The sequence below is a fragment of the Scyliorhinus torazame genome, chromosome 14 (genome assembly GCF_047496885.1).
Source record: "Scyliorhinus torazame isolate Kashiwa2021f chromosome 14, sScyTor2.1, whole genome shotgun sequence".
In the NCBI taxonomy this organism is placed as follows: domain Eukaryota; kingdom Metazoa; phylum Chordata; class Chondrichthyes; order Carcharhiniformes; family Scyliorhinidae; genus Scyliorhinus; species Scyliorhinus torazame.
In genome coordinates this window covers 188,178,516-188,417,697 of record NC_092720.1, presented here as the reverse complement: position 1 = coordinate 188,417,697, position 239,182 = coordinate 188,178,516, and the positions used below count along the sequence as shown (strand labels likewise).

Here is a 239,182-nt window from a genome sequence, read left to right as displayed (position 1 = left end):
GTGGGGCCGGGCAGTGTGTGTGTGTGGAGAGCGGGGCCGGGCAGTGTGTGTGTGTGGAGAGCGGGGCTGGGCAGTGTGTGTGTGTGGAGAGCGGGGCCGGGCAGTGTGTGTGGAGAGCGGGGCCGGGCAGTGATTGCGTGTGTGGAGAGCGGGGCTGGGCTGTGTGTGTGTGTGTGTGTGGAGAGCGGGGCCGGACAGTGATTGCGTGTGTGGAGAGCGGGGCCGGGCAGTGTGTGTGTGTGGAGAGCGGGGCTGGGCAGTGTGTGTGTGTGGAGAGCGGGGCCGGGCAGTGTGTGTGTGTGGAGAGCGGGGCCGGGCAGTTTGTGTGTGTGTGGAGAGCGGGGCTGGGCTGTGTGTGTGTGTGTGTGTGGAGAGCGGGGCCGGGCAGTGATTGCGTGTGTGGAGAGCGGGGCCGGGCAGTGTGTGTGTGTGGAGAGCGGGGCTGGGCAGTGTGTGTGTGTGGAGAGCGGGGCCGGGCAGTGTGTGTGTGTGGAGAGCGGGGCCGGGCAGTTTGTGTGTGTGTGGAGAGCGGGGCTGGGCAGTGAGTGTGTGTGGAGAGCGGGGCCGGGCAGTGTGTGTGTGTGGAGAGCGGGGCCGGGCAGTGTGTGTGTGTGGAGAGCGGGGCCGGGCAGTGTGTGTGTGTGGAGAGCGGGGCCGGGCAGTGTGTGTGGAGAGCGGGGCCGGGCAGTGTGTGTGTGGAGAGCGGGGCTGGGCTGTGTGTGTGTGTGTGTGTGGAGAGCGGGGCCGGACAGTGATTGCGTGTGTGTGGAGAGCGGGGCCGGGCAGTGTGTGTGGAGAGCGGGGCCGGGCAGTGATTGCGTGTGTGGAGAGCGGGGCTGGGCTGTGTGTGTGTGTGTGTGTGTGGAGAGCGGGGCCGGACAGTGATTGCGTGTGTGTGGAGAGCGGGGCCGGGCAGTGATTGCGTGTGTGGAGAGCGGGGCCGGGCAGTGTGTGTGTGTGTGTGTGTGTGTGTGTGTGTGTGTGTGGAGAGCGGGGCCAGGCAGTGTGCGCGTGCGTGGAGAGCGGGGCCGGGCAGTGTGTGTGTGTGTGGGTGGGGGGCCGGGCAGTGTGTGTGTGCGTGCGTGGAGAGCGGGGCCGGGCAGTGTGTGTGGGCGTGCGTGGAAAGTGGGGCCGGGCAGTGTGTGTGTGTGGGGGGGGGGGGGAGGGAGAGCGGGGCCGGGCAGTGTGTGTGTGTGGAGAGCTGGGTGTGTGCGTGCGTGCGTGTCTTTCAGAGGGAAAGGTAGCACCTGGTCTTTGTGGGAATGTCCATTCCCGCACTGAGAGTTGGGGGGTGACTCGGTTTTGGGGAAGTAGGGTTGGATGGAACAAGAATGAGCTTCTATTGCCCCCTTCTTTGTTTGGACGTGATGTACTTGTTGCGATTCTGTACCTGTGGTCGTGTGTGATACTAAGGAGAAAGACGATGCAGAATTTATCTGTGTCCTGTCCAAATATGTACTTGGTTGTCAAGTGCAATCAACTTATCTAAATGAATATTATCTGAATTGGAATTCTAAAGCCATGGAGCATTTCTGTTTGCACCTGTTATCTTGCTGCTGTTGGCTGAATATTTTCATTGTAAATTCCTGTGATTTCTGTCTACTCTCAATGCCTGGCTCTCGACCAAAGGTTGCAACCAGACTTGGTCGACCTAAACTATAATCCTTCACCAAGGTTAGAGGGAACTGAACATTCAAAGCTGCTTCGCACTGATAATTTCATCTGGACACAAATAAAGGCATTAATGCAGCAGGCAGTGTCACTAATCCTTTTTTGCTGAATGTGTACTGGTTGTGTCCATGAGCTGGGGGGAGGGTCAGTACAATGTAAATGTGATCTGAGGAGGAAAAAAGACATTTCCAACACAGCGAGTGATTCGGGTCTGGAATGCCCTGCCTGGAAGAGGGCATTGGATTGTTTCCATAGAGGTCGTTTGGGGGGGATTGACAGGGGAATGGCACAAAGTCATAATGCTCATCTGGAGAGCCGGTACAGCAACGATGGGCCGAATGGCCTCCACCGCAGTAGGAATTCAGTGATTAATTGGTTTTTTTTATGGGCCAATTACAGTTTTCAGAGTGTTTTTCAGTGTGCGCATTCCTCAGAGATCCACATTCCCCGTGTGTTCCATAGGATCGCTGTGGAAGTCTTGATTTTCCCCCCCCCCCCCTTACCATCTCCTTGACCTCCAAGACTTAAAACAGGGTGTCTATACTGATCAGACCTGAGCAATTCACTGGAGCAATTTGGACCATTTTCGCTTGTGCAGTGGTAAGGCTGATGGCAGAGGAATCCCACATGCATTGAGTGAATCGCCCAGATTTTGTATCAGTAATTATGGCGCAACTGTCGACCGTTATCATCATTACTCCTGTGAAACGAACAGTAATTTCTAGAGTAGTGCACAGAAATCCAGAAATTGCTGTTGATGATTCAGGCCCCCCCCCCCCAAACACACACACACACACCATAGGGTGTGTTAATGTTCGACTCCGACTAGAATCAAGACTCTACGCTCCGAAAGCTAGTGATTCCAAAAAAAAACCTGTTGGAATTTAACCTGGTGTTGTAAGACTTCTTACTGTGCCCACCCCAATCCAAAACGGGCATCTCCACATCAAGGAGAAATATGTTATACTTGCTATCAAAATTAAATGAGATGTAACCGTGTCTAGCAAGTTCGCAATTGCTACTAAACAGCTTCACTACCCTGAAAAACCAATTTTATATTTGTTGGATGTCAATTTCTCAATATGATGACAATTCAGTTGATTTCATTTCAAAAGATAATATTTTAGCCTCTACCTTAATCCCACATTCTGCCTCTTTATGCAAAACAAAACGTTTCATTTGAAGTCGGAAAATTTGGTGCATTTCACTTGCTCGTTTGCTGTCTGTGAGAGTAATTCAATTTAGTTGGCTGGTGACCTGGGCTTGGTTCCAGATTCAGACTGACAAAGGGGGGGGGTGCGGGGAAGAGTGCGTGGGGGAATGCAAGCTACAGTGTTCACATGGACATTGTGGACAGCTGGCTCTGAGGTCAGCAGCAAATGCAATCAGTGAAACTCCAGCGGAAGGCTTGTGCGTTTGTAGCAAGGTGTTTGATAAAACAACTAACTAATTTAGTTGACCAAATTTGATCCGATGTGTCAGGGAATGAGTTGTGTTTTGAATTTTGCCGACGCCATTGATCAAATTCTCTTCCAAGAGTTAAGATTTTTCAGTTGCCTGTATTGGTTGGGTTTTTTTTTTATTTGGAGTGGGGGTGGGGGGATGTGCCCTGTTTCAAAACTTGGCATTTCCTCGTGTGCATTATCAGCCTCTTCATCTCTTCTACGGTTTTTATCAGCTTTCACTTTCACATGGGGTTCCCCCAACAAGCAGGATGTTGCTGTGTCGACAGATGCAATAACTGGTATCTCCCCTTTCCACTCTGAGCCAAGGACTTTTCCATGCCAAAAGGCTTTTTCATCGGGTGCCCACAGCTTTAAGCTAGTGAAGTAGTTCTCCAAAATCTTGAATGGCCCAAAGCATGGAGTGGGAGATACTCCATTGTCTACTTGGCTCATTGCTCGGTTTGGAGTAGAGATAGGATGGGATGTGGGTGATGTTTCTAAAAGGCTCGAGTTTATTGCCTGCTACTCTGAACCGAGTAATGGGCTTTATTTTGCAGTTGCTGCAATCCTGGTAGGTGCCCGTGCTTCCACAAGGATGGTCGGTAGGGTTCTCCAGTGTTTTTAAATTAATTTATGGGATGTGGGTGTCACTGGCTAGGCCAGCATTTATTGCTCATCGCCAGTTGCCCTTGAGAAGTTGGTGGTGATTTCCCTTGAACCGATGCAGTCCATCAGACCATAAGATATATAGCAGCAGAGTTAGGCCATTTGGCCCGTTAAGTCTGCTCCACCATTTAATCCCTATTCTCCTGCCTTCTCCCCGTAACCCCTGAAGAACCTATCTATCTCTCTTCAAGAGACTCGGTGACTTGGCCTCCACTGCCTTCTGCGGCAATGAATTCCACACATTCACCACTCTGGCTGACGAAATTCCTCCTCATCTAAGTCCGAGGTTGTGCCCTCAGGTTCTAGTTTCTCCTACTGTAACGATATGTATATTGTAAGGAATACAAAGGGTTAACAAGTTGATGTTAACCACCAGATGGATTTAAGGAGCAGTATATCAACTTCATGTGACTTCTGGGAGAAGGTGTTTCGGCGTGAGCAAGATTAGTTGCATAATGTAGAGTTCTGTAGTTAGAGATATTGTATAGTTTAATTTAATAATTTATCCCTTGTGACGTGTTCGAATCTTATTTAAGTAGTGTAAATAAATCTGATTTGTTCATTTACTTAGTATGATATTCTTTGTTCAACAATACGTTCTCAATACATCCTGATAGACACAACCGAGAACATCACACCTACGAGTGAAAATATCTTCTCCATGCCCACTCTATCTCTGAGTATTCTGTAAGTTTCAGACTGCATTTTGCAGCCCAAGAAGTTTGTGGCTTGACTGGGGAGCTTCTTCAAGCTTCACATCTCCCATTCATTGTTCTCAGCATGTCTTGAACTCTGCTTTTTAAAATCTTTCATGTCTTTAGTATTGACCAACTTTTGGGATTAAATACAATTTAATAACTTTCCCTTGTTTACTTGTGAAACGTTTGCAAGCTGTAAAAGCCTTTCCTCCCCATTGAAATGTAAGAACTGAGGGAAAAAAACAAGTCCCTATATATCTCCTTTACTTATAAAACCACACAGTAGTCTCATTATAAATGGATACATTTGGCACTTCTACTCCTTTCCCCTCAACTCTTCCAGACAAATGGCTTCCATTAACAGTTCCTTGGCTGAATTGCATCATTTACACACAGACACAAAGCCTTTTTCACAGAATAGTACAATATTTCTTCTCCGTCTCACCCAAAATTAATAATTCTCTCTCAAAATTATACTCATTTGGTCTAGCAGAAAAAATGTTGGAGCTTTTTGTCTTGCACTCATCAGGCCAATTTGGCAGAATTAAAATTATAATGGAAACAACATTTAAACCACATGCAAAGAGAATGCTGACTGGTTGAAAAATGGACACTGATGGAGGTGTTGGTAAAGAAAAGGTACCAGTTAACTGATAACTGAGTTAATTGCTAAGTTTTATTAGTTTCAAACTAAACGTGATGACTCTGGTTAAGGCAATGTGAGTATATATAGAGCGGCACAGTGGTTAGCACTGCTGCTTCACAGTGCCAGGGACCCAGGTCTTGGGTGACTGGTGTTTGCATGTTCTCTCCATGTCTGTGAGTTTCCTCCCATAGTCCAAAGATGTGCAGTTAGGTGAATTGGCCATGGTCAATTGCCTCTTAGTGTCATGGGATGTGCAGATTAGACTACGGGGATAGGGTGGGGGAGTGGAACCTGCGTAGAGTGCTCTTTCAGTGGGTTGGTGCAGACTCATGGGCCGAATGGACTCCTATATTTTTTCTGTCAGTACAAGACAAGGCCCTGTGTAGCTTTTAGCACACTGAGCCCGACTGATGATTTAAATTATTTGTCAGGGTAACATATCGTGCCTTTTCAACTAAAGAAAATAAGCAGCAGCCTATTTCCTGGCTTATTCTCCAAGTCCAATGCCTTGACCAGAGCCAACCTGCCTGGTTTGAATTTGAACAAAAGCTTGGCAGTTAACCAGTTCTCCATGAGAATGACTCAGCACTGAGGGTCTGTGGGCTGATGCCCTGAGTAGGGTTAATTCTTCCTCTTGCGCCAGGCTCAGCCTGACACAGTTTAAAGTTGTTCACAGAGCGCATATGACAGGGGCGAGGTTGAGTAGGTTCTTTGGGGTGGAGGACCGATGTGTGAGGTGCTTGGGGAGCCCAGCAAATCATGCCCATATGTTCTGGACGTGCCCGGCACTGGATGGGTTTTGGAGGAGCTTTGCGAGGACTGCGTCCAAGGTGGTGAACGCTCGGGTCGAGCCGAGCTGGGGGGGGGGGGGGGGTAAGCATTATTTGGGGTATCGGACGAGCCGGGAGTGCAGGGGGTGAAAGAGGCCGGTATTCTGGCCTTTGCATCCTTGGTAGCCCGGCGGAGGATTTTGTTACTGTGGAAGAATGCGAAGCCCCCTAGCGTGGAAGCCTGGATTAATGACATGGCAGGGTTCATCAAGCTGCAGAGGATAAAGTTTGCCTTGCGAGGGTCTGTGCAAGGGTTCTTCAGGCGGTGGTAACCGTTCCTAGACTTTCTCGCGGAGTGTTAGGAGGAGGTCAGCAACAGCAACCCGGGGGGGGAGGGGGGTTCTTTTGGGGTGGCGTTAGGGTGGGGTGTTTCCCTATTTGTGTTTTTATTATATGGGGGGTTATTGTCGTTTGGGGAAATTCTATGTATAATTCTTGCGGGTTGTGTTATGTGCTTTTTTTCTGTAGGGGGAGGGGGTTTGTTGAAAATCTGCTGAAAATTTGAATAAAGATATTTCTAAAAAAAGAGAATGACTCAGCACTCTCAATTTCATGCAGTACAAACTTTGTTTCCTTCACAGTTTGATATTCTTGCGAATTGCCCTGATAAGTGCAAGATGAAAAACTTCGACAGCACATGTCATTGTTCTAAACTTGTTCATCTTGAAATGTCTTTCTCCCCTCCACCCCCCCCCCCCTCCTCCGCAAGTTGAAAATTTCCTGATAGAAGTAGCATTTCAGATGTGATATACTATAAAGATATTGACCAATTCAATTCATTGCCTATATCAGATTATGAACTCTTGGAAAATATTTACCTTTGTGGGCAGCAGAAACTCAATTTAGAGTGTGATCTGAGGACAGTACGGTGGCGCAGTGGAAAGCACTGCTGCCTCACGGCGCCGAGGTCCCAGTTTTGATCCCGGCTCTGGGTCACTGTCCGTGTGGAGTTTGCACATTCTCCCTGTATTTCGCTCCCACAACCCAAAGATCTGCAGGCTAGGTGGATTGGCCACGCTAAATTGCCACTTAATTGAAAAAAATATGAAATGGGTACACTAAATTTATAAACCGTATGTAATCTGGATCTTGAGTTTATTGGGTTGGACTTTGCTCGTTGTCTGCCTTAGTTCTCCCGTGGTTGGTGGCTCCCATATTGAAATAGAAATAGAATTTACAGTGCAGAAGGAGACCATTCGGCCCATCGAGTCTACACCGGCTCTTGGAAAGAGCACCCTACCCAAGGTCAACCCCTCCACCCCATCCCCATAACCCAGCAACCCCACCCAACACTAAGGGCAATTTTGGACACTAAGGGCAATTTATCATGGCCAATCCAGCTAACCTGCACATCTTTGGACTGTGGGAGCACCCGGAGGAAACCCACGCACACACGAGGAGGATGTGCAGACTCCGCACAGTGACCCAAGCCGGAATCGAACCTGGGACCCTGGAGCTGTGAAGCAATTGTGCTATCCACAATGCTACCGTGCTGCCCCTCTTCTTTTTCCTCTTCTTCCTTTTTCCTCTTTTTAAAAAATTCTCAGCGGAACTCAGAATCTCCGCCTTGAATCAAAGAAGCGTTCGTCCAATGTGTGATAGGATTTTCTGTTTGCAAGCTTGACCAGGAGAGCCCATTTACTTTTTTTTCCCCAGTTAAGGAGCAAATTAGCTCTGCCAAACCACCACTGTGCACATCTTTAGGTTGTGGGGGTGAGATCCATGCAGAGACGGGGAGAATGTGCAAACTCTCCACGGATAGTGACCCGAGGCTGGGATAGAACCTCGGTCCTCGGCACTGTAAGGCAACAGTGCTAACCAGTGCACCGCCGTGTCATCCCTTGGGACTGGCCATTTGCTGCCCAACGTTTTTCTTCCTAAAGTCAATCACCTTGGGGAATTTCTCCCAATGTCTGATCGGCAAAAGCAGCCATTGCCAATATATTACATTACATGAGCTGCATTTGCGATTTATGCCCTGTCTGGCCAGGAAGATGAAAAGCAAGTGTAATTGAATGGCAGAATGGGCCAGATGTGCTGAATCGTCTACTCCTGTTGTTTCTCCCCCCCCCGTTTTATTAACAGGTGGATCAGTAGCACTCGCCGAAATACTCGGATTAGTGTTATTATTCTTCTTAACTTTTGACCGTGAGCCTGTGTTTTGCTTGCATATTGTGTAGACACCAAAAATACGCAGGGTGTCGATTGACAGTTCCAAAGATATAAAAGGGGTTATAATTTTAACTCTGGCTGACACTGAATTAACCAGACACCAAGGCCTGATTTTCCTTTTGGTGAAGCCAATAGTGCCCATTTTTCATTATCCTCGTTGCCGCCTCCCCAGATTTAGAATACCTACAGTGCAGAAGGATCCCATTCAGCCCATTGAGTTTTCACCGACCCTCTGAAAGAACACCCCCACCCTACCACCATAGCCCTGCAACCCCAATTAACCTTTGGACACTAAGGGGCAATTCAGCAGAGCCAATCCACCGAACCTGTCGGGAAACCCACGGGCGTGGGTGCGCTGCCGGTGAAGTGGAGGATCCCGCTGACAGAATTCCCCCAGAAGGTGACACCCTGGAGAATTGAGTACAAAATGCAGGCTGAAGCACTCGTGCATCATACCGAGAGACTGATGTATTGTTGGAGGTGCCATGGTTTGGAAGACCCATCCCACCAAGGTCCTCTTTCCCCCTCCCCACCATCTGCTCTCTGTCTCTTACGGTGGGAGCAAAAGGGTCCTAGGAACAAGGGAAGCTCTCCCTGGTGTCCTGACCAATATTTATCCTTCGGCCTCGACATGGAAAACAGATTCTCATCGTTATCACTCTGCTGTTTGTGGGATCTTGCTGTGTGCAAATTGATTGCAGCGCTTCCCCCATTACAACAGTGACTACACTGCTAAAGTACTTCATTTGCCGTAAACTATTCTGGGGTTCAATGAGGTCATAAAAGACGCTATATAAAATGCAAGACAGAAACGAAACACGTAAGTTTTTGATAATTTATTGTGACATTAAAAGTTGCCAAAATTGTTTCGCTGTAGCTTTTCTCTCTACATTAAAAACGTATAAGTTGCTTATTGGAAGTCACTGCTTTGATACTTGTGCAAACTTTGAAAACAGTTGTAGCTTCCTGCTTTATGCTAAAATAACAAGGTCCTTAGTATGAGTTGAAATGTCACCTGGGCTGTTGGCTTAGTGGTTATCATCCTGGCCACGGAATTAGCAGGAGTAGGGTACGAGCCACTCGCTCTGCTCGCTGCATTACCAACCCTGGAGATTTGATTGTCAGTCAACAGGAAAAGACCCCCGGTGGGGGATGGGTGGCTGTCACAACTCCTCAACCTTCCGTTAGCAGGGGGAACCGATTTTTTAAAAAGCCCTTGCAACTTAAAGCACCAACTGACTGTGATGGTTACACCCATAGAAGGAATGTAAATCAAGGATGCAAATACTTTCTGTAACTTCCCGTCCTTCTCCAAGGAAATGAGGATACCGAAGAAAATAGCAACCAACGACGACATAAGCAATACGCAGTGGTTAGTATTGCTGCCTCACGGCACCAGGGACCCAGGTTCAACTCTGACCTTTGTGTGACTGTGTGGAGTTTGCACTTTCTCCTCGTGTCTGCGTGGGTTTCCTCCGGGTGCTCCCGTTCCCTCCCACAGTCAAAAGATGCGCAGGTTAGGTTGATTGGCCATGATCAATGCGCGGGGTTACGGGGATGGGGTGGAGGTAGGTAGGGTGTTCTTTGGGAGGGCCTGTGCTGACTCGATGGGACGAATGGCATCCTTCTGCGCAGTGGGGATTCTATGATATGTCAGCTGCAGATATCTGACTGAGTGGCACCCACGACAATACAGCAATATTTCTCTTGGGTTGTCATTACTCATCAATGATTATTGCAAGATAAGAGAATAAAGTAATAAATGAATAGCTGCATGAGTTCTTATTAAAGAGAGCCTCGAGGGAGGAAGGTCTCATGAGCTATGATGAGGAGCAGAAAATGAAGACATGCTGAAGATCTACCTGTATAATAGCTGCCCTGAATCGGGCGAACCAGATGTTCAATTCCTTTCTTACTGCACTGTCCAAGACCTTGGTGAGACTACACCTGGAGTGCTGTGTACAGTTTTGGTGGTCTCATCTGAGAACGGATATGCTTGCCATAGAGAGACTGCAGTGAAGGTTCATCAGACTGATTCCGGTGAAGGCAGGATTGCCCTATGAGGAGAGATTGTGTCGTTGTGCCCTGAATTCCTTGGAGTTGAGAAGAATGAGAGGGGATCTGATTGGGATGTGTAAAATTCTGACAGGGCTGGAAAGACTGGATGCAGGGGTGTTCTTTCCTTTGGCTGTGGGGGGTGGGTTTCTAAAACAGGGTCACAGTCTCCACATACAGAGTAGGCCATTTAGGACTGAGCTGAAGAAAAACCTCTTCATTCAGGGTGGTGAACCTGTGGAATTCGTGACCACAGGAGGCTGTGGAGACCAAGTCACTAAATATAGTTAAGGAGGAAATAGATTTCCAGACACTAAAGGTGTAAAGCAGAAAGGGGAGAGCACAGGAGTGTGGTGTTGAAATAGAGGACCAGCCATGATCATGTTGAATGGTGGAGCAGGCTCGGAGGGCCCAATGGTCTACTCATGTTCCTATTTTCCTATGTTTTTGTTTCCATGTAACTTAAATGTGGACTGTTTTACCATTTTTCACTCTCTGATGCAAGTTGACTTGAATTGGATGAGGAAAAATATTTGATTACCTGAACATAAGGGAAACTTTGGGGGTGTGGTGAGTGGGTCACTGTAACTCTTGATAATAGTGTCTAACAGGTGATATCCAATGTTACCGACAAAACCTGTCTCCCATTTCCAGCGACTTTAATGGAAAGGAAAATCTGGAGGGCACACTTGTGTCACTGGCAAAGTCCACATCTTCGTACCCATCCCTCATCGTCTTTGAGGAGCTAATGGTGAGCTCTGCCTCCATGTAAAAGATTGTGTGACTTTCTAGGTTATTTCACAGGGCAGGTAGGAGGCAACCATGTTGCTGTGGGTCAGGAGTCACATATAGTCATGATGGGCAGCTGATTTGACCGTACCAGTGTTACGCCATTGTCCATTTGCATCATTGGGGCAACTCTGGACAAAGCAAAAAAAATTAAATATGGTATAAAGCTGGAATAGAGTTCAGCATTGCCTTTTCTCGCACAGTGTCTAAATTTTTTTTTTTTTTAATTCAGAGCACCAATTCTTTTTCCAATTAAGGGCAATCTAGCGGGGCCAATTCACCTACTATGCGCATCTTTGGGTTGTGGGGGTGAGACCCAGGCAAACGCAGAGAGAATGTGCAAACTCCACATGGACAGTGACTCAGAGCTGGGATCGAACCTGGGACCTCAGTGCTGTGAAGCAGCAGTGCTAACCACTGTGCCTCCGTGCCACCCCACCGCACAGTGTTAAAAGGTACCATTGTGAGTCATGCTGCACTGGCTTGCTCCACTAAGATCATGGGCAGTAAACGTCAACCATTCCAACTCCAGAGGGGCTCCATAGGCACATCAGCAATTCAGCAGGATCCACTGGGGCCAAAGAGTGGGATGCTGTCGGAAAACTGGGATGGGGAGGGGCGAGAATTATGTGCCTTGAGTCCTCTCGATGGCAGGCCCTGGGATTTCCCCATAGAAGTCTACACAACGACTGGATTAGACCACAGCTGAAGTGGATCTGAGCACCGCACCTTAGGAGGGGCATATTGACAGTGTCAATCTACCAGAATGTTACTTAGACTCCAGGGTTAAACTATGAGGAGCTATTACACAAAGCGCCAGGGACCCGGGTTCGATTCCAACCTCGGGTGACTGTGTGGAGTTTGTACATACTCTCTGTGTCTGCATGAGTTCCCTCTCACAGTCCAAAGATGTGCAGGTTCGGGGATTGGCCATGCTAAATTGTCTCTTAGTGTCTAAAAGGTTAGGGATTCTATGAACAATGTCCTCTATGAACTTGGGTTGCATTCTGTGGAACGACGAAAGCAAATGAGTGATTAAAGTTCTCAAAATGTTATGTGGAACTGATAGGTCAAGACCTGCTGGCTGGGATGTCTAGAACTGGGTGATACAGCTGAAAAAATAGAGCTGTACTTTAAGTAAACAATTCTGCATGCATAGAGTAGTCATAGAAGTTTACAGCACAGTGGGAGGCCATTTAGCCCATGGTATCCACGCCAGTCAACAAAGATCTGGCTACACTTATCTCATTTTCTAGCACTTGGCCCATAGCCCAGGAGGCTATGGCAGTGGAAGTAAATATCAAAATACTTCTCAAATGTTACAAGAGTTTGTGACTCCACCATCCTTTCAGGCAGTGAGTTCCAGACTCCCACCACCGTCTGGGTGAAAAGGATTTTCCTCAATTCCCTTCTTAGCCTTCTACCTCTTACTTTGAATCTATGCTCGATGGTTATTGACCCCTCTACGAATGGAAAGAGTGCCTTCCTTTCCAACCCATCTATAACACTCATAATCTTATACACCTTTGTCAGGCTCCTTCTCAACCTTCACTGAGCCCTGTGAATCCCCTCTGCATCCTCTCCAGTGTAATCACATCCTTCCTATGATGTGATGACCAGAACTGCACAAGTACTCTAGCTGTGGCCTAATACAGCCCCATCATAACCTCCCTGCTCTTATATACTATGCCTTGTCTAATACAGGCAAATATCTCATATGCCTTCTTAACCACCTTATCTACCTGACCTGCTGCCTTCAGGGATCTGTGGATATGTACTCCAAGGCTCCTTTGACCTTCAGTACTTTCCAGGGTCCGACTAATCAATTGAGATTGCTAGACGTTTTTAAACCAAGGGTCTTTTGTTATTCTCTCATGGGATGTGGGTATCACTGGCAAGGCCAACATTTGTTTCCCATCTCTGATTGCTCTTGAGAAAGTGGTGGTGAGCAGCCTTTTTGAACTGCTGAAGTCTACCCACCGTGCTGTTTGGGTAGGAGTGCCAGGAATTTGATCCAACGACAGTGAACAAGCAGCCGATATATTTCCAAGTCAGGATGGTGAGTGGCCTGGAGGGGAACGTGCAGGGGATGGTGTTCCCAGGCACCTGCGGCCCTTGTCCTCCAGATGGTAGCGGTCATGATACCTTAGGTGCTGCCTAAGGAGCCTTGGTGAGTTGCTGCAGTGCATCTTGTAGATGGTACACACGGCTGCCACTGTTCGTCGGTGGTGGAGGGAAGTGAATGAATATTGTAGAATTTCTGTGAATGAACATCAGATCTGGTCAGGGCTTTCTTTCTGCTTGGGGATCAAGCTGAAAATCTGCCCTGTGTAGAATTCATTTCCCATATCACCTACCTGGAAACTTTAAACTAGTGCAGCAGATTGTTCATTCTTTGTATGAGATGTAAATTGGTCAGAGTCAATAATGGGTAGGTGATCAGTACTGTCTGTTTTTTGCCCAAGCATGCAAGTTGGAATAATCACATGGCTGTCTTTAGTTTATCATTTCATTACCAGTGGAGGAAAGTATTGCTCCCTGCCCCATTGTGGGTGCCTGATCCACACTTGTATTTCCACAGACAAATGAAATGGAATGAAAGACTATTTTTTTTCTTTTTTTTTAAGCATCTAAAATCCCAAGAAGTGTCGTTTGTTAAGACATTCCCAGTTCTCTTATTCCATTCTCCCGATTTCAGTATCTGAAAAACAACAGGATATATCGATTGAACATACATTTAACAAGTTCAACTTTTCTTGTCACTTTTTTTTACTCATTCACGGGATGTGGGCATTGCTGGTTAGGCCCAGCATTCATCACCTTTGAGCAGGTGGTGGTGAGCTGGCTCCTTGAACCGCAGCAGACCATGTGGTGTACTTACACATTACAATCTCCTCAGCTATCTCTTTTAGAACCCTAGGGTATAGTCATTTGGGCAGCACGGTAGCATTGTGGATAGCACAATTGCTTCACAGCTCCAGGGTCCCAGGTTCGATTCCCCGCTGGGTCGCTGTCTGTGTGGAGTCTGCACATCCTCCCCGTGTGTGCGTGGGTTTCCTCCGGGTGCTCCGGGTTTCCTCCCACAGTCCAAAGATGTGCAGGTTAGGTGGATTGGCCATGATAAATTGCCCTTAGTGTCCAAAATAGCCCTTAATGTTGGGTGGGGTTACTGGGTTAGGCTGCTCTTTCCAAGAGCCGGTGCAGACTCAACGGGCCGAATGGCCTCCTTCTGCACTGTAAATTCTATGATCTATGATCTAGTCCATCCGCTCCAGGTGATTTATCCACCTTCAGACCTTTCAGTTTCCCCAGAACTTTCTCCTTAGTAATGGTCACTGCACTCACCTCTGCCCCCTGGTTCTCCTGAAGCTCTGGCATCCAACTGGCGTCTTCCACTGTGAAGACTGATGCAAATTAACTATTTATGTTCGTCTGCCATTTCTTTGTTTCCTATTCAGATAGTCAGAGGCTTTTCCCCAGGGTAGAGGGGTCAATTACTAGGGGGCATAGGTTTAAGGTGAGAGGGGCAAAGTTTAGAGTAGATGTACGAGGCAAGTTTTTTACGCAGAGGGTAGTGGGTGCCTGGAACTCACTACCGGAGGAGGTAGTGGAGGCAGGGACGATAGGGACATTTAAGGGGCATCTTGACAAATATATGAATAGGATGGGAATAGAAGGATACGGACCCAGGAAGTGTAGAAGATTGTAGTTTAGTCGGGCAGTATGGTCGGCACGGGCTTGGAGGGCCGAAGGGCCTGTTCCTGTGCTGTACATTTCTTTGTTCTTTGTTCTTTGTTATTATTACTTCTCCAGCCACATTTTCCAGTGGTCCAATATCTATTTTTGCCTCTCTTACCTTTTATATATTGAAAAAAACTCTTCCTATCTTCCTTTATGTGGAGATGCCGACTTTTTTCCTTTATCTTCCTTTATATCTTCCTTTATATTACTAGCTAGCTTGCACTCATACTTCATCTTCTCCCCCATTATTGCTTTTTTAGTTGTCCTCTGCCAGCTTTTAAAGGCTTCAAAATCCTCTGGCTTCCCACTAACGCTTGCCACTTTGTATGATTTTTCTTTAGCTTTTATGCTGTCCTTGACATCCCTTGTCAGCCATGGATGCCTTGTCCTCCCCTCAGCATGTTTCCTCCTCCTTGGGATGAATTTCTGTTGTGCCTCCTGAATAACCCCGAAAAACTCCTGCCATTGCTGTTCCACTGTCTTCCCTACTAGGCTCCTTCTCCAATCAACTCTGGCCAGCTCCTCCCTCATGTCTTTGTAGTTACCCTTATTTAATTGTAACACCATTACATCTGATTGCAGCTTCTTCCTCTCAATCTGCAGGATAAATTCTATCATATTGTGGTCACTTCTCCCTAAGGGTTCCTTCACCTTAAGTTTCCCTAATCAAGTCTGCCTCATTACACAACACCAAATCCAGAATTGCCTGTTCCCTAGTAGGCTCTGTCACAAGCTGCTCCAAAAAAAAACATCTCTCAGACATTCCAAAATTCCTTTTCTTGGGATCCATTACCTGATTTTCCTGCATTTTATATTTTTTGTCAGCCTCCAGAAGCTAGTGAGTGTTAAAGAATTAATTAGGTGACCATTTAGATGATTGGTGAGCTTCCAAGATTTTATCCCTCCAATCACTGCAGTACTTTAACCAAATACCGGGGAGATGTAAGTATTTCATTAAATGTACAGCTTCAACATTTGATATACTGACAGAAACAGTTGGGTAAAAGTTCTAAATCCGAAAACTACTTTGTAGTTTTAAAAGATTTATATTTGTATATTTTTTAATTTAAAAAATAAATTTAGAGTGCCCAATTCTTTTTTTTCTAATTAAGGGGCAATTTAGTGTGGCTAATTCACCTACCCGGCACATCTTTTTGGAGTGAGACCCACGCAGACACGGGAAGAATGTGCAGACTCCACATGGAGAGTGACCCAGAGATTTATATTTGTATAGATGAACATTAGAAATAAGTCATAGTTTTAGGTGGGTTTAATTTAATGTTTCTGTACATGGAAGGGTAAAACCTATAGTTCGGTTCATGCTGGACAAAGATGTTTGCATGTGTGGGGTTGGTTTCAATTCCAACTATTGTGCTCAGAGAGGGTTACGGTGTGAAGAATAAATAGTAGTAGCAGTCATTGCTTAGCAACTGGAGGCCTTGTAAGGTAGAAAAGCTTTTAATTCTTAATTTTAGCTGGTTACATTGTAGTTGGAGACAGGACACTGGGAGGGAACATCTCTCAACTCTGCCAGGAAAAGCTGGACAGGACAAGGGTGTTGCAAAGAAGCAGACTCCCTAAGGAACACGTTACTATCCAGATAACCTTGAATTGGCACATAAAGATGACTAGAGTTAAGATAACATAAACCAATGTATTGTTCAGAACAATTCAAGGAAAAGTAAACAAAGTTAAAAGCAAATTATTGATGCTGGCATCTGAAACAAACAGAAAATACTGGACAATCTCAGCAGATCTGACAGCATCTGTGGAGAGAAAAAGGGAGCTAACGCTTTGAGTCTGGATGACTCTTTGTCAAAGCAGAAAGTAAACAAAGTGATCTGAGTTAAAGAGACATTTGGAGTAACCAGATCTAAAGTGGGACAGCAGACTTCAGGGGTAAATTAAATGTTTGATAGCATTTTACTAGTGTTTGGGAATCGAGAGTTAAGTCAATTGTGAACAGTTTATACAGCAGTCAAGCCCAAGCAAATCCAGAAGGGGCGGTGTAAATGTGAACTGAATTCTCTATTAAAAGTGGAGCGGAAGCTTTGTTTAAAAGTGTCATTTGGGAAAGCTGGACTGGATTTCGTGAGAGAAGGGGCGGGATTCTCCCCTACCCGGCGGGGCGGAGGGTCCCGGCGGGACGGAGTGGCATGAACCACTCCGGAGTCGGGCCGCCCCAAAGGTGCGGAATCCTCCGCACCTTTAGAGGCTAGGCCCGCACCTTTAGGGGCTAGGCCCGCCCTGGAGTGGTTGGCACCCTGCCGGCTGGCGTGGAAGGCCTTTGGCACCACACCAGGCGGGGCTGAAGGGACTCCGCCGGCCGGCATGAGTCCACGCATGCGTGGGAGTGTCAGCGGCTGCTGACGTCATCCCCACGCATGCGCAGGGGGGGGGGGTTCACCTGTATTAAACCCAGACACTGGAGAAAGTGCAAACTCCACACAGACAGTTCACCCAAGGCCAGAATTGAACCTGAGTCCCTGGCGCTGTGAGACAACAGTGCTAACCACTGTGTCACCATGCTGATTGCAGGGCAGGTGATTCATTACAGCTGCAGCATGCAGTAATTAGTGGAAACCAATGCAGCCCTCAGCAACCACATCTGCAGGAAGTATCTGCAGTTCAAGGAACTTTGGTCCTAAGTTGTTGAGCTGGAGTCTGATTTCGGACACTGATGCCTCAAGGCAGGGTGGGGTGTTACCTGAACACTTAGTCCAAGAAGGTAGTCACATCCCCTGGGCTAGTGTATTGTGATTTGGTCCATGGAAAGGCTCAGGAGGGCGTGATTGTGAGTGAGGCAGGCATGGGAATCCAGAAGATAGTGACAGAGCAGCTTCAGCCATATCAATTGTCCAGCGAGGTTGAGGTTCCTGCAGCTTGTACGGATGAGATCAGGGACTGCGGGGAAGGATTAGTAAACTGACAATAATAATCTTTATTGTCACAAGTGGGCTTACATTAACACTGCAATGAAGTTATTGTGAAAAGCCTCTAGTTGCCACATTCCGGCACCTGTTCGGGTACACAGAGGGAGAATTCAGAATATCCAATTCACCTAACAGCACGTCTTTTGGTACTTGTGGGAGGAAATCGGAGCACCAGGAGGAAATCCACGCAGACATGGGGAGAACATGCAGACTCCGCACAGACAGTGACCCAAGCTGGGAATCGAACCTGGGACCCTGGCGCTCTGAAGCCATAGTGCTAACCACTGTGCTACCGTATTGCAGGGGATCATTCAAGTGGGGGAGGGGGGGATTCGGGGGATAGATACTGTTCTCTGCATCCGAGAGCAGGAGTCCCAAAGGATGTTCACCTTCCTGATGACAGAGCAAAGGACATCTCCTCAGGGATGGAGGGGGAGTTGGCCTGGTCCACGTAGGTACAAAAGACATCAGCAGGGCTCTGCTAAGGGAGTATAAGCATCTAGTGACCACATTTTAAAACAGAAACACAAGGATAATGTTCTCTAAATCGCTACCTGAGCCAATGAGAAAATTGGCGCAGAGTAACTAATATTAGAGAATTGAATGTGTGGCTCAAAGATTGGCATGGGAGAAATGGGTATTCAGTCATGGGGCACTGGCACCAGTACTGGGAAATGACCATGCTGTACTGTGTGAAAGGCCTTCACATGAACCCTACTGGGGCCAGTGTACTATTGAATATTTATCTAAATCTGTACCAATAGTGGGGTGGATGAGTTCATGTGAACAGGGATCTTGTAAATTAGAGGGAAAGGACCAGGCAATAATACAGGGTACTGATATGAGTAATAATAGCCAAAGTATGACAGGAAGGCTCGGAACTTGTAAACATAAAGTGCACCAGCAGGTAAGACCAGAGTAGTGAAAATTACCAAAAAGACAAAGGGCTTCATTTGAATGTGCAGCATTCATATATTGATTCAATATATAAAGTCTTTGGAGGAATGGTAGCTTCACAGTGCCAGGGTCCCAGGTTCAATTCCCAGCTTGGGTCACTGTCTGTGCAAAGCCTGCACGTTCTCCCTGCGTGGGTTTCCTCCGGTTTCCTCCCACAAGTCCCGAAAAACGTGCTGTTAGATAATTTGGACATTCTGAATTCTCCCTCTGTGTACCCGAACCGGCGCCGGAATGTGGCGACTTAGGGGCTTTTCACAGTAACTTCATTGCAGTGTTAATGTAAGCCTACTTGTGACAATAAAGATTATTATTATTACAAAGTGACTTAGGCTCAGAACTGAATATTAAAGTGATATTTTGGAAGGACTGGAATAAAGGAAGAGGAGGTGGGGTAGCTCTGCTAATAAAACACGAGGTCTGTCTTCTTTGGCAATCACTTGCTAACGAGTATGATTGTCCATCTAAGAAAATCTGTTACTGGTCATGGCTTCTGTGGGTACTTACATGGCTGATGAGCCTGATCCTAGAGCCATATCTTTGACTGCACACTTGCCAGGTGTTTCGGGGAAGTGGGATTGGTCCTTGGACTCTGGGTCGCTGGTATTCTTTTCTCAGGCTCCTTTTTTGGATCCCCTCTTGCCGTCAGGTGTCCTCAAAGAATGGTGTCCCTTCAATCAGGTTCCACCAAGTAGGTCTCTCTGAGCAAGAGCATTCCAGGCCTTGACGTCTATGTTGCCTTTCTCGAGATAAGCCTTCAGGGTGTCTTTGAAGTGCGTCAAGTAGCAAGAAATGATCTTGGTTTGGAGAATCAAAATGTAGAATTAATTTGGATGGTGATAAGAAATAGTGGCCGGAATTCTCCAGCCGTTGGGATTCACTTTTCCTGCTGTCAGCACACCTCTGCCCTTCTCCGGTGGGTGGGGTGGTATAAATGGAAAATTCCCAATGACAAGCGACGGGTGTAGAGAATCCCACCACCAGCGAACTGCACTCCACCGAGAAACACACAGTTCGGGGACTAGAGAATCCAGCCCAGTGAAGGAAATGAATCACTAGTGGAATGATTTATTGTTATACTGCAGGACAGAGCATAAATCAAGAAATAATGGGGGTTTGTAATAAAGCTACTACAATAATCATGGCAGTTTTTAATCTTCACATAGATTGGATGAATCGCACTGGCAAAATTAGCCGAGAGGGTGAATTCATAGAGTATATTCAGAATAGTTTTTTTAGAACAGTACATTCTGGAATCAATTAAGAAACAGGCTATTTTAGATCTGTCAATGTTTAATGATACAGAATTAATTCATTACCTCATAGTAAAGTATGCTCCAGGTAAAAGTGGTAACAACATTATTGAATGTCACATTAAGTTTGAGGGTGAGAAATATGGGTCTGAAACTTGTGTCTGAAATTTAAATAAAAGCATGCACGGGTATGAAGAAAGAGCTGTCCAATGGAGAAAAGGTTAAAAGAGAGCCACTGGCAGAAATTTGTGGAGATGTTTCATATTCCATTGAGAAAGAAAGATGCTACAAGAATGATGTAGCATCCATGGCTAACTTACAGAAGTTAAGGATGGTATCAAATTGAAAGAAAATATTTACAATACTACAAAGATTAGCAGTCGCCCAGAAGATTGGAGAAATAGCAAAGAATGAGCAAAAATAATAAAAAGGAAGAAATTGGAGTATGAAATAAAATTAGCAAGAAATAGGAAATAAAGCACTCGGTAAAGGCTTCCACAAATTTATAAAAAGGAAAAGAATAGCTAAAATAAGTGTTGGTTCCTTACAGGGTGAAGCTGGGGAATCGATAATGGGAATAAAGAACATTCCAGAGTCTGAAAAGTATTTTTTTTATTTGTCCTCCTATTGGAAGACACAGAAAGCACCTCAAGAATAGTAGAAAATGGAGAAGCAAAAGAAAAGAAGGAACTCAAAAAAATCACATTCACTAGAGAAAATTAATGGGACTAAAGGCTGAGAAATCCCCTTGACTTGGTAGCCGGCATTCTAGTTCCTTAAAGGGAATGTGGTGACCTAGCAAGTCCTAGTTTTACGCCCGGTTAAAATTGGGTATTTTGGTAGCACAGTGGCACAGTGGTTAGCACTCCAGCCTCATGATGCCGAGGTCCCAGGTTCAATCCTAGCTCTGGGTCACTATCCGTGTGGAGTTTGCACATTCTCCCCTTGTTGGTGTGGGTTTCACCCCATGCCCCAAAAATGTGCAGGGTAGGTGAATTGGCCCCGCTAAATTGCCCCATATTTGGAAAAAATGAATTGGGTATTCTAAATTTACTTTTTCAAAAATTGGGTATTTTAAATTAAAGAATTGGGCACTTTAAATCAAGCCACAGCCACTCCAGCACACAGCACCATGGGAATTCGAACTGCCCAAGTTCAAATACACTAACACGAGACAGGCTGCAAAGTTTAGCACACTGGGCTAAATCGCTGGCTTTGAAAACAGACGAAGGCAGGCCAGCAGCACGGTTCAATTCCCGTACCAGCCTCCCTGAACAGGCGCCGGAATGTGGTGACTAGGGGGTTTTCACAGTAACTTCATTTGAAGCCTACTTGTGACAATAAGCGATTTTCATTTCTTTTTTCATTTCATGTCCAGAACTGTCCTGTCAATCGGCCATCGAGATAATCGATCCAATTGATATGCACCAATCTATTGTTAAAAACCCAGCGCAAGAAAGACGGTACGTGCAAACAATGCCACCAGGAATGGACACCTGGGGTGGGCACAGAGTCCCTGTCAATTGGGCATCAAGTGAATCGTTGGACACTGAAACCCCCTCCCGATACCCCATTGGCAGAGAGCCAAGGGAAGAAGCAAAAGGGCACGAAGCCCGGGGGATACAAATGTGCACTCCGGACACCTCAGGAGCGAAGACTCGACATGGGAGGTGACCTTGAGAAAGGGAAGGACAGACCGGAAGGAAGAAAGGTCGGGAAGGAAAGGAAGGGCAGGGAAGGGAAGGATGGGATGGGAAGGGAAGGGATGGGAAGGGAAGGGAAGGGAGGACGGGAATGGAAGGGAAGGGAATGGAAGGAAGGGAAGGAAGAGAAGGGAAGGAAGAGAAGGGAAGGAAGAGAAGGGAAGGAAGGAAGGGAGGGACGGGAAGGAAAGTACTGACGGGATGGACGGGTGGGAAGGGAGGGAGGGGAAGGAAGGACCAACGAGAACCACCTTTGTGACGATGAACCAGAATGGCTCACGGATCAGATAGATAGGGGTTGTATAAACCAATTTTGGATACCTCTAGATTATATTTATGGGTAGTATATGGGTATATTGTGTGTAATAAATATCGTTCATCTTGAATTTGTGTTTGTGGATTATTCTCTTTGTCACTAATGACACCTAGGTAAACCTTTGAGTAAGTGAACTGGTCGAAAGTACCTGAGACTTTACAGATACAACAGAAGAATCTGCAAGAAAATCTTCTGCAAAAATCCCAGTAAATTGAAAAACAGCAAATGTAGCACCGCTATTTAAGACAGGAAGAAGATAGAAAGTTGGAAACTATAGACCAGTTAGCTTAACATCTGCCATTAGGAAAATGCTAGGATCCATTATTAACGAGATAGCCACAGGACATTGACAACAGCAAGCAGAGTAAACATGGCTTTGTAAAAAGGAAACCCTGTTTGGCAAATTTATTAAGAGTTCTTTGAGAAGCAAGCTAGATAAAGGGGAATATTTGAATTTCCAAAAGGAATTCGATAAGTTACCACAAAACAAGGTTACTGCACAAGATACAAGCTCATGGTGTTGGGGTCAAGTATTAGCATGGATAGAAGACAAGCTAACCAACAGGAAACAGAGTTGGGATAAATGGGTAATTTTCAGGTTGACAAACTATAACTAATCAGTGCCACAGGGACGGAAGCTGGGGCATCAATTATTTACAATCTATACTGTGCGGCACAGTGGTTAGCACTGCAGCCTCACGGCGCCAGGGGCCCGGGTTCAAATCTGGCCTTGGGTGACTGACTAAGTGAAGTTCGCACTTTCTCCTGTGATTGTGTGGGTTTCCTCCGGTTGCTCCGGTTTCCCTCTGCAGTCGAAAGATGTGCAGGTTAGGTGGATTAGCCATGCTAAAAAACTACCCTCGTGTCCAAAGATGTGCAGGCTAGGTTACTGGGTTATGGTGCTAGGGTGGGGGTGTGGGCCTAGGTAGAGTGCTCATTCAGAGGGTTTGTGCAGACTCGATGGGCTGAATGGCCTCCTTCTTCTCTCTAGGTATTTTATTTTGTAGATTTTTTTCAATTAAGAGGCAATTTAGCATGGCCAATGTGGGGGTGAAACCCATGCAGACACGGGGAGAATGTGCAACTTCCACACGGAGAGTAACATGGGGCCGGGATCAAACCCGGGTCCTCGGTGCCACAGGCAGCAGTGCTAACTACTGCGCCACCCTGCCGCTCTACTCTAGGTATTCTATGGTATATAAATGACTTGGATGAAGGGACAGACCGTTTTGCAGTGAAATCAGAAAATCATTAGCATGCCAGTACAGCAAATAACTGGCCTTTATTGCAAAGGAGATGGAGTATAAAAGCAAGGAAGTCTTGCTACAGTTGTATGTTGCAATGGTATGAGCGCATCTGGAGAACTATGTACAGATCTCCTTATTTAATGAGGGTTCTCCTTGCATTGGAAGGATTTCAGAGAAGGCACACTAGTCTGATTCCTGGAACAAAATAGCTATCTTATGAGGGAAGATTGTTGAGTTTGGGCCTATACCCATTAGGAGAATGAAAGGTAGTCTTATTGAAACATATAAGATTCTGAATGGGCTTGAGGGTAGATTCCAGGAGGATATTTCCTCTTTTGGGAAACTAGAACTAGAGGGCACAGATTAAAAATGAAGGATCCCCCATTAAGATGGAGATGAGGAGGCATATCTTGTTCAAAGGAGCATTAGTCCTTGGGATTTTCTTCCAGAGGGTTGGAGGCTGAATTTGACAGATTTTTGATCAACAAGGGAGTTGAGAGTTGTAAGGAACAGACAGGAAAGTAAAATTAAGGCTACCGTCAGATCAGCCATGATCTAATCAAATGGTGGAACACGCTCGATGGGCTGATCTACAAAGAACAAAGAACAAAGAAAAGTACACCACAGGAACAGGCCCTTCGGCCCTCCAAGCCTGTGCCAACCATGCTGCCCGTCTAAAATCTTCTACACTTCCTGGGTCCGTATCCCTCTATTCCCATCCTATTCATGTATTTGTCAAGATGCCCCTTAAATGTCACTATCGTCCCTACTTCCACCACCCACTCCGGCAGCGAGTTCCAGGCACCCACTACCCTCTGTGTAAAAAACTTAACTCGTACATCTCCTCTAAACCTTGCCCCTCGCACCTTAAACCTATGCCCCCTAGTAATTGACCCCTCTACCCTGGGGAAAAGCCTGTACTATCCACTCTGTCTATGCCCCTCATAATTTTGTAGACCTCTATCAGGTCTCCCCTCAACCTCCTTCGTTCCAGTGAGAACAAACCGAGTTTATTCAACCGCTCCTCATAGCTAATGCCCTCCATACCAGGCAACATCCTGGTAAATCTCTTCTGCACCCTTTCTAAAGCCTCCACATCCTTCTGGTAGTGTGGTCTAACTAAGGTTCTATACAGCTGCAACATGCCTTGCCAATTCTTATACTCAATGCCCTGGCCAATGAAGGCAAGCATGCCGTATTCCTTCTTGACTACCTTCTCCACTTGTGTTGCCCCTTCCAGTGACCTGTGGACCTGTACACCTAGATCTCTCTGACTGTCAATACTCCTGAGGGTTCTACCATTCACTGTATATTCCCTACCTGCATTAGACCTTCCAAAATGCATTACCTCACATTTGTCCGGATTAAACGCCATCTACCATCTCTCCGCCCAAGTCTCCAAGCGATCTAAATCCTGCTGTATCCTCTGACAGTCCTCATCGCTATCTGCAATTCCACCAACCTTTGTGTTGTCTGCAAACTTACTAATCAGACCAGTTACATTTTCCTCCAAATCATTTATATATACTACGAACAGCAAAGGTCCCAGCACTGATCCCTGTGGAACACCACTAGTCACAGCCCTCCAATCAGAAAAGCACCCTTCCATTGCTACTCTCTGCCTTCTATGACCTAGCTTGTTCTGTATCCATCTTGCCAGCTCACCCCTGATCCCGTGTGACTTCACCTTTTGTATCAGTCTGCCATGAGGGACCTTGTCAAAGGCCTTACTGAAGTCCAAATAGACAACATCCACTGCCCTACTTGCATCAATCATCTCTGTGAAAAACTCTATCAAGTTAGTGAGACACGACCCCCTCTTCACAAAACCGTGCTGCCTCTCGCTAATACGTCCATTTGTTTCCAAATGGGAGTAGATCCTGTCTCGAAGAATTCTCTCCAGTAATTTCCCTACCACTGACGTAAGGCTCACCTGCCTGTAGTTCCCTAGATTATCCTTGCTACCCTTCTGAAACAAAGGAACAACATTGGCTATTCTCCAGTCCTCCGGGACATCACCTGAAGACAGTGAGGATCCAAAGATTTCTGTCAAGGCCTCAGCAATTTCCTCTCTCGCCTCCTTCAGTATTCTGGGGTAGATCCCATCAGGCCCTGGGGACTTATCTACCTTAATATTTTTCAAGACGCCCAACACCTCGTCTTTTTGGATCACAATGTGAACCAGGCTATCTATACACCCTTCTCCAGCCTCAACATCCACCAACGCCTTCTCTTTGGTGAATACTGATGCAAAGTATTCATTTAGTACCTCGGCCATTTCCTCTGGCTCCACACATAGATTCCCTTGCCTATCCTTCAGTGGGCCAACCCTTTCCCTGGCTACCCTCTTGCTTTTTATGTATGTGTAAATAGCCTTGGGATTTTCCTTAACCCTATTTGCCAATGACTTTTCGTGACCCCTTTTTTGCCCTCCTGACTCCTTGCTTAAGTTCCTTCCTACTTTCCTTATATTCCACACAGGCTTCGTCTGTTCCCAACTTTCTAGCCCTGACAAATGCCTCCTTTTTCTTTTTGACAAGGCCTACAATATCTCTCATTATCCAAGGTTCCCGAAAGTTGCCGTAGTTATCCTTCTTCCGCACAGGTACATGCCGGTCCTGAATTCCTTTCAACTGACATTTGAAAGCCTCCCACATGTCAGATGTTGATTTACCCTCAAACATCCGCCCCCAATCTAGGTTCTTCAGTTCCCGCCTAATATTGTTATAATTAACCTTCCCCCAATTTAGCACATTCACCCTAGGACCACTCTTATCCTTGTCCACCAGCACTTTAAAACTTACTGAATTGTGGTCACTGTTCCCGAAATGCTCCCCTACTGAAACTTCTACCACCTGGCCGGGCTCATTCCCCAATACTAGGTCCAGTACAGCCCCTTCCCTAGTTGGACTATCTACATATTGTTTTAAGAAGCCCTCCTTGATGCTCCTTACAAACTCTGCCCCGTCCAAGCCCCCAGCACTAAGTGAGTCCCAGTCAATATTGGGGAAGTTGAAGTCTCCCTCACAACAACCCTGTTGCTTTTACTCCTTTCCAAAATCTGTCTACCTGCCTGCTCCTCTATCTCCCTCTGGCTGTTGGGAGGCCTGTAGTAAATCCCCAACATTGTGACTGCACCCTTCTTATTCCTGATCTCTACCCATATAGCCTTGCTGCCCTCTGAGGTGTCCTCCTGTAGTACAGCTGTGATATGGGTGGGGAATTCTCCGACCCCATACTGGGTTGGAGAATCGCCGGGGGCTGGCGTGAATCCTACCCCGCCATGTCCCGAAGTCTCTGCCACCAGAGATTCGGCGGGGGCGGGAATCGCATTGCGCCGGTCGGCAGGGGCGGGAATCGCACCGCACTGGTCGGCGGGCCCACCCCCGCCGATTTTCCGGCCCGCGATGGGCCGAAGTTCCGCTGCTGGAATGCCTATACCGCCAGCGTGGATTAAACCACCTTTTGAACGGCGGGACAAGGCGGCGCGGGCAGGCTCCGGGGTCCTGGGGGGGCACGGGCCGATCTGGCCCTGGGGGGTGCCCCCACGGTGGCCTGGCCAGCGATCGGGGCCCACCAATCTGTGGGCGGGCCTGTGCCATGGGGGCACTCTTTTTCTTCTGCCTTCGCCATGGTCTTCACTATGGCAGAGGCGGAAGAGACCCCCTCCCCCACATGGGTGGGGATGACGTCAGCAGGCACTGACGCTCCCGCGCATGCGCCGACCCGCGTCGCCCAGCGAAGACCTTTCGGCACCGGCTGGCGAGGCGCCAAAGGCCTTTCCCGCCAGCCGGTGGAGCGCAAACCACTCCGGCGCGGGCCTAGCCCCTCAAGGTGAGGGCTTGGCCCAGTCTCCGCACCTTCGGGGCGGCCCGACGCCGGAGTGGTTCACGCCACTCCATTACGCCGGAGCCCCCCGCCCCGCCGGGTAGGGGAGAATCCCGCCCATGCTCCCTAACCAGTAGTGCAACTCCGCCACCCCTTTTACATCCCCCTCTATCCCGCCTGAAACATGTAAATCCTGGAACGTTTAGCTGTCAATCCTGTCCTTCCCTCAACCAGGTCTCTGTAATGGCAACAACATCATAGTTCCAAGTACTAATCCAAGCTCTAAGTTCATCTGCCTTACCTGTTATACTTCTTGCATTAAAATATATGTACTTCAGGCCACCAGATCCGCTGTTTTCAGCAACATCTCCTTGTGTGCTCTTCCTCAGAGCCATACTGGCCCTATTCCCTAGTTCTCCCTCAATGTTTTCACCTTCTGACCTATTGCTCCGGTATCCACCCCCCTGCCATACTAGTTTAAACCCTCCCATGTGACACTAGCAAACCTCGCGGCCAGGACATTTATGCCTCTCCAGTTTAGATGCAACCCGTCCTTCTTATACAGGTCACACCTGCCCCGGAAGAGCTCCCAGTGGTCCAGATAACGGAAACCCTCCCTCCTACACCAGCTGTTTAGCCACGTGGTTAGCTGATCTATCTTCCTATTTCTAGCCTCACTGGCACGTGGCACAGGGAGTAATCCTGAGATTACAACCCTAGAGATCCCGTCTTTTAACTTTCTGCCTAGCTCCCTGAACTCCTGCTGCAGGACCTCATGCCCCTTCCTGCCTATGTTGTTAGTACCAATGTGTATCAACGACCTCTGCCTGTTTGCCCTCCCCCTTCAGGATGCCCGCTACCCGTTCTGAGACATCCTGGACCCTGGCACCAGGAAGGCAATATACCATCCTGAAGTCTCTTTCACATCTTTTCAGGAGGTTGATGGCAAAGGAATTCAGTAATGACAATGCCATTGAGTCGTAAGGAGGTGAGAAGGGTAGATTCTCCCTTGTTTGGATGGTCATTGCCTTCTGTGGCATGAATGCCACTTGTCACCGATCATTCCAAGCCTTGGTGTTGGTCAGGTCTTCCTTCATGTGGTCACGTAACTGCTTCAGTACATGAGGAGCAATGGGTTGGACTGAACACAATGCAATCAGACAGCATTTCCCGTTCTGACCGGGTTGGCACTTTGTGGGGGCGTGGGGGTGGTGGGGGGTGGTTGGGAGGGGGGGGGGGGGGGGGTTGGGAAGGATCCAGAGTTTGGGTTTTTCCACAAAGACAGGGTGAACATAAATAAGACAAAGACCCAACCTACCTTAAGATTTATCTGTTCAACCTTTTTGCTGCATAAAATGACAAAATGGGTAAATATTCATCATTCAGAATGTCTTGACCGAAATTGTCCGGCAGCGCACTCCCACCCATGGGTTTCCCAGCGACGTGGGGTGGCCTCAATGGGAAATCCCTTTGACATGCGGCAGGAGGAGAGAATCCCGCTGCCAGTGAACGGCGCGCTGCCGAGAAACACGCGGCTGGGGGACCGGAGAATCCAGCCCCTTATCTGTGCTGAACATTGATCAGTTGAGGAGCCTCCTTGCTGCACTGTTTGTGGACAATGGGGACGTTTTTTGGGGAGAGTGAAGCACATCGAAGGAAAGAGTCATGCGCCAGGCTGAACCCCGATGAATAATTGACAATCGAACAGTTTGTAAAACACAGCCCGCAAATCTGTTCTTGGGAAATACTTCATGGCATCGACTCATGCCTACCCAGCTCAATGACACTCTGTCATTTTCAACCACGTCCCATTTATATCTGATCTACAGTCACTGCTTCAGGAGCAGGAGGTGCTGAGGTGGTCTGCAACTCAAAACCGCTGGGGTCATAGTTGAGTTACAATTTGTCATTGCGAAAGTGTTTCCCCAGGGCAGATTTAGCCTATCCTGGGAAAGCAATAGGATGGGGAAGGGGGTGACATTGTATTTTAGCAAACCCCTCCCACCCCCACCCTTTTACTCTCCAGCAGGGTGGGTGTAATATAGGGGTCCCACCTGATCCTGTGGGATTCCCGTAGGGAAATATCCATCTAACTCTGCTGTGCTTTCCACCCAATTCTAAAACGTTTCTACTTGAATTGGTGATGGTATATCAGCGATCACAGAGGTAATCCGGGTTGCTGTGACAATATGCATTTTTACTGTTGTCGTCTAGAGCTATGAATATTGATGGTGAAAGCTCCAATTTCCTTTCTAACACATGGCTGACCCAGAATCACCACGCCCCACCCCCACCCACTCCCACCCACAACTGCTCTTAATGCCTGTTACTGGCATCTAGTGGAAGGATTTGCAGGTTCATACTCATCTACCCACCGCCCTTTGCCATTCATGGTTTGAACCCAGGGCTTCTGACCCAGGTGGCAGGGAAGTTACCCACTGCACCACAAGAACGCAACTGTAGAATCGGCGGATGCCGAAAGGGATCTCGCCAGGCACAGGAAGGGTGGTTGGAGTATGTGCCGTCCAGGTCTGTATCTTGCTCAATATTTTCCATTGGAAGGAAATCTCAATTCACTGGGGCGACGTCTGGCCCGATTTCACTGGAGAGTCACCAAAACAACCTATGATGGCGTAAGGTGAAATTGCACCCTAAGGTCAAGGCACCAGTTAAGGGATGGTAGATAGGCTGCCCCTACCCTGACCCGCCCATCCCACTTTCTCGCCAATGCAGTTAAACATATAGGGCAGCAGATCCCTTACTCTCTGGTTTTGCACCTTCCCACACCCCATGACACTTGCTTTTGAGAGATTTGTATAATAAATTCAATCCTACCAAAGGAGCTAAAACCGGCCTGGAGAGCTGTAAAGAACACAATGAGGAAGCACATTGGTTTACATGCATGCAAGATGGCACAGTTTATCAGGTCTCTATGCCCATCATGTCCGACGCTTCAATACTTTGACATGGGGCAATCTTTTTTTTATGTTGTCACTGGATGTGGGCGTCACTGGCTAGCTCCAGCATTTATTGTCATCCCCTAATTGCCCCTTGAGCTGCCGTCTTGAACCACTGCAATACCTGTGGTGTAGCTACACCCATAATTGGGGCTGTTTAGCGCAGGGCTAAATCGCTGGCTTTGAAAGCAGACCAAGGCAGGCCAGCAGCACGGTTCAATTCCCGTAACAGCCTCCCCAAACAGGCGCCGGAATGTGGCGACTAGGGGCTTTTCACAGTAACTTCATTTGAAGCCTACTTGTGACAATAAGCGATTTTCATTTCATTTCATTTTTCACAGTGTTCTTTGATGGGGTGTGGGGGCTTTGGGGGGGGGGGGGGGGGGCATAAGGGGTGAGTTCCAGGATTTTGACCCAGCGACAAAAAAGGAACGGCAATTAGCGATTATAATGGCTCGGAGGGGATATCCCGCACGTCTGCTGTCCTTGGATGGTAGAGGTCACAGATTTAGAAAGTGCCCTTGAAGGATGTTTGGTGAGTTTTGTGGAATAGAGCCTCAGAGACAGCCACCAATGACCAGTCAGATGACCTGTCAGATCAATCTTAACTGAACCTGCCTGTTGGCAAAAGTGACAAGATTACGCATATTGCTGAGTGAAATATACAGAGTATAATTTGGTCAAAGCAGCAATCCACCCCCTCTTCCCCCACAACATCCCCCCCACCCATCATGTGGGGTTCCTGCCCAGAGAGACAGGTTAAAATGACTCTCTTTTCCACCACCACCCCAGGGCCCTTGTTATCCTTGTGCAGTGTTTTGCTTTGTGCCTCTGCATAGCCGCTGCGTTGTCTTCTGATGGGGGCTGGACAGAGTAGAGAGGGAGAAACCGTTCAGGCTTGTCAAACGATCAAGAACGAGAGGGCACAGATTCAAAGTGATTCGCGAAAGAAGTAATTGTGTTTTTTTAAATTAAGGGGCAATTCAGCATGGCCAACGCACCTACCCTGCACAGGTTTTGGGTTTGGGGGGGTGAGACCCGCACAGACACGGGGAGGGGGGTGGGGGGGGGAGAAGCAAATGTAACGAGAGAAAAAAATGTCTCCACACTCCGGGTGGTTGGGGTCTGGAATGCACTGCCTGGAAGTGTGATGGAGGCAGGTTCAATCGAGGTATTCGCGAGGGTGTTAGATGTTTACGGAATAGAAAAAAAGTGCACGGGTTACATGGAAAAAGTGGGGGAAAGGCACTAAGTCATGATGCTCATTGGGAGAGCTGGTGCACACACAATGGGCCGAACAATCTCCTTTGCACCGTAACATTTGGAATATTGCGTGCAGTTCTGGTCGCCGCATTATAGGAAGGATGTGGAAGCATTGGAAAGGGTGCAGAGGAGATTTACCAGAATGTTGCCTGGTATGGAGGGAAGATCTTATGAGAAAAGGCTGAGGGACTTGAGACTGTTTTCGTTAGAGAGAAGAAGGTTAAGAGGTGACTTAATTGAGGCATACAAGATGATCAGAGGATTGGATAGGGTGGACAGTGAGAGCCTTTTTCCTCGGATGGTGATGTCTAGCATGAGGGGACATAGCTTTAAATTGAGGGGAGATAGATATAAGACAGATGTCAGAGGTAGGTTCTTTACTCAGAGAGTAGTAAGGGCGTGGAATGCCCTGCCTGCAACAGTAGTGGACTCGCCAACACTAAGGGCATTCAAATGGTCATTGGATAGACATATGGATGATGAATAGTGTAGATGGGCTTTGGAGTGGTTTCACAGGTCGGCGCAACATCGAGGGCCGAAGGGCCTGTACTGCACTGTTCTATGTTCTAATTCTGTGGAGTCAGAACTTTGTAAAACAGACCATATTGCCATGTAGCTCGGCCAGTAGTGAGAAAGTCTGTCCCTGTCAGATATTACTTGCACATCAGAGGCCTCACCCTCTTCATACGCTGGCCTGGAGGTGGTTCTGCTGAGCAAGACACTGGATTTTTTTTTCACGAGCCCCCCTTCCTCCTCCTCACACTCCCCCCCCCCCGCTCTGCTCACACCCCCTCCCCTCCACTCCCTCCCCATGTGCCCCCTCCCCTCCTCCTCACGCACTCCCTCGACCCCTCCTCATGACTGCCTCTCCTCCTCACTCCCCCTCCCCCTCCCCTTCCCTCCCCTCCTCACCCCCCCATCCCCCTCCTCCTCGCTCCCCCCTCCCCTCCTCCTCACGCCCCCCACCCTCTTCCTCACACCCCCTTCCTCCTCCTCACGCCCCATCCCCTCCTCCTCACACCCCTTCCCCTCCTCCTCCTCACACCCCCTCCTCTCCTCCTCACGCCCCCCTCCTCTCCTCCTCACGCCCCCCTCCTCTCCTCCTCACGCCCCCCTCCTCTCCTCCTCACGTCCCCCTCCTCTTCTCCTCACGCCCCCTCCCCTCCTCACGCCCCTCCCCTCCTCACTCCCCCCCCTCCTCCTCCTCACGCCCCCTCCCCTCCTCCTCCTCACACCCCCCTCCCCTCCTCCTCCTCACACCCCCCCTCTCCTGCTCTCACACTCCCTCCCCTGCTCCCCTCACACCCCCTCCCCTCCTCCTCCTCACACCCCCCTCCCCTCCTCCTCCTCACACCCACCCCTCCTGCTCTCACACTCCCTCCCCTGCTCCCCTCACACCCCCTCCCCTCCTCCTCCTCACGCCCCCACTCCCCTCTTCCTCCTCACACCCACCTCTCCTGCTCTCACACTCCCTCCCCTGCTCCCCTCACACCCCCTCCCCTCCTCCTCCTCACGCCCCCCTCCCCTCCTCCTCCTCACACCCCCCTCTCCTGCTCTCACACTCCCTCCCCTGCTCCCCTCACACCCCCTCCCCTCCCCTCCACATGCACCCCCATCCACTCCTCCCCATGCAGCCCCTCCCTTCCTCCTCACGCACTCCCTCAACGCCTCCTCACGACCCTCTCTCCTCCTCCTCACTCCCCTCTCTCCCTCCCAATCCTTCTTCCTCCCCTCCTCACCCCCAACCCCCCTCCTCCTCACTCCCCCTTCTCACTCCCACCTGTCCTATGCTCCAATTCACACCCCCTCCTCATGTCCCCAACGCCCACGCCCTCCATTTCCCTCCTCCTCACGCCCCCCTCCCTCCCTCCTCCTCCAGCCCCCCTCCATCCTCCTTACACCCCTCCCCTCCTTCTCATACCCCCTCCCTCCTCCTCACGCCCCCACTCCCTCCTCCTCACGCCCCCACTCCCTCCTCCTCACCGCCCCTCCTCCTCACACCCCCTCCCTCCTCCTCATGCCCCCACTCCCTCCTCCTCACACTCCCACTCTCTCCTCCTCATGCCCCCACTCCCTCCTCCTCACGCCCCCACTCCCTCCTCCTCACACTCCCACTCTCTCCTCCTCATGCCCCCTCCCACCTCCTCGCCGCAGTGCTAACCCACTGCTCCACCGTGCTGCCCAGCAACTATTTAATCTTAACATCAAATGCAGCTGGGGGACCATCAATTCAATAAAACACGTGCAGCACGGTGGCGCAGTGGTTAGCACTGCTGCCTCTAGGCTCTGAGGTCCCAGGTTCTATCCCAGCTCTGGGTCACTGTCCGTGTGGAGTTTGCACATTCTCCCCGTGTTTCCGTGGGTTTCACCCCGACAACCCAAAGATTTGCAGGGTGGGTGGATTGGCCACGCTAAATTGCCCCTTAATTAGAAAAAATGATTGAGTACTCTAAATTTATGAAAAGAAAATTCAATGAAACATTCACTTTGGTCTGTCCGAAACCTGCTGGTCTCCCATCGCAAAGAGCTGCTTATGACCGAGTAACACAGCCTGGCACATTCTAAGATCTGGGATTATGTGCTGAGGGATGCAGTAACCTTGGGGCGGCCGTTGCAAAAGGCTCAATGTGAAAAGGCTACAATTGAGGTCCTCCCACCACCGTACATTGAGGAATGAAACCTGTGTAGCTCCTTCCGGCTGCATGCACCAGAAAATGTTTGACAGATTATATAAATGTACATTGTAAATATAAACTAACTACACATCTGGTGCAGTATTGAAAGAAACGATGCTGTTTCTAGTTCTGTATTGCACCTTACGTTGGCTGGCATTTCCTGGCCTTTCCCACCAGTGGGATTTTCCGGTCCTATCAACGGCAACCCCCTGCTGCAGGTTCCCCGGCAGCAGAGGGTGTGAACCAGGGGAAACCCCACAGTGCGGGCGTAGGGTGGAGACGGAAAATACGCCCGTCATATTAAATTTGAACTTTTATGAAATGTGCTTTTCCAGATGTAATGAGCAAGGTATATTATTGGCCAAATAAAGAATCCCTCCCTACACTCAGCCATTATATGACTGGCCCGTTATTCATTCTAATGGCTTCAACTAAACTCACTATCAGGTCAGGAGGGATGTGATAGGTGGTAATTCTACCTTTCTTATGCCAGCCATTGCCCGCGTCCAACATCCCCCTCCAACTCCCAGCAACGATTTAATCTTTTTTGTATAAATTTAGAGTACCCAATTCATTTTTTCCAATTAAGGGGCAATTCAGCATGGCCAATCCACCTACCCTGCACATCTTTGGGTTGTGGGGGCGAAACCCGCGCAAACACGGGGAGAATGTGCAAATTCCACACGGACAGTGACCCAGAGCTGGGGTCGAACCTGAGATCTCGCCGCAGTGCTAACCCACTGCTCCACCGTGCTGCCCAGCAACTATTTAATCTTAAACAAGCTTTTGACCCAAGTTATCATAGGGAAGAATTCAGCCCCCCCCCCCCCTTTCAATTCTTCAGTGACGTTGGTGCACAGGAATCGCAAGTGAAAACATCTTGGAGGCCTCTCCCTGTGCTGTAAATGGCTCTCTGGGCAGAATTTGTAGGTGGTCGGTGGGTTGGGGGAGGGGAGGTGCGGGGGAGTGTGCAGAGGTGAGCATATAATTCCTTGGATGGGCTTCCTGCTGTGTTCTGGGACCCAACTGAGGCCTTTAAGTCGCCAATTACTGACCCCTTTAATAAAATAAATTTAGTGTACCCAATTCTTTTTTTCCAATTAAGGGGCAATTTAGCGCGGCCAATTCACCTACTCTGCACATCTTTGGGTTTTGGGGGGGGAGACCCACGCAGACACGAGGAGAATGTGCAAACTCCACACGGACAGTGACCCGGGGCCAGAATCGAACCCGGGTCCTCAGTGCCGTGAGGCAGCAGTGCTAACCAAAGTGCCACTGTGCCGCCCACAGTTACTGACCACTTCCCCCCCCCCCCCCCCCCCCCATCTCAATTTTCAGGCAAGGTGGCAGCCCAATAGTTAACCCTGTTCAGATGTGTTCCAGTGGCCAGAAGGGGAAACTTGCCATCTGACAAATACATCCTCGTCTTGTGTGACTATCTTTGACTTGATTAACTGTGGGGGTGGTCACATTGATGCTGAGGTAGTGCGAGGTAACGTGCCGGGAGCATGGGAATTCTCCTCTGGACTGGGAGTAAGGGGGTGAGGGATAGATACAGCATATGTAAGCATTATCGATAAACCTCTATTACTGTTTGTCCCTGTTCACCAGTTATTGCAACCCAAGTATTTCTCCAGTAACTTTCTGGCTTGGTGGCTCTCCTACCTTGCAACTGTTGGCATGTGGTAACTGTTGAAGTAAGAAAGAAAGAAACCATTCACAAAACGGGACCTTTTCACTGACGGGCAGAAACGGATTGCGTTTTAACTCCAGCGCGCGGTGCCACTTTTACTACCGAAACAAGCGAATTTCAGGCTAAGTCCTTTACCAAAATCTTGGCGAAGATCTTCGAGTTCTGAAAAGGAGAGGAAGCGAGGCCCGGTTGTTAATGTCGTCTTATTTTGCATTAATTACCACAAGTTACATGCCATTCATTACACGGGTGGTTGTGTTTTGCTCCAGGATGGGTTGGGCTGTGTTGCGTTCCCCTTGAAATCGTTTACTTGTTTGGCTTTTACATTTGGAGAGTTGCAGCGAAGGGAGATGGAAAGAAATGCCCCCGCCTTTACCTTTCTTCAGCTGAGCCTCTGGTTTTTCAGGAGAGAACGAAGAGCCTTGGATTATTGAGTGGACTGTTCCATGCAACAAAATCAAACAACAAGTATATAAAAGGAAAGGAGTGTGTTCATAATGTTGCACTTTTCTAGACCTGAGGATGTCACTGTTTAACGTAGGCGACAGGGCGGCAAATTTGTACACAGCAAGCTCACACAAACAGCAGTGCGATAATGACCAGGATTTGGGTATTGTTTGAGATATAAACACGAGCAAGGACACTGGGGAGGGCTCCCCTGCTCTTCTTCAAAGTAGTGCCATGGGATTGGTCATGTATATGAATGAGGGATTAACCGGGGCCCTGGTTTAACTGGGCCTCGGTTTAACATCTCTTTCCAAGATTGGCACCCGCAAAAGTGCAGCGTTCCCCCAGTACTTCAATGGCATTATCAACCTACTTGGTGCACATGGTGGATAGGACGCAAGGGCAATGAAGGTCATAAGAATACTTCACCCACACTTTTATCTGTTTTTTAAAAAATTTAGTGTACCCAATTATTTTTTTCCAATTAAGGGCCAATTTAGCGTGGCCAATCCACCTAACCTGCACATCTTTGGGTTGTGGAGTGAAACTCACGCAAACACGGGGAGAATGTGCAAACCCCACACGGACAGTGACCCAGGGCCGGGATTCGAACCTGGGTCCTCAGCGCCGTGAGGCAGCAATGCTAACCATTGTGCCACGTGCACCCCCCCCCCTCCTTTTATCTGGTTTACATTCAATGGATGGGATAGACGTTGATACTGGCAGGTATCATAAGCACTTCCTAATATTCAAATACATTGACGTCAATATAACTGAATATTATATACAATATGCATTGTATACGCAGCACAAAAACAGACCATTAGAACATAGAACATTACAGCGCAGTACAGGCCCTTCGGCCCTCGATGTTGCGCCGACCTGTGAAACCACCCTAAAGCCCATCTACACTATTCCCTTATCGTCCAATTGTCTATCCAACGACCATTTGAATGCCCTTAGTGTTGGCGAGTCCACTACTGTTGCAGGCAGGGCATTCCACGCCCTTGCTACTCTCTGAGTAAAGAACCTACCTCTGACATCTGCCCTATATCTATCGCCCCTCAATTTAAAGCTATGTCCCCTCGTGCTAGACATCACCATCCGAGGAAAAAGGCTCTCACTGTCCACCCTATCCAATCCTCTGATCATCTTGTATGCCTTAATTAAGTCACCTCCTAACCTTCTTCTCTCTAACAAAAACAGCCTCAAGTCCCTCAGCCTTCCCTCATAAGATCTTCCCTCCATTCCAGGCAATTTTCTTGTAAATCTCCTCTGCACCCTTTCCAATGCTTCCACATCCTTCCTATAATGCGGCGACCAGAATTGTACGCAATAATCCAAATGCGGCCGCACCAGAGTTTTGTATAGATGCAACATGACCTCATGACTCAGAAACTCAATCCCTCTACCAATAAAAGCTAACACACCGTTCGCCTTCTTAACAACCCTCTCAACCTAGGTGGCAACCTTCAGGGATCTATGTACATGGACACCGAGATCTCTCTGCTCATCCACACTACCAAGAATCTTACCATTAGCCCAGTACTCTGTTTTCGTGTTATTCCTTCCAAATTGAATCACCTCACACTTTTCTGCATTAAACTCCATTTGCCACCTCTCAGCCCAGCGCTGCAGCTTATCTATGTCCCTCTGTAACTTGTAACATCCTTTCGCACTCCACAACTCCACCGACTTTAGTGTCATCTGCGAATTTACTCACCCATCCTTCTACGCCCTCCTCCAGGTCATTTATAAAAATGACAAACAGCAGTGGCCCCAAAACAGATCCTTGTGGTACACCACTAGTAACTGGACTCCAGTCTGAACACTTCCCATCAACCACCACCCTTTGTCTTCTTCCAGCTAGCCAATTTCTGATCCAAACTGCTAAATCTCCCTGAATCCCATGCTTCTGTATTTTCTGCAGTAGCCTACCGTGGGGAACCTTATCAAACGCTTTGCTGAAATCCATATACACCACATCAACTGCTTTACCCTCATTCACCTGTTTGGTCACCTTCTCAAAGAACTCAATAAGGTTTGTGAGGCACGACCTACCCTTCACAAAACCATGTTGACTATCCCTAATCAAATTATCCCTTTCCAGATGATTATACATCCTATCTCTTATAAACTTTTCCAAGACTTTGCCCACAACAGAAGTAAGGCTCACTGGTCTATAGTTACCGGGGTTGTCTCTACTCCCCTTCTTGAACAAGGGGACAACATTTGCTATCCTCCAGTGTTCTGGCACTATTCCTGTAGACAAAGATGACTTAAAGGTGAAAGCCAAAGGCTCAGCAATCTCCATTCTACCGATCAAGACGGTACTGATGTTCAAACACCTCAAGAGCTTCCTCCTATTCAATCTACCTCACTGCTATGGCAATGCAAGTAAACATCTAAATACTTCTCAAATGTTACAAGAGTTTGTGACTCCACCATCCTTTCAGGCAGTGAGTTCGAGACTCCCACCACAACCTGGGTGAAAAGGATTTTCCTCAATTCCCTTCTTAGCCTTCTACCTCTTACTTTGAATCTATGCCCCCTGGTTATTGGCCCCGCTACGAATGGAAAGAATGCCCTTCCTTTTCACCCTATCTACACCCCTCATAAACTTTTACACTTCTGCCAGGTCCCTTCTCAACATTCACTGCTCGAAGGCAATCAGCCCCAGCACATCCACCCTCTCCAAGCTCAGATCCAGCAACCCCCCCCAGCACATGCAGATTCCTGCATATCCCCTCTGCATCCTCTCTGGTGTAGTTACATTCTTCCTATGATGTGGTGACCAGAACGGCACACAGTACTCTAGCGGTGGCCTAACAAGTGTTTTATACAGCTCCATGATAACCTCCCTGCTCTTGACTTTGGTGGCGGAATGTAGGAGGATGGGTGGCTCCTGATCGAGGCTTGATTTTTTGGGGGGAACTTTATGCCCGGTCCCAGGGGCAATTCTTCAACAAATAAGTGCAGGGAGACATAAGGAAGGAGGGGAATGTCCAAAAACCAAAAGAAACTCACCGTGAAGAAGGGGGTGAGTGAATGTTCACCACTGAGCGGAGGGGTCAACTGGAAAGATGGCGGAGGCTGGATTGGTTGGTGGGCCGCATTGTTCACGGCAGAAAAGATGACCGAGGTGATGGTCGTGGAGTTTGAAAAGCAGTTTGCAAAGCACATGGAGGTGATGAGGGAGATGATGGTAGCATTGAAGGTGCTGGTGGAGAGGGCGATTGCCCCGGTTGAAGGCGGCTGTGTCGAGGACTTTGGCCGAGGTGCGGGAGCAGGGTGAGATAATGAAGGGAGTGGAGGAGGCCTTGTTGCAACACAGTGATCAGCTCACCTCGATGGGTGAGGAGCTGCAGAGGGTGGAGGCCAACAAGGTTCTGCGAGCAAAGGTGGAGGTCCTGGAAAACAGATCTAGGCGGCAAAATCTGAGAATTGTAGGCCTGCCCAAGGCCGCCTGAGTATTTGGCCAAGATATTGGTGGAGCCGTTGGGGGAGGGGGAGGATGCCTCCCGGTATGAACTGGATCGGGCTCATCGGTCACTGAGGGCTAATCCAAAGGTGAATGAGCCGCCAGAGTGGTGTTTATTTGTTTCCTTAGGTACCATGTGAAGGAGAAGGTTCTGAGTTGGGCGAAGCAGAAGTGGGAGGTGCAGTGGGCTGGAGCTGGTATACGCTTATACCAAGACTTATCATAGAATCATAGAATTTACAGTGCAGAAGTAGGCCATTTGGCCCATCGAGTCTGCACTGGCACTGGAAAGAACTCCCTACTTAAGCCCACACCTCTGCCCTCTCCCCGAACCCAGTAACCCCACCTAACCTTTTTGGACACTAAGGGCAATTTAGCACAGCAAATCCATCTAACCTGCACATCTTTGGACTGTGGGAGGAAACCCACGCAGAGATGGGGAGAACATGCTGACTCCGCACAGACAGTGACCCAAGCCGGGAATCGAACCTGGGACCCTGGAGCTGTGAAGCAACAGTGCTAACCACTGTGCTACCATGCCGCCCAATAGGGGGCATGCGAATGTTGCAATTTCCCATTGTGCTTGAAGAGGGCTTCGTTACTTTCTAAAAAAAACTTAAGAGTACCCAATTATTTTTTCCCCAATTAAGTGGCAATTTAGCATGGCCGATCCACCTAACCTGCACATTTTTGGGTTGTAGGGGTGAAACCCACGCAGACATGGGGAGAATGTGCAAACTCCACACGGACAGTGTCCCAGAGGGCTCGATTACTTAACTGTGGAGTTGGCAAGGAGGCAGGCAGCCTTCAGGCCGAGTGAAGACGGCACTGTATAACAGCGGTGTACATTTCGGCATAGTGTACCCAGCTAGGTTGAGGGTGACCTAACAACTCCAAGGACTTTTACTTTGAAACAGTGCAAGCGGCAAAAACGTTTGTGAAGGCAGGAGGACTGGGGCAGAAGTGAGAAATGGGACTGAGGATTGGTCTTGGACTGAGGGTATGGGGAGATAGAAGATTATATATAGTTCTGTTTTTTATTTCATGTTGTTACATATGTTAAATTGGGTGAAGCTACCAATTTGGATACAATAGGAGTTGGGATTTTCTGGGGTTTGTGTGTTTACACTGGATTTGTTTGTTTGTTTGAAGGGAATTCCTTTGTTTTCTCGGGAATGGGCAGGGAGGAGGGGATTAGAGGGGAATGGGGCCTGGGCAGGGGCGTCCACGCGAGCAAGCTCAAGCTGGCTAGTGAATGGGAGTGTGATGGGGGGAGGGGCTGCGGTCATTGGAGCCTGGTTGAACAGGTTTCGATGGACCTAGGAGGTGTGAAAAGTGTGGGGAGGGGACCGATACTGGGTGAGGTGTTTTCGAGAGGAAGTAGATGGGGGGATTCTGGAGGAGAGGGGTCGATGGCAACAAATGGACAGGGCAGGCCTAGTGGGCAGGGCCTTGAGTTATGATGATGGCGGATAGGAGGGGCGACAGGGCGGGAAGCGGTGAGGGAGGGGGTGAGAGACCCCCGGTCAGGATAGTTACGTGGAGCGCAAGGGGTTTGGGGGAGCCAGTGAAGAGGTTGAGGGTGTTAGAGCACCTAAAAAGCTTAAAGGCTGAGGTTGTCATGCTACAGGAGACTCATCTGAAGGCGAAAGACCAGGTGAGGCTCAGGAAGGGCTAGGTAAGCCAAGCATTTCATTCGGGGTTCGACAGCAGGGCGTGTGGGGTAGCAGTTCTGGTCGGTAAGAGATTGAGGTTCCAAATAGAGGTGGTGGTGGACCGGAGTGGGGGGGCAGACACATGATAATAACAGGGGCGTTGGAGGAGAGGTTGGTGGCGTTGGCAAGTGTGTATGGCCCTAACTGGGATGATGCAGAATTTGTGAGGAAGGTACTTGGTGGCACTCCGGACTTAGATTCGCACAAGCTAATAGTGGGAGGGGATTGGAATCTGGTACAGGAGCCAAGGATGAATAGGTAGCAGCCACACTCGCTTGCCCAGTCAGGGGGGGAGGGGGGCGGGGGGGAGTTAATGGGTTACTTGGATAGGGTGGAAGTATGAGCTTAGGTAGGGTGCTCTTTCCAAGGGCCGGTGCTGACTCAATGGGCCAAAGGGGCTCCTTCTGCACTGTAAATTCTATGATCTATGATGAGGGAAATGGGAGGGGTGGACCGTGGAGGTTCTCACACCCGAGGGAGTGGGAATATTCGTTTTTCTCCTCGGTCCATAAGGTTTATTCAAGGACAGACTTTTTTGTAGTAGGGAAACCATTGCTGGCGGGGTTAGTGGATCAGAGTATTCGGCGATAGCGATCTCGGACCACGCACCACATTGGATGGACATCGTCCTGGAGAAGGGGGTAGGGCAGAGACTGGGGTGGAGAATGGATGTGGGGTTGCTGGGGGACTGAAGTTTCTATGAGAAGATCGGGAAGATTGAGGAGTACGTGGGCTTTAACAGTACAGGGAAAGTATCACAGACAGTGGTATGGGAGGCGCTGAAGGCGGTAGTGAGGGGGGAGGTGATATCATTTAAGGTCAAGGTAGATGAAGAGGAGAGGGAAGAGTGTCAAAGGCTGATAGAGGAGATGTTGGAGGCAGACAGCAGGTACGTGGGGGATGCAGATCCGGCCCTGTTGGACAGAAGGAGGGAGCTTCAGGCTAGCTTTGATCGGTTGTCCATGGGGAAGGCGGTGCGCCAACTGAGGCGGGCGAGGAGAGCGATCTATGAATATGAGGAGAAGGCGGGGTGCATGCTGGCAGGCCAACTTCGGAGGGAGGTGGCAGCGAGGGAAATAATTCAGGTGCGGGATAGGACGGAAAATTAGTGGTGGGCCCGGGCCAGATTAATAAGGTGTTTGAGGAGCTCTATGAAAATTTGTATAGGTCGGAGCCACTGGGGGAGGATCAGGGGATGCGGGAGTTCCTGGATGGTTTGGAGTACCCGAGGTTGGGGGAGGAAGATAGGGCTAGATTGGATAAGTTGCTGGAGGAACAGAAGATAAAGGAGGCAATTGGGAGGATGCAATCAGGGAAGGTGGCAGGGCCAGATGGGTTTCCAGTGGAGTATTACATGAAATTTAAAGACAAATTGGCACCACTGATGGTGGGGATGCTCGAGGGGGTGATAGGGAAGGGAGTTGTACTACAAACATTGGGGCTGGCCTCAATCTTCCTGCTGTTAAAGAAAGATAAGGATCCGACAAGAGTGTGGGTTGTTCAGGCCTATATCGCTACTGAATGTTGATGCCAAGCCACTGGCGAAGTTACTGGCAGCTAGGTTGGAGGTGTGCCTCCCGAAGGCGATAGGCGAGGACCGGACAGGATTCGTAAAAGGAAGGCAGCTATTTTCAAATATTAGGAGGTTGAGAGAAAGGAGCCAGAAGTAGTGGTTGCATTTGATGCGGATAAGGCGTTTGATCGAATAGAATGGAGGTACTTGATGGCGGTTATTGTGAGGTTCAAGATTGGACTGAGATTTAACGAGTGGGTACGGCTATTATATAAGGAACCGCTGGCAAGTGTCCGCACAAACAGCATGAGTTTGTGGAACTTTGCTCTGCACCGGGGGACCAGGCGGAGATGTCCTACGCCCCCTTTGCTTTTGCACGAACGATGGAGCCTTTGGCCATTGCTTTAAGGTGTTCGGGACTGTGGAAGTGATAGTACGGGGGGGGGGGGGGGGATGGAACATAGGGGGCTGGATTCTCCGATTCTGGGACTCTGTTCCCACGCCGGTGTGAGAACGGTGACATTTTAGGCCAGAAAAACTGGCACAAAACGGCCAGCGATTCCCCGTTTTGGTGAGGGATGGCAGCGTAGAGCACCCGGCACTAGCTGCCAAAAAGCCCCGGAGAATTGCCGGGTCTGTGGCCGCGCAAGCGCACGACAGCGGCATGCAGCGACCGTGCCGTGCTACATGGTGGCGGCTGCTCGCGGACCCGGCCCGCGAAATAGTCCCCCCCCTTCGGCCAGTTCGTGCGCCCCGGAACACCCCCACACAGCGCCCCCAGCCCCGAATAATGTCCCCCCCCCCCCTGCCTGCGGATGGGCCCTCCCCCAACTGAGGCGGCGCTGAATTTGGTCCGCAGCCGCCACGCCGACTTCCCGATGGGTGAGACCATGGGAGGCCCACGCCATCGGGAACTCGGCCGGTCAGGGGTGGAGCACCGGGGGGCGGGCCTCAGACAATGTCCTGAGACTGTCGATACGGTGCACAGCATACCCCTAGAGTATGCCCCTTTGGAGGGGGCGGCGCATCGTGAAAGCGGCGCCGCCCCCGATCCTGTCGTAATCTTTGATTCTCCGGCCGATCGCGGAATGCAAATTCGGTGTCTGCGACCGGAGAATCCAGCCCAGGGTATCTCTGCCCGCAGACAATTTATTGTTTTATATATATCAGAGCCGAGTACGTCGCTGGGGAACATAATGGAGCTTCTCCAAAGATTTGGGTGTTTTTCAGGATATAAATTGAAGCTAGAAAAGAGTGAATATTTTGTGGTGTCCTAGCTGGGCGTAGGGGCAGGAGTGGGAGGGCTGCCATTTTGCAGGGCGGCAACCCACTTCAGGTACTTGGGGGTGCAGGTGGCTTGGGACTGGGCAAGGGCTCTGTAAGTACAATTTTACTAGCTTGGTGGGGAAGGTGAAAGCGGACTTGGCGAGGTGGGACAACCTCCCTCTGTCTCTGGCAGGTTGGGTGCAGGCAATTAAAATGAATGTGTTGCTGCGATTTCTGTTTTTATTTCAGTGCCTGCAGGTCTATTTGCCGAAGGCATTCTTTAACGAAGTGGACAAGTCAGTCACTTCATTCATTTGGGGGCGGAAGGTAGCCAGGGTCAGGAAGGTGGTCCTGCAGGCGGGGGGGGGGGGGGGGGGGGGCAATTTATTATATTACTATTGGGCGGGGGATGCGGAAAAGGTGAGGAGTTGGGTTGGAGAGGGGGAATCCTGGTGGGTTAGGATGGAGGAGGGTCTGTGTAGGGGGTCGGGCAACAGTGCCACTCCCCATGGCCCCAGCCAAGAACTCTGGGAGTCCGGTGGTGGTGGCGGCACTAAAGACTTGGAGGCAGTTGAGGCAGCACTTTAAGCTGGGAGTTGGGTCAGGGGAAACGCCGACCAGGGAGGATCACAGGTTTGAGCCGGAGGCTGAATGGAAGGTTTCGGAGATAGGAAGAGAGGGGGATCAGGGAATTAATAGTCCTGTTTCTGGGGGGACGTTTTGCGAGGTTGGAAGAGTTGAGGGAGAAATATGGACTGGTGCAAGGGGAAGGGTTTAGATACCTGAAGCTCAGAGACTTTGCGAGGAAATCATGTAGATATGTTTCGGTCCTGTCCAAAGCTGGAGAGGTATTGGAGGGAGGTTTTCAGTAACTCCTCAGGGATGGTGCACGGGAACTTGGAACCAGGGCCCATAGAAGCCATTTTTGGGGCGTCGGACAGGCCCGAGCTGCAGGCGGGTGCGGGGGCAGATGCTTTAGCCTTCGCATTGCTGATTACCCGGAGGTGGGTCCCGTTGGCGTTAGGTCAGCTTCTCCACTCTGCGCCTCGGCTTGGCGGCCCTACCTGAATCTCTGACTCTCGAGAAGGTGACGTTTGAGCCGAGGGGGATGAAGGAGGGGTCTACAATTCGGTGGGACTGTTTATTATGCACCTTCGAGAATTGATTGCCATCCAACATTAGGGGGGGGGGGTTCTTGTTGGTTTTCATTACACTGTTTACTAATTGACTGTTAATTTTTTACCTGGAATGCATGGGCGGATGTTTTGGGCTGTATATTGAGAGGGGTGCTGGTTTTGTTTGGGGGATTGTTATTGTATTTGTTTTTTGTTTGTTTTTTTCTTTTGTTGTTTCTTTGCTGAAAATGAGGAGAATAAAAACATTTTTAAAAAAACCTCCCTGCTCTTATATTCTATGCCTTGTCGAATAAAGGTAAGTACCCCATATGCCCTCTTGACCACCTTATCTACCTGTCCTGCTGCCTTCAGGGATCTCTGGATATGCACTCCAAGACCCCTTTGACCTTCAGTACTTTCCAGAGTCTGCCTAATCTATTGAGATCGCTTTTTTAAACCTAGGGGGTGGGATTCGCTGAGCCTCCGCGCCGCAATCGGCATCGGCACGGGGAGGAGAATGGGCGTTGACGCTGAAATTCGGCGCGATGCAGCTCCCAGTGATTCTCCAGTCTACGCGGCGTGGGTAGGGGGCCATTGACAGAGGCCCCCGTGCCGATTCTCCAACGTCAACTGGCCGAGTTCCCGACGGCGTGGTTCTAACAATGTTTTGCCTGTCGGGAACGGCCAGTGGCGGCTGCGGATCAGTCCGTGGCAGCCCTGGTGGGGTCGGGGGGATCCATCACCGGGGGGGGGGGGGGGGGCCTCATGGACGGCCAGGCTAGTGATCGGGGGCCACCGAGGGCGCGCGCGATCTTGGGAGGGGGGAGCCTATATATTTGGTGCCACCCCGCAGTCTGAGGCCGTCATGTGCGTGGGGCGCCCGCCAAAGGCTTCCGCCGTGCTTATGCGCGGACACCCGACCGGAAGTGCAGGGCCCCCTTTCAGCAGCCGCAGCTGTGAGGACTACTCTGGGACCCTGCTAGCCCCCTTCAGGTAGGAGAATCATTCTGGACTTTGACGCTGGAGTGGGGACATAGCCACATTATTGGAGAACCCCGCCCAGGGTCTTTTGTTATTCTCTCATGGGATGTGGGCATCACTGGCAAGGCCAACGTTTGTTTTCCATCTCTTTTTAAAAATAAATTTAGAGTACCCATTTTTTTTTCCAAAAAAAATTTCTAAAGCATCATAGATGTTGACATCATACAAGGAAGTCATTTGGCCCATCATAGCCAAGCTGGTCAACAAAGATCTGACTGCACTAATCCCATTTTCCAGCACTTGGCCCATTGCCCTGGAGGTTACAGCAGCACAAGTGAATATCTAAATACTTCTCAAATGTTACAACAATTTCTGACTCAACCACCCTTTCAGACAGTGAGGTCCAGATTCCCGCTGGTGAAAAAGTTTCTCAACTCCCCTCTGGGCCTTCTACCTCTTACCTTGAATCTATGCCCCCTGGTTATTTATCCCCTCCACTAGTGGAAAATAGGCGTTCCTAGCCATGCTATCTACCCCCCTCATAATCTTATATACCTCTATCAGGTCCCCTCTCAACCTTCGCTCTTACAAGAAAAGCAGCGCCAGCCTATTTAATTTTTTCTCACAGCTCAGACCCTCCAGCCAGCCAACATCCTGGTAAATTTCCACTGTACCATCTCCAGTGCTGTCACATCCTTCCTATAATGTGGTGACCAGAACTGCACGCAGTATTCCAATTGTGGCCTAACCATCAGGGGCTGTTTAGCACAGGGCTAAATCGCCGGCTTTGAAAGCAGACCAAGGCAGGCCAGCAGCACGGTTCGATTCCCGTAACAGCCTCCCCGAACGGGCGCCGGAATGTGGCGACTAGGGGCTTTTCACAGTAACTTCATTTGAAGCCTACTCGTGACAATAAGCGATTTTTCATTTTCATTTCATTCCATGGCTGGAGTTGGCCGTCGGTAGTTCAGCCAGCAGTGACCTCGAACTCCAGGAGGACCACCTGTCGCACCCACCAGCTGTCTTCACTGACAAAGCTACAGGGCAGAAATTCAACTTGGGTGACAGCAACCAGCAAGGTCTTGAAACACCGGGTGAAAAAGGATGCTAAAGTTAATGGCAGCCATTTCTAAGTATAATTGGAGCTCCACGCAAACAGAATTTAGAATGGAAAAGGGACACAGTTTTTTATCTTTCCATTTTGCCTTACTTAAATCCGCAATGTCTTGCAGTGAATCGTGACATTCTGAAATTAAGGAAATAAGAAATGTATACAGTCATAGATCTGGAAGATTGTCTTGAATAATGGTTAACTATCAACCTTTGGTGGCAATTTTCATCTAATTGTGTGCGATTCTGGCTTTACCCCCCCATCCTCCCCAAGAACCTCACTCCATCTACTCTACATTGAAGTCAATGGAGAGTAACACCAGGCAGTAGTGTAAAGCTACCCTTGTACCCCATCCAATGGGATTCCTACCCACTGAGTTAGGTTAAAATTACCCCGAACCAGACTTTTTTTTTGGCACATTTTAACTTTATTATTCTTTCATGGGGTGTGGGTGTCACTGACAAGGCAAACATTGGTTGCCCATCCCTAATTGCCCTTGAATTGAGTGGTTTGCTCAGGCCACTTCAGAGGAGCAGTCAAAAGTCAACCTCATGGCTCTGGGGGCTGAAGCCACGTGTAGGCCAGACCAGGTATGGATGGCAGATTTTCTCGAAAAGGGCGTTCGTGAACCAGATGGGATTTTACACCAATCGAAAATCATCGTCATGGTCACCATTGCTGAGACTAACTTTCCATTTCCGATTTTATAAATTCCACCCCACCAGCTTGACGAAGAAGACAAAAAGAATTGGGCACCCTAAATCTAAAAATGAAAATGGTATCCCCAATAAAGGGCGTGAGCAGACTTTCAAAGCAGCCAATGTGCCTCGAGCCGAAGATGATAAGAAATACAAACAGGAGAGGCCATGTCATTCGTCAAGCCTGCCTCACCACCGCCACCCCCCCCCCCCCACCCGCCAACCCCCCGCCCCCCCCCCCGCCCCTCCCACCTCAACTAAATGGAGCAGTGCAGAGACCCATGAGTTGCTCACCCACGAGATGCCGTAAACAATGCTCATTGGTAGTTTTGCCTTTTTCGATTCCAGTCTTAAAGAGAGACGTGCTCAGTTAGTGAAGGTGGAGCAGCATACTAAAACCACACGACAGAATACTGGGACACACTGTGAGAGCAGGAAGCCATACCACCCTTCGAGTCTGCCCCAACATCATATCACATCGCAGCAGGGTGGCGGTGGCATGGCGGCATCGTCGCTGGACCAGTAATCAAGAGACTCGAGGGCAATGCTCAGGAGACCCTGGTTCGATTCCCACCACGGCAGATGGTGACATTTGAATTCAATAGAATAATAATTTGGAATTAAAAGCCTATCTACCACAGTAGAAATGACCTTTAGGGAAGGAAATCGGCAAGCGTTATCTGGTTTACGCATGCCTCCAGCAACATGGCTGACTCTGAAGTCACTCAGTTGAAGGGCAATTAGGGAAGAGCAACAAATGTTGGCCCAGCCAGTGAAACCCATGAAATATATATTTTTTAAAGTTGATCTGTGTCTTTACCCACTCTGGCTCCATAACCCGTATTCCCTGGGCAAAAAAAATCAATCCATTAATTTTATCTTTTGAATTTTCAATTTGCTTGTATTTCAAGCAAGATTTGAAAGACAGATTATGACAAACATGGGTGGGATCCTTCGGTTCCACAGCCACAAGTGTGGCGGCGGCACCCTGTTCTCTGGCAGCGGGATCCTCTCTTCCTGCCGTTTGCCAATGAGATTTCCCATTGGAACCACCCCACGCTGTCGAGAAACCCACGATGGGGGTGCGCTGCCAGCGGGGAAACAGAATCCCAACGATCGGAATACTCCTGCCATTATCTTGCACAAATGAATTATAGTCATTTGATATACGCTTGAATTTTTAGACTTCAGTGAAACAACACTGAAGGGGAGGAATTTTATCCTATTCCCAACCATCAGGAAATTGATGGAATTGAATGAAATGTTCACCCTGCTCGATTTTAATTCCCATTGAAGTCAATGGAGAGCGATTTTGGGCTGAGTGTAATTGCATTCGATCCCGGGAGATTTCCACCTGGGTGCGCTGGGTTAAAAGGCTCACTGCAGGTCCTGCTCTATCCATGAGAAATGCCACCAGTGGTCTGTCATTGGCAGAAAGCTAGGATTTGACAGAATAATAAATTTCACCTTGTTCTTTTGCTTTCAATTTCGCTTCTGTGAAAGAAGGAACAGGGTAACCTGAGAGAGCTAGCAGGCAACAGGCAGCAGGATAAATCGACTCCACAGGGATCGAGAACACTTTTCGATTGACATTGCAAAATATCTTTATTCACATTGACACGGACTTGGTTCTAGTTAGAAACTAAAACAATGGTACATGTTTAAAAAAAATTCAACCATCTTTTACAATTTCCCTTTGCCTTTGATGGGGTGGGGCGGATGGGAGATGGTAAGAATGTTCAGAAACAGGCATCTTTTTGTTTAACCCCTACAGTGCAGATTGAGGCCAATCGGCCCATTGAATCTACAATGACCGTTGGAAAGAGCCATCCTACTTAGGCCCATGACCCCACCCTATCCCCATAACCCTGGGACCCCACATAGCTTTTTGGACTAAGGGATAATTTAACATGGCCACCTAACCTGCACATCTTTGGACCATGCGAAGAAGCCGGAGCACCCGAAGGAAACTCACGCAGACAGGGGGAGAAAGTGCAAACCCCACACAGACAGTGACCCAAGGCCAGGATTGAACGCGCATCCCTGGTACTGTGAGGCAGCAGTGCCAACCACTGTGCCACCGTGCCGCCCCATCTGATTTGCAATCGCGCTAGGTCCTGCTTTACAAAAATTCCCTGAAATTCTCAGAGGAGACGAGCTGGTACATTTTCAAAGGCTAGCATTAGCAGAGGAGGCTTATTGAATCTTAACATACTACAGTACTGAAGGAAGCCATTCAGCCCAGCAAGTCTGGACTGGCTTTTCAAAATTTGCGTTTCATCCGAAGCTTTAACCTCATGCCACCTCTGGTTCTTTGATGAGTCACGTTTAATCAATGGCCCCTGGTTATTGACCCTTCAGCCAATGGGAACAATTTTCCTTCATTCCCTCTATCGTGATTTTAAAGTCTCCTCTGCACCATCTCTAAAGCCTTCATATCCTCGCGAAAGAGCAGTGCCCAGAATCGGACATGACGCTTCAACTGGAGCCGAACTCATGTTTTATAAAAGTAACTTCATAACATTCTGAACATTTCTATTTCTAAAAATCTTGCTTGATATCCCAAGTGGAATACCTATCAGGCTTTGACAGATAAGTGAAATATGAGTGTCATACAGCACCACCCAATGACAATCTCCATCAGGAGAGAATCTAACCATCTCTTCTTGACATTCAACGGCTTAATTCCCCCACTATCAACATCCTGGGGGTTGCCATTGATCAGAAACTGAATTGGGCCGGTCATATAAATTCTGTGTCTGCAGGCGCAGGTCAGAGGCTGGGGTTTCTGTGGGGAATAACTCACCTCCTGACTCCCCAAAGCCTGTCTACTATCTACAAGGACATCAGGTGTGTGATAAAATACTCCCTACTTGCCTGGATGAGTGCAGTTCCAGTAGCACTGAGGTACCCTCAATAATGATGCTTAGAGATTAAACTGTAAAGAAGGCTTTATTAGGCCAATAACTATGCTACAGATTTGGACGAGAGCTGACTGCTATACAGACCATGAGGCAGGCCTTTATGTATGGCTCCCAGATGGGCGGAGCCAGAGGCGGAGTCCCCAGGGTTCCAAGCCTGGTCTTAAAGGGGACATCACCTTACATGATGATAAGGCAGTAACCGTTCATCACATTCACCCCCTGTTTAAAAAGGAGTCCGGCGGGGGTGAAGTGCCATCATAGGTCCATCCGTCTCGGCGGCCGGATCGTCCTCCTCGATCTCCTCAGTTCGGGCGGTGGTGCGGCGGGCACGGACATCCCGGTTGAGGGCACATCCGGGAGCACAGCGGTCGGAGCTTCGGTCCGGGTCGGGGCAGAGGAACTAGACAGGGCCGGGGGTAGTGGAGCCGGGGCAGAGGAACTAGGCATGGCCGGGGGTAGCAGAGCCGGTGCCGGTGGGGTGTGTAAAGGGGGGGCGCAAGGGGGGGCGCACGGTAGGAGTTCACCAACGGGTGGTAGGGCCGGAAGGGGGTGTGTTGTAGGGGGCGACGGGTCCTGCAGGGGAGCGGCGCGGGAAGGGGCGTCTGTGGTGGAGGATCCAGCGGGCGCCAGATCCCGGAGGGAAACCGTATCTTGCCTGCCGTCGGAGTACTCCACGTTGGCGTAACTGGGGTTGGCGTGGAGCAGTCGGACCTTTTCAACTAGGGGGTCCGTTTTATGGCTCCTCACATGCCTCCGGAGAAAAACAGGTCCCGGAGCCGTCAGCCAAGGTGGAAGCGAGACCCCGGAGGTAGACTTCCTGGGGAAGCGAAACAATCGCTCATGAGGGGTCTCATTTGTGGCCGTGCAGAGGAGTGACCTAATGGAGTGTAGGGCATCGGGTAGGACCTCCTGCCAGCGGGTGGTTGGGAGATTTCTCGACCGCAGGGCCAGAAGGACAGCCTTCCACACGGTTGCGTTCTCCCTCTCCACCTGCCCGTTTCCCCGTGGGTTATAGCTGGTCGTTCTGCTCGAGGCGATGCCTTTGCTGAGCAGATACTGATGCAGTTCATCGCTCATGAACGATGTACCCCGGTCGCTGTGGATATAAGCAGGGAAACCGAACAGGGTGAAGATGCTGTGCAGTGCCTTAATCACCGTGGCTGAGGTCATGTCGGTGCAGGGAATGGCGAATGGGAAACGGGAGAACTCATCGATCACGGTGAGGAAATAGGCATAACGGTTGGTGGACAGGAGGGGCCCCTTGAAGTCCACGTCCGTCGCTCAAAGGGGCCCGAGGCCTTCACGAGCCGAACCTTGTCTGGCCGATAGAAGTGCGGTTTGCACTCCGCACAGACCTGGCAGGCCCTGACCATGGCCTTGACCTCCTTGGTTGAGTAAGGTAGGTTGCGGGACTTGATGAAATGGACGAGCCGGGTAACCCCCGGGTGGCAGAGGTCATTGTGGATGGCTTGCAGGCGGTCCTCCTGCGCGTTGGCGCATGTGCCGCGGGACAGGGCATCTGGGGGCTCGTTGAGCTCCCCTGGACGATACTTGATATCGTACGAGTAGGTGGAGAGTTCGATCCTCCACCTCAAAATTTTATCGTTTTTTTATTTTGCCCCGTTGCGTGTTGTCGAACATATAGGCGACCGACCGTTGGTCGGTGACGAGGGTAAACCTCCTACCGGCGAGGTAGTGTCTCCAGCACCGCACAGCCTCCACAATGGCTTGTGCCTCCTTTTCGACTGCAGAGTTTCGAATCTCGGAGGTGGTGAGGGTTCGGGAGAAGAACGCTACTGGTCTGCCTCCTTGATTGAGGGTAGCAGCCAGGGCGATGTCTGATGCATCGCTCTCTACCTGGAAAGGGATGGTTTCGTCCACCGCGTGCATGGCGGCCTTGGTGATGTCGGCCTTGATGCGGTTGAAGGCCAATTGGGCCTCAGCCGAGAGGGGAAAAGTGGTGGTCTTTAGGAGTGGGCGGGCTTTGTCCGCATACTTGGGGACCCACTGGGCGTAATAGGAGAAAAGCCCCAAGCACCGTTTGAGGGCCTTGAGGCTGCGGGGGAGAGGGAGTTCCTTAAGGGGGCGCATGCGGTCGGGGTCGGGACCTAGGACCCCGTCTTCCACGACATAGCCGAGGATGGCCAGCCGGGTGGTGTGGAAAACGCATTTGCCCTCGTTATAAGTCAGGTTAAGGGCTCGGGCGGTCTGGAGGAACTTTTTGAGGTTAGCGTCATGGTCCTGCTGATCATGGCCGCAGATGGTGACATTGTCCAAGTACGGGTATGTAGCCCGCAAACCGTACTGGTCCACCATTTGGTCCATCGCCCTTTGAAAGACGGAGACCCCATTTGTGACACCAAAGGGGACCCTGAGGAAGTGGAAGAGCCGGCCGGCTGCTTCGAAGGCAGTATAGGGGCGGTCTTTTGGTCGGATGGGGAGCTGGTGGTAGGCAGATTTGAGGTCGACCGTGGAAAAGACTCGGTATTGGGCGATCCGATTTACCATTTCCGCGATGCGAGGAAGGGGGTACGCATCAAGCTGCGTGAATCGGTTTATGGTCTGGCTATAATCCACGACCATCCGTTTCTTCTCCCCGGACCGGACTACCACCACTTGCGCTCTCCAAGGGCTGTTGCTAGCCTCGATGACCCCCTCTCCCAGTAAACGCTGGACCTCTGACTTGATAAAAGCCATATCTTGGGCACTGTAGCGCCGGCTCCTGGTGGCGACGGGCTTACAGTCAGGAGTGAGGTTAGCGAATAGCGAGGGGGGTGCGACTTTCAGTGTCGCAAGGCAGCACACCGTGAGGGGGGGGCAAGGGTCCGCCGAACTTCAGTGTCAGGCTTCGGTGGCTGCACTGGAAATCCAGTCCGAGCAGCAGGGGGGCACAGAGGTGAGGGAGGATATAAAATTTGAAACGGGTGTATTTGGCACCCTGGATCGAGAGATCCGCAATACAGTACCCCGTGATTTGTACCGAGTGGGACCCAGATGCGAGGGCTATGGTTTGGGATGTGGGATGGGTGCGTAGGGAGCAGCGCCTTACCGTTTCAGGGTGGATAAAGCTCTCCGTGCTCCCGGAGTCGAAGAGGCATGCAGTGTCGTGCCCGTTGACCTGGACCTGCATCATGGAGTCCTGCAGGTGTTTTGGCCGAGTTTGATCGAGGGTGATCGCACCCAGTCGCGGGTAGTCGGAGTCGTAAAATGGCCGCTGCCGTTGGTCACACGTGTCGGGTCGAGAAGATGGCCGCTCCCATGATTCGCACGAGGCTGATGACGCGTCAGAAGAGGACGCGTCGGGTCGGTGCGCAGCAGCATTGCGAGGCCTGCGGGCCTGGGAGCCCGATTTTCGGGCCGGCTGTTCTTTGTTTTTCTGGCCCCTGGGTCTGGCCAGGCAGACCCTCGCAAAGTGCCCTTTCTTCCCGCAGTCGCTGCAGGTCGCGGAGTGAGCTGGGCAGCGTGGGCGTGGGTGCTGGCCCTGCCCGCAGAAGTAGCAAGGTGTGCCCCCATGGTGAGCGGGTCGCCGCGTGGCGCAGGCCTGTAATACGAGCGAGTCTGAGGAAGTCCGGGGGGGGCTGGCAGAGTCCGCGGGGTACGTACCCAAGTTGTGTCGGGCCACCTCCAGCGAGGAGGCGAGCGTTAGCGTCTCCTGGAGGTCTTTTGCCCCGTTTTCGAGCAGTCGCTGCCAGATGTAGGTCGAGCGGATGCCGGACACGAAATAATCTCTGATGTGCAGGTTCATATGGACTTCCCCTGTCACATCCTGATGGTCACAGTCCCTGGCCAGCGCGGTGAGTTTCTCAACAAACTCGTCGAGCGATTCCCCCGAGCGCTGCCGGCAGGTAGAGAGCAGATGCCGGGCGTGCACCTCATTGACGGGTTTGACAAACCGCTTGCGGAGCAACTCAATCGCTTCCTCATAACTCGTCGCCTTTTCGAGCGTGGCGGAGATTCTGTGACTCACCCGGGCGTGGAGTAGACGCAGCTTGCGTGACCCCGGGATGGGAGTCTCTGCAGAGTCCAGGTAGGCCTCGAAGCACCGCAGCCAGTATTTAAAAATTTCCTTTGCCTCCGGCGTTCATGCTTCCAGGTTGAGCTTCTCTGGTTTTAGGCCTGCATCCATCCTGAATCTAGTTTAGCCTAATAAATTGAGGTACCCTCAATAATGATACTTAGAGATTAAACTGTAAAGAAGGCTTTATTAGGCTAATAACTATGCTACAGATTTGGACGAGAGCTGACTGCTATACAGACCATGAGGCAGGCCTTTATGTATGGCTCCCAGATGGGCGGAGTCAGAGGCGGAGTCCCCAGGGTTCCAAGCCTGGTCTTAAAGGGGACATCACCTTACATGATGATAAGGCAGTAACCGTTCATCACAAGCACTCAAAAACTCAACAGCATCAAGGCCAAAATAGCTGACTTGATTGGCACTCCATCCACCATCTTCAATATTCACTCCCTCCACCACTGACACACAGTAGCAGCCGTGCGTACCATCCAAAGGATACACTGCAGCAAATCAACAGCTCCTTCAACACCCTGGATCTCTACCATCTATAAGGACAAGGGCAGCAGATGCATGGCAACACCAGCCCTGCAAGTTCACCTCCAAGCTCACCAACATCCAGGCTTGGACCTATATCGCCTTTCCTTCACTGTCGCCGGGTCAAATTCCTGGAAGTCGCTTCCTAAAACCACATGGGACTGCAGACATTCAAGAAGGTGGTTTGCCACCACCTTCTCAAGGGCAATAAAGATTGACCCAGCCAGCGAAGTCCAGATCCTGTGAAAGAATATTTAAAAATCTGAAAGGGTTTATTTGAACAAAAGGACAAATTGATTTCACCCTCCAGGGTCTCAGTGTTCACCACATCAGCTATGGGATCCCAATAACCTCTTTAGCCACCTGGACCAGGCTTTTCCAGCCCCCGCCCCTCCCCAACTCCCCATGGGTGGGATGGTGGCAGTGAGGGCCTGTAAAATTGGGTGATATGGTAGTGGCACGCTGCCCTCCACCTACCCGCCATCACTGAGATTTCACCAGTGGTTGGTGAGGCGTTGGGCAGTCCAATTACATACAGGTCAATCGAGGTCCGTCAGTATCCAATTAATGGTTGGTTCAAGGCTGCCTCCTACTGTCTGCTGGGACTTTACCTGTGGGTGGGGTGGGGCGGAGAGGGGGTTGCTAGTGTCACGTGTCCAGCCCACTGGGGCATAATTCGGTGGACTGGTGATCAGGTAAGTGGAATGCACGGCTTCTTTTTTGGGGCACCCTGTGTCCAACAGAGGCCGCCTTCAGGTGAGTCTCCCCCCGACCCACCATACCTCTGGTGGGATAACTCCCAACCCTCACTGCTTCCCTCCCTCATCCACTCGTCCCACACAACGTAGACAGGGATTGGAAGTCTAGTTCCAAGAAGAGACTAGACTTACTCCAGGCTCACGGTTATCGCCTCTTCGACACTGGCTGCAGTAGCCACTGCTTCCAATGGCACTGTTGGGGCAGAGTGAGCCGCCAGCGGTCTGATTGGCCAGCCGCTCCCAGGGGTGGGACTCTCTTCCCTCCTCGCTATTAGGCAGTGGGAATGTCCGCCTCAAGCCAATTAAGAATGGGCATCCCGGAGGGGATAAATAAAAGTACTGCACCTCCCACATCCCAGGTGAGGGTGTTCATCAGGTCATTGGAAAAACTGACCAGCACAATTCAGCCCTGTCTCACCTGCTTCAGCGAGAGCATGCTGCAACTTCTTAATGTCTGAAATGAAGATACATCCAATTGAATAAGCACTACAGCCTCAGATCGGGGAATCTCATTGAACATTGAGGTTAAAGGAACTGCATTGATTTTCTCAGTGGACTGTTTCTGTCAAAAGCAGTTGAAATTTCATTCCAGAATACATCAGGAAATAACTATATATAGGAATGGAAACTCGTGTTTGTTCCGAAACAGGGCCATGCTGTTAAATCCATGAAATCTACAGCATTTTAATCAGCCCAACCGCGCTCTTTTTGCTCCCAAGAACACCAGAAGTCGGAACAGTAGCAGACCATTCGGCCCGTCCAGCCTGCTCTGCCACGTCCATTACCATTATGACTGATATTGTGCTTCAACTTCTCTTTGCCCTCTCCACACCCCTTCGTAATCCCTTAACTTCCCGAGAGCCTCCTCTCCTCCTGCTTCACCTCATCCCATCTGCATAACATTCCATAACTCACTCCTGCACTCACTCATGTGACTCCCTTTAAATTCACTTGAGCTGCTCTCCAGGGGGGAGGGGGCAGGAACAGGATGAGGCCATTCAGCCTCCTGACCCCCCCCCCCCCCATATAATAAGATCATGGTTGATCTGTTCCTCAAATCCTTCGCTGCTTAACTCTAATAGTAAGAAGTCTTACAACACCAGGGTCCGCATTAAAGTCCAACAGGTTTGTCCACAAACCTGTTGGACTTTAACCTGGTGTTATAAGACTTCTTACTGTGCTCACCCCAGTCCAACACCAGCATCTCCACATCCTAACTCTAATAGGATGAACCTTCTGTACCGAGAGCATGGTGAGATTGTCAAACTTGCTGCCACTTGACCCATAAGACCATAAGATATAAAATTATGACATTCGGCCCATCGAATGTGCTCCGCCATTCGATCATGGCTGACACGTTTCTCATCCCCATTCTCCTGCCTTCTCCCCATAACGCCTGATCCCCATATTAATAATAAACGTATCTGTCTTAAAGACATTCAGTGATTTGGCCTCCACAGCCTTCTGCGGTAATGGATCCCACAGATTTACCATCCTCTGGCTGAAGAAATTCCTCCTCAGCTCAGTTTGAAAGGATCGTCCCTTCAGTCAGAGTCAGTGTCCTCAGGTTCTAGTCTCTTGGAGTGGATTAAAACAGGCATTGTCAAACTCGGGGGTGCGACCCACGGGTGGGTTGCGGGCGGGTGTCGGGAGAGTCGCGGAGCCGTCCGTCCCGGCGCTCCCGATTACGCAATCCACACGCAAAAGCCCCAGTAGCTGGCTTTTAATAATGCCAGCTGCGAGCGTCCTTCAAAATGGCCAGGAAGCCATTAAATAAATTCAGCCACACTGCGCATGCGTGTCCGATCATCAGTGCGCATGCGCAAAACTATGCGCATGTGCGCCGAAGATCGGGCACGCATGCGCAGTGCGGCCGCATTTTGTTTTATATGGTTGCAGCCTTTTTTTTTAAGTTCAGGGGGCTAAAAGGACCGTTGGGGCCAAAGAGATCCAAAACCATTTCCTCCATTTTTGTCAGCAACAAACAAGGTAATAGAAAATGGTGGGTCGCAAAGTTCGGCCGACGTGGGCCGTGAAGGTCGGCTGGCGTGGGTCGCGAAGGTCGGCCGGCGTGGGTCGCGAAGGTTGGCCGGTTGGTAAAAATGGGTCCCCGGAAAAAAACGTTTGAAAAACACTGGATTAAAGGGATCCACTTGGAGTGGATTAAAGGGACTGGGGCCGATATATGTCAGAGGAAAGCTGGGTTAAGCCGAGAGAGCGAGAGAAATTGAGGTGTTCAAAATCTAGGCAGGGGAGAGAACGAGAGACTGTTCCCATTGGCGGAAGGTTTGAGAATCGAAGGGCGGCGAATTGAGGAGGTTAGCAAAAGATTGAAAAGCAGCATGAGGGAAAACATTTTTTATGTCGCGATTGGTTAGGATCTGGAATGTGTTTCTTGAGATTGTGGTCAAGGTAACTTCAATCGGACCTTTTCCTAAAAGAAATTGGAAAAGCACATGGGAAACAGGGCAGTGGGGAAGGGCGAAGGAATGGAACTAGTTGAGTTGCACTTGCAAAGAACACGGACAAGGTCCCCCTTCGTGTAGTTAACATTCTAGAATTCCAAGATTTTACCCCACAATCAAAAATTGGATAATGACTGAATCCTTTTTTAAAATAACAATGTTGGTGGTGGGATATCTATTTTCCAAGAAACCAGGGAGAACCGACACCTACTGCTCTTCAGAACTCCTCAGTGCAGCAATAGATCAGGTCGCCATTTTCAATGTTGTCCCAATCTCGCGAGCCCCCGACTTGACCCCCAAGCGCCCAACTCAATATAAAGGGAACCCCAGGCCCAGCCCCCCCAGCCCAATCACCACCACACGAAAAACACAGTTGCCACCTTGACAGTGCCAGCCTGGCAATGTCCCTGCCAGCTGGCAGTGCCACCTCAGTGCCTAGGGTACCACCGCATCCCACGCCTTGGTTAGATCTCGGGAATGCATATTAGAGTCAGACTAGCTGTTTCACTCTGATATGTAGATTTGTCATAACGTGATCCCGCCCGTAATGGGTGGGATTCACATCGCAAAGTCTCGTGACATCGTGTTAGACCTTGCGAGGCAGGACTTCCGGTGGCAGCCACGGAGTGAGTGGTCGCACATTTGCTGGCTCCAAGGGACAGGTGGCGGCAGACATCTGGGGGCGGGCCAGGAAGGGCATATGATGCCGGCCGGGCGCTGGCTTAAAAAGCACTATGGCTGATCAGCAGGGGGAGGGAGGTTGGGGAGCCCCCTGACCAGACTGGTCACGTGGCACTTGCGAGTGTTGAATGGGCTAGTTAAATGATCGCGTGTGTTCACGCAGCTGAGGAGTTTGAAGGCGGACGTGGTGTTTTTGCAGGAAATGCACTTGAAGTTGGAAGTTCAGGCAAGGCTGAGGAAGGGTTGGGTGGGACAGGTGTTCCTCTCGGGGTTAGACATGAAGATGAGGGGGATGGCCGGAGGGGGAGGGGGGGGGGGGGGGAGAGGGGTGGCGCCGGTGTTGGTTAATAAGAAAGTGATGTTGACTGCTGCCTCACAGCGCCGAGGACCCGGATTCGATCCCGGCCCAGGGCACTGTCCGTGTGGAGTTTGCACATTCTCCCCGTGTCTGCGTGGGTCTCACCCCCCACAACACAAAATGATGTGCAGGGCAGGCGAATTGGTCACGTGAAATTGCCCCTTAATTGGAAAAAAAAGAATTGGGTACTCTAGATTTAAAACAAAAGGGAGGGAGTTGCTTTGGGAATCCTCAACATCGACTCTGGACCCCATGAAATCTCATGGCTTCAGGTTAGACATGGGCAAGGAAACCTCCTGCTGATTACCACATACCGGCCACCATCAGCTGATGAATCAGTGCTCCTCCACGGTGAACACCAGTTGGAGGAAGCACTGAGGTGGCAAGGACGCAGACTATGCTCCGGGTGGTGGACTTCAATGTCCATCACCAAGAGTGGCTCGGTCGTACCACCACAGACCGGGTCCTGAAGGATATAGCTGCTCAACTGGGACTGCAGCAAGTAGCGAGGGAACCAACAAGAGGGAAAAGCATACTTGACCTCATCCTCACCAATCCATGACAGTATCGATAGAAGTGGCCACCGCACAGTCCTTGTGTAGACAAAGTCCCGTCTTCTCATTGTGGATACCCTCCATCGTGTTGTGTGACACTACCACCGTGCTAAATGGGATAGACTTCGAACAGATCAAGACTGGGCATTCATGAGGCGGATCAGAATTGTCCTCAACCACAATCTGCAACCTCAGGACCCGGCATATCCCCCATTATCACCAAGCCAGGGGATCAACCCTGGTTCAAGAGCGCAGGAGAGCATGCTGGGAGCAACATCAGGCATACCGAAATGTAAAAATTCACGCACAAAATCTCGCATCATGTAATCTTCCTTAAGTAGTTTAGCAATAACAAATGATGCTGCACCTGTTTCCAGCATTATTCTGTTCCTTATGGTTCAGCTATTATGCGTGAATTTGAAACGTCAAATTAACCGTACTGCGGCTGTGTAAATATTTACTGACCAGAGGATTGGCCTGCTCCTGCTCCTGCTCCTGCTGGTGCTTAAAGAAGAAATTAAATAATTAATCAAAACTACAACGAGATGAATCACATTTAACGGCAATTGTTTTGAGGCAAAATTAGAATGGTAACACCAGGAGTTATATCATCAAACTAGTGACCCAGAGGCCAGTGATTCGGAGACTTGAGTTCACATTTCACTATGGCAACTGGAAATTTTGCATTTAATTAATTCAATAAATCTGGATGAAAAGGTTAGTATCATTAATGGTGACCATGGGCAGAATTTCATGGGACCCGCCATTGGGGGGCGGGGGGGGGGGAAAGGGGGGGTGGTGGAGGGCGGGTTGGGAGGGGGTTGGGGAGGGGGGTTGGGGGGTAGGAGGGGGGTTGGGGGGAGGAGGGGGGTTGGGGAGGAAGAGGGGATGTGGGTGGGAGGAGGGGGTGGGGGGAGGAGGGGGGTGGGGGGGAGGAGGGGGGGTGGGGGGGAGGAGGGGGATGGAGGGAGGAGGGGTTCTTGGGAGGAGGGGGTGGGGGAGGAGGGGGGTGGAGGGGAGGAGGGAGGTGGGGAGGAGGAGGAGGGGTTGGGGGGAGTAGGGGGTGTTGGGGGGAAGGGGGTAGGGGAAGGGGGTGGGGAGGAACAGGGTTGGGGGAAAGGGGGTTGGGGGAACGGGGGGAAGGGGAGTTCGGGGGTGGCAGGGGAGGTTGGGGGGAAGGGGGGTTGGGGGGAAGGGGGGTTGGGGGAGGGGGGTTGGGGGGGTTGTGCGGAGGGGGAAGGGGGGTTGGGAGGGGGGAAGGGGGGTTGGGAGTGGGGAAGGGGGGTTGGGAGGGGGGAAGGGGGTTGTGGGGAGGGTGGTTGGGAGTGTTAGGGGGAAGGGAGGTTGGGGGGAAGGAGGTTGGGGGAAGGAAGGTTGGGAGGGGAAGGGTGGGTTGGGAGGGGGAAGGGGGGTTGGGAGGGGGGAAGGGGGTTGGGAGGGGGAAGGGGGTTGGGAGGGGGAAGGGGGGTTGGGAGGGTGGAAGGGGGGTTGGGGGGGGAAGGGGGTTGGGAGGGCGAGAAGGGGGGTTGGCAGGGGGGGAACGGGGTAGGGAGGGGGGAAGGGGGGTTGGCAGGGAAGGGGGGGTTGGGGGTTGTGCGGGAGAGGGGGGGTGGTTGGGGGGGAGAAGGGGGGGTTGGGGGGAGGGGGTGTGGGGGGAGAGATGGGGTGTGGGGGAGAATGGGGGGAGAAGGGAGGGTGGGGGGGAGAAGGTGTGGAGAAGGGAGGGGAGAGGAGAAGGGGGAGGGGTGAGCGTGGGGAAGGGGGGAGGGGGGAAGGGGGAGAAGTGGGGGAGGGGGAGAAGGGGGTGGGGGGAGAAGGGGGAGGAGGGAGAAGGCGGGGTTGAGGGGAGAAGGGGGGTTGGGGGGAGAAGGGGGTAGGAGAAGGGGGGTTGCGGGATGAGAAGGGGGGTTGGGGGAGAAGGGGTTTGGGGGAGAAGGGGGTTGGGGGGAGAAGGGGGGTTTGGGGGGAGGGGGGGAGGGGGGTGAAGGGGGGGAGGGGGAGAGAAGGGGAGGGGGAGAAGGGTGGGAGGGGGAGAGGGGGGTAGGGAGGAGAAGGGGGTTGAAGGGGGAGGGGAGGGAGGAGAAGGGGGTTGGGGGGAGAAGGGGGTTTGGGGGGTGAAAAGGGGGGATAAGGGGGGTTGAGGGGGAGAAGGGGGGTTAGTGGAAGAGAAGGGGAGGTTGGGGGAAGAAGGGGGGGTTGGGGAGAAGGGGGGTTTGGGGGGATAAGGGGGGTTGGGTGAGAAAGGGGTGTTGGGGAGAAGAGGGGATGGGGGTGGAGGGAGAAGGGGGGTTGGGGGGAGAAGGGGGGTTGGGGGGAGAAGGGGGGTTGGAGGGGGAGAGGAGGAGTTGGGGGGAAGAAGGGGGGTTGGGGTGAAGAAGGGGGTGGTTGGGGGGAGAAGGGGGGTGGGGAGAAGGGTGGGGGTGGGGAGGAGAAGGGGGAGAAGGGGTCGGGGAAGGGGGGAGAAGTGGGGGGGTGATGTGGGGGGAGAGGGGGGGAGAAGGGGTGGAAAGGTGAAGGGGGAGGGGGGAAAAGGGGGAGGGGGGAAAAGGGGGAGGGGAGAAGGGATGGTTGGGGGAGGGGGGTTGGGGAGGTTGGGGGGAGAAGGGGGGTTTGGGGGAGAGAAGGGGGTTGGGGGGGAGAGAATGGGAGTTGGGTAGGAGAGAAGGGGGATTTAGGGGAGAGAAGGGGGGGTTGGGGGAGAGAAGGGGGTTGGGGGGGAGAAGGGGGGTGGGTGGGTTGGAGGGGGGAGAGAAGGCGGGTTGGGGAGAGGGGGGGTTTGGGGGAGAAGGGTGGGTGGTGGGGGGGAGAAGGGGGGTGGAGAAGGGGGCGTGGGGAGGAGAAGGGGGGTGGGGAAGTGAAGGGGGAGTGGGTGGGAGGGAAGTGGGGGGGAGAAAGGAGGAGGGAAGGGTGGGGGAGAAGGGGAGGAGAAGGGGAGAAGGTGAAAGGGGGAGAAAGGGGGAGGGGGAGAGGGGGAGGCGGCGAGGGGGGAGGGGAGGGGGAGAAGAGGGGGTTAGGGCGGGAGAAGGGGTTGTTTGTGGGGGAGGGGGGAGAGGGGGGTTGGGGGGAGAAGGGGGATGGGGGAGAAGGGGGGGTTGGACGGAGAAGGAGTGGTTGGGGGGGAAGGGGGGGTTGGACGGGGGGAGAGAAGGGGGTTGGGGGAGAAGGGGGGTTGGGGGGAGAAGGGGGGTTGGGGGGAGAAGGGGGTTGGGGGAGAAGCGGGGGTTGGTGGGGGCGAGAAGGGGGGTTGGGGGAGGAGTGGGGGGGAGAAGTGGAGGGGAGAAGGAGGGAGGGGGAGAAGGGGGAGAGGGAAGGGGGAGCGGGAGGAGGAGGGGGAGGGGGAGAAGGAGGGGTTAGGGGATGAAGTGGTTGGAGGGGGAGAAGGGGTGTGGGGGGGTTGGGGGGAGAAGGCGAGATTGGGGGGGGCAGAAGGGGGGTTGGGGAGGGAGAGAAGGGGGTTGGGGGGAGAGAAGGGGAGGAGGGGGTGGGGGAAAGAGGAGGGGTGGGGGGAATAGGGGGGAATGGGGGGTGTTGGGGGGAAGGGGGGCGGGGGGCGGAACGGGGAAGCGGGTGGGGGGAGGGAAGGGGGTTGGAGGAAGGGCAGTTCGGGGGGTGGCAGGTGAGGTTGGGGGAGAAGGGGGGTTGGAGGGGGGAAGGGGAGTTGGGGAGAAGGGGGTTGGGGAGGGGGGTTGGGGGGGAATGGGGGTTGGGCGGGTGGGGGGAGGGGGGGTTGGGAGGGGGAAGGGGGGTTGGGAGGGGGGAAGGGGGGTTTGGGGAAGGGGTGATTGGGGGTTAGAGGTGGGGAAGGGAGGTTGGGGGAAGGAGTTTGGGGGGAAGGGGGGTTGGGAGGGGAAGGGGGGTTGAGGGGGAAGGGGGGTTGAGGGGGAAGGGGGTTGGGAGGGGGGGAAGGGGGGTTGGGAGGGAGAGAACGGGGGTTAGGAGGAGGGGGAGGGGGGGTTGTGGGGAGAGGGGGTGGTTGGGGGGGAGAAGAGGGGGATGGGGGTGAGGGGGGTGTGGGGGGGGAGAGGGGTATGGGTGGGGGAGAAGAGAGGGGAGAAGGGAGGGTGGGGGGAGAGGGGGAGAAGGGGGAGAGAAGGGTAGGAGAAGGGGGGAGAAGGGGGGAGGGGGAGGTGAAGGGGGAGGGGGGTGGAGGAGGGGGAGGAGCAGAGGGAAGGGGGTGGGGGGTGGGGGAGAAGGGGGGAGGGGGAGAAGGGGGAGAAGAGGGTGGGGGGGGAGAAGGGGGAGGGGGAGGGGGAGAAGGATGGGTTAGGGGGAGAAGGGGGTTGGGGGGAGAAGGGAGGGTTGGAAGGGGGAGGGTGTTTGGAGGGGGGAGAAGGGGGGTTGGGGGTTGAGAAGGGGGGTTTAGGGGATGAGAAGGGGGCTTAGGGGGGAGAAGGCGGGGTTGGGGGGAGAAGGGGGGGTTGGGGGGAGGAGGGGGGTTGCAGGGGAGAAGGGGGGTTTGAGGGGAGAAGGGGGGAGAAGGGGGTGGGAGGGAGGGGGTAGAAGGGGGAGGGGGAGAAGTGGGAGGGGGGAGAGAAGGGGGAGAGAAGGGGGATGGGGAGAAGGGGGGATGGGGTGAAGTGGGAGGTGGAGGGGGAGAATGGGGGTAGGGAGGAGAAGGGGGGTTGGGGAGGAGAAGGGGGGTGGAAGGGAGGAGGGGCAGGAGGGGTGTGGGGAGGAGGAGGGGTTGCGGGAGTAGGGGGAGTAGGGGGTGTTGGGGGCGGAAGGGGGGTGGGAGGAAGGGGTTGGGGGTGGAACGGGGATAGGAGTGGGGGTGAAGGGGGTTGGGGGCAAGGGGGTGGGGGGGAGGGGGTTGGGGGAAGGGGGTTGGGGGGAAAGGGGGTTGGGGAGGGGGAAGGGGTTGGGAGGGGGAGGGTGGTTGGGAGGGGGAAGGGGGTTGGGGGGAAGGGGGGTTGGGGGGAAGGGTGGTTGGGGGAGTTATTGGGGGAAGGGAGGTTGGGGGGAAGGGGGTTGGGAGGGGGGAAGGAGGGTTGGGAGCGGGGAAGGGGGGTTGGGGGAAGGGGGGTTGGGAGGGGGGAAGGGGGGTTGGGGGGGAGAAGGGGGGTGGAAGGGAGGAGGGGCAGGAGGGGGGTGGGGAGGAGGAGGGGTTGCGGGAGTAGGGGGAGTAGGGGGTGTTGGGGGTGGAAGGGGGGTGGGAGGAAGGGGTTGGGGGTGGAACGGGGATAGGAATGGGGGTGAAGGGGGTTGGGGGCAAGGGGGTGGGGGGGAGGGGGTTGGGGGAAGGGGGTTGGGGGGAAAGGGGGTTGGGGAGGGGGAAGGGGTTGGGAGGGGGAGGGTGGTTGGGAGGGGGAAGGGGGTTGGGGGGAAGGGGGGTTGGGGGGAAGGGTGGTTGGGGGAGTTATTGGGGGAAGGGAGGTTGGGGGGAAGGGGGTTGGGAGGGGGGAAGGAGGGTTGGGAGCGGGGAAGGGGGGTTGGGGGAAGGGGGGTTGGGAGGGGGGAAGGGGGGTTGGGGGGAAGGGGGGTTGTGGGGTTGTGGAGGAGAGGGGGGTTGTTGGGGGGAGAAGAGGGGTTGGGGAGAGTGGGTGTGTGGGGGGAGAGAAGCGGTAGGGGTGGGGGGAGAAGAGAGGGGAGAAGGGATGGTGGGGCGGAGAAGGGGGGAGAGAAGGGGGAGAAGGGGGTGGAGAAGGGTGAGGGGGAGCGGGGGGAGGGGTGAGAAGGGGGGAGGGGGCAGAAGGGGAGGGGGGAAGGGGAGAAGGGAGGAGGGGGAGAAGGGGGTGGGGGGGAAAAGGGGAAGGGGGAGGGGGAGGAAGGGCGGGTTAGGGGGGATAATGGGGTTGGGGGGAGAAGGGGGGTTGGAGGGGGAGGGGGGGTTGGAGGGGGAGAAGGGGGGTTGGGGGATGAGAAGGGGGGGTTGGGGGATGAGAAGGGGGGTTGGGGGATGAAAAGGGGGTTGGGGGGAGAAGGGAGGGTGGGGGTGAGAAGGGGGGTTGAGGGATGAGAAGGGCGGGTTGGGGGGGAGAAGGGGGATTGTGGGGAGAAGGGGGGTTGGGGGTGAGAAGGGTGGTTGGGGGGAGAAGGGGGGGGGTTGGGGGATGAGAAAGGGAGGTTGGAGGAGAAGGGGTGTTTGGGGGGTGAGAAAGGGGTGTTGGGGGGAGAAGGGGTTTTGGGGGGGTGGGGAGAAGGGGGGGTTGGGGGGATAAAGGGGGTTTGAAGGGGGAGGTGAGGTTGGGGGGTTGTGGGGAGAAGGGGGGGTTGGCGGGGGGTTGGGGGAAGGGGTGTTGGGGAAGGGGGGTTGGCGGGGTTGGGGGGTGAGGGGTGTTGGGGGACGGGTTTGGGGGGGAAGGGGGGTTGGGGGAGTTGTGGGGGTGTTGGGGGTGTTGGGGGGTGTTGGGGGGGAACGCGGGTTGGGGGAAGGGGGGTTGGAGGGGATGGGGGGTTGGTGCAGGGGGAGGGGGGATTGGGGCAGGGGATGGGGGGGTTGGGGTGGAGGGAAGGGGGGGTTGGGGCGGGCAAAGGGGGGTTGGGGGTGGGGTAAAGGGGGGTTGGGGCTTGGGGATTTGGGGGGGGTTGTGGAGGTTGGGGAGGGGTGGGAGGATGGGGAGGAAGCGGGAGGAGGGGGGGTTGGGAGGGAGGAGAGCGGGTGGGGGAGGAGGGGATTTGTGGGGGAGGAGGGGGAGAAGGGGTGTGGTTGGGGGGGAGAAGGGGGGTTGGGGAGAAGGGGGGTTGGGGGGAGAAGGGGGTGTTGGGGGGAGAAGGGGGGGTTGGGGTAGAGAAGGGCGGGTGGTGGGGGGAGAAGGGGTGGAGAAGGGGGAGAAGGGGGAGATGGAGGGGGTGGGGAGGAGGGGGAGAAGGGGTGGAGAAGGGGGGGTGGGGGCGGAGAAGGGGGGAAGGGGTGGAGAATAGGGGGAAGGGGGGTGGAGAAGGGGAGAGAAGGGGGGGTGGGGAGGAGAAGGGGGAGAAGGGGGGTAGAGAGGGAGGAGAGCGGGTGGGGGAGGAGGGGATTTGTGGGGGAGGAGGGGGGTGAAAGGGGGGGTTGGAGGGGGAGAAAGGGGGGTGGGGGAGAAAGGGGAGTTGTGGGGTGAAGGGGGTTGGGTGGGGAGAAGGAGGGGCTGGGGGGGAAGGGGGTGGGGGGGGGAGAAGGGGGGTTGGGGGATGAGAAGGGTGGGTTGGGGGAGAAGGGGGATTGTGGGGAGAAGGGGGGTTGGAGAAGGGGGCATGGGGGGAAAGGAGGGTGGGGGAGGAGAAGGGGAAAGGGTGGGGAGAAGGTGAAGGGGGAAGTTGGGGGAGAAGGGGGGAGTGGGAGGGGGAGAAGGGGGGTTAGGGGGGAGAAGGGGTGATTGGTGGGATGAGGGGAGAAGGGGTGGTTTGGGGGGGTTTGGGGGTAGAAGGGGGGTTGGGGAGGGAGAGAAGGGGGTTGGGGGAGAGAAGGGGGGTTGGGGGGGAAAGGGTGGGTTGGGGGGGTGAGAATGGGGGTTGGAGGGTGGGAGAGAAAGGGTAGTTGGGTAGAGAAGGGGGAGAAGGGGGGTTGGGGGAGAAGGGGGGGAAGAAGGGTGGGGGGTTGGGGGCAGAGAAGGGGGGCTGGGGGGAGAAGGGGGGGTTGGGGGGAGAAGCGGGGGTTGGGGGAGATGGGCGGGTTGGGGGGTTAGGGGGAGAAGTGGGTAAGGGGGGGATTGGGGGTAAGGCGGTGTTGGGGGGTAAGGGGGGCGGTAAGGGGGGTGGGGGGTAAGGGGTGGTTGGGGGTGTAAGGGGGGGTTGGGGGGTAAGGGGGTGTTCGGGGGGTAAGGGGGGGGTTGGAGGGGCTGGGGGAGGGGGTGTTGGGGGGGTGTTGGGGAGGGGTGTTGGGGGAAGTGGGGTTGGGGGAGGAAGGGAGTTGGCGGGGTTGGGGGAGGGGTTTTGGGGGGAAGGGGGGCTGGCGGACTTGGGGGGGTGTTGGAGGGCGGGTTGGGGGTGATGGGGAAGGGGGGTTGGGGAAAAGGGGGTTGAGGGGGGTGGGGGGGAAGGGGGGTGGAGGGGATGGGGATGTTGGGGGGGAAGGGGGGAGAAGTGGGGGGAGGAGAAGGGGGGAGAAGGTGGAGTGGGAGGGGGGAGAGGGAGAGGGGGGAGGGGAGGGGGGAGCGGGAGGGCGAGGGGGGGAGCGGGAGGGGGGACGGAGGAGTGGGGAGAAGGGGGTTTAGGGGGGAGAAGGGGGGTGGGGGGAGAAGGGGGTTGGGGGGAGAAGGGGGGTTGGGGGGAGAAGGGGGGTTGGGGGAGAGAAGGGGGGGTTGGGGGGAGAGAAGGGGGTTGGGATGGAAAGGGGGGTTGGATGGGGAGAGAAGGGGGGTTGGGGGGAGATGTGGGGATTGGGCGGTGAGAAGGGGGTTGGGGGGAGAAGGGGGGGTTCGGGGGAGAAGAGATGGATTGGGGGAAGAAGGATGTGGGTGGGGGGGAGAAGGGGGTGTTGGGGGGAGAAGGGGAGGGTTGCGGGGGCGAGAAGCGGGGTTTGGGGGGAGAAGGGGGGTTTGGGGTGGGAAGTGGGGAGGAGAAGTGGGTGGGAGAAGGGGTAGAAGGGGGGTTGGGGGAGAAGGGGGGTTTGGGGGGGAGAAGGGGGGGTGGGGGAGAAAAGGGGGGAGAAGGGGGGGTTGGGGAGTAGAAGGGGGGTTGGGGAGGGAGAGAAGGGGGGAGAAGGGGGGAGAAGGGTGGGGGTTGGGGGCAGAGAAGGTGGGCTGGGGAGAAGGGGGGTTGGCGGGGAGAAGCGGGGGATGGGGGAGATGGGCGGGTTGGGGGGTGAGGGGGAGAAGGGGGTAAGGGGGGATTAGGGGTAAGGCGGTGTTGGGGAGTAAGGGGGGCGGTAAGGTGGGTAAGGGGTGGTTGGGGGCGTAAGGGGGAGTTGGGGGGTAAGGGGGTGTTCGGGGGGTAAGGGGGGGTTGGGGGGATGGGGGGAGGGGGTGTTGGGGGGGAGGGGGGTTGGGGGGAAGAGGGGGAGGGGGGGTTGGGGGGAAGGGGTGTTGTGGGGAAGGGGGTTGGGGGAGGAAGGGGGTTGGCGGTGTTGGGGGAGGGGTTTTGGGGGGAAGGGGGCTGGCGGAGTTGTGGGGGGGTTGGGGGTGTTGGAGGGCGGGTTGGGGGTGTTGGGGAAGGGGGTTGGGGGGAATGGGGTTGAGGGGGTTGGGGGGGGAAGGGGGGTTGGAGGGGATGGGGGTGTTGGGGGGAAGGGGGGGAGAAGAGGGGAGGAGAAGAGGGGGAGAAGGTGAAGGGTGGGTGGGGGAGAGGGGGAGGGGAGGGGGGAGCGGGAGGGCGAGGGGGTAGCGGGAGGGGGAGAAAGGGGGGTGGGGGGAGAAAGGGGAGTTGGGGGGGTGAAGGGGGGTTGGGTGGGGAGAAGGAGGGGTTGAGCGGGGAAGGGGGTTGGGGGGAGAAGGGGGGGTTGGGGGGGAGAAAGGGGGGTTTGGAGGGGGAGGTGAGGTTGGGGGGTTGTGGGGAGAAGGGGGTGTTGGCGGGGGGGAAGGGGGTTGGGGGGAAAGGGTGTTGGGGAAGGGGGGTTGGTGGGATTGGGGGGTGAGGGATGTTGGGGGACGGGTTTGGGGGGATTGGGGGGGAAGGGGTGTTGGGGGAGTTGTGGGGGGGGTAGGGGGTGTTGGGGGTGTATGCGGGTTGGGGGGAAGGGGGGTTGGAGGGGATGGGGGGTTGGTACAGGGGGAGGGAGGATTGTGGCAGGGGATAGATGGGTTGGGGGTGGGGTAAGGGGGGGTTGGGGCTTGGGGATTTTGGGGGGGGTTGTGGAGGTTGGGGGAGGGGTGGGAGGATGGGGGAGGAAGGGGAGGAGGGGGGTTGGGAGGGAGGAGAGCGGGTGGGGGGAGGAGGGGATTTGTGGGGGAGGAGGGGGAGAAGGGGTGTGGTTGGGGGAGAAGGGGGGTTGGGGGGAGAGGAGGGGTTGGGGGGAGAAGGGGGTGTTGGGGAAGAAGGGGGGGTTGGGGTGGAGAAGGGCGGGTGGTGGGGGGGAGAAGGGGTGGAGAAGGGCGGGTGGTGGGGGGGAGAAGGGGTGGAGAAGGGGTGGAGAAGGGGGGTGGGGGCGGAGAAGGGGGGAAGGGGGTGGAGAATGGGGGGGAAGGGGGGTGGAGAGGGGGGGAGAAGGGGGGGTGGGGAGGAGAAGGGGGAGAAGGGGGGGGTTGAGAGGGAGGAGAGCGGGTGGGGGGAGGAGGGATTTGTGGGGGAGGAGGGGGTGAAAGGGGGGTGTTGGAGGGGGAGAAAGGGGGGTGGGGGGAGAAAGGGGAGTTGGGGGGGTGAAGGGGGGTTGGGTGGGGAGAAGGAGGGGCTGGGGGGGAAGGGGGTGGGGGAGAAGGGGGTTGGGGGATGAGAAGGGCGTGTTGGGGGGAGAAGGGGGAATGTGGGGAGAAGGGGGGTTGGAGAAGGGGGCATGGGGGGAAAGGAGGGTGGGGGGAGGAGAAGGAGAAAGGGTGGGGAGAAGGTGAAGGGGGAGGTTGGGGGCGAAGGGGGGAGTGGGAGGGGGAGAAGGGGGGTTAGGGGGGAGAAGGGGTGGTTGGCGGGATGAGGGGAGAAGGGGTGGTTTGGGGGAGGTTGGGGGGAGAAGGGGGGGTTGGGGGGAGGATGGGGGAGAAGGAGGGGTTGGGGGGAGAGAATGGTGGGTTGGGGTGGATGAAGGTGGTGTTGCGGGAGGCAGAAAAAGGGGGTTGGGGGGAGAAGGGGGGTTGGGGGGAGAAGGGGGGTTGGGGGGAGAAGGGGGGCTCGGGGGGTTGGGGGGAAGAAGGGGGTGTGGTGGGGGAGAAGGGGGGGTGGAGAAGGGGGCATGGGGGGAAAGGAGGGGGGGAGGAGAAGGGGGAGAGGGTGGGGGAGAAGTGGGGGGAGAAATGGGGGAGAAGGGGGAGGAGCAGGTGGGGAGGAGGTGAAGTGGGAGGGGGAGAAGGGGGAGGGGGAGGGGGCGAAGGGTGTTAGGGGGGAAGGAGTGGTGTGGGGGAAGGGGAGTTGGGGGGAGAAGGGGGGTTGGGGGGGAGAAGGTGGGGTTAGGGGAGAAGGGGTGTGGTTGGGAGGGAGAAGGGGGAGGTAGGGGGAGAAGGGGGGTTGGGGGAGAAGGGGGGGTTGGGGGGGAAGGGCGGGTGGTGGGAGGAGAAGGGGGAGATGGGGGAGGAGAAGGGGGGGTGGAGAATGGGGGGGAAGGGGGGTGGAGAAGGGGGGGTGGGGGGGAGAAGGGGGTGGGGAGGAGAAGGGGGAGAAGGGGGGGTTGGGGAGGAGAAAGGGAGAAAGGGTGGGAGAAGTGGGGGAGAGTGGGGGGAGAAGTGAGGGGGGAGAAAGGGGGGAGAAGAGGGGAAGAGAATGGGGGAGAAGGTGAACGGTGGGAGGGGGAGAAGGGGGGTTGGGGGCGTGAAGGGGGGTTGGGTGGGGAGAAGGGGGGGTTGGGGGGGAGAAGAGGGCGTTTTGTGGGGGAGAATGGGGGGGGTTGGGAGGGAGAAGGGGGGTTTGGAGGGGGAGAGAAGGGGGGTTGGGGGAGAAGTGGGGGTTGGGGATGTTGAGAAGGGGGTTGGGGGGAGAAGGGGGGTTTGGGGAGGAGAAGGGGGTTAGGGGGAGTAGGGGGGTTGGGGGGAGAAGGAAGGGTTGGGGGGTGAAGGGGGGTTGGGGGGAGAAGGGGGGTTTGGGGGGAGAAGGGGGGTTGGAGGGATAAGGGGGGTAAGTGGGGGTTGGGGGGAGAAGGGTGGGGGTTGGGGTAGGAGAAGGGGGGGAGAAGGGGAGAGAAGTGGGGGGAGAAGTGGGGGGAGAAGTGGGGGGGAGAAGGAGGGGTTGGGGGGAGAGAATGGTGGGTTGGGGTGGATGAAGGGGTGTTGCGGGAGGCAGAAAAAGGGGGTTGGGGGAGAAGGGGGGTTAGGGGGAGAAGTTGGGTTGGGGTGAGAAGGGGGGGTTCGGGGGTTGGGGGGAGAAGGCGGGGTTGGGGGGAAGAAGGGGGTGTGGTGGGGGGGAGAAGGGGGTGGAGAAGGGGGCATGGGGGGAAAGGAGGGTGGGGAGGAGAAGGGGGAGAGGGTGGGGGAGAAGTGGTGGGAGAAATGGGGGGAGAAGGGGGAGGAGCAGGGGGGGAGGAGGTGAAGGGGGGGAGAAGGGGGAGGGGGAGAAGGGTGTTAGGGGGGAAGGAGTGGTGTGGGGGAAGGGGAGTTGGGTGGCGAAGGGGGGGTTGGGGGGGAGAATGGGGGGGTTGGGAGGGAGAAGGGGGGGTTGAAGGGGGAGAGAAGGGGGGTTGGGGGAGAAGTGGGGGTTGGGGATGTTGAGAAGGGGGTTGGGGGAGAAGGGGTGGTTGGGGAGGAGAAGGGGGGTTAGGGGGAGAAGGGGGGTTGGGGGGAGAAGGAAGGGTTGGGGGGTGAAGGGGGGTTGGGGGGAGAAGGGGGGTTTGGGGGGGAGAAAGGGGGTTGGAGGGATAAGGGGGGTAAGGGGGGATAAGGGGGGGTAAGTGGGTGTTGGGGGGAGAAGGGTGTGGGTGGGGGTAGGAGAAGGGGGGAGAAGGGGAGAGAAGTGGGGGGAGAAGTGGGGGGAGAAGTGGGGGGGAGAAGGAGGGGTTGGGGGGAGAGAATGGTGGGTTGGGGTGGATGTAGGGGGTGTTGCGGGAGGCAGAAAAAGGGGGTTGGGGGGAGAAGGGGGGTTGGGGGGAGAAGTTGGGTTGGGGTGAGAAGGGGGGGTTCGGGGGGGGTTGGGGGGAGAAGGCGGGGTTGGGGGGAAGAAGGGGGTGTGGTGGGGGGAGAAGGGGGGGAGAAGGGGGCATGGGGGGAAAGGAGGGTGGGGGGAGGAGAAGGGGGAGAGGGTGGGGGAGAAGTGGGGGGAGAAAGGGGGGGAGAAAGGGGGGGAGGAGGTGAAGGGGGAGGGGGGAGAAGGGGAGGGGGCGAAGGGTGTTAGGGGGGAAGGAGTGGTGTGGGGGAAGGGGAGTTGGGGGGAGAAGGGGGGTTGGGGGGGAGAAGGTGGGGTTGGGGGAGAAGGGGTGTGGTTGGGAGGGGGTAGGGGGAGAAGGGGGGTTGGGGGAGAAGGGGGGGTTGGGGGGGAGAAGGGCGGGTGGTGTGGGGAGAAGGGGAGATGGAGGAGGTGGGGGAGGAGAAGGGGGAGAAGGGGGTGGAGAATGGGGGGAAGGGGTGTGGAGAAGGGGGGTGGGGGGAGAAGGGGGATGGAGAGGAGAAGGGGAGAAGGGGGGGTTGGGGAGGAGAAAGGGTGGGAGAAGTGGGGGAGAGTGGGGGAGAGAAGTGAGGGGGAGAAGTGGGGGGAGAAGTGGGGGGGAGAAGGAGGGGTTGGGGGGAGAGAATGGTGGGTTGGGGTGGATGTAGGGGGTGTTGCGGGAGGCAGAAAAAGGGGGTTGGGGGGAGAAGGGGGGTTGGGGGGAGAAGTTGGGTTGGGGTGAGAAGGGGGGGTTCGGGGGGGTTGGGGGGAGAAGGCGGGGTTGGGGGGAAGAAGGGGGTGTGGTGGGGGGAGAAGGGGGGGGAGAAGGGGGCATGGGGGGAAAGGAGGGTGGGGGGAGGAGAAGGGGAGAGGGTGGGGGAGAAGTGGGGGGAGAAAGGGGGGGAGAAAGGGGGGGAGGAGGTGAAGGGGAGGGGGGGAGAAGGGGAGGGGGCGAAGGGTGTTAGGGGGGAAGGATTGTTTTGTGGGAAGGGGAGTTGGGGGGAGAAGGGGGGTTGGGGGGGAGAAGGTGGGGTTGGGGGAGAAGGGGTGTGGTTGGGAGGGGGTAGGGGGAGAAGGGGGGTTGGGGGAGAAGGGGGGGTTGGGGGGGAGAAGGGCGGGTGGTGTGGGGAGAAGGGGAGATGGAGGAGGTGGAGGAGGAGAAGGGGGAGAAGGGGGTGGAGAATGGGGGGAAGGGGTGTGGAGAAGGGGGGTGGGGGGAGAAGGGGGATGGAGAGGAGAAGGGGGAGAAGGAGGGGTTAGGGGGAGAGAATGGTGGGTTGGGGTGGATGTAGGGGGTGTTGCGGGAGGCAGAAAAAGGGGGTTGGGGGGAGAAGGGGGGTTGGGGGGAGAAGTTGGGTTGGGGTGAGAAGGGGGGGTTCGGGGGGGTTGGGGGGAGAAGGCGGGGTTGGGGGGAAGAAGGGGGTGTGGTGGGGGGAGAAGGGGGGGGAGAAGGGGGCATGGGGGGAAAGGAGGGTGGGGGGAGGAGAAGGGGGAGAGGGTGGGGGAGAAGTGGGGGGAGAAAGGGGGGGAGAAAGGGGGGGAGGAGGTGAAGGGGGAGGGGGGGAGAAGGGGAGGGGGCGAAGGGTGTTAGGGGGGAAGGAGTGGTGTGGTGGAAGGGGAGTTGGGGGGAGAAGGGGGGTTGGGGGGAGAAGGTGGGGTTGGGGGAGAAGGGGTGTGGTTGGGAGGGGGTAGGGGGAGAAGGGGGGTTGGGGGAGAAGGGGGGGTTGGGGGGGAGAAGGGCGGGTGGTGTGGGGAGAAGGGGAGATGGAGGAGGTGGGGGAGGAGAAGGGGGAGAAGGGGGTGGAGAATGGGGGGAAGGGGTGTGGAGAAGGGGGGTGGGGGGAGAAGGGGGATGGAGAGGAGAAGGGGGAGAAGGGGGGGTTGGGGAGGAGAAAGGGTGGGAGAAGTGGGGGAGAGTGGGGGGGAGAAGTGAGGGGGGGAGAAAGGGGGGAGAAGGGGGGAAGAGAATGGGGGAGAAGGTGAATTGTGGGAGGGGGAGAAGGGGGGTTGGGGGCATGAAGGGGGGTTGGGTGGGGAGAAGGGGGGGTTGGGGGGGAGAAGAGGGCGTTTTGTGGGGGAGAATGGGGGGGGTTGGGAGGGAGAAGGGGGGTTGGAGGGGGAGAGAAGGGGGTTGGGGGGAGAAGTGGGGGTTGGGGATGTTGAGAAGGGGGTTGGGGGGAGAAGGGGGGGTTGGGGAGGATAAGGGGGGTTAGGGGGAGAAGGGGGGGTTGGGGGGGAGAAGGAAGGGTTGGGGGGTGAAGGGGGGTTGGGGGGAGAAGGGGGGTTTGGGGGGGAGAAGGGGGGTTGGAGGGATAAGGGGGGTAAGGGGGGATAAGGGGGGGTAAAAGGGGGTTGGGGGGAGAAGGGTGGGGGTGGGGGTAGGAGAAGGGGGAAGAAGGGGAGAGAAGTGGGGGGAGAAGGGTGGAGGTGAAGGGGGAGGTAGGGGGAGAAGTGGGGGGGAGAAGGGGGAGAAGGGGGGAGAAGGTGAAGGGGAGAAGGGGGGAGGGGAGGTTAGGGGGGAGAAGGGGTGGTTGGCGGGAGGAGGGGAGAAGGGGTGGTTGGGGAGGTTGGGGGGAGAAGGGGGCATTGGGGGGGAGGATGGGGGGAGAAGGTGGTGTGGGAGGGGGGAGAGGGGGAGGGGGAGAGGGGGAGGGGAGGGGGGAGTGGGACGGCGAGGGGGAGCGGGAGGGGGACGGAGGAGTGGGGAGAAGGGGGGGTTAGGGGGGAGAAGGGGGTGGGGGAGAAGGGGGTTGGGGGAGAAGGGGGGTTGGGGGGGAGAAGGGGGTTGGGGGAGAGAAGGGGGGTTGGGGGGAGAGAAGGGGGGGTTGGGATGGAAAGGGGGGTTGGATGGGGAGAGAAGGGGGGTTGGGGGGAGATGTGGGGATTGGGCGGTGAGAAGGGGGTTGGGGGGAGAAGGGGGGGTTCGGGGGAGAAGAGATGGATTGGGGGAAGAAGGATGTGGGTGGGGGGGAGAAGGGGGTGTTGGGGGGGAGAAGGGGAGGGTTGCGGGGGCGAGAAGCGGGGGTTGGGGGGGAGAAGGGGGGTTTGGGGCGAGAAGTGGGGGGGAGAAGTGGGTGGGAGAAGGGGGTAGAAGGGGGGTTGGGGGAGAAGGGGGTGTTGGGGGGGAGAAGGGGGGGTGGGGGAGAAAAGGGGGGAGAAGGGGGGGTTGGGGAGTAGAAGGGGGGTTGGGGAGGGAGAGAAGGGGGAGAAGGGGCGGAGAAGGGTGGGGGGTTGGGGGCAGAGAAGGGGGGCTGGGGAGAAGGGGGGTTGGGGGGGAGAAGCGGGGGATGGGGGGAGCTGGGCGGGTTGGGGGGTGAGGGCGAGAAGGGGGTAAGGGGGGATTGGGGGTAAGGCGGTGTTGGGGAGTAAGGGGGGGCGGTAAGGTGGGTAAGGGGTGGTTGGGAGCGTAAGGGGGAGTTGGGGGGGTAAGGGGGTGTTGTGGGGAAGGGGGGTTGGGGAGGAAGGGGGTTGGCGGTGTTGGGGAGGGGTTTTGGGGGGAAGGGGGGGCTGGCGGAGTTGTGGGGGGGTTGGGGGTGTTGGAGGGCGGGTTGGGGGGGTTGGGGGAAGGGGGTTGGGGGGAAGGGGGGTTGAGGGGGTTGGGGGGGAAGGGGGGTTGGAGGGGATGGGGGTGTTGGGGGGGAAGGGGGGGAGAAGTGGGGGGGAGAAGAGGGGAGGAGAAGAGGGGGAAAAGGTGAAGGGTGGGTGGGGGGAGAGGGGGAGGGGAGGGGGGAGCGGGAGGGCGAGGGGGGGAGCGGGAGGGGGAGGAGAGTGGGGAGAAGGGGGGGTTGGGGGAGAAGGGGGGGTTGGGCGGAGAAGGGGGTTGGGGGGAGAAGGGGGGGTTGGGGGGGAGAATGGGGGTTTGGGGGGGAGAAAGGGTTTGGAGGGGGAGGTGAGGTTGGGGGGTTGTGGGGAGAAGGGGGGGTTGGCGGGGGGGAAGGGGGTTGGGGGGAAGGGGTGTTGGGGGAAGGAGGGTTGGCGGGGTTGGGGGGTGAGGGGTGTTGGGGAACGGGTTTGGGGGGATTGGGGGGGAAGGGGGGATGGGGGAGTTGTGGCGGGGTAGGGGGTGTTGGGGGTGTTTTGGGGGAATGCGGGTTGGGGGGGAAGGGGGGTTGGAGGGGATGGGGGTTGGTGCAGGGGGAGGGAGGATTGTGGCAGGGGATGGGGGGGTTGGGGTGGAGGGAAGGGGGGGTTGGGGCGGGCGAAGGGGGGTTGGGAGTGGGGTAAGGTGGGGTTGGGGCTTGGGGATTTGGGGGGGTTGTGGAGGTTGGGGGAGGAAGGGGGAGGAGGGGGGTTAGGCGGGAGGAGAGCGGGTGGGGGGAGGAGGGGATTTGTGGGGGAGGAGGGGGAGAAGGGGTGTGGTTGGGGGAGAAGGGGTTTGGGGGGAGAAGGAGGGGTTGGGGGGAGAAGGGGGTGTTGGGGAGAAGGGGGGGTTGGGGTGGAGAAGGGCGGGTGGTGGGGGGGAGAAGGGGTGGAGAAGGGGAGAAGGGGGAGATGGAGGGGGTGGGGAGGAGAAGGGGGAGAAGGGGTGGAGAAGGGGGGTGGGGGCGGAGAAGGGGGTGGAGAATGGGGGAAGGGGGTGGAGAGGGGGGAGAAGGGGGGGTGGGGGGGAGAAGGGGGGGTTGAGAGGGAGGAGAGCGGGTGGGGGGAGGAGGGGATTTGTGGGGGAGGAGGGGGGTGAAAGGGGGTGTTGGAGGGGGAGAAAGGGGGTGGGGGGAGAAAGGGGAGTTGGGGGGTGAAGGGGGGTTGGGTGGGGACAAGGAGGGGCTGGGGGGGAAGGGGTGGGGGGAGAAGGGGGTTGGGGGATGAGAAAGGCGGGTTGGGGGGAGAAGGGGGATTGTGGGGAGAAGGGGGGTTGGAGAAAGGGGCATGGGGGGAAAGGAGGGTGGGGGAGGAGAAGGGGGAGGTTGGGGGAGAAGGGGGGAGTGGGAGGGGGAGAAGGGGCGGTTAGGGGGGAGAAGGGGTGGTTGGCGGGATGAGGGGAGAAGGGGTGGTTTGGGGGAGGTTGGGGGAGAAGGGGGGGTTGGGGGAGGATGGGGGGAGAAGGAGGGGTTGGGGGGAGAGAATGGTGAGTTGGGGTGGATGAAGGGAGTGTTGCGGGAGGCAGAAAAAGGGGGTTGGGGGGAGAAGGGGGTTGGGGAGAGAAGTTGGGTTGGGGTGAGAAGGGGGAGTTCGGGGGAGTTGGGGGGAGAAGGCGGGGTTGGGGGAAGAAGGGGGTGTGGTGGGGAGAAGGGGGGTGGAGAAGGGGGCATGGGGGAAAGGAGGGTGGGGGGAGGAGAAGGGGGAGAGGGTGGGGGAGAAGTGGGGGGAGAAATGGGGGAAGAAGGGGGAGCAGGGGGGAGGAGGTGAAGGGGGAGGGGGAGAAGGGGGGAGGGGGAGAAGGGTGTTAGGGGGGAAGGAGTGGTGTGGGGGAAGGGGAGTTGGGTGGAGAAGGGGGTTGGGGGGAGAAGGGGGGTTGGGGGAGAAGGGGTGTGGTTGGGAGGGAGAAGGGGAGGTAGGGGGAGAAGGGGGGTTGGGGGAGAAGGGGGGGTTGGGGGGGAGAAGGGCGGGTGGTTGGGGGAGAAGGGGGAGATGGAGGAGGTGGGGGAGGGGAAGCGGGGTGGAGAATGGGGGGGAAGGGGGGTGGAGAAGGGGGGAGAAGGGGGGTGGGGAGGAGAAGGGGGGTTGGGGAGGAGAAAGGGTGGGAGAAGTGGGGGAGAGTGGGGGGGAGAAGTGGGGGGAGAAAGGGGGGAGAAGGGGGGAAGAGAATGGGGAGAAGGTGAACGGTGGGAGGGGTGAAGGGGGGTTGGGGGCGTGAAATGGGGTTGGGTGGGGAGAAGGGGGGGTTGGTGGGAGAAGAGGGAGTTTTGTGGGGGAGAATGGGGGGGTTGGGAGGGAGAAGGGGGGTTTGGAGGGGGGAGAGAAGGGGGGTTGGGGGGAGAAGTGGGGGTTGGGGATGTTGAGAAGGGGGTTGGGGGAGAAGGGGGGGTTGGGGAGTAGAAGGGAGGTTAGGGGGAGAAGGGGGGGTTGGGGGGAGAAGGAAGGGTTGGGGGTGAAGGGGGGTTGGGGGAGAAGGGGGGTTTGGGGGGAGAAGGGGGGTTGGAGGGATAAGGGGTGTAAGGGGGGAAAAGGGGGGTAAGTGGGGGTTGGGGGGAGAAGGGTGGGGGTGGCGGTAGGAGAAGGGGGAGAAGGGGGAGAAGTGGGGGGGAGAAGTGGGGGGAGAAGGGGGAGGAGAAGGGGGAGGTGGGGGAGAAGTGGGGGGGGAGAAGGGGGGAGAGAAGGTGAAGGGGGAGGGGGAGAAGGGGAGGTTAGGGGGGAGAAGGGGTGGTTGGTGGGAGGAGGGGAGAAGGGGTGGTTGGGGAGGTTGGTGGGAGAAGGGGGCGTTGGGGGAGGGTGGGGGGGAGAAGGGGGGGTTGGGGGAGAGAATGGTGGGTTGGGAGGATGAAGGGGGGTTGCGTGGGGAGAAAAGGGGGGGTTGGGGGGAGAGAAGGGGGTGGGGGGATAAGGGGGGGTGGGGGGGAGAAGGGGGTTGGAGGGGGAGAGAAGGGGGTTGGGGAGAAGGGGGGAGAAGGAGGGTTGGGTTGAAGAAGGCGCGGTTGGGGGGAAGGGGGATGGTGGGGGAGAGAAGGGGGAAGGGGGGAGAGGGTGGGGGGAGAAGTGGGGGGGAGAAGTGGGGGGGGAGAAGTGGGGGGAGAAGGTAAAGGGATAGGGGGTAGAAGGGGGGCGTGGGGAGGGGAGAAGGAGGGGTTAGGGGGGGAAGGAGTGGTGTGGGGGAGGGGGGGAGAAGTGGGGTTGGGGGAGAAGGGGGTTGGGGGGAGAGAAGGGGGGTTGGGGGGAGAGAATGGGGGGTTGGGTGGGAGAAGGGGGGGTTGGGAGGGAAAGGGGGGTTAGATGGGGAGAGAAGGGGTTTGGGGGGAGATGTGGGGATTGGGCGGTGAGAAGGCGGTTGGGGGGAGAAGGGGGGAGAAGGGGGAGAAGCGGGTGTTGGGGGGCGAGAAGGGGAGGGTTGCGGGGGCGAGAAGTGGGGGTTGGGGGGGAGAAGGGGGGTTTTGGGGGAGAAGTGGGGGGGAGAAGTGGGGGGAGAAGGGGTAGAAGGGGGGTTGGGGGAGAAGGGGGGTTGGGGGGGAGAAGGAGGGGTGGGGGAGAAGGGGGGGTTGGGGGGTAGAAGGGGGTTGGGGAGGGAGAGAAGGGGGGGTTGGGGGGAGAGAAGGGGGGGTTGGGGGGTGAGAATGGGGGTTGGAGGGTGGGAGAGAAAGGGGGGTGGGGGGGAGAAGGGGTGTTGGGGGAGAAGGGGGGTTGGGGGGTGAAGGGTGGGGGGTTGGGGGCAGAGAAGGGGGCTGGGTGGGAGAAGGGGGGGTTGGGGGGGAGAAGCGGGGGTTGGGGGGAGATGGGCAGGTTGGGGGGTTAGGGGGGGAGAAGGGGGTAAGGGGGGATTGGGGGTAAGGCGGTGTTGGGGAGTAAGGGGGGCGGTAAGGGGGGTGGGGGGGGGTAAGGGGTGGTTGAGGTCGTAAGGGGGGGTTGGGGGGGTAAGTGGGTGTTCGGGGGTAAGGGGGGTTGGAGGGGCTGGGGGAGGTGGTGTTGGGGGGGTGTTGGGGGAAGGGGGGGTTGGGGGGTTGGGGGAGGAAGGGAGTTGGCGGGGTTGGGGAGGGGTTTTGGGGGGGAAGGGGGGCTGGCGGAGTTGTGGGGGGGTTGGGGGTGTTGGAGGGCGGGTTGGGGGTGATGGGGAAGGGGGGTTGGGGGAAAGGGGGGGTTGAGGGGGATGGGGGGAAGGGGGATGAGGGGATGGGGGTGTTGGGGGGAGAAGTGGGGGAGGAGAAGGGGGAGAAGGTGCTGTGGGAGGGCGGAGAGGGGGAGGGGGGAGGGGGGAGGGGATGGGGGAGCGGGAGGGCGAGGGGGGAGCGGGAGGGGGAGGGGGACGGAGGAGTGGGGAGAAGGGGGTTAGGGGGAGAAGGGGGTTGGGGGGAGAAGGGGGGTTGGGGGGGAGAAAGGGGGTTTGGGGGGAAAGGGTGGGTTGTGGGGTGAGAATGGGGGTTGGAGTGTGGGAGAGAAAGGGGGTTGGGGGGAGAAGGGGGGGTTGGGGCAGAGAAGGGGGGCTGGGGGGGAGAAGGGGGGTTGGGGGGAGAAGCGGGGTTGGGGGAGATGGGCGGGTTGGGGGGTTAGGTGGGGAGAAGGGGGAAAGGGGGGGATTGGGGGTAAGGCAGTGTTGGGGAGTAAGGGGGGCGGTAAGGGGGCTGGGGGGTAAGGGGTGTTGGGGGCGTAAGGGGGGTTGGGGGGTAAGGGGTGTTCGGGGGGTAAGGGAGGGTTGGGGGGATGGGGGAGTGGGTGTTGGGGGAGAGGGGGTTAGGGGAAGGGGTGTTGGGGAGAAGGGGGGTTGGGGAGGAATGGGGTTGGCGGGGATGGGGGAGGGGTTTGGGGGGGAAGGGGGTCTGGCGGAATTGTGGGGGGGGTTGGGGGTATTGGAGGGCGGGTTGGGGGGTGTTGGGGGAAGGGGGAAGGGGGTTTGGAGGGGATGGGGGTGTTGGGGGGAAGGGGGGAGAAGGGGGAGGAGAGGGGGAGAAGGTGAAGGGTGGGAGGGGGGAGAGGGGGGAGGGGGAGGGGGAGGAGGAGTGGGGAGAAGAGGGGGTTAGGGGGAGAAGGGGTGTTTAGAGGGGGGAGAAGGGGGGGTTGGGGGAAGAGGTGTTGGAGAAAGGGGGTTGGGGAGAATGGGGGTTGGGAGGGGAGGGGGGAGAAGGAGGTTGGAGGGGGAGAAGGGGTTGTTGGGGGAGAGAAGGGGGGTTGGGGGGGAAAAGGGTGGGTTGGGGGGGTGAGAATGGGGGTTGGAGGGTGGGAGAGAAAGGGGGTGGGGGAGAAGGGGTGTTGGGGGAGAAGGGGCGTTGGGGGGAGAAGGGTGTGGGGTTGGGGGCAGAGAAGGGGGGCTGGGGGGGAGAAGGGGGGGTTGGGGGGGTTGGGGGGAGAAGCGGGGGTTGGGGGAGATGGGCGGATTGGGGGGTTAGGGGGGAGAAGGGGGTAAGGGGGGATTGGGGAAAGGCGGTGTTGGGGAGTAAGGGGGCGGTAAGGGGGCTGGGGGTAAGGGGTGTTGGGGGCGTAAGGGGGGTTGGGGGTAAGGGGTGTTCGGGGGGTAAGGGAGGGTTGGGGGGATGGGGGAGTGGGTGTTGGGGGAGAGGGGGTTAGGGGAAGGGGTGTTGGGGAGAAGGGGGGTTGGGGAGGAATGGGGTTGGTGGGGCTGGGGGAGGGGTTTGGGGGGGAAGGGGGTCTGGCGGAATTGTGGGGGGGGTTGGGGGTATTGGAGGGCGGGTTGGGGGGTGTTGGGGGAAGGGGGTTTGGAGGGGATGGGGGTGTTGGGGGGGAAGGGGGGAGAAGGGGGGGGAGAAGGGGGTGAGGAGAGGGGGGTAGAAGGTGAAGGGTGGGAGGGGGAGGGGGAGGGGGGAGCGGGAGGGCGAGGGGGAGCGGAAGGGGGAGGGGGAGGAGGAGTGGGGAGAAGAGGGTGTTAGGGGAGAAGGGGTGTTTGGAGGGGGGAGAAGGGGGGGTTGGGGGGATGAGGTGTTGGAGAAAGGGGGTTGGGGAGAAGGGGGGTTGGGAGGGGAGGGGGGAGAAGGAGGTTGGAGGGGGAGAAGGGGGTGTTGGGGGAGAGAAGGGGGGGTTGGGGGGGAAAAGGGTGGGTTGGGGGGGTGAGAATGGGGGTTGGAGGGTGGGAGAGAAAGGGGGGTGGGGGAGAAGGGGTGTTGGGGGAGAAGGGGCGTTGGGGGGAGAAGGGTGTGGGGTTGATGGCAGAGAAGGGGGGCTGGGGGGGAGAAGGGGGGGTTGGGGGGAGAAGCGGGGGTTGGGGGAGATGGGCGGGTTGGGGGGTTAGGGGGGAGAAGGGGGTAAGGGGGGGATTGGGGGTAAGGCGGTGTTGGGGAGTAAGGGGGGCGGTAAGGGGGTGGGGGGGTAAGGGGTGGTTGGGGTCATAAGGGGGGGTTGGGGGGTAAGGGGGTGTTTGGGGGGTAAGGGGGGGGTTGGAGGGGCTGGGGGAGGGGGTGTTGGAGTGGTGTTGGGGGGAAGGGGGTTGGGGGAGGAAGGGAGTTGGCGGGGTTGGGGAGGGGTTTTGGGGGGAAGGGGGGCTGGCGGAGTTGTGGGGGGGTTGGGGGGTGTTGGAGGGCGGGTTGGGGGTGATGGGGAAGGGGGGTTGGGGGAAAGGGGGGTTGAGGGGGGTGGGGGGAAGGGGGATGGAGGGGATGGGGGTGTTGGGGGGAAGGGGGGAGAAGTGGGGGGAGGAGAAGGGGGAGAAGGTGGTGTGGGAGGGGGAGGGGGGAGGGGGAGAGGGGGGAGGGGAGTGGGGAGCGGGAGGGCGAGGGGGGAGCGGGAGGGGGAGGGGGATAGAGGAGTGGGGAGAAGGGGGGGTTAGGGGGGAGAAGGGGGTTGGGGGGAGAAGGAGGTTTGGGGGGGAGAAGGGGGGTTTGGGGGGGAAAAGGGTGGGTTGGGGGGTGAGAATGGGGGTTGGAGGGTGGGAGAGAAATGGGGGTTGGGGGGAGAAGGGGGGTTGGGGCAGAGAAAGGGGGCTGGGGGGGAGAAGGGGGGTTGGGGGGAGAAGCGGGGGTTGGGGAGAGATGGGCGGGTTGGGGGGTTAGGTGGGGAGAAGGGGGTAAGGGGGGGATTGGGGGTAAGGTGGTGTTGGGGAGTAAGGGGGCGGTAAGGGGGCTGGGGGGTAAGGGAGGGTTGGGGGTTGGGGGGAGGGTGTGTTGGGGGGAGGGGGGTTAGGGGGAAGGGGTGTTGAGGAGAAGGGGGGTTGGGGAGGAAGGGGATTGGCGGGGTTGGGGGAGGGGTTTTGGGGGGAAGGGGGTCTGGCGGAGTTGTGGGGGGGGTTGGGGGTATTGGAGGGCGGGTTGGGGGGTGTTGGGGGAAGGGGGGTTGGGGGGTTGAGGGAGGTGGGGGGAAGGGGGGTTGGAGGGGAAGGGGGTTTGGAGGGGATGGGGGTGTTGGGGGGAAGAGGGGGAGAAGTGGGGGGAGAAGGGGGAGGAGGGGGGGAGAAGGTGAAGGGTGGGAGGGGGAGGGGGAGGGGGGAGCGGGAGGGCGAGGGGTGAGCGGGAGGAGGAGTGGGGAGAAGAGGGTGTTAGGGGGGAGAAGGGGTGTTTGGAGGGGGGGAGAAGGGGGGGTTGGGGGGCAAGAGGGGTTGGGGGAGAAAGGGGGTTGGGGAGAAGGGGGGTTGGAAGGGGAGGGGGGAGAAGGGGGTTGGAGGGGGAGAAGGGGGGTTGGGGGGAGAAGGGGGGGTTGGGGGGTAGAAGGAGGGGGGTTGGGGGGAGAGGGGGGTTGGGGGGGAGAAGGGTCAGTTGGGGGAGAAGTGGGGGTTGGGGGGAGAAGGAAGGGTTGGGGGAGAAGGGGGTTGGGGCAGCCGGAGCCTGCTCGCGCCGCCTTGTCCCTCCGTTCAAAGGGTGGTTTAATCAACGCCGGCGGGCGAGGGTTGACAGTGGCGGGACTTTGGCCAATCGCGGGCCGGAGAATCGCCGGGTGTGGGCCCGCCGACCGGCGCGATTCCCGCCGACCGGCACGGCGCGATTCCCGCCCCCGCCGAATCTCTGGTGGTGGAGAATTCGGGACACGGCGGGGGCAGGATTCACGCCAGCCCCCGGCGATTCCCCGACCCGGTGGGGGGTCGGAGAATCGCGGCCCCTTATGCACCCCTATGACCCCACTCCCCAGTTTATACAATCTACCTTTTTAAAAACTAGATTAAAACAAATTTGGAAATAAAAATAAAATGTAAATTTGAGCATACCTACAATTTCTGTGCAGGAAATAAATTTTTTTGCATAACAAACGTGGAAATTAAAAAGTATTAGGGCAGCACGGTGGCCTAGTGGTTAGCACAGCTGCCTCACGGCGCTGAGGTCCCAGGTTCGATCCCGGCTCTGGGTCACTGTCCGTGTGGAGTTTGCACATTCTCCCCGTGTCTGCGTGGGTTTCGCCCCCACAACCCAAAAATGTGCAGGGTAGGTGGATTGGCCACGCTAAATTGCCCCTTAATTAGAAAAAAATAATTGGGTACTCTAAATTAACAAAAAAAAAGTATCATACAATCGTTTTAGATCTTCTGAAGTTAAGCGACTGTTTACCCACTGATACCCTTAGCACATTGAGTGCCCTTCCCCTTGTCCTGGATTTTCTATCGCATTTCCAACAAGAACCCCTACTCAGTCACTTTTACCACTCCCTTTCGCTACACCCCCATCCCTGTCACCCCTGGTAGGCAAGTGGATTCTGATTGGTAGAGATGTTCCAATTACCCCACCTCTAATTGCCTTCTGGCTCCTGTCTGTGCGACACTGTCTGTGTGGAGTCTGCACGTTCTGTGTCTGTGTGGGTTTCCTCTGGGTGCTCCAGTTTCCTCCCACAGTCCAAAGATTCATTTTAAAAAATAAACTTAGAGAGTCCAATTCATTTTTTTCCAATTAAGGGGCAATTTAGCATGGCCAATCCACCTACCCTGCACATCTTTTGAGTTGTGGGGGCGAAACCCACGCAGACACGGGGAGAATGTGCAAACTCCACACGGACAGTGACCCAGGGCCAGGTTTCGAACCTGGGACCTCGCCGCCGTGAGGCAGCAGTGCTATCCACTGCGCCCAACAGTCCAAAGATGTGCAGGTTAGGTGGATTGGCCATGGTAAATTGCCCTTAGTATCCCAAAAAAAAGGTTAGGTGGGGTTCCTGGGTTAAGGGGATAGGATGGAGGCGTGGGCTTAAGTAGGGTGCTCTTTCCAAGAGCCGGTGCAGGCTTGATGGGCTGAATGGCCTCCTTGTGCACTGTAAATTCTATGATTCCTAATATGATGTGTTACTGGGCATCTTGCTGCTGTCCAGTACTCACCTCCTTTCCCATCGCAGCCTTCTAACTCTGGAAAATGGAAACAGAGCCGTATTGAATACATAACCTAGCTGACCGAAGCAAACCAGGGTTGGCCTGTAATCTGATGTATTCCCAGGAATTTCAGATTCTAAATGACCTGCTATCTGTGGCACCCGTGGGGTACACAGATTTTGGCAGTGTGCGGAACATTGACGCATTTTCCTTTCCGCTGTTTTAAGGAAGGAATGTGCGAGCCACTTAATTAAAACTGATGCAAGACCATTATAGATTAGAGGAAATAAGTTGTTGAGGCAACTTTTGTTGCATGCAGTAATTGTGATCTGGATCATGCTATCCCTTGAAGGTGCTGAAAGCGGGCCAAATGGCCTCCCTCTGGAGCATAAATGGCCTGTAAAGGGACGGTGGAAACAGATTTAATAGTGACTTTCAAAAAGCAACAGGAAAAATTCTCAGAAGAGGAAGAATTGCAGGGCTGTGAGGAAAGAGCAGTTTATGTGGGACAAATTGGACGCCTCTGGCAATGAGTCAGCACAGGCATGATGGGCTGAAGAGCCTTCTTCTTTGCTGTACCATCCTATGATTCCAGGAACGAACGGCAAGAAGTCAAGAGATCATTGAGAGACATTGGCTTCTAAGTGGGATATGTGTTACCAGGCCATAAATGCTTCCTTTACAAATAGGGGCCTCGTTTTGTCATCAGCGTGGAGGAGAACGGTCGTCTTCCCCATTGCTTTCACTGGAATTAGCGGCTTTGCAGATCGATTTAGCGGCTTTGCAAACCGATTTTAATATAGGCCTGTGGGGATGGAGATCTGCATGGTGGCCCAGTGGTTAGCACTGCTGCCTCACAATGCCGAGGTCGCAGGTTCGATTACGGCTCTGGGTCACTTTCCGTGTGGAGTTTGCGCATTCTCCTCGTGTTTGTGTGGGATTCGCCCCCGCAACCCAAAGATGTGCTGGGTTGGTGGATTGGCCACACTAAATTTCCCCTCAATTGGACAAAATGAATTGGGTACTCTAAAATTATTATTTTTTTAAATGTGGGCATGGGGTCCAATGGTAAACACTGTAGGTTCAGACTTGGAGATAGCTTTAACACATTTATTACTATTAACAATTCTCCTACTTGGATTCTACGCTACTGTTAATCCAGCTATAGCTACTCAGACTGACGAACCAGTCTGCTACAATCCACGTGGTGGGTGTGATGTTCAATCAACCTTGTGTCTGTACTCACTGAGTGTCTCCACTGGAAAGAGACTGATCATGTGTGATGTTTCCTTTTATATGGGTTGGTGTAATGCCCTCCTGTGCTAGTGTCACCTCTGTGTGTATCGTGACTGCCCATTGGTCGTGTCCTATCTTACTGACCTATTGGTTGACTGTCTGTGTGTCATGTCTCTGGTGTTCCCTCTAGTGTCTAACTAGGTGTAGTGTATGTACATTAACCCTTTGTGTACTTACAGTATATCACCACAAACACTTGGGTGGAAGTCGCTCTCTGACCCTTTTTCCCCACTAGGGCACGGCAAAAGACCCTGTGAATGACCGACTGGCCTTACCCCACCCGCTTTTTTTCGCCACTACAAGAAGATTCATCAGAACTAATGGGATTGTACGGAAGCCATAAATATTTCACCACCTTTTCACCAGAGTTTCAGCTCAAGAACTTTATTCCAGCTATAGCAGGGGAGCTGAGAATCCACTAGGTGGTGTTGGGGGGGTTGGTGGGTGGTGGTGTTGGGGGATGGTTTGGCCTCAAATGTGGTATTGCGTGTCACTGACCTCCACTTCGTGCAGGCCTATACAACTACCTACGGGACCCTGGTGGAGTGGACCACACATTAAGAATCATTTGTTCTCTTCGAATGTGACTGATGTTACAAGGAAAGGCAAGTGCTGAGGGGATAGGGGATTGGGCCTGCTACCTGTTTCACGTCCTGCCGGATTTTGCCATCCATTGAAGAGGTAAGGAAAAGAGCTTTTATCTGGGTTAATTCTGGAGAATCAAAGAGTTGTTCTATGAGGAACGATTGAATGGAATGGGCCTATACTCTTTGGAGATCAGAAGGACGAGAAGCAATCTCATTGAGGTGTAGAATTCTACGGCGCGCTGAGATGTTGCGGGTCTTCCCTTTGGTTGGAGAGTTCAGGAGGACACGGAGTAAGTACCGAGAGGAGCAGAAATTTCTTCCCTCAGAGGCCTACGAATCTTAGAATGCTTGGAAAGCCAGAGATGTTCCATCATTCAAAACAGGAATCGCTAGATTTATGGACATTAAGGGAATTGACGGATGTGGGGATTCGGGTGGGCTACTGGGGTTGAGGTAAATGATTAGTTTTGATTTTATTGAATGGCAGTGTGGGGAGACTTCCAGTAGCGACCATGGAGTGAGTGGTCGCAGACAGGGCAACTCTTGCTCGAAGGCGTAGAACTGAGCTCTTTTTACCCCAAAATGGGAGAGATTTCAACGGGAAAGTGTAGTTGAAGGTGTGGAGAAGTTCCCCTGGGAGTGGTTATCAGACCCGGCAGAAGAAAGTGAAAGACCTAGCCAAGGAGCTGGGAGAGACCTGTGGCGCAGTAGCAATCGGAAATTTGGCGGAGGGGGAAGGGTTGCCGCAGTTTGGAAAATCCCAGATGGAGTAGTCGATTGCTTTTATTAGAGAAGAGTTTCATCAACAAAGAAGGGAGATGCAGGAGAACAGATCAAAGGCCATCGAAAGGGTTGTTGCACCCCTGAAAGGCTTGACGGAAAGGGTCAAGATGTGTTTGGAGGCACAGGGGTCGCAGATCCGTGAGATGAGGAGGGTGATATGTGACTACAGTATCGACATTGGAGGTGGAGGTGGTGCTCCTGGGGGACCTTTGCAAGTCGTTAAGAGCAAAGGTGGAAGAGCACGAGAACAGGTCAAGAAGGCGGAACCTGTGTATTGTCGACCTGCCTGAAGGAGTGGAAGGTGCGAGTGCCACGAGGTATGTCTCGAGGATTCTGGCAGGGCTGGTGGCGGAGGGTGTGCTGGACAAGGCCCCAGAGGTGGATAGAGTGCACAGATCCCGAAGGCAGATGCGGTGATCGTAAGACTTCACAAGTTTGCGGAGAAGGAAAAGATCCTGCAGTGGGCCAAGGAGAAACAGAACTGTGAATGAGAGGGGAACAAGGTCTGAATATACCAAGACATTGGAGCAGAGCTGTCAAAAAGGTATGCTGGGTTCAACAGGGCTAAGGCGGTGCTTTATCGATGGCAGATCAGGGGCGAAATTCTCCGGAAACGGCGCGATGTCCGCTGACTGGCGCCCAAAACGGCGCAAATCAGACGGGCATCGCGCCGCCCCAAAGGTGCGGAATGCTCCGCATCTTTGGGAGCCGAGCCCCAACATTGAGGGGCTAGGTCGGCGCCGGACAAATTTCCGCCCCGCCAGCTGGCGGAAAAGGCCTTTGGTGCCCCGCCAGCTGGCGCGGAAATGACATCTCCGGGCGGCGCATGCCCGGGAGCGTCAGCAGCCGCTGACAGCATTCCCGCGCATGCGCAGTGGAGGGAGTCTCTTCCGCCTCCGCCATGGTGGAGACCGTGACGAAGGCGGAAGGGAAAGAGTGCCCCCACGGCACAGGCCCGCCCGCGGATCGGTGGGCCCCGATCGCGGGCCAGGCCACCGTGGGGGCACCCCCCCGGGGCCAGATCGCCCCGCGCGCCCCCCCTGGACCCCGGATCCCGCCCGCGCCGCCTTGTCCCGCCGGTAAGGTGGGTGATTTAATTTACGCCGGCAGGACAGGCATTTTAGCGGCGGGACTTCGGCCAATCCGGGCCGGAGAATCGAGCGGGTGGGGGCCCGCCAACCGGCGTGGCGCGATTCCCGCCCCCGCCGAATCTCCGGTGCCGGAGACTTCGGCAACCAGCCGGGGCGGGATTCACGCCAGCCCCCGGCGATTCTCCGACCCGGCGGGGGGTCGGAGAATTTCGCCCCAGGTTTGGGATGTTTTACTGGCAAAATCGTGGGTGACTTTCGAAGGCCGGGAATACTATTTTGAAACCCCAGGAGCGGCCAATGACTTTATTAAAGAGCACAAACTGGAGGAGGACTGAACATTGATGGGAGTTGGAGGAGTTGGCACAATGGAGTTCGATGGATACGGGTCGTGTGGGGGTTGGAGGGTGGGGGTGGGTTCTTTTCTTCCTAAGTGGACAGTTTTCGTTGGTTCGACTATTTGTTACTAACCCTCAAGTAGCCATTTGTCTGGCGTACTCGCTGAGCGGCGGCTGAGGCTTTGTCACCGGAGATAGACCAATGGCCGCATTCTTTATAAGGAGGCAATAAAGAAGAAAGCACATGTGTGGCTGCCATCTTTATAGGGCATTACATTCACCCCCCACCAGCTGGCCTGGGTTTGCAAAATCCTACCAACTGTCCTGGCTTGAGACAATTCACACCTCTTTAACCTGGGGTTACCCCTCTCTCTGGCTCTGTAAAGACTTAATTACCTGCAAAGGCTCACATTCAAAGTATCGTCTTGCATCTTTGAATTTGTCTATATATGTGTTTCTGGAACATACCTCTTCATTCACCTGAGGAAGGAGCAGCGCTCCGAAAGCTAGTGATTCGAAACAAACCTGTTGGACTTTAACCTGGTGTTGCAAGACTTCTTACTGTGCTCACCCCCAGTCCGACGACGTCATCTCCACATCATAGAAAAATTGCAGAAGACATTTATGATGATGCTACCAGGACTTGATGGCCTGAGTTATAAGGAGAGGCTGGAACTTTTTTCCCTGGAGCGTAGGAGGCTTCGGGGTGATCTTATGATGATGAGGAGCATCTATAACATTATGAGGAGCATCGATAAGGTAGATAGTCGACATCTTTTCCCAAAACGAGGAGTCGAGTACTAGAGGACATAGGTTTAAGATGAGAGGAGAGTGATACAAGAGAGACCAGAGGGGAAATCTCTTCACAGAGAGGGTGGTGAGTATCTGGAAAGGGCTGCCAGAGGCAGTGGTAGAGGTGGGTCCAATTTTGTCCTTTAAAAAGTAGTTAGACAGTTACATGGGGGGGTTTAGAGGGATGAGGGCCAAATGCAGGCAAGTGATAGCTTAGTGATAGATACTGGGCGGCATGGACCAGCTGGGCCGAAGGGCCTGTTTCGATGCTGTAAACATCTATGACTCCTTTGACTCTATGACACAGATCAAGGAGGAGAGGGTAGGAGGAGGGCGGGGGCGATAGATAGGTGGAGCCTTTGGACAGGAGCTGCCATGCTGGCAGGTAATGTTGGTGAAGTGAGGTGAAGGAGATGGCCATGAAGGATGGCCATGAAAGACCAACTCCCTTCTTCAGACTCCTTAAGTGTGTGTGGCAAGGTTGGAGAAGAAGCGAGGTCAGGGCGGAGAAGAGGGCCACCTTCGATGGGCCAGGTACAGGGCGAAGTTAAAGGGGACAGAGTCGATAGAGGAGGATGACGGAGGTTGGAGGGGAATGGAGGCGCAGGCTTCCGGTAAGGCTCATAACGTGGAACGTGTGGGGGCTCAATGGACCGGTGAAGACCTCTGGGGTCTTTGCACACTTAAGGAGTCTGAAGAAGGCGGGTGGTCTTTCTGCAGGAAACGCACCTCTGCGTGAGGGGCGAGGTCAGGTTCAGAAAGGGATGAATCCAATCCAATCTAATCCAGCGGGGCTAGTGAATGTTAATGCACCGAACTGGGACGACCTGGGGTGTGAGGGGGCTGCTGGCAGCAATCCTGGACTTGGCCACGCACCAGTTGATTATGGGGGGGGACTTTAATTGTATGCTGCAACCGAGGATGGACAGGTCAAGCCCCAAGTCAATGTGAAGGCTGCGGATGGCGAAGGAGCTGGGAGGGTTTATGTAAAGGATCGGTATGGTGGACCCTTGGAGATTTAGGGACCCGGGGAAGAGGGGGTACTCCTTCTTGTATAAGGAATACTCCAGAATTAGTATTGGTATTTTGTGGTGAGCGTGAGGTGCTGGTGGGGGTGTGGAGGATAGTAATCTCGGACCACACGACACACTGGCTGGAGGTTTGGCTTAGTTCGGGACGGGAGCAGAGGCCGGGATGGAGGTTAGACTCGGGGCTGTTAGCAGACAGAGGGTTTTGTGTTAAGGTGAGGTCGGTGATTAAGGCCTGTGTGGAAATGAACCAAAATGGGGAGGTATCGGCGGCCACATTCGGGGAGGCATTGAAGGTGGTGGTTCAGGGGGAGATTCTCATTCAAGGCGCATGAAGATAGGAAAATAAGAGAGGAGTACGAACGATTAGTGAGCGAGATAGTCGAGGGGGATAGGGAGTATTTGAGGGCCCCCACCGCGGAGGGATTGGCGGAAAGGAAAAAGCTACAGGGACAGTTCCATAGGTTGACGACAGGAGGGCGGTTGGACAGCTATGGAGGGCGAGGGGGGGGGTGGGGTGCAGTATGAATGTAGAGAGAAGGCATGCTGCTTGTTAGCTCATCAGCCACGGAGGCAGGTCGCATCCAGGGAAATCTCGAGGGGGCAGACAGGGACGGGGGGAGATGGTGTCGGAGCTGGGGAAGATAAACAAGGAATTCGGGGAATATTACAAGGAATTGAATTGGGCAGACCAGGGGGATGAAGAGGGGGATATGGGGCGGTTCTTAAACAGGCTGGAATTTCCACGGCTGGATGAGAAGAGGAGGCAGGCACTAGAGGAGCCTTTAGGGCAGAGGGAGGTAATGGAGAGTATAAGAGGGATGAAGTCAGGGAAGGCCCTGGGGCCAGATGGTTACTCGGCAGAATTTTATGAGGAATTTGCGGCGGAACTGGCACCACACCTACTGGGGGCATTTAGGGAGGCGCCGGGGAAGGGGAAGCTGCTGGAGATAATGACACAGGCGACGATTACACTTACAAAGAAAGGGAATGAACCGTTAGAATGTGGGCCATACAGGCCCATAGCGCTGTTAAATACAGACGTAAAAATGCTGGCTAAGTTAGTGGCGGGGAGAATGGAGGGATGGGTCCCGGGGTGGTTGCAGAGGATCAAACAGGCATTGTGAGACCAGACGGGCTTCATCAAAGGTAGACAGCTAACTTCGAACATCAGGCGCCTGCCGAACGTGATCATGACTCCATCCGGTGAGAGAACACCTGAGGTGATTGTCTCCCTGAACGCAGAAAAGGCCTTCGACAGAGTCGAAAGGAAGTACCTCAGAGATACTGGAACGGTTCGGGCTCGGAACAGGATTCGCCTCCTGGGTGAAACTCCTGTATAACGCCCCCATGGCAAGCGTGTGGACAAACACCACAGCTCTAAGTACTTCCATATGCACAGGGACACGAGGCAAAGATGCCCATTATCCCCACTGCTGTTCACCTTAGCGATAAAACCACTATAGATCGCACTCAGAGCAACAAAGAATTGGAAGGGGATCCGAAAAGAAAGCAGAGAGCACAGAGTCTTGCTCTATTCGGATGACCTGCTCCTCTACATCTCGGACCCACGAAGCAGCGTGGAAGGAACCATGGTGATCTTGAAAGAGTTTGGAGCCTTCTCGGGCTAACGTGAGCATAAACGAGAGCCTCCCAGTGAACACATTGCCCAAGCTCCTCTTCCTATTTAAATCCATCTCGATCTTCATCCCCAAGGTCTTTTCCAACTCACTGGCCAAATTGATTATGGTGTTCGTGTGGGGAGGAAAAATGCAAGGATCCCAAAGAAAGTACTACTGAAAATGAAATCCAAGGGGGGTCTATACCTCCCAAACTTGCAGTACTACCACTGGGCAGCAACCGCAGAGAGAGTAAAGGGGTGGATAAAGGAACTAGAAGCCAAGTGGGTGCTCAAGGAACAGGATTCTTGCAAGGGGACCTCCCTCCAAGCTCTAGCCACAGCAGCATTCCTATCCCCACCCAAGAAGCATTCAACCAGCCCAGTGGTGGTGGCAACACTCCAGTCGTGGAATCATCTGCTACAGCATTTCAGCCTAATAAGCGGCATGGTAGCATGGTGGTTTGCACTGTTGCTTCACAGCCCCAGGGTGCCAGGTTCGATTCCCGCTTGGGCCACTGTCTGTACGTTCTCCCCGTGTTTGCGTGGGTTTCTTTCTTCACTCGTCATAGAATTTACAGTGCCGAAGGAGGCCATTCGGCCTATCGAGTCTGCACCGGGCCTTAGAAAGAGCACCCTATCCAAGCCCACCCTTGCACCCTATCTCCGTAACCCAGTAACCCCATCCAAACCTTTTGGGTACTGAGGGCAATTTTGGACACTAAGGGCAATTTAGCATGGCCAATCCACCTAACCTGCAAATCTTTGGACTGTGGGAGGAAACCAGAGCACCCGGAGGAAACCCACGCAGACACAGGGAGAACATGCAGACTCCGCACAGACAGTGCTTCGGATGCTCCGGTTTCCTCCCACAAGTCCCGAAAGATGTGCTGTTAGGTGAATTGGACATTTTGAATTCTCCCTCTGTGTAGGCGAACAGGTGCGGAGAGTGGCGACTAGGGGCTTTTCACAGTAACTTCATTACAGTGTTAATGTGACAATAAAGATTATTATTATTATTATTATTATTAACCAAAATGTCCGACAAAGCCACCATCTGCAACAACCACAGGTTCGCACCAGAGCTCATAGATGCTTCCTTCTAAAGGTGGAAACAGGACAGGGGACACTGACAGTTAGTGATCTGTACACCGACGGCAGGGTAACAATGCTTGAAGAGCTGACAAAAAGATTCCAGCTGATGAGGGGCAACGAACGTGGGTACCTACAACTCAAAAACTTCTATGAAAAGAAACAAGGACGCACCTACGACCGCCACACCAGTCACTGCTAGAGGAACCGCTGGATGCGGACATCTTAGGGAAAGGGAACTGCAGTGACATGTATGGGCAACTGCTAAGGAGGGCCAACACCCAACTGGACGAGACAATGGAGAAGTCAGAGGAGGACTTGGGGTTCGAAATAGGGTGGGGACTCTGGAGTGAAGCACTGCACAGGGTCAACTCCACCTCCACATGCTCAAGGCTAAGCCTAATACAGCTAAAAGTGGTATACAAAGCCCACTTAACCGGAACCCGAATGAGCAGGCTCTTCCAGGAGGTGGATGGGAACGGTGCCTAGGAGGCCCGACCAAACACGCCCACATGTTTTGGTCTTGCCCAGCCGTGCTGGTTTCTGGACAGCCTTCTTCGAGGCAATGTCCAAAGTGGGGATGAGGGTGGAGCCATGCCGAGAGTGACAGTCTTCGGGGTATCAAAACAGCCAGATCTCTCCATGGAGAAGATGGCCGACAGCCTTGCCTTTTCCTCCCTAATTGCCTGCCGGAGAATCCTGCTCGGCTGGCGGTCAGCAGCACCGCCCAAAGCTGCAGCCTGGCTGTCCGATCTGCCGGAATTTCTCCAAATGGAGAAAATCAAAATCGCCATCCGTGGGGCGGAAGAAGGCTTCCACAAAACGTGGGAGCCATTCACTTGGTTGTTGCCAACAACTAGGAAGCCAAAAATCAAGAGAAGGTAGCCACGACACAGAAGGGAAGTAAGGGTGGGGGGGAGAGGATGGGGGTCAGGGAAACTAGGAATTCAGCCAAACCCAACAGGAGATCCATGGGACACATGGGAAGGGAGGGGAGGGCAGGAGCAACAACAGTGGGAACCAGGGGGGAGAAAAGAGAGGGGAAAACCGGCGGGGAACAAAACGCAGGGGACCACAATGACCACAGCAAACACTGTGAGGAAGGGACAAACGAAAGGGAAGGGGAAACTGTGACATAGTTAAAACTGATCTCAATGTAAATAACTCTAATAGTACTTCCTGTGTGCTCCCTGGCGTAACTCTCACTGTTTTGTTTGTATTTATATTTGTTTTGTACACCAAAATAACCACAAAAAAACATTGTTTTAAAAAAGCAAAGCTCTGTAGCATGCTGCTGAGTGGGAAAGATGACTAACATTATGCCGTAAGGCATGATGGGAAAAGAGGACAATGACTAACATTAAAGAGGCAAACAGAGAAAACTGCAGCTCTCTGCAAAATGACTTTCGTGGGAACCACCTGAAAACAACAACTTGCATCGGACATTTCACTGATAATACTTTTGGTTTGGGACATTGAGAACAAGGCTCTCCCTCTCTCTAAAGGTCGAATGACGCCTAGAAGCTGAACAAATTGTTTAATTTAAACCTTATAAAATAGTGGGCACTTCTGAGATTTATCAGCGATAACCCCAGGAACATCATTCGCAAGACGAGATACTGAGTTTTAAAGGTCAACCCTAGTCATGCTCTCTCTGTATGGGTAGTGTGTGTGTATATTTGAAACTTGTGGAACTGTATCAATAAACAACAGCTAAAGTCTGAGAACTAATAAAAGCAGTCTAAAACTGTATAAATAAAACTAGCAGAGAATATTCAATATGTCTGCTTCCATCAGTTGTTGCCAGCAGAGGCACCAATAGTGCAGAGGCAGAACCTGAGGTCCTCTTTCTGAATGGAGTCTTTGCATAGGATTTATCAAGATATACAGTACATAAACAGGCCATTCGGCTCAACTCGACCATGCCAGCATTTACGCTCCACTCGAGCATCCTTCCTTCTTTTCTCATCTAACTATACCACCCTAACCATCTCCTCCCTTTCCCCTCAAATACCTGCCCAGTTTCCCCTTAAATGCAACAAGAATGCTCACTTCTAGTTATGCTCTTTCCCACTAGAGGAAACCCTCTCTCTCTGTATCCACTCTATCAAAACCTGCCATCGTTTTAAAGACCTCTATTACGTCGCTGCCATCAGCCTTCTTTTGTCAGGCAAAAAGTGACACAGCCTGTCAACCCTTTCCTGACATGTATGCCCAGGTATATTTGTAAATCCTTGTACATCTACTCTGCATCCTCTCCAGTGCCTCACTATTCTTTTATAACACAGACTTAGAACATAGACGTAGAATCCTTACAGTGCAGAGGGAGGCTATTCAGCCCGTAGAGTCTTCACTGACCCTCCAAAAGAGCACCCCACCGAGGACCACTCCCCCACAAACCCGAAAACACACCTAGCCTTTGGACACTGAGGGACAATTTAGCACGGCTGATCCACCTAACCTGCACATCTTTGGACTGTGGGAGGAAACCGGAGCAGCACCCGGAAAAACCCACGCAACACGGGGAGAATGTGCAAACTCCACACGGACAGTCACCCAAGGTTGGAATCGAACCCAGGCCCCTGGCGCTGTGAAGCAGCAGCGCTGACCACTGTGCCACCCATAATGACCAGAACTGCACACGTACTCTAAATGTGGTCTAACCAGGGTTCAATACAGGTTTAGCATAACTCCCCTAATTTTCAATTCTGTTCCTCTTGAAATGAAGCCGAGCCGTTAGTTAGCTTTCTCATGGCCTTGTTAACCTGTGGTGCTCTGTTTAATGATTGATGCGCATGTACTCTGAGGCCCCTTCTGTCCCTCTGCCCCACCTAGACTTGCAACTTACTTCCCAAGAAATATTCTTCCCACCAACATGTGCTTCCTCACATCTTTCTATGTTGGACTTTATTTTCCAATTCTGTGCCCGATGTGCAAGTTTATTAATGTCCTCCACTAATTTACTGCAATCCTGCACAGTATTGACTAACCCCCAGAGCGCACCTCCCCCCTGCTCCCCCACCCCCCCCAACACCCCCTCACCACCACCACCCCACCCAACCCTAACCCACAAATTTTGAAATGGCTTTCTGATTCTGAATCCTGAGTGTAAATTGTGAATGGTGATGGTCCCAGCAGTGACCCTTTGGAGCGTCACCTTCCCCTTTCCGCCACTCTTGTTTGGAGCCATTGAACAGCACATAAAGGCTCTCAGACAACAAGTCAGGATCATTGACCTGGCCTTGCAAGTGCAATTATTTATTTACTTAAAACATTTTTTTTTGAGTACCCAATTATTTTTTTCCCCAATTAAGGGCTAATTTAGCGTGGCCAATCCACCTAACCTGCACATCATTTTGGGTTGTGGGGGTGAAACCCACGCAGACACAGGGAGAATGTGCGAACTCCACACGGACAGTGACCCAGGGCCGGGATTCGAACCCGGATCCTCAGCGCCGCAGTCCCAGTGCTAGCCACTGCGCCGCCGTGCTGCCCGCAAGTGCATTAATGAACACACGCATAATCATTCAAAGGGGAAAGAATGTAAATGTTTTCACTTCTCACCCCTCTCCAGATGATACTCCAGGAGTGCTTTCAAGGCTGCAAAACGAAGGAACAATGAGTTTCTTTGTAGCTGTTTACCAGAGAAAACACAACAATATGGGGGAAATTCTTGGGTTTCAAAGACAGGAACCCTTCTGCCTTTCTGCTAGAATGCTACTAGGTTTCAAAGGGTAAAACTACAGGGGTAGATTTCATTGATGAGCTTAAATCCTCTGAATACAAAAGATTAAGCAAGGGGTGATCTAACTGAGGTCTTGAGGTGGTAACAACACAGGGTGGCACAGTGGGTGGTGTCCCGACGTCGGAGCCAGAAGGTCCGGGTTCGAGTAATAAAAATCTGGAATTCAAAGATAGTCAATTACCATAAAAACCTATCTGATGCTGGAAGGAAATTTGCCACCATGTCTCAGTCTGGCATACATGTGACTTCTAGGCCCACAGTAATATGGTTGACTCTTAACTACCCTCTGCAAATGGCAGAGCAAGCTATTCAGTTCTATGAAATTCCATAGAATTCCATAGAATTTACAGTGCAGAAGGAGGCCATTTGGCCCATCGAGTCTACACTGGCTCTTGGAAAGAGCACCCTACCCAAGGTCAACACCTCCACCCCATCCCCATAACCCAGTAACCCCACCCAACACTAAGGGCACTTTTGGACACTAAGGGCAATTTAGCATGGCCAATCCACCTAACCTGCACATCTTTGGACTGTGGGAGGAAACCGGAGCACCCGGAGGAAACCCACGCGCACACGGGGAGAATGTGCAGACTCCGCACAGACAGTGACCCAAGCCGGGAATCGAACCTGGGACCCTGGAGCTGTGAAGCAATTGTGCTATCCACAATGCTACCGTGCTGCCCTTGCTGGACACCCATGTCCTATGAAAGAATAAAGAGAAACTTATATTAATATAGTGCCTTTAATGTGACAAAATATGCCAAGGCTCTCCACAAGAGCCACATATGGAGATACCGTATTAGGTCGGGTGATTAAAGTCTGGTCAAAGACGTTTAAAGAAGTCTCAAAGGGGAAAACATGGTCGGAAGGCGGAGAGGCAGAGGGAGGGAATTCCAGATGTTGGGGCCCAGGCAACTGAAAGCATGGCCACCAATGGTGCAGCGGTTAAAATTTGGGGACGTACAGGGCGGCACGGCGACGCAGTGATTAGCACTGCTGCCTCACTGCACCGAGGACCTGGGTTCGAACGCGGCCCCGGGTCACCGCCCGTGTGGAGTTTGCACATCCTCCCCGTGTCTGTGTGTGTCTCACCTCCCCCACAACCCAAAAAGATGGGCAGGTTAGGTGAATTGCCCCTTGGGAAAAAAAAAGAATTGGGTACTCTAAATTTAAAAAAAATAAATAATTTGGGACGCACAGGAGGCTAGATATCTCGGAGGGTTGGAGGAGATCACAGAGATAGGGAGAGGCAAGGCCAGGGAGGGATTTGAAGACAAGGGTGAGAATTTCAATATCAAGGCATGTTTGACCAGCAGCCGATGAGGGTCAGTAAAAGCACAGAGAGGGGAATGGGACTTGCTGAGAGCGATGATGCAGGCAGCAACCTTTTGGATGACCTCCAGTTTATGGAGGATAGATAATGGGAGTCCAGCCAGGAGTGCGCTGGATTGTCAAGTCTAGAGGCCATGTATGTACTGGTAGTGGGGTGTCAGCAGCAGAAGAGCAGAGACGGAGTGAAGTTAGATTATGTTTACAGAGGTGGCCTTAAAGGTGGCACGAATATAAGGTCGGAAGCTCACCTCAGGATCAAAAGCGACACACCAGGGGTTGCCAGCAGACTGGCTTTAATTCCAGACTGTTGCCGGGAAGAGGGATAGGGCCAAGTAGTTAGGGAATGGAATCTAGAATGCTAACTGAAAACAATGGCTTGATTCTTCCCAATATTTTTTTTTTGTGAATTGGAGTACCCAATTCATTTTTCCAATTGAGGGGCAATTTAGTGTGACCAATTTAGCCTGCACATCTTTGGGTTGTGGGGGCGAAACCCATGCAAACACGGGGAGAATGTGCAAACTCCACACGGACAGTGACCCAGAGGTGGGATCGAACCTGGGACCTCGGTGCCGTGAGGCAGCAGGGCTAACCCACTGTGCCACCGTGCTGCCTGGTCAATCCCAGAGTTGAGGGGGTTGGATTATGAGGAGAGGTTGAGTAGACTGGGACTGTACTCGTTAGAATTCAGACTGGTGAGGGGGGAGCTTCTAGAAACATATAAAATTATGAAGGGAATAGATACGATAAATGCGGGGAGGTTGTTTCCACTGGCGGGTGAAAGCAGAACTAGAGGTCATAGCCTCAAAATAAGGGGAAGTAGATTAAGGACTGAGTTTAGGAGGAACTTCTTCACCCAATCTATGGAATTCCTTGCCCAGTGAAGCAGTTGAGGCTCCTTCATTAAATGTTTTCAAGATAGAGATAGATAGTTTTTTGAAGAATAAAGGGATTAAGGGTTATGGTGTTCGGGCGGGAAAGTGGAGCTGAGTCCACAAAAGATCAGCCATGATCTCATTGAATGGCGGAGCAGGCTCGAGGGGCCAGATGGCCTACTCCTGCTCCTAGTTCTTATGTTCTTATGAACCACCTTTGTGGGATTGGTTTACATTCCCTGGGTGGCAGGTCTGTTGGCGGAAGGTGAGGGGGCTAGGGGAGAGAGAGGTGGCCTTAAAATTTCTGAGTGTCTTCCTACCAGGGTCCTGACCTTTCTGCAATTTTACTCAAGGCTTACCCTTGTCTTAACTCAGGCTCTTAAGTGCCCAATTATCGACCACTGGAGGGCCATTCCTACCGAGCTTCATAGACAGAAAGAGTTCCAAGGCAGGATGGAAGCGTGAAAATTAACCCTGCTCAGGCCTTGGGTGGGTCCAAAGATGTGCAGGTTAGGTGGATTGACCATGCTAAGTTGCCCCTGAGTGCTCAAGGATCTGTAGGTTAGGTGGGGTTACGGGAGTAGGGCAATGGAGTGGAGCTAGGTAGGATGCTCCTTCAGAGGGTCGGTGCAGTCTCGATGAGCCAAATGGCCTCCTACTACACTGTAGGGATTCTATGGGAAGGGAAGGATGACGAGCGCCTCCATCAGCAGCCTCCTTTTAACGTTGGGTGACTCACCCCAAAAGGTCAGAGCCCTGCAGAGACTTGCAACCTCCCTCCCCACCACTTCCTAGCTTCTCCACCTCTCCCCCCCCCATTCACCTCCCCGTTGTCAACCTCCATCTCACCTGCCCTCCATGCCCTCACGTTCCCCCCCCCCGGCAAAACCCGACCTGGCCCTGGACTCCCTGGTCTTTAGACTCAGGAAAGATCGCTTGCGGTCTTAGTCCTGTCCACTGCCACTTCTGGCGCTGCAGGGACTAGAGAGTTTCTGGTCAATCAGATTGGCCCAGCAGCTCTATGAGGCGAGACTTCCTCCTGAGTGAGGGGGATGGAGGGTCCAGGCCTTCTACCACAAAATAGCAGTATTGGTGGGGGTGCGTCCCGGCTGACACCTTGGATGTCTTCAACGTCCCGGCCTATGTGACATGAACCGCCAAAGAGAAAACCTCACGAATATATATGAACTGAAACCTCAGCAAGTTTGATTGTTATGATGCTCTCACCTGCCTCTGCTTGATATAACCTTGTTACTGTTGAGGGAAACAGTGAGTCATTGAGGCAAAGTGACACAGAAGGTGGCCATTTGGCCCGTTGAGTCCATGTTGGTTCTTCGAGCACTGTAATGACGTTACTGTGAAAAGCCCCGAGTCGCCACATTCCGGCACCTGTTCAGGTACACTGAGGGAGAATTCAGAATTCTCAGCTGGGACGGGAATTGAACCCGCGCCCCTGGCCGTGTTCTGCATCACAAACCAGCTGTCTAGCCCACTGAGTTAAACCAGCCCCCTAACTCACCGTCCTGCTCTCACATCCACATGCCAGTCTTTGGCCTGCTGCAATGTTCCAGTGAAGCCCAGCCCAAACAGCAGGAACAGCACCTCATCTTCCGATTAGGCACGTTACAGCCTGCTGTTTAGCACAGGGCTAAATCGCTGACCAAGGCAGGCCAGCAGCACAGTTCAATTCCCGTAACAGCCTCCCCGAACAGGCGCCGGAATGTGGCGACTAGGGGCTTTTCACAGTAACATCATTTGAAGCTTACTTGTGACAATAAGCAATTTTCATTTCACTTCATTTCCAGACATAACATTGTGTTCAACAACTTCAGATTGTGAACCCTTCCCTCCACCTTCACCCCATTTTTATTTCTATCAATTTATTTTCATTTCTTCCATTGATCTGTTTTTCCTCCTCTCACTCCACTCGGGCCATCTGTTCACTGTTCCCTTTGACACACTGCTCACCTTTTTTCTCCTATTAACACAACCTTTTCTTTTTAATTTAGAAAACCCAATTCTTTTTGTTTTCCAATTAAGAGGCAACTTAGTGTGGCTAATCCCCCTGCCCTACACATCTTTGGGTTGTGGGAGCGAGATCCTCGCAGACATGGGAAGAATGTGCAAACTCCACACGGACAGTGACCCGGGGCCGGAACGAACCCGGGTCCTCAGCGCCGTGAGGCAGCAGTGCTTCACTGTGCCACCCCTGCTATTAACACATTCTAATCTCTTTATGTGCCACAATCAGCGAACGTCCTAACCTTAATCATTGCCATTTACATAGCCTTTGTCTTTCTGTCCACGGCATCTTTGTCAATCTCCACCTATCGCTGGAGTGTGTACACTTCCCTCCAAGGGGAATAACCCCAACTTTTCAAATCTAACCTTGCAGCTAAAATCCCTTATAGAACATAGAGCATACACTGCAGAAGGAGGCCATTCGGCCCATCGAGTCTGCACCGACCCACTTAAGCCCTCACTTCCACCCCATCCCCGCAACCCAATAACCCCTCCTAACATTTTTGGTCACTAAGGGCAATTTATCATGGCCAGTCCATCTAATCTGCACATCTTTGGACTATGGGAGGAAACCGGAACACCAGGAGGAAACCCACGCACACACGGGGAGGATGTGCAGACTCCGCACAGACAGTGACCCAAGCCGGAATCGAACCTGGGACCCTGGAGCTGTGAAGCAATTGTGCTATCCACAATGCTACCGTGCTGCCCTAATTGGAAATCTGGGGGAGGGTGGCCCAGGATGCGATGAGATACGGCATCTCAAGGACTGCCTGTCATATTGTACAGGATCCGAATATCGGGCCATGATTGTAACAGATGGTTCACACAATCTCGCCTGACCTGCTCTGCTGCTCCCCACCCAGATGTGTCCCATGTGAATGGAGGAGAGAGATGTGCCGATGTCCATGTATGATAAGAGCAGCGTGCAAAGTGAGGCATGTCTCAGCGGCATGATGTGTATTTACAGAGAGAGAATGGGTGATGGGGCAGCACGGTAGCACAGTGGTTAGCACAGTTGCTTCACAGCTCCAGGGTCCCAGGCTTGGGTCACTGTCTGTGCGGAGTCTACACGTTCTCCCTGTGGCTGTGTGGGCTTCCTCCGGGTGCTCCAGTTTCCTCCCACAGTCCAAAGGTGGGCGGGTTAGGTGGATTGGCCATGATAAATTGCCCTTAGTGTCCAAAAGGCTCAGTGGGGTTACTGAGTTATGTGGATAGGGTGGAGACGTGGGCTTGAGCAGGGTTCTCTTCCAAGGGCCGGTGCAGACTTGATGGGCCGAATGGACTCCTTCTGCACTGTAAGTTCTATGATTCTATGAAATTCTATGATTTATACCACTCTCAAAGCACCCCCTAACACGGAATGAGTTCAACTCAGTGAAGCTATTTACCACAATCCATGCCTTTCATTTTCTGTTCTGTAAGGCAAAAAAAAAGAAGAATAACAGAGCACATGCTTCACTCAGAGCCCTTTCTCCTCTCTGCTGCTTTAGATTCACTCATTGCATAATAAGTGGCGAGTCACACAGGGAAAGAATTTCCAATCATTTTCTTTTGAAGCATTTGTATGTCTATGCCAGATTTATGTCAAGGGTTAGACATAGTTCAGTGGGGAGCCTCAGCTCTCCGTCAGACGTTTGTGGGTTAAAACCGGTCTGCTGTGTTGAGCACAAGACTCAGGCTGACCCTACCAGTGCAGGACAGAGCGTGTGCGCAATATCAGGGGGTCAGTGCTGAGGGAGTGCAGCACTGTCAGATTGTCAGTGCTGAGGGAGTGCAGCACTGTCAGAGGGTCAGTGCTGAGGGAGTGCTGCACTGTCAGAGGGTCAGTGCTGAGAGAGTGCTGCACTGTCAGAGGGTCAGTACTGAGGGAGTGCTGCACTGTCAGAGGGTCAGTACTGAGGGAGTTCTCCACTGCCAGAGGGTCAGTACTTAAGGAGTGCTTTACTGTCAGAGTCTCAGTACTGAGGGAGTGCTGCACTGTCAGAGGGTCAATACTGAGGGAGTGCTGCTCTGTCAGAGGGTCAGTACTGAGGGAGTGCTGCACTGCCAGAGGGTCAGCACTGAGGGAATACTGCACAGTCAGAGGGTCAGTATTGAGGGAGTGCTGCACTGTCAGAGGGTCAGTACTGAGGGAATACTGCACTGTCAGAGGGTCAGTACTGAGGGAATACTGCACTGTCAGAGGGTCAGTACTGAGGGAGTGCTGCACTGTCAGAGGGTCAGTCCTGAGGGAGTGCTGCACTAACAGAGGGTCAGTAATGAGGGAGTGCTTCACTGTCAGGGGTTGGACTGAGGGAATGCTGTACTGTCAGAGAGTCAGTACTGAGGGAGTGCTGCACTGTCAGAGGGTCAGTACTGAGAGAGTGCTGCACTGTCAGAGGGTCAGTACTGAGGGAGTGCTGCACTGTCAGAGGGTCAGTGCTGAGGGAGTGCTGCACTGTCAGCGGGTCTGTACTGAGGGAGTGCTGCACTGTCAGAGGGTTAGTACTGAGGGAGCGAAGGGCAGCACGGTGGTGCAGTGGCTAGCACTGCTGACTCACTGCATTGTGGTCCCAGGTTCGATCCTGGCTCTGGGTATCTGTCCGTGTTGAGTTTGCACATTCTCGCCATGTTTGTGTGGGTTTACCCCGACAACCCAAAGATTGGCTTCGCTAAATTGCCCCTTAATTGCCCCAAAATGATTTGGGTACTCTAAATGTATTTATTTTTAAATAACTACTGAGGACGTACTTCACTGTCATGGGGTCAATACTGAGGGAGAGCTACACTATCGGGTGGCCAGTACTGAGGGAGTGCTGCACTGTCAGAGGGTCAGTACTGAGGGAGTGCTGCACTGTCAGAGGGTCAATACTGAGGGAGTGCTGCACTGTCAGAGGGTCAGTGCTGAGGGAGTGCTGCACTGTCAGAGGGTCAATACTGAGGGAGTGCTTCACTGCCAGAGGGTCAGTACTTAAGGAGTGCTTTACTGTCAGAGTCTCAGTACTGAGGGAGTGCTGCACTGCCAGAGGGTCAATACTGAGGGAGTGCTGCACTGCCAGAGGGTCAGCACTGAGGGGATACTGCACAGTCAGAGGGTCAGTACTGAGGGAGTGCTGCACTGTCAGAGGGTCAGTACTGAGGGAATACTGCACTGTCAGAGGGTCAGTACTGAGGGAGTGCTGCACTGTCAGAGGGTCAGTCCTGAGGGGGTGCTGCACTAACAGAGGGTCAGTAATGAGGGAGTGCTTCACTGTCAGGGGTTGGACTGAGGGAATGCTGTACTGTCAGAGAGTCAGTACTGAGGGAGTGCTGCACTGTCAGAGGGTCAGTACTGAGGGAGTGCTCTACTGTCAGAGGGTCAGTACTGAGGGAGTGCTGCACTGTCAGAGGGTCAGTACTGAGAGAGTGCTGCACTGTCAGAGGGTCAGTACTGAGGGAGTGCTGCACTGTCAGAGGGTCAGTACTGAGGGAGGGCTGCACTGTCAGAGGGTCAGTACTGAGGGAGTGCTGTACTGTCAGAGGGTCAGTACTGAGGGAGTGCTGCACTGTCAGAGGGTTAGTACTGAGGGAGCGAAGGGCAGCACGGTGGTGCAGTGGCTAGCACTGCTGACTCACTGCATTGTGGTCCCAGGTTCGATCCTGGCTCTGGGTATCTGTCCGTGTTGAGTTTGCACATTCTCGCCATGTTTGTGTGGGTTTACCCCGACAACCCAAAGATTGGCTTCGCTAAATTGCCCCTTAATTGCCCCAAAATGATTTGGGTACTCTAAATGTATTTATTTTTAAATAACTACTGAGGGTGTGCTGCACTGTTGGGGGATCAGTACTGAGGGAGTGCTTCACTGTCAGAGGCTTAGTACTGAGGGAGTGCTGTACTGTTAGATGGTCAGGACTGAGGGAGTGCTGTACTGTCAGAGGGTCATCACTGAGGGAGTGCTTCACTGTCAGGGGATCAGTACAGAGGGTGTGCTGCACTGTCAGAGCATCAGTACTGAGGGAGTGCTGCACTGTCAGTGGGTCAGTACTGAGGGGCTACTGTACTGTCAGTGGGTCAGTACTGAGGGGCTACTGTACTGTCAGAGGGGCAGTACTGAGGGAGTGCTGTACTGTCAGTGGGTCAGTACTGAGGGAGTGCTGTACTGTCAGTGGGTCAGTACTGAGGGAGTGCTGTACTGTCAGTGGGTCAGTACTGAGGGAGCGCTGCACTGTCAGTGGGTCAGCACTGAGGGAGTGCTGCACTGTCAGAAGATTCAGTACTGGGGGAGTGCTGCACTGTCAGAGGGTCAGTACTGAGGGAGTGCTGCACTGTCAGTGGGTCAGTACTGAGGGAGTGCTTCACTGTCAGAGGGTCAGCACTGAGGGAGTGCTGCACTGTCAGAAGATTCAGTACTGAGGGAGTGCTTCACTGTCAGAGGGTCAGCACTGAGGGAGTGCTGCACTGTCAGAAGATTCAGTACTGAGGGAGTGCTTCACTGTCAGAGGGTCAATACTGAGGGAGTGCTGCACTGTCAGAGGGTCAATACTGAAGGAGAGCCTCAGTGTCAGAGGGTCAGTACTGAGGGAGAGCTGCACTGTCAGAGGGTCAGTACTGAGGGTCTGCTTCACGGTAAGGGGCGTTAGTACTGAGGGAGTGCTGCACTGCCAGATGTCCAGTATGAGGTAGTGCTGCACTGTCAGAGGGTCAATACTGAGGGAGAGCCTCAGTGTCAGAGGGTCAGTACTGAGGGAGTGCTTCACCGTCAGAGCGTCAGTATTGATGCAGTGCTGCACTGTCAGAGGGTCAGTACTGAGGGAGTGCTGTACTGTTAGATGGTCAGGACTGAGGGAGTGCTGTACTGTCAGAGGGTCATCACTGAGGGAGTGCTTCACTGTCAGGGGATCAGTACAGAGGGTGTGCTGCACTGTCAGAGCATCAGTACTGAGGGAGTGCTACACTGTCAGAGGGTCAATAGTGAGGGAACCCGCAATGTCAGAGGGTTAGTACAGAGGGAGTGCTACACTATCGGAGGGTCGGTACTGAGGGGCTGCTTCACAGCAGGGGGTCTGTACTGAGGGAATCCGCAATGTTAAGTGAAGATGAGGTGTGAAGTTTCAGTTGGGGCGATGGATAGTTACAAGGTAACGAGGAAGGATCTAAAGAGAGAGCTAAGACGAGCAAGGAGGGGACATGAGAAGTATTTGGCAGGTAGCATCAAGGAAAACCCAAAAGCTTTCTATAGGTATGTCAGGAATAAGCGAATGACTAGGGAAAGAGTAGGACCAGTCAAGGACAGGGGAAGTTGTGTGTGGAGTCTGAAGAGATAGGCGAGATACTAAATGAATATTTTTCGTCACTATTCACTCAGGAAAAAGATAATGTTGTGGAGGAGAATGCTGAGACCCAGGCTAGTAGAATAGATGGCATTGAGGCACGTAGGGAAGATGTGTTGGCAATTCTGGACAGGCTGAAAATAGATAAGTCCCCGGGTCCTGATGGGACTTTTCCTAGGATTCTCTGGGAGGCCAGGGAAGAGATTGCTGGACCTTTGGCTTTGATTTTTATGTCATCATTGGCTACAGGAATAGTGCCAGAGGGCTGGAGGATAGCAAATGTGGTCCCTTTGTTCAAAAAGGGGAGCAGAGACAACCCCGGCAACTATAGACCGGTGAGCCTCACGTCTGTAGTGGGTAAAGTCTTGGAGGGGATTATAAGAGACAAGATTTATAATCATCTAGATAGGAATAATATGATCAGGGATAGTCAGCATGGCTTTGTGAAGGGTAGGTCATGCCTCACAAACCTTATCGAGTTCTTTGAGAAGGTGACTGAACAGGTAGACGAGGGTAGAGCAGTTGATGTGGTGTATATGGATTTCAGCAAAGCGTTTGATAAGGTTCCCCACGGTAGGCTATTGCAGAAAATACGGAGGCTGGGGATTGAGGGTGATTTAGAGATGTGGATCAGAAATTGGCTAGCTGAAAGAAGACAGAGGGTGGTGGTTGATGGGAAATGTTCAGAATGGAGTTCAGTTACAAGTGGAGTACCACAAGGATCTGTTCTGGGGCCGTTGCTGTTTGTCATTTTTATCAATGACCTAGGGGAAGGCGCAGAAGGGTGGGTGAGTAAATTTGCAGACGATACTAAAGTCGGTGGTGTTGTCGATAGTGTGGAAGGATGTAGCAGGTTGCAGAGGAATATAGATAAGCTGCAGAGCTGGGCTGAGAGGTGGCAAATGGAGTTTAATGTAGAGAAGTGTGAGGTGATTCACTTTGGAAGGAATAACAGGAATGCGGAATATTTGGCTAATGGTAAAGTTCTTGGAAGTGTGGATGAGCAGAGGGATCTAGGTGTCCATGTACATAGATCCCTGAAAGTTGCCACCCAGGTTGATAGGGTTCTGAAGAAGGCCTATGGAGTGTTGGCCTTTATTGGTAGAGGGATTGAGTTCCGGAGTCAGGAGGTCATGTTGCAGCTGTACAGAACTCTGGTACGGCCGCATTTGGAGTATTGCGTACAGTTCTGGTCACCGCATTATAGGAAGGACGTGGAGGCTTTGGAGCGGGTGCAGAGGAGATTTACCAGGATGTTGCCTGGTATGGAGGGAAAATCTTATGAGGAAAGGCTGATGGACTTGAGGTTGTTTTCGTTGGAGAGAAGAAGGTTAAGAGGAGACTTAATAGAGGCATACAAAATGATCAGGGGGTTAGATAGGGTGGACAGTGAGAGCCTTCTCCCGCGGATGGAAATGGCTGGCACGAGGGGACATAGCTTTAAACTGAGGGGTAGTAGATATAGGACAGAGGTCAGAGGTAGGTTCTTTACGCAAAGAGTAGTGAGGCCGTGGAATGCCCTACCTGCTACAGTAGTGAACTCGCCAACATTGAGGGCATTTAAAAGTTTATTTGATAAACATATGGATGATAATGGCATAGTGTAGGTTAGCTGGCTTTTGTTTCTGTGCAACATCGTGGGCCGAAGGGCCTGTACTGCGCTGTATCGTTCTATGTTCTATGTTCTATGTCAGTGGGTCAGTCCTGAGGGTGTGCTGTACTGTCAGAGGGTCAGTACTGAAGGAGTGCTAAACATGTTGTGGTCATTACGGAGGCAGAAATGGTTGTTAGATGTTTCAGGCTTTAGATGTTTTAAGAAGAATAGGGAGGGAGGTAAAAGAGGAGGGGGAGTTGTGTTGTTAATTAGGGAGTGCATCATAGCTGCAGAATGGGAGGTCGTCGAGGAGGGTTTGTCTAAGTCAGAAACAAGAAAGGAGCAGTCACTTTGTTGGGAGTTTTCTATAGACCCCCCCAATAGCAGCAGAGAGATAGAGGAACAGATTGGGCGGCAGATCTTGGAAAGGTGCAGAAGTAACAGAGTTGTTGTCATGGGTGACTTCAACTTCCCTAATATTGACTGGAACCTCCTTACTGCAAATGGTTTGGATGGAGCAGATTTTGTCAGGTGTGTACAGGAAGGATTCCTGACTCAATATGTAGACTAGGGGGGAGGCCATATTGGATTTGGTGCTTGGCAACGAACCAGGCCAGGACTCAGATGTCTCGGTGGGAGAGCATTTCGGTGACAGTGACCACAACGTCTTGACCTTTACCATAGTCATGGAGAGGGATAGGAACAGACAGTATGGGAAGGTATTTAATTGGGGGAGGGGAAATTATACTGCTATTAGACAGGAGCTGTGGAGCATAAAGTGGGAACAATTGTTCTTGGGGAAATACACAACAGTAATGTGGGGGTTGTTTAAGGAGCACTTGCTGCGAGTGCTGGATAGATTTGTGCCACTGAGACGAGGAAGGAATGGTAAGGTGAAGGAGCCTTGGATGACAAGAGAAGTGGAGCTTCTAGTCAAGAGGAAGAAGGAAGCTTAAGTAAGGTTGAGGAAGCAAGGATCTGGCACGGCTCTAGAGGGTTATAAGGTAGCCAGGAAGAAACTCAAAAATGGACTTAGGAATAGGTTGGCACCCCTGATGGTGGGGATGTTTGAGGAGGCAATAGGGAAGGGGATGTTGCCGCAAACCTTGGGGCAGGCATCAATTTCACTGTTGCTAAAAAAAGATAAGGATCCGACGGAGTGTGGGTCATATCGGCCCATATCACTTCTTAATGTGGACGCAAAAGTGTTGGTGAAGGTACTGGTGGGTAGGCTGGAGGAGTGCCTCCCGAAGGTGATAGGGGAGGATCAGACGGGGTTCGTGAAAGGGAGGCAGCTGTTTTCGAACATTAGGAGGGTTTTGAACGTCGTTATGGCACTGGCGGAAGGGAAGGAAACAGAGGTGGTTGTGGCATTGGACGCTGAGAAGGCGTTCGATCGGGTAGAATGGGGTACTTGATGGCAGTGCTGGGGCGGTTTGGGATTGGGCCAAGATTTGTGAACTGGGTAAAGCTACTATATAAGGAGCCGAATGCGAGTGTCCGCACAAACAACATCAGCTCGAGATACTTTTCTCTCCACTGTGGGACGAGGCAGGGATGTCCTATGTCCCCCCTGCTGTTTGCTCTCGCGATTGAGCCGTTGGACATTGCATTGAGACACTAAAAGATTTGTTTCTTCGGGGTCGGTTTGCAGGATTGAGGGAGCTGGGAGCGAAGTATGGGCTGGAGCAGGGAGAAGTGTTTAGGTACATGCAGGTTCGGGATTTTGCCAGGAAGGAGATACAGAGCTTCCCAGAGGAGCCAGCCTCCACATTGCTGGAGGAGGTGCTGACGACAAGGGGACTGGAGAAGGGGGCAGTGTCAGTTGTGTACGGAGCTATTTTGGAAGAGGATAAGGCACCACTGGAAGGGATCAAAGCAAAGTGGGAGGAAGAGCTGGGAGAGTTATAGAGGAGGGGGTCTGGTGTGAGGTGCTCCGGAGAGTGAATGCCTCCACCTCATGTGCGAGGTTGGGGCTGATACAGCTGAAGGTGGTACATAGAGCGCACCTCACGAGGGCGAGGATGAGCCAATTTTTTGAAGGAGTAGAGGATGTGCGTGAGCATTGCGGGGGGCCCCCCGCTAATCACGTTCATATGTTTTGGTCCTGTCCAAAGCTAGGGGAGTACTGGAAGGAGGTGTTTAGGGTAGTTTCCAAGGTGGTGAGTGTGAAACTGGACCCGGGTCCCCGGGATGCCGTATTCGGTGTGTCGGACCAGCCAGGGTTGGAAACGGGTGAGGAGGCAGATATCATAGCCTTCGCCTCGTTGATCGCCAGAAGGCGGATCCTGCTGTGATGGAGAGCAGCCTCTCCACCCAGTGCCCTGGCGTGGCGGGGGGACCTGTTGGAATACTTGACCCTTGAAAAGGTTAAGTCACTTCCGGTTGCGGCGATGCGGAGCTAAGCCGCACATTTCGGCAGCTCCCGCTTTAACGGACTTTTGGGCTCTCCGGAGGAGCCCCAACGGAAATGTTTTGATTGAATCCTCTGTGGGAAGGTGAAGTAAGTTCCCCCCTTACGTCGTATGGCGGGGATTAGCGGTGGAGCGACGGAGAAAGAGGCTTTGGAGCAGCGGCAAAAACGAGGGGGAAAAACCAAGATGGCGGAGGACGGAGATCGAGCAGCACGGGGGTCGGACCAGCAGGAGTTCCTCAGGCGCTGCATGGAGGAGCTTAAAAAGGAGGTGCTGGCGCCAATGCTGTTGGCGATCGAGGGGCTGAAGGAGACCCAGAAGGCCCAGGCGGTGGAGCTCCATGAGGTGAGGGATAAAACTAATGAGAACAAGGACGAGATCCTGGGCCTGGCGGTAAAGATGGAGGCGCACGAGGCGCTGCACAGGAGGTGGGCCGAGAGATTTGAGATCCTGGAGAACAGGTTGAGGAGGAAGAATCTCCGGATTCTGGGTCTCCCCGAAGGAGTGGAGGGGGCTGATGCCGGGGCGTATGTGAGCACGATGCTCCATTCGCTGATGGGTGCGGAGGCCTCTCGGAGCCCCCTGGAGCTAGAAGGGGCTCACCGGGTCCTGGTGAGGAGACCCAAGGCTGGCAAGCCGCCAAGGGCGATAGTGGCGAGGTTCCATCGCTTCGCGGACAAAGAGAGTGTCCTGAGATGGGCCAAGAAGGTGCGGAACAGTAAATGGCAGAATGCGGTGATCCGAGTCTACCAGGACTGGAGTGCGGAGGTGGCAAAGAGGAGAGCGGGCTTCAACCGGGCCAAGGCGGTGCTACATAGGAAGAGGGTGAGATTCGGAATGCTGCAGCCTGCGCGACTGTGGGTCACTTATCAGGACCGACACCACTATTTCGAAACGCCAGAAGAGGCTTGGACCTTTATCCAAACCAAAAAATTGGACTCGAACTGAGGGGCTGTGGTTGTGGGGGGGATGTTGACTGTTTATAGGGTTGTAAATATGGGTAAAGACTGTTTCACGGGTGGGATGATGGATGGGGATGGGGGAAGAGTTCTTTTTTCTTTTGATGAGATAGTGGGGAATGTGGGCGTCAGTGCTGGAGGGAGGTGAGATTTGGGGATGGGGGAACTTGGATAAGGCCGCAACAGGAGCTGCGCCACAGGGGGCGGGGCTGTCTCAGGAAAGCACGGGCTTTTTCCCGCGCTAGGGAGGGGGGGATGGAGGAACTTAAGGAGGAGGAGAGATTCCCACTTGGGGGAGATCAATGGGAAGGCGGGGGAAGCCAGGGTCAGCAGAAGTCAGCTGACTCACGGAAGTAGTATGGGGGGGAGCAAAAGAGCTAGATGTGGATCTAGCGGGGGAGGGGGGGGCAGGGGGGATAATAGTGTTGCTGCTGCACTGGCCGAGGGGGAATTGAAAATGGAAGAGGTGGTCGGTGCAGGGGTTCCCCGTCTGGGGGACTGAAGGGTGCAGGAGGCACGGGCACGGGACTGTCCTAAGATAGGAGATGGCTAGTCGGCGGGGGTGGGCGATGGCCCCCCAATCCGGCTAGGGGGGGTGGGGGGGGTGGCCCCCCAATCAGGCTGACCACGTGGAATGTGAGAGGCCTAAATGGGCCGGTTAAGAGGGCCCGAGTATTCGCGCACTTAAAGGGACTGAAGGCAGACATGGCCATGCTTCAGGAGACACATTTGAAGGTGGCAGATCAGGTCAGGTTAAGGAAGGGATGGGTAGGACAGGTGTTTTATTCAGGTCTGGATGCGAAGAATAGAGGGGTGGCAATAATGGTGGGGAAGTGGGTGTCGTTTGAGGCCAAGAACATAGTAGTGGACAATGGAGCCCGATACGTGATGGTGAGCGGTAGGTTGCAGGGGATGGGGGTAGTATTGGTAAATGTATACGCCCCGAACTGGGACGATGCTGGATTCATGAAATGGATGTTGGGGCGTATTCCGGACATGGAGGTAGGGAGCTTGACAATGGGTGCGGATTTCAACACAGTGTTGGACCTAGCATTAGATCGTTCCAGATCTAGGACGGGGAAGAGGCCGGCTGCGGCCAAGGTGCTTAGGGGGTTATGGATCAGATGGGGGGGAGTAGATCCGTGGAGATTTGCCAGGCCTTTGCCCAGAGAATTCTCTTTTTTCTCCCATGTACATAAGGCCTACTCCCGGATAGATTTTTTTGTTCTGGGCAGGACATTGATCCCGAAAGTGGAGGGAACGGAGTATTCGGCCATAGCTATTTCAGACCACGCCCCGCATTGGGTGGAGCTAGAGCTGGGGGAGGAGAGGGACCAATGCCCGTTGTGGCGGTTGGATGTGGGACTGCTGGCAGACGAGGAAGTGGGCGGGAGGGTGCGGGGGTGCATCGAAAGATATCTGGAGACCAGCGACAACGGGGAGGTGCAGGTGGGAGTAGTATGGGAGGCGCTGAAGGCGGTGGTCAGTGGAGAGTTAATCTCCATCAGGGCTCATAGGGAGAAGAGAGAGGGCATGGAAAGGGAGAGGTTAGTGGGGGAGATTTTAAGTGTGGACAGGAGATATGCAGAGGCCCCTGATGAGGGGCTACTCAGGGAGAGATGAAGTCTCCAGACGGAGTTCGACCTGTTGACCACAGGGAAGGCAGAGGCACAGTGGAGGAAGGCACAGGGGGCGATGTATGACTATGGGGAGAAGGCGAGTCGGATGCTGGCACATCCTCCGTAAGAGGATGGCAGCGAGGGAAATAGGTGGAGTCAAGGATGGCAGGGGAACTACGGTGCAGAGTGCAGTGAAAGTGAATGAGACATTCAAGGCCTTTTACGAGGAGCTGTATAGGTCCCAGCCCCCAGAGGGAAAAGAGGGGATGCGACGATTCTTGGACCAACTGAGGTTCCAGAGGGTGGTGGAATGGGAGGTGGCTGGTTTGGGGGCGCCAATTGGGATGGAGGAACTGGTTAAAGGACTGGGGAGCATGCAGGCAGGGAAGGCCCCGGGGCCGGATGGGTTCCCGGTGGAGTTCTATAGGAAGTACGTAGATTTGTTAGCCCCGTTGCTGGTAAGGACCTTTAATGAAGCAAGGGAGGGGGGGACCCTGCCCCCGACAATGTCGGAGGCGACGATCTCTTTAATCCTGAAGCGGGATAAGGACCCACTGCAATGTGGGTCGTATAAACCGATCTCGCTCCTCAACGTGAATGCTAAGTTGCTGGCAAAAATGTTGGCTACGAGGATTGAGGACTGTGTCCCGGGGGTGATTCCCGAGGACCAGACGGGATTCGTAAACGGTAGGCAGCTAAATACCAATGTGCGAAGGCTCCTAAATGTGATAATGATGTCATCGGTGGAGGGAGAGGCGGAGATAGTGGCAGCTATGGATGCGGAGAAGGCCTTTGACCGAGTGGAGTGGGAGTATCTCTGGGAAGTTTTGCGGAGGTTTGGGTTTGGGGAGGGGTTTATCAGTTGGGTTAAACTCCTATATAGAGCCCCGGTGGCGAGTGTGGTTACGAATCGTCGGAGGTCGGCCTATTTTCGGCTGTATCGAGGGACGAGGCAGGGGTGCCCCCTGTCCCCCTTGTTGTTTGCACTAGCAATTGAACCTTTGGCCATGGCATTAAGGGAGTCTGGGAAATGGAAGGGGGTGGTCCGAGGGGGAGAGGAGCGTCGAGTGTCGCTGTACGCAGACGACCTGTTGCTGTATGTGGCGGACCCAGTGGAGGGGATGGTGGAGGTCATGCAGATCCTAAGGGAATTTGGGGACTTCTCGGGCTATAAGCTCAATGTAGGGAAGAGCGAGCTCTTTGTGGTGCATCCGGGGGATTAGGGAAGAGGGATAGACGACCTACCGCTGAGGAGGGCGGATAGGAGCTTTCGATACTTGGGGATCCAGGTAGCTAGGAGCTGGGGGGCCCTGCACAAACTTAACTTGACGAGGCTGGTGGAGCAGATGGAGGAGGACTTTAAACGGTGGGACATGTTGCCGCTCTCGCTGGCGGGCAGGGTACAGTCGATTAAAATGGTGGTCCTCCCGAGGTTTCTTTTTGTATTTCAATGCCTTCCAATTGTGATCACCAAGGCCTTTTTTAAGAGGGTAAGCAGGAGCATTATGGGCTTTGTGTGGGCGAGTAAGACCCCGAGGGTAAGGAGGGTGCTCCTGGAGCGAAGTAGGGATAGAGGAGGTCTGGCATTGCTGAATCTGGATGGCTACTATTGGGCAGCCAACGTGGCGATGATCCGTAAGTGGGTGATGGAGGGAGAGGGGGCGGCATGTAAGAGGCTGGAGATGGTGTCCTGCAAAGGAACGAGCCTGGGGGCGCTGGTGACGACACCGCTGCCGCTCTCACCGACAAGGTACACCACGAGCCCGGTGGTGGCGGCAACGCTAAGGATCTGAGGGCAGTGGAGACGGCATAGGGGTGCGATGGGAGCCTCGATGTGGTCCCCAATCAGAGACAACCGTTGGTTTGTCCCGGGAAGGATGGACGGGGGGTTTCAGAGCTGGCATAGGGCAGGGATTAAAAGAATGGGGCACCTGTTCATTGATGGGACGTTTGCAAGCTTAGGGGCGCTGGAGGAGAAGCTTGGGCTACCCCCGGGAAATGCTTTCAGGTACATGCAAGTCAGGGCGTTTGTGAGGCGGCAGGTGAGGGAATTCTCGCTGCTCCCGGCACAGGGGATTCAAGACAGGGTGATTTTGGGCGTATGGGTCGGAGAGGGCAAGGTGTCGACGATATACCAGGAGATGAAAGAAGAGGGGGAGGCTTTGGTCGAGGAGCTGAAGGGTAAATGGGAAGAGGAGCTGCGGGAGGAGATTGAGGAGGGGCTGTGGGCTGATGCCCTAAGTAGGGTTAATTCCTCTTCCTCGTGTGCCAGACTCAGCCTGATACAGTTTAAGGTAGTTCACAGAGTGCACATGACGGGGGCGAGGCTGAGTAGGTTCTTTGGGGTAGAGGACAGATGTGGGTGGTGCTCAGGAAGCCCGGCGAACCATGTCCATATGTTTTGGTCATGCCCAGCACTGGAGGGGTTCTGGAGAGGAGTTGCGAGAAGGTGGTGAAAGTCCGGGTCAAGCCACGCTGGGGGCTAGCAATATTTGGAGTAGTGGACGAGCCGGGAGTGCAGGAGGTGAAAGAGGCCGGTATTCTGGCCTTTGCGTCCCTAGTAGCCCGGCAAAGGATCTTGTTAATGTGGAAAGGGGCGAAGCCCCCCCAACGTGGAAGCCTGGATAAATGATATGGCAGGGTTTATTAAGTTGGAGAGGATAAAGTTTGCCTTGAGAGGGTCTGCGCAGAGGCTCTACAGGCGGTGGCAACTGTTCCTAGACTATCACGCGGAGCGTTAGATGAAGGTCGGACAGCAGCAGCAGCAACCCAGGGGGGGATGAGGTGGGGGGGAAGGGGGGATATCTTTCTTGTGGGAGGGGGGGGGAGGGGAGGAGGAGGAGGGGGGGGGGGAAGGTTTTTTTTTCTGGGGGGCATTTGAGCAAGAAAATACATGAATGGTCCGGAAAACTGAAATGTACGGGAGGAATCCAATGTACAAAGTTCTGTATCATATCGACTTGCCAAGTTCATGTCTTGCTACGCAAACTTTCTTTCTTTTGTGTTACGGGGCGGGGGGGGGGTTTGTTTGTAAGGTTGAAAATTTTGTTTAAAAATTCTTAATAAATATATTTTTTTTTAAAAAGAAAAGGTTAAGTTCGAACTGAGGGGAAGCTCGGAGGGGTTCTACAAGTCATGGGCACTATTTATTATGCACTTTCAAGAACTGGATAACATCGAACATTAGTTGAGGGGGGGAATGGGTGGGAGGGGGGAGCGGGGCTGTGTATATTAAGCGTGACTATGGGTAATCCCGGATTCCTTTTTTGTCATTTGTTTATGTAAACATGCGGGCTGATGTTTGGGGGTTGGTGGGAGGATGGGAGCGTTGTTATTGATATGGGGATTGACATATCTGTTGCTGATTATTGTTTATTGTTGGTGGGTGTAAATTCGGGAGAAAATGTGAAAAAGGAGGAGAATAAAAATATTTTTAAAAAAAAAATAGACTTAGGAGAGCTAGAAGGGGGCATGAAAAGGTCCTGGCGGGAAGGATTAGGGAAAACCCCAAGGCATTCTACACTTATGTGAGAAATAAGTGGATGATCAGAGTGAGAGTAGGGCCGATGAAGGATAGTGGAGGGAACTTATGCCTAGAGTCTGAGGAGGTAGGGGAGGCCCAAAATGAATATTTTGCTTCAGTATTCACTAGAGAGAGGGATCTTGTTGCTCATGAGAACAGCGTGAACCAGGTTAATAGACTCAAACAGGTTGATATTAAGAAGGAGGATGTGCTGGAAATTTTGAAAAGCATAAGAATAGATAAGTCTCCTGGGCCTGACGGGATATACCCAAGGTTACTATGGGAAGCTATGATCTTTGCGTCCTCATTCTCCACTGGAGTAGTACCGGATGATTGGAGAGAGGCGAATGTTGTTCCCCTGTTCAAAAAAAGGAATAGGGAAATCCCTGGGAATTACAGACCAGTCAGTCTGTGGCGAGCAAAATATTGGAAAGGATTCTGAGAGATAGGATTTATGATTATTTAGAAAAACATAGTTTGATTAATGATAGTCAGCATGGCTTTGTGAGGGACAGGTCATGCCTCATAAACCTCATTGAATTCTTTGCGGATGCGACGAGACACATTGATGAAGGTCGGGCAGTGGATGTGGTGTATATGGATGTCAGTAAGGCATTTGATAAGGTTCCCCATGGTTAGCTCATTCAGAAAGTTAGGGGGTATGGGATACAGGGAAATTTGGCTGGCTGGATGCTGGATTGGCTGGCCGAAAGAAGACAGTGAGTGGTAGTGGATGGAAAGTATTCTGCCTGGAGGTCGGTGACCAGTGGTGTCCCGCAGGGATCTGTTCTGGGACTCTGCTCTTTGTGTTTTTTATAAATAACTTGGATGAGGAAGTGGAAGGATGGTTTAGTAAGTTTGCCGATGACACGAAGATTGGTGGAGTTGTAGACAGTATCGAGTGCTGTTGCAGGTTCCAACAGGACATTGACAGGTTGCAGAGCTGGGCTGAGAAGTGGCAGATGGAGTTCAAACTTGATAAATGTGAGGTGATAAATTTTGGAAAGTTGAATTTGAATGCTGAATACAGGGTAAAAGGCAAGATTCTTGGAAGTGTGGAGGAACAGAGGGATCTTGTGGTCCACGTACATAGATGCCTCAATGTTGCCACCCAGGTTGATAGGGTTGTTAAGAAGGCGTGTGGTGTGTTATTAATAGGGGGATTGAGTTTAAGAGTCGTGAGGTTTTGCTGCAGCTTTATAAAACTCTAGGTAGACCACACTTGGAATATTGTGTCCAGTTCTGGTTGCCTCATTAAAGGAAGGATGTGGATGCTTTGGAGAGGGTGCAGAGGAGAGTTACCAGGAGGCTGCCTGGACTGAAGGGCAAGAAGAAAGGTTGAGGGAGCTGGGGCTTTTCTCACTGGAGCAAAGAAGGAAGAGAGGTGTCTTGATAGAGGTGTACAAGGGGATCAGAGACATGGATAGAGTGGATAGCCAGAGACTTTTCCCCAGGCTGGAAATGGCTGTCAGGAGAGAACATAATTTTAAGGTGATTCGAGGAAGGTATAGGGGAGATGTCAGAGGTAGGTTCTTTAAACAGTGGTGGGTTTGTGGAATACACTGCCAGCAGAGGTGGTGGAGTCAGAGTCATTAGAGCCATTTCAGCAACTCTGGGACAGCAGTAAATTGCAGGGGTGTAGGTTAGGTTGATCTCAGATTAGGATAAATGGTCGGCACAACATTGTGGGACGAAGGGCCTGTACTGTGCTGTACTATTCTATGTTCTATGTATTGGAGGGTCAGTACTGAGAGAGTGCTGCACTGTCAGAGGGTCAATACTGAGGGAGATCTTCCCTGTCAGAGGGTCAGTCCTGGGGGAGTGCTGCACTGTCAGAGGGTCAGTACTGAGGGGGTGCTGCACTGTCAGAGGGTCAGTATTGAGGGAGTGCTGCACTGTCAGAGGGTCAGTACAGAGGGAGTGCTGCACTGTCAGAGGGTCAGTACTGAGGGAGTGCTTCACTGTCAGAGGGTCAGTACTGAGGGAGTGCTGCACTGTCAGAGGGTCAGTACTGAGGGAGTGCTTCACTGTCAGAGGATCAGTACTGAAGGAGTGCCTCATATGTCAGATAGTCAGTATGAGGGAGTGCTTCATTGTCAGAGGGGCTGTACTGAGGGAGAGCTTCACTGTCAGAGGATCAGTACTGAGGGAGTGCAGCACTGTCAGAGGGTCAGTATTGAGGGAGTGTTACAGTATCGGAGGTTCAGTACTGAGGGAGAGATGCACTGTTAGGCGATCACTACTGAGGGAGTGCTTCACTGTCAGAGGGTCAGTACTGAGGGGCTGCTTCACTGTCAGAGGGTCAGTACTAAGGGCGTTTTGACATTTCGGAGGGTCAGTACTGCCCTCTCAGAGGATCAGTCTCGAGGGAGTGCCACAATGTCTAACTGGCTGTACTGAGGGAGAGCTGCATTAACAAAGGCTCAGTACTGAGGGATTGCTTCACTCTTAGATGGTCACTATTGAGAGAGTGCTGTATTGTCAGAGGGTCAGTACTGAGGGAGCGCTGCACTGTAAGATGGTCAGTACCGAGGGCGTTTTGATATTTCAGAGTTCTACGGGAGTGCCACACTAACAGAGAGTCTGTACTGAGGGAGTGCTGCACTGCCAGAGGGTCAGTATTAACGTAGTGCTGTTCTGACAGAGGGTCAGTACTGAGGGAGTGCTGCACTGTCAGAGGGTCAGTAAGAGGGAGTGCTGCACTGTCAGAGTGTCAGTACTGGAGGAGTGCTGCACTGTCAGAGGGACAGTAAGAGGGAGTGCTTCACTGTCAGAGGGTCAGTAAGAGGGAGTGCCGCGATGTCTAAGTGACAGAACTGAGGGAGTGCTGCATGGTCGAAGGGTCAGTACTGAGGGAGTGCCTCATTCTCAGAGGGTCAGTACTGAAGGAGTGCTTCACTGTCTGAGGGTCAGTATTGAGGTGGTGCTCTACTGACAGAGGGTCAGTACTGAGGGAGTGGACCACTGTCTGAGGATCAGTACTGAGGGAGTGGATCACTGTCTGAGGGTCAGTACTGAGGGAGTGCTTCACTGTCAGCGTGTGTGGTGAAGGAGTTGTTCACTGTCAGAGGCTCAGTACTGAGGGAGAGCTTCATTATCAGAGGGTCAGTACTGAGGGAGTGCCGTAATGTCTAAGTGACATTACTGAGGGAGTGCTGCATTATCGAAGGGTCAGTACTGAGGGAGTGCTGCACTGTTAGAGGGTCAGTACTGAGGGAGTGCGGCACTGTCAGAGGGTCTGTACTGAGGGAGTGCTGCACTGTCAGAGGGTCAGTACTGAGGGTGCGCTGCACTGTCAGAGGGTCAGTGCCGAGGGAGTGCTGCACTGTCAGAGGGTCAGTACTGAGGGAGTGCTGGGCTGTCAGAGGGTCAGTGCCTAGGGAGTGCTGCACTGTCAGAGGGTCAGTGCCTAGGGAGTGCTTCACTGTCACAGGGTCAGTAAGAGGGAGAGCTAGGGCAGCACAGTGGCACAGTGGTTAGTATTGCTGCCTCACAGCGCCGAGGTCCCAGGGTCGATCCCAGCTATGGGTCACTGTCCATGTGGAGTTTGCACATTCTCCCCATGTTTGCGAGGGATACGCTCCCACAACCAAAAAGATGTGCAGGGTAGGTGGATTGACCATGCTAAATTGTCCCTTAAAAAAAAAAAAATTGGGTACACTAAATTAAAAAAAAAGAGGAAGTGCTGAGGGGCTGCTTCACTGTCAGAGGGTCAGTACTGAGGGTGCTTCACTGTCAGAGGGTCAGCACTGAGGGTGCTTCACTGTCAGAGGGTCAGTACTGAGGGAGTGCTGCACTGTCAGAGGGTCAGTACTGAGGTAGTGCCGCAGTGTCAGAGGGTCAGTTCTGAGGGAATGCTGCATTGTCAGAGGGTCAGTACTGAGGGAGTGCTGCACTGTCAGAGGGTCAGTACTAAGGGAGTGCTGCACTGTCAGAGGGTCAGTACTAAGGGAGTGCTGCACTGTCAGAGGGTCAGTTCTGAGGGAGTGCTGTCCTGTCAAATGACCGGTACTAAGGGAGTGCAACACTATCGGAAGGTCAGTGCTGAGGGAGTGCTGCCTGTCAGAGGGTCTGTACTGAGGGAGTGCTGCACCGTCAGAGCATCAGTACTGAGGGAGTGCCGCACTGTCAGAGGGTCAGTATTAGGGAGTGCTGCACTGTCAGAGGGTCAGTACTGAGGGAGTGCCGCACTGTCAGAGGGTCAGTATTGAGGAGATGCTGTACTGTCAGAGGTTCAGTACTGAGGGAGTGCTGCACTGTCAGAGGGTCAGTACTGAGGGAGTGCTGCACTGACAGAGGGTCAGTACTGAGGGAGTGCTTCACTGTCAGAGGTTCAGTACTGTGCGCGTTCTACAGTATTGGATGGTCAGTACTGTGGGAGTGCTTCACTGTCAGTGGGTCAGTATGAGGGAGTGCTGTACTGTCTGAGGGTCAGTACTGAGGGAGTGCTGCACTGTCAGAGGGTCAGTATGAGGGAGTGCTGTACTGTCAGAGGGTCAGTACTGAGGGAGTGCTGCACTGTCAGAGGGTCAGTGCTGAGGGTGTTCTGCCCTGTCAGAGGGTCAGTACTGGGTGAATGCTGCACTGTCAGAGGGTTAGTACTGAGGGGTTCTGCCCTGTCAGAGGGTCAGTACTGAGGGAGTGCTGCACTGTCAGAGGGTCAGTACTGAGGGGTTCTGCCCTGTCAGAGGGTCAGTACTGAGGGAGTGAATGTTGAATCATGTGAATCTCCTCTGTCTTTTTGCAGCCGTGTGTACCATCCACGAGGTGTTCTGCAGTAACTCACCAAGGTTCCTTAGGCAGCACCTTCCAAATCCACGACCGCCATCATCTAGAAGGACGAGGGCAGCAGATACCTGGGAACCCCACCACCTGGAGGTTCCCCTCCAAGTCACTCACCATCCCAACTTGGAAATATATCGGCCGTTCCTTGGCCGATGCTGGGTCAGAATCCTGGAACTCCCTCCCTCACAGCATTGTCGGTGTACCTCCACCTCAGGGACTGCAGCCTTCCAAAGAGGCAGCTCGCCACCTTCTCAAGGGGCAATTTATTGAGATAGGCTATAAATGCTGGCCTTTATACCCACACCCTGTGAAAGAATGGAAAGAAACATTCTCAGTATTAAGCTGCTTGTTGTCAATGTGTTGTGGCCTTGCTATAACAATAGCCTGAAACGTACCTTTGATTTATTAATTAATAACTCTTAGAATATTGGGCCATTGACAAGGCAGGAAGGGGCTTTCTTCTTACAACACGAAGATCCTGTGGGAAAGGGAGTCCCAAAAGTGGTATTCCAGTATATAGCATTCAACAGTTGACATCACATCTACCAGAGGAACAGGTATCCAAGAGTCCAACTGCTCCCTGCCAGTGTTTGCACTCTGCACAAGCCTCCTCCATCCACCCTATCCTTTTCTCCCCCACATGCTTACCCAATAACCCCCTCAAATGTATCCAGGGCTTTCTCCTCAACTACCCCTGTGGTGGCGAGTTCCATGTTCTCACCAAGCACACGCTGGGGAAAGAATGCCCACCCGGAATTTCCAACTGGATGTACCGCGGACCATTCTGTATTTAAGGCCCCTGGGCCTGGCTCTGCTCCCATAAGCAGATACATTTTCCACCTTATCAAACAGCACTCTCATTCGTGGACCCGGCTCCTTGTGGTTACCCACCTCCCTTTGTCAGCAACTCTTGAAGCTCTGCAAAGAGAAAAACAAAGCGCGGCTTTCAATCTGTTCTTGCACAAGTTGAGCGCATGAAATCTGGATGTCTAACCTGTGCCGGGTTGGTCAAACTGAGCCATGGGAATCAATGGGACTCCGTTGGGCGGCGCACGGTAGCACAGTGGTTAGCCCTGTTGCTTCCACAGCGCCAGGGACCCAGATTCAATTCCCAGCTTGGGTTACTGTCTGTGTGGAGCCTGCACGTTCTCCCTGCGTCTGTAAGGGTTTCCTCCGGGTGCTCCGGTTTCCTCCCACAAGTCCCGAAAGACGTGCTGTTAGATGAATTGGACATTCTGAATTCTCCCTCTGTGCACCGGAACAGACACTGGAATGTGGCGACGAGGGGCTTTTCACAGTAACTTCATTGCTGTGTTAATGTGAGCCTACCTGTGACAACAATAAAGATTATTATTGTGGTTACCTGTGGCTGGAACATTGCTGTAAAAATGTAAATGTTGCCACAGTCCCAGGGGTCTAAAGGCTGCTCTCTCCGTTGAGAGAGAGCTGACTGGTGGCGATTTAACCTGAGGATCACCTCACTTCAGGTGAGGGGCAAAATTGTGAGGGCAGGGCCTTCTTGGATAACCGCAGCTGGAAATTGAACCCATGCTCTGGGTGTCGCTCCACATCACGAACCAGCCGTCCAACAAACTGACCTACCCAACATGCACTGACCCCCATTGCAGTACATAGACTAGGAAAGAGGAATGAGACGATCAGTCCATTGTTGGCGGGGGGGGGGGGGGGGGGATGGATAACATCTGTTGGCTCTGCCTTCGTGGGTGGAGCAAGTCCCGGCTCAATTTTGGCTACCTCATCCCCCCATATGAAAAAGGTGAAGACAGTATCCATCGACACCACTGTGTCGGTGAACGAGTTGGAGGTAGGTGGAATAATTGGATTCGCACAGCCTGTTTAACAGCAAAAGGGTATTTACTTAGCAGAGTCAACTTAAACACTGCACCAGTGCCAACAGATCCTACTTGGAAAGTTTCAGCAAACCAAACTCATGATTGAACTCTTTGAAGGCTAGAGAACTCGGCAGAGATTTGAACCTGGGACCTCTCTCATATTTGCTCTATGAAATGCCCAAAGCAAGAATCATACCACTAGAGCAACGAGCTAGCTTTTTAAAATTCCCAAGCCAGGTCACACATATTTTGCTTGAGTTTAGGAGACTGAACGCCACCGAGGACCAGGGTTCAATCCAGCCCTAAGTCATTGTCCGTGTGGTGTTTGCACATTTTCCCCATGTCTGCGTGGGTCTCAGCCCCACGAAGCAAAGATGCGCAGGGTTAGGTGGATTGGCCACGCTAAATTGCCCCGGAACTGGAAAAAAGGTGAATTGGGTGAAAAAAACATTTTTAAAAAGTTGAATGAATGTCACCATAGTCCCCGTGGACCATAGGTTGTTCTCCCTTTTGAGAGTGAGAGCTGACTGGTGGTGATTCAACATGAGGGTCACCACACCTCAGGCAAGGGGCAAGTTTGAGAAAGTGAGGGGCCTTCATGGATAACCGCAGCCAGTACGGGTGTTGAACCCACACTGTTAGCGTCGCCCAACATCATGAATCAGCCATCCAGCCAACTGAGGTGACACCATTAACCCATTATTGAAACTGCAGCAACATCTCCCGATTAAGGGCAAGGATGATTTCTGCTTCAGAATGCAGAGGATAAGTATATGCAAATAATGTGCGTCGACCCAATCGTGGTCCGCTCCAGGTATCTCTATTCCTCCCAGGAATAGCAGGGTCACCTACATTGCAGCTGTAGGTAAAAGCCACGCAATTTCTGGACTCATGTATGTGCCTGTTGAATAGTACCTAATGGCCAGAGGTCGCTACAGCCTGGCTGCCTCGTGGTCCTCAGTAATGGCTGGTGGAGGAGATTGGAAATGAGAGAAAACATCTACCGGCCTCTGTAAGTCCTGGCTTTCCTGTTGTCGAAAAACAATTAGGCAAGATTTAGTATCGACACATTCACAATGCACCTTAAAGCAATGACTTCCATTTGCTCACCCATGGGAAATTTGGGAAGATTATTTGCCTGCAAGGAAGTTACTTTATGATTTTTTTTTTTCTTTCATAGGATGTGGGCATTGCTGGCTGGGCCGGCATTTGTTGACCATCCCTAATTGTCCCTGAACTGAGTGGCTTCGCCCGGCCATTTCAGAGGGGCAGGTTGTGGAGACGGGGGTCACCATGCAGGTCAGAATGGGTAAGAATGGTAGCGCAGTGGTTAGCACTGCTGCCTCACGGTGCGAGGTGCCAGGTTCGATCCCGGCTCTGGGTCACTGTCCGTGCGGAGTTTGCACATTCTCCCCGTGTTTGTGTTGTGGGTTTTGCCTCCACAGCCCAAAGATGTGCAGGGTAGGTGGATTGGCCACGCTAAATTGCCCCTTAATTGGAAAAAATGATTTGGGTACTCTTAAATTTTTTTTTTAAAGAATGGGTAAGGATTAGTGCGCCAGGTAGCTTTTGTTCTACAACAACTGGTGATAGTTGTCACGGTCACCATTACTGAAATGAGTGTTCAATTGTGGATTTTTATTAATTGAATTTAAATTTCGCTAGTTGCCGCGGTGGGGTTTCAACCCGTGTCCCCCGCGCCCCCCCCCCCGCCTCCCCCAAAAGCATCAGCCTGGGCCCAGCCACTTTGCCACGTACTGTTGCCCCACATTATTTAATCATGTTATTTTCACCAGTACGTTTGACATCTTCAGGACATATTTCCCAACGCTCCTTCAATACACAGTGGCGAGAGCTGAGTGGGTGAGCGAGAAAGAAAGAGAGAAAGACAGAGCATTCTTCGCCGTCATTTTGGAGTATTAGGGAGACGATTTAAAAATAAGGCTGTTTCCCATTTAAGAAAGAGATGAAAAGACTTTTCTCCCCATTCGGAGAGTCATGAGCATTTGGAACTCATTTACCCAGAAGACGGTGGAAACAGGGGCGTTGAATACTTTTATGGCAAAAGTAGATAGATCCTTGACTAACAGGAGGATCTGTTGGTCATTGCGGGTAGGAGGAAGGCGGAGTAGGGGCCACAATCAGATCATGAACTAATTGTTGTGGACAAAGTGGCTGTCACGTTGGCCTAAAACATTAAGCAGGATCTCCTTGGTTGTGACTATGTCGGGGCATCCGGAGGACCTGGTGGGAATTTCACAAAGCAACTGCACAGCTACTTCCACCTGGTCATGCACGACTCTTTGCTTTAATGGGCCCCGATTGCAATAGGCAAGTCACCACCCCTCACCCCCATCAAAGTGACATGGTTATGGGCATTTTACCTTGAGAAGGGTCAGGCTTCATGGTGTCTGCAAGACAAAAGTAGGAGCAACAGTTATATTAGACCATAAGAAAGAGAAACAGGAGTCAGGCCATTCAGCCCTTCGGGCCTGCTCCCCCATCTAATAAGACCTTAGCTAATCTAGCACTCACTAAGTCCACTTCCCTGCCTTCCCTCTGTCACCATTAATTCTCCCACTGATTAAAAACCTACCGATCTCAGTCTCAAAAATGTTCAAGGACAGCTTCCTGGGGTAAAGAATTCCAAAGGTTCACCGCTCTTTGAGAGAAGAAATTCTTCCTCAAATCCGTCTGGAATGAGCGCCCCCTTATTCTGCGACTATGCCCACTGGTCCTACGCTCTCCCATGAGTGGAAACACCCTCCCAACTTTACCCTGTCTAACGCCTCAGAATCTGATCTGTTTCAATCATATCACCTCTCATTCTTCTGAACTCCAAGGTGCACAGACCCAACCTGTTTAATCTTTCCTCATAGGGCAGTCCCTCCATACCCGGGATCATCCTAGTAAATCTCCTCTGTACTGTCTCCAGTGAGAATATATATTTTCTTAAAAAGCAGATCAAAGCTGCACACAGTCTTCTAAAGGTCTTCTAAATTTTGAAGACCTGTTTCAGGCACGTTTGGCTGCAGTGCCATGATTGACACCGCTATTCAACGGCACTTAGCCATTTGGGCCTCGTGGAGTTTCACTTGGAACCTTTTCCTTCACTGGGGAGCAGAGCTCACATCAGCACGGGCTCCTCGCAGATCGGGCACCATTTTGTAAGGCTGCACTGATCTCTGCAACCCCACCACTTTCAGGGACTGCCCCCCCTCCCCCAGGCCCTGACCCTTGGCAGTGTCAACATGGCACCGTGGCACCAGGGCAGTGCAAACCAGGCACCCAGGCAGACAAGCTCGCACTGCCAGCGTGCCAGACTGGCAGTGCTAAGGTACTACCTTGCCCTGTCCCTGACAGGGGGAGGGGCTCTAGCCTGCGCGGCTCCCAATGTGACATCGATTATGGAAACCAGTGCTAAATGGTACCTGATTGACTCCCGGGTGTCGGGTGAACAGGCCTTGGGATATTTAAATGAGCCATTAAGCAACATGGGTGGGATTCTCCATTGGCTGATGTCGAAATCACGGGTGCGATCAGGCAGAGAATAGCTCCTGATGCTGTAACCGAGGCTGGCCGAATCGCAATGTTCCGCCTCCTCAAAATCAGCATCAAAGCGGCGCACGCCACGTGCAGTCGAAAGACCGTTTGTATATCATTAGTGGGCCCACCCGCGATGCTCCGCCGCCGATGGGCCGACATTCCGACGGCACGGTCCACGTGTGCTTGCACAAATCGTGAACCTGGCGTGGTGACTGCTGATAGAGAGGGTGTACGGGATGTCCAGCACCGCCATACTTCGCCGACAGTCGTGCCACTGGCCGGGGGGCTTTTGCCAGGGCTGGGGGGAGGGGGGGGGCGGGGTGGCCAGTAGATGGACTGTGGAGTCGGGGCGGATGGGTACACAACACCATTACCGCAGCCGGCAAGGCAGCCATGTGGCTGCGCAGGATGCTGACAGCCCCCTTTAAACCTGGTGTCCTGGATCGTATAGACGATCCTCCCGGGGCACCCCCCTGGGTGCCCCTTGGCCCTAGCCGACCTATCAGCTGTATGGGAGCTCCAGCACAAGCTGTCCCATCTTTTCAGCCCCGATCAGTGTGTGTGTGGGGAGGTGTATAGTTTAAGCGCGGCTGCAGCTTGTCAGCCCTGCGAGTGTCCATCACGGACCCGCCGATTCCCGCACCGTTTTTTGTGGGTTTCGTTGGTTTTCCACACGGTGCCGGTGCTAGCCCCTCACCGGGAGCAGAATCGGTAGGGTGTGGCGGCGATTTTTCTGACGTGAAAGTCCACGGATACTCCATTGCCGTCAGCACTTAGTCTCAGACACCGAGAATCCAGCCCCATTATCTGGATCACGTCCAGTGAGGGCGTGATCCAGATCGCGCTGGGCGCGGGAGTCAGGTGACTCGTGCAAGGTTTTGCCCTGGCGCAAAGCCCAATTTGGGGCTCTGCGATTCCCGACGGGATGGGAAAAACACACCCGTGGTCTCATATTAGCAAGACATTACCAGCAATTTCGAGATAAAACTCATGTTGTTGCAGGTGCCCATTTGAAATGGGCAGGGGGAAACTTTAACCCTTCTCCCTTTAGAAGGTGATCCAGGACTGGGAGGGAGACAACATTTGTCTTTAACGTGTCTGGGTAGAGAATATAACGTAATCCAAGGTCCCCTGTTACTTTTGCAATTCATGCTGAACATGTGCAGAAGCAGAGATTGTGGTTCTTAGCAGGACATCGATAGGGCCAATAATCTGGGTGGAGGTCAGGAGGGAAATGGGCTGCGAGCTGTCACCAACTGGGAAGAAATCAAAGGAACAAAATTGGTGAGGTAGACTTTGCCTTGCAAGGTGAGAAACATTGTGGCCTGATGTGCATCGTAGGAGAGAGTTCTATATTTGCACCTTAGAATCATAGAATCATAGAATTTACAGACATTCGGCCCATCGAGTCTGCACCGGACTTTGGAAAGAGCACCCTACCCAAGGTCAACACCTCCACCCTATCCCCATAACCCAACAACCCTCCTAACCTTTTTTGGACACTAAAGGCAATTTATCATGGCCAATCCACCTAACCTGCACATCTTTGGACTGTGGGAGGAAACCGGAGCACCCGGAGGAAACCCACGCAGACACGGGGAGAACGTGCAGACTCCGCACAGACAGTGACCCAAGCCGGGAACCTCTATTCTTAGCGTGATTAAGTGCCACTCCTTGTGCACCCCCCCCCCCCCCACCCCCCCCCAAGACCCTTACCTGTCCTTTTGACCTGGTGGGTGTTAAAATTGCAGTTAAATGGTCACATTTTATTGATAACAAGGTCAATCATCAGTACTGGGCTTATGGGCCTATTGGCTAGAGGCATTGTTTTTTGGCGTACAGGCACCAGACCTCCATATCCGGGATACTGGGGAACCGGAGGTGTGCCGAATGTGGGGATTTTATGGATTTGGGATCCTAGACCCTAGAATAGATGAAACAAAGCATGAAAAATAGAGAATAAAAGAGGTTTCATTCACCCAGGGTGCTAGCAGCTTTGAATGGAGCTGGTTTTCCGGACCCTCCAGATTTTGGGAGGCCAGATAAGGGGTCTTGGTCCCTGCACATGGGATAGTCGGAAGTCCATGGTTCAGCGGGAATGCACAAGTTCGTCAGTGATGAGCAGAACACTGTCGTATTACTTGCTAGTCGTGCAATATTATCAGACTGCAGTGCGTCAAAATATTAAAGCTTTTCGCTGAAGAAATTACTCGTGTCTGATTAGCAGGAAAGTTTTTTTCTCCAGGATCAACAACTTTTTGTAATGGTAAACTGTAAAGGTTGTACAGGCTGGACCTTTGGAGGTGAGCTTATTGAAACATATAAGCTCCTGAGGGGGACTTGGCAGGGTGGATGATAACAGGACATTTCCCCTTGTGGGAGAGACTAGAACTAGGGACACCGCTTAAAAATAAGGCATCTCCCATTTAATACAGATATGGAAATAACTTTCCCTTCCTTAGAGAGTGTGAATTTTGTCCCCCCTCAGAGTATGGCGGGGCCATTGAATATTTGAGATATAGAACATTGAATCTCTTCAGTGCAGAAGGAGGCCATTTGGTCCATCGAGTCTGCACCGACCCTCTGAAAGAGCACTCTATCTAGGCCCACTCCCCTGCCCTATCCCTGCAACCCCACCTATCCTGCACACTAAGGGGCAATTTAGCATGGCCAATCCATCTAACCTGCACATCTTTAGATACTGGAGGAAAACGAAGCATCCAGAGGAAACCCACAGAGACATGGAGAGAACGTGTAAACTCCACACAGTCACCCAAGGCCGGAATCAAACCCATGTCCCTGGTTCCGTCAGGCAGCAGTGCCACCGGATCCTTGCTTAACGAGAGAGTCAAAGGTCATTGCGGGCAGGAGGAATGTGGAGTAGAGAGACCACAATCAGGTCATAAACTCATTGCTGTGGGCAAAATGGCTGTCACGTTGTCCTACAACATTAAGGCTGTGAGCATCCGACGGACCTGGTGAGCAATTTGAAATGCCAGATCTTTCTTTCTTACTAATTTTTGAAGGAAGTTATGTTATTTTGCTCGTCTGTGGAGTTATCACCCAATCAATGGAGTCCAGATCACGAAGAGACGAATTGGGAGAGGGAGTAGGCCATTCGGCCCCTCGAGCCTGTGCCACCATTCAATAAAGTTGTGACCTCAACTTCACATTCTGCCTATCCCTGGTAACCTTGGATTCTTGACTAACAAGGGAGTGAATTTATCTCTGCCTTAAAAATATTCATTGACCCTGCCCACCTTCCCCCACCGACCACCGTCTCAGGAATCAGTCGAGTGAACATTCTCATTCTCTGAGACCAAAACTGGGGTCTCACCAACGCCCTTGCAACATTCAGCAATTCGATGAGCTTTGAAATCCAATATCTGTCGTGGGCCAGTGCTTACCAAATATATCACTGAGCGTCTTTAAATCTAAAATAAATCAGAAAGGATAAGATTGATACATTAACGTCAATCACACATGGACTTCAATAACTTTCTGAAAATGAGAGAGACCATTCAGTGTTAGTAAATTCACTGAAGCCAATGTTTCATAAATTGACAATTTTGTTATGAACGCAAAATTGCAATTTGCTGTTACATTTCACCCAATGATGATAATATCCTCCCACAGACTGCAAAATATTGGTGCAGTTCCATTTCAATTATTGTAAATACAAGCAGGCTGGAACCCTACATTTCCTGTATGATAGTATGCTTGGGAATCCTCTAAAATAAATTTTTTTAAATTTAGAGTACCCAATTTCTTTTTCTAATTAAAGGGGGGCCAATTCACCTATCCTGCACATCTTTTTTTTTGGGTTGTGGGGGTAAAACCCACACAGGCACAGGGAGAATGGGCAAACTCCACACGGACAGTGACCCGGGGCCGGGATTGAACCCGGATGCTTTGCGCCATGAGGTGGCAGCGTTAACCACTGCGCCACCGTGCTGCCAGAGTCCTCTGAAATACTATTCCTTTTTTTTTCAATTAAGTGAATTTAGTGTGGCCAATCCACCTCGCCTGCACATCTTTGGGTTGTGGGGGCGAAGCCCATGCAAACACGGTGAGAATGTGCAAACTCCACACGGACAGTGACCCAGAGCCGGGATCGAACTTGGGACCTCGGCGCCGTGAGGCTGCAGGGCTAACCCACTGCGCCACCGTGCTGCCCTGGGGCCCAGCTTTCCTAACCCTACTGCTCACTGCGTTAAAGAAATTTTTTTTTTCCTCAGATCACTTTCGCTTCTTTTTTTTTAAAGCAATTACTTTCAATCCGTGCCCGCCATTTGTTGGTCCTATGACGAGTGGAGAACAATTGCTCCACGTGTCTACTCTCTCCGGTTATGGCCCCCTCATCCTAATCTCACCCGCAAACGTGAGCATCTTCTTTCCCGAAAACGTCCTCAAACCCTTTCATGATTTTAAGGGCCTCTACTCGGGCCACCCCACCACCTTCTCCTTCTCTGCACGTCGATGGGTAACTCACGCATATCGTGGAGTGACTTTGGCTCTGAATTGGAAAGAGGAGGGAAGATTAGATGGATGAACACAGACATTTAGAATATACAGAGCCATAATTTCAAATTTTGTGATTTTCAAAACCCTCCATCTCACCCCGTTACCCTCCTTGCCCCTCATTTAAGAAATTTATATAATTAGACATTTGGAAGTCCTTTGACAAGGAGGTGCTTTGACCCATAAGACCATAAGACATAGGAGCAGAATTAGGCCACTCGGCCCATCGAGTCTGCTCCGCCATTCAATCCATGGCTGATATTTTCTCATCCCCATTCTCCTGCCTTCGCCCCATAACCCCTGATCCGCTTATTAATCAAAAACCTATCTATCTCTGTCTTAAAGACACTCAGTGATTTGACCTCCACAGCCTTCTGCGGCAAAGAGTTCCACAGATTCACCACCCTCTGGCTGAAGAAATTCCTCCTCATCTCTGTTTTGAAGGATCGTCCCTTTAGTCTGAGATGGTGTCCTCTGGTGACCCGTACGTCTTTCCACAGAACCACTTAAAGGAGAATGGATTTGAGGGGAAACGACCCCAAGGTGAATCTGGATGGAGATGAGAAGGGGGAGTGGCCAATCCTCGCTGGTCATTTTCCAAGTTCTCAGTAAAAACAAGGGGCCAATCCTCATGATTGGAAACTGACTCATCTGAATGCAGCACATAAAGGGTAGTTAAGAAAGCATAGGGGACATTTTCCATTATCAATGGTGGCATAGATTCTAAAAGCAGGGAGGTAATGTAGGAAGCTGTACCAAACGATGGTTGGGCCACATTTGGAGAACTGCATGCAGTTCTGGTCACCTTACTATAGGAAGGAGGTGATTGCACAGGAGAGGGTGCAGAGGAGATTCACCAGGATGTGGCCCGGGATGGAGCATTTGAGCAATGGAGAGAGACTGGATAGGTTGGGGTCGTTTTCCTTGGGAGTAGAGAAGGCTGAGAGGGGGACCTGATTGAGGTGTATAAGATTTTGAGGGGTATGGACAGGGTGGAGAGGAAGCAGCAGGTCCCCTTGGTTGAAAATTCAATAACGAGGGGGGGGGGGGCATAATTATAAGGTGAGGTTTGGAGGGGATTAGAGAGGAAAAGAAAATTCACCCAGAGGGTGGTGGGAATCTGGATTGCACTGCTTGGGAGGGTAGTTGAGGCAGGAAAGCTCACAGAAAAGATACGTGAACGATCACTTGAAATGCCATAAACATTCAAGGCTATGGGCCGAGTGGCTGAAGACCTCAGGGTTAAAAAAAAGGAAACAAAACAAATTTCTTCTGCTTGGAGAGCAGATCGCAGTTAACTAACCTGGATTTGTTTTCTTTATTGTATAATTGTGAGGTTCTTACTAACAGGACGGTTTAGAAGATGAAGCAAACATATGTTTGGACTAGAGTTTCAGATGTTGAACTTGGTGACAACTCCCTAGTATGGCACCACACGTTCCGAGTCTATCCCAGGGGCTGGAGGGGCAGCACTGGCGGGAGGTGGCCATTCGTCCCAGCACAGGGCAAAACGTCAACCAAGAATAACGCAGGACGCGGGAATGAAACTGGGCTGGAATCTCCGATTTTGGGGCTACGTCCGGAGGATCTGTGACGTTTTACATGGGAAAAATCGGCGAGGCCCCAACACCGATCCTCCGCCCGGTGAGGGGCGAGCAGTCGCGCCACGTAAAACACACGGCCGTCCCGATAGAAACGCCTGGGGAATTGCCAGGTTTGACCTGCGTGACCTGCAGCGGTCACACCGTACAACATGGTGCCGGCCGCACGCGGACCCGATCTGCCAGTGACCCCCCCCCCCCCAACCATCCGCTCGCCACCCCCCCCCCCCCACCAGTCCCCCTAGCCCTTGCCGAAGCCCCCCCAAAGGCCAGCAGCACGTCACCGGCTCCTGCACGCTGGGCACAGTTCGCAATCGCAACGCCAGGTTCCTGAACCCGGCCCATCAGGGGAGGGTCTTCAGGTAACGTCCTGAGGCCGTCCCAATGGTGCGCGGCGTACTCCTCGATGACGCCATTTTGGAGGGGGCGGAGCATCCAAAAACAGGCACCGCCTCCGATTCGGTCGTAAAAAGGGATTCTCCGCCCGATCGTCGATTATGAAATCGGCGCCAGCAAGCGGAGAATCCCATCCAAATAATGTTACCCGGACAACAACCATACGTTTCTCAACCGATGTTCCTTCTGGGATGATAGGGGTGGTCGTTAGTTACCTTTCGAGTGGTCCATGGCCCCGAGATTGCTCATATCCACCATGGGACCTGAGGCGGAGAGGGAATAAGAGAAACGTCAATCCCGCCGCATTAGTTATTGTCACCACACTGGCTCAGGCCGCGAGAATGAAGGAAGGGAGAGAGAGAGGGAGAAAGAGATGAAGGGAGAAAGAGAGACAGGAAGGGAGGGAGAAAGAGAGGAAGAGAGAAAGAAAGAGAGAGAAAGGAAGGAAGGAAGGGAGGGAGAGAGAAAGGAAAGGAAAAACAAAGTGAGAGAGAATGATACAAAGGAAGGAATGAGAGAGATAGGGAGAGAGGGAAAGACACGTTCCTGCCCTTGGGCCTGTTCTGCATTCAATTCGACCAACATGCATTTTCTTTTTTAAAAAACATTTTATTGGGGTATTTGTAGTTTTTATAATAATAACAATAACAGCAACATAAACATGGTATATAAAACATTTCCATCCCTATCACGTTCTTCGCACCCTCAACAATAAAACAATAGCCTAACCCCCCCCTCTAGATTTTTACCTCTGCTGACATTTTAATTTTCTCCGAGAAAGTCGACGAACGGCTGCCACCTCCGGCCGAACCCTAACATCGACCCTCTTAGGGCCAACTTTATTTTCTCGAGACTGAGAAACCCAGCCATGTCGCGAACCCAGGTCTCTAATTTTGGGGGCTTCGAGTCCCTCCACATTAACAGTATCCGTCTCCGGGCTACCAGGGAGGCAAAGACCAAGACGTCAGCCTCTCGCGCCCCCTGGACTCCCGGCTCTTCCGACACTCCAAAGATCACCACCTCTGGACTCGGAACCACCTGTGTTTTAAGTACCGTGGACATAGCCTTAGCAAAACCTTGCCAAAACCCCTAAGCTTCGGGCATGCCCAAAATATGTGGACATGGTTTTCTTGACCTCCCGGGCACCTCGTACAGCTGTCCTCTACCCCAAAAAACTTGCTCATCTGGGCCACCGTCATGTGGCCGGTGGACTACTTTGAACTGTATCAGGCTGAGCCTGGCACATGATGAGGAGACCAACATGCATTTTTAACGGTTACTTACATCCAATAGGGTTAATCAGATGAAACTATTTTAACCCAGAGAGCAACAGGACTGGGGGACTTCTGATCCCCATGGAGCACAGACTGAGAGGAACAAAATCCGTAATTGCCTCAATTGCTATGCACAACAACAATCTCTACATAAGTAGCGGCTGCAGAGTAATAAAGGAATAATACCCGAATAATATGACCCCCGAATAAATCTGCCTCGTCTTACCTGTTGGCAAAGGTTCCGCGGTGGTGAGGATGGCAAATTTGCTTGGATCAGCCATGATCGTGTCAGCTCGGAGAATGCCTCGAAAAGGACCGCTTGGTGCCTTTATGACCTAAAGCCAAGAGATAGAAAATGTCAATTTCCACATTTGTTGCACAGTGTGTTTGTGCGGAAGCGGAATGTTGCTCTCGCCGGCCTTGAGCAGCGATGTTGTTACAATGTGAACTGACCATGAATGTCCAGAATGTATTCATCGAATCCCTACAGCGCAGAAGGAGGCCATTCAGCCCATCGGGTCTGCGCCAACCCTCTGAAAGAGCACCCTACCTCACTCCCCCACCCTGTCCCATTAACCCCTTAATCTAATCCACACATATTTTTGGACATATTTTAGCACGGCCAATCCGCCTAATTTTGGACTGTGGGGGGAAACCGGAGCACCCGGAGGAAACCCACGCAGACACGGGGAGAAAGTGCAAACTCCACAAAGTCACCCGAGGCGTGAATGGAACCCGGGTCTGTGGCGCTGTAAAGCAGCAGTGCTAACCACCATGCTGCCGTGGAATTTTATCTCCACCAGCTGCCGTGGTGGGATTTCAGGACATGATTAACCCAGGCCACTGGATCACTATTCCAGTGAGTCCACTATGCTACCATCTCCCTCATCGATCCCCCCCTAATTCTTTCTAGATAGATCATGGTGGCACAGTGGTTAGCGCTGCTGCCTCACAGGTTCAATTCCGGCCTTGGGTGTCTGTGTGGAGTTTGCATAGTTTTCCCCGTGTCTGTGTGGGTTTCCTCCAGATCCTTCAGTCTCTTCCATATTCCAAATTTGTGCAGATGAGGTGGATGGGCCATGATAAATTGCCTCTTAGTGTCCAGGGATGTTAGATTTGGGGATAGTGCGGGTGGAGTGGGCCTGGGTAGGGTGCTCTTTCAGAAGGTTGGTGCAGACTCGATGGGCTGAATGGCCACTTTTTGTACTGTAGGAATTCTATGGTTCTAATACTCCCATCAGAAAAATGTATCCCAAATCCGACTCCTGCCAGGAGGGATTTCTCCATCACATCTCTTCCCACCAATCTGGGACAACCAAAAAACTCCGCACAGTTCTCTCCGCTCAGCTGGAAATGGAGCACTTTTAACATGCCATAGTGGCCTTGCATCATCCTCTCTTTTCCTAGTCTTGCATTATGATCAGTACTGGGCAGGTGTAAACTGTCCGGGTGGAAATCCCACCGGATTAGGTGGAACGCCAGATCTTGCTCTCTCTCCACTTCGATATGTGGGCCAGAATTCTTCACCAATTGGGATTCTCTTTCCCACCGGCTGCGCACCTCCACCCATGGGTTTCCCGGTGGTGTGGGGTGGCTTCAATGGGAAATTCTGCCACGCACCACTACCTCCGGTACCTGGCTCCCGATGGGGTAATGATCACGTTTAACAGCCTCCTTATATTACTGGCAAGCTGCCTGCCCTTTACGAAACCTATTTGGTCCTCCGCATCCACCCCCGGGAGACAGCCTTCCATCCCACCCGCCACCAACATAGCCAGCTCATCACGTCTGTATTAAACAGCGATATAGACCTTTACGACCCACATTCCAATGGGTATACCCCTTCTTTAGTATTAATGTGATCGTTGTCTGTATCTTCGTCTCTGACAGCTCCCCCTCTCCAACGCCTCATTAAATGACCCCAAGAGATGTGGTACCAGGTCCGTCGCAAACTCCTTTTAGAATTCTGCCTGGTAACCATCGGGCCCCCATCGAACACAAATTCATACCCCTTACACTGTCCAATCAGCCCTCAGCTCCAAGGGCTTCTCTAGCACCTGTCTCTTCTCTTTCTCCAACTGTGGAAATTCTAGTTTGTCAAAAAAATGTCTCACGTTCCCCCTCATCACCCCCTGGGTCCGCCCTATGCAGCTCCAGATAATAATCCCTAAACGCCTCACCTTCCCTGGATCCGACACCACCTACCCTGCCTCAGTCCGTATCTTCAGTATTTCCCTGGACGCGGCCTGCCTCCGTAGTTGATGCGCTAACATTCGACTCGCCATCTCCCCGTATTCTTCCCTCCTTTCCCTATCCGCATGTGCCTTGAACGGGATAATCTCCCCCGGACCACCACTTTTAGTGCTTCCCAAAATGTGACCGCCGACACCCTGTTTTGGTTCAATTGTACATAATCTTTAATCACAGTCGATTTCGGCGGGAGAACAGCTGGTGATTCAATTTCAGCGGGGGCAGTGCGGAAGTGATTGCTGGGAGGTAAGTCTGTCCTTTAAAAACACTTGTCTTTGCAGGGGCAGGCCAGTCGATTTCGGCGGGAGAACAGCTGGTGATTCAATTTCAGCGGGGGCAGTGCGGAAGTGATTGCTGGGAGGTAAGTCTGTCCTTTAAAAACACTTGTCTTTGCAGGGGCAGGCCAGTCGATTTTGGCGGGAGAACAGCTGGTGATTCAATTTCAGCGGGGGCAGTGCGGAAGTGATTGCTGGGAGGTAAGTCTGTCCTTTAAAAACACTTACCTGGTCCCGTTTTTGGTCCCTCTTTTCTGTTTTTTTAAATATTTTAGTATTTAAGGCGGGAACAGGAAGTTCGACCCGCGGACATCTGGGAAGACCCTCACCAATAAATTCTGGTGGAGAGGAAACCCGAGACACTACACGTGTAGTGTCTCCCACCCGCCCTCCTCCTCTAACCTAATAATAAAACCCATTGGTGTGAGGTAAGTACCATATTTTATTATTAACACTAAGAAGGTAAGTAAGTGATTTTTACTCATTTTTACTTTTGTACCTTTTTCAAATTGTGTGTGTGTGTCGGGGGGAAACTGAAGTGACATCACAGAAAAGCTGTGGCCTGAGTGCCTGGTTGGGATTCTACACTAAATTTTAAAAAATTGAGCATTGGTAACTAATTAAACATAATTACTTAATTATAATTTAGAGGGACATCTAAGCCAGAGATCGGAGAGTACTATATTTAGCTTTTGCATTTCTATTAGAAATCTAGTGCTAGGAAACAGATAGTTAACAGTAACTTTGAAATAAAAAAAAAATATTCAAAAAAAAAATAAAAACATTTAAATTTTAATTTTAATTTTAATTAATTGATGCAATGTCAGTTAGAGGGGTGCTGTGCTCTGACTGTGAGATGTGGCAGGTCCGGGAGGCTTCCAGCATCCCGGATGGCTTCATCTGCAGAAAGTGCACCCAACTGGAGCTCCTCACAGACCGCATGGTTCGGTTGGAGCAGCAATTGGATGCACTTAGGAGCATGCAGGTGGCGGAAAGCATCATATATCGCAGTTATGTAAATGTGGTCACACCCAAGGTGCAGGCAGAGAAATGGGTGACCACCAGAAAGGGCAGGCAGTCAGTGCAGGAATCCCCTGTGGTTGTCCCCCTCTCAAACAGATATACCCCTTTGGATACTGTCAGGGAGGATAGCCTATCAGGGGAAAACAGCAGCAGCCAGAGCAGTGGCACCACGGCTGGCTCTGATGATCAGAAGGGAGGGTCAAAGCGCAGAAGAGTAATAGTAATAGGGGACTCTATAGTCAGGGGCACAGATAGGCGCTTCTGTGGACGTGAAAGAGACTCCAGGATGGTATGTTGCCTCCCTGGTGCCAGGGTCCAGGATGTCTCCGAACGGGTAGAGGGCATCCTGAAGGGGGAGGGCAAACAGGCAGAGGTCGTTGTACATATTGGTACTAATGACATAGGCAGGAAGGGGCATGAGGTCCTGCAGCAGGAGTTCAGGGAGCTAGGCAGAAAGTTAAAAGACAGGACTTTGAGGGTTGTAATCTCGGGATTACTCCCTGTGCCACGTGCCAGTGAGGCTAGAAATAGGAAGATAGAGCAGCTAAACACGTGGCTAAACAGCTGGTGTAGGAGGGAGGGTTTCCATTATCTGGACCACTGGGAGCTCTTCTGGGGCAGGTGTGACCTGTATAAGAAGGACGGGTTGCATCTAAACCAGAGAGGCATAAATATCCTGGCCGCGAGGTTTGCTAGTGTCACACGGGAGGGTTTAAACTAGTATGGCAGGGGGGTGGGCACGGGAGCAATAGGTCAGAAGGTGAGAGCATTGAGGGAGAACTAGGGAATAGGGACAGTGTGGCTCTGAGGCAGAGCAGACAGGGAGAAGTTGCTGAACACAGCGGGTCTGGTGGCCTGAAGTGCATATGTTTTAATGCAAGAAGTATTACGGGTAAGGCAGATGAACTTAGAGCTTGGATTAGTACTTGGAACTATGATGTTGTTGCCATTACAGAGACCTGGTTGAGGGAAGGGCAGGATTGGCAGCTAAACGTTCCAGGATTTAGATGTTTCAGGCGGGATAGAGGGGGATGTAAAAGGGGAGGCGGAGTTGCGCTACTGGTTCGGGAGAACATCACAGCTGTACTGCGAGAGGACACCTCAGAGGGCAGTGAGGCTATATGGGTAGAGATCAGGAATAAGAAGGGTGCAGTCACAATGTTGGGGGTTTACTACAGGCCTCCCAACAGCCAGCAGGAGATAGAGGAGCAGATAGGTAGACAGATTTTGGAAAAGAGTAAAAACAACAGGGTTGTGGTGATGGGAGACTTCAACTTCCCCAATATTGACTGGGACTCACTTAGTGCCAGGGGCTTAGACGGGGCGGAGTTTGTAAGGAGCATCCAGGAGGGCTTCTTAAAACAATATGTAGACAGTCCAACTAGGGAAGGGGCGGTACTGGACCTGGTATTGGGGAATGAGCCCGGCCAGGGGGTAGATGTTTCAGTAGGGGAGCATTTCGGTAACAGTGACCACAATTCAGTAAGTTTTAAAGTACTGGTGGACAAGGATAAGAGTGGTCCTAGGATGAATGTGCTAAATTGGGGGAAGGCTAATTATAACAATATTAGGCAGGAACTGAAGAACATAGATTGGGGGCGGATGTTTGAGGGCAAATCAACATCTGACATGTGGGAGGCTTTCAAGTGGCAGTTGAAAGGAATTCAGGACCGGCATGTTCCTGTGAGGAAGAAGGATAAATACGGCAATTTTCGGGAACCATGGATGACGAGAGATATTGTAGGCCTCGTCAAAAAGAAAAAGGAGGCATTTGTCAGGGCTAAAAGGCTGGGAACAGACGAAGCCTGCGTGGAATATAAGGAAAGTAGGAAGGAACTTAAGCAAGGAGTCAGGAGGGCTAGAAGGGGTCACGAAAAGTCATTGGCAAATAGGGTTAAGGAAAATCCCAAGGCTTTTTACACGTACATAAAAAGCAAGAGGGTAGCCAGGGAAAGGGTTGGCCCACTGAAGGATAGGCAAGGGAATCTATGTGTGGAGCAAGAGGAAATGGGCGAGGTACTAAATGAATACTTTGCATCAGTATTCACCAAAGAGAAGAAATTGGTAGATGTTGAGTCTGGAGAAGGGTGTCTGGATAGCCTGGGTCACATTGAGATCCAAAAAGACGAGGTGTTGGGTGTCTTAAAAAATATTAAGGTAGATAAGTCCCCAGGGCCTGATGGAATCTACCCCAGAATACTGAAGGAGGCTGGAGAGGAAATTGCTGAGGCCTTGACAGAAATCTTTGGATCCTCGCTGTCTTCAGGGGATGTCCCGGAGGACTGGAGAATAGCCAATGTTGTTCCTCTGTTTAAGAAGGGTAGCAAGGATAATCCCGGGAACTACAGGCCGGTGAGCCTTACTTCAGTGGTAGGGAAACTACTGGAGAGAATTCTTCGAGACAGGATCTACTCCCATTTGGAAGCAAATGGACGTATTAGTGAGAGGCAGCACGGTTTTGTGAAGGGGAGGTCGTGTCTCACTAACTTGAGAGAGTTTTTCGAGGAGGTCACTAAGATGATTGATGCAGGTAGGGCAGTAGATGTTGTCTATATGGACTTCAGTAAGGCCTTTGACAAGGTCCCTCATGGTAGACTAGTACAAAAGGTGAAGTCACACGGGATCAGGGGTGAGCTGGCAAGGTGGATACAGAACTGGCTAGGCCATAGAAGGCAGAGAGTAGCAATGTAAGGATGCTTTTCTCATTGGAGGGCTGTGACCAGTGGTGTTCCACAGGGATCAGTGCTGGGACCTTTGCTCTTTGTAGTATATATAAATGATTTGGAGGAAAATGTAACTGGTCTGATTAGTAAGTTTGCAGACGACACAAAGGTTGGTGGAATTGCGGATAGCGATGAGGACTGTCGGAGGATACAGCAGGATTTAGATTGTTTGGAGACTTGGGCAGAGAGATGGCAGATGGAGTTTAATCCGGACAAATGTGAGGTAATGCATTTTGGAAGGTCTAATGCAGGCAGGGAATATACAGTGAATGGTAGAACCCTCAAGAGTATTGAAAGTCAAAGAGATCTAGGAGTACAGGTGCACAGGTCATTGAAAGGGGCAACACAGGTGGAGAAGGTAGTCAAGAAGGCATACGGCATGCTTGCCTTCATTGGCCGGGGCATTGAGTATAAGAATTGGCAAGTCATGTTGCAGCTGTATAGAACCTTAGTTAGGCCACACTTGGAGTATAGTGTTCAATTCTGGTCGCCACACTACCAGAAGGATGTGGAGGCTTTAGAGAGGGTGCAGAAGAGATTTACCAGAATGTTGCCTGGTATGGAGGGCATTAGCTATGAGGAGCGGTTGAATAAACTCGGTTTGTTCTCACTGGAACGAAGGAGGTTGAGGGGAGACCTGATAGAGGTATACAAAATTATGAGGGGCATAGACAGAGTGGATAGTCAGAGGCTTTTCCCCAGGGTAGAGGGGTCAATTACTAGGGGGCATAGGTTTAAGGTGAGAGGGGCAAGGTTTAGAGTAGATGTACAAGGCAAGTTTTTTACGCAGAGGGTAGTGGGTGCCTGGAACTCGCTACCGGAGGAGGTGGTGGAAGCAGGGACGATAGTGACATTTAAGGGGCATCTTGACAAATACATGAATAGGATGGGAATAGAGGGATACGGACCCAGGAAGTGTAGAAGATTGTAGTTTAGTCGGGCAGCATGGTCGGCACGGGCTTGGAGGGCCGAAGGGCCTGTTCCTGTGCTGTACATTTCTTTGTTCTTTGTTGTTCTTTGTTCACAGCGCGCATTATTGCAAAACGCTCTATCTGCCAACAACCCCGAATCGAGCCTCCATCCCGGCCTCTGCTCCTGTCCCAATCTAAGCCGAATCTCCAGGCAATGGGGCGCATGGTCCGAGATTACTATCCCCATGCACTCTGCCCCTTCCACTCCAACCAAAACCTCCCGGCTCACCAGAAAAAGAGTTGATTCTTGAATACAACCTGTAAACATGTGGGAAAAAGGGAATACTCCCTCCGCCTGGATTCTTGAAGCATTGCAGGTCCACCATAACCATCTTTTCCATAAACCCGCCCAGCTCCTTTGCCATTCGTATCCTACCCATTGACCTGGGGCTCAGTCTATCTGCCCTGGGCTCTAGGACTCAATTAAAACCTCCGCCCATAATCAACTGGTGAGTGGCCAAGTCCGGGTCACTGCCAGCAACCCCCTCATAAAACCTACATCATTCTCATTCGGTGCATACACATTCACCAGTACCACTGATGTCGTCTCCAATACCCTACTCACCATCCCATATCTCCCACCCGGGTCCCTCGCTTCCTTCGCACTCGCCGTTTTCTTGCTCATCAAAATGGCCACCCCCCCGCGACTTTGAATCAGGCCACCTCCGTTTTTAAACTCCTGAATTGCGCAAAGACCCGAGATCTTTTCACCGGTCCATTAATCCCTCGCACGTTCCATGTTATCAGCCGTACTGGGGGCTTGAGTCTCCATTCCCCTCCACTGTCCGCCATCCTCTCCTTTCGGCTCGACCACCGTTAATTTCAGCCTGTACCTGGCCCATCCAAGATGGCCCCTTTCTCCGCCCCTGAACATGTTTCTTTTCCAAACTTGCTGCATCACATCTCCCTCCCTTCGTCACATCCCCCCCTCTCCATGGCCACCTCTCTCGGACTTATCCCCCACCTCCATTCTGTTCTCCAGCGTGACAACTCCTGCCCAAAGGCTCCTCCGATCGACCCCCCCCCCCCCATCTCTCCCAGCCCCCGACCTCTCTGTTCTGTGAATAAGGCTCCCTGCGGACCTCCCCCTCCCCCACCCCAAACAAAGGCTCATCTCGAACCACAGGTCACCTCCCCAAATACGAACAAAAAGAAAAAACACAGCCACAGGCAGCAGGAGGGGGTGGGGACAGCCACCCCCTTACAAACTTTTCACCCCAGCTACCCTTTGTCGACCCAACAGAAAAAAGAAGACCCCTCCCTCCCTCGAACCTCCACTCTACCCGCAATCTCCATAACTCCAAAGTGGCAGCATCTCCGTTTCCCAAAATTGTTCATTTCTCCCCCGGTTTATGCTCCTTGATAAAGTCACTGCCCGCTTCTGGGGTCTCAGAATAATATTCCCCGCCTTCATAGGTCACCCATAGTTTCGCCGGGTAGAGAATCCCAAAGCTGATCTGCCATCGATATAATGCCGCCTTGGCTTTGTTGAACCCTGCACGCCGTTTTGCCAGTTCAACTCTAATATCCTGGTATACGCAGATCTTGTTCCCCTCCCATTCGCAGTTCCTCTTCTCTCTGGCCCACGGTAGAATCTTCTCTCTCTCCACCAATTTGTGGAGTCTCACAATCCCCAGCTCTTGGCTTCTGCCTCAGAGACCTGTGTGCTCTGTCCTCCTCAGGGGCCTTGTCCAGCACCCCCTCCACCACCAGCCCCACCAGCATCCTCGAAACATATCTTGTGGCACTCGTACCTTCACTCCTTCAGGCAGGCCAACTATTCGCAGTTTCTGCCTTCTTAACCTGTTTCCCTGCTCCTCTACCTTTGCTCTCAACATCTTGCAAAGGTCTCCTAAGAGCCCCACCTCCACCTCCAGTGCCACCACTCGATCGGTGTTCAGAGGTTACCCTCGCCATCTTGGATCTGGGACCCCTGAGCCCCCAGGCATTTTTCCACCCTCTCCATCGAGCCCTTCAGTGGTACCACAGCCCCTCCCACGGGCTTTGAGCGATCCTCCTGCATCTCCTGGTGGAACTCTTCCTTGATGAAGATCATCAACTGTTATCTGGGGTTTTGCTACTTGCACTGACCCTACCCCCTCCGCTATCGTTCCACCAGCTGCTGCGCCACAGGTCTCTTCCAACTTACTGGCCAGGCCCTTCACCTTCTTCTACTGGATTTGGTAACCAGCAGACATACCATTCCCGAGGGGAACATCTCCTTCGACCTGCAGTTACACTTTTCCGTCGCAGTTACACCCAATTTCGGGTAAAAAGGGGCTCTTTTCCACGCCTTCAAGCAGGAGCTGCCCTGTGCGCGACCACTCACACCATGGCCGCCACCGGTTGTCCCTTATTTAGCTTAAAGTTGCACATCGAGCACATATGGCGCCGGCAAGGCTGAGCCGAATCTTTCTAAAAGTGGTCGATCAGGGTGCACGACGTGCTAGGCCCCCTGTGAATCATGCCCACATGTTCTGGTCCTGCCCAGTTCTGGGAAGGGAGTCACAGATGTATTGTCTCAGGTGGTGGGAATGGTGGTCATGCATTATCCATGGCTATCTATATTTGGAGTGTCTGAAAATGCGGGTGCTGTGGTGGGGAAAGGTGCCGATGTTGTGGCTTTCGCCTCCCTGTTAGCCCAGAGAAGAATTTCATATACCGGCCTCCCCAAACAGGCGCCGGAATGTGGCGACTGGTGCTTTTCACAGGAACTTCATTTGAAGCCTACTTGTGACAATGAGCGATTTTCATTTTCATTTTTTTCAATTTTGCTGGACTGATGGTCCTCGGACCCGCCAAGTGGAGAGAATTAAGTTCGCCATTTGAGGAATGGATGGGGGGTTCTTCGTGAGGTGGAAGCTGTTCATCGACTTTTTCAAGAAGTATTAGAATGTCAGTGGGGGTGGGGGGGGGGAAGTGGGGAGGGTGACATAGAGCAAATATTGCTTATTAAGGAGTCGGGGGGTTATTTTATTTTGGTTGAAAAATTCTTTGGAGGTGTGGGGGATGTATTTGTGTATATGGGGGGGGGGGACTCCTGCTGTGTTATATTGCTATAGTGTCATATGCACTGTTGGTGGTGGGGGGGAGGGGGGGGAGGGGAAGGGGGGGGGGGATAATCCGACCCGGCTGTCCGGGATAATCTGACCTGGCTGTCTGTCCCTCTGCCTCGGCTACATTCACTGCCTGGTGTTCCTATAGAGGGAGCACGCAGTCTAACCGTATTGCCTAGGCCTTCCATACCCATGGGGATAGGGGCTTCTTATCCACCTCCTTAATCACCTTTTGGTTTAATGTTTTAAGTTTCATCTGTGATTTGCTTTTCTGTTTCGGGTAGTGTCCCTTTAAGGGGGTGCCCCTTTAATTGGTCTTGAAGTTAATTTGATTTGGTTCAATTGCTTATTTGACTTACCCAAAAATAGGAATAAACTTAATAAAGCTAATTGACTTTGCGACAAGGCCCTCGTGAGGCCGTTACTCAAGGTTAAACCATGAATGACCGAATTCCACTGCGATATGTCATCAGGATTGTTTCTTTTGAGAAGCCACCTACCAACTTTGACAGAAAGCATGGCTGGTTCCTTCCTGTGCTTGCTTGTAGATGGTAATATTTGAGGTCAGTTAGACAGTGTTACCACTCAGCCCAGCACAACTTGCTGAACACAGCAAAACTGGATGGGAAATAATCTGAGCATCGATGCATTTTCTCAGCAAGTTTTTTGGCTCACTTTGACATTTTGATCTCAAAGTTTCTGTTTTCCTTTTTTTTAAAAATGCATTTTATTACAAACTTATATAAAAGGTTACAAAATATAAACAATTCGGGGAGCAAACTCCCCAACACTCAACTATATAGTTTGTACAAAATTTTCCCTTTTTCACCCCCCTCCTCCCTCCCCCCTCCCCCCCCCCCCCTCCGCGGCGAACAGCTCCTCAGACATGACCATGACCATCCCCCACCTTGCCTCGAAGCCCTCCGCTGAACCCCTTAATTTGGACTTGACCTTTTCCAGCCGGAGACAGTCATGTATGTCCCCCAGCCAGGCCGCCAACCCCCCCCCTCCCCCCCCACCCCCCACTTCCCCACCCCTCCCCGGTGGGGTTGCTGATCACCACTCTCAACAGAATTCTTCGCTTGACAATCAGAAAGGCGAAGGCCACAATGTCAGCCTTCCTCCCCTCCAGCAGCTCCGGCTTTTCCGATACCCGAATATCGTCACCAACGCTCAACCTCCTCCCCCGCTATCCTTGTTAGCGCCGCGGATCCTCCCGCCCAGAATCTCTCCAACTCTTTGCAGCCCCAGAACATGTGCAGGTGATTCGCTGGGACCCGCCTACACTTCTCTCTGGGAGAACCCATTCATTCTTGCTAAAGTCATACGTACCCTGTGTACGGCCTTGAACTGTATCCTTGCTCATGAGGATGTCGCATTTACCCTTCGTTACGCCGCACTCCCCGGTTTATCTCCCCTCCCAGCTCCCCCTCCCACTTCTCCTTAATCTTCACCATCTGCTCGCCTCCCTGCTCTCCCATCCACCTATATATGTCTCCGATCCTGCCCTCCCCTTCCACATGCGGAAGCAGCAGTCGCTCCAACAGGGTGCGCCTCGGCATCCTACGGAACTCTTTCCAAAGAATTATTTTGTGAGTGGCGCGAAGTCCCTTACCTGCAGGTACCTAAACTCACTTCCTCTCGAGAGCTCTACCCCCTCCTTCAGTTCCTCTATACTGGCAAACACCTCTTCCAGGTACAGATCCCTCACCTTAACCAGCCCCACTTCTCTCCACTTCCTATATACACCATCTACCACCCCCCCCAAACCCGGCCAGAAGCCGTGGTTTTTGCACAATGGCGTCAGCACCGAGAATCCTCCTCAGCAGGTTCCATGCCTTTACTGTGGACTGCACTACCAGGCTGTCCGTGTATTTCGTTGGCACCATATGCAATGCCGCCATCACCATAGCCCTCAAGCTGGACCCCCTCCAGAATTCTTCCTCCATCCTGACCCATCCTGCTCCCTCTCCTTCCCACCACCGCCTCACCTCCTCCACGTTCGCCGCCCAGTAATAATGTAGCAGGTTCGGCAACGCCGACCCTCCCTTCTGCCTCTCTAACAGGATTCTCCTAACCCTTGGCACCTTCCCTACCCATACAAAGTCTGAGATAATCATATCTAGTTTTCGAAAGAAGGCCTTCAGTACAAAGATCAAATGTGTTTGGAATAAGGGCAGCATGTGACACAGTGGTTAGCACTGGGACTGTGGCGCTGAGGACCAGGGTTCGAATCCCGGCCCTGGGTCACTGTCTGTGTGGAGTTTGCACATTCTCCCCATGTCTGCGTGGTTTTTTTCACCCCCACAACCCAAAGACGAGCAGGTTAGGTGATTGGCCTGTCTAAATTGCTCCTTAATTGGAAAATATTAATTGGGCACTAAATTTATATTTAAAAAAAAGATTATGTAGAATTGAACCAGTGCAGGAGTCAAGGTCGGACAGGTCACGGCCACGCTCACTGGTCCCATTAGGGGGGCGAAGGCGTTAGCTGGGCTAATGGTGGAAATGGGGGAGTGGACCCTTGGAGGTTCCTGCACCTGAGGGACCGGGAGTTTTTCTCAGCAGTTCATAAGGTATATTCACAGATCAACTTTTTTGTGGTGGGGAAGGCTTTGTTGGCTGAGGTTAAGGGGTCGGAATACTCGGTAATTGCAGTGTCAGATCATGCTCCGCATTGGGTGGATATGGTGCTGGAGAAGGGGGCAGCGCAGAGACCGGGGTGGAAGTTAGATGTGGGACTTTTGGGGGACCAAGTGTTCTGTGACAAAATTGAAAAGGTAATTAAGGAATATGTAGGTTTCAACTGTACGGGTGAGGTGTCGAAGGCGGTCGTCTGGGAGGGTCTAAAGGCGGTGGTGAGGGGGGAAGTGATCTCGTTTAAGGCCAGGGTGGACAAAGAGGAGAGGTTGGAGCGGCAGAGGGTAATAGATGAGATGTTGGAGGTAGATAGGAGGTATGCAGAGGATGGGGAACCAGCAAAGCTGGAAAAGAGGAAGGAACTACAGGCGAGCTTTGGCCGACTAGCTACCAGGAAGGCGGTGCGCCAACTGAGACGAGCAAGGGGTGCAGTTTACGTACATGGAGATAAGGTGGGGCCTTATCTGTTAGCAGGTCAGCTCCGGAGGGAAGCAGCGGCAAGGGAAATTGTGCAGGTGAGGGATAGGGCAGGGAAGTTGGTGGTGGCTCCAGATCTGATTAACAAGGATTTTGAGGAATTTTATGAGAGGTTGTACAAGTCAGAGCCACCCGGGGAAGATCGTGAGATACAGGAATTTCTAGATGGGTTGGAGTACCCGAAGATACAGGGCTACATTAGAAGGAGCGACAGTGGAGCAGAGATAAAGGATGCGATTGGGAGGATGCAGTCGGGGAAGGTGGCAGGGCCGGATGGGTTTCTGGTGGAATATTATAAAAAATTCAAGGATAAGCTGGCACCCCTGATGGTGGGGATGTTTGAGGAGGCAATAGGGAAGGGGGTGTTGCCACAAACCTTGGGGCAGGCATCGATTTCTCTGTTGCTAAAAAAAGATAAGGATCCGACGGAGTGTGGGTCATATCGGCCCATATCACTTCTGAATGTAGATACAAAAGTATTGGCGAAGATACTGGCGGGTAGGCTGGAGGAGTGCCTCCCGAAGGTGATAGGTGAAGATCAGACAGGGTTCGTGAGAGGGAGGCAGCTCTTTTCAAACGTTAGAAGGGTATTGAACGTCATTATGGCACCGGCAGAGGGGAAGGAAACCGAGGTGGTTGTGGCATTGGACGCTGAGAAGGCGTTTGACCGGGTAGAATGGGGGTACCTGATGGCAGTTCTGGAGCGGTTTGGAATTGGACCAAGATTTGCGAACTGGGTAAAGCTACTACATAAGGAGCCGAGGGCGAGTGTCCGCACAAACAACATCAGCTCGAGATACTTTTCTCTCCACCGTGGGACTAGGCAGGGATGTCCTATGTCCCCCCTGCTGTATGCTCTCGCGATTGAGCCGTTGGCCATCGCATTAAGAAGTTCGGAGGTATGGAAAGGAATAGTGCGGGGAGTGGGATAGAGCATAGGGTGTCCTTATAAGCCGATGATTTGCTGTTGTATGTGTCGGAACCGAGTGTGCCGATAGGGAGAATACTGGAGCTGCTTCGAGTGTTTGGGTCTTTCTCGGGGTACAAACTAAATCTAGACAAGAGTGAGTATTTTGTGGTGTCTCGGCCAGGGATGGGGGCAGGGGTAGGGAGGCTGCCATTCCATAGGGCAGGGACTCACTTTAGGTATCTGGGGGTGCAGGTTGCCCGGGAGTGGGGGGGTCTCCGCAGGTACAACATTCCTAGTTTGGTGGGGAGAGTGAAAGCTGATCTGGCAAGGTGGGTTGGTATCCCTCTGTCCCTGGCACGTCGGGTACAGGCGATTAAAATGAACGTGTTGACACGATTTCTGTTTATTTTTCAATGCCTACCGAGTTTCCTGCCAAAGGCTTTTTTCAGAGAGATTGAGGGAAGGATTACGTCGTTCATATGGTGAGGGAAGGTGGCCAGAGTTAGAAAGGTGTGACTACAGAGGGGAAGGCAGGCAGGGGGTTTGGGTCTTCCGAACCTGATGTGTTACTACTGGGCGGCTGTAGCGCACAAAGACTCCCGAGAGACGAATAGAGGTGAAGTCGATGAGACTTTATTAAGCGTGACTCGTTCCCCGCAGTTCAGCAACAGACTGGATCTGCGGGGAGAATTCCTGGTTCTTATACTCCGCCTTCAGGGCGGAGCTAGAGATCAACAGCCAACCAGGACCCGAGATCTGTCAGCCAATGACATCACGGCTTCACAGTCCCACATGACCCCTAATGCATACTACCACAGCGGCGAATTGGCTGGAGCAGGGAGAAATGTTTAGATACAGGTTTGAGATTTTGCCAGAAAGGAGATACAGGGCTTCCCGGTGGAGCCGGCCTCCCCATTGCTGACGCCAGGGGGACTGGAGAAGGGGGTAGTGTCAGCGGTCTATGGGGATATTTTGGAGGATGAGAAGGCACCGCTGGAAGGGATCAAAGCAAAGTGGGAGGAAGAGTTGGGAGAGGGTATGGAGGAGGGGTTCTGGTGTGAGGTGCTCCGGAGAGTGAATGCCTCCACCTCGTGGCCCGAGGTTGGGGCTGATACAGCTGAAGGTGGTATACAGAGCACACCTCACGGGGGCGAGGATGAGCCGATTCTTTGAAGGAGTAGAAGATGTGTATGAACGTTGCGGGGGGGGGGGGGGGGGGGGGGGGGGTGCCGCTAACCACGTTCATATGTTTTGGTCCTGTCCAAAGCTAGAGGATTACTGGAAGGAGGTTTTTAGGATAATTTCTAAAGTTCCAAGGCGGATCCTGATAGGTTGGAGAGCAACCTCTCCACCCTGTGCCCTGGCGTGGCACCTGTTGGAATTCTTGACTCTTGAGAAGGTTACGTTTGAACTGAGGGGAAGGACGGAGGGGTTCTACAATTCATGGGCATTATTCTTTATGCACTTTCAAGAACTGGATAACATCAAACATTAGGGGGGGGGATGAATGGGAGGGTTGGGGGGCGATGGGTGTTAATGGTGGCCATGGGTGATTCCTGATTCCTTTTTGTCAGTTCTTTATGTGAACATGTGGGTAAATGTTTTGGGTTTGGTGGGAGGATGGGATCGTTGTTATCGATATGGGGATTGGCATATTTGTTACTGATTATTGTTTATTGTTGGTGGGTGTAAATTTGGGAGAAAATGCGAAAAAGGAAAGAAATATTTTTGGAAAAGAATTGAACCAGAACGGGGCGGTGTCAGTGGCCACATTTTGGGAAGCACTAAAAGCGTCGCGAGTCCACCATACCCACCTTTTCCATAAACCCAACCAGCTCCTTTGCCATTCATTTAAAAAAATTCCTTTACCAGAGTTCCAAAGCTGGAGCTCAGAGTGTGGACAGGGCAAACCCCCAACACAGCTCCTTGCCTGTTCCAAAAAACAATCCAAATTGACTCCAATTCATGGTCCCCATAAGAGAGACATACCAGATCCAGGCATTAAACCTGACCTCACGCTTATCTTAGTCAAAAGGCCAAGAAGCGATTCCTTTGCCATTCGTATCCACATGTTGACCTGGGCCTCGATCTATCTACCCTGGGCGCTAGGACACATTTAAAATCACCTCTCATAATCAACTGGTGCGTGGCCAAGTCCGGGATCGCTGCCAGCAACCCCCTCATAAAACCTACTTTGTACCAATTTGGTGCATGCACATTCACCAGGACCACCGGCGTCCCCTCCAATACCCCACTCACCATCACACATCTCCCACCCGGGTCCCTCCTTCCTTCACGCTCACAAACCCCATTTTCTTGCTCATCAAAACGGCCACCCCCGCGACTTTTAAACAAACCCTGAATGGAAAACCTGTCCCACCCATCCTTTTCTTAGCCTAACCTGGTCCTTCACGCGGAGGTGCGTCTTCTGCAGAAAGACCTCCTCCACTTTTAAACTCCTTAGGTGTGCAAAGACCCGAGATTTTTTTCACCGGTCCATTGAACCCTTGTACGTTCCACGCTATCAGCCTTACCAGGGGCTTACGCCTCCACTCCCCTCTACCGTCTGCAATCCTCCCCTTTTAGTTCTACCCCCGTTAATTTCACCCTGTACTGGGCCCATCCAAGATGGCCCCTTTCTCCGCCCCTGACCATGTTCCTTCTCCAACCTCGCCACGTTGCATCTCCCCCCCCCCACCACCACCAACCCTCCCCAGCCCACCTCTCTCGGCCTTCTCCCACACCTCACTTCCGTTCACCAGCATTACCTGCCAACGTGGCAAGTCCTGCCCAAAGGCTCCTCCTGCTGACCCACCACCCCCCCCCCCCCCCCCCCCCCCCCCCCCCTCATCTTTCTGTTCTGTGAAGGAAGGCTACCCAGTGACCTTCCCCTCCTCCACCCAAAACAAAGACTCATCGCAAACCACAGGTCACATTCCCCCAAAACAAAGAAGAAAAAACACAGGCAACAGGAGGTGGGCGGAGACAGCCACCCTCTAACAAACCTTTCACCCCGCTACCCTTTGTCAACCCAAAAAGGAAACCCCTCCACATCGGAGGAAAAGTAAAAACAAAACCTCCCTCCAACCCCCACTCTACCAGCATTCTCCATAACTCCAAAGTGGGAGCACCTCCATTTCTCAAAATTGTTCATTTCTCCCCCCGTTTATGCTCTGTGATAAAATCACTGGCCGCTTCTGGGGTCTCAGAATACTATTCCCCGCCTTCATAGGTCACCCATAGATTCACCGGGTAGAGCACCCCAAACCTGATCTGCCGTCTATACAACGCTGCCTTGGCCCTGCTGAACCCTGCACGCCGTTTTGCCGGCTCAGCTCCAACGTCCTGGTATATTCGGACCTTGCTCCCCTCCCATTCGCAGGTCCGCCTCTCCCTGGCCCACAGCAAGATCTTCTCCTTCTCCACAAACTTGTGGAATCTCGCGATCGCCGCCCGCGGCGGCTCCCCAGCTCTTGGCTACTGCCTCAGAGACCTGTGCGCTCTGTCCACCTCTAGGGCCTTGTCCAGCACCTCCTCCGCCACCAGCCCCGCCAGCATTCCCGAAACATACCTCGTGGCACTCGCACCTTCCACTCCTTCAGGCAGGCCAACTATTCGCGGATTCTGCCTCCTCGACCCGCTTGCCTGCTCCTCGACCTTTGGTCTCAACGTCTTGTTAAGGTCTCCTAAGAGCCCCACCTCCACCTCCAGTGCCACCACTCGATCGGTGTTCAGAGATCACCCTCTCCATCTCGGATCTGGGACCCCTGAGCCCCCAGACATTTTTCCACCCTCTCCATCGAGCCCTTCAGTGGTACCACAGCCCCCTTCGGTGGCCTTCGAGTGATCCTCCTTCCTCTGCTGGCGCAACTGTTCCTTGATGAAGGCCATCAACTGTTCCACCTGGGGCTTTGCTACTTGCTCTGACCCAACACCCTCTACCATCCTTCCACTGGCTGCTGTGCCACAGCTCTCTTCCAACCTATTGGCCAGGTCCTTCATCTTTTGCCCGGTTTGATAGCAGACATACCCACTCCGGCGGAGGAGAGGAGGGGGACTTCTTCTCCGACCTTCAGTTATACTTTTCAGTCGAAGTTACACCCAATTTCGGGTAAAAAGAGCTATTTTCTACACCTTCAAGCAGGAGCTGCCCTGTGTGCGGCCACTCACATCATGGCCGCGATCGGAAGTCCTCTGTTTTTCTTTTAGTTGCTACTTCAGGCCCCAAGCTCTGAAATTACCTCCCTGAACTTCTCTGACTCTCTCTCTCTCTCTCTCTCTCTCTCTCCTCCTTTCAGACACTCCTTAAAATCTATCCCCGGAGCGACACGGTGACACAGTGGTCAGCGCCAAGGTCCCAGGTTCGATGCCGGTGTGGAGTTTGCACATTCTCCCCACGTTTTCCTCCACAAGTCAAAAGGATGTGCAGGGTAGGTGGATTGGCCACGCTAAGTTGGCCCTTAATTGGAAAAAAAAAATGGATACTCTAAATTTAAAAAATGTATGAAAAAAAATCTACCCCCTTCATCACACATTTTGAACAACTGCACCGAAAATCTCCTTCTGTCAATGTCTTGTTTGACAATTCTCCTGCGCAGTCCCTCCTGAACTGTGATATAAATGCAAGTTGTGCTGTTGCTCTATTTTTAAAAAAAAAATCATTTATGGGATATGGGTGTCACTGGCGAGACCACCCCTTGAGAAGGTGGTGGTGGTGAGCTGTCTTCTTGAGCCGCTGCAGTCCCTGGGGCGTAGGTACACCCACTGCGCTGTTAGGGACGGAGTTCCAGAATTTTGACCCAGCGACAGTGAAGGAACGCCCAATACATTTCCAAGTCAGGGTGGTGAGTTCCTTGGAGGAAGACTTGCAAGGGATGATGTTCCCATGTAGCTGATGTCCTTGTACTTCTAGCTGTGGCCGACTCTTGGCTGCCTCTGAAATGGCCTAGATCCAGCCATTCAGTTCAAGGGTCATGTGCAACAAATCCTGGGCCTTGTCAGGTGACACCTGCATTCCTGGAAATATTACATTTTCAAAAATAACTAAATATGTGCAGGAGGGGGGATGGTGGTGGGTGTGTGTGTGTGTGTGTGTGTGTGGAAGCGAAGCCACAGTGGCATTTGAAACCAAATATAATATCAATACGATCCTTGCATGGATATCATTAGCTAAGGATAGGGTGCTGCACATCTTCACAATAAGTTGGAATTCTTAGCTGTGGAGTCTGGTCACTGCCGAGTTCTGTTTGATCACGTTTTCCAGTTCAAGCTGGATAAGGAATCGACCTAAAGCATTATCCTCCTGAGCAGATTGATGGACCGCAATTGTAATCAATGCCGGTACCTGCTTATGTGTGGGTGTTCCACACTCCTGCAGTAACTGTGGCTCCGCTTTCACCTTGGTGATGTACCCTAGAGTCAAAACGCATTACGTAGTAGACTCAAGGCTACCCATGCTAACGGAGGCAATCTTTAGACCCATTAACGGTCTGCGTTGGTCACTCGCCCAGTCATCTGAGGCAGTCCTGGCCCTTGGCTGCGTTTCTATTTACCTATGGTGGTCGCGGCCTCACAGTTACTGGGCTGAGGAAACCGCAAAGGTCCTCCGCCGGAGGGTAGTTCTGCTGAGTTGACATTGAAGGGGTGGGGGTGGGGGAGAAGGGGGTATGGTGTAAGTTGGTGGTTTGCCTGTCCTGTGTGGGTCTGTCTTTCCCCCTTCAGCACTGCTTCTCTGGGAGCTGGGTTGTGCTGGCTGTCACACTGCATTCTGCGCTTTAGTGTTGTGTGACCTGGACCCTTTGCTGTTTCCAGTGTTGCAGAGCTAGGGGTCTTCTCCTCCACCTCATTTGCATTTTGCCACTTCTTTTGCTGGTGTCACCGTTCTTGCCCTTCCTCATCCGTCAAGGAACAGCCCTGCAAGGTGAACATTTTCACAATACCTCAACGTTGCGAAGTGATGTTTTAAAGTCTAATCAGATAACTTGAGTCTACATGTTTATAATATCCCATCAGATAGCTGCCTTTATTATGTGAACACAGCAGTGAAACACCCACATCCTCTCCATGGTTTAAACAGACCCCTTAACTATAGCCAAAGTCATGGGAGAGAATGATAGACCAAGTTGGGAGAGAGTGGGAGGGACATAGAGGAACAGGGAACAGGGAGTGGTAGAAATGCAGAGTAACAGAGAGAAAGTGGGCAATAGAGTTAGAGGGCTGGATTTTTGCTGGCGAAGTGGGTGCCTTGCTTCAGGAAATTGGCACACCCTCCTGGGTCAGAAGTGCCGGTGAGATTCAAATTACGCAGTAGCGGGGAGTGGGTGTTGGGGGTTACAGGTGGGGTCCACTGTCTCCAGAAGCAGATCCGAGGCATTCACGGGGGCGGCCATATGCCCACCTCATTTCTATGGGGCTTTGTCCCAGTTGGTCTGTTGAATCTGAGGCCCACTAACCCTCAGCCCTCACTTCCCATCACCCCACTCACTTCCAACTCTCCATCTCCATGTCTCTCTTGCCCTCCATGCCAATTCATGTCCTGCACCCATCACGCTGGGCCCTTAAAGCCTCCACACCAATTCACTCAGTGTGCACCATGGGTAGACCTCAGGAGCCACATTGGGATGAAATAAACTAAAATTTAAAAATCGTACTAGAACCTTCACTACATTAAAAAAAATTTCATGTGAGCCATTCAAAGAATTTTAAATCTCCTCAAGTGGTTAATGCCTTTTCATAGCACCACATCAAAGGCAGCTAATCCTTTCATAAACTCCTGTGCTAATGAAGCTTCAAATCCCTTCTTCTTGATACGATTTCTTCCAGCTTTTCGAAGGTTCGCTGAAGCCAATTTTATGACCGTATATGTCACAGATCCAGTAAACAAGATCCATGTTTTGAGGCAAATCCCAGCAAATACTGATGTTTGGTCAAATCATAGAAACTGCAAACGTTTTATAGCCTGCGATTGGTCACACTTGTTGATCTATCACCCTGCCTCTGCCCTCTTCTAAGAACTTGGTCTTCACAGAAAGAAGTCTTACAACACCAGGTTAAAGTCCAATAGGTTTGTTTCAAATCATTAGCTTTCGGAGCACTGCTCAGGTAGGTTCCAGAAACATTTATATAGACAAAGTCAAAGATGCAAGACCATACATTGAATGCGACCTTTGGCAGGTAAGTAAGTCTTTACAGAGCCAGAGAGAGGGGGAACCCCAGGTTAAAGGGGTGTGAATTGTCTCAAGCCAGGACAGTTGGTCGGATTTAAATCTCTCTGGCTCTGTGAAGACTCAATTACCTGCAAATGCTCGCATTCAATAAATAAAAATAGCAGGAAAATAAATGCGTGGGTAAATGTTCCGAGGGGATTATTGTGGGAGGTGGAGAAGAAATATTTGTCTGCTGATAATCAAAGGAGTAAAAGTAATGTGAGCTAGGCAGCTGTTCGGAGGAAAGAGAAAGACAAATGCACGGGCAGGTTAATTATCGGTCAAATAATTCTTGCAGCTCTCAGTGAAAATTAAAGGGCTTGGTATTCTGCTTTTGATTCGTAAACCAGGGGAGAGCGCGAACGCAGTCCCCCACTACCACAAATTTTGCAGTCGAGTATCCCGCATTTGGGGACATCGCAGGCATCAGCACACCCGAAGTGCAATGGTCTAGCCTCGTCCTCGGCAAACCTTTTTTTTTAGTGTAGCCCTGGCGTCCGTCGGGGCATTCAGTGGGTGTGGGGGTTAAAGGCCGGTTTTCGCCTGGGTTGTTAATTTCTGGAGTTGGTCTGTGACCTTATTTTTAATGTCCGGCGTTTGGTGTCCATTGGTCATATTGCTGTTCCCATCCACCAGAGGTTGATGATCTCGGAGTGCTTTATTTCCTTCCCTGTCTGTGGTCTGGGGGGTCTGTGCATCCCGTTCTACATTGGTACTTTGCCTCTTTTTTTGAGGCCGATTCTTGTCTTGTTTTCCCTCACCGGAGGAGGTGTCGGCGCTAAGCCCGCTGGCTGAAAGGTGCCACTTTTTGCCATTCCCCATTGGAGGTTTCATCAGTTCATTTAAGAACATAAGAACTAGGAGCAGGAGTAGGCCATCTGGACCCTCGAGCCTGCTCCACCATTCAATGAGATCATGGCTGATCTTTTGTGGACTCAGCTCCACTTTCCGGCCTGAACACCATAACCCTTAATCCCTTTATTCTTCAAAAAACTATCTATCTTTATCTTAAATAAATATCGGTGACATTTTTTTCCTTTGGACCAACGACGAAGAATCACTGAAACGACTACACGATGACATTAATAAGTTCCATCCAACCATCAGACTCACCATGGACTACTCTCCAAAACCAGTTGCATTCTTGGACACACTCGTCTCCATCAAGGACGGTCACCTCAGCACTTCGCTTTACCTCAAACCCACGGATAACCTCATGATGCTCCACTTCTCCAGCTTCCACCCTAAACACATTAAAGAAGCCATCCCCTATGGACAAGCGCTCCGTATACACAGGATCTGCTCAGACGAGGAGGAGCGTAACAGCCATCTACAGACGTTGAAAGATGCCCTCGTACGAACGGGATATGGCACTCGACTCATCGATCGACAGTTCCAACGCGCCACAGCGAAAAACCGCACCGACCTCCTCAGAAGACAAACATGGGACACAACCGACAGAGTACCCTTCGTCGTCCAGTACTTCCCCGGAGCGGAGAAACTACGTCATCTTCTTCACAGCCTTCAACACGTCATTGATGACGATGAACATCTTGCCAAGGTCATCCCCACACCCCCACTACTTGCCTTCAAACAACCGCGCAACCTCAAACGAACCATTGTTTGCAGCAAACTACCCAGTCTTCAGAACAGTGACCACGACACCACACAACCCTGCCATGGCAATCTCTGCAAGACGTGCCAGATCATCGACATGGATACCACTATTACACGTGAGAACACCACCCACCAGGTACGCGGTACATACTCGTGCGACTCGGCCAACGTTGTCTACCTCATACGCTGCAGGAAAGGATGTCCCGAAGCGTGGTACATTGGTGAGACCATGCAGACGCTGCGACAACGAATGAATGGACATCGCGCAACAATCACCAGGCAGGAATGTTCCCTTCCAGTCGGGGAACACTTCAGCAGTCAAGGGCATTCAGCCTCTGATCTCCGGGTAAGCGTTCTCCAAGGCGGCCTTCAGGACGCGCGACAACGCAGAATCGCCGAGCAGAAACTTATAGCCAAGTTCCGCACACATGAGTGCGGCCTCAACCGGGACCTGGGATTCATGTTGCATTACATTCATCCCCCACCATCTGGCCTGCGAAATCCTACCAACTGTCCTGGCTTGATGCAATTCACACCTCTTTACCCTGGGGTCACCCCATCTCTGGATCTGTAAAGATTTAATCACCTGCTAATGGTCCCATTCCAAGCATTGTTTGGCATCTTTGAATTTGTCTTTGAATATGTGTTTCTGGAACATACCTCTTCATTCACCTGAGGAAGGAGCAGCGCTCCGAAAGCTAGTGACATCGAAACAAACCTGTTGGACTTTAACCTGGTGTTGTAAGACTTCTTACTGTGCTCACCCCAGTCCAACGCCGGCATCTCCACATCATGGCTACCATCGACACTGCAAACTGCCGGCTCAAAGTGGAGAGGATCTCCAGGAAGATCGCGCATATAGACACTGACATTAAGTTTCTACAAAGATGCAAGAAAGCAGACAAGATCCCGAAAGGGCTACAGATCACAAACCCACTCAAGTCGACCTACAACACAGACTACGCTGAGAGACTCTGCCGTCGCACCTCTCTCACACTCCTCAACCACCTCGTCCGCCAGCTCTACAGCAGACGACGCAACCTGGAAACCAAGATAGAGGCCATATTCTCAACTTGCGCTCAGGACGCAGCAGACCAGCTGCGGAACACCGCCAAACAGATGAGACAACAATACTATGCCACCTATATGCACACCAAGAACAGAAAGCTTGAGAAACTTGGCATCACCACCGGCAGCAACCAAACCACCCCCGGTGCCACAGTAGAAAACAATACAGGGAAATCTATTGTCAACTTGTCAGACTACACCCTTCAACCAGACGAAATCGAAGTCCTCAGCAGAGGGCTCAATTTCTGCACCACCACCAAAATGGACCCCATCAGTCTCGCGGCAGACACGGAGGAATTCATCAGGCGAATGAGGCTCCGGGAATTCTTCCACAGACCCCAAGAGGCCAACAGCGAACCCAAGCAGACTACCAATGAACCGGAACAGCAGACCGAGAGATCTGTGGTGTGGCAACCGAAGAGGAAAGAGTCGAATTGGACCCCTCCGGAAGGCCGCTGCCTTAGACTTGACATGTATGCTCAAGCCGTCAGGAGTCGCGTCAATGCCAGATTCATCAGTCGCATTCACAAGACAGCCCCGAATGTCACCCAAGCACAACGCAATGCCATCCGCACTCTCAAGACCAACCGCAGCATCGTCATCAAACCAGCAGACAAAGGAGGGGCCACTGTCGTACTGAACAGAACGGACTACTGCAAAGAAGTATACCGACAACTGAACAACCAAGAACACTACAGACAGTTACCCGCAGATCCGACCAAGGAACACATCCGCCAACTTAACAGACTGATCAAGACCTTGGATCCAGATCTTCAGAGCACCCTACGTGCTCTCATCCCACGTACTCCCCGCATTGGAGATCTCTACTGCCTCCCGAAAATACATAAGGCCAACACACCAGGCCGTCCTATCGTTTCAGGCAATGGGACCTCGTGTGAGAACCTTTCTGGCTACATCGAGGGCATCTTGAAACCCATCGTACAAGGTACGCCCAGCTTCTGTCGCGACACGACGGACTTCCTACAGAAACTCAGCACCCATGGACCAGTTGAACCAGGAACATTCCTCGTCACAATGGACGTCTCGGCACTCTACACCAGCATCCCCCATGACGACGGCATTGCTGCAACAGCCTCAGTACTCAACACCGACAACTGCCAATCTCCAGACGCAATTCTGCAACTCATCCGCTTCATTCTGGATCACAACGTCTTCACCTTCGACAACAAGTTCTTCCTCCAGACGCACGGAACAGCCATGGGGACCAAATTCGCACTCCAATACGCCAACATCTTCATGCACAAGTTTGAACAGGACCTACTCACCGCACAGGACCTTCAACCGACGTTATACACCAGATACATCGATGACATTTTTTTCCTTTGGACCCACGGCGAAGAATCACTGAAACGACTACACGATGACATTAATAAGTTCCATCCAACCATCAGACTCACCATGGACTACTCTCCAAAATCAGTTGCATTCTTGGACACACTCGTCTCCATCAAGGACGGTCACCTCAGCACTTCGCTTTACCGCAAACCCACGGATAACCTCATGATGCTCCACTTCTCCAGCTTCCAACCTAAACACATTAAAGAAGCCATCCCCTATGGACAAGCGCTCCGTATACACAGGATCTGCTCAGACGAGGAGGAGCGTAACAGCCATCTACAGACGTTGAAAGATGCCCTCGTACGAACGGGATATGGCACTCGACTCACCGATCGACAGTTCCAACGCGCCACAGCGGAAAACCGCACCGACCTCCTCAGAAGACAAACATGGGACACATCCGACAGAATACCCTTCGTCGTCCAGTACTTCCCCGGAGCGGAGAAACTACGTCATCTTCTTCACAGCCTTCAACACGTCATTGATGACGATGAACATCTTGCCAAGGTCATCCCCACACCCCCACTACTTGCCTTCAAACAACCGCGCAACCTCAAACGAACCATTGTTTGCAGCAAACTACCCAGTCTTCAGAACAGTGACCACGACACCACACAACCCTGCCATGGCAATCTCTGCAAGACGTGCCAGATCATCGACATGGATACCACTATTACACGTGAGAACACCACCCACCAGGTACGCGGTACATACTCGTGCGACTCGGCCAACATTGTCTACCTCATACGCTGCAGGAAAGGATGTCCCGAAGCGTGGTACATTGGCGAGACCATGCAGACGCTGCGACAACGAATGAACGGACATCGCGCAACAATCACCAGGCAGGAATGTTCCCTTCCAGTCGGGGAACACTTCAGCAGTCAAGGGCATTCAGCCTCTGATCTCCGGGTAAGCGTTCTCCAAAGCGGCCTTCAGGACGCGCGACAACGCAGAATCGCCGAGAAGAAACTTATAGCCAAGTTCCGCACACATGAGTGCGGCCTCAACCGGGACCTGGGATTCATGTCGCATTACATTCATCCCCCACCATCTGGCCTGCGAAATCCTACCAACTGTCCTGGCTTGATGCAATTCACACCTCTTTACCCTGCGGTCACCCCATCTCTGGATCTGTAAAGATTTAATCACCTGCTAATGCTCGTATTCCTAGCATTGTTTGGCATCTTTGAATTTGTCCATACATGTGTTTCTGGAACACACCTCTTCATTCACCTGAGGAAGGAGCAGCGCTCCGAAAGCTAGTGACATCGAAACAAACCTGTTGGACTTTAACCTGGTGTTGTAAGACTTCTTACTGTGCTCACCGCAGTCCAACGCCGGCATCTCCACATCATATCTTAAAAACAGTTAATGAAGGAGCCTCTACTGCTTCACTGGGCAAGGAATTCCATAGATTCACAGCCCTTTGGGTGAAGAAGTTCCTCCTAAACTCAGTCCTAAATCTACTTCCCCTTATTTTGAGGCTATGCCCCCTAGTTCTGCTTTCACCCGCCAGTGGAAACAACCTGCCCGCATCTATCCTATTTATTCCCTTCATAATTTTATATGTTTCTATAAGATCCCCCCTCATCCTTCTAAATTCCAACGAGTGCAGTCCCAGTCTACTCAACCTCTCCTCATAATCCAACCCCTTCAGCTCTGGGATTAACCTAGTGAATCTCCTCTGCACATCCTCCAGTGCCAGTACGTCCTTTCTCAAGTAAGGAGACCAAAACTGAACACAATATCCAGGTGTGGCCTCACTAACACCTTATACAATTACAGCAGAACCTCCCTAGCCTTAAACTCCATCCCTCTAGCAATGAAGGACAAAACTCCATTTGCCTTCTTAATCACCTGTTGCATCTGTAAACCAACTTTTTGCGACCCATTCACTCGCACACCCAGGTCTCTCTGCACAGCAGCATGTTTTAATATTTGATCATTTAAATAATCATCCCTTTTGCTGTTGTTCCTACCAAAATGGATTTGCTTGTTTCCTCTTTCGCTTGTCCCTGTTCACCGTTTCCCAGGACTCTTGATTCGTCGTTCCAGCCTCTTCCATTGAGTCTTCCTCGTCAGATGAGGTTGGGGTTGAGTTGTCAGTTTGAGCTGGGGCCTCCACTTTTTGTTGAGGGCCCTTCTGTTCATTTTCAGCATTCTGTGCTGTGGTGTCTTTGTCGATGGAGGGTGCATGAACCTCCTCTGTGGTCGCCTTTTTGAGTCCGCCGCTGATGATTTGTGCGGACATTGCCCCGCATTTTGGGCAGGCCCTGTAAAGATGGCCGGCCTCCCCACACAGGTTGCAGCACTTGTCTTCCTTGCAGTCCTTTGTCATGTGTCCCTCCTGCCTGCAGTTTTTGCAGAAGGTGACATTGCAGTTGGCGGCAACATGCCCCGTTTTTCCACAGGTGCAGCATACTCGTGGCTGTCCCACGTAGTAGAGATAGCCACAATTTCCTCCAATGGCGAAACTGGAGGGGGGATGCAGGATGGTTCCGTCGCCGTCTGTTCTCAGAGTCACCTTGATCTGGTGCTCACTTGTCCAGATGCCAAAGGTGTCCTTCAGTTGCACGCTGTTACTTTTCAGCTCGTTGTACCTGGCGAGGAACGTGAGCACATTAGACACGGGGATGTGGGGATTGTACGTGTGCAGTGTAATAACCCGGTTTTGCTGCGACGGTATCGTAAACAGAGGCTCCGCAGTCAGGATAGACAGGGGACTCTGGTTACCTTTTTCTTTGAACACGTTCAAGAATTTGATGCAAGCTGCGACACTCTTGAAGGTGACATCAAAATATCCATTGTTGGGGAAGTCTTGCAAGCAGAAGTTATCTGTTGCTTGAAACCCGCAGCACTCGAGCTGCACCCGCTTCATGAAGAAATTGCGGTCCACAGGTGACTCCCCTTCCGACTTCTTCACTGTGACTCGGACAGTGTTTCGCACTCCCCAGCCTGGTGGTCGGGATGCAGTTGCAGCCATAGCTCACACGTTGAGTCTAAACTGTATCAGCGTTAGGCCTAAACCAGAGGCTTAGACCAGCATGTAGATCCACCAATAGCAGCAGAGCTCTAAACGTTTCCTCTTGGACGACTTTAATCCCTCCGTGTTCTCCAATCCATGATCGACATCGAAATCCTCAGCTTCCTTTGAACAAATATACACTTGATCTTAACCAAATTGGCTCCCGAGGCCAGTTCAAACTGGTCGCATGCATTCAAGAGCCTGCGTACAGACGCGGGATCCGAGCAGAAGACGGCGACGTTGTCCATGTACAGGGAGGCCTTAACTTGCAAGCCTCCGCTGCCTGGGATCGGCACTCCTCTTATACCCGGATCCTTCCTGATGGACTCGGCAAAAGGTTCTATGCAGCACACAAACAGAGCAGAGGAGAGACGGCATTATATTCTGTTTTTGCATAGTATATCAGGGGAGAGTGCGAACGCAGTCCCCCACTACCACAAATTTAGCAGTTGAGTATCCCGCATTTGGGGACATCGCAGGCATCAGCACACCCGAAGCGCAATGGGCTAGCCTCGTCCTGGGCGAACCTTCAAAAAAAATTTTTTTTCAAAAAATATACTTTATTCATAAAATCTATCATAAACATTACAGAACATTTCGAATTGTCTTGACTGTACATTTCCATCAGAGTTGCACATTCCCTCGACTTTCTTCCATTCAATTTTGATAACGTTAAACACATATCGCTCTTTACGTTACAATTCCTTCTTAAACATTTACATTGTCATGTTTCTTTTATACATTGGAGTGTGAATGACCCAGACCGAGGGGGGCTTACACTGTTACACGCCCCTCGGTGTACATTTGCTGGAAGGACCTTACACAGTGGTCTTTCCCCATTGCGCCTTGGCGGCAGCTGCCCCAAGCTTGAGTGCGTCCCTCAGCACGTAGTCCTGGACCTTGGAATGTGCCAGTCTGCAACACTCGGTCGAGGACAGCTCTTTGCACTGGAAGATCGGCAAGTTTCGGGCAGACCAAAGAGAGTCTTTCACCAAGTTGATGACCTTCCAGCAGCAGTTGACGTTTGTCTCGGTGTGTGTCCCTGGAAACAGTCCGTAGAGCACAGGGTCCAGTGTCACAGAGCTGCTCGGGATGAACCTTGACAAATACCACTCCATCACTCTCCAGACTTTCTTTGCAAAGGCACATTCCACAAGGAGGTGGGTGACCATCTCATTTCCCCCACAGCCACTCCGAGGGCAGCGTGCAACGGCGCTGAGCCTTCGGGTGTACATGAAGAATCTGACGGGGAGGGCCCTTCTCACCACCAGCCAAGCTAGGTCTTGGTGCTTGTTTGTAAGTTCTGGTGATGAGACGTGCTGCCAGATGACTCTGACAGTATGCTCAGGGAACCATCCAACGTCCTCCACAGTCTGCTTTTCCCTGAGGGCCTCGAGGACATTACGTGCTGACCACTGCTTCATTGCCTTGTGGTCAAAGGTGTTTTCTTCAAAACCTTTTCCACGAGGGACAGGTGGTACGGCACGGTCCAACTACTTGGAGCGTTCCGCGGCAATGAGGCCAGGCCCATCCTTCGTAACACCGGGGACAAGTAGAACCTCAGTATGTAGTGACACTTGGTGTTTGCATACCGGGGGTCCACACACAGCTTGATGCAGCTGCACACAAAGGTGGCCATCAGGATGAGGGAGACGTTGGGTACGTTTTTCCCTCCCTTATCCAGAGGTTTGTACATGGTGTCCCTTCGGACACGGTCCATCTTGGATCTCCAGATGAATTTGAAGATGGCCCGGGTGACTGCTGCGGCGTAGGGTCGGGTTATGGGCCAGACCTGCGCTACGTGCAGTAGCACCTCACTCCTGATGACCAGGGTTTTGCCCGCCGTGGAGAGGGAGCGTGCTCCCACCAGCCCAGTTTCTGTCTTACCTTGGCGATGCGCTCCTCCCAGTTTTTGGTGCATGCCCCAGCCGCTCCGAACCATATCCCCAGCATCTTCAGGTAATCTGACCTGACAGTGAAGGGGACAAAGGACCGGTCGGCCCAGTTCCCAAAGAACATGGCCTCGCTCTTGCCACGGTTTACCTTGGCTCCCGAGGCCAGTTCAAACTGGTCGCAGGCAGTCAAGAGCCTGCGTACAGACGCGGGATCCGAGCAGTTGACGGCGACGTCATCCGTGTCCAGGGAGGCCTTAACTTGCACGCCTCCACTGCCTGGGATCGTCATTCCTCTTATACCCGGATCCTTCCTGATGGACTCGGCAAAATGTTGTATGCAGCACAGAAACAGGGCCAAGGAGAGAGGGCAGCCCTGCCTGACTCCAGATTTGATCTGGAACCTTTCTGATTCCCCCCCATTGATTGAGACTGCGCTATAGATGTTTGTGTAGAGCAGTTTGATCCAATTTCGAATTCCCTCCCCAAACCCCATTTTGGAGAGCACATCCATCATGTAGGTGTGCGATATTCTGTCATAAGCCTTTTCCTGGTCAAGGTTGATGAGGCAGGTGTCCACCTTCCTGTCCTGCACGTGACCTGGGGTCACGCCGTCGCCGTTCACCGCTGGTCAATAAATTTGTCAGCCAGTCGTGCTGGCTGACGATGTGGAGGAAGGAGGTGAGTGGCCGGCCTTACCGTAGGCAGCAGGAAGTGGCGTCCACGGCCAGTGCTGGGGGGGCGATGGGCGGGTTCTCGGAGAAGGATGCCGCCATGCCCGGGGAGGGGGGGGAGGAGTGGGGAAAGGAGGAGGGGGTGGAGGAAGGAGTGGGGAAAGGAGGAGGGGGTGTGGAAAGGAGGAGGAAGGAGTGGGGAAAGGAGGAGGGGTGGGGAAAGAGGGAGGGCGTGGGGAAAGGAGGAGGGGTGGGGAATGGAGGAGGGGGTGGAGGAAGGAGGAGGGGGTGGGGAAAATGATGCCGCCATGCTGTGGGGGAGAGGGCGGGCAAGGTTACCCGCGGGAGCGACATGCCACCCGGCCTGCCATGGCACGTTGGTTTCAAAGGCACGCTTCCATTGCAGGTCATGGTGATTGGATGAGGCCAGTGGCGTCGCAATGAGGAGAGACGGGGTTAAGTGGGCGGTGGATGGATACTGTGGGCAGGGCGAAGGTTGCATGCGTGTCTGCAGCGAAACCAGGCAGCCGGGGCACCCATATATCCCATGGGCCCTGGCTGTTGAGGTGTCAAAGCGTCATCGTTAAACATGTTGTTGCCTCTCCTTCCCAACCCCCCCACCCGTGTAGATCGTCATGTTTGCGCACCAGCCAGCTATGTTTGCCGCCGTGGCGGGAGCGGATGCCCTGCAGGTAGCCATTCGGCGCCGCCTACGCAGGCGGCTCAGAGCAGCTGCTGGAGCGGCGGCTGCAGCAGAGGGACTGGCTGCAGAGGTCCCCGTGCCAGCCGCTCATGCTGCAGGCCCTCCCGCCCACAGGTGCATGAGGAGGCGGAGGGTGACAATGACCACCACATTGTCGGGCATGCAGAGGTCGAGGATTCGGATCCTGATGGGGCGCAGGGGGGAGGAGCAGGTGGTGGTGCCAGGGCGCTGGAGGCGCCCCATGTGGCCTCAGGTGTACCGGGACTGCATGAAGGGGGAAGACTCCGATTGAGTCGGGAGACCATGGCACATATATGCCACCTCATGCGCACCTGGCACCACGTGGAACGGGGGGAGGACATGCTATCCCGGTGACCGTCAAGGTCACGGTTGCCCTCAATTTCTTCGCCACGGGGTCCTTCCAGGGGCCGAGTGGGGACCTGTCTGGAATCTCGCAGGCATCGGTGCACCGGTGCATCCGGGCCGTCACCGACGCCCTGTATGACATCGCCGACAGACACATAAATTTTCCGGAGGACCACGCACACCAGGCTGACCAGGCAGCGGGAGTCGCCTCAGTGGCTGGGTTGCCGATGGTCCAGGGGGTGATTGATTGGGTGCACGTTTTCCTGAACAGGAATGGGAACTACTCGATGAACATTCAGGTGGTCTGCGACCATCGCATGGAGATAATGCACGTGTGCGCCCAATACCCTGGCAGCGTGCTTGATGCTTTCATACTGGCTCAATCTTTCCTCCCCGCTATTTTCGAGGGACCACCCCCCCCCCCCCCCCACCCCCCCGGCTGATGGGCTGGTTGTTGGGTGATAGGGGATACCTGTTGCGGTTGTGGCTGATGACGCCTATACGGAGGCCACAGACCAACGCGGAGACCCGCTAAAATGAAGCCCATGCAGCAACCAGGGCTGTTGTGGAGAGGTGCTTTGGCCTCCTGAAGATGAGATTCTGGTGCCTGGACCGCTCTGGAGTGGCCATGCAGTACCATCCTGACAGGGTCGGGCGCACAGTTGTGGTCTGCTGCGTCTTGCACAACATTGCCCAGCAGAGGGGCGATGTCCTGGAGGAGGATGCACAGGGGGAGCCCGATCAGGGCGACGCCTCTGCACATGAGGAGTAGGAGGAGGAGAATGACCTGGGGGTGGGATATGGACGTCAGGCTGCCCGACGACACCGGCTAGGAGAGCGAGAACGCGGGCCTTTGATCGCCGCATGTTTCAATAAATAGGGGGAGGGCATCGCTGAGCAGGGCACTTGCGCCACGGATCGCGCACAACCGCACCACCCAGCACCCTCCACTTCCCGCACCATTGCACAACCCTAGAACCCACACCACCACTTTCACAGCACCTTAGACCTGCGGCACATCATGAATGTTTTAACACAGTTGCTTGTGTCAGCGGGTGTGAGCAGTGCCATGGTGAATGATGACATCCCGCTTTGCGATGAGCTTTGCGTTCCGGATCGCTAGACAATATCTGACTCATGGCCATATCTGAACCCTCCACCTCGGTGGTCCCTGTATGCGTCACGGACAATCCACCGCATGGCCATGTGGGGCAGCTGGCGTTGGTGTGCCGAGGGCGACGGGGTGTTGGTGGGGGGGAAACACCCGGCCTCACCGTTGTACAGAACTTCGACTCCCAGTGTCACTCGGTTCCCCCTCACAACCCCTCAGACATAGCACAGAGGCATCTAGGTTTGGTGTAACAGTGACTTTAATCGTGACATTCACATCCAAGTGCCCTAGCCCCTACAACTAAGCTGTGCCCTGCACCCATGCCAACTTAATACGTGTCTAACTTCTTGGCCTTACGGGCCCTACCACTACGTCCTGGTGTTTCCCCAGACGATACAGCAGGAGTGGAGGTGGACTGCTGAGACTCCTGCCCTGCGACGTTGGTCCCCGTCGGCGCGCGTTTCCTGGGGCATCCTGTTTTGAATGGGCCAGGCTGCTCGGCGGGCGTGCTGGATGGCTTGGTGCCACCCTGCTCTGCCCACTGCCCACCAGATGCACCAGGGACGGAACATGGGGAGTCCGAGGATCCGCGGTGTTCCGGGATCTCCCTTGCAGGGGTCACCGGGACAGGCACCAGAACCTCCTCCTCGCTCGGGGAGCCCGGTGGCCACCGGGCCTCACTATGGGACGGTGGTGCGCGCGGAGACAGGTGCCGTGGCGCCACCGACACCTGTCGCTGCCAGTCCTGGAGACCCGCTGTGGAATCGACCCTGTCAGGGACTGCGAAACCTCATGCTGGGATTCTGCGACGCCATCCAGCACGTGGGCAAGGCTGCCAGTGTTCTCAGCAATGGCCTGCTGGGGCAGGGCCAGACCCCGGAGCGCGGCGGCACTGTCCAGCTGGCTCTGGTGCATGGCTGCCTACGAGCTGGCAGCCCTGTCCTGGGCCACGGATGGCGCATGCACATCAAGCCCCACGCCTTGCAGAACCTGACCCATGGCCGAAAACTTTGCCCCCATTGCCTCCACCACGGACGCCACCCGTGCAGTGTCGGTCTGCGTGGCAGCCATGAGCGGCACCACTCCTGGACGCAGCTGGACTCCTCCAACTGCATCTGAAGATGCTGGAAGACGGCCATCATCCCGTTGTCCACCCCCTGGGCTTCCAAATGCATCAGGTCTGTGGGTGGATCTAGTAAGTCCAGGAACCTGGGAACCGTCTGGGCGGCAGCTGGGTGCTGGGCCTGGCCTGCCCTCCGACCGTCCAGCCTCTCGGCTGCTCCGACCTCCACCTGCTGTACCGGTTCGGCTCTGTGGGGCGCACCAGTCAGTGACCCCGATGCCTCATCACTTATGTGTCCAACCGAGGTGAGTGTATCTGTGATGGTGGATGTTGTGGGTGACAGCAGTGCCGCAAACCTGAGCTCACTGTCCCCAGGTCTGGGGTCTCCTGTGTCGATCCTTGGCTGATGCAACTAGTCCGCGGCCCATGTTAGGTGCCGTGTCCGGTGTGGCGACTGTCTGGCTGTCCTCTCTGTGTCACTGTCCAGAGTCCCCGTCACTGTTCTGGCTCACAGCCCTCTCCTCGTCCGACTCACAGCCATCAGTGTCCTGACTGTCCGTCCTGTGTTCGTCCGTGTCGTGTCTGTCCGTCCTCTGTGCGTCCCTCTCCAGTGCCCCGGCCTCAGAGGAGGTCCCTCCTGTCCGTCTTCCTTCTGCCCTCTGCCGTGCGTCCGTGGGGGCAGATGAGCTTGCAGCTGGACGGCGGGGGCTTGTCTGAGACGTCCCTGGACGATCGGCTCATCGCCCTGGGGAAGGCAATGAGGCATGTATCGCTAGACATGCGGAGTCGGGTGTGAGGGGGTGGAGGGGGCAGTGTGAGGGGGTGGACTATCAGGGAGGGGTTGGGGGTGGAGGGGTATGTGTCACGGGGTGGGTTGAAAGGGGGGGCTTGGGGGCAGTGTTAGGGGGTGCAGTGTGGGGGGGAGGAGGTGACGGGCTGAGGGGGTGTCGCCGAACAGGGGAGTCTCACTTGGTCCTGCGCCTCCGATCTGGCATGGCGCTACCTCCCGAGTGGCGGCTCCCCCAGCGAGGACAAGAGCCCTCTGCTCATGGTGAGGGGGTGCAGCACAGATGATCCCCCTCCGGTTCTTGTACGCTCACGTTGGTTGTGAGCAGTCTTGTCCAGCGGGGGGGGCGGGGGAGGGGGGAGTTAGGCAGTCAGCATCAAGATGCAGAGATCTTGGCAACATTATGGCTGGGTGGGGGACACTGGGCACCATGGCAGCTTTCAAGGAGGGTGTGTTGCCAATCTGGGTCGGGTACAACGTGGTGTCCCCAATCCCCCGCCCCTCCTGCGTGGGCAGGGAGCGGGGGTCCCGTGCGACGTGGAGGGGGGGACGGAGGGGTGGGGTGTGGCCCGGGGGTACCCTCGGGGTACTTACCCTGGCAGCCCTCGTGAGGTTGTGGAGCCTCTTTCTGCACTGGTCTCCAGAGTGGGGAGGTGTGCCCACAGTGCTAACCGCGGTGCCCACCTCACGCCAGCCGCGATTCACAGTGCCGGATGGTTGCGGGTGCCCATGTCTTGCGCACAAGATGGACGCAGTGTCCAGCAGCGTCTCAAGATCACTGTCCCGGTACCTGGGAGCGGCACGGCGGTGCTCAGCCATCTCGATCCTTCGGGTCCTGTGCACGGATCGCGCACTTTAAATAACGTGGCGCGGCATCAACCGGGAGCCGCCCGATGACGCCGCTGCTCTGGCGCCACGTCCATGTTTCTCACGGCCCCGCTGTTGGCCCCTTTTCGGGGCCTGAATCGATCGTGCCCGCGGCTGCTTCGCGCCGTCGTGAAACGTGACGGCGTTCACGACGGCACAGACACTCTGCCTCAATATCGGAGAATCCCGCCCCTTATGTTGCACCTCCCCCCTCGCACTATCCCCCGCCAAATGTTCGACATTCTCAGCGCCATTGCCAAAGGCTCTATGGCCAGGGCAAACAGGAGTCGGGAGAGTGGACATCCCTGTCTCATCCCCGACGCAGATGAAAATATTCCGATCAAATCCGGTTTGTCCTTAAATTTGCCACAAGTGCCTGATATAGCAAACGGACCCAATCCACAAATCCCTGCCCAAACCCAAACCTTCTCGGAACATCTCACAAGTACTTCCACCCGATCGAAGGTTTTTCTGCATCCATGGCCACCACCACCTCGACCTCCCGCCCCTCCACAGGCATCATCATTATTACATTCAGCAACTGCCTAATGTTGGACGTCAGGTGTCGTCCCTTAACAAATCCCGCCTGGTCGCCCCCTATTGCTGAATCCCCCCCCCCCCCATGCTTCGTGCAAACAGTCAAAACAAAGGCAAGAAGTTAAAACAAACAAACAAACAATCCCTCCCAAGGTCCGAACACAGAGATCCACCCCTCCTCCCTTACCAAAACATGCCCTATTGCCCCCGGAACACAATCCTCTATGCGTGTGGCCAAGATCTTTGCCAGCAATTGTGCATCTACATTTAACAGTGAGATTGGCCTAAACGAGCCACAGCTCTCCGGATCCTTATTCCGCTTCAAAATAAGGGCAATCGATGCCTGCCATAACATTGGGGGGAGCACTCCCAGCTCCTTTGACTCGGTGAAAGCCTTTACCAGAAGTGGCCCAACAGCTCGGAACTCCACCGGGTATTGTCCGGTCCCGGGGCTTTACACGATTGCATCGCCCCCAACCCGTCTATACCCCCCCCCCCCAAGCCCAATTGGGGTTCCCAAATCCTCCACCAACTCCTCATCTATCCTCAGAAACTCCCCCCCCCCCCCCCAGAAATCGCTTCCTACCCTCCTCCCCGGCTGGGGGTTCCGATTTATACAATTTACGATAAAATTCCCGAAATACATCATTTACCCCCGCCGGATCCAAAACCACCTTCCCGCCTGTATCTCTCACTTTCCCAATCTCTCTCGCCGTCTCCTGCTTCCTCAGCTGGTGCGCCAGCATCCTGCTGGCTTTCCCCCCATATTCATACACCGCCCCCTTTACCCTCAGCTGTCCCTCTGCCTTGGCTGTGCACAGGAGTCCAGATTCTAGCTGCAGTCTCTGACGCTCCTTCAAAAGCCCGTCATCCGGAGAATCCGCGTACCTCCTGTCCACCTGTAAAATTTCGCCTACCGGTCTGTCCAACACCACCCGCTCAGCCTTCTCCTTGTGGGCCTGAATTGAGATGAATTCTCCCCTGATAACCACCTTCAGTACGTCCCAACCCACCCCTGCCGAAACCTCACCCGTGTCATTGATCCCTATATATCCCCGAATGGCCTCCCTCACCCGCTCACACACCTCCTCCTCCGCTAACAGCCCCACATCCAACCTCCATTGCGGGCACTGGGCTTTTCCCTTGCTAACCTGCAGGTCCACCCAGTGCGGGGTGTGGTCTGACACCACCATTGCTGAATATTCAGCATCTACCACCTCAGCCTGCAGCGTTTCGTCCGACACAAAGATGTCTAGCCGGGAATACACCTAATGCACATGGGAGTAGAATGAAAACTCCTTGCTCCTGAATCTCCACGGATCGACCCCCCCCCCCCAATGCGGTCCACGAACTCCCGTAGCTCCTTTACCAAAGCTGATACCTTCCCAGACCTAGAACTACACCGGCCCAACCTTGGATCGAGACCGCATTGAAATCTCCCCCATAATCAGTCGATATGAGTCCAGGTTGGGGATCTTCCCCAGCACCCGTCTAACAAACTCAATGTCATCCCAGTTTGGGGCATATATATTTACCAACACCACGGCCATTCCCTCCAGCTTCCCACTAACCGTAACCTATCTACCCCCCGGGTCCGCTTATATATTCCCCACCTCAAATGCCAGCCGCTTATTAACCAAGATCGCCACCCCCCTCATTTTAAAGTCTAGCCCCGAATGGAACACCTGTCCAACCCAGCCCTTCCTGAACCTAATCTGATCCCCCACCTCCAGATGTGTCTCCTGCAGCATAGCCACGTCCGCCTTCAGTAGCCTCAAGCGCGTGAACACACGGGCCCTTTTGACTGGCCCATCAAGTCCCCGAACGTTCCACGTGACCAGCCTGGTTGGGGGGGGGGCCCTTCCCTGCCGATCAACCATAACCTCTCCAAGGCCAGTCTGCGGCCCATGTCCCGCATCTCCCCTGGCGCGCCCTCGGGCAACCACCGTCATCAACCCTCCTCCTCCTCCGCTTTGAAAGTCCCCTCCCCATCAGCAGTATTATCCCCCCCCACCACCCAACCCCCCCCCCCCCCCCCACCCCACTCCCCCCCCCCATCCCCCTCCCCACATCGATCTTCAGCTGACCCCCCACTTTGCTTCTGTGAACTAGCCCGCCCAGCTAGCCTGGCAGCTCCCGGCCATGGCCTAGCATCCTACCCCTCACTGATTCCCCTCCCACCGTGCTTCGTGTAAACAGTCAAAACAAAAGAAAGGCAAGAAGTAAAAACGAACAAACAATCTCTGCCAATGTCCGAACACAGAGGCCCACCCTTATTGCCTGACCAAAGCATTGCGAACCGACCTAACCCCCAACAGAACCGAAGAGCGGCAAAAGAGAACGAAAGAAATCCAAACAACATCAACCCAAAGTTTTTCCTCACATAGTTCAGATCTCCTAATTCAAAGCTCAAGGTCCTCCTTCTCCTGCCAGTCCATTCTCCTTCATAAAGTCCACTGTTTCCTCCGCCGAGCCAAAGTACAACTTACAGTACAAAATACAAAGTACAGTAGTCCGAACTTTACGTCCTTCTTGTACAGGGCTGACTTGACCTTATTAAATCTCGCTCTACTCTTCGCGACCTCTGTTCCCAGGTCTTGGTACATGCGAATCTCGTTGCCTTCCCAGGTGCACCGCCTCGTCTGCCTGGCCCACCTCATGATGCATTCCTTGTCCAGGAATTGATGCAATCGTACCACCATCGCCCTTGGCGCCACCCCCCCCCCCCCCCCCCCCCCCCGGGCTTGCGCATCAGTGCGCTGTAGGCCCGGTCCACCTCCAACGGCCGGTCAAATGCACCTTCCCCAAGCAGCTTCTCCAGCCTCTTCTCAATATACGCCCCGCATCCGATCCTTCGATTGCCTCCGGCAGACCCAGGATCCGGACGTTCTGCCTCCGAGAACGGTTCTCCAGGTCCACCATTTTCTCCATCAGTCGATTCTGCTCGTCACGCATCATCCCAGTCTCTGCTGCCATCGAGGTGGACTATTCCTCATGCTACCCCGCCAGCTACTCCAGCCTCTGAATCGCCTGTCGCTGGGCTGCCAGTCTTGTCTCCACGCGGTCAACCACCTCCTTGATCGAGTCCACCGCCCGGGCGAGGTCCTCCGCACTTGCCTTCCACTTTTGTGTGAGCTTCTCACTTAGGGAGCTCACCATCTGGTCCATCGACCACTGAGCCGACAGGGTCAGACCCTGCCCCTCCACCATCTCCGCATGCATTGTCCGCTCCTCACTCGCCACAGCCACCTGGTTCGCTTTTTCCCAGGCAATTCTGGGTCGCTGCTCCATAAACGAGGGGTCACTCTCTTCTGCTCTCACTTTTCCCAACAAATTTCCTGCTACAATCCAGCATAAAGGCCACAAAAAGACCACCATTAGCGGGAGCTGCCAAATATGCAACAACTCACTCCATGGCCGCCACCGGAAGTCCTGCCTACTGGATGAGGTTTAACCTCACACACGACGAGGCCGTGTTCACCCTCCGTAAGGCCTCAGCCCATGTCTCGGCCCCCACCTCCTTCTCCTATTTGCACTGAATATCCTCCACCAGGATGACTCCCCTCTCCATCAGTTCCTTGTAAATATCCGACACCTTCTCCTCCCCTATTTCATCCTCCGACAGAAGCTTATCCTCGGGAAGGCCTGCACCTCCCTCCTCACGAAATTTCAAACCTGCAGGTACCTAAAACCTTGGGCCACTCATATAGTTTCCCAACTCCCCCAGCCCTGCAAATCTGCCCCCTATAAACAAGTCCCTGAAATACTCAATCCCCTCCTGCCGCCATCCCTGGAAACTGGCATCCAATCTTACGGGCACAAACATACGGTTATCACAGATTGGTGCCCACGACGACATACCCTCTAACCCCAAGTGCTGCCTACACCGTCCCCACACCCTCAAATCTGACACCACCACTGGGCTGACGGAATACCTGGCAATGAGAGTGGCAAAGGCATCAACAACAATGCCCTCAAACCCGTTCCCCTACACGATGCCGCCTGCACCCGTTCCCAAACCGACCTCTCCTCCACGACCCATTTGCTCATCATCTCAATGTTATGCAGCCTAGTAATAATTTATCAAATTCGGCGACGCCAGCCCCCACCCTCGCCCCCGTTTCAAAAAGGCCCGATGCACCCGCGGGGCCTTCTCCGCCCACACAAATCCTTTTTTAAAAAATAATATTTTATTAAGGTATTTGAAAATTTTTATAACAGTAACAAAACAATGACATCAACATGGTAAAATAAAGATTTGCCACCCCCCCCCCAGCCTAATCTTCACATACCTCAACCAATAAACATCAATCCGCCTCCCCCTCTTTGGAATACTGCACCTGCTGACATTTTTAATTTTCCCCGAGAAAGTCGACGAATGGCTGCCCCCTCCGGGAGAACCCCAACATTGACCCTCTTCAGGCAAACTTTATTTTCTCAAGACTGAGAAACCCAGGTCACTAACCCAGGTCTCTGCACTCGGGGCTTCGAGTCCCTCCACATTAATAAGATCCGTCTCCGGGCTACCAGGGAGGCCTCTTTCGCCGCCTGAACTCCCGGATCTTCCGACACTCCAAAGATCGCTACCTCCGGACTCGGCACCACCTGTGTTTTTAGCACCGTGGATATTGCCTTAAAACCCTGCCAAAACCCTCTAAGCTTCGGGCATGCCAAAACATGTGGACATGATTTGCTGGGCTTCCCGCGCACCTCGCACACATATCCTCTACCCCGAAAAACTTGCTCATCTTACCCACTGTCATGTGTGCCCCGTGCACTACCTGAAATTGTATCAGGCTAAGCCTGGCGTACGATGAGGAGGTATTAACCCTGCTTAGGGCATCCGCCCATAGACCCGCTTCTATCTCTCTTCCTAGCTCGTCCTCCCACTTTCCCTTACGTTCCTCCACCGAAGTTTCCTCCGCCTCCGAAAGCGCCTGGTAAATATCCGATACCTTCCCCTCTCCCACCCAGGTACTGGAAACTACTCTATCCTGTATCCCCCCTGGCGGCAGCAGCGGAAAGGCCGGCACCTGTTTTCTCAGGAAGCCACGCACCTGCAAAAACTAAAACCATTCCCTGCTGGCAATTTAAATTTATCCGCCAAAGCTTTCAAGCTGGGAAAGCTCCCATCTATAAATAGATCCTTTCCTTCTAATTCCTCCCCTCTTCCAACTCCGGAACCGCCATCAAGCCTACCCGGTACAAACCTGTGGTTGTTATAAATCGGGGTCCAAATCGAGGCTCCCTCCACTCTCTTATATCACCTCCACTGCCCCCAGATCCTCAGAGCTGCCACTACCACCAGACTTGTGGAGTATCGGGCTGGCGAGAACGGAAGAGGTGCCGTTACCAATGCTCCCAGACTGGTGTCTTTGCATGACCCCGCCTCCATCCGCTCCCATGCCGACCCCTCCCTCACTACCCACTTCCTAATCATGGCTATATTAGCCGCCCAGTAGTAATTGCAGAAGTTCGGCAGCGCCAACCCTCCCTCCCCCCGACTGCGCTCCAGCAACACTTTCTTCACTCGCGGGGTTTTACCCGCCCACACAAAGCCCAAAATAATCTTATTCACCCGCTTGATAAAGGCCTTAGGGATGAAGATGGGGAGGCACTGAAAGACAAACAGAAACCTGGGGAGTACCGCCATTTTCACGGTTTGTACCCTCCCCGCCAGTGATAGCGGGAGCATGTCCCATCTCTTAAAGTCCCCTTCCATTTGTTCTACCAACCGGGATAGGTTTAACTTGTGTAGTGCCTCCCATTTCCGGGCCACCTGGATTCCCAGATATCGAAAGCTCTTCCCTACCATTCTAAGCTACAGCTCTCCCAGTCTCTTCTCCTGCCCTCGTGCCTGGATCGCAAACATCTCGCCTTCTCAATTTATACCCTGAAAAATTGCCAAGTTCCCCCAAGATTCGCATTACTTCCCCCACTCCCTCCAATGGGTCCGAAATGTACAAGAGCAGGTCATCTGCACAGAGCGAGACCCGGTGCTCCACCCCCAGCCAAACCAGCAGGTGGATCGAACAGCAGAGAGAGAGAAATCCCCATCAAAGAGTGATCAACGACAGCTGAGGAGGGCGCAGTGCAACTGAAATTCGGGATATAAAGCTAGTCTCAGTAATGGTGGCCTTGAAGCCATTTGTCGATTGTTGTTAAAAGCCCAGCTGGTTCACTAATGCCCCATTTAGGGAAGGAAATCTGCCATTCTTACCCTGTCTGGCCTACATGTGACTCCAGATCCCAAAGCAACGTGGTTTGCTTTTAACTACCCCTCTCTGGAATGGCCGAGCAAGACACTCAGTTCAAGGAGCTTTTAGAAATGGGCAAGCAATGCTGGCCCAGCTAGCGACGCCCACATCCCGTGAAAAATAAAGAGAAAAAGGAAATCCTGAGGAGAAAGTTCGATGAAGGGCTGTCTGCTTTTGTTTCATTCATGACTAGTGGGGTACCGCGGGGATCTGTGCTAGGGCCCCAATTGTTCACATTAATATATTAATGAGGGAACTAAATGTCGTATTTCTAAATTTCCAGAGGATACAATGTTGGGTGGGAGGGTGAGCTGTGAGGAGGATGCAGAGATTCGTCAGCAGGATTTGGACAGGCTGAGTCAATGGGCATATGTATGGCAGGTGCAGTATAATGTGGATAAATGTGACGTTATTCACTTTGGTAGCAAAAATAGGAAGGCAGGTTATTATTTGAATGGGTGTAAATTGACAGAGGTGGATACTCATGGAGACCTTGGTGTCCTTGTGCATCAGTCGCTGAAAGTAAGCGCGCAGGTACAGCAGGCAGTAAAGAAGGCAAATGGTATGTTGGCCTTCATAGCGAGAGGATAACCTGCATATCTTTGGACTGTGGGAGGAAACCGGAGCACCCAGAGGAAATCCATGCAGACACGAGGAGAACCTGCAAACTCCGGGTGACTGCCTGTGAGGTCGAATTGCCTCCTCCTGCTTCTATTTTCGATGTATATTTCAAAGTATGTTTGGAATAATAGGCCCAAAGATAATGTTGAGATTTTGGTCACTCACTCTTAACTGCGTACAACAGCGTATCCCTGCCCTCCTGCGCCACCCTAAGAGTAAACCCGGGGATGGTGCTGAAGGGTTTCTGGTACACTCAGTGACAAGTGTTATTCTGTCAGCGTGAAGATGTCAGGCAATTGTTTGACTCGTCTTTGGAATGTCTCTTCCAGGCTTTGCTCAAGTGTCCTCATATAACTTGTGAGGAGGACCCGACAGTCTCAGCGGAACTACACGTGCTGTTGGCAGGTCCAAACCCAAAACCGAGGTCAATGTCAAGCGGCCAGGCCGATACTATCCCATGGATGTAGCTGGAGGGATTTCGACACAACCGTGTTTGGCTCACTGACAGCATTCAGAGTGGACCCAGTGTCACGTAGAGAGCTGAATGGATAACGCCAGCAGATTTCCTGCCTGAAGGATTTAACATTGAACATGGGAAAGAGTGAGGTGTTACTGAACAATTGTGGGGGGCAGGAAAGGAGGTTGGGGGAGTTGCCGTTCAGGGTGGTGGGGACGAGCTTTAGATACCTTGGTATCCAGGTGGAGCGGAGCTGGGCCCAGCTGCACAGGTTGAACTTGGCTTGGTTGGTGGAGGGGCTGAAGGCGGATTTTAAGAGTTGGGATGTTTTGCCGCTGTCGCAGGCCGGGCGGGTGCAAACAGTAAAAATGATGATGCTGCCTAGATTTCACTTCGTGTTTCAGAACCCCCCTGTCTTTGTCCCGAAGTCACTGTCCATGAAAGTTAATGGGTTGATCTTAGGATTCGTACGGGCATGCTAGCGGACGAGGCGGTCTGTGGGTGGGTTAACAAGTCTATCCAGAACTGCCTGCCAGGTAAGTATGCCTGAAAACTCTCACACCCTCCCCTCTCACATCAGCTACTATCTTTCACAGTCGCACTCACTCAGTTTTCAAACTCAGAAACTCGCCATGTTCATGATGTATTTCCATTCTGAGGGCAGCACGGCGGCGCAGTGGTTAGCACAGCTGCCTCGCGGCACCGGGGTCCCAGGTTCGATCCCGGCCCTGGGTCACTGTCCGTGTGGAGTTTGCACGTTCTCCCCGTGTTTGCGTAGGTTTCACCCCCACAACCCAAAGATGTGCAGTCTAGGCGGATTGGTCACGCTAAATTGCCCCTTAATTGGAAAAAATTAATTGTGTGCTCTAAATTTATTTTTAAAAAGTATTTCCATTCTGTAGAGCATTATTTGTCATAGCGCTACATACCTGAATATTCCTGTAGCTAAAGAACGAAAGCTGTTTGCTTGAGAGAGTCCTTGTTGATATTTTCATATTGCCCTTAAAAGGAAATGACCCGCCCTCCTGGAAAGTTGCCTGCAATATGGATCATGGCCAGCCGGTGGGGCTGTTCCCTTTGCACTCAAGCTGACTCACCCCCCTGACAAAACAACGGGAGAGGCATGATGCATCTGCCAAGATTTCCCTGAATTTAATAAAATACGTTCATGGGATGTGTGGGCTTGGCTGGCGAGGCCAGCATTTATTGCACATCCCTCAATAGCCTATCGAGCAGGTAGGTGGTGTCGAGCAGCCCTCTTGTACCGCTGTACACCCACTGATCTGTCAGGGAGGGAGCTCCAGGATTCTTCAATATAAGAGAGATAGAAAGCTATTAAAGTGTAGTGGGTCAGAAACCCAGGGAGAAGGAGGCATTGAACATGTCCACCATCAATGGGGTCACCTACTTGCAAAACCTCTTATAAAACCGGACAGGAAACCCATCGCAGCCGAGAGCTTTACCTTTTTAAAAAATATATTTTATTGAGGCATATATAATTTTATCAATTTTCAAGAGGAAAAAGGAACAAATCAAATAACCCCCTTCCCACTAACTATTTCCCACTTCATTCCTCCCTCTTTCCCTTTACCCCCACCCCCCTTTATTTGCTGACAGCTTAATTTTCCCCAAAGAAGTCGATAAACGGCTGCCACCTCTGGACAAACCCTAGCATCGATCTGCTCAGGGCAAACGTAATCTGCTCAAGACTGAGAAACCCGGCCATGTCACTGGCCCATATCCCCGATATTGGGGGTTCTGAGTCCCTCCACGCCAAGAAGATCCGTCTCTGGGCTGCCAAGGAGGGAAAAGCCAAAACATCAGCCTCTCTCGTCCCCTGGACTTCCGGGTCCTCTGACACACCACCGAGGATCGCCACCTCTGGACCCGGAACCACCCGTGCCTTCAATACTGTGGACATGACATCGGCAAATCCTTGCCAAAATCCCCTAAGCTTCGGACATGCCCAAAACATGTGGACATGATTTGCTGGCCCTCCCATACACCGCCCACCGCCTGTCCTCCACCCCTTCAAACAACCTGCTCATACGGGTCACAGTCATGTGTGCCCTGTGGATCACCTTGAATTGCATCAGGCTAAGCCTGGCACACGACGAGGACGCGTTGACTCTACTCAGGGCCTCCTCCCATAACCCTGCCTCTAATTCTCTGCACAACTCGTCCCATTTTCGAGACGCTGGAAAACAAACAGCCTCCAGCTCGCGTCCACACTTCCTCAGGCCCGCTCTTGGGCGCCCACCGTTCCTCATGCCCGCCCTTGGGCGCCCACCGTTCCTCAGGCCCGCTCTTGGGCGCCACCGTTCCTCAGGCCCACTCTTGGGCGCCCACCGTTCCTCATGCCCGCTCTTGGGCGCCCACCGTTCCTCATGCCCGCTCTTGGGCGCCCACCGTTCCTCATGCCCGCTCTTGGGCGCCCACCGTCATCGGCTTCCAATTTGTCTTCCAATGCGCAATCCTGTACTTCCTGACTATCCGACTTGCCGTAGCCATGTGACTCTGACTTGAGCCTGCGTCTGCCTTCTCAGATTCACACTTGTAAAGACTGTTGTAATTGTATGTTCAATATTGCTCACTGTGAACATTGAGCTATCCCCTTCAGCCCCAACCCTGCCTTACCTCTTAGGTTTGCAAGTTTTACTTCCTTTTCAAATATTTATCCAATTTTGTTTTGACAGTTATTATTGAATCTGCTCCTGACGTCGCATTAGGCAACACATTCTACACCACTGCCGACCACAGCTTATTTGCAGAAATACATTTTAATGTTTATATGGGCAGTTTCAGTGTTAAACGCGACAAAAAAAATTCAAGTTGGACTACAAAGGCTTTATTAATGCAACAATAGAAATAGGAGAATGTATTTGCATAAAACCTGTTGTCCTGCAGCCCAATGTGTCAAGGCTTTGTAACACCTCACTGAACAGGCGGCGGAATGTGGCGACTCGGGGCATTTCGCAGTAACTTCATTTGAAGCCTACTTGTGACAATAAGCTATTTTCATTTAGGGGCTGGGTTAGCACAGTGAGCTAAACAGCTGGCTTGTTGTGTAGAACAATGCCAGCAAGTGTGGGTTCAATTCCCATACTGGCTTCCCCAAATAGGCACCGGATTGTGGTGACTTGGGGCTTTTCACAGTAACTACTTGTGACAATAAGTGATTATTATTATTAAGTGGATGAGCAGAAGACCGAGGATAAATGATCCAACGCATTGTTGATGCCATTGCTTTTCAGGAGGCTTTTAAAGGTGGGAAAAATGAAGAGGCATGAACAACAGCATTGTAGTGTCCTGGGGCCATAATAAACGAAGACGGTTATATTCCAGAAAATCAGTTGGTGATAGAGCTGGATCTAATCTTTACACATTTTTATATTTATTGACAGAGTTACACATTATGACATGATCCTCCTAACCCAACAGCCACAGCGTCAGCCAGTGTCTCTTTATAGGGGCACAAATGAATCCGCAGTTAATGGCGCTACCTGTATAGAGCTAAAGACAATTATTTTACAATTAACAAAAGCAACTGTCTGCCTGATTCAGTTGATGGCGAAACTTGTAAGTCGCAGGAAAGTGATTTTAAATGCCACTTCTCACTGCCTGTGTGGAGTCTGCACATTCTCCCCGTGTCTGCGTGGGTTTCCTCCGGGTGAATAGTCGGACTTGCAAAATGCTTTTTCCTAATTATTGCTGTATCCTTTTTCGCTATTCTGAGGTCAGTATCTTATTACTAATGTCACCTTTCAGGTAGAGGTATTTGCAGAGATGGTCAGATGTTGATCATCCAGTCACTTTTTATTTATGAGGCCTGTGTTGGTTTTGTTTTATGTTTGCGTGACCAAGGGGCGGCACGTGGCGCAGTGGTTAGCATTGCTGCCTAAGGCGCTGAGGACCCGGGTTCGAATCTCGGCCCTGGGTCACTGTCCGTGTGGAGTTTGCACGTTCTCCCCGTGTCTGCGTGGGTTTCACCCCCACAACCCAAAATGTGCCGGTTAGATGGATTGGCCAGGTAAAGAAATAATTGGAAAAGAAATAATTGGGTACTCTAAATTTAAAAAAAAAAAAATGTTTGTGTAACCAGTACTAGAATAGACGTCAGGTTGTAGGAACTCTCTCTCATTCTGGGCTGATGGCAGCAATATATGAATTACTTTCATCTTCATTCACTTTCGGATGATATAAAGATGACAAAAATTACATGTAGGCAAACATTTTTTTCAGGCACATCAAAGGTGCGGGATAGAAATAAATGAGTCTTCAGTTAATGTGGATATTATAGAATCACTAAGGTACAGAAGAAGGCCATTTGGCCTATCAGTCCTGCGCCTATCCTCTGAAAGAGCACCCGACCTAGGCTCCCCCCCTACCCTATCCTTGTAATCCAGTAACCCCACCTAATCTTTTGGATACTAATGGGCAACTTACCATGGCCAATCCACCTAACCTGCACATCTTTGGACTGTGGGAGGAAACCAGAGCACCTGGAGGAAACCCACGCAGGCACGGGGAGAATGTGCAAACTCCATACAGACAGTGACCCAATTGAACATGGGTCCCTGGTGCTGTGAGGTACATAGAACGCAAAACATACAGTGCAGAAGGGGGCCATTCGGCCCATCGAGTCTGCACCGACCCACTTAAGCCCTCACTTCCACCCTATCCCCGTAACCCAATAACCCCTCCTAACCTTTTTTGGTCACTAAGGGCAATTTACCATGGCCAACCCACCTAACCTGCACGTCTTTGGACTGTGGGAGGAAACCAGAGCACCCGGAGGAAACCCACGCAGACACGGGGAGAACGTGCAGACTCCGCACAGTGACCCAGCGGGGAATCGAACCTGGGACCCTGGTGCTGTGAAGCCACAGTGCTATCCACTTGTGCTACCGTGCTGCCCCCAGAGCAGTGTTAACCACTATGTCACCCTTATGAGAGGTGCAGAATCCATTCGATTTCCTGATTTCCATCCTGTTTGAGATGAATTTATATCTCTCGACGTTGTCCAGCATAAGAACCAGTCTGGTTCACTAATGCTCTATAGGGAAGGAAATCTGTCATCCTTACCTGGTCTGCCTACATGTAACCCAGATCCACAGCAATGTGAACACTCCGTTCAAAGGCAAGTAGGAATGGACAACAAATGTTGGCCTTGATAGTGACACCTCATCCCAGGAAAGAATAAAGAAAACCAAATGGACACCGGTTTGAATACAATGGTAATTTTATTGATACATGGTAAGAATTCAGACAAGGGGATCAGGGGTGTGGGGAGAAGGCAGGAGAATGGGGATAAGAAACAAATCAGCCATGATTGGCGGAGCAGACTTGATGGGCCGAATGGCCCAATTCTGCTCCTATATCTTATGGTCTTAAACACATGAAACATTTATAAATGATAAGCTATATAGTTGCAAAACAAACTATCGAATAAAGGACAGTTTCTCGTTTATCTGTATTCACATTTCAAAATAAATGAAACCTGCATACCATTCAGCGGCAGTGCTGGGGAACCACTCTGCCAAAATATTACAGTAAGATATTTCAGAATAAAATCACAGGGCGGATTGCTTGGGCTCGATTCTCCGGTCCCGCGACTAAGTGCAACACGACAGCGCAAAACGGCCCCGATCGCGATCGATTCAGGGCCCGAAAATGGGCTAGGAGCGGGGCCGCGAGGAGCTCGGGGGGGGGGGGGGGGCATAGCGCGAAAGCAGCGTCATAAGCGCGCGGCGCCCGAATGACGCGGCGTGAATTGGGGTCACGCCGTCGGGACTTCGGCCCATCCGGGCCGGAGAATAGCGGGGGTAGCGGAGAATCGCCATTTTGGGTGTCTCGGGCGATTCTCCGGCCTGCGCCGCGCGGAACTCGACGGAGCCGTTCCCGCCGCTTGGGTGAATCGCGGGAGGGCGTCGGACCAGCGTCGCGGGGAAAATTGTCCGCCAGGCGATTCTCCCAACCGGCGCGGGAGCGGAGAATCGCGCCCATTGTCTTTATGTGATACCTTCTAAATTGATACATCAGTGCCCTCAAATACCATGAGGCTACAATTTGACCAGCCATAAACTCAGTGGGTAATGGGTTGAAATCCCCGAAAAACTGATTTAAAAAAATAATTTCATGGCTCGTGAGTATTGTTGCCAATCCAACAAACTGGCATTTGTTACACCACCGAATTGCTCTTGAGAAGGTATTGGTATGCCTCTTTCTGTACCGCCACAGACCATCTTATGTCAGCACATCCGCAGTGCTGTTAGGGAGAGGGTTCCAGATTTTTGACCCAGCGACAATGAAGAAATGATGATCTCGTTCTAAATCAGGGTGGTGTGAGGCGAGGAGGGAACGTTGCAGGTTGTGCTGTTCCCATGCATCTAGGTGTTAGAGATTGCAGTTTTGGAAGGTATTCTCAAAAGAAGCTTGGCAAATTGCTGCAGTTGCATCTCATAGATGGTATGCCACTGTCTGTCAGTGGTGGAGGAAATGAATATTTAATGTGGAGGTTGGCATGCCAATCAAGGAAGCTGCTTTGTCCTGGATGGTGCCAAACTTGAGTGTTGTTGGTGCTGCACTCACCCAGGCAAGTGGAGAGTATTCCATCACAGTTGCTGGTCTATGATGAGCCCCAGGATGTTGGTAATTGTGGAGTCAACGATGGTAAATCCATTGAATTTCATGAGGAGATGGTTAGTTTCTTCTTTGTTGGAGACTGTCAATGCCTGGTATTTGCATGGTGTACATGTTACTTGGCACTTATCAACCCAAACCTGAATATTGTCCAAGTCTTGCTGCATATGAACACGGACAGCATCAGTATCTGAGGAGTGAAGAATGGCGCTGATCCCTGCACAAACATCCATGAACAATCTCCACTTCTAACCTATGATGGCCAAAGGTAATAGATCAGCAGCTGAAGATGGCTGGGCCTTGAACACTACCCTGAGGAACTCCTGCAGTGATGTATTTTCATACTGTTTTCCCTTGAATTCCATCGGCCTTAGGGGGAAGAGATCGAGAGAACCCTCAGGAATTTTGGGAAACTGGTTCACACATGAGAGATGAATTTATCTTCTTCACTTAACATGGACAGCATAATTTGCAATGTCCTGCTGAACTAATTCAGCTAAATATTTACATATCAGCAAACTACATGGAATATGAGTGCAGAATTAGAGGACTATAAATTTAACTAATTTAATGTTACATATTGTTATTAGGATCCAAAATGTTTATTAGATGTTGAAGTTAATAAGAGATAATCCCCGCTTGGTGACATTTCAGGGGCATTTTGACAAATACATGAATAGGATGGGAATGGAGGGATATGGACCCAGGAAGTGTAGAAGATTGTAGTTTAGTCGGGCAGCATGGTCGGCACGGGCTTGGAGGGCCGAAGGGCCTGTTCATGTGCTGTACTTTTCTTTGTTCTTTGTTCTTTGTATACACTCTTCATTCCAATCATATATAGAATGCAGAATGTGGATTTTTCTAGTTCCAGATAGACTATAACAATGCAGTATACGAAGCAGGAATACTGACAATTTTTTTAATTTTTTGATTTAGAGTACCCAATCCATTTTTTTCCAATCATGGGACAATTTAGCGTGGCCAATCCACCTATCCTGCACATCTTTTGGATTGTGGGGGCAAAACCCACACAAGCACAGGGAGAATGTGCAAACTCCACACAGACAGTGACCCAGAGCCAGGATTGAACCTGGGACCTCGGCGCCGTGAGGCAGCTACCCTAACCACTGTGCTGTCTGGAATATTGACAATCATAAGGGCGCATTCCTGACCATGATCTTTCAATTATCCAGTTTGGTGTGGTTCAAAAATATTCGTCACATTAGAAATTCAACATAGCTGGCAGAACAGGCAGTTGTAGGCCTGGTGCCCTTTACACCCCAGGCTGGTCTTTAGTTCTGCCGACTTCAATAGAACTGAATACCAAGCTGAGTCTACAATTGACCGCTGTTGCAATCCCCCTCATTTAACACAACAGGTTAAGGCAAATTTAAACCACATATCACAGTTGCACCAAACCTGTAGTTAACAGGTTAATAAAATTCATCAACCTTGATGTTGTATGTAGTTTCAATGTCTTCTTTAATCGTATCCCAGGATAAATCCCAGCTAGTGATAGCATTTGCTGGGAGTGCAGTGTACCTCTGAGCGAACTGTTGGTTGTATTTGTATAAGACCCACTTCCAGAAGGCAGAGGTCTCAATGGTAGTATCGGCAGTGATGTTCCAACAACTATATCTCACGCCAAGATTTCTGTAGTCCTTATAGGGCCATAATTCTTTTTTTGTATCTTTGTTTTGGAACTTGGTATCACTTGCAACCAGCGTGGTACAATTCTCTGTTACCAATTTCCTACTTGTGATGAAACGGTACCCAGTGAGGCCCTGAGAGCGGTGATATTCAGCACTATGCTCTGAGTGCGTTGGGTTTGTGCAGTCACACAGAACGCCACAGAAGGGGCAGCTTGCCCCGCAACCAGATAACATTGTGTACAGCTCACTGGACGGGTCTATGGGCAATGTTTTAAGCTTTGCACCAATATCACTCCTCCAACCATTAATATGTTGCACAAGGCGATCTTCTACTTCGCAGACAAAATTGGCAATTTCTTGGGAAAAATGCTCAAGGTTAATATTTGTAGCTCCCAAGGTAATGGCAGCCAGCTGGCTTCCTGGTATCTGAAAATCTGATTCAAGTTTTTCTTTAAACATCTGAAGAACATTGTGCACCGTAGTCTCATTAGTCTGCGATGTTACTTGCCTGATAGTTTCTTTGAGCAGACTGATAAATCTTTTTAGAATGTCCAGTGCAAGGTAGCATAACAGGGGCTGTCCTCCATCTACAGCAGCACAATACTTTGTGACTTGCTCCCTCAGCCATTTCTGCTCAAACGGTACTGTCCGTTGGATGTACTTGTAATACTTCTCAAAATTGTCCTCTTCTTTCAAATGCAACATCAGAGCCACTTGGAAGTTCTTACGAAATTTGAATTTCCCGCCTTTCCCGTGGTACCTCATGTACTCCACAATCCCTGGTCCCAGCTTCTTGTTAACTGCATTCAGCAAAGCTGGTTCCAAACAGGATTTACAGAATAACTCTGCTCTTTGTTTGGTTTGGTCCTTTTCTTGGTAGATATTCCTAAAGCTTTTAAAGTAATTTTCCTTCTCCTGTTTCAGGAGCTCCAGTGCATCATTTTTATTCCTGAACTCAGCCTGCATCATCTCAAATTTCGCTGCAGCACAGCAGCAAATGTGGAAAGTGTATTCGACTTTGAATTTTTCATTGAACGTGAAGTCGTTATCGTTGTGTTCTCCAATTTTCTCTTCCACAATTCTCAATAGATCTCTGAAGTAGGTGGAATCATAGTCCTGATTTCTCTGCACAATCTGTTCCACAAACTCCTCACATTCTTGCCAACACCAGCCTGCCCACTGCTCAGCTCGATGCATATCATTGGACTTTTGTGGGCGGATATAGCTGTAACATCTTTTGAAAAGAGATATTGGTTTTGTATCATTATCTGACTTCCTTTCAATGTGATTGTTAGTCACTTGGAATAATGTCATTTCAACTTGGAAGCTATTTTGCTGAATAAGTTTCTCAGTGATTAAATGAATGTGTGCTGGCATTTTCTGCATCAGACATGTTTCCATGTCACTCGCAATGGTACTTTCTTTTTGTGGTCCATGTGTTAATGTTGAAAGTGTCGCTCCCCACATGACCTGAAATTCTTCCCGAAGCTGGGTACCGCCCATGCCCTTTTTCTCTTGCCTACACCTTTTCAGAAGGTCATTAACTTGCTCTTCAATCCGACTCTGATAACTGGCCTTAATATCATCCAACTTCTTCATATCTCTCCATCTCTGGACTGCCTTATCACTTTTCATGTCTATATACATTGCACGTTCTTTGATCACTGAGTCAATGCTGGAAAAAAAGTCGGACCTGTATTTTTCAACCAGGTTCGCCCTATCGCTGGTGGAAAAATAATCTTCCAGTTCTTGGAGAGCTTTTTGTTTCTTTTCTTCCAGAAATGAAACCCGTTTTGTTTTCAAACTTTGAGCCAAACGTTCGGGATCATCTTTGGCATTATAAATTCTGTTCTCTTCCATTTCCACAAATGAATGGATCTCTTTCCGCAGCTCCCATTCAAGGTCGGTGTACTTGATAGAAAGTTCCTTGTAAGCTTCAGCTACAAGGCTATTCCGGAAACTGAAAATGAAATTTTCATACTTCACTGCTTTCCAGAGAGATTTAGTCCACTCCATAAACTCAGAGATGGTTGAAAACTTGCGTTTGTTTTGGTGATTTGTGAAAGATTTGAAAAGCATTTTTTTCAGCTCAAACACCTTCTGACTGTAGCCGGTATTGACTGCTGCCATGGGTGGATTCCCATGCCAAAGGCCTGGGATGTTCCAGTTGTTTTCCTTTGCATCATAGTCTAACACATCAGAGAACTTGGTGAAGCGGCAACCTTGTTTTTCCATTTTAGCCGCAGCTCGTGTCATCGTATCCAGCTGTTCCAGCAGTTGTTTACGGCCTCTCATATTCTGGTCATGGGCGGACACATCGCTCACATTCTGGTGGACAAAGTAACAAGCTGGCCTTTTCCCCACTTCTTTCATTCGTATAAATGCATGTACCACTATCTGCAGCACGTCTTTCATCTCCGTAGAGTTTTCCATGGCCATATTTACCAATGTCACATCGCTTAGACCGATCACCAGGGTGGCGAGCTCGTTGTCATGTTCATAGCTGTCATCGATATTCGATAGTTCCGGCGCTTTTAGCCCCTCAGTGTCAATCACCATGATGTACCCACAGCCCAACTCCTTCTGCAGATCTCCTGTAACTTTGATGAGCTGCATGAATGCCCCGCGGGTGCATCGACCACTACTCACAGCAAATTGCAAACCAAACATGGTGTTCAGAAGGGTGGATTTGCCTGTACTCTGCACGCCCAATACAGTCAGTACAAATACACGGGTCTGTTTGCCAATCTTGTGCTCAACTTCCTTCAGTACAGCTGTGACCCACTGTAAAGGTATGTTTGAAACATCTCCATCGATAAGTTCCAGAGGGACACCGTCCAGCATCAGATCAGCGGCAGTGCGGGGCAGCTGTTGTACGATGCATTTTTCTTCCTTGTTCTGATTTTTCTGGTCAATAAATGTTTCGTAGATCAGTCCAATTTCTCGCATGAGATGCTCCAATCCAAGGGAGCTGGTGCTTATTTGCTTATCCAATGCTTGCAGACGTTTCCAAGTTGCTGCTGCAGTTTTTCTCTGGTCTGCAGACACTTCCTGAGATTCCTCGTACAGGGCTTTGTATTCTTCTCGTAAAACAGAGAGTGTTTCTCTGGAGCTGAAATCCAATCCGAATTTCATCCACTGCAGGAAATGTTTCCTTTCATCTCCTGACCTTTCCGTCAGGGCTGCAATAAATGTTTTAATGTCAGCCGGTACACCTTTCCTGCGGCGTTCATTGCGAAGTTCACTCTGGTTTTCCTCCAGCTTGCTAAGATACTCATTTACAGACATTTGACCTCGTTTTTTCAGGCGACAGCTCTCCTTTTCTAGTTTGGAAAGTTTTTGCCATGTATCACCTTGAAAGGTCATCTTCACTTTCTTGAAGTTCTCAATTCCCTCGGTTCCAATGGAATGAAGTATTTCTTTTGATTTCCTTTGACTTTCTGAACTTTGCTTATCATCCTCGTCCACATTAACCCCAATTTCCCTTGCAATTTCTGCCATTTCCTCTAGTCTCTTTCCAGTGGTTTGGGATTCAACAGTTGAGAGCCCCCCAACTTTCAGACTGCTGATTTCCGCTATTTCTTTCAATGTGGACCGGAGCAACTGTGCAAACTCTGCATTGTTCTTCCTACCAATAGGTAAAATGTGATTCCTCTTCACAACTGACAAAGAAACTAACGTTTTCATGTGGCTTTTCGTTTCTTCAGTTATGTCCTTCCCAGATAGAATTATGACTAGATTTGTGACAGTCTCTGCAAAGGAATTAAGGATGCCACTGGTCTCGCTGTCTATGTTATTGACGAACACAAAAAAAGCCGAAGAGGCCTTTGCCAGAAATTGAACCTGTCTCTCGAACGCTGTACCATCACCTCGAAGATTTAATATAGCCATTGGTTCCGGAAACAGATCCAAATCCTCAATGCCACTGGGTAGGTACCAGCACAGCTCAACAAGGCCATTGGAAATCTTTCGAGGTAAATTTCCACACTCCATGTTGGAATGGACGAAGAAATTGTGCTGTTGTTCAGAATTGCTGAGGACTTCATTTAGAATCTTAGATTTGGAGATGGAGCAGGGACCGAGCCGAATGAAGGAAAACGTCGGCATGCGCTCGATCACCATATTTGTTTCTTTGAACCCCTTGCTTTCTCGGAGTGAGAATGGACGCCATTTCTTCACAATGGAGCGCATGGCCCACAGAAGGAAAGTGTAGCCATCGTTACCATCAGGCAGTAAAAGCGGCAAAGCGAACTGACACAGGGACATCTTCAGCATCAGTTCCTGCTGTAGGAATGCGCTCGCACGCAGGAAAATAGCCATGATGATATCCAAGGGATGGTATGAATCACTAGGTGGCTCGTCCAGCCCAAGAAAGTCCAAGTCTTCTGTTTCTTGTTTCCCTGACTGAATCTCTTTCTGAGTTAATGAGTATTTGAAGTTTCTTGATTTTGAATTGAACATCATCAAATTGCAGAGAAAATAGGCAGGAATATCCTGAGGTGAACTTGGCACCTTATTTTGAAGTGCCTCTGCACTTATGGTGAGCACATCGCTCAAGGACAGCTTCTCACTCTCTAATGTTTTCAACCCCAACTCCATTAGAAAGTCTTGGACACAAATGGACTCAGTGCATCTTTTGGTAGAAATGCTGCTTAGAAGAGCTGAAGTATCTGTTTGTGCTGAGATTTCCGTTTCCACAGCTGGCTTTTCACCCTTGGATTCACGTTTGGGCAAATTATCTTTGTAAGAACCTTCCCTGAGCTCCGAGTCTCCGAGAAAAGGGTCTGATTTGTCGTCATTTTGGGACTCAAACAGGTTGCCCCCCCCTCTATCGCTGATGACATCGACCTCCATATCGGTAGACTCCTTCGAAAATGCACCTGCAGGAATGTAAATTCTGTTCAGTTTTAGAGAAAAATCTATGAGTCACAATATTAAAAGTGCTGTGGGTAGGTGTTAATGCTGATTGTTGTGTTGCCTCTTTCTCTCCCTTCTATAATGGGAAGGCAGAGAAAATACTTCGTGGCACATTTTCCATAGAACCTCTACAGTTCAGGAGGAGGCCATGTGGCCCATTGTGTCTGCATCGACCCTCTGAAAGAGCACCCAAGCAATGGCCCACTCCCCTGCCCTATCTCTGAAACCCCACCTAACCTGGAATCGTCGGACACTAAGGGGCAATTTAGCATGGCCAATCCACCTCACCTGCCCATCTTTGGACTATGAGGGGAAACTGGAGGAAGACCACACAGGCATGGGGAGAATGTTCAAACTCCACACAGACAGTCACCCGAGGCCGGAAACTAACACGGGGACGTGGCTCTGTGAGTTGCAGAACTTGTGAGAAGCTACACTTTTTGAAATAGTGGAGTTTGAACGTATCAAAATTGCACTGCGTGCTCCTATATAGAATGTCAATTAGGGACATTACAGATTATCAAGCTCAGCATTGAGTTCAATAATTTTGGATCATAACTCACTGACCCCTCTTTTTCTCGAAAGGAAGCAGTTGCTGGTGATTCTGCTTCTCCATTTGCACCTCCTCTAGATGCATCTTTCTTACTTGCTTAGCTCCCTCCATCTTTACCAACCCCTCTTGCCTTGCACCATTGCCCTTTTGACGTTTACTTTCCTGCTTTCCACCCTCTCGCAGATGTTCTATTTTTGTTCATTTCCATCACTATCCCGGCCTTTCCATGTGCTTAAAACTTGTTATGTATCCAACTTTTTCAAGTTTTGAAAGAGGGTCATCACCTGAACTTTGGCCCAAATCTTCCTGCCTCCAGATCGTTGGAGATGGGACATAAGTTGGGAGATGCACACCAGTACCCTGAAGATGTCACAACAAAAGGATATATGTGGAAATTGCCTGGCAGGTTTAAACTTCTAATAGAGTGATTCCCTGCTGCCCTGGTCCCTTGACGAATGTCTCCAACCCTGAGTTCAAGACAGAGATTCATGGCAGATATGTGAGACTTAACTGCATACTTACCCTGGAAATGCTAGTTTGATAACTGATTTATCTCAGTGGTTATCAGGATAACTCAACTACGCACCATATCCAATCATCCACCTCACTCAACCAACTATACGCCCGACCACACCCCCGACCTGACCTGACTACCACCTGACCACTTTCCTGACCATGTGACTAGTTCCTGAAAACCCAACTGCTTACCGACTAACCCTTCAGACCCGACAACCCCCTCCCCACTCGATCACCCAACCACCCGTGGCCACCCAACTACCCCTCGGCCTGACCCCACCTACCCATTCATTCGCCCACATTCATCCCTTAAATGGCTCGAGACCCTCAAAATGCGCACAGGCCAGGATGCGAGGGGAACCTGGGGAGGTTGGGACTGCAGCAACTGCTGTCCTACAAGTTAGCATGCCCTCTCCTCTCCATACCACACCGCTCCCCCCCCCCCCCCCCCCCCCCCCCCACACAAACTCTCGGACGCTTGCTGAGCTTGGTCATCTATAAGGTTCCTAATTGACATTCTATATAGGAGCATGCAGTGTAATTTTGGTAAGTTCAAACTCCACCATTTCAAAAAGTGTAGCTTCTCACAAGTTCTGCAACTCCCATTTGAACAGAATCTGTACTTGCACCATCAGTTACATCATCTATGCCATTATATAAAAAAAATATGTTGAGTGAAACACTGGAGTGCTTGAGCTACCCATTTCTGCTTCAGCCAGGATCAGAAGTTGAAAATGGGCAGTGCTGTCGAGTTGGAGAAAACTTTGCAGGTGCCAGCAATGTGCCCAGCATTGACATTGAGTGGAAGAGCGAGGTCCATATGAAGTCTGTTTCCCCACAAATGCTGACTGACCTGCTGAGCATTTGGAACACATTCTGGGAAGAACATTGCACTCTCACGGGCAGGTTGACAAATGGTCAGGGGGGGGGTCATAAAACTGGGCTTGATGCCATGAATGCCATTCCTGTTATCTAGCCGCCTGCTCCTTCGTAATTTTACAGGGGTTTTGGGCTAGCTGAGATCCTTAATTTGCAAATGACTGGCCTCTTCCCACTGCGGCAGAAATTTCAACATGGTGGATGGAGGCCAGAGCCAGATTTGTAGCCTGAAGGGCCTCACTCCTCAGGCTACTAGTGGGAAAGGATGGTGGTGGTTTCCTCCATTAAAGGCCTCTTGGGCCCATCGGAAGCTCCCCCTCATCACATGAGCTTAGGAATAAAAATGGGGCAGCCACATTTCTAGGTATTTAATATAGACCCCCAGATAGTCAGCAGGAAATTGAGGAGAAAATATGTGCACAATTCACAGAGGTGTGTAAAAATAACAATAATAGGGTAATTATATTAGGTGATATCAATGTTCCCAACATTAACTGGGATAGTCAAAGTGTAAGGGATTATATGGAATGGATTTCTTAAAATGTATACAGGAGAACTTTTTTGGTAAGTATGCAGAGGGTCCAACAAGGGTTGGCTCAGGGCTGGATCTAATTCTGGGGAATGAAGCCAGACAGGGGGTTGAGGTGGTGATTGGGGAGCATTTTAGTGATAGCGAGCACAACATGGTACAATTTAAGCTCGGTATGGACAAAGAAATAGACAAGTTGCAAAAAAAGGTTTTGGATTGGGGCAGAGTGGATTTGGTAAAATAAGGCAGGATCTGGCAAGGTAGAGTGGGAACTTATGGGAAATCTCCAGAAGAGCAGTGGCGATGTTCAAAAAGGAAATAGGGAGGTACAGAGTCAACATGTTCCCTCTCGGGGGAGTAACCAGCCCAGAGAACCATGGATGACCAGAGATATTCAGGATATGTTGAGAAGGAAGAGAGAGGCTTTCAGCAGGTACAAGGGAAGCAAACCAATGTTGGCATTAGTGGAGTACAGAAAGTGCAGTGTCAAGCTGAAGAAAGCAAATAGGAGACCAATGAGGGCATATGAGTTCGCTCTGGCTGGCAAAAGTAGGGAAAATCCCAAGATATTTCACAGGTACATCAATGGGAAGAAGATAACCAGGAAAGAGTAGGGTTCATTAGGGACCAAGGGGTCAATCTGTGGGTGCAGCCAGATGGCATTGGTAGGGTGTTGAATGAATATTTCACATCTGTCTTGACCCAAGAGAATGAGGATGTAGGTACGGGACTCAGGGAGATGGACTGCAAAGTTCTTGAGCAAATTGGCATAGGGTGTGACAAGGTATTGGAGGAATTGGCAGGCTTAAAAGTGGACAAATCTCCAGGTCCGGATGAATTGTGTCCCAGGCTGCTGTGGGAGGCGAGGGAGGAGATTGCAGGGGCTCTGACCCAAATTTTGAATTCCTCTCTGGTGATGGGAGAGGTGCCAGAGGACTGCAGGACAGCTAATGTAGGTCCACTATTTAGGAAGGGTTGTAGACATAGGCCAGGGAACTGCAGACCAGGGAGTCTCATGTCAGTGATAGGGGGCAGGATTCTCCCCTACCCGGCGGGGCGGGGGGTCCCGGCGGGATGGAGTGGCATGAACCACTCCGCACCTTTAGGGGCTAGGCCCGCGCCAGAGTGGTTGCCGTCCCGCCGGTTGGCGTGGAAGGCCTTTGGCGTCACGCCAGCCGGGGGACGAAGGGTCTCCGCCGGCCGGCGGAAGTCAGCGCCTGCACGGGAGCGTCAGCGGCTGCTGACGTCATCCCCGCGCATGCGCAGGGGGGGACACCTCCGCGTCGGCCATCGCGGAGGCTGATGGTCGAGGCGGAGGGGAAAGAGTGCCCCCACGGCACAGGCCTGCCCGCGGATCGGTAGGCCCCGATCGTGGGCCAGGCCACTGTGGCGGCACCCCCCGGGGCCAAATCGCCCCGCGCCTCCCCCAGGACCCCGGAGCCCGCCCGCGCTGCCTGGTCCCGCCGGTAAGGGAAGTGGTTTAATTCACGCCGGCGAGACCGGCATTACAGCAGCGAGACTTCAGCCCATTGCGGGCCGGAGAATTCAGTGGGCGGCGGGATTCACGCCGCCACCCGGCGATTCTCCGACCCGGCAGGGGGGATCGGAGAATCCCGCCCAGGGAAACTATTGGAGAAAATTCTAAAGGAGAGAACCTATCTCCACTTGGAGAGGCAAAGTTTGGCCAGGGATAGTCTGCATGGCTTTGTCAGACCCGAGTTCAAGGGTCAGTCTTGAGAAGACACAAGTTCAAGATGAGGGCAGGAGGTTTAAGGGGAATCTGGGGGAAAACGTCGATACCCAGAGGGGTGGTGAAGGGCGGAAGTCCTGAGCCTATTAATGTCCCTGTGAGCTTTAGGAGGTTGAGGAACAGCCCACCAATGTTAAACTCCGCTCTCTGTTTCGATTTCAGATTTTCAGCATCTGTATATTTTGCTTTAGCACGGAAGATTAATTCATGGCTTGAACTTCATAAACGTGAGCCAGACAGCCAATGGCCGGAGTTCTCCCATGGCTGCAATTCACTCATCCTGCCAGCAGCGCACCCTCACCAGCAGGTTTCCCGGTGGCGTGAGGTGGCGACAATGGGAAACCCATTGACAAGTGGCGATAGTATAGAATCCCGCCTCCTGTGAAAGTTGTGTTGGAACATAAGAACACAAGAACTAGGAGCAGGAGTAGTCCATCTGGCCCCTCGAGCCTGCTCCGTCATTCAATGAGATCATGGCTGATCTTTTGTGGACTCAGCTCCACTTTCCCGCCCGAACACCATAATCCTTAATCCCTTTATTTGTCAAAAAACTATCTATCTTTATCTTGAAAACATTTAATGAAGGAGCCTGTACTGCTTCACTGGGCAAGGAATTCCATAGATTCACAACCCTTTGGGTGAAGATGTTCCTCCTAAACTCAGTCCTAAATCTACTTTAATTCACGCCGGCGGGACCGGCATTACAGCAGCGGGACTTCGGCCCATCGCGGGCCGGAGAATCGCCGGGGGGGTGCCCGCCGACCGGCTATGCTCCCTAGTTCTGCTTTCACCCGCCAGGAAACAACCTCACCGCATCTATCCTATCTATTCCCTTCATAATTTTATATATTTCTATAAGATCCCCCCTGCATCCTTTTAAATTCCAACGAGTACAGTCCCAGTCTACTCAACCTCTCCTCGTAATCCAACCCCTTCAGCTCTGGGATTAACCTAGTGAATCTCCTCCGCACACCCTCCAGCGCCAGTACGTCCTTTCTCAGGGAAGGAGACCAAAACTGAACACAATACTCCAGGTGTGGCCTCACTAATACCTTATACAATTGCAGCATAACCTCCTGTTATAACCTGCCTGCTTACCATTGGCTGGGGACTAATGACAATCCCACGATCCTGTGGGAGTATGAGCTTCCTCAATGAGGGGGGGCGGAGAAATCATTAGCAGACTCCCTGTATAAATAAATCTGGCCAGTTTGGAACTAGCAGGAAGGAGTAAGCAGCAAGTGAGGTTACTGCTGTTATGTGTAGATATGTTATTGTAAATAAATGTTACTTCTTGTATCCTTGAAACACATGCTGGATTCTTTGTGGCCCTCACAAAACTGGCGACGAGGATGGGATGTTGTAACCTGCCTGCTTACCATTGGCTGGGAACTAATGACAATCCCACAATCCTGTGGGAGTATGAGCTTCCCCAATGAGGGGGGCGGAGAAATCATGAGCAGACTCCCTGTATAAATAAAGCTGGCCAGTTTGGAACTAGCAGGAAGGAGTAAGCAGCAAGTGAGGTTACTGCTGGTATGTGTATATATATATATATATTTATATATATATATATATATGTGTTATTGTAAATAAATGTTATTTCTTGTATCCTTGAAACTCGTGCTGGATTCTTCGTGGCCCTCACAATACCTCCCTAGTCTTAAACTCCATCCCTCTAGCAATGTTGTGTTGCTGAGAAACACGTGACTAGGGTCCGGAAACTCCACCCCAATATGAAGTCTACAGGAAATGGCCATCTTCAAAATACCAAGAAAAGTTATTTCCTCCACAATTGTTTGTCTTGACTTTAAATGCAAAATGGTACAACCTTCAGTTGCTTTCTTGCTAAAATTCTGCAGTGTTAAATGCTGAACAAGGTTCCATGACTGGCACTAACTAAATACACTTGGGTTTCATTTTGATCCCACCGCTTTAACATTTTCACTCATTGCTGTTATCCATGTTTTTTGTTTCTGACTGCTCGAGTTTGTCTTCAGAATCTTTCTTGGTTTCATTGCTACTGACAGTCTCGGTTTGTGCTGCGTTGGCCCTTCAAGCCTGCTCTGTCATTAATCACGATCATGGCTGATCATCCAACTCAATAGCCTAAATCCTGCTTTCTCCCCATAGCCTTTGATCCCATTCTGCCCTCTGTGGCTCCTCTCAAGCCCCTGACCAGAAATGGGAACCTTGACATGCTTCCCCTCACTAAACAGGACTAAGAACAACAGTGACTGCCCCCCCTCCCCGCAAACCACATCACCCCAACATCTGAGTTTTGGAGCAAACCATCCCTACCATGCCACACTAACGACCACCCATCAATCTCCTGCAAATGGCCCTCTCCCGAAGACGAAATGGGGATCTCGCTGTAGCTTGGCGAGAAACCAATTATCACTACTCAAGCCTAATTTCCATACAATTAACGAGAGCCACCCCTTATCCAATGGCCTCCCGTCATTCAGCGCTCACGCTGGTGCCGATTAGTACTCCCTTTGAAAAATGAGAACCTGGTGAAAGGGCTTCTGTGGAGAGCCGAGGAGGTGAGTAGCCACCTTTGCTCACAGGCAAAGAGCCCGGGGGCGCTGGGCTTGCAACCCTGGTGCTCGGCAGGGGGTGGCGGACCTTCGGCTGGGGGTGGGGGGGGGTGCCCCACTGGTGGTGGGATACCCTCCGCAGGGATAGGCTGCCATGGGAGGGGGTGGGGGCGCTGTGGGGGGGGGAGGGGGGTAACTAACTAAACTGTGGATTAGAAGAATTAAACGGGTTTCATTTTGTTCTCACCCTCTTTAACATTTTCACTCCTATTGCTGTTATCCGTGTTCTCCGTTTCTGATTGCTCGAGTTTGTCTTCAGAACCTTTCTTGGTTTCATTGCTACTGACAGTCTCGGTTTGTGCTGCGTCGGAAACTTTGTCTAAAGGGAGTTCATAACATCACATTTGGTGAGCAGTGGAACAGTCATCAGCACAGCAGTTATGAGAAGAATGCACATCAGCGCTTATTGTCACTTAGAATCATAGAATTTACAGGGCAGAAGGAGGCCATTCGGCTCATCGCGTCTGCACCAGCCCTTGGAAAGAACACCCCACTCAAGCACGTACCTCCTCCACCCCATCCCCTTAACCCAGTAACCACAATTAACCTTTTTTTTGGACACTGAGGGCAATTTAACATGGCCAATCCACCTAACCCACACATCTTTGGACTGTGGGAGGAAACCGGAGCTCCCGGAGGAAACCCACGCACACACGGGGAGAACGTGCAGACTCCACATGGAGAGTGACCCAAGACGGGAATCAAACCTGGGACCCTGGAGCTGTGAAGCAACTGTGCTAACCACTATGCTACCGTGCTGTCACTTGTTGAAACAGAGAAAATTACCACATGTATTTAATGCTATTTTTTCAACTGAATTTATCAGGGTTGGCAAATTTTAAATCTTGACATGAACTAAGCAATTGCAATTACATTTTTGGCCCCACATGTGACAAAATATCAAGATTCAAAAGTTATGCTTTGAGCAGCCCAGTGCTTAGTATTCACAGAAATATATCTGGTGTTCCTAAACCAGTGCTGTTGGGAAGTTCACACATTTAAGGTACCTGCCTGTTTCCTTTGGAATATAGATGCTATTTAGGTGGACATCCTACTTATCTAAGTGTACAAAACATAATTGCAGGCGTCCCGGTAGAGACAAGATGGAAAATAAGCATATATATCTGTCAGCCTGGCTACTTTGTAAAATTATTTTTATATTTCCCAAGAAGGAGCCCCATAGTCCAGCTTCGCGATCCTCATACTCCTTCCAGACAGAACCAATGCTACTTCTGTTTCTGCACGACACCATTGTGCTGGAAGTTCAAGATAATGCAGCTACACCTATACTTCAGCACTGAGTTCAACTCTTCCTCCCTCACTGTCCACGTGCCTCAGGTTTACCTGGAGCCTCATGATAACCTCCAGTCATTCTCCAGCCTCTCCCATTAATACTGTATCCAATCGGTGTAGTGGTGGACATCCCAACCTCCTTTCCGTTTCTCAGGAGGAATGTATGCCCTCTGTGGCTCCTGCCAAGCCCCTGACCTGAAATGGGAACCTTGACATGCTCCCCCTTTCTAAACAGGGCTAAGAAGAACAGTGACTGTACCCCCCCCCCTCTCTCCCTAAACCACATCACATCAACATCTGAGTTTTGGAGCAAATCATCTCTACTACTCACACTAATGACTCCTATCATCTCCTGCCTATACCAGAATCTGAATGCATCCTTTTCCGGTGAATGATATGCAATCCCTTTGACTCCCTTGTTTGTCAGCGTTTCATCCAGCCTTGTTGGGGTCCAGCTTTGCACCCCTTATTCTTCCATTGTTCATCAACGTTCTGCCACCTCATAGCCCCTCCGCTTTCCATCATGTCCCTTTGCCCTTCTTTCCCTTGCACAGCGCTCCTTCCCCATTTGCCCCCTTGTCTTCGATTTCCCCACCCTCACCTCGCACCCCAATCCAGGTCGGGTCGAGTCAGTCGCAGTGTCGGGTCCAAAGTACTGCAGCACACTGCTGTCCAGAAAGATAATTGGACGTACAGCTGGAGGACATGAACTGTTCTGCTCCAGCAGTGTGATGTTCAGCACAACAGGAGTGGCATTGCGCTATGAAAGGCAGGCTATAGATATGTTGCATCCACCTTGAAGTCTCAAGCGAACTGATGTCTCATTTGGGCACACCGCTCATTTCCAAATGGGTTTGATGATGCAACATTGGAAGGCGTGAGAAGCTTTCGGCGAGCAGTTGTTTTAACGAGCATCCATTAGATATAAATGACGTTCACCTGACCAGTCAGCAGGAAAAAGAGCCACCATTGACAGAAATGGAACCCATTTTTATACCAGCGGGCTTATGGCTTTTTTGGGCCCGCTAGATTCTCTGTTCCTGCCGCCATCAAACTCGTCACAAGCCAGATGGGAGAATTCCGCCCGTTGGCCAAAACTTCCTGGCCTTTCACGCTGGTGGGATCTTCCGGTCCCGCGGACGGCGCACCTCGCCACAGGGTTTCCACTTGACAACTGTGGGACCAGAAGACTCCATCCCCAGCCAATGGTGGGCTGCTTCCACCATCGTGAAACACCTGGTAGATTGCGTGAAAAATCCACCCAGAGTGTCTGTTATATCAGCCTCACGGAGTCCTCTGCTGCTTTGATGAGTGAAGCATGATGCGAAGATGCCGGCATTGGACCGGGGTGAGCGCAGTAAGAAGTCTTACAACACCAGGTTAAAGTCCAACAGGTTTGTTTTGAATCACTAGCTTTCGGAGCGCTGCTCCTTCCTCAGGTGACTTCACCTGGTGTTGTAAGACTCCTTACTGAGTGAAGTATGGTTGATAGGTGAGGGAATTGTAAGAGTGAATTTCTTTCCAAAATTGAGTCAAGTTAGCATTTAGCTTTTAAATTAATACTAATAATCATTATTAGTGTCACAAGTAGACTTACATTAACACTGCAATGAAGTTACTGTGAAAATCCCCGAGTCGCCACACTACGGCACCTGTTCGGGTACACTGAGCGAAAATTCAGAATGTCCAAATGACCTAACAAGCACGTCTAGACAGTGATAAACCAGTTTGTGCTGAGAGGCAACTACAGGTTTAGTCAATTGGGTAGTTACTTAAAACTGTTTCCCTAGCCAACAGTAGCTGGCTCAGGTCACTGGAATCTCAACTAGTGTAAATACAGGAGGTTTATCAAATGCATCATTTAGCCTTGTCTGAGTGTAGTGAGGCCGAGTGCTTAACTCTGTGAATTTGGTAAGAAAAGGCAATAGTGGGATAGCGCCACAGGTAATGATAACCATGGTGTGACAGGCAGGAACCGAGTGTACAAACACAGACGTTCACCTTTCAGAGTAGGGAAGAATGGTAAAGTGCATTCACTATCAGATGGATATTTTCATAGCATAGTTTAGTTTATTTTTCTTTGTTTATGGAATGTTGGCATTGCTGGCCATGCCAGCACTTATTCCCAACCCTCACAGCCCTTAAGAAGGTAGTGGTGAGCTACCCTGTTGAACCGCTGCAATCCCTGTGGAGTCGGCACACCCTCTGTTTTGTTAGGGAGGGAGTTCCAGTGTTTTGACCCAGCGACAGTGAAGAAACAGCAAGATATTTCCAAGTCAGGATGGCGTGTGGTTGGAGGTGAACTTGCAGGTGGTGGTGTGCTCATGTGATAATAATAATAATCTTTATTGTCACAAGTGTGCTTACATTAACACTGCAATGAAGTTACTGTGATGCATGTTTGTCCTATGTATTTTCTTTTCATGTACGGAATGATCTGTCTGAGCTGGACGCGGAACAATACTTTTCACTGTACCTCAGTAGACGTGACAATAAACAAATCCAATCCAACTTTTTACCTCACTAGCCTCCGCATTCAAAGGATCACCCGCCACCATTTCCGTCAAATCCACGAAAGCGACCATGAAACACATCTTCCCTTCACCCCCCCTGTCAGAATCCTGCAGGAACGGCTCCCTCCATGACACCCTGGTCCGCTCCTCCATTGTGCCCAACTCCCCATCCCCTTCCCACGGCATCTTATCTTGTAATCGCAGAAGGTGCAACACTAGTCCCTTTACCCCTCCCTCTTCACCGTTCCAGGCCCCAAACACTCCTTTCAGGTTAAGCAGCACTTCACTTGCACTTCCTTCAACTTGGCCTATTGCATTCGCTGCTCCTAATGTGGTCTCCTCTACATCGGGGAGACGAAACGCAGGTACATTCGCTCAGTCCACAAGCATGACCTGAACCTTCCTGTCGCTTGCCATCTTAACTGAGCATCTTGCTCTCATGCCCAAATGTCCATCCTTGGCCTGCTGCAAAGCCCGGCGCAAGCTAGAGGGGCAGCGTCTCATCTTCCGGTTGGGCACATTGCAGCCCTCGGGACTCAACATCGAGTTTGGCAACTTAAGACTGTGACCTTTCTCCACCTTAACCCTTCAAAACAAATTCCATGCATTGCCTCAAGGCAAAACACTTCCTTCTCCTCTCACACCAGGCCATCGATCTTCTGTTCTTAAAGTTGCCACTTTTTGTTGCAGTTTCTGTATTCGCACTCTTAATTTCTGACAAAGAGTCAAAAGATTCAAAACTTTAACTTTGTTTCTCTCCTATTAGATGCTGCAGACCTGTTGAGTTTTCCCAGCGTCCTCTGCTCTTGTTTCAGATTCCAGCATCCACAGAAATGTGCTTATATTATTCCTCCCTATGTTCCATGTAAGAGGCAAAAGGGAAGAACAGTCATAATAACTAGAGAAAATTACAAGAAAATGAATGGGCCTAAAAGCTGACAAGTCCCCTGGGCCTGGCTGCCTGCCCCCTAGACTCTTAAAAGAGGTACTTTATAATAATCTTTATTGTCACAAGCAGGCTTACATTAAAACTGCAATGAAGTTAGTGTGAAAAGCCCCTAGTCACCACATTTCGGCACCTGTTCGGGTACACAGAGGGAGAATTCGGAATGTCCAAATTACCTAACAACATGTCTTTCGGGTCTTGTGGGAGGAAACTGGAGCATCCGAAGGAAACCCACATAGACAAAGGGAGAATGTGCAGACTCCGCACAGACAGTGACCCAAGCTGGGAATCGAACCTGAGACCCTGGCCCGTGAAGCCATAGTGCGAACCACTGCGCTACCGTGCTGCCATTGTTTGTAGAGATAGTGGATGCGTTGTTTGTAACGTTCCAAAATTCCTTGGAATATTCAAAGGTCAGTGTGAATTGGAAAACCGTAAATGCAGAAAAGAAGGGAGGGAGACAGAAGGCAGGAAAATATAGGCCAGTCAGCCAGCATCTATCATTGGTAAAATGCTAGAATTTATTACTAAGGAGGTACCAGCAGGATCTTTAGACAATCATAAAACAATCAGGGGGAGTTAACATGGTTTTGTGAAAGGGAAATTGTTTTTGACAAATTTCTTTGAGGATGTAACAAGTAGACTGGATAAAGATGTTGGTGCGAATTTTACAGCTGCTGCCAGCATATCTGAAGGCAGCGAAGACATAAAATAAAGCAGGTGGTCAGTTCACCTACCGTCTTCCCACACACCCTGATCTGCCCCATATTAGCCAGGATGGTGGGCAAGGCATCAGGCAGCCCACCCATCTTTAATCATTCTGCAAAGGGAGTCAAGGGTTATGGGGCCAGCCAGGAAAGTGGAGTTAAGGCTACAAGATCAGCCATGGTTCTATTGAATGGCGGAGCAGGTTTGATAGGCCGAATGGCCTCATTCAGCTCTTATCTCTTATGATTTTATTTCTACCTTCCATTTCCTGCAGATCATTTTCTTCTCCCTCAATTATTTTTTTGTTTCCGTCCATCCCTTGGTTGTCAGTGCTCACTGAAGCTCCGGTTTTGCAAGATGATATGCCTGCGGAAAACACTGTTGCAATTTCACAGTAATTAGCCATTTAATAAAAGGAACTTAGAAACGGCACACAACCTCAAATCCTAATATCAAAGGCAAAGGAGAGAAGTTAACATTTGGGCTCCATTCAGCAGCAATCGGACGAGATTCTTTGTTTCCTGGGAGTGGGATGCGGCCCATTGTTGACAGTGTCAGTGGGATTTCCCATTGAATCCATCCCAAGTTGCCGGACAACCTCCGGTGGGGATATGCCTTCGGGGGGACCGCAGGATCCCACCGGCGTGAACAACTGGACGATCTTGCCCAATATCTGCAAATTACTTTTACAGAACGATATTTCAAGCAGTGACTACAATTCAGGAGTAATTACTTGGCTGAGAACCACTTTTTTTAGCTTGAAAAATACTAAAAAAGAATAATGAAAGTTATGTAGTAAAACTCGTGTTCCGTGGTACTGTAAAGAGAGCCGTGGTTGTTTCACAGCCCATTTTACTTCCTGTGTGATTTTCCTTTTGAAACGATTTCTGAGCTTGGCAAGATCCAGCCGCCTCAGACCACATTGGGCGGGATTCTCTGATCCTGAGGCTAAGTGTTGACGCCGCTCCAGCTGCCGATACCAGCTTCAGAAGGGCGCCGCGGATCTGCGCATGCGCAGTGCGACGAGCGCGATTGCGCACATGCACGGTGGCTCCCTTCTCCGCGCCGTCCCTGACGCAACATGGCGTAGGGCTACAGGGGCCAGCGCGGAGCAAAAGAGGCCCCCAGCCGGAGAGGCCGGCCCGCCGATCGGTAGGCCCCGATCACGGGCTAGGCCATAGCGGAGGCCACCCCCAGGGTCGGACCCCCCGTCCCCTTCCCACCATGTCGCCCCCGGATGGATGCACGCCGAGCTCCCGCCGGGTAAGACAACATGTGGACGGCGCCGGCGGGACTCGGACTGGCGCCGCACCGACCGCGCTGGCGGCAATGGTGCCAATTCGCCGCTCTCCGGAGAATTGGCAGACCGCCATCAGGGCGCCGTTGCGAGATTCGCACCCGGCCCGGCGATTCTCCGGCCCAGTCTGGGCTGAGAGATTCCCGCCCAAGAGCTGTAATCCTGATTTTCCTGTTAATTGTTTTGCTTCTATCTGGTGGCCCTAATGATATAACCAAAGATGTAGTTACAAATTGCATTTCAATTGAAATCTGCACAAATTGCAAGATGCTACACCTCTGTGATATGGATGGAATTTATTCTTAGCAAAATTGCGCTGGGGTCTAATGTACAAATATAGGTCTGATAGTCTAAAATCTGTCACTGGGAAAATATTGGAGTATATTATTAATGAGGTAGCAGCAGGATCTTTAGACAATCATAAAACAATCAAGTCGAACCAACATGGTGTTGTGAAAGGGAAATTGTGTTTGACACATTTCTTTGAGGACATAACAAGCAGAATGGATAAAGATGAGGGGAGAATTTTATAGCTACTGCGGTGTATTTGAAGGCAGTAGAGACATAAAATAAAACAGGTGGTCAGTTCACCCACTGCCTTCCCACCCACCCTGAGCTGCCCCATATTATGCAGAATGGTGGGTAATGCATCAGGCTGCCCACCCATCTTTAATGGACACTTAAGGACCTCATTCCACAAAGGTAGTCAAGGGTTGCAGGGACAGCCAGGAAAGTGGAGTTAAGGCTACAAGATCAGCCATAATTCCATTGAATGGCAGAGCAGGTTTGATAGGCTCAAGATCTCGGGCGGGATTCTCCGACCCCCCCGCCGGGTCGGAGAATCGCCGGGGGTTGGCGTGAACCCCGCCCCCGCCGGCTGCCGAATTCTCTGGCGCCGGAGATTCGGCGGGGGCGGGAATCACGCCGCGCCGGTTGGCGGGCCCCTCCCGGCGATTCTCCAACCCGCGATCGGCCGAAGTCCCGCTCGTTCTATGCAGGTCCCGCCAGCGTAAATTAGAGTTGGTCCCTTACCGGCGGGACCTGGCGGCGCAGGCGGGCTCCGGGGGGGGGGGGGGGTCACGGGGCGATCTGGACCTGGGGGGGGGGGGGGGTGCCCCCACGGTGGCCTGGCCCGCGATCAGGGCCCACCAATCCGCGGGCGAGCCTGTGCCGTGGGGGCACTCTATTCCTACGGGCCGGCCGTGTAAGCCTCCTCGATGGCTGACGCGTAGGTGAACCCCCCCCCCGCGCATGCGCAGGGATGACGTCAGCAGCCGCTGACGCTCCCGCGCATGCGCGGACCCGCGCCGGCCGGCGGAGTCCCTTCGGCCCCGGCTGGCGCAGCGCCAAAGGTCTTCCATGCCGGCTGGTGTGGCGCCAACCACTCCGGGGTGGGCCTAGCCCCTGAAGGTGCGGAGGATTCTGCACTTTTGAGGCTGCCCGACGCCAGAGTGGTTCACTCCACTCCGTCCCGCTGGGACCACCTCCCCCCCCCCCCCCCCCCCCCCCCGCCCCCACCGGGTACAGGAGAATCCCGCCCCTTATTTTGTAAGATTTTATTTCTACCTTCCATTTCTTGCAGATCATTTTCTTCTCCCTCAATGTTTTTTTTGTTTCCGTCCATCCCTTGGATGTCAGTGCTCACTGAGGCTCTGGCTTCGCAAGATGATATGCCTGCAGAAAACATTGTGGCAATTTCACAGTAATTAACCTTTTAATTAAAGGAACTGAGGACAAAAGGTAAATGCATTCTGCTCTGAGATTGAGGAAGTGGAAGTACTTGGCTGCTTTTGATGAAACGAGGAATGTTAATCATAGAAAAAGTGTTGTGGTTAGCATCAAAGCCGGCTACTTGAGATGCATTCAAGCGCGAAGGAGAAGATAGATCAACAATCCACCAAGCATCTGTCTCTGGAGTAATAAAACTGTCAATCACTAGCTAATGCATTGTATTGCTGTGTGAAACTGAATGTAATATTTGCATTTCAAAAGCTTTAAAGCAATTTGAAGTCCTCTGAAATGTACTTGGCTTTGGAGGAAGCCTCTGGCACTTTTATCAGCGGCTGCTATAAACAGATTTCTCTGAGGCAGAAGGTGTTAGGGAAGGGTAAGTGAAAATGTAGTGATTTTACTCCACGCATGGACTGCTCCAGCTTTCAGGAAGGGGTCTCTGATGGGAGGGGGGAGGGTCTGGTGTGGCATCTGATAGGGGTTTCTGTTGTGGGTCAAATGGGGTGTCTGATGGGGGTCCCTGTTGGGGTGTGTCAGATGGGGGATCTCTGATGAGGGTCTGTTGTGGGTCTCTGATGGGAGATCAGATGGGGGTTGCTGTTGGGTGTCTCTGCAAGGGGCCAGTGGGGGCCTTCCGATTGACTTTGGTCAGTTATGCACTAACAGACGGCACGTGGCACAGTGGTTAGCATTGCTGCCTACGGCGCTGAGGACCCAGGTTCGAATCCCGGCCCTGGGTCCCTGTCTGTGTGAAGTTTGTACATTCTCCCCGTGTCTGCGTGGGTTTCACCCCCACAACCCAAAGAAGTGAAGGTTAGGTGAATTGGCCACGCTAAATTGCCCGTTAATTGGAAAAAACAATTATTGGGTACACTACATTTATTTTAAAAAGTTATGCACTAACCTCCTTTACCCACCGTGGGGTCCACTATGTTAGGGCACGCTTGGGCAACCTTGAACCAAATCTCACCCAGAAGATTTTCCGCTGTAAGGGTTGGTGCAGACCAACGGGGTTGGAGACTTGGACTTCCAGCCTGTTGGTGAGGTGGAAATGGACGCAAATCGCTGACTTGCATCATCCCGCCTGTGTGGGCAGCTAGTGTGCTGAGGCCGATGATGGGGGATCGACCATGGCGCACACATAAGCAAACATCACCACTTCTAATATTGGAGGGAAGGTAATTGATGAAGCAGGTGAAGATGGTTGGGCATAAGAGACTATTCTGAAGAACCCCTGCTGTGATGTCCTGGAATTCAGATAATTGACCACCAACATCTGCAACTGCCTTACTTTGTGCCATGTATGCCTCAACCAGCATAGAGTTGTCCAATGATTTCCATTTACCTCCATTTTGCTTGGGCTCTGTGGTACCACACTTTGTGAAATGTTGCCTTAATGTCAAAGGTAATCACTTTCACCTCCCCTGTTGTATTCAGCTCTTTTGTCTCTGTCTGGACCAAGGCTGTAATGAGATCTGGAGCTGAGTGTCTCTGGTGAAACCCAAACCTGAGTATCAATCAGGAAGTTACTAATTCGGAAAGTTAATATAATGTTATTGTTTATTGTGAGATGAATGAATTTCAAAAGTAGGGAGGTTATGTCTCAGTCTGGCATTGGAGTATTGTTACAGTATTGATCTCCTTACTTAATATGCATCAGAAGCAGTTCAGAGAAGGTTTACTGGACTAATACCAGGGATGGGTGGGCTGTCCTTTGAGGAAAGATGGAACAGATTAGGGTTTTAGAAGAGTAAAAGGCGAAATAACACTGGTGAGATGCTTATTTGGAGAGCTGGTACAGACATGATGTGCCAAAATGGCCTCCTTCTGCACAGTAACAATGCTGTGATTCTGTGACTTGATCAAAATCTTTACGCTCCTGAGGGGTATTGACAGGGTGGGTGTGGAGAGGATGTTTCCTCGTGGGAGAATCTCAAACTATGAGGTCACTGTTCATAAAGAAGGGATCGCTCATTTCAGACAGAGAGCGAAGAAGGAAGAGATGTGACTTGATAGAGGTGTACAAGGTGATGAGAGGCATGGATAGAGTGGATAGCCAGAGACTTTTCTCCAGGGCGGAAATGCTGCCACAAGGTGACATAATTTTAAGTTGATTGGAGGAAGGTATAGGGGAGATGCCAGAGGTTGATTCTTTACACAGAGAGTGGTGGGTGTGTGGAATGCACTGCCAGCAGAGGTGGTGGAGTCAGAGTCATTAGGGACTTTTAAGCGACTCGTGGACAGGCACATGGACAGCAGTAAATTGACGTGGTGTAGGCTAGGTTGATCTTAGATTAGGATAAATGGTCGGCACAACATCGTGGGCCGAAGGGCCTGTACTGTGCTGTACTATTCTATGTTCTATTGGGAGAATTTCTTTCTCTCAGAGGGTTGTGACTCTCTGGGGAAGGCAGTGGAAGCAGTGTCTGACTACTTTAAGGCAAGAATTTGCAAATATCACAGCAAAACAAAAGGAAAAAGCAATAGGTATCAATGTGAATCAGGTGCAGCACATAACAGATGTCATTGCAAGCGTAGGAACAAACAAGGCAGGATGAGTTGGGAACAATATCTCCAACGTGTTCCTTTCATGGATACAAGATCTGTCTGGACCAAAACAGGATACAGTCAGCAACACAGAGTTACATCACACCCATCACTTCCAATGAAAACAACAGAAGAAAAAAATTCACATGAGTCCCAGCACTAAGGGGAACTATATTTATACACCACACGCAACCCAACCCCCATGTAGGTCCAGGACAGAACAAACAATCATCATATAAATCATCATACAATCGTCTATAAAATAATGAGGGGCATAGATAAGGTAGATAGTCAACATCTTTTCCCAAAGGTAAGGGAGTCTAAAACTAGAGGGCATAGGTTTAAGGTGAGAGGGGAGAGATTCAGAAGGGCCCAGAGGGGCAATTTCTTCACTCAGAGGGTAGTGAGTGTCTGGAATGTGCTGCCAGAGGTAGTAGTAGAGGCGGGTACAATTGTGTCTTTTAAAAAGCATTTAGATAGTTACATGGGTAAGATGGGTATAGAGGGTTATGGGCCAAGTGCGGGCAACTGGGACTAGCTTAATGGTAAAAACTGGGCGGCATGGACTGGTTGGGCCGAAGGGCCTGTTTCCATGCTGTAAACTTCTATGATTCTATATGACTACAAAATTATGCAGAGAGGACCGGCAGCCACAAGTCCAAGAGTTCTCCCCTACAGATCCTCTTCCTACATCTTTTATAAATGTTATTATAGTATGTTCTATATATTGAGGTATGGAGCAATCTGCCTGGACTGTAAGCAGAACAATACAGTTCACAGTACCTCCGTACACCTGACAATAAATAAAGCAAATCAAATATCGGACCTCAGACTCAGGACCTCCCACGCAAAATGAAGAAAAGAATAAAGACCCGAGCTACCAAACCCCACCCAGTGGGTCCCCGGTCCAAAGGGAGAACAGGCTACCAAACCATCATGCAAATGACCCCCCCCCCCCCCCCCCCCCCACTGCCGCTCCCCCAACTATTACAGAAGAGTAATAGTAATAGGGGACTCTATAGTCAGGGGCACAGATAGGCGCTTCTGTGGACGTGAAAGAGACTCCAGGATGGTATGTTGCCTCCCTGGTGCCAGGGTCCAGGATGTCTCCGAACGGGTAGAGGGAATCCTGAAGGGGGAGGGCAAACAGGCAGAGGTCGTTGTACATATTGGTACTAACGACATAGGCAGGAAGGGGCATGAGGTCCTGCAGCAGGAGTTCAGGGAGCTAGGCAGAAAGTTAAAAGACAGGACCTCGAGGGTTGTGATCTCGGGATTACTCCCTGTGCCACGTGCCAGTGAGGCTAGAAATAGGAAGATAGAGCAGACAAACACGTGGCTAAACAGCTGGTGTAGGAGGGAGGGTTTCCGTTATCTGGACCACTGGGAGCTCTTCCGGGGCAGGTGTGACCTGTATAAGATGGACGGGTTGCATCTAAACCGGAGAGGCATAAATATCTTGGCCGCGAGGTTTGCTAGTGTCACACGGGAGGGTTTAAACTAGTATGGCAGGGGGGTGGGCGCGGGAGCAATAGGTCAGAAGGTGAGAGCATTGAGGGAGAACTAGGGAATAGGGACAGTGTGGCTCTGAGGCAGAGCAGACGGGGAGAAGTTGCTGAACACAGCGGGTCTGGTGGCCTGAAGTGCATATGTTTTAATGCAAGGAGCATTACGGGTAAGGCAGATGAACTTAGAGCTTGGATTACTACTTGGAACTATGATGTTGTTGCCATTACAGAGACCTGGTTGAGGGAAGGGCAGGATTGGCAGCTAAACGTTCCAGGATTTAGATGTTTCAGGCGGGATAGAGGGGGATGTAAAAGGGGAGGCGGAGTTGCGCTACTTGTTCGGGAGAATATCACAGCTATACTGCGAGAGGACACCTCAGAGGGCAGTGAGGCTATATGGGTAGAGATCAGGAATAAGAAGGGTGCAGTCACAATGTTGGGTGTATACTACAGGCCTCCCAACAGCCAGCGGGAGATAGAGGAGCAGATAGGTAGACAGATTTTGGAAAAGAGTAAAAACAACAGGGTTGTGGTGATGGGAGACTTCAACTTCCCCAATATTGACTGGGACTCACTTAGTGCCAGGGGCTTAGACGGGGCGGAGTTTGTAAGGAGCATCCAGGAGGGCTTCTTAAAACAATATGTAAACAGTCCAACTAGGGAAGGGGCGGTACTGGACCTGGTATTGGGGAATGAGGCCGGCCAGGTGGTAGATGTTTCAGTAGGGGAGCATTTCGGTAACAGTGACCACAATTCAGTAAGTTTTAAAGTACTGGTGGACAAGGATAAGAGTGGTCCGAGGATGAATGTGCTAAATTGGGGGAAGGCTAATTATAACAATATTAGGCGGGAACTGAAGAACATAGATTGGGGGCGGATGTTTGAGGGCAAATCAACATCTGACATGCGGGAGGCTTTCAAGTGTCAATTGAAAGGAATACAGGACAGGCATGTTCCTGTGAGGAAGAAAGATAAATACGGCAATTTTCGGGAACCTTGGATGACGAGTGATAGTGTAGGCCTCGTCAAAAAGAAAAAGGAGGCATTTGTCAGGGCTAAAAGGCTGGGAACAGACGAAGCCTGTGTGGCATATAAGGAAAGTAGGAAGGAACTTAAGCAAGGAGTCAGGAGGGCTAGAAGGGGTCATGAAAAGTCATTGGCAAATAGGGTTAAGGAAAATCCCAAGGCTTTTTACACGTACATAAAAAGCAAGAGGGTAGCCAGGGAAAGGGTTGGCCCACTGAAGGATAGGCAAGGGAATCTATGTGTGGAGCCAGAGGAAATGGGCGAGGTACTAAATGAATACTTTGCATCAGTATTCACCAAAGAGAAGGAATTGGTAGATGTTGAGTCTGGAGAAGGGGGTGTAGATAGCCTGGGTCACATTGTGATCCAAAAAGACGAGGTGTTGGGTGTCTTAAAAAATATTAAGGTAGATAAGTCTCCAGGGCCTGATGGGATCTACCCCAGAATACTGAAGGAGGCTGGAGAGGAAATTGCTGAGGCCTTGACAGAAATCTTTGGATCCTCGCTGTCTTCAGGGGATGTCCCGGAGGACTGGAGAATAGCCAATGTTGTTCCTCTGTTTAAGAAGGGTAGCAAGGATAATCCCGGGAACTACAGGCCGGTGAGCCTTACTTCAGTGGTAGGGAAATTACTGGAGAGAATTCTTCGAGACAGGATCTACTCCCATTTGGAAGCAAATGGACGTATTAGTGAGAGGCAGCACGGTTTTGTGAAGGGGAGGTCGTGTCTCACTAACTTGATAGAGTTTTTCGAGGAGGTCACTAAGATGATTGATGCAGGTAGGGCAGTAGATGTTGTCTATATGGACTTCAGTAAGGCCTTTGACAAGGTCCCTCATGGTAGACTAGTACAAAAGGTGAAGTCACACGGGATCAGGGGTGAACTGACAAGGTGGATACAGAACTGGCTAGGCCATAGAAGGCAGAGGGTAGCAATGGAGGGATGCTTTTCTAATTGGAGGGCTGTGACCAGTGGTGTTCCACAGGGATCAGTGTTGGGACCTTTGCTGTTTGTAGTATATATAAATGATTTGGAGGAAAATGTAACTGGTCTGATTAGTAAGTTTGCAGACGACACAAAGGTTGGTGGAATTGCGGATAGCGATGAGGACTGTCAGAGGATACAGCAGGATTTAGATTGTCTGGAGACTTGGGCGGAGAGATGGCAGATGGAGTTTAATCCGGACAAATGTGAGGTAATGCATTTTGGAAGGGCTAATGCAGGTAGGGAATATACAGTGAATGGTAGAACCCTCAAGAGTATTGAAAGTCAAAGAGATCTAGGAGTACAGGTCCACAGGTCATTGAAAGGGGCAACACAGGTGGAGAAGGTAGTCAAGAAGGCATACGGCATGCTTGCCTTCATTGGCCGGGGCATTGAGTATAAGAATTGGCAAGTCATGTTGCAGCTGTATAGAACCTTAGTTAGGCCACACTTGGAGTATAGTGTTCAATTCTGGTCGCCACACTACCAGAAGGATGTGGAGGCTTTAGAGAGGGTGCAGAAGAGATTTACCAGAATGTTGCCTGGTATGGAGGGCATAAGCTATGAGGAGCGATTGAATAAACTCGGTTTGTTCTCACTGGAACGAAGGAGGTTGAGGGGCGACCTGATAGAGGTATACAAAATTATGAGGCGCATAGACAGAGTGGATAGTCAGAGGCTTTTCCCCAGGGTAGAGGGGTCAATTACTAGGGGGCATAGGTTTAAGGTGAGAGGGGCAAGGTTTAGAGTAGATGTACGAGGCAAGTTTTTTACGCAGAGGGTAGTGGGTGCCTGGAACTCACTACCGGAGGAGGTAGTGGAAGCAGGGACGATAGGGACATTTAAGGGGCATCTTGACAAATATATGAATAGGATGGGAATAGAAGGATACGGACCCAGGAAGTGTAGAAGATTGTAGTTTAGTCGGGCAGTATGGTCGGCATGGGCTTGGAGGGCCGAAGGGCCTGTTCCTGTGCTGTACATTTCTTTGTTCTTTGTTTGTTTGTTTGAGGACAGCAGTATAACCATGAGGCCTGGGGGTTAAAGTGAGGATATCATCTGGCTCCAGTTGGAGAAAGGGAACCCTGTCCCAGAGAGAAGAGGGCCATCAGGGCACTTCCTGGATGGGGATCCCTGGCCGAGCGGGCCAGCCCATCTCCCCCCAACACCAGGGAACCCACCCCAAAAACCAAGACCACCCAGGAGAAATGCCAGGGCCGCCACAAAAAGAGTACCCCAAATGGGCCCACTTCCAAACAACCATAACACTGAGACCTGGGGCAGTATGGCGGCACAGTGGTTAGCACAGCTGCCTCATGCCGCCAAGGTCCCAGTTTCGATCCCGGCTCTGGGTCACTGTCCGTGTGGAGTTTGCACATTCTCCCCGTGTTTGCGTGGGTTTCGCCCCACAAGCCAAAGATGTGCAGGGTAGGTGGATTGGCCACGCTAAATTGCCCCTTAATTGGAAAAATGAATTGAGTGCTCTAAATTTTAAAAAACCCACTGAGACCCACCATCTTCACTCACTACAAAACAAAACGTCACTTCACACATCTCAGGTGGAAACCAAGTACAAGGCGAGGGACACAATGGAAATACCACCTCTGGATTCTCTCAGAAGGAAGATAAAAGGTGAAAAGGGCAAGAACCATCAGAACTTTTTTTTTTTTGTTGAAATTTTTTATTTAAAACAAATTTGTAACAATTACAGAGAGAAAAAAGGCCATTTGTAAAGTGCCTTAACATAGTGAAAACGAACAGTGGGAAAGAATAAACATGTACATAAGGCACTTACCCTGTCAGCTCTGTTTGCCCATGCCACACGTGTTCAAATAAACTAAGGTGACTCTAATCCCCCCGCCCCGGGTGCTGCTGCTGTCGGTTTCCTGCGCTGTTCCCCGAGAGTCTGCAAGTGACTTTCTCCCTCGGGGGATCCCTGGTCACCCCCCTTGCCCACTTAAGTCTCCTCTGCTCTACTTCTCAGCTGCCCCCCCCCCCCATCCCCCCTCCCGACCTCCCCTGCCCCCCCGAGGCCTGACCTGCCAGGTCAGCCCTGCGCTTGGCCCTAGCCCGTCCCTCCTTCTACTCTCCCTGGTGCCCCCTGACCTACGCTAGCTACGCTGACCCCTGCCCTTGGCGCTTGTCTGTCTCCCGTCTGAGCGCTCGGGCCTTCCCCCCACACACCAAGGGTCCATTAACCCGATTGTATCTCACCGTGCCCTTTCAAGTCCCTTAACCAGCTCCTAGCCCATCCCCCTATCAGAGGCCCCGATCTCCCGCCACAAGGTACCAAGTGCAGGGCCCCCTTTGCAGGCCGCCCCCCCCGGCGGGGGGTCGGAGAATCTCGCCCCAGTTTCTTATCTTTAATGAAAGTCCAAACCTGTTCTGGTGTCTCAAAGTAGTAGTGGAGTTCCTCAAACGTAACCCAAAGCTTCGCAGGATACAGCATTCCAAACCTCACCTCCTTTTTGTAGAGGGCTGCCTTTACCTTGATGAATCCTGCACGCCTCTTGGCCAGCTCCGTTCCCAAGTCCTGGTAAATGCGCACCTCGCAATTCTCCTATCTGCTGCTCCTCGCCGCCTTGGCCCATCGCAGCACACGTTCCCTGTCAGCAAGCCGGTGAAAGGCGGACCACCAAGACCCTCGGTCGGTCGCCCGTCCTGGGCTTCCTTGCGGGGGCTCTATGCGCCCCATCCAACTCCAGGGGTCTAGGAAGGCCTCCGGTCCGATCAGCGCCTCGAGCATACCCGTCACGTATGTACACACATCCAATCCCTCACAGCCCTCGGGGAGGCCAATGATCCTCAAATTCTGCCTCCTGGCTCTGTTCCCCAGCTCTTCAAGCTGCTCCTGCATCCTCCTCTGGCGGGCGTTCAGCTCCTCCACCTCGTGCTCCAGCTCCGTTACCGTGTCCACCTGGCTGGAGAGCTTCACCTCGACCTCCCTGAGCGCCTTCTCTTGGACGGCCTGTGTCTCGACCATTCGGTCCATTACCGCTCTCATCGGGTCCAGCATGTCCCTCTTCAGTTCGGCGAAGCAATTCCGGAAAAACTCCATCTGTTGCTCCCTTGGCCAGTGGGCCTCTGCTCCCTGGTCCCTCCCGTCCGCCATGCTTCGCCGTCCGGTCTGGGGTCCCCGCTGCTTCTGCTTCGATCCTTGCCGCTCCACCCAACCACTTCTGGTCCAGCTGTCCATACCCCGGGGGGAAAGCCTCTTCCCTAGCGTCTCCTCCACCAATTCAGGTCGCCAGGTCCCTGAAAAAGTCTGTTTGAAAAGGTCCGTTTGCCCATCGCGGGTGGGAGCAATCCGACCTGCGACCTGCTTCCTCGAGGGCGCCACCGGAAGTCCCAAGAACCATCAGAACTAAGCACTCAAATAAGAAGTCTTCTTAAGCCACTGCCCGATGCACTCCATTGAGGAGAGCCAGCCATCTAACCCACAAAGGGACATCACTCTACCCCAGGGGTAAAAGGTACAGGATATTCATTAGACACAACAACGCTTGGTCCATACCAAAGCCATCACACTCCCAGGGGCCAAACCCAGCCTCCCTGTGCTCCCCTCGCGTGTACCCTCAGAGAGGGTACCATTGCTCATCAGGGACAACAGGATACAAGACCACAGCCCCTGGTCTGGCCTAGCCCAGCATCATCACAAAATGTCAGAGGGACGTGACCCCAGGATCTTCCATGCAATCGCAACTCCGACACCCCACTGAGCTTGCACCTGCAAAGTCCCAACCAGGACAAGGCACCTCTCCCAACTGCACAAAAAAATGAAAGGAAACACACTGGCCCTCGCCTGGTGGGGATCCAAATCCTGAGGAAGAAGAACTGTCAAGTCATGGACACCCTGGGAGGGGGAGATGGTCCTCTCCCCCCCGACACCCAGGAACTTCCATCTACCTCATGAGGCATGGCCAGAACCAGAGCCTGCACCACGCCCTCTCAGGTGGGAGAAAAGAAGAGAAGAAACCCCCCCCAGAGCGGGGACACCCAGCTGGATCACGGAAACTGCCGACATACAAGAGATACTCATCCCCAGTCCCCCATCATGGGGCCATTCAGTTCCAATAGTAACAAAATCAGCCAGAGAGGGAGACCAGTACTAGGAGAAAAAACAAACTCGACCCAAATGAATGGTCAAACAGGACCCAATCCTCGCCAGGATAACAGGATGATATATAATCTGCCCGGTCCCAAAGAGGATAGAAACACGGATACTCACAATCAAAACTTCAAGAAAATAAACCCCCAAAGCTGATAGCGCTAACTGGGGGAGGCGTCCTCAATCACAATGAGAACAAATTAACCCACCCAACCCAACCTTTCACCCCCTCGCCCCGCTCCGGCTCTGCTCATCTTCCTTCAAAACGGAACAGGGAGAGAACAAAAAGCATCCCCCCCTCCTATCATCGCAAGGATTATCAGACATAAAGACTGTGCACAAATCTCGCATTCAACATTCGGCTCAACATGATATGAACTTATGAAATCAGAATAACCAATGGCACAGGCCAGCATACCCACATTATATATTTCCCTGTTGAAGGATAAAGAATTGACAACATCAGTCAACAACATGAGCAATAGGGAGCAATAACAACTGAGATGCAGGGCAATCCTCAGGATAAAGACTTCTTCACTGCCGCACGAAGAAAGCAAAGATCAAGGATGAAACAGAATCGATGAGCACTCTTCAGGATATCTCAAAGATTTCAACGATCGAAGCACACGCCACCACAATTTCCACCGTGCCATCTCACCAACGCCCAGCGGTCAACAGCCTAGGCTCCAATGGGTTGGGGGGGGGGGCGGGGAAAGGTACGGCCACCTCCAACCCCTCACGACCCCAGCATCAGGGACAGGACAAAACAGGGTCAGTGGTTGAAAGGCCTCGAAGCCAGAATAGGTTGTGTTCAATTCAACAAGCCACGCCTCCAGATCGAGACTCCCGAGTCATGACACCCAATTCCTAGAACCATATCGTACAGAAGAGGCCTTTTGGCCCATCAAGCCTGCACCAGCAGAACAAAACACCTCTAATCTACACTAATCCCACTTTCTAGCCCATAGCTTTGAATGTTATGACTTTAAGTGCTCACCCAAGTACTTTTCAAAGACTCTGTGGTTTCCTGCCTCAACGACCCTCCCAGACAGTGTTGCCACCACCCTCTGGGTGAAATTTGTTTTCCTCAAATCCCTTCTAAACCTCCTGCCTTTCACCTTAAAATTATGCCCACTTGTTATTGAGCTTCAACTAAGGGGAACAGTTGTTTTTTAATCCACCCTGTCCATGGCCCTCATAATCTTATACATCCCAATCAAGTCCTCTCTTAGCCTACACTGCTACAAAGAAAACAACCCAAGCTGATCCAGACTCTCTTCTCTGTACCCGTACTCTTCCCGTACCAGCCTCCCCGAACAGGCGCCGGAATGTGGTGACTAGGGGCTTTTCACAGTAACTTCATTTGAAGCCTGCTTGTGACAATAAGCGATTTTCATTTTCATTCATAGCTGGAATGCTCCATCCTGGTGAATCGCCAGTACTCCCGCTGTGACCGAACCAAAGTCCTGTACAGTTCCAACATAACCTCCCTGCTCTTATAATCTATGCCACGGGTGACAAAGGCAAGTGTCCCGTATCACTTCTTAACTACTCTATTAGAATCCCTACAATGCAGAAGGGGGCCATTCGGCCCATCGAGTCTGCACTGACCCTCTGAAAGAGCATTCCATCTAGGCCCACGCACTCACCCTATTCCCATAACCCAGTAACCTAACCTAATCTTTTGGGCACTAAGAGATAATTTAGCATGACCAATCTACCTAACCTGTACATCTTTGGACTGTGGGAGGAAACCAGAGCACCCGGAGGAAACCCACGCAGACAAGGGGGGGAATGTCCAAACCCTACACAATCACCCAAGGCTGGAATTGAACCTGGGTCCCTGGCGCTGTGAGGCAGCAGTGCTATCCACTGTGCCATCCCTTAATCTGTCCTGCCACCTTCAGGGATCTGTGGACAAGCACCCCAAGATTCTTCTATGTCTGAGCTTCCTAGTATCATGCCATTCATTGCCCTTGTTGTGTTACTCCTTCCAAAGTACATTACCTCGCACTTTTCAGGGTTAAATTCCATCTGCCACTGATCTGCCCATTTGACCAATCCCTATACATTCTCCTATAACCTAGGACCTAGGACCTTCTTCCTTACTGTGAACCACCTGGCCAATCTTCGTGTCAGCTGGAAACTTGCTTATCACCCCCCCCTCCTCAACATTTTCTTCTATGTCGTTTATTTCTCTAATTCTGTCAGGAACTTCTCCACCATTTCACTTCGAGGACCAGGTTCAAAGGTACACCGCTCCAGGTCCTCTGCCATCTCCCGAATCCATCAGGATGGACGACACGCCATGCAGTAGAATCCCGACTGTGCAGTGGAGGGTCCTTACCAAGGACAGTGCCTTCTCCTTTTTAAAATTTAGAGTACCCAATTATTATTTTTTTATTAAGGGGCGATTTAGTGTGGACAATCCACCTACCCTGCACATCTTTGTGTTGTGGGGGTGAGACCCACACAGACACGGGGAGAATGTGCAAACTCCACACCGACAGTGACCCAGGGCCAGGATTCGAACCCGGGTCCTCAGCGCCGTGAGGCAGCAGTGAGAACCATTGCGCCACCGTGCCGCCTGGGACAGTGCTTTCTCAGTTGAAGACCCTCCGAGTACGTCTCCATCGCTTCCTTAAAAACATACCGCAGCTCAGGACAGCACGATGGTGCAGTGGTTAGCACAGCTGCCTCACGGCGCCGAGGTCCCAGGCAGATGCTGGAATTTAAACTATAAAACTTTTAAAGGAATTAAAAGTCTAATGATTAGCATGAAACCATTGTCGGGGTGAATTCTCAATCCCAGGATGCCCGAAGAGCGTTCCCTATTGGGACAGAGAACCGTAAAATAGGGATCGGTGCTGGGCACCAGCAGGCGCCGATCCTTTTCCGATGCTCCAACCCCCCACTGGCGGCGAGATCATGTTTCCCTCCCGCGTGCCAGCGGGAGGGTGCAAGTGAATGTAAATGACCCATTTTCGTCTGTGCAGGCACCGCACCCTAATCTCCGGACCTCCATGACTCTCCGGTTTCCTGGGCCGGGAATCACGTGGGCAGGGAGTAAAACAGGTCTCACCAAATGTGAACCTGACATGGTAGTCCTCACTGTGAGCTAAGGGGGTACCTCCTGAAGGGAGTTGCTGCCAAAGCCCATCCCAGGACTCCCAGCCCATTGGACGTGGACCCAGGGCATGGTGGCACCCTGGCACTGGGTTACCTTGCCACTGCCAGCCTGGCACCCTGACACTGCCACTCAGACAGCCTGGCAGTGCGGCCACTCTAAGTGCGGCTTCGGTGGGGCGAAACAACCAAGGCCAAAAGAAGAGCAAAATGCTGTTGGATAGCAGGATGTTTTTCAGCACTGCAGCCACTTAGAAACACCCCGGCGAAACATGCCGTTCCTGACTTTAACTTCAGTCTGCTGAATCGCACCCAGAATATTTAAATCCTTGTTTGTTCGTAGCGGCTGGAGTGGGACTATGTCTGAAGTGGCGCAGTTGTTTTTGGCTGGCATCACGCCCTGATGGTGCCGTGCTCATCGACAACAAAGATGCTGATCTGGCTGAAAATCTCAGCTCTGTAGTACAGGTCATCATGGCCCAATCCCAAGAGCTGCGGTACGTTTATTTAAAAATAAACTTATCTTTTAAAAAAAAGATGTTTATTCAAATTTTTCCAACAAAATTTTTTAACAAACCCCCCCCCATAACAAAAAGAAGAAAAAACACAAACACCACCACAATCAAAAATAATAAACTACTTATACATTGGGTTTCTCCCGCATATATTAACCCGCCCATATGACATTCAAAAGTACTCTTGGGGAACCCCCCCCCCCCACCCGCCCAAATAGCCCCCCGACAGAGACCCCCCCTCGCCCCCCCCCCCCCCCCGGTTACTGCTGCTGCTGACCTCCACCTAACGCTCTGCGAGATAGTCTAGGAACGGTTGCCACCGCCTGAGGAACCCCTGCACAGACCCTCTCAAGGCAAACTTTATCCTCTCCAGCTTGATGAACCCTGCCATGTCATTGATCCAAGCTTCCACACTGGGGGGCTTCGCGTCTTTCCATAATAGCAAGATCCTCCGCCGGGCTACCAGGGACACAAAGGCCAGAATACTGGCCTCTTTCGCCTCCTGCACTCCCGGTTCGTCCGTTACCCCAAATAATTCTAACCCCCAACTCGGCTTGACCCGGGCTTTCACCACCTTGGACATAGTCTTCGCGAAACCCCTCCAGAACCCATCCAGTGCCGGGCACGACTAGAACATGTGGACGTGATTCGCCAGGCTTCCTGAGCACCTCCCACACCTGTCCTCCATCCCAAAGAACCTACTCAACCTCACCCCTGTCATATGCGCTCTGTGAGTAACCTTGGGCGTCATTCTCCGACCCCCCAGCAGGTCGGAGAATGGCCGTTGGCCGCCGTGAACCCCGCCCCCGCCGGTTGCCAAAGTCTACGAAGGGAGAAAAGTCGGCGGGGCGTTAATGGCGCCGCTGACTTCGGAGAATGGCACGGTGGGCGCAAGGCAGCCGATTTTGGGCCTGCCGATATTGTCCCGTCCGGATGGGCCGAAGTCCCGTTGACGTGATGACCGGTCACGTCGACGTAAATCAAACCTCCTTTTAATCGGCGTCAATCTGTGCTCCAGGTTCACGCCGACCGGCGTGGAGGTGGGTGACGGCCTGGGGGGTGGTTAGAGTGGGCTGGGCTCCGAGGGAGTGCTGAGAGGGGGGGTCCGTGCCGGGGAGGAGGATGGGGGGGGTCCGTGCCGGGGAGGGCCGGGGAGGGGGATGGGGGGGGGTCTGTGCCGGGGAGGAGGATGGGGGGGGGGGTCCGTGCCGGAGAGGGGGATGGGGGAGGGGTCCGTGCCGGGGAGGAGGATGGGGGGGTCCGTGCCGGGGAGGAGGATGGGGGGGTCCATGCCGGGGAGGAGGATGGGGGGGTCAGTACAGGGGAGGAGGATGGGGGGGTCCGTGCCGGGGAGGATGATGGGGGGGTCCGTACCGGGGAGGAGGATGGGGGGTCCGTCCCGGGGAGGAGGATGGGGGGGTCCATGCAGGGGAGGAGGATGGGGGGGTCCGTGCCGGGGAGGGCCGGGGAGGAGGATGGGGGGGGGGGTCAGGGCCGGGGAGGAGGATGGGGGGGTCCGTGCCGGGGAGGAGGACGGGGGGGGCCCGTGCCGGGGAGGAGGATGGGGGGCCCATGCCGGGGAGGAGGATGGGGGGGCCCGTGCAGGGGAGGAGGATGGGGGGGTCCGTGCCGGGGAGGAGGATGGGGGGGTCCGTGCAGGGGAGGAGGATGGGGGGGTCCGTGCCGGGGAGGGCCGGGGAGGAGGATGGGGGGGTCCATGACGGGGAGGAGGATGGGGGGGTCCGTGCCGGGGAGGGGGATGGGGGGGGTCCGTGCCGGGGAGGAGTATGGGGGGGTCCATGCCGGGGAGGGCCGGGGAGGAGGAAGGGGGGGTCCGTGCCGGGGAGGGGGGGTGCGAGGGCAAGTGAGTTGGTCCACCTGACCAGGTGCCAGCCTCCAAAAGTTGGACCAATGCGGTCCATGCCACCTGGCTGGGGGGAGGAGGGGATATGGGCAATGATGACATGTCGTCGTCCCCGTCCCCGCCCCCCCCCCCCCCCCCCCCCAACCAGGCCGTCATGTTTTCCGATCATCCAGCGATGTTGGCCGCCGTGGCGGCAGCCGCTCATGTCTATGTTGCCCTGGATGAGGAGGAGGAGGAGGAGCGTGCCAGAGAGGCGGCGCAGGCTGCCACAGAGGGGCAGGCGGCAGCCGCCCATGCTGGAGGGACACCTGACCGACAGGACGAGGAGGGGGAGGAGGAGCGAGCCAGAGAGGCGGCGCAGGCTGCCACAGAGGGGCAGGCGGCAGCCGCCCAGGCTGGAGGGACACCTGACCGACAGGACGAGGAGGGGGAGGAGGACGTCGCGGCCCCACTGCAACGGAGGCACCCGAGGGCGCCCCGTGTGTTCCGGCCCCGGCAGTCATACCAGGACCTCACGGACCGGGAATGCAGGAGGAGACTCCGGATGAGGCGGGAAACCGTGGCACACATCTGCCACCTGCTGGCACACCTGTCACCGCGTGGCACTGGCGGGGGACCCCCTCTCCCCGTGTCCGTCAAGGTTACGGTGGCCCTGAACTTTTATGCAACGGGGTCATTCCAGGCACCGAGTGGGGACCTGTCCGGCATATCGCAGACATCGGTGCACCGGTGCATCCGGGCAGTGACAGACGCCCTATATGCCATGGCGCACCGCTACATCCGCTTCCCCGTGGACCGGGCCAGCCAAGATGCCCGGGCCGTGGGCTTCTCTGCTGTGGCCGGGTTCCCCATGGTCCAGGGCGCGATTGATGGGATGCACGTCGCCGTGCGGCCACCTGCAGATAACAGGGCCGTGTTCACCAATAGGAAGGGGACCTATTCGATTAACATACAGGTGGTCTGCGACCACCGCATGATGATCCTGCACGTCTGCGCCCGTTACCCGGGCAGTGTACACGACTCATACGTGTTGTCGCGGTCATCCATCACCGGCATGTACGAGGGACGCCATACCCGGCTGAGGGGCTGGTTGCTGGGCGACAGGGGCTACCTATTGCAATCGTGGCTGATGACGCCTATACGGAGGCCACGCAATGAGGCGGAGAACCGCTACAATGATGCCCATGTAGCGACAAGGGGAGTGATCGAGAGGTGCTTTGGCGTGCTGAAGATGCGTTTCAGGTGCCTGGACCTCTCTGGGGTCGCCCTCGAGTATCGGTCAGATAGGGTCGGCCGCATCATTGTGGTGTGCTGCGTCCTGCACAACATAGCCCAGCAGAGGGACGATGTGCCGCAGGCAGAGGAGGGCGGAGTGGAGGAGCAGCAGGAAGAGGCGCAGTCCTCCCCAGATGAGGGGGATGGGGGCAATGGTCAGGGCAGACGGGCTAGACACAGGCGGGTGGGTGGCTGTCCACCGTTACCGGCTGGGCCAGCGGGCACGGGGCAGGCTGATAGCCACCCACTTCACTGACTAGATGTGCGTGGGAATCGGGTAGTACGGCCACAGACCGCACACCATGGCAACAGCCGACCACCCACACCCCCCACCCATCCACCCACCCAGCACCCTCACCCCCCTCCCCAACCCCACCCACCCCACCCGCATGCACACCCCCCCCCCCCATTGCCGATCCACCTGCGGCACAACGGCCGGGCTCACACAGTTGCGGGTGGACGCGTGTCTATTGCAGGCCATGGAGGATGATGACAACCCGCCCTGCGGTGAGCTCCTGGCTCCACATCGTTGGACTATGTCTGACCCATGGCCACAGTACAACCATCCATGCATGCGGCTGTGACACTGCAGCGCACGGTCCCGTCCTCTGCCCGGGGGGATGTTGATGGCGGCCCAGGGGGAAGGGGCAGACTCACCTGGGGCTGAGGTAAGACCACCCCTCACACACACACACTTGCGCTCAACGTACATGACACCCCCGCACGCTTTGGACAGAGCACAAAGGCAGCTTCTGTAGGTGTAACATTGACTTTAATAACCAAAGGAGTTCATGCACGTGCCCTAGCCCCTAAAACTCATCTGTGCCCTGCACCCGTGCCAACTTACTCAGTGTCTAATTGTTTGGCCTTACGGGCCCTTTGACTACGTCTACGTGGTTCCCCAGACGGTACCGCAGAACTGGAGGTGGACTCCTGTGATTCCTGCCCTCTGACACGGGATTCCTTTGGCGGCCGTTTCCTGGGGCATCCTGGCCTAGATGGGCCAGGCTGCGGCCCGGGCGACTGGGATGGCGAGCTGCCAGCCTGTCCTGCCCGTTGCCCACCCGATGCACCTGGGACGGAAGGGGGGGGAGTCCGAGGTGTCGCGGTGTTCTGGGACCTCCCCTACAGGGGGACCCGGGACGGACCACACCACCTCCTCCTCCCTCGGGGTGCCCGATGGTCCCCAGGCCTCTACATGGGTGGAGGATGCGAACGGACTGGCCATCCGACGCCCCCCCGACATCTGACGCTGCCAGTCCTGGAGGCCCGTGTTGGTATCGACAGGGGTCTGCAGGTTTGCAGTCATGGAGCCCAGGGGATTGGCAAACCCTGTCTGTGACTGTGCGACACCGGCTCGCACATGGCCAATGGCGCCGATGCCCTCAACGATGGCATGCAGAGACTGGGCCATGGCCTGCAGAGACTGGGCCATGGCCTGCTGAGACTGGGCTATGGCCTGCTGAGACTGGGCTATGGCCTGCTGAGACTGGGCTATGGCCTGCTGAGACTGGGCCATGGCCTGCAGAGACTGGGCTATGGCCTGCTGAGACTGGGCCATGGCCTGCCGAGACTGGGCCATGGCGTTGAGCGCCTCTGCCATCTGGCGCTGGCACTGGCTTATGGCCTCCTGTGAGAGGGCAGCCATGTCCTGGGCCACAGACGCCGCCTGCACGGAAAGCCCCAGGCCTCGCAAACCGTTCCCCATGTCTGACACCGTAGCACCCATTGCCTCCACCGCGGACGCCACCCGTGCGGTGTCGGCCTGGGTGGCACGTATGACCGGCACCACTCCCAGCTCCTGGACATGGGTGGACTCCTCCACCTGCGACTGCAGCCGCCGCAAGCCGGCCGTCACCCTCTTCGCTCGTCTCCGGGTCGGTGGTTGCATCGGATCTATGTGTGGGTGTGGTAACTCCAGGAACCCGGGATCCATCTGGGCGGCAGATGTTCGCTTGGGCTGGGCTGCCCTCCGACCGCCCGACCCCTCTGCTGCTCCTACCTCCACCTGCTGTACCGGGACGGCTGTGTTGTGCGCACCAGTGAGTGTACCAGACGACTCATCACTAAAGTGCCCAACCGAGGTGAGTGTTTCTGCGATGGTGGAGGGTGTTGGTGACAGCAGTGGCGTTGTGTCGTGCTCTTCATCCCACTCTGAGTCCATGGCACTTTGGGGTGGGGGTTCGTCTCCACCCATCCACTCTGTGTCACTGTCCGGTATTTCGTCTTCCTGGGTAGTGCTGTCCCAGGTAGGGGTGTCCCGGGTAGGGGTGTCCTGGGTAGGGGTGTCCTGGGTAGTGGTGTCCTGGCCCGGCTGTGACGGGGGCCTGTGGCTGCCCCTCTCGTCGCTGGATGGCACATGCCTGCGTCGTCGCACCCGCACGTGACAGGAGCGTCGTCTCCCTGTTGCTCCAGGTCTCTCCGTCTCCCGTGGTCTCCGAGGGACATCCTGCGGGCGTCGCATGCCGGAGGGTCCGGGTCTCTCTATCTCCCGTGGTCTCCGAGGGACATCCTGCGGGCGTCGCATGCCGGAGGGTCCGGGTCTCTCCGTCTCCCGTGGTGTGCGAGGGGCATCCTGCGGGCGTCGCATGCCGGAGGGTCCGGGTCTCTCCGTCTCCCGTGGCCTCCGAGGGGCATCCTGCGGGCGTCGCATGCTGGAGGGTCCGTGTCTCTCCGTCTCCCGTGGTGTGCGAGGGGCATCCTGCGGGCGTCGCATGCTGGAGGGTGCGGGTCTCTCTGTCTCCCGTGGCCTCCGAGGGGCATCCTGCGGGCGGTCTGCATCTGCGGGGATGGGTGCCTCGACGTTTGCTCCTGCGATACACAATGAAGCATGCATGGTTAGACACGCAGGCAGTGATCAGGTGATATGGGGGAGGGGGATATAGGGGAGGGGGGGAATATGGGGACGGGCTGTCGGTGGCTCACTTGCTAGTACGCCCCCGACCTCTGCATCAGCAACCTCCCGGTCCTCAGGTCCGCCAGCCAGTTCCAGGGCCCTTTCCTCGAGTTCGGTCAGTGGCCTCTCATCAGCGGGGCCTCCTCCAGTCCTCACATGCTCCCTGGTGTTGTGTGCGCGTTTCTCCTGTGGCGGGGGGGGGGGGGGGTGGCAGGGGTAAAAGGCAACAGTGTTAGGCAGGTATATGAATGCACGCCATCGGTTGCGCGTGCATTGCAGAGGTTAAGGTTAGGGCTGGATTCACTTGGGGATATGGGGGAGGGGGGATGTGGGGGAGGGGGGGATATGGGGGAGGGGGGGATATGGGGGAGGGGGGATATGGGGGATATGGGGGAGGGGGGATTATGGGGTGGGGGGATATGGGGGATGGGGATATGGGGAGGGGGATATGGGGGATATGGGGAGGGGGATATGGGGGAGGGGGGATATGGGGGATGGGGATATGGGGAGGGGGATATGGGGAGGGGTGATATGGGGGATGGGGGATATGGGGGATATGGGGAGGGGGATATGGGGGACATGGGGGAGGGGGTGTATGGGGGAGGGGGGATATGGGGAAGGGGGATATGGGGGATATGGGGGAGGGGGGATATGGGGAGGGGGATATGGGGAGGGGGATATGGGGAGGGGGGATATGTGGGAGGGGGGATATGGGGGATATGGAGGAGGGGGGATATGGGGGAGGGGGATATGGGGGATATGGGGGAGGGGGATATGGGGAGGGGGATATGGGGAGGGGGATATGGGGGAGGGGGGATATGGGGAGGGGGGATATGAAGGAGGGGGGATATGGGGAGGGGGGGTATGGGGAGGGGGATATGGGGGATATGTGGGAGGGGGGATATGGGGAGGGGGGTATGGGGGAGGGGGGATATGGGGAGGGGGGATATGGGGAGGGGGATATGGGGATATGGGGAGGGGGATATGGGGAGGGGGATATGGGGGAGGGGGGATATGGGGGAATATGGGGGAGGGGGATATGGGGTATATGGGGGATATAGGGGAGGGGGGATATGGGGGATATGGGGAGGGGGATATGGGGGAGGGGGGGATGTGGGGGAGGGGGATATGGGGGATATGGGGGAGGGGGGATATGGGGGTGGGGGGATATGGGGGAGGGGGGATATGGGGGATATGGATATCAGGCAGGGGGGGAGGCTCACCCTGCCTGCTCTGACGAGGTCGTTCACCTTCTTGTGGCACTGGGTGCCTGTCCGTGGTGTCAGGGCCGCAGCGGTGACGGCCTCTGCCACCTCCCTCCACAGACGCCGGCTGTGGCGTGGGGCAACTCTGCGGCCGTGCCTGGGATACAGGGCCTCCCTCCTCTGCTCCACTGTGTCCAGGAGCGCCTCCACATCCCATGACTGGAACCTCGGGGCTGAGCGGCGGGCGGCCATCCGGTCGGGTGTTCCGGTCGGGTGTTCCGGTCGGGTGGGGGGGAGCAGCGCGTCCTTATGAGCCGTCACGCCGTGCGGCGTGTATGACGCTGCACGGCGTGAACTACGTGAGCAAGTGCGGATGCTGTCACGTCGCTGCTAGCCCATTTCGGGCCGGAGACTTCGCGACGATTTTTGCGGCGTGACGCAAGTCGGATTTGCGCCGTTTTTTGCGCCGATCGGCGGACTTTGCGCCGATAACGGAGAATTTAGCCCCTTAAATTGTATTGAGCTGAGCCTGGCGCAAGAGGAAGAGGAGTTAACCCTACTCAGGGCATCTGCCCACAGACCCACATCAATCTCCTCCCCAAGCTCTTCCTCTCACTTGCCCGTTAGCACCTCTACCGAAACCTCCTCCTCTTCTTTCATCTCTTGATAGATCGCCAAAACCTTGCCTTCTCCGTCCCATACACCCAAAATCACCCTGTCCTGAATCCTCTGTGCTGGGAGCAATGGGAATGCCCTCACCTGCCGCCTCACAACGCCCTCACTTGCATATACCTGAACGCATTTCCCGGGGTAACCCAAACTTCTCCTCCAGCGCCCCTAGGCTCGCAAACGTTCCATCTATAAACAGGTCCCCCATTCTTCTGATCCCTGCCCGATGCCATCTCCGAAACCCCCCATCCATCCTTCTCGGGATGAACCAATGGTTCTCCCGAAACGGGGACCAAACCGAGGCTCCCATCTCGCCTCTATGCCATCTCCACTGCCCCCAGATCTTCAACGTTACCGCCACCACCGGACTCGTGGTATACCTTGTCGGCGAGAGCGGCAGCGGTGCCGTCACCAGCGCCCTCAGGCTCGTGCCTCTGCAGGACGCCATCTCCAACCTCTTCCACGCCGCCCCTTCTCCCTCTATTACCCACTTATGGATCATCGCCACGTTGGCTGCCCAAAAGTAGCCGCACAGATTTGGCAGCGCCAGCCCTCCCTGTCCCTGCTACGCTCCACAAACTCCCTCTTTACCCTCGGGGTCTCATCTGTCCACACGAAACCCATGTTACTCCTACCTACCCATTTGAAAAAGGCCTTGGGAATCATAATGGGAAGGCACGGGAACACAAAGAGAAACCTCGGGAGGACCATCATTTTAACCGACTGTACCCTGCCCGCTAGCGAGAGTGACAGCACATCCCATCTTTTGAAATCCTCCTCCATCTGTTCCACCAACCGCGTCAAATTGAGCTTGTGCAGGGCCCCCCAGCTCCCAGCCACCTGGATCCCCAAGTGCCGAAAGTTCCTTTCCGCCCTCTTCAATGGGCACAAGATAGCTCGTCTATCCCCCTTCCCTGGTCCCCTGGATGCACCACAGAGAGCTCACTTTTCCCTACGTTGAGCTTATAGCCCGAGAAATCCCCAAACTCCCTTAGGATCCGCATGACCTCCACCATCCCCTCCACAGGATCTGCCACATACAGCAACAGGTCGTCCGCATACAGCGACACCCGATGCTCCTCTCCCCCTTGGACCAACCCCCTCCATTTCCTGGACTCCCTTAGTGCCATGGCCAAAGGCTCAATTTCCAATGCAAACAACAAGGGGGACAGGGGGCACCCCTGCCTCGTCCCTCGGTACAGCCGAAAGTACTCCGACCTCTGCCGATTCGTAGCCACACTCGCCACCGGGGCTCTATATAGGAGCCTGACCCAATTGATAAACCCCTCCCCGAACCCAAACGTCCGCAACACTTCCCACAGATACTCCCACTCCACCCGGTCAAAGGTCTTCTCCGCGTCCATAGCTGCCACTACCTCCGCCTGTCCCTCCACCGATGGCATCATAATCACGTTGAGGAGCCTTCGCACATTGGTGTTTAGCTGCCTGCCCTTTACAAATCCCGTCTTGTCCTCATGAATCACTCCAGCGACACAGTCCTCAATTCTCGTAGCCAGCACTTTTGCCAGCAACTTAGCATCCACATTGAGGAGCGAGATCGGTCTATACGACCCACATTGCAGTGGGTCCTTCTCCCGCTTCAGAATCAGCGAGATCAGTGCCCCGGACATTGTCGGGAGCAGGGTCCCCTCTCCCTTGCCTCATTGAAAGTCCTCACTAACAATGGGCCTAGCAGGTCCACATATTTCCTATAAAACTCGACCAGGAACCCATCTGGCCCCGGGGCCTTCCCTGCCTGCATGTTCCCCAATCCTTTAACCAGCTCCTCCAACCCAATTGGCGCCCCTAAACCAGCCACCTCCTGCTCCTCCACCCTCGGGAACCTCAGTTGATCCAAAAATCGTCGCATCCCCTCTTCCCCGCTGGGGGCTCAGATCTGGACAGCTCCTCAGAGAAGTCCTTAAATACCTCATTTACCCTCACCGCACTCCGCACCGTATTCCCCCCGCTATCCTTAACTCCACCTATTTCCCTCGCTGCCTCCCTCTTACGGAGCTGGTGTGCCAGCATCTGGCTCGCCTTCTCCCCATACTCGTACGTCACCCCCTGTGCTTTCCTCCACTGTGCCTCTGCTTTCCCTGTGGTCAACAGGTCAAACTCCGTCTGGAGGCTTCGCCGCTCCCTAAGTAGTCCCTCCTCGGGGGCCTCTGCATATCTTCTGTCTCCCTTAACATCTTCCCCACCAACCTCTCCCTCTCCCTGCCCTCTCTCTTCTCCCTGTGGGCCCTAATGGAGATTAACTCTCCCCTGACCACCGCCTTCAGCGCCTCCCAGACTACCCCCACCTGCACCTCTCCGTTGTCATTGGCCTCCGAGTATCTCTCAATGCACTCCCGTACCCTCCCGCACACCTCCTCATCCGCCAGTAATCCCACATCAAGACGCCACAGTGGGCGCTGGTCCCTCTCCTCTCCTAACTCCAGCTCCACCCAGTGCGGGGCGTGGTCTGAGACGGCTATGGCCGAATACTCCGTTCCTTCCACTTTCGGGATTAGCGCCCTACTCAAAACAAAAAAAATCTATCCGGGAGTAGGCGCTATGTACATGGGAAAAGAATGAGAATTCCCTGGCCAGGGGCCTGGCAAACCTCCATGGATCCACTCCCCCCATCTGGTCCATAAACCCCCTAAGCACCTTGGCCGCAGCCGGCCTCTTCCCCGTCTTGGATCTGGAGCGATCTAATGCTGGATCCAGCACCGTGTTGAACCCCCCAATTATCAGGCTTCCTGCCTCCAGGTCCGGAATCCGACCCAGCATGCGCTTTATAAATCCGGCATCGTCCCAGTTCGGGGCGTATATGTTTACCAATACCACCCGCACCCCCTGCAACCTACCGCTCACCATCACGTATCGACCTCCATTGAACACTACAGTATTCTTGGCCTCAAACGACACCCACTTCCACACCAGTATTGCAACCCCTCTGTTCTTCGCATCCAGCCCCGAATGGAGTACCTGTCCTACCCATCCCTTTCTCAGCCTGACCTGGTCTGCCACCTTCAAATGTGTCTCCTGAAGCATGACCACGTCTGCCTTCAGTCCCTTTAAGTGCGCGAACACTCGGGCCCTCTTCACCGGCCCATTCAGGCCCCTCACATTCCAAGTTATCAGCCGGATTGGGGGGCTTCTCACCACCCCACTGCCGACTCGCCATCTCCTTTTCTAGGCCAGTCCCGTGCCCGCGCCTCCCGCACCCTCCAGTCCCCCAACGGCGGACCCCCGCCCCGACCACCTCTCCTATTTCCAGTTCCCCATTGGCCAATGCAGCAGCAACCTCTACCCCCCCTCCCCCCGCTAGATCCATATCTAGCTCTTTTGCTCCCCCCATAACACTCCCGTAAGTCAGCTGACCCCTGCTGACCCCGGCCTCTCCCGCCTTCCCATCGACCCTCCCAGTGTGGGAATCCCCCCCTCCCCCTCCTCCCTAGCAGTCAGTGTGCGCTCCTCCGACCCCCACCTCCGTCCTTCCCTAGCGCGGGAAAAAGCCCGTGCTTTCCTGAGCCGGCCCCACCCCCTCTGGCACAGCTCCTTTTGCGGCCTTATCTCAAGTCCTCCATCCCCGGGCCTCCCCGTCTCCCCATCAAATCCCTTCACCCATCCCCATCCAGCACCCAACCAAGGGAACATTCCCTGCACGTAGTTAAAACCATATATACAGCAGACATCCCCCCACAACCACAGACCCTCAATTTGAGTCCAACTTTTCAGTCTGTATAAAGCTCCAAGCCTCCTCAGGCATTTCAAAATAGTGGTGCCGATCTTGGAATGTGACCCACAATCGCGCTGGCTGCAGCAGACCGAACTTCACCCCCCTTCCGATGGAGCACCGCCATGGCCCAATTAAAGCCAGCTCTCTTCTTGGCCACCTCTGCACTCCAGTCCTGGTAGATTCGGATCTCCGTGTTCTCCCACCAGCTGCTCCGCTCTTTCTTGGCCCATCTCAGGACACACTCTCTGTCCATAAAGCGGTGAAACCTCACCACTACAGCCCTTGGCGGCTCGTTGGCCTTGGGTCTCCTTGCCGGGACCCGATGAGCCCCATCTAGCTCCAGGGGGCTCGGGAAGTCTCCCGCGCCCATCAGCAAGTTGAGCATCGTGCTCACATATGCCCCGGTATCGGGCCCCTCAACTCCTTCAGGGAGACCCAGAATCCGAAGATTCTTCCTCCTCGACCTATTCTCCAGGTCCTCAAATCTTTCCGTCCACCTCTTGTGCAGCACCTCGTGTGCCTCCACCTTCACTGCCAGGCCCAAGATCTCATCCTCGTTCTCCGAGGCTTTCTGCCGCACCTCCCGGATCGCCGCCCCCAGGGCCCTCTGGGCCTCTCAATCGCCGCCTTCATTGGCGCCAGCATTTCTGTCTTCAGCTCCTCAAAGCAGCGTTTAAGAAACTCCTGCTGCTTCTGCGACCACTGCGCCCACGATGCTTGGTCTCCACCCGCCGCCATCTTGCTTTTTCTCCCTCTCACTTTTCGCTGCTCCAAGATCCCTTTTTTCACCGTTCCACTCCTGGTCCAATCCATATACTGTCGGGGGGACCCTGCTGTCATCTTCCAACACTGGAAACCGTCGAACAAGTGCCGTTGGGGCCCCTCTAGAGAGCCCTAAAGTTCCAGGCGGGAGCTGCCGAACGTGCGACCTATTCAGGCATGGCCGTAACCGGAAGTCCCTAAAAATAAATTTAGACGACCCAATTCATTTATTCCAATTAAGGGGCAATTTAGCGTGGCCAATCCACCTACCCTGCACATCTTTGGGTTGTGGGGGCGAAACCCACGCCAACACGGGGAGAATGTGCAAACTCCACACGGACAGTGACCCAGAGTCAGGATCGAATCTGGGACCTCGGCGCCGTGAGGCAGCAGTGCTAACCACTGCGCCGCCGTGCTGCCCTCTCTTTGTAATTTTATACTTTCATCTGCTCCTTACAAATCTGCCTGACTTTTCTGTCATTAGCAAATCTGGCCAAGTGGCTTTCGATTTCACCACCTAAATAATTAATAACGACAGCGAACAGTTGTAGAATTTTTCTAGAGACAGCAAGGAGTGGATTACATTTTTATCTCTTTGAGCACCGGAGAGTAGCCATTTGGCAGTAGTAAGTCTCCGCACATTAAAATAAACGCACTTACAGTTCTCAGCTGGCCGAGCGAACTTGGTTTCTGCTGCTGCCCTGTTGTGAGTTTTGCAGTTTCTGGTGGGAGGCACTTACGCGACTGACTGCAAGAATGGAAATAATGAAACTGCAACTTTGATTCCCTGAGCAACGTTTCACTGCGGGGAAATGAAACTGAAACCTGTTTCTCGGACTTGTTTTTGAAACATAGGGCTGCACCTTTAATGCAGCGTTAAACTCTGTGGTCTGGCGCTGATGTGGTGGGTGGTCTCAAGTACTCATTTCCGTATAAAAACTCAATGCCATACAGCATGGTTACAAAGCGAACTCATATTCCCGGCTCTCTCAGGCATGTTCATAATGGGGGGTGAGGACCCGAATGCAACATTGAGTACGGGGCAGTTGGGCTGGATTGATGTGATGTTTCAGCTTGCGAATGGTTCATCAGTCGAACTCTTGCACAGGTTAGGTTGTGCTGATGTGACTGGGTACTGGCATGTGCGTGGTGGGCAGAGGCGTTGGAACGCTTGATACAACATGGGCATTGGGAAGGCAAATTATAACCATGGCCGGGTTCTCCGCCCCCCCGCCTGGCCGGAGAATCGCCGGGGGGGGGGGGGGGGGGCGGCAGCGTGAATCCCGCCCCCGCCAGCTGCCGAATTCTCCACCGCCGGGGTTTTGGCAGGGGTGGGAATCGCGCCGCGCCGCTCGGTGCCCCCCCCCCCCCCCCCCCAGGCGATTCTCCAGCCCGCGATGGGCCGAGCGGCCGCCCGTTTTAGGCCGGTCCCGCCGGCGTAAATTCGACCTGGTACATACCGGCGGGCGGCCTTTGGGGTCTTATCATAGAATCATAGAATTTACAGCGCAGAAGGAGGCCATTTGGCCCATCGAGTCTGCACCGGCTCTAGGAAAGAGCACCCTACCCAAGACCACACCTCCACCCCATCCCCACAACCCAGTAACCCCACCCAAGACAAAGGGCAATTTTGGACACTAAGGGCAATTTATTATGGCCAATCCACCTAACCTGCACATCTTTGGACTGTGGGAGGAAACCGGAGGAAACTCACGCACACATGGGGAGAATGTGCAGACTCCACACAGACAGTGACCCAAGCCGGAATCGAACCTGCGACCCTGGAGCTGTGAAGCAATTGTGCTATGCACAATTCTACCGTGCTGCCCCTTCGAGGGGGGGGGGGGGGGGCAGGGGGGAATCTGGCCCTGGGGAGGTGCCCCCACGGTGGCTTGGTTCACGATCGGGCCCACTGATCCGCGGGCGGGCCTGTGCCGTGCGGGCACTCTTTCCCTCCGCACCGGCTGCTGTGGACCTCCGCCATGGCCGATGCAAAGACAAACGCCCCAGCGCATGCACTGGGCTGACGCCGCTTGGCACGGCGCCAAGCCCCTTCCACGCCGGTTGGCGCGGTGCCAATCCCGCCGGCCTAGTCCCTGAAGGTGCCGAGGATTCCGCACCTTGCGGGCGGCCTGACGCCGGAGTGGTTCACACCATTCCTCGGCACCGGGACCGCCCACCCCGCTGGGTAGGGGAGAATCCCGCCCCTCGAGTCCACAAATGTGGTTAGTTCTTTTGGATTTGGAATTGCTTTGTGTATGCCAATATAACCCTGTACATTTTCTTAATAAAGTAGATTTAGTTTTCCGCATGGCTAGTTCTAAAAGTTCAAACTGGACAAAGTTTTAAAATAGATACTGCTATTTCTGTCTGTGACCCTTGAACAATCTGGCAGTCTCGCAGAAACCTGCACGCTACACACAAAGGGGCTGGTTTAGCACAGCGGGCTAAACAGCTGGCTTGTAATGCAGAACAAGGCAGCAGCGCGGGTTCAATTCCCGTACCAGCCTCCCCGAACAGGCGCCGGAATGTGGCGACTTGGGGCTTTTCACAGTAACTTCATTGAAGCCGACTTGTGACAATAAGCGATTATTATGATCTCTGAAGATCTCTTTTTAAAAAGTAAATTTAGAGTACCCAATTAATTCTTTCCAATTAAGGGGCAATTTAGCATGGACAATCCATCTACACTGCACCCAGTTCATCCTCTGATGTTAGTTTCCCTGCTGTTTGACCTTTCACGTCTTTTGTCCTCTCTGGGGACTGCCATTAGCACTCTTTCCCCTTGGTTTCTGTGGCCATTAGCACCCGGTAATCTGTGGCTATGACTCATCTTTCATTCTCACTCCACAGTATAAATATTTCCCACTTTCTCTGTCTGTTAGCCTAGACAAAGAGTCATCGGGCTCTTCTCTCCCTACAGATGCTGCCAGACCTGCTGAGATTTTCCAGCATTTTCCCTTTCGTTTCAGATTCCAGCATCCGCAGTAATTTGCTTTTACCCTGTGATGTACCGTCAATTACCACGAGACGCGAATGGTGAAACAATCGAGGCTTTATTGCACAAGATGTTGTGCCTCCTGCAACTGGAACCAAAATGGGAGCAGCGCAGGAGAGCATACACTATTATACATCGCCTGCTGGGCAGAGCCAGCAGGCTGGGATTTACTGTGGTACCTGTAATACAGGGCAGTTCCGTAATACATGTAGTGCGTTACCAGTGGTGTTTACCACATTCACCCCCTGTTTAAAAAAAAGTCCGGCGGGGGTGAAGAACAACATTACAGATTGAGTCTGTCGGGGGCTTTGACCCTCCGCCGCGCTCACCTCAGTCCTGGTGGTGATGTGGGCGCCGATGTGGTCACCTGCGACTCCGGGAGCGTGTTGTCCTCTCCATCGTCACCCCTTAGTGGATCCAGTGAGGGGGCGGATCCTGCTGGGTGGGGACTGCGGTGAGGTTCGCTGGTGGGAGGGTGGGTGGCGCAGGGGTGAATGAGGCAATCGGGAGGGGGAGGAGCGGTATCAGGTCGGGGGTGGGGACCCAGCGGGTGCCAGGTCCCAGAGGGAGACTGTGTCCTGTCGCTCGTCGGGGTGTGCCACGTAGGCGTACTGTGGGTTTGCATGGAGGAGGTGGACTTTCTCAACCAACGCATCCGATTTATGGCTCCACACATGCTTCCGGAGGAGGATGGGTCCAGGAACTGGCAGCCATGTTGGGAGCGAGAGCCCGGAGGTGGACTTCCCAGGGAAGGCAAACACACGTTCGTGAGGGGTCTCATTAGTAGCGGTGCACAGGAGCGACCGGATGGAGTGGAGCGCTTCGGGGAGGACCTCCTGCCAGCAGGAGACCGGGAGATTTCTAGACCTAAGGGCCAGCAGGAAGGCCTTCCAGACCGTCCAGTTCTCCCTCTCCACCTGCCCGTTCCCCCGGGGGTTGTAGCTGGTCGTCCTGCTCGAGGCGAAGCCCTTGCTGAGCAGGAACTGGCGCAGCTCATCACTCATGAAGGAGGATCCCCGATCGCTGTGGATGTAAATGGGGAAACCAAACAAGGTGAAGATGCTGTGCAGGGCCTTGATGACCGTGGCAGACGTCATGTCGGGGCATGGGTTGGCGAAAGCGAAACGGGAGTACTCATCAATTACATTGAGGAAATACACGTTGCGGTCGGTGGAGGGGAGGTGCCCTTTGAAGTCCACGCTGAAGCGTTCAAAAGGGACGGGAAGCTTTTATCAGGTGCGCTTTCTCTGGTCTGTAGAAGTGCGGCTTGCACTCCGCGCAGATTTATCAGTTCCTGGTGGCGGTCCTGACCTCCTCGATATAGTAGGGCAGGTTGCGGGTCTTAATGAAATGGAAGAATCGAGTGACCCCCGGGTGGCAGAGGTCCTTGTGGAGGGCCCGGAGTTGGTCCACTTGTGCGTTGGCACATGTGCCGCGGGATAGGGCATTAGGGGGCTCATTTAGCTTTCCGGGACGATACATGATCTCATAGTTGTAGGTGGAGAGCTCGATCCTCCACCGTAAGATCATATCGTTCTTTATCTTGCCCCGCTGTGCATTATCGAACATGAAAGTAACCGACAGTTGGTCAGTGAGGAGAGTGAATCTCCTGCCGGCCACGTGATGCCTCCAGTGCCGCACAGCTCCTACTATGGCCTGGGCCTCCTTTTCAACTGAGGAATGGCGGATTTCTGAAGCGTGGAGGGTACGGGAGAAGAAGGCCACGGGTCTGCCCGCTTGGTTGAGGGTGGCCGCCAGAGCTACGTCGGACACGTCACTCTGGACTTGGAAGGGAAGGGATTCATCGATAGCGTGCATCGTGGCCTTTGCAATGTCCGCTTTGACGTGGCTGAAGGCCTGGCGGGCCTCTGCCGGCAGGGTAAAAACCGTGGATTTAATTAGTGGGCGGGCCTTGTCCGCATAGTTGGGGACCCACTGGGCGTAATATGAAAAATATCCCAGGCAGCGTTTCAGGGCCTTGAAGCAGTGGGGGAGGGGAAACTC

The 239,182-nt window shown here is 52.8% G+C and overlaps 2 protein-coding genes, 1 non-coding gene and 1 pseudogene across 5 annotated transcripts; all 4 read right to left on the bottom strand.

The window, feature by feature from the left end:
* Window positions 1-9,565: 9,565 nt before the first annotated feature.
* LOC140389099 (uncharacterized) lies at window positions 9,566-175,080 on the bottom strand. The gene is made up of 22 exons (XM_072473259.1): window positions 174,904-175,080; window positions 135,732-135,840; window positions 134,447-134,494; window positions 132,206-132,229; window positions 131,121-131,147; window positions 126,552-126,578; window positions 125,172-125,195; window positions 123,206-123,232; window positions 103,520-103,546; window positions 101,334-101,360; window positions 97,719-97,754; window positions 85,542-85,568; window positions 60,617-60,655; window positions 56,512-56,547; window positions 49,330-49,356; window positions 47,264-47,299; window positions 35,912-35,929; window positions 35,671-35,697; window positions 35,508-35,531; window positions 29,783-29,809; window positions 28,266-28,293; window positions 9,566-13,673 (listed from the first exon to the last, which is right to left on the bottom strand). Exons 1-21 carry the CDS (start codon window positions 175,078-175,080, stop codon window positions 28,274-28,276), a joined length of 834 nt encoding a protein of 277 aa, XP_072329360.1. The 3' UTR covers window positions 9,566-13,673; window positions 28,266-28,273.
* On the bottom strand, window positions 157,383-157,538 carry LOC140390906 (U1 spliceosomal RNA). The gene has a single exon (XR_011934950.1). It is a non-coding gene; the product is annotated as a U1 spliceosomal RNA (small nuclear RNA).
* LOC140390914 (U1 spliceosomal RNA) lies at window positions 164,508-164,646 on the bottom strand (annotated as a pseudogene).
* Window positions 175,081-184,663: 9,583 nt separating the features above from the next.
* LOC140390290 (interferon-induced very large GTPase 1-like) lies at window positions 184,664-235,062 on the bottom strand. Of its 3 annotated transcripts, none has more exons than XM_072475322.1 (5): window positions 234,841-235,062; window positions 207,801-207,908; window positions 205,196-205,315; window positions 199,665-199,796; window positions 184,664-192,613 (listed from the first exon to the last, which is right to left on the bottom strand). In XM_072475322.1, exons 2-5 carry the CDS (start codon window positions 207,856-207,858, stop codon window positions 187,515-187,517), a joined length of 5,409 nt encoding a protein of 1,802 aa, XP_072331423.1. In that variant the 5' UTR covers window positions 207,859-207,908; window positions 234,841-235,062; the 3' UTR covers window positions 184,664-187,514. The 3 variants fall into 3 exon arrangements, with proteins under 3 accessions (XP_072331423.1, XP_072331425.1, XP_072331426.1); XM_072475324.1 differs by having other exon boundaries at window positions 205,196-205,303; XM_072475325.1 differs by lacking the exon at window positions 199,665-199,796.
* Between the last annotated feature and the right edge of the window lie 4,120 nt (window positions 235,063-239,182).

Bases quoted from the DNA above. Each gene is read 5' to 3' on its own strand.
- LOC140389099 (XM_072473259.1), bottom strand. From the start codon at position 175,080: ATGGCAGCAGAGACTGGGATGATGCGTGACGAGCAGAATCGACTGATG. The intron at 131,148-132,205 runs GTGAGTTACCCA...GATTTATTTTAG, and splicing joins AAAGTCACTCCACGATATGC to ATTTAAAGACGCTCAGTGAT. The intron at 126,579-131,120 runs GTAAGCACTGGC...TTTGTCTTGCAG, and splicing joins GACGCTCAGTGATATATTTG to ACACCATGAAGCCTGACCCT.
- LOC140390290 (XM_072475322.1), bottom strand. From the start codon at position 207,858: ATGGACGGAAACAAAAAAAACATTGAGGGAGAAGAAAATGATCTGCAA. The intron at 205,316-207,800 runs GTAGAAATAAAA...AAATTGCAACAG, and splicing joins TGATCTGCAAGAAATGGAAG to TGTTTTCCGCAGGCATATCA. The intron at 192,614-199,664 runs GTGAGAACAAAA...ACATTCCTGCAG, and splicing joins GAGTGAAAATGTTAAAGAGG to GTGCATTTTCGAAGGAGTCT.